Genomic DNA, 241,099 nt, shown 5'->3' with positions numbered 1-241,099 from the left:
AAACCATATCTTAACATTTTGATTTACAACACCATTCCTAACTCTCCTTCAACTCCTTTCTACACCTTGGAGTGTCCTTTGTAAGGCACTTCTTCAGCTAAAGCAATATCCTGTGGCATTAGATTATGTTTCTTTGGCTGATAAAGATGCAATTCTGTGAGGACGCTGTCTGTTAACAATGTAAGGACAAAAAAAAGTGGGGTCATCTGAAAATGGTTGTTCATACTAAGAAAAAAAAGTGCCTGTAAATGCAGAAATCTTATTTCCCTGGTTTTAATTTAAATTTGTCTCCGTATCCTTTAATATTGTTGCTATGTCTACAGTTTTGCAGAGCTCCAAACCCCAGTGCTTTCCTTATCAACAAGAAAGGTCACTTTGTAGGTCTTACTAGCCCCTAGAAACATAACAACACTTCAAAGCATGTGCTCAAAGGAATGACGGCAGTCCTTAAGCCACCAAAAGGTACAAGGCACCATCAGTGAACCAGATTAAGGACCAGCCATCTGAACAGCTGTCAATTAGCAAATGCTTATTCTTAGATTTAAGATCTCAAAGTGTCTAGTGAGAGCATCAACAATACACTCTACATAAAACTTACACATCCTATTTGATATTATCAGTTCCCCATTTGCTTGTGGGGTGCTGTTTCATACAGGTCTTGGCAAGAACAGTGTGGCTGGAGGGTAAGTGCCTGCCTCTGTATAGGATGTCTGCCAAAGACTATCTGAGTAAGTCTTGCCTGAATAAAATAACTAAGTTTCTACAAATTATTAAGAACAGATCTCCCTAGATTGTATGGAGAGAGCAGAGAGGGAATAGAAAGTAGCAGAACAACCACCCACCAAAACATGCAGGGGAGAAAAGAGAAAGATCAAGGTCAGTTTTTAACTCACATAATGAGAAGCTGGACAGAGTGGGAAGAAAAGACTGATTGACAGGGGGAGAAGAGGTTAAGAGATGGCCAGAAAAAGAGATAGTAGGTACCAAGAGTAGATCTTGGGCAAGGCAAGAAAAGCTAGGCAGAAGGCAACAGATGATTCTTGTTTTGAAACACCACCAGATACCTTGTGTAATATCTAAAAGTAAGTTAACCAGGAAATTCCTCTGCTAACCTAGCACTTTATTGGCTTTAACTATCACATGTTCTAGAAGAGAATAATCACAATCCAGTGTAGCCATGTTGATGTGGGGAGGATGTATGAAATCCTTTGAGGGCCTGGCATTGCTTGCTTTGACAGCGAGGTTCCCCTTCTGTATACAGTATACAGCTGTTTGTCTCTCAGTATGAGCAATGCTGAATAACAGAAGTCTGTTGTTCATTAAAAGATAATAAAATCTGTGTAGGATAAAAATCTTTAGTGCATCTCCCCCACACACCCCGAGCCTTGTAATACATGAGTATTGCACAGAAAGGTATTCTGCCTATCCGATCATCCTCTAACAAATTCACTGGCAGATAACAAACATTCGATACTGAGGTACAGAAAAAAAGAAAGCTAATGTTGAGGATGGAGACTAAAAGTTAAACTAAACCCCACTAGATTCAAGTTGCACTTCATTAATAATAGGAGGCTTGCCTTTTTGTTTTTTTCTCTAGAACACCAATGTATATTTTCTGGCAAACTAAGCTGAACCCACAAGTCAGCCAGGTGATGGGTCTGCAAAGGTTCCAGAACTGGAAGTGTGCCTACAGAAGTATGTTTTGTCATTGGCTCTTTCATATCTAAAGATTGCTTAATTTTAAATAAAAAATAAACAGCCTTTCCTGCAAATAGGATGTGAACTGATGTAGTTTAATTGCACATACAGAAAGACTAGCCCAAGAGAAAATAACAATTAGTTCCTTTTGTGCTAGACAAAACCTCAGAAAGGAGGCATGTTAGTTCCAGTGAAAGCTTATCAGTCCGCATGAGAGATCAGTATGTTCCAAGCTCACCAGAACAAGGAAAATCTCTTTTAATTAAAAGCTGGAGCTATCCATATGGAGGAGAAATTCTTGTAAGTGATCTCTTGGCCTAAACACAATCCAGCTCTTAATTCCCATTGCTCTTCTTATACACACTCTCACTTGGAAAACCTGGAAAAATACAGAGTAATTTGAAGTCTGAACACCCCCACAGGCTGAGAATTCTCAGAAGATTTACTGAGGTGGGGAAGCATCTCTTGCACTTCAGAAAATATTTCTCTCTTCTTGCCAATCATCAGAGAGTTCTGTGGGACTGGAAGCAGTCAGGTGGGTCTTCTCTCCACCATACACAATGACACTCATCTTCTCAATGCATCTTTAAGAGGTAAAGGGCAGGTTGCTTTGCCTTTGAAACATATGGTGACTTTATTCTATCTCTGGTTGGCTTCCAAATCATAGAATAGAATCATAGAATGGCTTGAGTTGGAAGGCACCTTAAACAGCATCTAGTTCAAACGCCCCTGCTGTGGGCAGGGACACCTTCTACTAGACTGGCTTGTTCAAAACCTCATCCAGCCTGGTCTTAATTCCTTCCAGGGATGAGGCATCCACAACCTTTCTGGGCAACCTATTCCAGTGTCCCACCACCCCCCACAGCAAAGAACTCTTTCCTAATGTCCAATCCAAATCTACCCTGCCCCTTGACCTATCACCACAGGCCCTTAAAAATAGTTCCTCTCTATCTTTCCTGTAACCCCCTTTCAGGTACTGGAAGGGCTCTATAAGGTCTGTCTAGAAAGCTCCTAATGACTTCTAATGGGGAATCAAAACAGACTTCAGAAATTTGGGTCAGGCTTTTTAACCTACAAGACAGCAACTGAAGAACATGCAGAAGTCTACTAAATAAGTGGTTAAAATACTTTTCTCCAACAAAGAACCTACTTTCTGTAGCTACACAGTCAGATGCTTCCACAGTCATACACCAGCAAAGATGGAAGACATTTTCTTCAGTAAAAATCTAGCCAGAAATACATCCTTCAGCAGCCTGAGAGACCCAGTTCTGAAGCACAGCAATGACAGATGTTTCAGGGGACTCCTGTCATAAGCAACAAAAAGCCTGAAAAAATGTTAGATTAGTCTCTATGGAACTAGAGATGATTTGAATAGCCACATAGCAGTGTGAACATCCTGCCAACAGGCCTATCTAGCACAGAAACCATCCCACAAATACTGCAATGATACTGGAAGGACTGTCCTGACTGTGCATTTACTGCAGCACAGGTTCTGGCAATATTTCAGAGAGAGCTAGCAAAAAAATTTAGGAAGCAACAAACCCTAATAAACACCTTTACTTAATGAAGAAATTCACAGTGCTATTCACAGCAGATAATCAGTCATTTTTACCTTTTTTTTTTTTTTAACTTAAAATTATTCTAGATACAAAGCAATAGGATCACCTATCAAATAATTATGGAAAACAAATAAATACATTTGTAGGTATATATATATTTAATGCCAGTTGATACTATTCACTGTCTCTTTCTCTGTTAATCAGCATGGTTAGAGAAGTGTATTCCTCCAACAGAAGATGGCATCAACCCAAAGAAACTGCTGTAAGCATTTGAGTCCTGTGTAAACAACATGGACTCTGCAGTAAGCAAATATCTGAACACACAGTGACTGAGCTGCTTCCCTCCAGCTCCCACGTTTTGACATGTACTAATATCATACCCACTTAGGGTCCTAGGACCAGAACACTGCTGCATAGGGTAAGCCACAGAGCCCATTCCAGATATGAGCCGGTGTGTAGAGATGCAAAGTTCTCACTCTCCTCTCCAGGAGTTATTTGCAAGCACGGCTAAGCATGACGGAAAGCAGCTTTAGAAGAAGATGAGTGGTTCTGTTGCTCCTTCTAGCAGGTCATGGGAGCCAAAGGGCAGGAATTTTTCCTTCCCAACTCTGAGCAAAGTGAGGTGGTGGGGATTCGTGACTCAGGCCATGATTCATACTCTGGTCTCCTCTCACTTCCGGAGCAGCATGTTGCTGTTAGACAAGGGCAGAGAGTGAAGTCGACAATCTACCTCTGAACAAACAGTTTGGAAGAGGAGGAAGGATGAATTGCTCACCAGCAGTGCAAGGAACATCAGGCAAGCAATCCAGGGTGTTTTCAACTTGTATTTATCTTGTCCACAGCTCTGACCCAGCTGGTTCCAGGCGAGGACATGAGCAAACCTTTGTCCTCAGTTTCCTTCACATGAGTGAGCACCCTGAAAGATTTGCTTGCTTTTCAGATTTGGATACACTCAAACACTCAAAGGGAAGTAATTAGATCCCCAAACTGCAGAAAGGCTCAGAAGTAACCAGTGGGAACATCACACAGCACTCAATCAGAACTGCCAGCCAGCCCATGGCACTCAAAATACGCCAGGGATTTCCACACAGCCTACCAAATCTGGCTTCAGTTTCTGTTTGCTTTTTGCAATTCCATGCTACACCTTGTTCTGCCTGTGCCATGAAACCTGGTGCTGGGGCACCAGAGCAAGAACCTCTGTTTGGTATTGGTACAAGGCTGAACATGCTGATGGCAGGAACCATGCTGAGCACTGATTCCACAATGCTTCACATCTCCTGCACTCCTTAGCTTTTTGTAACTTACTCCATTCAGATGAAGTGCAAATGGAATCTGCTGTCTCCATTACAGAAGGGCCAAAGGCAGACCTGAGTGAGTCAGGAAGGCTGCAGTAGCGTCAAGAGAAATGCAAAGGTTTAGCACAGCGCTGCACAAGGCTGGGCTAGGTAACTAATGCAGAGAGAGAACTTTTGAAATAAAAAACAGATAGAATTGTGTAATCAGGATGTATTCAGGCCTAATTTATCCAGGTGTAAATTCTAAACTACTAAAATGGGATTAAATCACTTGTAAAAGGTGATTTTACTCTGGTATTACTCACAAAAAATAAATTTATCTTAAGCTGAGCTTGCTGTATCTGAAACTACAGAAGTCCACTGCTTTGCTGAAACACAGGGTTTGAATAAGGCTAACCTAGAACAACTAAAACAGATAAGCAGTTTAGCACCCAAACAGCTGCTAAAAGCTGAGGAAAAAAGCTGCATTGCCTGAATGCAGCTACATTTCTGAAGCTTTCCAGGCTCTATTCTGAACTTGGCCAGCATGGTTTCCATTTACAGATAGGGAGCGTTTGGGCAACTCACTCCCTCCTCCTGGGGGAAAAAAAAACAGAAGAAGAAGAAAAAGAAGGGAGGAAAAAAGAAGGAAAAAAAAAAAAAGAAAGAAAAAAAAGAAAAAAAAAAAGAAAAAAGAAGAAAAAAGGAAAGAGGGAGAGGAAAGAAGGAGGGAGAGGAAAGAAGGAGGGAGAGGAAAGAAGGAGGGAGAGGAAAGGAGAGGAAAGGAGAGGAAAGGAGAGGAAAGGAGAGGAAAGGAGAGGAAAGGAGAGGAAAGGAGAGGAAAGGAGAGGAAAGGAGAGGAAAGGAGAGGAAAGGAGAGGAAAGGAGAGGAAAGGAGAGGAAAGGAGAGGAAAGGAGAGGAAAGGAGAGGAAAGGAGAGGAAAGGAGAGGAAAGGAGAGGAAAGGAGAGGAAAGGAGAGGAAAGGAGAGGAAAGGAGAGGAAAGGAGAGGAAAGGAGAGGAAAGGAGAGGAAAGGAGAGGAAAGGAGAGGAAAGGAGAGGAAAGGAGAGGAAAGGAGAGGAAAGGAGAGGAAAGGAGAGGAAAGGAGAGGAAAGGAGAGGAAAGGAGAGGAAAGGAGAGGAAAGGAGAGGAAAGGAGAGGAAAGGAGAGGAAAGGAGAGGAAAGGAGAGGAAAGGAGAGGAAAGGAGAGGAAAGGAGAGGAAAGGAGAGGAAAGGAGAGGAAAGGAGAGGAGAGGAAAGGAGAGGAAAGGAGAGGAAAGGAGAGGAAAGGAGAGGAAAGGAGAGAGGAAAGGAGAGGAAAGGAGAGGAAAGGAGAGGAAAGGAGAGGAAAGGAGAGGAAAGGAGAGGAAAGGAGAGGAAAGGAGAGGAAAGGAGAGGAAAGGAGAGGAAAGGAGAGGAAAGGAGAGGAAAGGAGAGGAAAGGAGAGGAAAGGAGAGGAGAGGAAAGGAGAGGAAAGGAGAGGAAAGGAGAGGAAAGGAGAGGAAAGGAAAAAGAAATAAATAATAATAATAATAAAAGTCCAGCATTTGGGGGGTTAGAAGCTCTTTTGCAGAGTGCTGCCATCTTACGGCTACTCTGCTCTTCTGGAGTAGAGTAATTACTACTGGAAAACTTCCAGTCTTCAGATACTAACTGCCCTACTACCTTTTAGCAATGTTTTGCTTGCTGCATATTGTAGGAACCTTTGGAGATGTTCATATCTTTGTTAGGCAAGGTGGTTATTTACGTTATATTAGAATTACAATTTTTTAACAGTGTGCTTTTAAAATGTCCCTGTCTCATCTGTCACAGAGAACACATAGTTACATGATTCAGAAATGCCAGAAATTGTTTCTGATATTTTTGTCAGTATAAATTATAACTGTATTTTTCAAACCTTGCCTTATTCCTGTGTTCATGCTTCTTATGGAAGGAGTAGGTAGGAAACTTAAACCAACAGTGTCCACTCACTTTTAAACAGAAACATTGGGGAAGTGACCTTATGTATAAAGATTAGCATTTTTCTAATTCTTCTCCAAGAATTAGTAAAATTGGTTGACATATATCAAACTAAAACCTTGCAGAACCAAGAACATATATATAACCATCTCTAAGTATAAGCAAATAAACAAACTTCAGTTGTTTTGACTACATAACATAGAAAAGGACAAGCCAGGGTAGATTTCCCCTGTCAGTGTTTTCCAGATGTTCAGAACAACTGATCGTATAAATACTATCAATAATATTGGATCCACTACTTCCTTATGCTTTTTATGTGATACATTTGCAATCCCATTGCCATGCTGTGGATGATACTTAGCACATAGAATTACCCAACTTTGTAAACAATGGTTTAAAGTATTTGATTTTTAGCATTTTGTAGCATGTCAGCATGTCACAGAAGGCCACAGAATCACACTTTCTATCTGAACCAATACATTAATTAACAGAAATAAAACCTCCAAACCAATCCATAATAGCACAAAACAGAGGGCACAACACTGCAAAGGATCTCATAGGTGCTGAAAATGTGTCATTTCACCTTACACAGCTCTGTTAATAAACTCATCAAAATCATCATAAGACTGCTCAGGCTGTTTATCTCTTTGGCAGAAAGGCAAACCAAAAGTGGCTCTACTCACCTTTGTGCAACAAATAGGTGAATTCTGTGTTACCCAATCTGCAAATGAGTAAGTTCCATTTTACTGTGATACCCTCACCTATAATGGTTTGCTCCTCTCACTCTTACTGGAAGACTGTTTCAGAGACTTCACTCTTCTCATTACCGGAAAACTTCTAAACTCTAGCCTGGAAGCTAACTTTCAATTTATATCCATTTGTTTTAATGACAACAATGTCTGGTAACTTAAATAACTTCTTTCCTTTCCTAGTATTTGCCCTGCCCTTTTTACCCCTCCCCTTGATGTATTTATAGACAGCAATTGTGTATCTCTCATTCTTTGTTTTGTCTTTGCATTTCTTTCAATGTTCTTTCCTAATTATGGGGGACAGACTATTCATAGTACTCCAGAAGAGCTTTGTCCAATGCCTCCTATAATGGTGTCCATCATGTATCCCTCCTCAAGTCTCTTTCATCATATCTAAGGAGGATCATTTTTGCTTTTCCCATGGTTCCATCCCTGCTCTCTCAGCATCTTTCAATGACTAAGACATAATAGTCTTTCTCTTGCAAGTGGATGAGTCACAATGTATAACAGACATTGTTTTCACCGCAGTTTGTGTCTGATCTGGCACTTGTGCTATTACTGCCCCACATCTCCAGCTCTCCATTTCCCCCACAATGTGCATATAATTGGGTATTTTTTCTCATCTGACCCTGCCACTTTTAGCAGCAATGACAATATTAATGATTTCAGAGACTAGATGAAACTGTGATGCTTGAAAATATCCAACCCTTAGACAGCCCAATAGTTGCATTTCTGAACAGATGGTATCATACTTATATTTCCTCAGGCCTCGCACATTGTATTAAACATTCACTGCTTTCATTCTATTTTCTCTGTTTTATCTCCACACTCTTATAAATTCTTTCTTGTAAAAATGCATACAAAATTTCCATATTAAGAAGGTCAGATTAATGAAGCTGTGGATGAGAGGTCACTTTTTCCTCTGCTCTATCCTTTGTTTTGGCAGGCCTTTTAAGAAAAAACTTACTCCTGTACTTGAAATCTAATTTGCTCTTTTTTTTTTTTCATCATTTTAGGATGGATAACAGATATCACTCCATTACAAGCCTACTATGGATTTACTTTTTATGTTTGCAAATGTTAGTGTTTCTTTCTGTGGATTCTTTCTATCCTGGTACTATTTTTCTCCATGGTCTATACCACAATCTTCACAGAAAAGAAGCAAAATAATTTATGTGATTTGGGCAATATCTACAGAATCTTTAATCTCTCCCCCATCCTTGCAGCTTACCAGACCCCCTTTCATTTGTGTGGTAGGAGACACTTTCAGTCTTTTAAATTTAATTTACAGATGGCTAGTTTGTGAACTTGGCAAATCTGACTGCACTCTCTGCTTCTTTACTCCCAGGACACTGTTTCCATTGATGATCTGGTATAGTGAGGGTTTCTTCCCCTATGACTTTCATTCCCTTTTCCCACTCCTAACATCTATTTTTTGAAGGATTTATTCACCTTACACTCTTTCCTAAAACCCTCCCCTCTCTATTTATAATGCAAAATGCAGATTTTTAAACTATTATTTAAATTAAAGACATTCTAACAGTCACATTTGGAGCCTTCATGCACTTAACATCACTAAATAGTTTCTTTAGGTACAGCACTCTAGCAGGACAAATTCTAAGAAACTAACAGGCCTATTCTTGTTTATTCTTCCACTTATTTTCAATTTAAGCACACTGAGATAACTTTAGATGGGTTATTTTCTACAACCAGCTGCTCTATGTCATCACTACCTAACAAAGACCACCTAGAATAGCATCATGGCAATCCAGGGTCCACTTAATGATGAAATCTGCCTGCTATTAGACGCTGGAATAACTGGCTCTACCATTATCAGTAACAATTCTCTTATATTCTATTTCTGCTAAAATCTCCTGCAACGAGACAATGCTTGGAAGTTGTTCTTTCATGCTTGTAGTCTTTTGTGTTAGATATATGTGTAAGAGTTTCTCTGTGGTCTTTCAGAAGACCTTTCTAAAGTTTGACAAATTCCATTCTGCCCATGCCCTCTCTCCCCACCTCTGTAGGCAGCTTCAGAATTACCGAGTGGTGTCTCTGTCCCTGTACCTCTGCTTTTACCTCCAGTTTTCTTGAGAGTCTGCACATTGTTTTAAGTGCATTTCAATTGTAGGTTACCCATCTACCATACTTCACTATTGTAGGGAGATTTGGAGCTGTCATGGGAGCTGCAGTTCTAGACTGCATCTGTCTGCATGCAACTTTTGTACTCAAATATCTCAGCTCATCTTCTATCATAATGTGCTTTTTCAAAAAAAAAGAAGTAAAATTATATAGTTAACATTCCTTTTATTCCTGACATCCAGGCTATTCACATCACTATCACAATTGTGTCAATACTGATTTTTCTTGTCCATTTTGTTCCCATCTGGTATTTCTTTTCCCCTCATATATTCACCATTTTCTGCTTTTCAGAACCAGGTGTGGAAGTTACAAGTTTCTGCCAACATTCTCTCCTGCTTCCTAGTTTACAGTGCTTTGACTGATTAAACTGAGATATAAATACATATTCTATTAATATATTATTTTGTAGTATGCTACATGCTCTAATTATGTTATACTGTATTGATGTAAATCACAGCAGTCTTGGTTCCAGAAAATTTGTACCATGTTTGCTCCTCTGATGTTCATCTAGTTTGTGTGGAAAAAATCCTCTTCCCTCTCAAAAGTGAAATGCCTTACAACACTCCCCATAATTTCAATTCTTAAGACATCTGCTTTAGTATCTTGCATGCTTTAACACACCCTCTTGAGGAATGAAGCAGTTGGATCTTTTCCTTTGGGACAAAGCTACACACAGAGATTTCCCCTGTTTTGTGTTCTTCTCAGTGCTCCCTCCTTCAGTCTTTTACTCTATGATGTGTGCCTGGAATACAATAATTTCTGCTTGAAACTATGCTGCATTAGGACTGCTGACTTTATATTTATGGGGCAGTTTTATGATAACTTCAGTTAAAATAAATGTATTTTTGAATGAAAGAGATAAAGTTAAAGTTTGAATATATTTTTGAACTTGAGTAACTGTGTAAGCGGTCTCATCAGTTCTCTTGGAGATATTTCAGTCATGGGGAGTTAATCATTACCTGAAGAAAAACCTATTCAAAGCCAGTCTACAATACAATGTTGTGTTAGGGAAGAAATGCAGACATTGAGTCATAGCTGTCAGTTAGTCATTAGACCTCAGTCAGTTATGATGTGATTCTTTCCAACATTATTCTTGTTTTTGATTTACAGTAAGACACTGATCAGGTGGATGGGACTGTCAGAGAAAGATCCTGCCCGCACTAATCAGGAGAGATGTTTGAGTGTCTAACCTAAACATTGGGTCACTATCAATTTTTTAAACTGTGTGGAAAATATATGTAAAGGTAAAGAGGTTAATGTGTTAACACTGATTTGGAAGAGGCATCTGAATGCCCTTTTACATCACAGAATGATAGCTGTGCTCAGTAGTGCCTGAGAGACATAGAGGAGAACAAGGAAGAATTCAAACAGGTCAAACACTGGTGCTATGGTTGCAACTGGGGACCTTGCCAAGCCATAAATGTGGTTATAAACAAACCACAGGGAACAGCAAACACAAGTCTAGGGCTAACACGCAGGAGGTGCCTCATTATGCATTTTCTGTAGACACAGTCAAGAGCAAACTGGTTCCAAATGTGGGCATATCTCACATATCTACTACACAGAAGAAACATGGGCCAGAAAAGAAGTCAATCCAATGTATCATTTGTTCATTTTAATTTTCAGCTGTTTTTTTGGACTTCAGAGCTAGGGAAGTTACTCTCTTGCTTGTCTAGTGTGTGAACTTTCTTGCATATAGGAAAAAAGCAAATGCCCTCTTCTGCCTCTGTCATTTTAACCTGAAGATAAAAGGGGATGGGCACATGATCTACAAGTCAAAATCATGGTAACAATTTCAAGCAAGATTACCTGACATACAGTACCATAAGTGGACTGAATATGCCAATAATGTCTTGTGGAAAGTGCATATTTATCATGTTGTCGTGGCGTTCACATTTTCTGTCTCATTTAATGAAAGTTGATCAGTATTTATGGTTTTAAGCATATACAAAATCAAACAAAACAATAGCAGTTATTTATTCAGACTGTGCTGACACACAACTACTCATAATGCCAGCAAAGTCACATTACTGATAAAAACACTTATTTTTACTAGGTCTCCTTCATCAGTTTGCTCACACAGAGTAATAAAGCCTCTTTTTCCTTCATTCTAAACTGATATTTATATTCTCATGTGTTACCAACTGATTCATTCTTACCACTTCTACGGGAGTACTTTTCTTCTGTTCCCCTGCTGCTCCAAACACCTCCTTTAGGTTTATTTGCTATGCTTGTGTGTTAACCAATGATAATTTTATTTAGCTTGTGCTTTTCAACTAATATTTTAATGAATCTTACAAGATTAAGTCACATTCTTCTAAGTTCACAGTCTTCATAGTATATTATTTTCTTTATGGCCCTGCTACTATGCTTTTTCTGTTCATACAGTGATGTTTGGGGAAGATTGTTTCTTGGAGCAAATTGCTTCTCTCTTGCAACCAGAACCAGTCCAGGCTCAGGGTCAGACAGAACATCATAAGCTCCAACCTGGGCACCCTTCCTGGATGAAAAAAATCCTTAGAGCAGCTCTTGTGGGTGAAATCTGTCAATCTCTTTCTGTTTACAATGTCTATTTATACTCTAACACAAGCATCACAGAGGCCTTGATTTGATTCTACAAGGACAGCAAGTAAATACTGAGAGGAAAAATAACAATCTCATGTTGGGAAGAGGGGATTTCCAAATCTGAGCCTGAAAACCTGGGTGGAGGATTGCCAAGCACAGGAGATGTGGAAGCCAGGAAAAGGTCAGAGAGGGAGCAAAGCTTGCTGAGGCTGATTTTAAACAACCATATGAGATATTTGCTCTAGCTTTAATGCCCATTGCTACTGGATGAGAGGAACTGCTGCTAGCACAGCACTGTGGGACCAAAGTGGGAAAGAAGCATCTTCTGGTGATGATAAGGATCATCATTAAAAGTAGGTTTTCTGCTCTGGGGGAGGACAGCAGCATTTTCAGTCCTATCCTCTAGATGGTTCTGCTTAGAGAGGAAAAAATCAATCTCTATATGACCTTAATAAGACACCTCTGCAAACACAGCCAGGAGGCTTTATCATATAAGTGTCGTTCTGCAGTAATCTGGCAGGGTCTCATTTTAGGGGCAGTTAGCACTAAAGGCAACCTCAGTTTGATCAGGTTCTACCTCTCAGCTAAGAAGCCTGCAAATGGTCAAGTATTGCCTTGTCATAACCTTCAGGCTGTCTGGATACCATCAGTGTGAAACAAACCCTGAAGTAGAACCTGGCCTCAGGTTTGCACCTCTGCATCCCGAGAAAAGTAAAATAACCACTGGAAGAGCAGTGCTGCTCCAGCTCTGCCAATCTGCTTAACTCACCCTAGCTGCTTCAGTGGTTACTGGCAGAAGGGGCTTGAGTAATTATATGGGGAAAAGCTGATGCACTAATTTGTGTTTTCTTGTATATAGTATATAAGAAAGCAAAGTCAGATCAGAGTTTTGGATACCATTGAGATGCTGACCAGGTCACTGAAGTTTGATTTAAGAAGTGAAATGAAATGTTAATGACAGGACAGTCACCTCATGAATTTTCCCTAGCCTCTTCACTCTTAACAGATATTGTAAATGTTTTAATTAAAGCTTGAACAGAGAAGTAGATCAAGGCTACTGTATCATTTTCCTTTCATGGCATGCTTCAGCAAGCTGATGCAGATTGCCAGATCAATGAGATATATCAATATTATATAACATGTCATGTGTCAGGCCAAACACATTAAAGGCTGATGTTAAATTTTAACATAGGTCATGAATCACTTAAACTTATTCAGCCATCCAGAATTAATATGAAAAGTATGAGTAATGAAGGGGGTTTTGTTTTGGTTTTATATAAGCAGGAGGATGAGGCACCTGAACTCATAGCTCACCTCTGTCTAGACCTTACAGACACAAGCCTTTACAGCCACAAGCTTAATCACACTTAGACATGCAAGTTCATCTGGGCAAATGGTGATATCCTCTAAAACTTCTCATCAGATTAAGAGTTTCCCTTTCTATTTCAGCAGCATGGGTATTTTTTGTTCTCAGGGTAAAAATAAAATTCCTCCTCATTGTAGGATGTGTGTAGATGAAGTATCTGATGATGATGTTCACTATTATTAAAAGTACTTGCTGCAGTAAAGGTACTCGTTCACTTTCTGCACATTTTCAGTAAGCTTCTGGTACCTCAGAACTTGCATCTGTCACTGGGGACAGCACAGAAGCATTCAGACCTCTACAGCTCTGCCAGAAGGAAGAGGACCATTTCTTGGCATCCTGAATAGCAGTAGCTCAAGAGTGAAAGATCATTGTTCAAAAATGGCACAATCATCAGAGGTGGTGGCACAGTAAAAGAAGTGCTGGGAGCATTGCAACCAGAGAGGCGAGTAACAGGTCTATTCATAGCAGAGCTTTTCCCCAGGGGATGGCGTCTTGCAAGTGACTTCATTAACTGCTGACAGCAGACAGACTGCGCCGCGCTGGGAGTGAAAGGGAAACACTCATCAGATGGCCCCAGCCACAACTGAGGAAATGCACTGAAGAGATAACTGGCAAGTGTGGTGCTTTCTTTGCTGTTCAGGAGAAGTTAGTCACATCCCTCAATGTAATGCTCAATTCCTTTTCTGTTGGTAGGGAGATATTCTTGTGTGCAGACTCACGGTGTGTACAGAGAGCGCTGCTGTTGATTCCACATGTGCTTGGAAATGTCCCACGCTGTGGAAGGTGGGGTCTGAATTCCAGACCAGTTGCTAATTGTAAGGAAAACCCCCAAATATATCAGCTTCTGTTACTTCTAATAGTCAGAAAATGACACCTATGAAACCTTGTGACCTGTCATTCAATGCTTTGCTGTGTTTGACCTCTTGCACTGCATGCAGTAATACTTCTGTCACTGCATGGCCAGCAGGATGTGTGGTCTCTTTGGTGTCTCCAGCACATTTACTCACAGAAATGGGGTTGCACAGTCCTAACAACCCATATCCTTTAAACCAGGGATCCTCACTCTCTGCACAAGCTTAAAAACCTCCATGCCTATTGAAACAACTTGAGGGTGTTTGCCTGCAAGGTGCTCTCTATGCTCAAAAGATCGTACTAACAACTAGACAGCTGATAGCTGAAACAGTTATTCACACACAATTATTTCCTAGTTTGCACCAAATATGCAGAAAAAACACGTGGCCTTACCTGCTGTTCCCCACCACACTTCAGCATTTTTTGGGTGCAGAGAGGAGTCTCCAGCATAGCAGCTGTCCTTGCACCAAAGCTCAGCTCAGCCTTCCACTGGATCACAGGGAGCTTCTCTTTCTCTGCATGGCAGCTGCCTTGCTCCTTGCCAGCCCAGAAGCCAAGCCTCCTGTTTTAAAAGCACACCACCATTCTGCTCCTAACTTTGGTTTTCTTTCCACATTCTCCAGGCTTACTGGTTGTCTGTGTTTCAAAATTACTACTTTGGTTATTAGCTTTCTTTATCAGATTTTCTACTCTCCAAACTCTTATCTTCTCTAGAAAGTTTGAAGAAAACTGGTCTGAAATGCCATTAGTCAGAAGTCCTATGTGTCCCAGAGGAAACACTAATAGTCCTTCATAACCAAGCAGGCTATTTATAGGAATGGTGACAATGTGTCTAATCCCTCAGTACAATGAGCATGAGGCAGGCCACATGAGATATGATGATAGAGGCTCTTCATAAAATGAAAACTGGAATTCATGTGCTGCTCATCAACAGAGATTTAAGCAAGCACTTTCTTTCCCCACTCCAGAGGGGAAAAAAAAAAAGAAGAAGAAAAAAAAGAGCCCTCTGAGCACAGGGACACACAGCACAGTATCACTGGGACGATTCATCTATTATTTTAAAGAATAATATGGAAGCTTTTCTGATTTTTAAAAGGTTTTATATTGATTACAATTCTAATCCACTCTGAAATGCAGTCCTTCTACCTCTTGGGCACTTGCTTTCTGACCAGGTCACACTCACTTTATAAAGGTGTTTCCAATAAACTGCATTGCTCATTCATCTTAAGTCATAAAACAAGGTTCTATGATCTGAGCATCAGAATACAATTAGTTTGGAATAAATACCTGATGAATCCCCAGACAAAACCAGAAATGGCAGGGAGGCAGAATTACCTTAGAGAATGAGCAGAAAGGCATCAGTACTAGCTGCACTGTGAATCAGGGCAGCAAACAGCTGCAACATTCTCTTCTCAGGTACTAAGTGGTAAAAACTAAGAGGAGGCATAAGAAGGGCACTACTTGCAGCAGGGCTGGAAGCTGTAGTGCCTGGGGCACTCTGTGGTGGCACAGTGAAGTCAGCAGCCCACTGGCCCCTTCCCTGTGCTGTATTGCTACAGCAGGTTGCCGAAAGCACAAGCTGCTCGCTCACAGCTGGGGAGTATGAGGCAAGGCGGAGCTGAGCTCTCTCTCAGGCAGCAGGTGAGACCCAGCATATGTCAGCAGCACCAGAGATCTCTGACCTCACACCAACACAGCATCCCAGCCCCACGTAACAGCTGCTGATAGGCATTTGCATATATTTATATAATACAAACTATAAAGACCCTTTTCTTGGGCTTTTACTGTCATTGTGGCACTAGGACTGTGACACACCAGGGAATTCTGGTAGTGTCCTTAAAGACTGAATTAAATATCTACAGAAATAACTGTCGATAAAGCTTCTCTACTGAACTTCTGGGCCAGGGTCAGTACAGTGCAAAAGTACAATATGCCATTATGATAATTTTAGCATATAAGTACTGTTAATTTGTTAAAAGATATTGGACCAAAGCTTGTAGATACCTGCTTCAGTTTTTTGCCCTTGCTTTATTATTTTTTTACTTAAATAAGTGTAATCTTTTACTAAGTGCAGCTTGACAATTTCTCCTTTCAGTAGAGCAACGTTTTTAGCATATGATTCTCTTTCTTTTTTTTATGGGGATGCAAACTCTGACCAGCCAGGATGCCAGACACATGCTGGGGAGGACAGAATGTCCTTTCTTCTCATTAGTTTTCACAGAGGGCCCACACATATGCAACTCAGGTTGACGGTGCATTGTTGTGACACTTACCTTTTGTGCATCAGTTTAACACTGGGGTTGCTGGAAATCATAATGGTGAGCTGTATGTGTCCCACAGGTGGCATCTGCTTTCCCCTTTTGGAGGAAACATTATACAAACACTGAAGTAATCAGAATTTAGACTTTGGTACCTAGACTTGCCATCTAATAGGTGGGACTGAATCAAGAGTGAAAAAAAACAGTGGATATTAAAAGATTAGCTTGATTAACAGCTCTGGGGAAGTCATTTTTCAAGCTGTCTTATTAGCAGTACCTGAAAATGCATTTAAGGGTGTTTTGAATTGTATAAAAAATTCACATGAAAAGAGCAAGACTGAGCCCCTCTAAGAGAAATGGTTGGATTTGGCTTTGATTCCTGGAGGAATGCATTACTAATAACTAGAACTGAGTCTGTCCTTAGATGTGTACCCCAGGGAAAAAAGATTACCCAAGTTGTCTGCAGTGGCAGCAACGCATTACTATAATTTTTCTTTTTTTTCTTCATACCAGCACAGAATTAAAGGATTAATTTCCTTCTTAAATAAAGATCTGAGACTAGATTCATCCCACATAAAATTCTGTAACATCTGATCCTCTTGATAAATTATTTTTTTTTTCTTCCCCTCCCCCCTCCTCCCCCAGTAATCCATAAGGATCAAGAGTCATGGAAAATTTGAAGGGAAAGAGGATGTTTGTTAAACATCACTATATGTGCCTTAATGCACAAACAGTAAGTAAGACCAGAATTTTTTTTCCTGTAATAAAATGGAGGGGCTTCCCTCATACCCAGAAATTCACTGCTTTTCTTCAGTGCAAACGTTTACTGGTAATAGACAATTCCTTGAACTAGGTAAAGCTCACAACTGCAAGAGCAGTGGTGCTAAACCAGAGGTTCTAATATGCAATGAATGAATTACATGTACAATTATCTTTTACAAGCTCAGTGAAATCAAATACTGTCACCTCTTGTGACAGTCCACCTCACTGAATGCATTGAATTTGCCTTGATAAATCCTTGAGAGCAAAACTGCAGCTCCCTGGCATAAAAAGTCTAGATACAGAAACTCAACAAAGTCCCATGTGAGAACTCCATCAGAGTATGGAGGATTTTTTTCCCCTATGCAAAATTAAGTAGTAGAAGAACCTGGACATTTTATGGGACAAATTCTTCTGATATATTAGAGATGGCCAAAAATGTCAGACCTGTGTTCCTGAAGATATTTACCTAATTTGTGGTTATAATTTTGGGTCAAACTAGTGATAAATTAAGTCTTCTATCATGATGGGCAAATATTGCCTGTACTTGATTTGTAGGTATAAAAGATGCTGGAGCTGGTGGTGGAAGCAGTTTGTGTTATTACTTCTGGAAGCAGTTTGTGTTATTACTTCTATCACAGTGCTACTTTCATCAGAAAAAAACCTTTGTGGCGGAAATTGCACAAATATAATTTGATACAATTCACAGCCAGAAATTCAATACAGTAACAGAGATAAATTTTGGGGTGCATCCCATACACAAAAGTTGCTAGAAAGGGAACTGACTCAAAGTGTGGTGAAGTCTGTAAATAAACAGAAGAACAAGACAATATGAACTGAGGAGGAGCTTCATGGTGCTGCTAGAGTGAATGAGCCTTTCCTCTGCTCTTTGGTAAGAGGACTACTAAACATTGTGCTGGGGAGAAATGCAGGCACTGCTCAGCGTCTGCCCCAGACCAAGTACAGTATCACAAATTACTATTCAGAACAGAATCTGTTATTAAGTATGTGTGGTTTATTTTGCCAGTCATAAGCCTGAAAAGTAATGCAGTGTTAATAGTCTCAAAATATTAATAAGGAAAATTCAGACCAGTGAAACTAGAATTTTCATAATCATTAAACCAGTTAACTATTGTACCACACAGTGAACAATTACAGGTGTTGTGTGGGACTGAGCTCTTAGCAGACTTCACAGATCATTTCAGCACAACTTTACAATTGCTTTTAAAAAAATGTTAGTAATGAAGTGAAACACCTAAAAAAGGCAGAATGGGGTTTAGGCTGCATAAGTGGACCTTCATTCATGTTTAAAAAGTAAAATGTATTGATGTGATGCATAATTGCAGCAACCCTGACAGAACAGCTAAACTTAAGCATACTATTACCATAGCTGAGGCAACTTCTGCAAAACCTTACAAAGTAAAGCATATGTCAGTGTGTTTATTTACACAGAGTATCAAAAGAAATGAGCATTCACAAACTTATCTGTATTTCAGAATGAATTAGCTTTCTTTTTTCAGTCAGTATTTCATCAAGAATCTTGTAAGAACCACAGAATGATTATTTATACCTTTTTTTTCTTTTCATTGATCAGTTGCATGTAGTTTTTGTATTCTTACCTGTAAATTACAGTGACAATAGGAACAGACCTAGAATATGTGCTATGAAGCCTTTAACGGCACATTGCACTACTTACCATTCAGGGCAGACCTTTCAATTCAGAAAGTGCTGAATGCATTACCAGGCCCATTGTCCAAAACCTCTGCTAGACATATCATTTGTCTTTACTGTGGTAATAAAGAGATTCCTGGCATTCTGGTATTCAGAAACCAGAAGTAATATATTAGTTCTGCTTCTCCTCTGCTACTTAAAAATGAACACGTATGATAGAGCACATAGTTTAGAAGTCTATGAAGATAGTATCTTATTGAATGACAGATTGTCTGGTTGATTTACATGAAATACCAAGTGCTCGTATGAGAAAAGGTTAAAATTAGATTGACGAGCAAATGTGCTACCAGACTGCTGGCTGACAAATGGCAAAGTTATGCCAACGTTATTACTTATTCTGGAGGCGCCTAAGAAGCAAGCAGGAGGACAGTAATTCATGTGCTAGAATAAATTCACATTTAGCATAAACATAGAGTCCTCAGGGTCTGCAACAGGAACATATTAGCTATATGTAATTCATGTCAACAAATAAGTCAGTGGAACAATTTAACTATTAGATATGGATTTGAATGACTTGGTTTTTTCTTAAGTCAGGAGTGGGCTGCTCTACTGTCATTTAAATTAGCTCAGAATAATGCCCTGTTGAATGACTACATTGTTCTTCCAATAAATTGACTATTGTGCCACATCCTCCTTCCTCCTACCAGTTGCACAATGAAAATACAGATCAGTCATACAGCTTTTCACAGTGGCTCTTACATTAAAGCCTGATCACTTCTTGGTCACTGTAAAGAGTGGTCCAGTTCAGTGGTGGCAACTCCTTTGTCTTTCTGCTTTCTTTTCAGGAAGTTTTGCTGAGATTCATGCAGTCAGCTATATTAAAAATAGTTGGTTAAGAAATGTCAATTAAGGAAAAAATGTAACCTGCCTGATTGAAGGCACTTTATTTCTTAAAATTCAGCAGTGAATATCCATCACAAACTGACCTTTGTGCTCTGGGCACTCAGCAGATCTGAAAACACAGCTCTGTGAAGAAATGGGTACTCAAATCAATATGTCAGAGATGCAGGACACTTCTGCAAGCATTAACTTTAATGATTAGCAGCAGAATAATGGTCATAATCAATAATAACCTGTCAAGTATGTCTCAATTTGGTCTATAAATAGGAAATACTATTCTGAAAGAGATATGAAACAAGTTAAATTACTCATAGCTGCTACTTTTTAACTCACCCTACAAAGCTTAACATGTTACTACTCAAAATTTTAGAAGCTATTACTTTATAAAGTGGACAACATGAAACTGTTATCTTTCTCCCTCTGAAGTTCATGGAAATTCTGCTGTAGAATTACAGGTTGACTGTAGAGTGAATTTTTCAATATGTGAACAAGAATTACATAGGAATTTACAGAGCAGACCATATAGGACTGAACCACTGGAACCACTGAACACTGGAACCACTTTTTGATGTTATGTTAATACGAAACTATGCTAAAGCTTTAACAGACCCAGATCCATTTGCCAACCTGTTTCCTTAGGGAAAAGTGTTCTTATTCCCTTTCAAGTAGCCATGACAGACAGCATGTTAGAGGAGGGAGCTAATTGTTCCCATTAGTCATCACCTTGTCAGGATGACTGGCAGTCAATAGCCTTCAGGCTTACTTGAAAAGCTAAAGCTAGTCAAGATCTTCCTAAGTCTGGACTGGAGAGACACCTCTAGACCTGCTGCACCTCAGTGACACCTGAAAAGCTGGTCCAATATTTTATGCCAGGTCTTTAATGTGTCTGATAGGTTTTTTCCTTCTTCCAAAGCTACTGTCAGGTAACAGGGGAGGAAAAAATGGATGTCAATGTTTGAATCATAGCAGGATCTCTTTCCAGCCTCCTCCCCACTGCAACATTATTCTTGCAAGTGATTGATGACCAAAGATATGCAGGACAATTTGTTACAATCTAAAATACTCCACTAGGGTGCAAAATAGCCTCTATAAAAAGAGTACCCATTTCTGGAAAAATTTCTGCTTTTTAAAGCTATGACATATTGAATGGAATTTACAGTCAAAGCCTTCACAAGTAGCTGTTGGAAGCAGCTATTGAAGTAGATATTAGGCTAGATTCAGATCTTGTGCAAACAGTTGTAGTCCCCACGAGTATGATCACACTGACAGGCTGGCTTCGGTCCTTTAGGCAAGAGAGAGGCAAAAAAGTGAGAGACGCTAGCAGAGCATCTGCTAGTTAGATCAAAAAAAGTCTGTCTTGTTGGCAGAGCTATTGTCCTTTGGTCACACCAATCCTAATTTGAGTCCTGCTTGCAGCAGCATATAAAACCTGTGACAAACATAGTCATGCTGACATTGAGGTGGATGCCAAAACAAGATAATCACAAGCATTTGAGACTGAAAAAAAAAGCCAAACCAAACCAAACAAAAAACCAATGCCACCAACCCAACAACAACCCCCCCAACAAAAACCCCATCATAGAGAAGGAAAGCCTTCCGGTGTGAAACATGGAGGGGGGGCAGGAGGAATTTTTGTGTGTGCCTTTTTCTCCCCAGTCCTCATTTGATAAAAAAAAACAATGCTAAACAAAACAAAACAATCCTCAAAAGCTGCGAACACACACTTGGATCGGATCCTTTTCCAGAAATTCAAGCCTGTGTCTGTGCACTGCTTAGCCTTAGGCTAGAGGGTATGCAAAACAGAGAAACACTTTATATTTCCCAACTTACAGAACTTTTATTCATGACAGGCTATGAACTGTCCTATTTGTTCTGGTTGCTCTTTGAGTCTTTTCTTGTGTCAAATACAGCAATTTGGCCTGGTCCAGAAGTGATTCATCAAATTGCTTTGAAGAGTGACAAAACCCCTGGCAGAGATTAACAAATGCTTCTTGTAGTCCACATCTAAGAGCAAGATTGTGTAGGTCAGTTGCTGGCCTCGCCTGGGGGCATTGATGATGCAGTGTAAGGCTGAGTGTCCAGCAGAACCAGAATTGAACACAACTGTCTGAAATGTGTAGGCAAGCTGATTCCCCTTTACCAAAAGGGATGTTACAAAAAGCTTCTGAGACTTCAAGTACTGATATCCTCTGAGGGTATGGTTAATTTATTCATTAGATTCAAGCCGTGCTGCAGATAGAGACAAGGCAGCAAAAAGAACTATTTCTGTTGTCCTCCCTCCCACCTTCCCTATCTGAATTAGTACTCTGGTTATATATGTAAGTCATCTTTTATGATCACTGAAAGGTCTTCTTGAGTGAACTTTGGAAAAATGAGCAGCCTTTTCTATATCATCAAAGATACTTCGCATAGTTTTGTTGTGTACAAATTTTTCACTGAGCCCCCAAGATACCAATTTATTTTCAGAGCTTTGTCTCCTTCCTGAAAAGGTGCTTGTTTCTTTAACACTGTTTTGAATGAATGCAATTTTAATTGTCTCTGCTCTTACAAAGATACAGTAACAATAAAAAGGATGTTCCCTAGAGTAGACGCAAATAGACTAGCTTCGAGTTAATGGGAAAAATGTTTCTTGGTCTGGTCTGGGTTGAATCTTTGCAGTCTGCTTGGCTTCCCCAGAATTCCCTTGCTGTTTGGCTCTTCTTGTATTTGTCTGTCACATACGAGCTACTTGTCAATACTCCCTGACCCTGCCTGGAGCACTTGTGTTTTTGGTGCTGTCGTGGTTTTGATTAGATTAGTTTTCTCTTTTTTTTTTCCCCCTTGCCTGCTGTGCAGTGAAGGCACCCTTATGCATTTTATTAACCAAAAGAAAATTATGGTTTTTCCCACTCTGATGAAAGACAACCCTATTGCTGTCTTACTGATGACTAAAACCACATTACTAGAAACGTGAACACATGCATTGTATTGTACAAAGGCAGAATAAGGCTTTGCTTTCACTAAAAGGTAACTATAAATGCACCATAATTGCATCCTAGGAATGGGAGTTCACCTTTTTTTATTATTTCAGCTTATAACGAAGATGCCCTCTGCTGGCTGCAAGATAAGGTGTTACTTAAGTTCTTGGGTAAGAACAGTAGCAGTTGGACAGCCGGGGTGTGGGGTTCTGCCCCCGTCTGTCCCCCTAACTGCACTAGCAACCAGAAGCAGCTGCAGTGGGGACAGCCTGAGCCCAGACCCCTCTAAGCCTAGGGTTTGGCATTGCTCACTTATTCTGAGAGTCTGGTTAAAAAAGGACAGGGCCCAGTGGTTGGGTTTGCTGATGAGCACAGCGCTGCTTAGGAAATTAACTGCAGCCTTGAAATGGGGCAGCACTATTCATAGCAGGGCTGATCAGATCACCATCTGGAACAGATGAACTGTGTCCACACTTACTGTAATACATACAGTGGTATGGTTTATCCTAGACTGTGTTCCTAGAGAGGACTGTCTAGGTTCATCTGCAAAACATTTCAGGGAATTCCTGGAACTACTCAGTTTATTTTTTTTAAATTACTGAAATCTGGATTTTCAACACTTTGTACAAAATTTGCTCTAGAATGGAGCAGCTTTGGTGTTTCTAGAGATGCCAAAGTGAAGATTGAGCTAGGCCACACTTAAATAGAGTTTACTAAGAAACAACTTAAACCCAAGCGTTCCCTCTCTCCTGTCCAAGCTTACTTTACTAGTGCTTTTTTATCAGTAACTTCTGTGGTTCATGGCATAGTAACAGCACAAGTGGCAACGGGCTTTTTACTATGTGCAGCCTGTGACTTGCTGATGAGCTGCCTCCTTTGTAACCATGTAGGAACCCTCTGCATACCCACAGCTGGAACTTGTTGAACTATGGAAAGTAAGCAGAGCAGGGCTGAGGGTCATGAACTCATACACACAGCTGGTAACTTCTGGAGCATTTTAATTTACCTAGCTACACTGGCCTCTCTTAAAGCTGTTTGAAACCTAGTTTTAATTCTGTTATGGCAAAGATAGCAACATTTGGAGCTCTTTGAATATCTACTTCTCCAGCTGCACTTGAACAATGTCTTCTTGACATAAAAAAGACCTGAAGCATGTCACCCTCTCAGCTGCAGCCCCTGCTATAAACCTCTCTCCCTCCTCCCGGGGCTGCAGCTGCCCGTGCACCAAGGCCCAGCTCTGATACTGCCCAGCTGCGCAACCATGCCTCAGACTGAGAAAAACAACCTGAGAGTCTGCAGAGAGATAAAAAAAGTAAAATTACAGACAAAGGGAGGGTTATTGGGACAGGACTGTTAATAGCTCAAGAATTTGTGAGGGAAAGCAGCAACATGGGAAATTTTAAAACATAAAGGAAGACCAAGGCCAGCCAGGAAGTGTCAGGCCAGTTTGTGGGGAAAGCCATCAGTGCCAGGGGCACTGACAGAGCTTGGCAGAATATCAAAATGTGGCCACACCGAGGGTCTCCTCCAGGGACTGGCTCTTGCCTCCTGCCCAGTGTCTGCCTGGTCATCAAAGCCACTGCCTGTACCTTGCTGGCTGAGAGTGTGCTTGTACTTAATGGCTTGTGAAATCCTCTTTCTTTTCTCTGAGGTAGTCAATAAACAACTGCTTTATACACCTGCTTATGTGCATCCTGCTTACAGATTATCTTTCAGACTGGCTAAGGATATCTGATACAAAAGCAAGGCTATAAAAAACACCTGTAAATACATTTCCATAGTTTTTACATTCACTGGAAAGCAAGAAAGATTAGCAGTGTATTTTTTCATTGGTCAAAAGTATTTCCCACTGGGGAAACACTGAAACACACAAAGGAAGAGTAATTTTCTATTTGTGTTTGCAGAAAGCTAACAATATTTATCCAACCACTGTATTTATTAATACATTTTCTCTCAGCCTTCTTTTAAACCATTGTTTTCTTTATCCTTAAGTGCTTTACAGTTAGTGCTTAAAACCGTCAGACCTGTGTGTGAATTTCAAGTGATCAAAACACTGGGGGAAATTCTGGCTGTAGATGAGGATTTTAGCAGCAGCAGAGCTTACAGGCAGAAATCTTTTACCAAATGATTTTTTTCCCCCTGGTAACAGTAGCATGCTAGGCTCTAAACCAATAAGGCTACTTAGGAAACTGCCTGAGCAAGCCAGTCTGAACACCTGTAGTGTGCATCCAGGAAGTCTTTAGGGCACTTAACAGTTGAGGTTTACCTGTTGACGAGTTGTCCTCTCTTCTTGGACATGGAAAAGATAATAGCATTTTCCTGTGATATAATTTCTTCTTTCCTACAGAAATAGGCTGCACAGGTTTCTCAGATGGTAGATGCAGCTAAAGCTGTCCTGAAAAGGAAAGACTGACTCATCCCACATACAGGCTTTTACACACTCCCTCTGGTCAATGCACTGTAAATCTTCTCTGTTCTGACATCAGCTTGGCTTTTCTTAGTAACTGGAGAAGTTGCCAAACAGAATAGGTTTTGTATATCGTAACCCCTATTCTGGATAGAATTAATGGACCACGACTGAAAGCCAAAAGCCTCAGATTTGTTTGGGTTAATCAATGCCAGAATTTGTTGGCTAGGGAATGACACAGATCTTTCTCAGTTGAAAGAGTACATCAGTGTTGCAAGCATTTGGAAGGTAAGAGCATACATGTCTTAAATGCTACCAAATAATGCACTGGCTTTCAGAATAAGATACTGCTGGAAAGGATAGGATTTGGCACCTTATTCCAACCCATGTGAAAGTTTGCAAATAATTTTGAAGCAGTTGATCAAACCAAAAGAAACAAGTGCAGGTGAAGTGTGCACAGGAGGAGTAGGAGCACAAACTCGTATAAGTATTCTGAAACATAAAATGCATTTCTCATGTTTCTGTAGAAAGTGAGGTGGCAGAGCTTTAGTCAGTCAGGAGGTTTGTCTAGTATGATGGAGCTATGATAGCAGAAATTAAAGCTAGAAGGGGAAAGCAAAACACCACTCTCAATTTTATTTCATTTTTTTGTCTGAGAATAACTGACAAAAGAATACTAGGAAAGTGTTTCAGATTACTCTGACTTGGTCCACAAATATTCTAGCCAAATACACGCAGTCATTGGCATAGCTCAACTATCAACAGCACTTTGTACCACTGCTGTTACTGCATTTGTTGCACCTGTCCTATTTAGTTAAGTTTAGAAAACAGAGCTCCTAAAGAAAGGCTGCTTTCTAATCACTAACAAACAAACAATGGGGTCTGTGAATCACTTTAAACAAAGTTATTTGTATCAGTATGAAATCATTCCACACAAACATGATGCTTATCAGTACTTAACAGGGACCAGATTTTATTAACAGCACACCTGCAAATAGGTTTCAAAGCAAAGAGTATGCATAAGAGAGAGTCAATGTCTGAACAAGCCAGTTGGTAGTGAGTTTTATGATGTATAATAAAAGTGTATTACATAAAGACATTGCATTATTGCAGATTGCCTGATAGAAGTGATATATTCTTACTATATCAGGCAAAAGATATTATATCTGAAAGCATTCATTCTTATCAAATAAATTTGGAGTTACAGTGGGAGAGCTAAGTTTATCAAAAGGCCAATTAGAAAAGCAAATAGATAGCAAAAAGCCTTTCCAATCCACATTATTCTATTGCATATAGCTTTTGTAAGGGCAACCTTGTTAGTGTTTAGATATATGTGACGGGCGAGTGTTGGGAGGATGGAGCCAGGCTCTTCTCAGTGGTGTCCAATGATAGGACAAGGGGCAATGGGTGCAAGATGGAGCATAGCAGGTTCCACCTGAGCATAAACAAAAACTTCTTCACTGTGAGGGTGACTGAGCACTGGAACAGGCTGCCCAGAGAGGCTATGGAGTCTCCTTCTCTGGAGACATTCAAAAGCCACCTGGATGTGTTCCTATGTGACCTACTTCAGGTGGTCCTGCTCTAGTAGGGTGGTTAGACTAGGGGATCTTTCAAGGTCCCTTGCAAGCTGCAACATTCTGTGATTCTGTCAGAAGAGTCATTCATCTGAGATTAATTCAGTATGGTAGTGAACGGGAATAATGCATTAAAGGATCAACTTCCACTAAAAATTTTCTGTATTCCTCTTCCTATTCAATGCACTTTAGAGAGGCAACATACTGGGCCAGTAATTAAATTACCACAGATTGGTAAAAAAGGCAATTCTTCAGTTACATGAGCCTAAATGGGTTTCATAGCATACAGCATGAGGGGCTTTTCTCGTAATTATTAAGAAGAGTCCTCATTGTTGAGGATGGCTCTGTTGAATAAGCTAATGCAAGTCAAGTTTTGTGATGCCTAGATGAGTCCCCTTTGGTAGCTTCACTAGAAGTACCTTTATTCTCAGTACCTTGCATTGGCATCGTGTGAACAAAAGCCTGGGCTGCGCACTGCCCCAGCTGGCCCATCCAGCAGGATGCCTGGCCTGTCCATGTCAAAACCAGGTGTATAATGTGAAGGACTGTCTTCCACAAGGAAGATGGGTCTCCAGTGCAGCACAGCCTGCAGCAAGCAAGCCTCCCCTTTGCCTAATCCAACACTATGGGCAAGATGCAGGAGGCCACTGGATCACCCAGCGACTGGGTGCACCCTTGGGCACCCAAGACTAGGTCAAAATCCCTCTCCTGCCATATGCGTCGATACAAAGCTAGGTCAAGGACTGTGTGACTCGTAAAGAATTTCTCTGAGGATACACACTGGTTCATGTTTTACTGTACTCCTTCCCCAAGCCTCACTTTAGGCAGAGCAGTCCTCTATCTGAATCACACAATCAGCAGTGCTGATCTTGCCAAAGGATAATAAAACCTGAGTTTATCTTTAAAGAAATAAAATACTCGAAGATTGCAGCTGGAAGGCAAACATTCAGGCTAATTTTTAATGCCAGTGAAGCATCACTTCTGCTTTTCAGAACTGGTACTGTACTTGGGAAGACAAAAGCAGCTCAATGTAATGAACTGTCAAAGTGTCCCTCCATCTCCACCCTTATTTCTAGAAAACTGGCTTACATTTACAACTACCGTGAGCAGGCCTGGTGCCATATGAGTTTCCATGCAGGCTGACATAGAGGACAACAGAGTTCTTGCACTCAAATCAGGTATTTCATCATACGTTTTTCTTACATATTCTCCTGCTTTGTCTGACAGAGTAACTCTGTAACGTGGTTTTGAAAGAGTCAAAATTTGGTTTTAACAAAAGGTAGAGGAAGTAAAAAAAAGACTGTAAAGCAGAGAGCAACCCTGACATCTTCAAAATACACACAAAGGTTTTACCATAACCTGTTTGGAAACCTACTGGGACACCTATTGGGTTTTCCCCCCCCAATAAAGGAAGGGCTGAAGGAAAAAGACAATCCTTTTTTTTTTTTAACCTTTTTTTATTCAAAAGTTTTCAAAGAAATAAAACAGAAAAAGCTAACAATCTAATCAAATTTACAGTTCAAAAATGTCTTTTGGCGTTTTAACAACAAGTCCTAGGAAACAAAACTACAGAGTTATCTTGAACCGGACAAATAAGTTACCACTGGCAAGTTTGTGGCACTAGTAAAACAAAAATAAAAAATTAACTCTCTTGATCATATAGATATCTCTATGAAAATCTTTTTTTTTTTTTTTTTTTTCAATCTGTACAAAAGGTCTTTCTTCATAAATTAATTTTTTTATAATTTAATGGCTGTCTACTATGTGATGTTTAAGTAACTGATTATTTCTTTATGTACAGAGGTTAAATTTCCCAAATCTTACCCAGACAATGAGTATGGCACTTAGTTCAGACGTTTCTGGCAGCAGCCCTTCCCTCCCTCTATCACAGCTATCACACTGCAGTTTCAATTAACACAAAAGTATCAAGTAGTGAGAGATCCAGGGTTTGAAAGTCACCAGATACAGGGAAGGCGCTGCAGGAAGTCTGAACTATTACAAAGCAGTAATATTCCAGGGAGCATAGAACCAATAATACCACAACTTTTTAAAAGAAGAAAAAACAAAAACACATCTCTTATGACTATGTATTTCACTAGAATCTACACTTCTCAGAGCAGCAATTTACTTTTGAAACTATGAAATGTCACCGACATCTATACTCCAATACTCACACAAAATTTAAAAACTAAAAAATACTTGAAAGAAACAACTGCTTAGCCCTAGCTCCCGAGCTAGGATGATTTGGTCTGTGGAAACAGGGAGGGCCAGCAACCTGTCCCAATACAAAAGGAAATAAACTTTGAGGTAGATAACTGATCATATACAGCTGACCAGAGAAGTACACAGTTTTGGAAGACAACTTAATTTATCATTCGATTTAAAACATATGCAATTGTAATAAAGAGCTTTAGTAGCAGTGAATCATCTAATATGTGAAGTACAAACAACTGTGTATTTATGAATCAGGAATTTCATAGTTTCAAAATCGGTTTTCTTTACACTTAACACTTGTAGTGATGATGTAAAGTGTGGCACTGCTTGGATCCAAGTCTTCCTTCATGCTTTTGTGTCCATACATCAATTAAAATTATAAAACCTAAATGCAAATGTACAAAAAAGGCACATTCTCCTAACCGCAAACTGGTCCGGCAAAAATAAAAGAGTACAGAAGACCTAATGCTGAGACAAATCAGAATTATTGGTTACTGGCTCTTTGTTCTTTGGTAAAGTTACCTTTTAAAAGTGCCAAGTCTTTTTATTTTTATTTACCTACTATAGAGAGCTAGTACCCAATCAATTACGCTTCTACTTACATCTCAGCATATGTTTGAAAACGAGTCCTTTAGCTTTTGCCATTTCGCTGTAATAACAACTTTTCTGTTTGCTAAGTCTCAGCACAATCCTCATCCTAAAGCACTATCATTAGTATAAAGGAAGGACAAAAACATTCGGTGATATCCCCTCCCCAAACTCCCTACCCAACCTATGCTAAAACTAGAACATCAAGTTAGTTTCTGAAAAAAGGCAAAAAAAGATTTTACGTTGCATCATACAGCAGAGGTCCTAAATCATTCAAACTACGAGGGAACTATTGGCATATGGCCTTACAAACAATTCATCCTATTAAAATTTCCCCAGTCAGAAAATGTGTTTCACACAAAACATTTTTTCCCCCTCTTGCATTTCACTACCTTACATATTATGTGAAAAATCATTAAAAACACTTACTACACATTAAAAAAGCCAAATTTTCAGCAATTTTTATTGACTACCTTTAAAAGCCCTATGCTGCTGTTTTACAAGGCATAATAGACCAGCTCATTTGGTCAAAGCATTCTACACCATTAGTATGGACTACTTACTGAAACAGCTACAGCATTGAAAGATTTAAGGCAAATTGGAATTCATAGAAAAGGATAAGACACTTCACACTACATTAAAAGAAAAACAGAAAGCTAAAAAGACCAGACACTATAACTGCAACACTGCACTAAAGCAACACTCACACACTGCAAGCACAGAACATCGTCTTAGATGTTTTACTATTTTAAACTTCAGAAAACCCATTTCATACAATTAAAAAAAAAAAAACAAAAGGAAGAAAAGAAAAGGAAAAAAAAAAAAAACAAAAAAGAAAGAAACAAACAAAAGAAAAAGAAACCAAAACACAAATTCTGTCATGCACATGAATAAGTCTTCGTGGTCATCTGTGCATACCCAGAAATTTGAATTTTTTTTTTGTTTTGTTTTTCTTTTTTTTGCATGATAACACTTGATAAAAATTCTTTTCTTTTGTTTTTTTTTTTTACTAAAATAAACCTGTTCATGGGAACAGCTACTAGATGAATTTAAGTTTTTGTTTTTTTTCTTATGCACCTTATAGAACTTATAGCAAAAATAGTTTTAGTTGATTTCATTATAAATAACATTTTCAAGAACCTGTGCAAAACTGTCAATAATTCCTAAAGCACAATTGATCAGTGAAATCCATGATTGTTTCAGCCTTTGCACCCTTCTCGAGGCCAGGTCAACACTGGACATCTGTAACAGAGAAACATCAGAGCTAGAACAGGGTTACAATTGCATGCTTCTTCCCTAAGATAGCTGTCTGTAAAACTAATTAATTTCCTAATTTAGACAGCTGTGGGAAAACTAAGTGAATCAGAGTACAGATTGGAGAAGTAATGTAGGTGGCACTGCAAGTTCTTGGCCCTTTCCAGGACAAGGCTCTCCTCTAGGATACCTTCTATATTGCATTTTCCCCTCTGTCCTGCCTGGCATGCAGAGCTCCCACTGGGGAACCCTGCGACTGCATTCAGAGTCACTGCCTTCTTTCTTGCTTTGTTATTGTCCTGTACTTTTAATTGACCAAAAGCGGTTGAGTGTGTCATCTTTACTCCTGTGGTATCTCCAAGGCTTTTGATCTCTGGAAAAGGAACACAACTTTCTTTTGGTGCAGCCTCAGGGAGGCTATATGCAACAGCTAAAGCAAGAGACAGCTACTGTGCCTCCATGATGGCTAATATAGCAATTCAGGGCTAATTATATTTGAAGGAAGGTTTCTCAACTTGCTGTTCTATTGGCTTATATTGCTGTGTGAGTTTTTAAAACTACCTTGTTAATGAAAAAAACACATTTAGACAATTCCTTAATTTCTCAAGGCAAGACAAAGTCTGGTATCTTAAGGCTCATATATTTATAGGTGCATGTATAATTACAACATGGAGTGTGGGTTTTTTCAAGTCCCTTTGACTGTTTTCACATAGTAGCAACTTTTTGAAAAGAAGCTATAAAGTTATGAAATGTAGCCAGGAAAGCAAAGATGCTGGTTCTGATTTACTGCATCCACTTGTGCAAAACTGCCGGTTGTCATTTACCCCTTATTTATGGCAATGTGTATATTGACTTTTAATAGGACATTCCCCAAAGTGCTGCACATGCATTTGGAAAGAAGTTTCAGTCTGGCCATAGTAATGAAGCCACAGCAATTAAGAGAGTGCAGTGGTCCATGTATTTAGGGCAACAGATAACTGTCATTTGCCTCCCCTTCACCTGTCCAAAAAACGACAAGTACCAACATGTTCCAGGGACAGAAATACCAAATGCCATACTCTGAGGCTGAAATCAGTTCAGTAATATTAACCTTCTCCACGTGCCCTCTGCCATAGTGCTGCTGACAGATAATTCACTGGTTCCTACCGCATATAAATACAGGTGACGCTACCTCCCTGAAGAATAAAATACGTGGAAGATTGGTTTACAGCAAACACACAGAGAGCCTGGTATTTGACACAGTTTTCTTTACAAAATGTGTCTCAGATGGCAACACATCTCATCCTTTCAGGAGACTAAACACTGCTCCTGCCGCAGTCTCTGGGAAAGATAGTGGCAGGCTGGGGGAGACAGGTAGGACAGGGAGATGACATACAGGATTATGCTTTGCCATCTACCACAAATCTTTACTGATAAGGAAGTTTTACACACCCATGGGGAAGACTTAAGGCAAAGAAATAATTCCTTGAAAAGTGGTTAACACCAGCCAACAGCCTTGGCATGGGAAATGTGCAGGAGCCATGATTTCAACAGCACGAGCTGGATAACGAGGAGACTCTGGCTTTGCTTTCTCCCTGCCCTGGAAGCAAATCAAGGATGTGGGTTTTCTCTGAATGCCAGCATTTGGTCAGACTACAATAATAAACACAGGTCAGATGCTGCATTATGCATACTGTGCCATCTGTTGAATGTGTGAAGTTTCCCCACTAGTTTGTTTCTACCTTTACATTCTTGAACATATAAGAAGCTGTTATGCCAATAATGGAGAGGAGAGTAGTGCTGTCAAACAGTGCAGCTAACCTGCAAAATCAAAGGTAGCACCAAAATGGGTATACTGTTACATCTATACATTTTAGGGAGAATATCACACAATTAGAAATTCATTACAGATTATGATTTTTGAGTATCTAAAAAATGCTATGAGGGCTGTAAAAAACCTAAGATGGCCTTCAGCACATTATTGCAGCTGAATGGAATGTTTCAGTAGAAGTCTAAAAAAAAAGTTGCCTGTCTTACAAAGCCAGAGAAACACAAGTTAAGGAAGAATTTAATTCCAGAATTTTAGGACATGGAGAATGGAGAAAGGAATGGCTAATGCAAACAGTATTTTCAGGATGACTATCTACAAACAACAAAAATTTTGCACAGAAGGAGCTCAAGTAAAGTGAATGATGGGTTAGTGAGGAAAGGCCATGCAAGCAAAATCAGAGAAATCTGGAGTAGGAAAGTAAAACTCTGGAATTAGAGCCAAACAAGGATGTGAATTAAAAAAAGTAATTGACAAAATTGTGAAGTGATGAACAGGGAAATCTTCAAGATAAATGTCAGCAGGAACTTCTACCAGACTACCCCTCTGACTGCGGTCTGTTAATCAGTTGCAAAGCTGCAACATGTATCACAGAACTAGAGGATATTATACATCAGTCTACATCTCCCTTTGGCATTGTGATTCTCTATTTTAGCACTAATTCACTGTTATTCTTGTATACAGCATGGTGCCAAGATGAGCAAATTAAAATCCAACACAATCCAGTTATGTTATAGAGAAATTATGAAAACACTATTACTCATAATTTGTTAACTCAGGGAAGTTGTGCTTCCTTTCCTAGCTTCTAACTCTGGCCAAGTTCAAATTAACATCACTGGCTGTCCCCAGATATTATCAGTGTTATTTAGATGACATTTTAAAAAAAGTAATTTCAATACAGAGTACTGTAAATTATGAAATATCTTCAAATCCACATCTTTCATGTGACAGGACAAGCCCCTACCTCACAGTTACTTATTTTGTTGATATGTATATGGAGAATGGTCACTGGATGTCTCTACTGTAACTTGTTGTTGACCACTGGCTTCCTGCAAATAAAAGGAAGACAAGGCATTGAGATAAAAATCAGGCAGCACTATCTACAATCAGTATTTCCATGTCACTCAAGCAATTAACAGTCTTCAAATCTAAAGCCTAATGTTTCTCAAGTGGAGTGTTCCAAACTTGAAGACTGAACTTTGCATTAATTTACATTTCTGCTAGCAGAGAAATAAAATGCAGACCTTGTATTTCCTCAGCTGCTTTGATGATAATCTAAGAAAACCACAAACCTTTGACATTACAGAAATAAATACACGGAGGGAGCGAGTAACTGCTAGTATATTTTTTATCTCCAAATGCCAAGGAGCATTCTGCCCCTCTCCCTCTGACGGGCAGTGAGAAGAATGAGATTTACTTAACCACATGTACAAACACTCGCTTTGAGTACCGTGGTGTGACTGGCACTCAGCAACACAAAGAATTGTAGTTGGGACTTCACACAGACCTCCCAGAAACCTTGGAATTAATACAGCTGATAGTGCTCTGGCAAACAGTGCAATACCAAAAGTCTTTCTCCAACTTGCATGTTAAGCTTTGAACAGTAATTTTCCTGGCCAAAAAAGACATCTAATAAAACACTCATGTCTCTTACTAACCTCAACTGGAACCGCTGCTGTCTGGACGTGTGTATATTGGGGTATGTAGGCTCCTTGCATAGCTGTTGTGGCTGGCATGTACTAGAAAGACAGAAAGTCAGTTGAGTTGAAGCCAAGTGTAAATTTAAGAGTATTCAAACACCTATCAAGATATTGTTTATGTTTTCCTAATGCAATATACATGAGAGGAAGACTTTTGTGTCAGAAATCAATAGGCTTTTCAGAAAAGTGAGGTAGCTGTTTTGAGAAAACTCAAATTTAGATTTCAAAGGCTAGGCAAAACACTTTTCCTTCTCTGTTAATCCCATTCATCACAGTTAGGTTTGTTTGGGTATTTTTAAAATTCTATTTGCTCAAGAAAGAAGTCTTTCAGTTTAAAAGGTACCCAGCACCTCTTTCAGTTTTGTTTCTGTTCCACACTTTGTTTTGCTTTCTACAACTATGATCTTCTGAAGAGTAAACACAACTATTCTTTCCTTTGCGGTACAACTCTGGAGTTACCTTCTGGGTTCCTTCCATTTTCTTTGATTTATTTTAATTTACTCATTTCCCATTTCTGATCAGCTGAATAAAATAAAACTGAAATAAACAAAATAAATTAAAAAACTAAATAAAATGGTATAAAAACAATTAAAAATTGAAGACAGTTTTTAATAATTTATTGGATGAAAGACTACTTAAAGGATTACTTTCTTTTACACGTGCGAGCTGCACAGGCATACTGTGATCTACATGCAGCATTTTCTACTTGTGGAAGTTTTGTGTTGTATTAAATTGCTACATACTGTTCCAGTACTGCCTAACGAAAGATGACTCATCTGCTGTGTCAGAGGGCTTATCATCGATGCAGGCTGTAGTGACATGGTGTGGTCCATGGAGGGAGTCAGTACAGCACCCTATTAAAACAAAGAAAGAAATGGTTGTGGCAACACTCAGGTTTTAATTACATTTTTGAGAGTCTAAGTATGGGCTGTTCTTCCAAGGAGATGTACCACAATAACTCTCTTTAATCCCAGGCACTGATTCAGGATGCAGGTCTGAGGCATTCTGAATGTTCCTCTCAAGCAGATACAGTTTGCCTTTTGGTAATGGGTTAAGAACTGCATTAACTTCCTTTTGAACTCAAAACTGATGTGCAATGCACTTGAGACACCTGCTGAAAACACTTTGTACCATATGAGTTTAACCAGGTGCGAATTTTAAACCAAAATCTACAAACATTACCAGATTACAGTATCACAGTATCACTTAGGTTGGAAAGGACCTCGGGGATCATCGAGTCCAACCTATCAACACAGACCCCATGATATTATAGATTATAGATTCACTTAACTGAAGCTTTGGAAATTTGGGATTTAGGAGGAAGTTTTTATCTCATCCTTAGGAATGGAGGCTTTGGAGGAACATTTTTAAGAGAATTTTAGTTGTCACATGTGATGTTCACACAGGAGACAGCTGCCCTACTTAATGGCTGGTCTCTTCTGCACACATTTTATAAGTGTGGGTTAGCAATGCTGATTCTTTTTCTGAATACCAGCTACTGTGATGACCCCGATATTATTCTTGTACCATTTTATAAAAACCACTTCATAAAAACTGTATGTTGAATTTTTAAACATTGAGATTGCTAAATATGGAGAGCCTCCTTGTAAGGCTTCCACAATAATGTGAAATGGAGGGTCAACACCAACAAATTTTACCAATTGCACTCTACAAAACTACATTTCCAAATATTTTCTATGACTTGGGCTCACAGAAGCCCTCATTAAAATTGATGTGAGGCTCAATACCAACAGAAATAATTGCGGCATACTGAAAGACATCATTTTGAATCAATAACTAATTCTTACAAATGAAAAAAAAAAGAAAAGAAAAGAAAAATCTGTACAGACTGTAGTTGGAAAAAAAGGTCATTTGATCACTGTAGATCAAATGAGTCACAGTCACATCAAACGCTAAAAGAATTTCCTGTCTGGAGACTGCAGGCTTCTCTGCAAAGCAAATGAGTTAGACAGCACCAGCCTTTGCACAGGCCAAAACTGAACTTAAGTCAGGAATCTAGACCTTGTGTTTTCAACTGCAGAATCACATCTTGCCTATCTGTGAAGCTAACACACTTTACAGCATTACAACATACCAGCTTGCACCTTTCACAGCCATGATTTGAAAACTTTTGCTTTTTTTTTAAATGAAAATCTGTGTTGCTGGAAAGAAAACTTAAAAAGTTGTGCGCATGTGTGTTTAGCATCAAACCCCACAAATACAACAACAGCTAAGTGTCTGAGAGAGTGTTTTGGTTCAGCATCACCTTCTCTGCGTGCACAAGAAGAAAATGTTCTGCCAAGAGGATTTACATTCTATAATTTGCTTGAAGAAGTTAAAGTCAAGACAATATCCCTCTTAGATCTGGAAACGGACTTGTTTGTTAACTCGAGCAGTGCATATGTTAAAGCACCTACTATGATTTGTAATGTTCATCTCAAGAAACCTAATAAATCTCAGATATAATGGTACTTAATTGGCAAATGACATAGATAAGATGCAAAATATCATGGGAGAGTATAAATTATAATGCCTGACAGTCTGGTACAGATGCCACATCCAAAAGTGTATGGAGACCAGCATTACTCATGAGCAGTGAAGCCAGAACAAGTTATGCAGGATTTCTCAAGTGAGTGCCCATAATATCATTCGTATCGGTACATCTATCAAGCTTTCACAAATTAGCCATTCTAAAACATTGACTCCTCAATTCCAGCTCCTGATAGGTAAGCAGTATGTAAAATACTGGTATTTACAAAGTGTTTCTCATTTCAATTAAAAAAAAAGAAAAGGTTTCCTCAGTATGCTGACTTGGTAGCTTTAATTGTCCTCATCACCTTGAAACCCTGAAGGCAGCTTTCTTTTTTTTTGCCTAATGAAATGAGGCCCCAGTTCAGGTTGTTATCTTCATGACTCTTTTCATATTGAGCCATGATTTAATCGTGATGTAATTGTCAAAACTCTGGAAGTAATTGACCTATTTCCTGCTGTTTAAAGTATGTAAAGTGTTTCTACAACCAGTAACACAACAACAGAGAAGCATAAACTTACTGGGTGCTGCATTATATATGGTTGAGGCTGCATCCAAGAAGGACTCTGAACCTAGAACAGAATCAGTATTTTATTTTTGTTTCAGCCTTTCTTTTCTTGAATATTCAAACTGAAATATAGCAATGATGTCATTAATTGTTTAACAAGCCCCCTCCCTTATTTATTCACTTTTTAAAGCAAACCGTCACTCTGTGGACTGACGCCGATTTCTCTGTATTTATTTTATCTGTAAATCAGAACAAAATTTAGAGACAATACACCACATATACCTTTCAGAACAGTATACTATGTTTCTAGTGCAGGTCTAAGAAACTTCACCAAACTCAAACTTCACCACCTGCTCAAAACAGGGTTTAAACAGAGGTTTCTGCTGTGTTGAAAAGGAGACTCCTGTCTTTGCAATTCCTTTGGGGAAAAGAAATTGTGATCTCAGAAGACTTCTACTGTCTTCTACTCCGATTGGAATGAAGAAAAAAAATCATTGTATTTCCACATGGGAAAAAGAAACAAGGAATTTGGCTATAATCTTCTTCCAGGAATAAGGAGAAGATTTAGGAAAACTGTTGTTCTCCCAGACATTGCAGTATGTAATTCCCAAAGCACTAGAAAAAGAGAAGGTTCTAATGAGCATTCTTGCTCTTGCCACAAGCATGTTTTCTCTCCATGCACACTGACTAACAAATACTTCAGTTGAAGTAGGATGCCTCACTTCCCATAATAAGGTAAATGAGAAAGATTGAGAGGTGATCAGTTGTATGTTTTTCTTAGTCAAAAAGATCTGGTTTCAACAGCTCTTTGAAAATCTGCTGCAAGAAATATTAAAAGAATGAAAATGTTTTCTCCATACCTCCTGGAGTGTAGGATAAGGCAAGATTCTGACCCACACCACACATGCAAAACTGACTCACTACTTCTACAAGACATTGAAAGCCCCTTAGAAGCCTCTACCATTATTCTCAGAGGCCCGGAACAGGGTAGGCACACAGATGGTCTTGAAAAAAAAAAATCCAAGTGAGACATTTTCTGCAAGATGGAAGTACTTCTTCTCTCTTGGTACTTCCTCTCAAATTGAAGTAATTTTAGGTTGTTTTTTTTTTCTTTTTCAATCAGAAAAAGAGCAAGCAGAAGCTCAAAAATGGAAACCAGTTGAACCCTCCCTTCCCTCAGGCAAAAGCTTAATGGCAAAAATACTGGTACAGCCTGACTAAAGGTTTGGCTGATCTACTCATACTATGACAGCAACTGGCTTAATACTGTCATTTAGGCATACAGGAGTTGCAGAAACAAATGCAAGTCAAAACTTTATTAAATTTGTTTACCTGTAATAAGAATAAATCTAGAAACAGGTTATACCACACCCCAAAGAAAAAAAATAAATCAGGCTGTTGTGATACGTCCTGTTCCGTAGACGACAAAATGCTGCAGGTTTCAGTGACTAATACTCGAATTGTGAAACTTTTCTGGCCAAGAGCCTCCTTCCTCCTCAATACAGAATACCTCAATTTAATTTTCAATTCCTATTACAGTGGCATTTTAAGCATAATGATGTTAATAACTCCATCCACAATAACTGAAGCTCCATGCCATGTATATTGAAATCCTGGTAACAACATTTCTGGAAGCATTAAGTCTGTCTGTCTTGATAAGCCCAGAAAAGTGATACTGTATTACTAGGGAGTACATTTCCATGCCAACTTGCAACTTTTACTTGGATTCTGAATATCTGAGATTCTAATATTGATAAATAATTTATATTTTAATAAAGAATACCAGCTAATTCTACTGGAATATTTTTCTGGGCAAGGACTTGCTGTAATTTTTGAGGTATTGCTGTACAAACCAGAATGATTCAATATAGTGAAAAATACAGCACTAATACTGTCTGCCAAATGCAAACACTGTGTTGCGTAAGTCACTTCAGAAATTAATATAAAATGAAGCCATCTGCCCTTTACCCCAGAGTACACTCTTTTAACTCCTACATGACGCTTTCCTCGCACAAGAAGCCATTAGACCTCCAAAGTATTATTAGACAATTCATCATCACTCTTTTCACCTTGGAAATTTCTTCAAGGGAATACTGACCAAATGTCACTGACCACAGTACTACTGCTAGGCTTCCATATGCCTTCTGCACAGCCTTCTACCTTCCTTTTCACTCAGAGTAAACTAAAAAACTCAGCTTGTCTCTTTCACTAAAAACTAAACAGCTTCACCTCCTCCTCCCCTGACAAAGAGAGGTAAGAATTGTCCAAATTTAATTTGCTTTGGTTATTTATTACCTGAATCACTGATATTTATGTCTTCTATATGTTAAACAGTAAAATTATAAAGTAGCTGATCATTTAGCTTACACTGCAGTAACTGGCATATCTCAAACAGAATTTATAGAGCATGCATCTGAGACTGCCATACTGGTTGCATTAAATGCAAGCTGCTTATAAACTGAAATGTACAATGCCCAAATATTAAGGATCCCTACAATATGTACATCAAAGTGCAAAAAATTCCCTATCTTTCACAGCATATTGAATTATTTATCCACATCCCTCAGTGGAGACTCAAGATGATGCCTATCAAAACTCCCTTTCAGGTATAAAAAAAAGTGTATGATTCATGTTTTAAATTATTGTTCAAAATAAAGTAGCTTTTGGTTTAGAAACATAGTTCTAGACTACCGAATGCTTTATTCCTAACATAAAACTACTGGATTTGAATACTAGTGTCATTTGAACTTTGACCTCTTTTTCAAAATTATTCCTCTAATGTCACTCAAGTTTCTGCACCCTTCTTAGTACAACTATGTGTTACATAGTTACATTACTGCTGGGCTTTTTAAATTTCGCACTGCAACAACCTGGAGAATACTTGAAAAAGCATGGAGAAATATCTTTGAAATAGAATTTAACTCAATCAAGAAGTTTTTGGATGAATGATTGTTTTAAAGGTAAATTCTTGACATTAAAAGAACCTGAGCAATAGAAAATGAAAAATCATGTGTAATGCAGAAGTGACTATAAATACCTCAGCCATCAGCACAAGTTGAGAGACTTTGTTTTGCAATACACCACGTATCTCATTAAATATCTCTGCTTCCTGAAGCAAACAGTCTCAGTTTTTAAGGCCATCATTTTCACAGTGTACAGCATGAAGAGGCCACTTCATTAAAATGAAGTGCTACTGGAAAACTCCAAAGAATCAGATGTAGAAATCGGTAAACAAATATAAGCTCCAATAAGCCATTTCAGCTACTAAGTTCTAAATACAAACCTGGTATGTGGAAACCGGAGAAGCAATATATGGCGTAATGGATGTCTGAGTAATCATTCTGTTTGCTGTAATACTGTAGGGTGATGGATAAAATCTAGAAAATGCAGAAATATTTATTAAATGCTGGTTTCATTCATCTTTCATAATGAAAAGTTTTTTTTCTTAGTGTGCCATTATTTAACATACCCATTTTGTAAAGCAGCTGTGGTTGGATCATACGTGAGTGTCATTCCAGCCTTTAACAAATAAAAGTGGAAAGAAAGAGTTGACAAAATTTGTTTGGACCATAAATTATTTCACTTTCTTCAGTTGAAATAGTGCATTACTATAAATTAGGGAAATGCTAACTGACAGAAGCAATTATATAACAAAGAGTGTTAGTGATACTGGCTGCGAATACAAGATTCCAAGTTCCCAGCACGAGGAACAAAATGCAATCTATGAAATGCCTGGCTAAGGGAACATGTCTGTGTTTGAGAGGCAGGGCATGAAGATGATTACGTTAGGGTGTTGCCTACGATACATTAACTATAAGAATGAATGGGGAGCGCTGTTTTTCAGGACACATTTGAATTTTCTTGTCTCATATAAATGAGATGTCTAGGCTCGCTAACCACAGTAAACCTATGAAACTACTACCTTGAGCATTAAAGATCTAGAAAGCTGTGAATTAAAAAACATAAATCAATACTGCATTTCATTGGCATATTATTTTAATCTCAAGAAAGTGATGTGCATAGAAGTTCTGCATAAATCAAAGGATTATTTAATAGATGTGAATAAAGTTATGTTTCAGGTAGTTTTATAATCTTAGTCATACTCCTGACCAGGTGGAAGGAGATTTTATTGTTCATGTTAATGAGGCAGAATTTAGTGTTCTGCATTTTACCTTCTTTTCTTTGTAGAAAGACACAGTTAAGTATTTTATAGAGTTGAAAACTGTCAGGTAAGAGTTGCCTGCACATTTTTAATAAGCCAAAGAGCCAATCCAGGAAGTCTCAATGCCTATCATTTTCCTAAGTATTTGTTATTGCACACCCACACTAAAGCTTGAAAGGAGGACTTACAAGTCTCACCTCGCCTTCTCTGTGCCATGCTCTTCCATTCTGTATATATTTATTCTGATTCTGTCTCTTTTTCTGTCCTCCATCAGCAAACTTGCACAATAAAGGTTCTGCAGGAACTAAGAAGAAAGATGAAATATTAGTTGAGGTAGCATTCATACAGAGGTGTTCAGTGCTCCAAATGAGGTATGCTTTTTAAGTTATATTCCCAATATGACAGTTAAATAGCACAAAGATAGCTGACACACACAGAGCATCTGGAATGCCTTATATCTTTGATTTTAAGCTACTGTTGGAAAGAAACATGGTCTGTATATCCTGAGTATGTGTCTGTTGGATTGGGCATGAATAAGAACTGCCATCTCAATTCTTAGCTTTGCCTCTTAGGAGATATACCTAAGAAGATGGAGAATAAATCTATCCAAAGGTCCTAACCCTTAGGGGTTTCAATAATGTCCCAAACCCTCAAACTCCTCATTCAGAATAGCTAGAAGAGCAGGTACAGTACCTTCATTTACTCCCACCAGCAGGGTGGAGTGGGTTTCTTTATCTCCTACCACCTTATACTGAAAAAATGCCAGAACTATCCATTCCCTTTTTATCTCTGCTCTAAGAAGAGCACACAGTGTAACTGGAAATTCGTCAAGATTTTTCTTTTACCTTGGTTTGGGGTTTTATTGTTTGGTTTTTTGTTTGTTTGTCAGTGGGTTTCTTTTTTGTTTTGTTTATTTTTTCCCCTTACCATCAGGAAATGGTATTGATACACTTTTTATTTTCCCCATTCTTCTTTTTTCCCTCACAATATAATCCTGACCGTGACTTCAGTTTCTAATGTCAAAACTGAAGCAATGAAGAAGAAAAGTTTGCACAGTTCTTTCCCTATTACTAGCTTAAGTTCGAATAGCTTCTAAGTACCTATGGCTGAAGCACAGCTCTGCTACACCACACCCTCCTTAATCACAGGGTGGAAGCACTGTTATGATTTTGACGTGAGCACTTCTCTGCCAATAATTCCTGACACATTAGCTGTCTAAGCTTTACCATGACACTCCTCCAGGCCATTCTGTTTGGAAACACCTTCATGAGACTCAGCTGGGTCTGAAAACATGCAAGTTTCCAAATGCAGGATAAACACATGGGGTAGGAGGGCCACCCTCAAAAAACCATCACCAAGAAAAATTTTAGCATATCTGTATCATGCAACAAATCTATCAGTATGGCTATGGCCAGTTCTGATGTGCTCTTCACTCTGCATTTGCAAAAGACTGGTAATGAAAACTTCAGAGAATTACAGCCTGACCTCTAGAACTTTGCATGAAACTAGCACCAATGGCCATCGCTGGTTTTGAATGGCATACCCACTCAAAATATCCAAATCTCTTGACAGCCTTCTCTATAGAAATGGAAGGACTGGGAGACAGAACTGGTATGAGACTCCCTGGCTCACCTCCAGCATTGACTACACATCTATTGGAGACCAGTACCTCTCCTGTCTGGATGCTGTTATTCAGCATTTGCCTAACTTTAATATCAGAGAGTCAGACTTTAGTACTAAACATGACAGCTAAATTAAAATAAAGTGTATTATCTTACAGAGAATGACAATTAAAATCCTATAATCGCAAAGTAAACCAGGGAAAGGTTAGGCTAATCACTCTGGAAAAAGTATTTGAGACCTAGAGTAAATGCACAAGGAAATAACAAACTCGGAAGTAGGAGACAGAAAATTAAGAACATTGTATTCAAAATCTTGCATTTCTGAGGGGATTTTTAGCATTCCCAGGTCTGGGATTTGCTTTGGAGTCTTCTGTCATAAGAAGCAACTTCTGTCTCAGCATATTTGGGGAAAGAAAGGTACTGCATTAGTACACTGATGGATAAAAGCTATATTCCAATAAACTTGGTCATATCACACACCATCTTAATCCACACACAGTTCTGCCTAAATAAGAGCATGTTAGTCAATTATGGTTAAATTGCCAGGGTCTGATCTGAAATTATTTTGACTCTGGATTAGTTTTTTCCTTACCATGTAAAAAAAGAGTCAGAAAGGGAGAGCTGAGAGATCCAGATACTGAAGTTAACTGCCTTAAATGAAAAAAAAAACCCCAAACCCAAACCAAACACAAACAACAACAAAACAAATGAAAACAGAACAAAACAAAAACCCAAACAAAAAATACAAACCCTCTTTCCCACACTGCGTATCTCTGGCTATTTACAAATTATTTCAAACCATCTAGTATTGTGGGACTTCCAAAACACACTATACATTTTCAGATTAAGTCAAAAGAAACTAGCATAAGCATGTCTTATAAAGATATCAAAAAGTACCTAAATGTTTCTAGTCCTGTGATTATGTATTGCAGGACTCACAGGCAGCAAATACCTCATTTTAAGCTGTAATAGAGGCCACCTCTGGAGTACTGGGTCCAGTTCTGGGCTCCCCTGTTCAAGAGAGACAGGGAGCTACTGGAGAGAGTCCAGTGGAGAACTACAAAGATAATTAGGAGTCTGTGGCATCTCTCTCAACAGGAGAGGCTGAGAGACCTGGGGCTTTATGGTTTGGAGAAGACTGAGAGGGGATCTTATAAATGCATAAAAATATCTAAAGGGCAGGGGTCAGGAGGATGAGGCCAAATTCTTTTCAGTGATGCCCAGTGATAAGAGGCAACAGGCCCAAACTAAAAGGCAGGAAGTTCCACGCGAACAAAAGTATAAACTACTTTGAGGGTGTCAGAGAGGCTGCCCAGAGAGGTTGTGAAGTCTCCTTCTCCAGAGACTTTCAAAACCCGCCTGGACGCGTTCCTGTGCAACCTTATCTAGGCAAACCTGCTTTACCAGGGAGGCTGGACTTGAGGATCCAAACCTGACTACTCTGTGATCATGCTTTCAATTAAAATTCCCATAGTCAATCGTAAAAATCTTTTCTGAAAGTGTCATTTGTGCTTACATTTCCCATCATTCTCAAGATACCTGAGGGGAAAAAAAAGGTAAATCTGTCCAACTGTCGGAATAAAATGTCCACAGTTTAGGAATAGATATGATTACATTTTTTTTGTCAGTAGATAACTGAAACCAGCTACGTTTTAAGTGATGTAACATCTACCGTGGTGGATTAGAAAGTCTCCTGACAAATTTAAAGAGGAAGATAAAATGGAAAAATAACTATGGATTTTGCATATGTAATATCCAAAACCTGCAGCAATGGGAAAAAAACATAATTTAAAAATGTCTGTGATTTGCCTGAAATTGATGCTCCATCTTACTGAACACAGGTCCGGTCATGGGAACCCTTATTTTCCTGACCTTCCAGCTTCTCCTGCTGCTCACTATGCCATAAATAAAGCCAAATGCTGTGAAAGCTCCAACTACATTAAAAAAAAAAAATGAGGCAGACCATCTATTTAATAGTCAACTGCTGTGAGAAGGCTCTGTAGCATTTGTCTTCCCTTATTCCAGTTCAAGATCTGAATGCTGATAGTGGGGAACGCTGCAATTGAAGGCCTAATGGTAATTTTTGGCTGCTTTTCCATACTCCTGACCTGAGTTCTGTGTGTTGGATGCTTCAAGAATATGATGACTGACGGTCATCAGAGGGAGGGTCATGAGAAGGAGATAAACCTTCATGGGAGCCAAGTATGATCTACTGATTTCTCTCATACCAAGGACTGAAGACAGCCTTTACTCTCTTAAAAATTAAATCTACAATTTATTTCTTCAGCTTACCTTTTCTCATATTTTTCACAAATACATAAATAGTCTCTCTCTTGCACAAATAAACTTTTATACACACATATATACACATACATACATATATATATATATATACACACACATATATAAAACAAACAAACAAAAAAAAACACCAAACCAAACCAAACCAAACCAAACCACAAATCTCTAACAAGCCCTACAGTAATTTTTTTTCTGTGGTCCAGGAAGGAAGGGAGAGTCATTTTTATTGTTTAACTGCTGGGAATTGTGCAGGCCCAGTGATGAAGGGGATCATTAATCATTCAGGGACTTGTCTGTATGTGCAAAACAGAGAGCCATAGTAGATATTCAGAACTACATCAGCTATTAGCTGATGTAAAAGGCTGTGATTTGGAGTGGACTTATGTCTCTGCAGCTAAGACACAATGCTTAAAATTGCCACTCTGATGACACTTAATGAAAACCAAGAGACACTTTCAATGGTTTGTAGATGTCTGTTGAGATGCTGCTACTGAGATACTCTGTAATCATAAGCTTTCACACAGTTTTATGGCAGGTCAGTGCTTTAAAACCTGGCTGTGCAAAATGCTGATCCACCTCCTCCTGCCCTAAAACCCCCACCTCTAGGGCTAATGTTTTTACTGTAGAAAGATGTGAATTCAGTATCAGTCCAGCAAGTAAATACTTGTGGTACACACATTATGCACACATGTATATTAGAATTCAGTCTTTCTTTGTTCAGTGTCTACTCAAATACATACCAGGTGCTGTTACAAACACAAGAATAAAAATTGTGTTCTTACACAGGGCTTTGTGTTTATACCCTTGTCTTGGATGGCTAATTTTGTCAACTTTTCAATCTGCTTTCAAATATTAAAAAATTACAACAAAATAGCTTTAAAACAGTATTGGTTTAGTGAGCTTTCAATTAAATGGCATCTTTCTTTTTGTTTTTCTTTCCTAGTGACAAAGCATATGGGACTAATGAATTACGACATTAAAGCATCATTTTAATGACAGGACAAGCCTGTACAGCTAGAAACTTTTGCCAAAAGCTGTGGGAATTAAAAGAGAACTGTGCCTCCCAAGATCTCAGTAGCTTTACATGTTTGAAGAGAAACTACATATGTACTCTTCCCTATGCTAATCTTCACTTAAATGCAGTACTCAGAGTTAAATTTCTGCAATAATTTACAAAAGGTTTACTAACAGGAGTATATTTTGAGTGGGTTTAAGTAGTATTTTTCTTTTCCATTCCAGTGTTACTTCTTAAAGCTAAGCAGCAATTACAAACTGAGAATTAGAGCAGTAAAAGCTTCTAATCATTGATCTAATGGGTGAAGTCTTAGCTCCTCTGTCTTCAGTGTGACAATAAGGAGTAGCACCAGCACTGTGATCTCCTTAAATACTTTAACAGTAGTTTTCAGACTGTGGTTCATGGATTATTTCTAAAGGATCTATGAGAGGTAGCCACAAAAATATGAGTTTATGGTCAAGTACAGAGTACTGTAAAGGAAAGCAAATAGGAAAAGCTCGAAAACAAATGCCACAAAGCAACTACTTCAAGGCTCTATTTTCACTCCTTTCTAGTGAAAAATGTTTAAGATAAGGATCATTTAAAAAAGTAATGTCTACAACACCTGGTTGACCTCCTGGTCTACTGTCAAGAGCACAGGCAAGAACAGAGCTCTTCATTTTCTTCCCTAAAACACGGAATGCTCAGATTTACACATACCTAACATATGCTATAGCACAACTGCTATTTATATAATTATTGTCAAGTATCATCATGCTGTTACATCTTGCTGTATCAGGGAGGAGGTGCCTTTCATGATTTTGCCCAGAAGATAATTTCTACAATTGTTATGTGTCCACCACAAGACAAAAAGGCAGTGAACATTAAGCATCATCTTTAGGAAAGGAAAGCTCTGAACTCACTACTCATCTTCCGTGTTCTGGCTCCTTACACTACTCTAGCCTCTGTTTCTTCTAGTTCATGTCATGAGGTTCATGTTTCACATGAGAATAGAAAAGCTCTAAATATTGTATTATTCACTGAGAACAGTAACTCTGCAAAGAGAATAGTAGAACTAAATGCAAAAGTTACTTCAAGATTACAGCAATCACATAATAAATTGTGATATAGTTCAGAAGAGAATAAAATACAAAAAACAGAGGCCCAAGAGAAAAAGACAGAAAGTAATAGCTCAGAAAGGGGAACAAATTGTTACAAGAACTTCCTTATATACAAACCCCAGGTAGAAAAAATGGGGAAATTAATACACCACTCCTAGGAGTTTTAGGATTATACCAAATAGCAGTGCATTTCAGATTGCTCTTTCGCTAACTATCCTTCTTCACTGAAGACAAACAAGGACACACTAAATATTTAATACCTTTCATTAAAACCAATATGGAGTGATGAAATAAAGCCTGAATAGCTTGCCACATCTGGCTTCAGCTTGCTCGTTATCATCAATGTCTAGTCACTCAACTCTACAACTGATGCTTTTGTGACTACCCTGTGCTACCCCTTTGGCACTCTCCGATTATAGTTTCATAGTTTCATAGTTTCATAGTTTCATAGTTTCATTCAGGGTTGGAAGGGACCACAAGGATCATCTAGTTCCAACCCCCCTGCCATGGGCAGGGACACCCCACACTAGATCAGGCTGGACAGAGCCTCATCCAACCTGCTCTTAAACACCCCCAGGGACGGGGCCTCGACCACCTCCCTGGACAACCCATTCCAGGGTTTCACCACTCTCATGGTGAAGAACCTCCTCCTCACATCCAGCCTGAATCTCCCCACCTCCAGCTTCATTCCATTCCCCCTAGTCCTATCACTACCTGAGATCCTGAGAAGTCCTTCCCCAGCCTTCCTGTAGGCCCCCTTCAGATACTGGAAGGCGACAATTAGGTCTCCTCGGAGCCTTCTCTTCTGCAGACTGTACAGCCCCAACTCCTTCAGTCTGTCCTCATAGGAGAGGTGCTCCAGCCCTCTGATCATCCTCGTGGCCCTTCTCTGGACATGTTCCAGCACCTCCACATCCCTCTTGTAATAGGGGCTCCAGATTCTTAAGATGTTTTTCTGTCCTGTCTTCTCATGCTCCAGAGAAGGTTTCACCTAGCCTTCCTATAACTGTGTTCAGCTCTTTCTTCCATTTAAACCCAAACTCAGTTAAAATAACAAAGCTGCACTATGAAAGCATGTTTTTGTTGAACAGATGTTCTTCCTCCCACACCTATTTCATTACAGGCCAGTCTCTCCTACCCTTCTCGACCTGATAACAGGGTTTTTATAGCCAGCTCCCTTTGCTGATTCTAGCCAAGTTTCTAGGACACAACATCTTAATTTAAATATACTTCCAGTTCTACAATTTTATTTTGCATGTATTTGAACCTGCTCCTCCATAACCCTAAAGCATACTAACCTATTTCAAAATGTTTGTCCAAACTTTGTGCGAAAGCTTTCCTGCTACGTCCAAAGGCAATTTAAGAGTGTAATAGCCCTATCACTCTGTCCTACATTTTTTGCAAACTACAGCATATTATTATGGATCAGTTGCATCCTCTAATAAGACTGCATTATTGGACACGTGCTTGCTGTGTGGTGAGGAACTCCATGAAGAATTTTGACCCCACAAAAACCTTTCCACAGAGCAACACAACTTAGAACAGCACCATGGAAAAGTAGATGTGGGGCTGTACCCTATACAACAAAATTAGTAGTCTTTAATAATCAAGGTTCTCACAACGTTCTTAGGCACCTACTTATCTGTTGCATTTTTCAGCATCATGGAGGGTGCAAATCATCTCACTTAACTGACTTTCAGACATTTAAAGTTACCCACTTCTGAGCAACTTACCTAGACACTCTTTGTAACTGCAAGGACAGCAGACAGCAAAGATACACCAGTCTCTGGAGGTATTACAGACATAGAGCCTAGACAACTACTTTGCTCAGTAAGCTTCAGAAGTTAAAGTCCATGTGGGGAATTACATCTTGAGACCTCTCCCTAGTTTCCACTTTCTGACAATCACAGTTCTGTGAAAATTTCTTGTGCCAACTTAATCACACTTTTCTGGTAAATGTTTTCTTCCACACTGCAGAAATCATCCTCACAGCGCCATGCAGCAAGTTTATATTTGTACCTTGCTGAATCTGATCCTACAAGGACGCAACTCCAGTTGCAGCAACAGCCCACCAGAGACAGAGCATGATTAGCAATGATATGCTTCACGACGCATTCACTGAGAACCCAATGACACAAATTAAAATGAGCAAACTAAAAAGCACTAATACAAGGTTCTGTTACAGTTTCTTTACTGTCCCTAAATGAACAGAAACCCCTATAAGTTAATTTGAACTCTTGGTTTCTCCATGCTTTTAACTCATAATTTTTTCCAAGCAGCACTATGAAACTCATCACAGAGGGTGGACCAGAGCACAGTCAACATTCAGCGAACATCATTCCATGACCTCCTTGCCCCTAACAGGATTTTCTATCTCATAAAACACAGATTGCTAAATATATGAAATAGAAAAGTAAATGTTAGAGCCCCTCTGTATAACGAAGTCTTAACTACATAATCTTGGCAATCTACCCTAATGCAAAGGGTCTGAAAAAGCCAAGTAAAGGACATTAAAACCTTGTGTTAGTGTTGAAGGGAGTGGTTTCCTGTACTCTGAAGCAGCTTTCCATCCCTACTACAGCACAGACTGCCTCAAAGTGCAATAATCTTTCAGAGATGAGGCCACATTCTTGTCTGGGTGCTGAGGGTTGCTCTCCTCCTCAGTCAGGGTCTGGCTGCACAGAACATTTCACCGGCAGGATAAAAGTGGTTCGCTAACCACATGAACAATGTAATTTGTAAAATTCCCACTTGAGATTCTCAATAAAATGGTTACTGAAACATGAAGGTCAGGCATGTATTCTCTTTTCTTTCTTGTCCTCTTTTCTTTCTATTTCACTCTGCTGCTCTGAAATACCTTTTCTCATTTTTAAGTGTTAAGGGAATATATATATTTTCACTTAGAAACAGTACTGACAGAGCAGGCAAACTGATGAGGGACTTAGTGTGACAACAGAATTGTACTTTGTAGCTTTTCTGCATTTTGCCTTGCACAGTACTTCTGGAAGTAGCATTCTTCATTAAACTCTTTCCATCTTTATGAAGAATCTCAAAGCCTGCTTTGACTTGAGAGGCACAGTTCGCCAGTGAATGAAAGCTCCTGGTGCTCAGGCACTGCTGCAGAATCTATTTTTTTTATAATCAAATGGGTTTTTTTGAAAATTACTTTGAAAAAAATTCAACCCAACAGATGGCAAAAGTAGTCCATTTTTTCCTTTCTCAAAACAAAAATTGTCCACAATCAACCAAATCCTGTTGTGATACACATACGAACACATACTGGTCTCCTGACTTCAACTGGGATTATGTGGGATGTAAATTTGCACATAGCTGGCTTAAGGCATCCTAGCTGCTTGTCTGTCTGCTAGGAGAGAACACTATAGTAGATTCCTAGAAAAGGTTTACCATAGAAAAGTGATACATTGTGTTCCAAGTGAGCAAGTATTACAGTCAGTCACCAAGACGCAGTTTAATGTTACTAAGTCTGTCTCCGAATGAGAAGCCAGATAAAACAATCAGTGTAACAGGCTTCCACCACGTAAGCAGTAACCCATTCATACATCTTGTTAGAAATACATGCAACATACCAGAAACTCCTGCTGGTGTCTTTATGAATTTTCCATTAAAATGAGCAATCACTGCTTCACATTTTTCTGTTGACTCCATTCTAAAGAAATAAAGAATAATTTACATAAATTAAACACTCTTCCAGATTCCCACATTTGTGATTTGTAATGTGTATTTCTTGCTTTTTCTTGCTTCACTTCTGTGGCTTGCTTTCCCATGTGTAAGCAATACAGAGGATGTTTCCTATGCACACACAACATTAGAAAAGTAAAGTTAAACTCAGTTAACATTTTATGTACTCTGAGGCCACATTCAGTGCCAAAATGCAAATGCAGTACCTTTATTTACTTAAAAATTAGGCAAGCATAACTTTGACAGCTACAGTACAAAGTACTTACAGCATCTTGAAGGAAGGCAAAAGACTGATCCTTAGCATTCATGATACATACAAAAAAATGTTAATGCCACTTTTGATAGAGGATTTTGAAGACTGCACAGTTTAAGAGTAATAAACTCAAATATAAATTTGCCTGACTGCAGGACCCAAACTGCCTTTATAGCTTTTAGCTTAAATGTATCATCACAACTTAATGATGCACCTGTCTCTGACTTAATCATCTCCAAGTTACCTTCAAAACAGAAACCAACAACGGAATAGCTGTGACAGCAACTGAGAATTTATCCAGCATCCTACCCTCAACAGGTTTGTGCACTTACACTGTCAAAACTAGACTTAACAGATTGAGTGGACTACTGGTGAGCTAGTGCTAGTCTAGGATTGCCTCCAAAAACTGCAGCAAGATCCTTACACTGCAGTGTAGATGTGTGGGCCCTAACTGCCAGCTGGGACTAAGCTGCAATGGATGGCAGAGACATGCAAGTATAACAAAACATATTGTAAGAGAATAATTATCTTTTGCAGCTGTCTGCAAGATGATATTTCAATAATGTTGAACAGAGATTTTCTTTGTATTTGTTCATTAAGTTCTGTAGTTAAGATCCAAAAATAAGGCAAATAGCCTCAGTAGCAAATAAGCAATACTAAAAATGACTAAGTCTTGGCATATTTTTAATTCTGATAGCCTTTCTGCACAGGATGACAAAATATTGTCATAGGAGACAAGCAAAATCATCAGAACACAAGACTAAACAAGAAAGTTTTTTAATGGTCTCAAAAATACCTTTTAGAGAATTTTCAGAACTTCCCTGCTCCTGCTGGCCACACTGTTCCTGATGCAGGCCAGGATGCCATTGGCCCACTTGGCCACCTGGGCACACTGCTGGCTCATGTTCAGCCAGCTGTCAACCAGTACCCCCAGGTCCCTTTCTGCCTGGCTGCTCTCCAGCCACTCTGACCCCAGCCTGTAGCACTGCATGGGGATGTTGTGGCCAAAGTGCAGCACCCAGCACTTGGATTTGTTAAATGCCATCATGTTGGACTCCGTCCATCTGTCTAGCCTGTCAAGGTCCCTCTGCAGAGTCCTTCTACCCTACAACAGATCAACACCTGCTCCCAGCTTGGTGTCATCTGCAAACTTACTAATAGTGGACTCAATCCCCTTGTCCAGATCATCAACAAAGATATTGAATAGGATGGGGCCCAGCACTGATCCCTGGGGCACACCACTAGTGACTGGCTGCCAGCTGGATGTGGCACCATTCACCACCACTCTCTGGACTCAGACCTCTAGTCAGTTCCTATCCCAGCACAGAGTGCTGCTGTCCAAGCCACGGGCTGACAGCTTGGCCAGGAGTTTGCTGTGGGGGATGGTGTCAAAGGTCTTGCTGAGGTCCAGGTAGACTACATCCACAGCCTTGCCCACATCCACCAGGCAGTCACGTGATCACAGAAGGAGATCAGGTTGGTCAGGCAGGACCTGCCCTTCCTAAATCCATGCTGGCTAAGCCTGATTCCACGGCCATCCTGTAAGTGCTGTGTGATTGCACTCAAGATGACCTGTTCCATAATCTTGCCTAGCACTGAGGTCAGGCTGACAGACCTGTAATTCCCTGGCTCATCCAACCGGCCCTTCTTGTGGATGGGCATCACACTGGCCAGCTTCCAGGCATCTGGGACCACTCCAGTGAGCCAGGACTGTTGAAAAATGATGGAGAGCGGCTTGGCACAGCTCATCTGCTGGTGAGCCAGGGCTGGTGGTAAATGATGGAGATCGCCTTGGCAAGCTCATCTGCCAGCTCTCTCAGTACCCTAGGATGGGTCCCATCTGGTCCCATGGACTTGTGAGTACCCAAGTGGCTCAGGAAGTCCCTAACTACTTCCTCATAGATTTCAGGGGGATTATAATGCTTCCTGACCCCATCTACCGGTTCAGTTATCCTGAAGTCCTCCTGCCTTACTGTTGAAGATGGAGGCAAAAAAGATATGTAGTACCTCAGCCTTTTCCTCATCTTCAGTTACAATGTTCCCCTCCAGGTCCAATAAAGACTGGAGATTCTTCTTGCCCCTCTTTTTAGCATTAATATAGTTTAAAAAATGCCTTTTCACAGCAGTGGCCAGCTAAGTTCTAACTGGGCTTTTGCCCCTCTAATTTTTCTCCTACATGATTTAACAGCATCCTTAAACGTATCACAAGTTGCTTCCCCCCCTTTCCAAAGGTGATACAGCCTCTTTTTTCCCTTAATTCCTTCAAGAGCTGCTTCCCCATCCAGGCCGGTCACCTTCCCTGGCAGCTCATCTTTTGGCACATGGGCACAGCCTGTTCCTGTGCCTTCAAGAGCTCCTGTTTGAAGCAGGTCCAACCATCCTGGACCCCTTTGTTCTTAAGGGCTGCTACCCAGGGTACTCTCCAAATTAGTTGCTTAAATAAGCTGAAGTCTGCCCTCCAGAAATCCAAAGTAAGGATTCTGTTATTGCTTCTCCTTACTTCCCTGCATACTGCAAACTCCCCTATCTCATGGTCACTGCACCCTAGACAGCCTCCTACCATCACATCTCCCATCAGCCCTTCTCTATTTGAGAACAGCAGGTCAAGCTCACTTAAGAGCTGCATCAAGAAGCTGTCCTCCATACACTCTATTTGCTTTACCAAAGGAAGAATTAACAAAACCCTGCTGGTATATTCATGTAGATCTATTAAAAAAAAAACAACAAACAAACTTAACAATTTTAAATAATTTAAATTCTTGACTTTTTAATTAAAAGAAGGATAAAAGCTGCCAGTATGGCTAATGTTACTGAAGTACCTTGCAAAGCCAACACCACGACTTGTCCCACTCGAGTCCCGCAGTATCCTTGTAGAGATGACCTGCCCAAATGGTTTCAGCATGTTCTCAAGCTCCTGCTCATCCATTGAAAGTGGCAAATTAGAAATGTACAAGTTAGTCGGATCTTGTTCTTGTTGCTGAAAGAGAATTAAAACCAATTGTTACTGTTGTTGCTCCTGAAAAATAGTTTGAATACAAAATATATTAATGATTGCGTATAACTGGTAGTCATCAGTACTAGTGCTCATTTTTAGTTCTCATTCTCCCATTGGAATGGGCTGCCCGAGGAGGTGGTGGAGTCACCATCACTGGAGGTGTTCAGGAGGAGACTTGATAGGATGCTTGGTTGCATGGTTTAGTTGATTAGGTGGTGTTGGATGATAGGTTGGACATGATGATCTTGAAGGTCTCTTCCAACCTGGTCTATTCTACTCTACTCTACTCTCTCCTCTTTCCTATTATCAGTGACCTCGATCTTCTGTCACAGTATACAGCATTCCTGAGAAAATCTCCACTCCTCCTATAACTGGTGAGAATGACATTTTAAAGTGGAGATAAAGGTGAATAATTGACTAGTTTACAGTCCATATTACAACTTCATGTTTTAGATTTTTCTGAAAGGGAGGGGGGGATAAGGCAAAAAAAGGACAAAGGAAACAAGTTAGCAGACAAGGAAATACAAACTGGTGGGAATGAGTAAAAAAAACACAGACATAAATTAAAAAGAAAATACTGGAATAACAAATTGAAAATAATGCAAGGGGGGAAAAAAATGAGACCACGCACTTAGTGGTATACACATTGCTAAAATATTACCATGACAGGCTGACACACAGAGAAGTGAGTGGGACACATTCTTCTTTTCTCACACATAATCATAATTTAGAGTTTTCATCAAACTTTATGCAGAACAGTCCAAAACTTTCTCTTGAAGCAGTCAAAATAACAGGAAGACAGCCAAGATATGAGCAATCAGGGAGGGGACAAGTGTAGTCATGTCTTTGCCATTCATCTGACCTTAGGTGATTTACTTTGATCTATGTATGTGCCACAACACTTAAAGAAATACTTATATTGAAATTGATCATGTCCAGTCTATCTGCAGATTCTCCAGTTGTGGAAGAACAGAGTCTACAGATCATGAAAGGAGGGACTGGCCACTTGAGAGGAATATAAGACTGTAGTCAGAGGATGTAGAGAGGCAATTAGAAAAGCTGAGGCCGCCTTAGTATTAAACCTTGCAAGAGAGGTCAAAGACAACAAAAAGGGCTTCTTTGAATACAGTACAGACAGAACTAACACTAAAGGCAATGTAGGCCCACTGCTGAAGGAAGTGGCTGCCCTGGTGAGAGAGAATAGAAGGTAGAGCTACTCAATGCCTTGTCTCTGTCTATACTGCTGAGACTGTCCTCAGGACCCTCAAACCCCTGAGGCCCTGGAGTAAGTCAGGATAAAGGAGGGGTTTGCCTTGCTTGATGAGGACTGGGTTAGGGATCAGTTAAGCAATCTGAACATGCATAAATCCATGGGTCCTGATGGAATGCACCCAAAGGTGCTGAAGGAGCTGGCAGAGGCCACTCTACGTAAGTTGTGGGTAATCGGGTTAGACCTAAATGCATGAAGACTGGAGGAAAGCAAATGTCCCTCCAGTTTTCAAAAAGGGCAGGGTGGACCTGGGTAACTATAGACTGGTCAGCCTCACCTCCAGCCCTGGAAAGGTGATGATGCAACTTGCCCTCAGTGCTATCTCTAGGCATGGGGAGGAGTCAATATGGTTTTCCCAAGGGGAAGTCATGTTTAACCAACTTGATAACATTTTATGAGGACATAACCAGGTAGGTAGATGATAGTAGTGCAGTGGATGTGGTTTATCTTGATCTCAGGAAAGCATCTGACGCTGTCTCCCTACAGTATCGTCACAGCTAAACTGAGGAAGTGTCACCTGGATGATTGTGTAGGAAGGTGGATTGTGAATGGGCTGAAGAACACTGGTGATAGAACACTAGAACAGGCTTCCCAGAGAGGTTGTGGAGTCTTTCTCTGGAGACATTCAAAACCCGCTCAGATATGTTCCTGTGTGACCTACTCTAGGTGACCCTGCTCTGGCAGGGGGGTTAGACTGGATGATGTTTCAAGGTCCCTTCCAAGCTCTAACATTCCATGACTCTGTGGTATTTTCATTCTCTACAAGGGGCCTGACTTACAGGGAAGTCTGAATCAACCCAAAATCCAAAAAAAACCCCAAACCAAATACACAACTTTCCCACCAGAACAAAAGCATTTATTAAAGTGATTATACCTGTGTGGGTCATGAAATCTTCTTATGCAAATTAGACCAAAATTTGTCTCTAAGCTGCCTTTATATTAATAACATCTCAATATGGTGGCATATTGCATATTTTAATTATTTGCTATCCTGGGTATCACCTCTCAAGTTGGGGTTGGTTTTCCCTAGGACAAAAAAAGGAAAAGAGATGGGGGCTGGGGAGGAGCTCACACTTTTGGGGAACAGGCATGAATTCTCATGTTCCAGAAACTGAAACTTAAAAATGGAGAATCAGATTCTGAACCATCGTAATTTGTGTTTTCACTCCAAGTCTCACATTCATTTAGAAAGGGCTTTCAAATGTTCTGTAGAGGTTTTCAAGAAACTGAAGCACTGAAGAACTTATAAAAGGGAAATACGTCCCCATTACATCCTCATGATCTGCACTACATGCCACTGATACAACTGTAAGTCCTAGCCCCACTAAAATCCTGCACACCTTACAAAACATAAACTTTTCCAAGTGCTCAAATATTATCCTAGTCAGTCCCTTTACAGTTCATTGCAACTGGCATCTGACTACCATGAAAGTTTTTCCTTGTGTTACATAGCGGGAACATGCATCCCCTCAAAACAGTGAATCTATACAGTACACATAGGAGTTTGTGATTTCAATTATCACAGAACATCTGATTTCTCTTTCACATTAGAGAAATCAGCAGAAAGTGAAGACAGGAAAGTGAATTCACTGAGAGCCCAGAGCTGACATTAATATTTATTGCTGAGTAGTGTTCAACCAGGATAGAACTACTGAATCACAGGTTTTCCCGTCTTGGACATACAGTTCAAACCTCCTCAAGTAGGAATGTGAAATGGAGAGAGCTTTGGTAATTTCAGAATTCCTCTGTACTTCGAGATATAGGTGTTTATTTTCTTCTTTAATGAACACTATTAGGAAAAGCTTTATAGGAACCACAAGGATCACAAAGTTGCATTTCAGCTACAGCATTATTTCCCAAAACTATTTCAAAAAGTATTTGAAATTTAAAAAGTGATCACTTTTTATTATAAGCTGTAAAATACAATGCACACAAATATTGTAAGCCTTCCCTGAAAAACCTAAAATTGTGCACAAGCTGGAAAAAATCAGATACATGGAGTATTTTAATTTGTTTTGCTAATGGTTTTATTCTACAATAACATAAAGTCTGTATAATATTATAAAAATGTTCTCATTGAAAGAGCCTAACAACACTTGGAAATACAAAATAAACAAACAGTCCTATCGTGCTTATACTAATAAAAATGTGAATTTACATGCAAACAAAGATAAGGCTACATTCAGAACACCTAACAGATAGAGCAATTCAGTCAGCTGAAGAATGTCAAAGCAACCTGTTTTATTCAGGTAACTGTGAAGATCACATTCAGCAGGAGCAGGGAAGTCATTGTGCCCCTGTACTCTGCTTTGGTTAGGCCACACCTTGAGTACTGTGTCCAGTTCTGGGCCCCTCAGTTTAAGAAGGACATCGAAACACTTGAACGTGTCCAGAGAAGGGCAACAAGGCTGGGGAGAGGCCTTGAACACAAGCCCTATGAGGAGAGGCTGAGGGAGCTGGGATTGTTTAGCCTGAAGAAGAGGAGGCTCAGGGGTGACCTCATTGCCCTCTACAACTACCTGAAGGGTGGTTGTGGCCGGGAAGGGGTTGGCCTCTTCTCCCAGGCAGCCAGCACCAGAACAAGGGGACACAGTCTCAAGCTGCGCCAGGGGAGGTTTAGACTCGAGGTGAGGAGAAAGTTCTTCACCGAGCGAGTCATTCGTCATTGGAACGGGTTGCCCAGGGAGGTGGTTGAGTCACCATCCCTGGAGGCGTTCAAGAGGAGACTGGATGTGGCACTTGGTGCCATGGTCTAGTCATGGGGTCTGTGTTGATGGGTTGGACTCAATGATCCTCGGGGTCCTTTCCAACCTAAGTTATACTGTGATACATTCCCCTTCTGCTGGGCCCCTATTCCAGCCTAGGGTGTTACCACACTTTTCCAATACACAAGCAGTGGATTCAGGATCAGAGATTGAGCATTCCTTGCCAAAAGGGACACGAAGACCTACTGTGACTCACTGTAACACATGAAGATCTTCCTCCATACACCTTGGGAAGCTTGATTCTTGTACCTATCCACCTAGCAGAGAAACCTTAATGCCAGAAAACCCTGTGACAGGGCTGCTAGAGAAGGGAATGATCAACTTTGAAAGAGTATAGCAACTTTACCACTAATCCACGTTGCAAATCCCTTAGGAACAGAGAAAAAAAAAAAAGGAAGTGCAGCTGAAGAAATTACCCTAAGGAAATTGCTTTCTCTAACAGAAAGCATTTTGTAATGGAAAAATTTGACTCATGGCCCATGAAACTATTCATATTTTGCATTAATAAGTATTGGTTTTGATGGTTAGGAGTGAGCTGAACAGGTGACTGGGAAGAACTTTTCTGCTTTCCTGACAATCTATGACAGCCTGAATACTCCCAAGGTTTCAGTAATTTCTGCTTTAGGACCTTCAACAGGATGTACAGTGGAAAAGGGGGAGTCTGAAGATGCTTCTACATATGTCCACAGCTAAAACTGTAAAAGATGGCATACATGGGAGAGAAAGAGCAAAAAAAGTGGCAACGTATGAGGAAATCACAGTGAAATCCTGGAGTAAGAGCTGAAATTTCATTCATCCATAATTCTTCCTGCACAAAATAGTTGGAATGCCAATAACACGTTCCAGAGTACACCGAGGTTGTATTGGCACTGCAAGTGCAAACTCACAGCCACCCTAGAAATGGAAGCAGTTCAGCTGTAAGGACAAATCATGGAGTATCTCAAGTTGGAAGAGACCCATAAGAATTATCAAGTCCAGCTAGATCAGGATAGATTAATGCAATTCACTTTCTCACTTTGCAGGGGAAAAAGCCTGATAACTGCCCTTCCCCTACCCCTACCCCTCCCTCCCCAAAAGAAAACCCAACCACCAAATGAAATCCACCCCCGCCCCCCCCCCCCCAAACATTGCTATTGGTTCTCAAAGAGCTCATTTACAACACTAAAGTAATACCATTAGGACAGACCTAGGGCAAGACCAATTTCTAGAGTGTACTTGCAATGTTATAGTTTGGCAACAGAAAAATTATTAATGTGCAAAACACCTCCTCTCCTCCTGTTATTTACTTATGTCACCATGCAGATTCTGTCATCTCCACAGGATTACTAAGCCATAATTATACAACTATCTGGGTGCATTTTGGGAGTTCATAAGCAGCAAAGTCATTTCCTTCCCCTTAGAACATGATGGGGTTCCAAGCTGACATCTAATAGCACCAAAACTAGGACTCCCCAACCATCTTTTCCTATTCTCAGACAAAAGCACCATAGAAACAGATGCTTGCTTTTCTACTAGGCTTTGGCATGGAAAGTTATTAAACAGTTAAAACCTCAGGAAGTTAGGAGAGAGTCAAATTTTCAAACTCTTCTCTCCATCTCTCTGGCAAACAACAGATTCATTAAGTTCTGTGACTTCCCTCCTTACTGAAACCTCTCTCATCACAGTTTAATTCACATGGTTATTGCAGTTCTGTTTCAGAAGAGAAGAGATCATTCTGTTGATATCCAAGCTTCTAATTTTTTTTCTGGAATTCAGAAAAACCTGAAACTGTCTGAGAGTGGCTGTCAATGAGTCCATGTCCAAGTGGAGGCCAGTGACAAGTGGATTCCCTCAGGGACCAGTACTGGGACCAGTCTTGTTTAACATCTTTGTTGGCATTGAGGCACCCTCAGCAAGTTCACCAACAACACCAAGCTGTGTGGTGCAGCTGGAGAGAAGGGAGGCTGGAGGGACATGCTGGAGGGAAGGGATGCCACCCAGAGGGTTCTTGACAGGCTGGAGAGGTGGGCCCAGACCAGCCTCATGAAGTTGAGCAAGACCAAGTGCAAAGTCCTGTGTCTGGGCTGGGGCAATCCAAAGCACTGATACAGGTTGGTTTGAGCACAGCCCTGGAGAAAAGGACTTGGGGGTGCTGGTGGATGAGAAGCTCAACACCAGCGTGCACTTGCAGCCCAGAAAGCCAAGCACATCCTGGGCTGCATCAAGAGAAGCATAGCCAGCAGGTTGAGGGAGGTGATTCTCTCCCTCTACTCCATTCTGGTGAGACCCCACCTGGAGTACTGTGTCCAGTTTTGGAGCCCCTATTTTACAAGAAGGATCTGGACTTGCTGGAACATGTGCAGAGAATGGCCATGAGGATGATCAGAGGGCTGGAGAACCTCTCCTAGGGGGACAGACTGAGAGAGTTGGGGCTAATCAGTCTGGAGAAGAGAAGGCTCTAAGGAGACCTTCGTGTGGCCTTCCAGTATCTTATGGGGGCCAACAAGAAAGCTAGTGAGGGACTCTTTAGGGTATCAGGTAGTGATAGAACTAGGGGTAATGGAGCTAAATGGGTAGATTCAGATTGGATGTTAGGAAGAACTTCTTCACCATGAGGGTGGTGGGACACTGGAACAGGTTGCCCAGGGATGTGGTAGAAGCCCCATCCCTGGAGGTTTTTGAGGCCAGGCTGGATGAGTCTGAGCAACCTGATGTAGTGTGAAGTGTCCCTGCCCGTGGCAGGGAGGTTGGAACTAGATGATCCTTGAAGTCCCTTCCAACCCTAACAATTACAATTAACAATTACAAGCCCTATGAGGAAAGATTGAGGGAGCTGGGCTTGCTCAGCCTGGAGAAGAGGAGACTCAGGGGTGACCTTATCACTCTCTACAACTACCTGAAGGGAGGTTGTAGACAGGCGGATGATGGTCTCTTCTCCCAGGCACCCAGTACCAGAACAAGAGGACACAGTCTCAGGCTATGCCAGGGGAGGTTCAGGTTGGATGTTAGGAAGAAGTTCTATACAGAAAGAGTGATTGCGCTATGGAATGGGCTGCCCGGGGAGGTGGTGGAGTCGCCGTCATTGAAGGTGTTCAGGAAGAGACTTGATGGGGTGCTTGGTGCCATGGGTTAGCTGTTTGGGAGGGTTGGATTGGTTGATGGGTTGGACACGATGATCTTGAAGGTCTCTTCCAACCTGGTTTGGTTTATTCTAATAAAGTTTTTTTATATTCTAATTCTGACTCTATAAAACTTCCTACTTCAGGGCAGCAAGCTAACACTAAAATATAAACTGCTGAACCATTGGGGGCTTGCTGTGTTGCTTGATTTTTATTGTTTTTAAAATTCTACACAACTTAGGAAAATGGCTTCATTTGAGAGTCTTCATATCTCAGGCACAATCTCCTCAGTTAACCTTCATCAGATCCTAAAGACAAAAAGTGCTCAGTATCTGCAGATTATGGACAATATCAGGGAATTTGTGGGCTGCTATAAGTATCCATATTACTTGAGGCAACTACGAAGCCTTATTTTTATCAATTCCCATCAATAAAAGTTTCTATAGGCCTTTTCTCAGCAAACACCTTTAGCTGTATTTCTAGAACTTCTCTAGCAGAACACAGTAATAAAAAAATGCAGAGCACTGCTCTTGCAGACTAATGCACTACTTATTCCTAAAAAAGCACTTACAGCACTAACTTAATGACTACAAAATATAGTGTTTCTCGTAAAAGGGATAGGAATAATCAAGTGTTAAAACCCATTTCTGTAGAAAGAAGTGATGAGGAGTCCTACATAATGCAAAGTTCTCTACCATCATCTGAAAAAAATTTAAAAACCTCCTTGTGCGTGTGGAACTGTTCCTAAATTGCAAGCAAGAAACTTGGCAAAGTAGTAAGACATCTGTTTTCTCTTGCTCTGTGGAAGGTCAGAGCGAACAGATAGCCATTCAGAAACATGTGACTCGGTGCTGCTCACAGCATGGAAGATCCTCTGGCTGATAGGAAAGGGATTAAATGCTTGTCTGCTTTTGTATAGAAACTACTTTAAAATTTACAATTGGCCTGTGTCTCTCTGAAATATGTCTGTTTTAGCCAGTTTTAATACTGTCTGGCCACAGATTGTTAACAAGACAATTCAAGGGGAAAAATCACTACCATAATCTTCACTTACTCTTTAGAACTGCATAAACACTATAAGATGATTAATAAGCCAAACATTTAAAGTCATTTGCACAGGCACATCTGTGTAACAAAAGTGAATAAGAGCTGCGTGAAAATGAATTTTTAACTACAATAAGCACTGTGTTCAAGTTTGCAGTCAGACTATCACTGCAATCATATGTTCCCATTTTATTATTTGGCATTCTTGCTTTCCCTTTGCTAGAAGGGCACTATAGTGCTCCCCGTGAGTTGTGTGTGTTGCTCATGGATGCCACTGTTTTCAATAGAACACTGAATGAGCTCACTGTGGTTCATAACAGAGCACTGGACCCTTGTCTGAACAAGATGCAGCACTGCTTAGCAACTGAGAGAAGATTTTTGTGGGCTGAAGCTGTGTACTCAAGGGAAGCCATTGTTAACCATCTTATTTAATGCACATGCAATTCCAGAAATGATGGTCATTTAGCCCCCAGGTAAGCAAAAATTGGCTTACCTTCAATCTATTTTAAAATGACTTTTAAGAACTTTTATGAATACAAGGAAGACAACTGACTATATTTCCTTAAAAATAGACTATTACAGTAGGATTCCATACATGGGTCTACAGAAAGTACTACAAACTAGGTAAGAAGAAAACTTCTCCCATAAGAGAGTTGCTAAAAGTTGCTGTAGAAAGTCATTTGAGCTAGCTCCTGTTTGCCCATGAACTGTTCTTTGGCTTTCAGAAGCTCAGATGCAAAATAAAATATATTGCAATATGCCTGCCTTCTCTAGTTAGATTAAGTGCACTAGCTAGCATGGCAATACTAAACTTACTTTCTCACTTTGCTCTGTAGGAATGAAACTGATTTCATTCTCCAGAACGTGACCACAGTGAAAACAAGTACAAAAAGCAATACATTATTAAAAATCATAAAAGTTAGGGTTTTCTCATTTTTGCTAACTCGAAACCATGTTCTTCATCAGTGACATAAAGGAAGACTGTCTTTAATACATTACATTTAATAGCTGTGGAAAACCCTTCACTTCTGTTACAGATATTAGAACAAGTGGCCAAGAAACCCTTTCCTCCCTTACCTGCTGTGCAATTCATGCTTTATATAGGGTGATAGGTAATCTTTTCCAAATACACTTAGAAGGGAAAAAAGCCACCTAAAGTAAGTTTGGGACATAAAAAAATGCTCCTGCACTGAACTTCATTGGAAACAAAAAGCTGCTCACACATGCCGAGTGCTTCACTGTGCTGCCTTTACAACCATCAGTGAAAAATACAGATTACAAATTTATGTCATCCCATATTCTGGAAGGTCTGTGAACTCAGACAATGAGCTGATATTTATCAGAAACTGGAAAACACCCCCATGTTGTGTGTTTCAGACAGCTTGAACTGTTGCTTTGAAGGCCAACAGACCACTCCAGGAAACAGAAATTGCCGCTTTTGAATGGTAGAAGAGTCAGCACATGACGGTACAACATACTTTGCACTGTTATCACAGGCATCCTTCAGACACAACTGGAGTAAGAAACATTTCTGAAGATGGTCCTGATTTTTAACACAAGCCCAAAATATCTGTCATAAGTTAATGTGAGAGCTAATACATTATAAGCAGTAGTATTCTTAATTGTATCAATGCTTCCATTTTTAGGAGGAAGAAATTACAGCATTATAAATCTGAAGCCCTAAGTCTTAAAAATGTGCAACTGTGGGGAAATCATTTAATGGACAAACAATGAGTCTTCCCCCAAAAATGCACATTAGTAGATGGAACAGTTTTCCTTGGCTCAAATTAATGAGTTTAACTGACCACAAAAATCTTCCACATCCATGGACTACTTGCATAGGTTCTAGTAGAAGTGGCATATGTTTACAAGAATTAAGTTTGTGCTTCAGGGAGGTGGGGGAGGAAAACAAACTTTTTGTTTAAGTTATAGATTATCTTGACAATCTTATAGCAAAATTGTACATACAGAAGAACCAAAAATCTCATTTTAGAGAGAGAGCAGAGGAGACATGAAAGAAGGGAAGGTCTTCAACAACCAAGTATGGAGGATCAGGCTCATAGATTCTATAGAAATTGTGTTGGACTTTGATGGATAAATCATTTTAAAGCAAGGACACTCCATTAATTTTAAGGACAGAGTCAAAATACAATTCTGACAATATGTATGTTAAACCTGCTTCTGATGCCTGAAGTATATTACAAGCTGTGTGCAAAACCTGGCAACTAGATACGTAGAACAGTTTTAATAGATATAAGCCTTTTGCTGTATTACCTCAGGAATCTGTTAACCTACCATGAGATATATGGTTAGCAATGTGACTATACAAATGTCACTGCCACACCAGGAAGGAAGTAGTTCAGCACTTGAACTCTGAGCTGCCACAGCCAGGCTGGTGTCAAGCTGCCTTGTGTATCTCTACACTGCTGTCAGTACAATATAAACATTCTCTATCTGACTTCATCTGGGCTGCAAACACAATCACTCTCCTGACATAAGTTTTCTAGATAGAAAGATGAGAACAACTGTGTTTTATATTAACCATTCTTAATCACTAATTCTTTTTTCTATTTACACATCTGGAAAAGTAAGAACTAAATTCCAGTTTTCCATTAAAATGGCAACTTTTCTACTCATCTGAAACACAGTTACTTCAGCAACTATAGTCAAAGTCAATTTAATACCATTTGATGAGAAGAACTTTGAGCAGTTTTAGCATCCTATGCTAATTTCAGGGTCAAAAATACCTACAAAAATGTAGGTGGCTTGTACCTTCATAGCATTTAGACTTCACCATCTCTAAAAGATCCCTTACAGATTCTCAGGCTTTTTAATCTCCTTTCAAAATGCCAACACACAGTAGATTTCCTGTGTGCATCTATATTGCCATATGAAGTAATTTCTACCAGACCTGAACAGCATCGAAACCTACAGTTATCTCACTGATTTTACCAGTGGAGTGGAAGTAAGGAGAGAGACACTAAAATTCACTCTAACAGCAACCAAAACAACTTTTCTAACAAAGAAAATAGGCAGAGATTTTCACTACTACTACTAACCTTACCTAAGTATGCAGAGCTCTGCAAAATCAGAGCTTTTGACCTTATTATTCTTGGTTTATTACTGAAGCAAGGACAATAAACTAATTCCATTAAAAAGAATTTGAGAAATGAAAATTTATTAACATCAAAATTAGACACTCACCAGTTACTAACCAGGTTAAAAGTAACAGTACTCTTGCAAGACATTTATCTATTCTTTTCACACCTTATTTCTAGAGTAAGAGATAAGCTATTGGGTTTTTCACTAGGTCCTGAAACAAGATAGCTCCTGCTATAGCTCACCACTTGTACACCCTGAAAAAGACAACTGACAACACTGGTAAGGCTCAATTCAAAGAGTGGAGAGGAGCAATAACCCACTACCTCCCTTTTATATTTTAATTCAAAAGCTACTCCCATCCCCTAGCAATGAAGTATCATCTTCTGTAAGCTCTTAGCAGCATTATCTGACCAACAGGAATCATTCAAGGTGTTTCCATTTCAGCAGTGACCAGAAAACACCATTAGCAAGCACAGAGCAAAACCACTTCTCAAGTTGCTTTGTCTTAGATCTCAGAAAGAGCAGAATAATTGAAGACAATATTTCTTGAGCAGTGGTTTGACACTGGATTGCTTTGCTGACACTACACTGTGACATCTCCTGGGAGGTGGCCACTTCTCTATTAGCAGTGCCTCCTTGAACAGATTTGGCAGGACTTGGGATGAAGCCATGTCTTGGATCCCAGGCCCTCCCAGATTGCTCAGCAATAGCTGAAACACAGTGAATGAAACCAGGTATTTCTGGAGTCACAGCAACTTGGAAGAAGACTGCTGAGTAGAGCATGATCTTACCCCATGGATAGGAAAAGCTCACAAAGTCAAATATTTGAATTTATCACTACAAAACAAACCTGTAACAAAAATTTTTATGTGTATAATCTAAACCACTTCTACTAAACTAGGATTTGTAGATTAATTTGCCAAAGTGAGTAATTTTACCTCATCAACATATAGCTACAGGAGGACACTGCAAAAGGGGGTTTATAGCAGCCAGAGTCAAGTAACATTTTCCTTCCCCTTCAACTGCTGTGGGTCAGGGACTACCACCATGTCTGAGAGGAGGGCAAGAATATTGAAGAGCTGTGCTGCTGGCTGACATCCTGGGCACAGCATAGCAACAATGCTTTCCCACAGACAACTCTTGCCAACAAGCATTCATTTCTCTTTGAAACCGAAGCAGTCATAGTGGCCTGTAAGGAAATCCATCAGCCAGACAGCTGAGAAGCTGTCCTATAAATTTTTCTGACATTTCAGGCTAAAGACTGAGCAACTGTTCAGGGAACTGCAGGAAAACCACTTCATGGTACAGGTTGTAACATGGAAAAGGACAATATATTTAAAGACAAACACAAGTAAGCCTTTATAATTTCTTACGTATGAACAATCTAATCTTGTCAGAACAACTCTAAGTGACTGGTGATTCCCAATTTGGACTGTCCAAGTGAAGATTTCGCAAAGAAAAAACCCACCCATAACAAACAACACCCCTCCCCCCGCCCCAGACTAGCACTGCCCAGGATAAATAAAAAGTTAAAAAATAAAATAAAATCCAATGGCTCAAAATAGATAAAAATCAAAGAACTTCAACTCTTCCATCACTTATAACTGTCTGTTGAAGTTCTATACATTGGGTTGGTCTTTGGGATGAGGGTATTTTGGTTGGGTTTTGTTGTTGTTTCCAGGTGGGGGTTATTTGTGTTTTGGGGGTTTTTGGTTGCCTTTTTTAATAATTTAAACAGTCCTGAATGTTAAGAACCAGAACAAATTTCACTGGAAAGCAAACTTCACAGTTACAGATTTCCCGCAGGTCACCAGGGTTAACACAGTGTTCGAAAAAATCAATCAGAACTGTCAAGTATTATGGTGTGTATGTTTTCATTAATAGTAATGGAAAGAAATAGTAGCAATACTGCAGCTAACTTGTCAGAGGAAATGAGTCAGAAAAAAATACACTATGGGAAAAATTAGGAAATTATTCATTAGATTACAATAATCAGTTACTAGAGCTTCTTCATCTAATCAAGACAATTAAATCAAACATCAAAATCCATTAGAAAAATGAATTTACATGACTTCATATTTCCTTTTCTTCCCTCCTATCTAGGTATCATAAAATGGCAGACAGAGGCTTGGAAAAATCTTGTGTATATTTTAATATGATCACCTAACAACTGAAGATTAATAAAAAAGGTCTTTATGAAGCACACAAAAAACCAAAAAGATACCAAGCATTTTCCACTAGGCACGTATGGTTTTGTCATGGCTGTACTAAACATGCATTAAGTATGAAACATATGGTTTCCATTTTGTTGCCCTGGAATCCTTCCAAAGACATTTATGTTGTTAGCTTAACTGTTCCCCTCAGCTGAGAAACTGCGGAAAGTATCTCATCTGAAAAAAATCTGTACCTAATGGGTAATTACGAAAGATGTGCTAGAGTAGCTTACTTTAAAAAGCCTCTGAGATTACTAGTTAATTAGTGGAGCTTAATTTTTTTCCCAATAGAACCTAATTTTGAAAAAGAAAAAAAAATATTACTTTAAGAGGCACCACAAATTATATGAACAGATTACACTGGTAATGTTTCCCTTATTCATCAAATTTGGAGCAGTGTTTAGGGCACATTGTTGGAACTTGGTCATCTGACCTAACAGGAAAGTATGACAAAAATCATTCCCAATGCATCACTTCACTGATTTTATAGATTTGAGAAGTTTATGCCAACAAACACTACTCTAAAGATTGCTTTTGGTTAGTAAACTGATTCAGAGGCAAGGATCAGTAAAAACAAAAAAAATCTTATTTCTTTATATTTAATAATGTTTGGGTTTGCCCTGTTGCAGAAGCAGGTTGTCAAAGAGCTGGCTAAGAACTTCCAAGACACCTATCATGAACGCTTATTTTACTGACATTAACAGAAAATATACTAGAAAGGCTGAAGACAGTCATGAGGTTAAATTTTGTCATGCTGTGCTTAAAGAAACATTCTCTAATTACAAGGCTGCTAACCTCAGCAACAAGCAAGCAAGATACAAAAGCCTTTATACCTTCATGCTGTGAATTATTTCAGCTACTGACTTGCTTCAGGAATTAACATGTTGTATGTAAACTATACAAAGCCTGCTGGAGTTCTTACCATTTATTGTTGATCTTTTTTTTTTTCTTAGTGGAAAAAACAGTTATCATGAACAGACTGATAAATTCAACCAGATCAGTTTGAAGACTTTACCCTAACACATTTTTTCAATTTCATTAGTTGAGATTATTTGAGACATGACAGTTGAAACCCCCTATTTTGTTATCATCGTGTGGTTGGTGGACTGTGCTCTCTGTAAAGAGCGTGCAACTTGAAAAATCATGTTGTCAGTGCTCTACTAACAAGCTTGTTCATCTTCACAATCCATTGCAAGAATTAGCTAGTTATTTTAACTCACCTTTGCCATCTGTGCTTGGACTCCACTAGCCTTTAAAGCAGAAACTGCCTTCTGAGCAGCTGCTGGGCTGTCAAAGTCAACAAATCCATAACCTGAAATATAAAGCATATTTCATTAATTGACACAGCAACCACCTTATAACCCAAGAGATGTATGCTGCTATTTAACACAATTTTCTTGTTGATGAAGGGGGCTGTCCCAGACCCAAACATCTTCCAAAGTCCTTCAACTCTGAAGTGATAGGGACCTACCCTAGTAGAATAAATCAGTTTCCATGCCCACTCATTATCAGATTTTGTCCCAATTGGTAAGAAGCTGTACTGTGCTTTGCTTTGTGCAAATGTGACACCATAGGTTTATTTCATAAACTGTTAATTTTTTAAATAAACTGGAATAAATCACAAATAAGCCTCTATGTTACATGCCAGTTACTCAAAACATGCCATGCCCATCTACTGCATCATAACCCAGTTTTTGTCGAGTAAGTTAATTCACTGCATATGCATAAAAGGTAAATTTAACAAGTGAGTAACAACTCATCTCATCTGAAAGTAAATTCATTTTTCCCACTGGTGTTAGTGAAACCAGAATGTTAAAAATTGTTTTGAAAGCATTTTATATGCTATGTAATACCATCTTTAAATGTTCAGGTAAATCCAAAATCAATTGTAACAATTTACATCTATTTGCACTGACAACTTTTCTTTTTCTCAACAGTAGTGTATAGCTAATCAATTCCAGGACATCAGAACAGCAAATATACCTTAACCTTTACAGACACTGACCTTACAGTTTGGGATTGTTAATGCAACCTAGGACTAAATGTCTCACCAAAAGGCAGAGTTTGGAAGCTGCTTCCCCTAGATGTTATCGCAAATCTCATTCTGCATTTTCAGGTCTCTTCCTTACTACCAGTAAATCACCTCAAATATTGAAAGAAATCCCTCTTCAATGTCCAAGCTGGGTTAAAAGAAAACAAACTAACCACCCCCCCCAACAATTAAAAAAAACCCCAAACCTAGAGGAGTAGAACACGGCATTATTTCTTACAGCATGTCTATACTAAGGACAAAAAGGGTGTGTAAAGATATACCTAAAACAGCTTTAAAGTTTTTAACTTGGGGAAAAAAAAGCTCAAGCAGCCTTGTATATCACTACAAGCTTATTTAACCTGCCAAGAAGCTGAAGAAAGCACATATTGTTCTGTGTAACATGTGGTGTTGGGGACTGTTAAATCTTGACATGAAACAGAGTGAATTAGCTCATATCATGTTTTGTGCTGCCAAGGCAAAACTGGCTTTCCATACCCATGACAACCTAGGTTATCAACATCACCACAGTGTGGGGTGCAATACAGACAAAGTTACATACTGATATCAAGCATGCAATCAAAGCTGGGTTTTGCTGTCTTCTAGATGATATATTAATTCAATTGCTCATTGTTCCAGTTAGTGTAAATCCCATGGTATGATTGATTTTTTTTGGCAAGAGCCAGAGATCCTGTCAATCTTTTGGTTAAATTCCAGTTAGGTATCTGCATTCTGCCTACTTATGTTCCTATTGCAATTTCAATGACATGCAGTGAAGCTTTCCTGCAGCCTTAACTTGTATATTGTAACAGCAGACTCTTAGTTACTGCTTCTCACCAGTACAACCTGTATTGGGAAATTCAGCTTAAATCTCTTAAAGCATCAATATGAGAATTTCTGTTTCACTAACAGAACTACTGAAGTATTCATGAACTGGAGGAATGGACAGACTAAGTTAAGTACTGACATAGGTATTAATGAGTTAATAAAATAGAGAAGGGCATCTCCTCTTTCCCACTCACAATATAAGGTGATGACATCTGCATACAAGCTAGGAAAAGAAAATTTCTGCAAAATTCAGTTTCTGAACTGTCAGCACTCCTTTAATTAGTGAAGATGAGAAGCTATGCCCCTGCACTGCTTCCAAGTTCTGCACAAAAACTCTTTATTAATGATGAACTCTCCTCTCCTGCCTCTGCCTATCAGCTTTACCTCATTCATGAGCTTTATGCTTATTAACACTGCTCAATCAACTGACTTAGATCTTCACTTTTCTTAGAAATTATCTTCTTAATTGTAGAAAAAAAAACTCTGAAATCTGATATTTCAGTGGCTGCCACCACACTTTCTCCTACCATGTGCATTGCTGTGATATGATCTCACTGCAACTGCAATGAGTGACAAGAATCAGTAACTGATGTATCCAGTTTATCTAAAGGAGTTCTAGGTTTTTTTCTCCAGATGTAATTACTTTGGTGAAAACAGCCTTCTCTTTGCTCCCAAAACACTCACTAGCATATAAGAAAGCACAATGAGAGTACTGGGAAAATGTAATTTAACTTTCAACTACTCTAATCAATGGAGCTGATTTGCACAATGTATGGGTTTTTTTCAGATGCTTAGTACAGTTAAATGGTTGCCTGTAAGCTTCCCCACTTTCTTCAGGCAAGAACGGAAAAGCTGCTTTCAACTCCCTTTTTGTTTTTAACATAGAGGCAGACTGCCAACCAGCACTGTGCCTGTCAGCTTCACTCCAGCTTGACTGCACCACTGACACTGGCTGGCTGCCAGCTCCACTGGAAACAAATATATTGAATTCAACTACTATGGGGAAGAATAAGAGTAGTTTAGGAATAAAATTTAAAAAAAAAGAAGGGAGGGATGGGGTGAGGTGCAGATTTTGAATGCTTAAAAGCACTTAAAACACATTAATTTATTTTACAAAACCAGTCAGGACTTTCAGGTAAATGTAATATAAAGGCAAATATACATACCTTTGCATTTGTTTGTTGTCTTATCCAAAATAGCCTTTGTGGATACAATTTTCCCATACCTACAATGTATTATACATACATAAGGAAAATGAGAAAAAAAAACCATTACTATTCACATTATTTTATATCCCATTACTCTTTACTTTTAATAAAATGGAGTAACATATAGACTACATAATTATATAATGAAAACTCAGATGTAGATGGCAGTGACAGAAACAGTAAACAGTTTTAAGCATGCTCTTGCTGTGTTATTCTTATGTTCTCAGTGGCACAGCAGAATCAGAAACAAGCCAGAAAAAAATGTGCTTTATACAAAACAATGTAACAGTTGCAATACTGATATATACAAGAAATCACATTTTCAACAAAAGCTTGAACTCTCTCAGTGTGTATATATATATATATATGTATATACACACACACACACACCTGGATAAAGCAGACAAGCTGCCTGTTCAGTGCTAGGCCTGGTATGGAAATAAAACACAAAAAGCCCCAAACACACAGTAAAATACTTAGTTAACTCTCTCCCTCCCCACACTGACAAATGCAAAGAGATTAAAAATTTCTGGTCCAGAAGGTGACATGATCAAGTTAGAAATATGACTGATGACTGGAAAAGGTGGGGCAAACCAGCATGCATTTTTAAAGTGGAAAATCACAATTTAAACAATTTCAACTAAACTAAAAACATCCCTCAGGAAAGCTTCAATTTTCTTGTTTTAAAAGAAAAATGCACTCATTGCCTGTTCCTCAGCTTCTCAAAGAAGGGCAGCCCTGGTGCCAAACTGCTACACAGTCCAAAGATGAGCACTCAGAGATCTAAGAGCAACAAAGCTTTGGAAACAGGTGGACAGCGATCCCAGCTTATAGGAGCAATTGTTGTTTCTGAAATCTCTTCAGAAGTTTATCAGTATTAGGGAGGTTGATTAAATTTAGAGTAAAATACATTGCTGCTGCTGTAAACTGCAATTTTTCCTTAAAAAAAAAACCCAAACAAAAAACACCTCCCTTTGCCTGCATCAGCAGCAGAATCAGAAACCTAGCAGTGGTTCTTCACCAAAAACTCCTCTGGCTGTTTGCACACTACATCTGATACAGTGCTGTACACATACAAGAGAAAAATGATGTAATGGAAGTTCATGTTCCCATAAGAATGTAAGGTAACTTAGTACATTAAGAGATATATTTATACAGAGATATTTTTCAAGCACTGTTGTGTTCAAAATGAACTGAAAATTATGAGAAACATCAGAGTAAGAAAGTGGAAATTGAGGAAGAATGAAGTTTTGCCAGCTCACATGCTAAACAACTTCAGAATAAGTATCATTTCAAAAGACAACTACAATTTCTGCAGTAGCTGTATTCAGTCTTGAAAGTTCCTCAGAATACATAACAAGCCTAATAAAGTAGGTGTAGAGTACTCAAATAATTGTTCGCTTGTAAAGTGATAGTTACTCACGGATGAAGCCTATTTACAATAACATTTAAATTTTCAGCGTACTATTCACTGTTTGTGACCAGTTTCAAGCTGCTGATTCACCGAGTATGACTTCAAACACTTCCAAGGGAGTAAACCTGAGACACTAGCCACTAGATGACTTCCTTTTTATTTGTAATTGTGAGCATCCACACTGATATAAAATAACACTCTCCATCTAAAGCCTAAAAACATACCAAGTCTCCATTAAAAAAAGAAATAAATCAGTGCATACCTAAATATACCACACTACAGGGTGCAACAAAGAAACAGAAATTGTGCCTAAGCATTGGAGCAGGTACTTCCTTATTAGTACCACTTACTTTCCATATAGCATTCCATTTAGGAAGCTCTGTAGTCTATATGTCAAAACTTCACAAACTGCACTCAAAAATTCTAGGAAAAAAGTAAATAAACCTGTCCTAAATGTGAGAAGCAAACTGTTCAGGGACACTGCTCTTCAAGATCCAGTAAACTCTTGTGTCCCAAGTTGCTTGCACACAGCACTACATTTGACAGCCAGCATCCTCCATATCCTATCAACTTTCCTAAGCTTCTGAAAGTGAAGAGCTACATAGTATTTTGTGGTTTTAAAAAAAAAATGCCTGGAGGATCGCCTTGTTCCTGCTATTCTTTCAGTTCTTAACAGTATAGAAAGCTGGTGGTGAAAACTACAGCACTGGGTGCTGATGTAAACCAAGTTAGCTGCAACCAGTTTGGTCACAGAGTGAAGTCAGGGGCTGGCTATGGACTGGGTTGGCCCACTGATGCTGATGCACACCAGCCCAGGAATAGGTGCCAGCATGTCTGTTCTTTACAGCCACTTTATGGACCATCTTCCAATGTGCAGGACCACTAATGATTTAATTCACTGTCCTAGATAGCACAGCTCCTGCAAAGAACCAGCTGCCGTGGAAAAATGCCAAGAAGTCTGAGCAGTGTGATTCTGGGAATGATTCAGAGAACCAGTACAATGATAGCTGCTATTGCCAGGATTTCTCCTACAATTTTCCCTGGGAATACTCCTCCAAAGTACTAGCTCTCCCCTTGCTCCATGAAGTAGAGAAACGCAAGTTTACACCACTTGAGCCTGGGCAGAGGGATATCTCCCCTCCTTGCTCCTGCCATGTGGTCTGCTATTAGAGGAAATAACTCCCTACAGTTCTTCCTAAGCACTTCTTTCAGATGATGACAATTATGAAACTCTACTTCCTTCCTCCTGAATTCTGCAGTCCTATTATTGCTGTTAACACAGGCTACTCTCTTCAACTGTTTGTATGTTGGATGCAACTGCAATTGCAACCCGCAAGAAATAATAAATAAGCTGTAAAAAACATCAAAGTCCTGGTGCAAAATAATATGTAATGCTTACATATATAGCAAACAAGAGAAAACTTATATTCAAAAGACATGTGTAATGTTAGGCTTTGCCTTAAGATCATTCTTCTCAAAGCTCACACACACCTACTTGTCTTTGGCACCCTGCTGAGACTCCAAAGGCTTACTGCATACTTGTTGAGACTTGCTACCTGAGGTAGATCCCAGCTCTCATGGATGACAAAACCACTTCTACACTGGTGTCTGCTCGTTCCCTCTCCTCTGAAGCAATTTTTGAACATATGCTTTTGCTTAAATTAAGTGGTGATCTTGAGGAGTAACTGCTCATCTAGCCAGTGACAAGTAACTAGGTATTCCTTATTAAGTAGGTTATTTTTCTTCCAAAAATAACATCAAACAAATGTTCAACAGCAATAAAGAAGCATGAAGGGTTTTGTTGTTGCTAGGGTTCTTTTGAGTACTATTAACACATTCATTCTTTAGTCTGAATATTTTTTCACACTTTTCTGTACAGCACTTGTAATAATGTCAACTAACATACTAAGGAGGAAGGGGCAGAGGCAGGTAAATAATTGCCAGGGTGCATCGGTTATGAGATTAAAAAGGATATGTTCAGTAATGGTCTGTGTATCAGTGTACAAGCTATTGTTATAGCACAGAACACCAACACAAATGTACATTTTGATAGGAGATAAGGAGGAACCTTGTTCAAAGCCAAGTTAAGAAGACACACAGTACTGCTACTTAATAGGAATATGCTTACCACTACCCACTACCCATTACACACTCTGCAGAAGTCAAAGGATAATTCCCACCTACTCAACTGCCCTAAGAAGATCTACTGCAGGCCATGTGAACAGCACTATATATTTGTCTTAGAAACTTTTGAAGTGGAAGACTTGAAGTAAAGTATCACCATGTAAAGTATCACACACCACTACCTTATTTTCTAAAAACACATTGTTCAGTCAACCCAGTGCAAATAATCCCACTGGCATTTGTTACAAATAGCTGGCAATAATTTTGACATTTAAGACATCTCTTGAACCTAATTTTGTCAATCTCCATGATTTCGAAAGAAAAAGGTCCTTAGAAAACTAAATACACAGATCAAACGGAATCACTGTTTATTTTTCTCCCATTGTACACCTTGTAGTATTACAAACATACTTGCAAATGTGAGTGTGATAAGATGCCATCATGAGCATGACGAAGAATGGGGAATGAAGTAGCTTGAAGTCTCTGCCACAAGTGCTATTTTCAGTGTTGAAAGAACTTATCTGTGTGTATTAGGGTACGTACAATAAGAACAGGCAGACAGAGGCTTGATAGGGGTTGTCTGGAATGAATTGTTCAAATCTTTGTCCAGAAGAGTTTAACCTCATAGTGCCAGCTCACAGTGCTTCCTTTTACAGTACTTTCAAACTGTCTTCCAACTTGTGCTGTGAACAGTTTCTCTATTGCCTGATGTTGGCTTGGACATTAACAGTCCAGAAGAATCTCTGCTACCATGACAAGTTCTTGTCTTTTAGAGATGCTTAGGTCTTCCACTCTGAACTGTCCAGAACTTTGTGATGAGAGCAAAGAGAGAACACTTTTCATCTAAGTCCAGTGGATTGGTAAAATGAGCATTCCTAGAAATCTTACTGTTACTCCTAGCCGTTACTGTAGTGCTGTCAGAAGTCCTCTCCTATGCAGAAACAATGCTGCATATCTTCTGTGTTTATTCTAAATTAATTTTTACACTTCACCATCTTATCACTGCCCTTCAGGCACTGTTCTTCATTGCTAAGAGTTAGAATCATGTAGTATAAGCAGACATGGATTTCACAACATATTAAGTGGCCCTGATTACATGAATTCACTCTAAGGTAGAGCTGTGAAAGGAATGAAAACCTGGTTCAGCATAATTTCAGTAGAGAACAAATATTCTCAAACAAGTGACCCAGAGACAAGAGAGAACACAACAAACAGGCAGATCCAGCAAGGAGGGCCATGTGGGAGAGATCAGTTAATCCTAATATATGTTGAGATTGCTGAATAGATCCACCTCAAAATAAACCCTACTTTAGACTGGAGTAAATAACCAGAACAAAATGGGTGAAACAAGTACTTCCAAAGCAACTTCCATCTGTTCATACAATCATACAAAGGTTTGGGTTGAAAGGACCTTAAGATCACTTAGTTCCAACTCCCCTGCCACAGCTGGGGACACCTCCCACTAAACCAGGTAGCTCAAGTTTGTTCAAGGCTATCCAGTCCAGCTTTGAATATTTCCAGTGCTGGAGCCTCCACAAATTCTGTAGGCAACCTGTTCCAGTGCCTCACCACCCTCATGGTGAAGAATTCCTTTGCAACATTTAATCTAAATCCAGCTTCTTCCATTTTGAAGGCATTACACTGTTTTTAATTGTAACAGTATAGAAAGAAAGGGCGAGTGGGAATGCTTGGTCTGCAAATCAGCTATTTTTAAAGAAAAACAAAACCAAACAAAATCCAAACTAAAACAACAACAAAAAAAAATCAAACAAAATAAGAACAAATAAAACAAAGCACCCTTCCCCCTCCCAACAACTTTGTTACTCAAACATGGCCTTATTCAGTGCACAACAAGGTCAGTAGGAGCCTTGCACATAGCTCCAAATACACTGAATTCCTGCTTGAAGGGGAATAACATCCCTCAGCATGATGATAAAAACATCCACATAACAAACACTGACTTCTGCAAAGTGATATGCAACTATTAAGACAGCATTCTCACCTCCCCAAACAAAGCATTCTATTTAGAACAGTACTACTAAAAACATGTATGTGAAATCAGTGGTCTTTATAGCCAAGCCCATACAACATACATACAAGCCCATACCCCATTGGTGTGTAAGCCAAACCCATTCATCTCAACTGAGACCTGAAAAGTAACCTGAGCAGTCCATGGTAAGGCCCCAACTGTGCTGCAGTTCTCAGTCTCTCTGTACCACCTAGTACAAAAAGGGCAAAGAAAATTCTCTGTAACTGAGGGAAATAATCAAGGGAGTTGCCTTTCAAGAGCTGACTTGGTTTATTTGGCTCACATTCCTCACTACTCTTCCAGTGTTCAGGGCCTTTTTAAAACAACAGCATAGCCAAGGGAACATAATCAGTCCCAGCAATCTCATGGATCCAAAAAACCAAGCTCAGAGCAGTCTCCAAGCAATACAAAAGGTTTTATCCGGTTCCTATACCCCCCTCTCTCTGCTGCACCTAGGGAAAGTGGTGTGAATGTTGAGCTCATGCTTCCTTTAAGCTGAGATAAACACAGAGTTTTTGTTTTGCCACGTATGAAATTTTTAATTTTCCAATAAGGGCAATTGCATAAAATAATTATCAATACAATGCTGCTAGCCCTGTTGATAGCCTACTCTAATCCTGCTATTTAGTTATGGGAAAGTGTTCTCTTACAAAACCTTAATAAAGAAGTTTATTCAAACCAGTAGTATAGAGAGTTTGGAAAACTGAATCAAACCATATGGTTTCCATTTTTAAATTCTTCTTTACCACATCTATGCCCTAGTGCAGAAGGAGACATTACTGAGAACATTTTGTCCCTATTTTGTTCTCTTTTGTTGGATGACACTCAGTTGCCTTAAGGAGGTTGTAGACAGGCTGATGATGGTCTCTTCTCCCAGGCACCCAGTACCAGAACAAGAGGACACAGTCCCAGGCTGCACCAGGGGAGGTTCAGGTTGGATGTTAGGAAGAAGTTCTATACAGAAAGAGTGATTGCCCATTGGAATGGGCTGCCCGGGGAGGTGGTGGAGTCGCCGTCATTGAAGGTGTTCAGAAGGAGACTTGACGGGGTGCTTGGTGCCATGGGTTAGCTGTTTGGGTGGGTTGGATTGGTTGATGGGTTGGACACGATGATCTTGAAGGTCTCTTCCAACCTGGTTTGGTTTATTCTAAAGGTTTATTCTAAAGGTTTATTCTATAGGTTTATTCTATAGGTTTATTCTAAAGGTTTATTCTAAAGGTTTATTCTAAAGGGCCACCATGCACCTAGAGATTTGCAACCAAAGCACTATAGGCACCTACTAACAAAAACACAATCCTTCTTAGGGCATCATTAAAAGTTGCTATTACATTTTTGTTGTTTTATTTATTTGCACAGTTAATGGGTATTAATAATCTATTTTTTTAATATGTTGTATTTTCAAATTGTTATGGATTTGGCTAATTTGCTTGGTTCAGCAAAATCTCCTTTACTATGCATTCAGGCACTGGGTTTATCAACTCAGCCAGATGTGTCCAGTTTCAGGCATTAAATCATATTTTTCACTATGAGCAAAACAGGAAATCCATGTGAACTTAGGGCACTGCTTTGATGACATGCTGTTAAATGGTCATGTGGTTTTGACATAAGTATCTAAGTAGTTCTCTTTTTTTTTTTCTTGGAAGATAAAGAACACCTCCAAATAAATTAGAATTTAGTATTATGGATGCCAAGTACTGTTTTGATTGTCTTTACAAAATGACTAAAATAGCATTTTGTTCATTGATGTAAATACTACTTTTGAGGAGTTAGCATCTAAGTACTAAGAAACAAAAGCAAACAACAAAAACCCCACAACCAAAAAATCCCAACCCCATAGATCCTTGCCTTAATGACAGTTCAACAGTCCCATATGCTACCATAAATTAATTCTTCATGAGACCATGAAAGCTTTCTTCACAACTTCTCTACTTTTACTTCGTCATTTAAATTTTCTGTAATTGTGTTTTGGATAAGAATCAGTGGATAAAAGCACATATCATCATCATTACTGCTACAGTTACCAACACCAGGATGGCACAAACTAGTATTTGGTACAATCTTTTCTTCAGATTCAGTAGGTTACAATTCCAGGTTTCACTGAGAAGTAATCAAAAGCAGCAAAACCAGATGTAGAATCAGACATACAGTCGGATGCTTAGCATAAAGGACATACACAAATTCACTGAAGTGTGAACAAATTCCTTCTTAGTTTCTTGAACAGCGTTATTTTTAACATATATTTTATGAATAGCTATTTGTACAGGCTCTACACACATTAACTATTCCTTATAGTTAAAAAGAATCAATATTTCAAAACCCTGACAAACAGCAAAGTGACACACAGCAAGATGATTTTGGAGATTACTTTCGGCTACCCATATTGTTTTTCTTAAGAATAGTTATTTCCTGGTTTAGGCAAGGATGAGCTTTGGGGATAGGGAAGAAATGTTTTTAGAATCAGGAAATGTTTGCTTCCTCTTGCTTTGCAGAGATGTGAATAATCTTTATCCATTACTTAGAAGCTGACTGAAAGTTAAGGGGGAAAAGTCCTGTTAGCATCCTATAGTCATTCTTACAACATTTTGTAAAGGTTTATCAATTAGTGTACTCCTTTTGCATACAAAAAGTGATTTGCTTAAAATCACGAACTACTGTACAATGGTCTTTCATTTAGTACAGCTGAGGAAAATTGTTTTAGTATCCCTGGGTATTTTAAATGTTTTGGACACGTTACAGCTGACACCAGAACTGCACTCCTAATGTGGCTTTGCAGCATGTAGTAAACTAACAGATTTGCACTGAATACCCGCAGAAGTGTTTTCTCCATCGATCTTAAATCCACACACACACAAAAAGTAATGACCTGTTTACTTAGTTTTACTCTGTAATGTTAAGAATTTTGCAATATGTTGCAATTACTCATCAGTACTATGCTGGCCCCATCACTGGGAGGGAAAAAAAAATTAAAAAATAACTCATGAAGCCTCCCTGACAAAGAGCTTTAGAGGTTGGAGGGGGAGGTTCTCATATTCTTCCCTGGCAAGCCCTGAAAATTCAGCTGGTGTTACTTTGAGAGAAGCACACCAGTAGAATCAAAATCATGAGAAATTTAAAAACTTAAGTATCAAAATTTCACACTAGGGTTTGTTTTTGGTTCATTTAAAGGGGGGAAAAAAAAAAGGGGGTGGGCAAATTCTCAAGGATGAACACATGCATAACTTCTGTTTTAGGCTCCGAGAAGTAGATTGTCATCTGTTGCCTCAGTGACTGGCAAAACCTCAATTAATAAATACTTTGGAGTGAGACTTTTTTAAATCCCTGAATCTTGGGTTGTCCTTGCGCAGCTGCAATATGATTTTTACTACCAAATAAATGGCATTCCATTTCCATTTATTATATTGCTAGCCTATGAAAGATTAATGTTCAGCTTGATGGTAGGGAGACCAAAGCAACAGCTCCAGACACTGAAAAAGCAGAGAGCAACAGCAGCCAAATTAGCAGAGCCAACCTCTCGCCCTGTAGAGGATCACCTTTCATACACATTTAAAAGACTCAATCTCATCATCCTCATGATTCTTTATGAAAGCCAGGATACTAACAGGCTGGTCCTACATTTGTTGAATACGTATCTGTTTTAACTGTAAACACACAAGATGTCACATGCTGTGAAGAAAAATGGAATTTCAAACAACATACTGAGATAAACGATCCCTTTCAGTGTTTCTTGCAGCCACTGCCCCTGCAGTAACCCAACCTAACTTCTGACAAGCTGAGGTGATTTAACATAATCTCTGAACCATCTGCTAGGCTTTCTATCAGTTCAGTAGCCTTGTTACTTTACAGTTTATAGGTTAAGCAGGATAAATAACCTATCAGAAACACAAACGGATTTGCCTCTTTGACATACTTTGAAGTGCAAGTATTGCTTAAGTAACCATAGCTTGCTTTCACGTAAACTAAAGAAAGTAAAAATCACAACAATGCATTAACCAGTGTCTATTCTTTCAGAACAGGAAATTGCTTATCGTCATCTTTACCATTTATTAAATCAACAGTTTACTAGAGCTAAGTAAATACTTCATAACTTATTTTTGCCCACAGTTTTAGGAGATTTTTGTATTTACTCGTTTGAAGCCTCATATGTGAAGCACTTCAAAAGATGTGATCTACGTAGCGTTCTGCTTTTAAACATCTGTTTGCAGGGGCGCAAGTGCTGGTTAGCATTAGATGCGTAGTTTCCTGCCAACCTTCTACTGAGTTTGGTGGCTGATGTTACTGAAAAAAACAGCCTCTGTTTTTCTTATAAATTATATGGCATTGTTCGTTGAGAAAAGTATTTTAAGAGTTAAATGGAGCATGCAGTGAGGTGCATAAATTACACGGAATGGTTTAGAAACTGATTTGCTACTACTCTACTTCTGTATTGTAATTGATATGAAGTACCCTTACACTGAAAGCAGAGGAACTTTCACCTTGAGACACTGAAACGAGGATCATTCATATGAAAGTGATTTGTGCAGCCATTCAGACAGTCACAAACAAATACCAGCATTAGCATAAATCAACTAACATATATTAAAGGATTCAGACGTTACCAGTAAATGCTACAACATTAAGAAAAAAGAAAAGGAAAAAAAATAAAATCAAGATGTCTGCTTCTCAATTACTGCCTCACAAAGCCAGGCTGCACTTTCTAATCTGTACCATTCAGCATCCAGCTTAGTGGAGCAAACTGTGGAGAATCCTTGTTTTACAGAAAGCAATAGTTCGTTTAAAAGCTGTTCACAATTCTTGGCTAGCCCACTTTTTAATACTACAATCATTTCTACTCAGGAAAACACAGGACAATTTCCTGCAGGAATATGCCTGTGCATCTACTGGCCAGGCTACTCAGGTTAATGGGAAGGGTTTAGTCTTCTACAGCCACAAGACAGAAGAACAAAGCCAGCTTATTTGAAGAAAGTAAATGGTCTCACCTTGTTCTCTTATCTAATGCTAGAGAATGGCCACAAATTATGCCTAAGTTAAGAGTGAAGCGCACACACACACAAATAAATCTGCATTTTGCACACAACTGAAAGAACTGAAGCAATATTACTTGAAAATAAATTATTTCCCCAGAAATAAAATAAACGAGGGTATGAAGTTTCACATAGCCATGAAGGATATTGGGGGGGTGGGGGGTGGGGTGTGTGTGTGTTTGAAAACAGTAATTCACATGCAAGCAAAATAATAAAGTTCCAAACAGATTCCAAGTCCAATTCTGGCAATCTGACAATTGCTACAGTCTAGCAATTTATCCTTTTTTTTTTTCCATACTGACAAATTATCACTAATGAAGACAATGATTTGGGAACATGAGACATTAAACCAGATGCATGCTAATGTGTGCTTTAAGAGAAGCTCATGGCAGGTCTTGCAGACATGAATGTATTGATTTACCACCACTAGCTGTTTTAATCTGAAAGTAAGGCTGTATTTCTATACCCAGCCATAAATCTTGGCAAATTTCAGCCTCGCCAGTTTTGCAGAGCCTACACAAACAGGTTGAAAGAGTAAAACTATGAAGACATAAGAGAGTATGTTTTGTTATTCATATCTCTCTTCTCTTCTCTGTGCTAAATAGTATAGGTCAGCTTGAAGCATGAATTAGTCCTTCTACCTGAAAACAATTTATTTTTCAATTCCTTCTCTGCCTAAGGAAGCCACATTCAGTCATTGTCAACATACAATGCATTGTCCTTTATTTTGGCTTTTCCTAAGCATATTTTTCTTGTAGGAGGGAACTGAGGACACGGCAGGTGGAAAACAAAATTATTTATCAACACTTTCCAATAGTTTTTTTCCACTCATTTTAGTCTGAAACAGTATAAATCATATGGTGATCTTCTGGCTACAGTCCTGTTCAGCGTGAGATTACCTCCTATCTGGATAGACAGACAGACTGACCCCTATTAATGCTACATGCCCATTTACTTGTAGAGGATTACTCTTCAATTTATTCCTGCCTATTCATTTCACTTCTAGTGAAGGTTCCTAACCGAGTCTTATATTCTCAGTTTAAATAAATTACACCCCAAGGAATATGTTGGCAAAGTCTTGAAAACCATGAGATTGGAAATTGATAAACACAAGGGCTCTTCAAGACATATTCTGTTTTCTAAGCCCTGACCCATCTGTCAACAGTAAACTACAAAACAAAAAGTTGTCTCACAAATTGGATAAATTACATATACACATGCATTTGTAAAGCCCATATGTACATATGCACACACACAATGCTTTTTCTTGCATTTATTTTGTATGAAACATGCTTGGTCACTGGAGAAATGCCTCTCATTGATTCATTTGTTAAAAAATGCCAGCATATTTTCTATTTTTTCCTTCAGCTTTTGTAATACTAAGACAACATAAAGCAAATGGGGTGAATCCAAGACCTGGCCTGCTGGGTTAAAATACCCTCCTCACAAGGATACCTATTTGTCCTAACCTGCACCTTGCACTAATTTAACATTCCATCTTGGAAAGTGCTGACTGAAAACACAACATTAAGTAACTTCCAGTCTCTTCTACACTGCATTTTAACAGAGAGCCTCCTATGCAAAAGTCACAGTAACATTCTGCTTTCAACAGCTACTATGCCAGAATTAATGTTCCATAATGAACAAACTGTACAATCAATATTAGGGTCTGATCTCCTTTAATTTCTGGTAACCTAATGTCAATCATACTAGAATAGCAGTAAATGAACCAGTTATTCAAAATCACTGCTAAGCCTTCCAAAGTCCTTGCCCCCTTAATAGCTGCAAGTAGTCTTGATCCCTATTTGAATTTGCTTCTCTCCACTCAAGTCCCAGCTGTGCTGAAAAGCAAGTATCTCCATTTCAATAGGGAAAATCAGTTGTACTAATGTTGTTCTCTCCAGGGGTCAAAATACTTCAGAAGGGCATTTAAGTGGCTGCATGTTATTGAGCAGAAATATCAGCTCACATATTATTGATTATAACTGCATGGTTCTGTTGAAAAGATGTCTGCAGTAGTATTAAGTGCTGAGATAGGGAGAGAGGAGTGTTATGCATTATAAAGATACTATCCATCTGTTGCCATATTCTAGATACATGAGCAATCTCAAGATGTAACACAAAATCTAAAGTGCAACCTTTGCGGCTGATACATCAGGGTCATATTCAGTGACACTTTCTCAGTTTCACACTGCTTAAGACAGAGTCTCTTGAATATTGATTGAAGCAAATAAAAGGCAAAGTTTGATTTCTACAGTTTTGCAAAAAGAATGTAATAGATGCTCATATGAAAATTTGCTTTTGGTGGCTTAAATAGACCATTTTCTTTTAAAATGCAATTAACCTGTTCTGATGCCATCACTCTCGCAGCTAGCCAAGTCCAACTGAAGTCTTCTGGAACTGCCATAAATTCAGCCTGCTCTGAGCCCAGAGCTGCAGACAGACCTGCAGTCACCACTTCACCAAGTACTACCAAATTGTCAAATAAAACATTCCCAAGCTGGCTGAAACTAATGTGATGCCCCAGACCCTCATTTACAGTGACTTCTGTACAATCAGTGTGTCAAGTGTCACCATGGAAGGATAAATTCATTGTCCCAGCCTGCACTTTAGCTGGTATGCCCAAAGAAGCACTTGGATAATTTGGCTTCACAGTGAAGACGACAAACAGAAGTTAATCCTGGACTAGCATAGAAAGCCCAATCCATGAGCATCTGTGCAAAGGGGTGACTCACAACTGGGTTAACTGGGCTCAAAGAAAATTGGGATCTTCCAGTTGGCTGAATCAACTGCAAGCCTGGATGGCATCTACACTAAGCAGAGTAAGATATATGGCGTCAAAGTTTCGTAAAAGGAGCAGCTGTGGAAAAGTTCACAAAGCCAGAGCTGCAGCAGCCACAGAAGAGACTATGCAAAAAACAAAATCTCATACAGAACTAAGATAAATCAACCAATAATTGCATGACAGCAAAGCTGACAGGTAAGTCCAAAGTCAGTGAAGTTAGATCTGCATCATAACCTTGCTTGAAAAGATTCAACAACATATGCCAACAAGGCAGTTTGTACAACACGGTGTTCCTGGGCTTTACAGACATTTTCTATTATCAACAGCCTCAGGTGACTATTTCTTTGCCTGGAAGAGGGCAGCAGAACAAACTTTTCTTACAGAAGTGATGAAGTACTACATGAAAGAAGTCATAGCCTTCTGCTTTAGGATGAATCTTAATGCCTGTGCTTCAGATTCTAAAAGAGTTTGCTGACTAATTTTTCTGATCAATTTATCTAAACAAGATATTTCAACCAATTGAAATTGACATCTTCAAATATTTTTTATTAGAACCACTCAGAAACAGGAAAATGTAATGAATACAGCTATTGTATGGAAAAGGACTGTGAAGCCAAAGAATGGCTATAGCAAATGCCAGACAGCCACTCATTAGTGAAGAGTTAAAGACTATGTAGGTCACTCTACAGTCTTTCCTGCACACCCTCAGCTCACTGCGTATCGGAAATGCTGTGTGGGAAGGCCAGAGAACTAAACTCACAGACCAAGTATGACTCAGACTGCAGCAATTTAATGATACTTTTTTTTCTCTTAAATTATCCTTGGGATTAAAAGAATCCACACCCTGAACATGAAACCAAATCATGGTGAAAGGAAAAACCAAAACAAACCACAAATTCACAGATTTCTGAATCAACAAAAGGTATTTAGGAGCAAATTAATTACTAATGGTAAAGGACCAAGACCTTTCCTATAGCATACTATACGGTCAGAATAGCAAAGGGTGAAAGTTTGAGCCTCAGTCAGATGTTCTTCTGAAAGCCCTAGTGGAGATGATCTCAGCAATAAGAATGTCAGAGAAGTGCCTGCCAAAGAAATAAAGGAGAACTGTCATAGCCAAATGCTGACCTCTGCCACTACATGAAAGCAACCTGGGAGAAACAGCCTCACATTTCCTGCACTGTTGAAGAAGCTGAACTCAGGAGCTGCCAAGTATCTTTGGGACAAGCATGAGCAGAAGACAACTATAAGATCCCAGAGGAGACAGAACATCAGTGAACCAGGTCCAAATACAAATCCAGTTAAATTCCCAAATAACATTAAAAATTTCTGTAATTTCTGTCACACTGAACAAAGAAGTCCGTAAAGGACTAATGAGCAGAAGGAAAAACATTGTGCTCAGAGATATCTCTTCCTGACTACAATATAAAATTCTGAAACTTTACTCTTTCCTCTGCACTTGCACTTCAAGCTGCCTCCACCCCCCTCACTTATGGAAAGAAACAAAGAAAAAAAAAAAAGGCACACTAACTACCACAAAAAGACGAGCAAAGCTAAAATGCCCTAACAGCACTAAAATGTCTTCTATCACAGGAACTGGTAAATTTTCACCCAGAGAAACAGAAACTAATTTCCTCATTTCATGGGGAAAGAAAAAAAAAAAAAGAAAGAGCAAGCTTGGTTTTTTTGTGGTGAAATAAACAGTGATGGATCTGTTTTTCAAAAGGGTTTTCACTAGTATATTGAGAAGCACATGGCAAGCCAATTACAAAGAACTGAGCATCTGGCTTTGCAGCTATATATTTGGACGTATTCTAATTAAATTATCTAATTTTTTTTACCCCATGAAATAAAGAAACTAACAATATATATCCATCATATAAACATCACTAGGATGCTTGGTCAGTAATCAGTTAACCTTTCAAAGCAAAGTTTTGCTGCTGCTGACCTGTCAGCTACAATCACGAAAGAGTCCAAATCCCTAAAATCTTCTCATTAAGTATGGGGTTTGGATGCAAGTGAGTTCAGATGGAGGGCTCTACCTTGAGAATCTAGACAGTGCTACTTGATCAATTAATTTTAAGTCACAATTAAAACAGCAGCAACTTTGACAGAAAAGACCAGTCACCACAAAATAAGCAGAAGTCCCATGTTCCACACTGACTTAAAGCAATGCAGGGCCATTCCTTCAACAAGTGCAATTTACTGGTTAAATAGAAACTTAAGAAGGAAAAACTGTCTTTTCTGCTTTTCAAAAAGCAATTAGAATGAAAAGCTTTTCATACTCTATTTACCCCAAAACAGCTCAACAGTTCAGTTCTCCAAAACAGTGAGTCTGTGCTCCTTAGACTACCACCTCAATCTCAGTTCAAGATTTGGATGGGAAATCCAGCATTGGATTTGCAACAGTCAGGGCTGTCCCCTCCTCATGGGAGGGACACTCCATTCAAAGTAACTAATGACATTTGCCAAACTGCAAAATTCAGAGTGAGTGTCCTAGACCTCAAAAGAATTGTCAACTATTTTATTGAATAAGCAATTAATAGAATGAATGGGTGGGGAAAAGTTCAGAATTTCTCATGGAACAAAGTAACATAGAATTCACTTGGGAAACACAGAAGACTGGAACAGATTATTGTATATTTTTATAATGTCATAGCTCTGAATATTTGGAAGATGTTAAAAAATAATTGATCCTAATTTGTATAACACAAAGTACATTCCTGCTGGGGACCTTGGTACGATGACGGACTTTTTTTCAGCAGTTTTGGCTAATGACCTTTCACTCCTAGTACTATACCTCTGTATGGCAACATGCAAGTTCTGCTGGCTGTCACTGAGAAAAAGGAATGTGAAGCAATACTTTCCTTCTCAGTATTTGAGATCTTCAAAATAACGCAGAAAGACCTCTGGCAACAAATAATAAAGGCTTAACAAAGAAGTTAAGACAAAGCCTGTCACAACAAAAATTAGTAGCTTCAAGTGTGGGAAATGTAGATGGTTGAATACAAGATTTCTGAAGGGAAAAAAAGGGGGGGGCGGGGGGGGCAGATGATTTACAAACACTCCTTTTCAGTACTACAAAGAGCAATGTGGGGAAGGAAATGCACACTGTTAGTCAGCTCCACTGGATACCCCACCATGCTGATACCCTCAGGCTTTGAAGGGAAAAAGTCTCTCATTCTCTCTGCCAAATAGCTTCTCCAGAACTCAGCCAAGACATTTCAATCTAACCTTGAGGTACTGCACAAATACCAGCTGAACAGAAGTAAACCCCAAAAACACTAAAAGAAAGAACCAAAGACATTGTGGTTGATCTGTCACTGCAATTACATAGCTGAAAAGTTCAGTCTGCACTATCAAACAAGTCCTGAGTCTCTGCTATGGAGCAGTAAGTGATTTAATCCTCACTACTACCAATAGGAGCCGCAGGCTCCTGTGGGTGCTCCAGGCTTTCTAGGACCAGGCCTTTGCAAGCACACTGCAAACAAACAGGAGTCAAGCTTGCCATCCTCTCAGGGATAGTATAAATAAGTGTTTCTGGTTTACACACTTATTATTTTTTTCTTTAAACACACCAGTTCCTTGGTGATTTTACCCGCACACTAAATAAAACTACACACCGAACTTTTACAGCTAACACTATCAGCCTCCAGACTCCAAAAGCCCTTCCATTTACCCTTTCTGCAGAATCCTTGACAACAGAAATAAGTACCTTGGCTCTCATTCAGGTGTTTAGATCATTTAATTTCTGGGATCACCTAATTCTGGGTTTGCAAATAAAGGATTTGAGAATTCTCCAATCTGTATGAAGCAGAGATTTTTTCATCTTGGTTTCAGATCTTCCAGTAGTATAATGCTTTTTTCACTACTGCATTCACTCGAAGTGATTAATGAATTATAACAATTGTTGATATTTTGATAGCCTTGTCAAAGCTTGTTAGTGACTATATCTAAGACTAATGCAGCACTAGGATTCATAGCGTGCAAAGGCCTGAAGTCCACAGCATTCTCCTTGGCAAAAATACTGACACTGTGTCTTTAAAGAGATGTAAAATTACACAATTGCAGAAAAAAGAGAAAGTAAACATTTAAAAAGAACACACTTTTGGAGCTAACATATTTCAACTAAGATAGCCATAATTAACAATTAAATGTAATGAGTAATATCCAAAAGATTAAGTTAAACACAGCTTCATTTATTTCAGTGGGTTTCTCTTTCGAGAGCAAAGAAACACATTACAAGTTTTTCCTATTCTGGGAAAATAAGAGATTAAGGCAAGTAAGATAAGATATTGAAATGGAAAGGGCAGAATAGGAGTAAAAATCAGAACATATTTCTTCCACAGAAATTGATTCTGTTAATGATTAACTCAACTTACACAGGTTATTTGAGTGAAATATTTGTACTAGAAAGTGCCAAAACAGACCCCAAATCAAAGTCTCTCTTTTTGTGGTTTCATCGGTGCTTTTGCCCAACATTCAAGTTAACATTCCCACCAGCACCACTAGGTACTGCCTATCTGCCTGCAAAGATTACGTATTTAAAGGATGAGATGTTAATTCTTCCCTTTCTACGGAGTTGGTCTAGGGCTTGAGTAAGACACCGCTCAAACTGAACTGGAGCTGCTAACTTTTTTCTGAGTGTTAAAACAGGACAGACTTTTAGAAGTTATGGGGAAACAACTGAGGTTTAATGTTTTATAGTTTGTTCTCTTTTTTTAAAGGATAAACTCTGATTTTTCTCCCCAGTTCCTCAACTACAATTTTCATTGGAGGCAGCAATCTGAATTAACTGATTCACCTCTATGTGCTACTTGCTTTTACCCTTCAGGTACAATGCGCCTATTCAGTATCCAGGTTCCATACAATTTGAGAGTGTTAGTTTCTCAACCCTAAGTGCAGCTTAGCAACAATGTGGGGGAAAAAGGTTGAAAGGTGACAACATCAGATGCCCCATTTTTTTCATTTCAAGGAGTTAACATTACAGAAATCAGAGCTAAGTAGAACTAATCTTTAGCAAAGTCAAGATTTCACAAGATTTCCATGAGTTCAACATTAGATAAAAGAATCTGCTTGCAAATACCAACCCTGTTGTCTACACTGAATGACATCCTGAGAAAAAGGGCAAGCTTACTATGTAAGTATGTTAGTGCACAAATCAACTTGGGCTCTATGTTGATTCAATTCTAAACTGGTTTCTTACCAAACTGCCTGCTTAAGCAGTCTCTAAGGAAGGCATAGTTTCTGACATCATGGAATGCACTAAAAAGCCCTTCTTCACATTTTCAGTAGTCCATGGAAATGGAACAAAATCCCTCTTCGAAATGTTCATGAATTATTGTCTATTCTGAATTCCTGCTATCACCTCCCATCTGAGTCGGGCCCCTGCCATTGGGAAGCTCAGGACTGGGACCATGATCAAAGGCATTCCACCAGCTGCCACGGGACCTTTCTTTCCCGCGGCTCTGCAATAGGGAACAAGGGCTACACCTCCCTACAACAAATACCTGCGGACTTGCAAACAGTCACAGATTTTACAGGCCCCATGCTAACAAATTAGCTTTTTGTTTTCCAGTGAGCAATCTTTGATAGCGGTAACTTTTACCAATCTGTTTTCCTAGTGCTGCTTTTACAAGCAGCTGTGGCTGAAACATTCCTTCCACTCCCCTCTCCTCCCTCGCCCCCACTTCCTAAAGGAAATTCCATGGGATCACCTCTTCTCTGGCCCCACACTGCAACAAAACTCTCATCTCCTGAGGGAGATGGAGCTTGTGCAATCGTTTGTTCCCTGCATCTGTGACCACAAGGCAGACAGAATTCCTCCGTGCATTAGGACTGCTTGTTTTTTTAAGAGGGTGTGCTATGGGGAAACTGCTGATTACTGTTAAGCTTAAATGAAATACTGAGTTTGAATTTCAAATGTTTGCTTAATCACAAAATGGAATGAGAAAGTTAAATCTATATTTTGCTTTCAAATTCAAGCATCTCAGGAGACTGTATTCATCCAGAGGACAGGAATCCAGAAGGCAACCTTTTAAACTTTTTTTGTTAATTACAGTTTCCCCCAAAACACATACAGATCTCTAACAACGTTCTACAAGAAGGCATTACTGCTGAAGAAAAGCAACAACAATGCTGGAACTCCTTAGAGAGGATTTTAGTCTGCACTTCATTTCATTGTGAATGTAAAGCTGTTGGAATTTTATTTCACTCTAATTAAATAGCAAATACTATAGGAAGATAGGCAGTCTTCCTTCACATTTTGCTATAGCAAAGGTTTGAGCTCCAGTTCACCACTTCTCAAACCTGGGTGTGTTTGAAGGAGGGAAATGGCAGCACTGGGAAAGGGCGCAATTACATGGCAAGCAAAGAATATGGAAACATTAATATGCTAATGGCTGTCACGTGACTTAACGAAAATGTGTTCTATTAAAAAACCCAAACAATCCCATGCTGTGGAAACAAAGCTGTGTAGCCTGTCTCGCTCAAATGTTTCAAAATGACTATTAGCCTGCCATTTGTTTTATCTATGCCTCTGTTTGTGATACTGAATATTTAGAAAATAATTCTTAAAATATCTCTCAACAAGATACATGCTTTCCCAACACACATAAGCAAAACCAGCCACTCCAAGATTATGTTTCTGTGTTCCAATCATCCTGGAGCAGAACAACAGTCTGTTGTGGCAATTATACCACTAATTTTGTTACACCTTAAACCAGCTGCTTTCCTAATTGTAATACCACTAAAAGCCTGCATTATAACCATACAGTGATAATTTAAGGGGGAAGATCTGAGTGAAATTGTGCAGACCACAAGCAGATTCCAAAAATATCATATGGACTGCACACAGCTTGATACATGCAGCATGGTGCAAGCAAAAAGCCTGGACAGCACACCAAAGAGTGGGCTGGTGTGATGACTTATGCAGAATTGAATGGAAGAGACCTCAAAGCTTCAATCTCGCCCTGGGACTGGGGCATGTCAGGAAGATGAAGAGTCTGCTGCATCATCCTCATTTAATAATGTAAATGGCACAAAAGGAGGTCTCTGAAGAAATCCAGTATTACAGAGATGCCATGCTGCAGGCTAGCACGTAAATCATTATAAAGAAGATAGTGGAAAACACCAGGCTTTGGAAGTGTGGCTTGGGCAGAAAGGTCATTTACAGCAAAGCACAACACTTAAGAGTCTGGAAAGCACCTAGAAAATGTGTCAATGCAAGTTACAAACTCACGGCTGAATCTCCTAAGACCCAGTTGCATTAAGCCCTAATCACTTAAGCAGTCTCAATAATTTCAGTGAATAACTGGTATAGATTTAATCTTGCATCTTCAGATCCAGATATTAAATAAGCTACAAGAAATGACTAACAGAATAAGAAAAAGGTAATCATAAATCCAACACAAAAACTGAAGGAGGCACGTCAAGCAAGTATTGATAGCCGTGCCAGGGAAAGAGTACAGTTAGACATGGTTGAGACTGCCATTGCACCAGCAACCTTGTAAAGCCAGCTCTTCATAGCAGAGGTTTGCTCAGTACAAGAGAGTTACACAGATTCCTACAGACTTCCCCAAACCATGCTCATCAGCTCCTTATTCTAATTTATTTCCTCTCCCCTTGTCCTTCTGTTTAGCTGATCACTCCTGTATAGCCTCCCACAGAAAAGACAGTATCTGTGAGCTATTGCATTGGTTACTTTGCTTACCCTTACACACCTGATGGAAAGCTCTTATGGCCAAAACTGACTCACATGGTGTACCCCCAACACTGGGCTCTCGTTCAGGGTTGGCTGTTAGGATAGATATCCCCATGACAAACATAATTCATACCATATTCTTTCCCACACTTCTGCCTTTGGCACAAATGGTATAAATAAATTTGTTTTCCCAATGCAGAACTTAAGTAGCAGGCTCAAGTTTGAATGAACTGTTCAGAAGTGTGGCAGGTTCATTTCTCACACAAATGCCAGTAGAACTGTCTGAAAATAGCTGTACTCCCAGATAAGCCTTCACAACAAAATTCCAATATATTCTTTTCATCTTGGAAAAGACAAGAAAGATTCAGCTAATAGGAAACTAGAAAGGACCAATGGAATGAAGTCAGAAAGCATATTTATAGAGATGTATATTGGCAAATTGCAGTCTTGTGAGAAAAGGACTTTTCCACTTTGGTGAATATTTGCTAACTGTGTTTGTAAATATGGCACAGCTGTGCTACAACAAGAAAGCAAGCCCAACACTTCTGTAATTTGATAAGAGGTTTCTCTAGTGATTCACCAAAAATAATTAATCAAAACAAAAACACAGCCCAAATAAGCACAACTAGCTGTCGTGAGTAAGAAGTAAAGCAAACACATTGACTAAAGCACACCTCCACATAAGAACTCTGTAGATTCTTCTACCTTGTATTCTGAGGGATACCTATTCAAAGCAGTATTTCTCTACAATAGCCACTTCTGAAGGTAACTTTCAGTACAGTGTATATGATACAAGATCATGATAATCAGAGGGAAAAATCTACACATATGGGATGTTCCAGGAATTTGTAGCAACATTTCCTATTTATTTCTTGGTTTTCCTTACAACAGTCAAAACATATAAAACAAAAGCTAGTGACTTTTCTCTATACCCCCACTGAAAACTGCTTACTGTCAAGCTAGCAAGTTCAGTTCTACAACACACAGAGCAGCCTTTTAATTCACTCATAGCATCAAGCACTCCAGTGGACATCCTCTTAGGATGGCAAGATCCACTCTATCTGGGGAAAAGGAGACAAAAATGACTCTAAAACCTCCCAGTAAAATCTTAGGGATTTTTAAAGAACTAATGAAAGTATTTCAGAGATCTGAAGTAAACAGCAGTTTCTTCATCCAAGAATTTATTCTCCCATTTATTTTGCATTGTCTCAGTTGAAACAATGAATATCAAGACTATCTCACCCTCCACATCCCAGAAGTTTAGGCAGATGAATCTTTCCAGTCTATAAAAAGTGGATGAGAGAATGCTGTCAATTCCATGTTCTAGCATCAAGTGAATTGCTAAGAGGCTATGTTGGCAGAGAAGCCTAAAGGCTCTTAATAGATTACCCAGATTTTACAAAGATGTTCCGAGTCTAACATTTCTGGACGTCTCGCTCGGTTCTTGAGCAGAGATGGAGAATTCTGAGACACAGCTTCCTTTCCTCTCATTAAGACATTTAGGAGAGAAATATCTCTCAGGAAGAAACAGCACAACCTTTCAAGTCTGCAAATTCATGACAGAATGTATTTAATAGCTTTGTGGCTGTAGTTCTTGCCTCTTCTTTCTTGGCAAAATTCACGCTGTTTCAAATACCATTATATATTGAACAGCAACAACATGGAATCTTTGGCTCTCGAAAAGGGAAAGGACCAGTTACAGCACAGTACAGAGCCCATTTTTTTTCAAGGACAATCATGCACCAACATCATCTAGGACTGCGCAAACCAAGTTCTCTTCAGAAAGAGATTAAGGAGCTACAGTAACCACTGCACAAATAGTTGTTACTGGGTGGCTCCGGCACAAAATAACCTCACAACTCTGTCCTAACATAACATGAGTGCACAGGCCAATGTTTCTTCATCAGTTCAAAAGACAAAAATGGGAAGGAAAAATCCACTTCTGTAAAATATGCATTTGCAACTAAAATTCAAGTGACAAGATCACTGTCACATGGGAAACTGAAAAAAAACACATTATGTTTTCACAGACTGATATTTTCTCTTTTCTGTAAAGCACATGGATTTCATTTGCTGTTAGAAAAATAACCAAGTGGATATTTTTTTCCTTTGAAGACCTGGGAGTAAGTTGTTTTTATTAGAATATTAACATGACTGATATGACTACTACCCAGAGAGTCCAAGCTTTCTTTAAAATAAATACATGGAAAGAGAGAAAAAAAATATCCTCTATAAATTAGTTATGAGTTTTTTCTGCAATATTCAAAAAACAAAGGCAACTCATGTATGCTGAGATCCAAGGCATACAGGTTTTCCCAGCTATTTTGTGAACTTGGGCATGTATTTTTATATATTCCTAGTTACTTCTCTGCTAAATTGAAGATAAAATTATTTAAGAGTCTCAGACAGCAGTTTTGTATACAAATCTAAATTCTAGAGAGATTTGTGTGTTTGCTTACAGGTAGAATACTGAAAATTTAGCTAAGTATTTTTGAAGTGCACTACAAATTCCAGAAGAACTAAGGAGTTTTAAAAACTCAGTCAAACATTTAAGAAAGGCTATATACATTTATAAACAATATCATTGCACAGTCTCTTGACAGCTGACTCCCATTTGAAAGTAACTGAAATGCACATGCTGCTGTTAAAATTGAAAAACTAAAGCAAAAAACTCACACAAGCAAAAAAATGTTACTGGCTGAAAAAAAGTAGTACTGCCTGAAAACCCTCTGCTAAGCCAAGTCTACTTGGAACCCCAGAGAGTATTCTTACTGACTATTTCTCATCATAAATATAATTGCACAATAACATACAGAAAACACAAATCAGTCTGAAACTAGGAGAAGCATTCAAATGTACACTGTGATTTACAGTGGTGCAGAACAATTACTTGAGGAGTTTGTATCAACAGATTGTCTTAGTAGGGAAGAGAGGAGACCCTTCATTGTAGATTCTTAATAGCAAGTTTCACATTCTGGTGTTAATTTTCACTTATCAGTGATTTCAGCAGCATCAGGCAGCAGTATGGATGATCATAGTTTTTCCTGAAGCAGTAAGCTGCTTCTGTGCATCACAATATTTCAACTTTCTTTGCTTTCTTGCTTCAAAGTGCCAAAGATCATTTTCCTCCTGACTCTCAGGGAAGCTGAAACTTGCCACTGCACTACAGTATGAGGACTTATATTTACGAATCTGTTTTTCTTCACTTCTAATCCAAACATTCATCATTTTGTGTACCTACGATGAGCTTGTAAGATATGTTATTATAATTTATATTTAAGCATAGTACTTACGGTTGGCATAACTTTACCAGGTCCTGATCAGTGGTGTTTGGAGGCAGTGCTCTGATGTAAAGATTTGTTTTACTTAATTGATCCCATCCTGAGTTGCTGCTGCTACTACTGTTGTTATTACTGCTGGTGGTACTGGGACTAGGAGGAGCCATCGGGTGGGCTGGTACAATGGACTGCTGCAAAGGAAAAAGCACATTAGAGTAAACTATGGATAGCAATTGCAGCATGCACATTAGCTCAGTCTACAGTAACCTGTTTATCATCTGAAGCCCTGTGTTACATCTGAATGTAATTACTCCTGTTTTTTAAATACACTTGCTTTCACACCACCTTTCATATAGGATTCACAGGCACATTCTAGTATACCCAACCACCATCTGAAGCATCCTCACTGCATGACACATGCTCAAATTATACATAATCTCTGATGAATATCAGTCATGGGATTTTATCACACTTCATTGTGGCATCTGATGTGAAAATTAAGCATGAGATATTGTTCCTTCCTCCAGGTTCCAGAAGGTATAAACTAAGTTTACATCACTATGACTACTTTGTGTCATAAAGGAATTACTGCAGCAGACACAAAGGCTATTCCCTTGATTTATCCCAAAGTACAAAATTAATTAGAAGCCTCTTTTTATTTCCTTATGACGTGTAGTACTCCATACAATATTGTTGCTGTTTTTAACAAAGATGGAGAGGGAGTACAGACAGCTTAAAGAAGAGAGTTTAAATTAACTGTATACCTTGGCAAAACTTTCATGTCAACACTGATCTCAGTATTTGTGGATCATTTCAATAGTGTCAAGAAATACATTCTGTACAATGCAAAAAATTCACATTTCAAAAGAAGGTAATTCCACAAGCACTTGGTACCTAGTCCTCAAGGTAAGGCTATTGTCATTCAAATCAGACCCAAATGGAACATAAGAATCTCCTAGAGAATCTGCAGTACTGGAGTGACAATCATTTACGTAAACAACAGGATAGCAGGACACAGTACCAAAGTATAATGAACGTGTCTGTGGTGTTCTGAGAGAACTTCAATAACCAGATTAGAGAACTAAAGCTGCCAGTGAAAGCCTTAAGACTACAGGGTTTTCACTGACTTAAAAACCTGGCTGCAAGCTGGTCCTGTGGAGGCCTTCACAGCTCAAGAAGCCCATAGTGAAGAACCACCCTGTGAACTGCAGATGAACGCCACAGTAGGGAGTGTGGGGGAAAATACAGTGAAATATAAAGTGAGATATCAGTGTAGACTCACTTTTTCCCACCCTGATGCCATCCTCTTTAGACTAGTTCAGAAAGCTGTGTAGCCACATCCTGAACCAAAAAATCATCATCTTGATCTAGTTTACCACATGTGGTTTTGTGCTACACAAAAGCTTTGGCTGTCACAAGGCAGGGAACAGGAACATGCAGGCAAAGAGGGGATTACAGTTTACTTCAGTTTAAAGCATCCATGAAACTACAGCCTCAATATATAAGAAAAGTGAAACTATTTTGGAGATAACATCAGGAAATTGGAATGAAATTTTGAGTGGGATAAAAGTACAGAGACATGCCTTGTATCAAGATATTTTATGATAATTACATGTTTCCTTTTTGCATTTCCCTAAGAAGGTTTTGAAATGTTTCAATTTGGCATATTGCAAAGCTTATAATGGAGCAATAATAGCCTGGAACAACAAACTGCAACACTCACTAGAATAATCAGAAATGTTGTTGCCTAATTTAATTCAACTAAAAATTGCCAAAACCAATTAACTATATTCCTGACCATTTAATGTTTAAAAACTAAAGATCAGTACTTCATTGCCATCAGGTTGGAGGAGGTTTGGCTTTTATGTAAAGTCTTCCAGAAACATCAAATTTCTTCCAAAAGTTTTAGACTTGGAGTTCAAGTGCTCATCTAGAATTTCTTCCAGACACGATTTTAAAATGGGAAAAAGATTAAACCCTCCCTCCAAGTTTGTAATGGAAACATTGACAGATTTTAACTATAACAGCAAAAGTCAGGCTTTCGGACCATTCAGCGTCCAGTAACATCAAGCGATTATCTTTAGGATTACAATCAATACAGAAAGATGGAACAACTGGTTTCAAAACATTTTCATAAACTGAACAAACTTATTCTGGCACAGTGCTGTTCTCTTCAAAAAACCTTCTGTGGAGTTCTCAGAATGCACAGAGTAATCAAAAGCACAACTGCTCTGTTCAAGGTTTGGAAACGCACACTTCCCTTGTGCGTGCACATACTGCTGCCATAGAAGTCAAACACACGTACCTTCACCTTAAATGGTCATTACTGTTGCAGACCAACAGCCTCTATTCTGGTTTCAGTATCTTTGCATTGGTTTTACATTTACTTTTTTCAGTGTTTTTCCCTTAAAATCTTTATTTTTCTATGTTATGAAGAGCTGGAGTTTTGTAAAATGTCGTCGCCAGCTGGCCAAAGGCAGGAGAGCAAAATGCATGGTGCGTGTGTAAAGAGCAGGAATCCTAACTCTGTCCTCCTGTAAAACAAACACTCCATCCTGAGGCATTTAAACACAAAGATTCTCTAGTGCTAGTGGTCACATCCAAATACGATGGGAATGTAAATGTGATTACAGTTGTCTTCTGAAGTTTACAGACAGAAAGTTTTTCTTTGCTTCCACTAAAACTCCTACCTTTACCAGCCTCAAAGGCTTTACAAAACACAGATGCTGGGTACACTGCAGCTTTCAAACCCTGCAATCCAATGACACATAGACAACCATTAAAGGGCCAGTGACATCTTAAACCCATACAACTTAAAACACATTTTTTGCATTAAAACTTAATTTTAACATCCAAATCACTCTTTCTGTTCTGTTCCTCATTGACAACTACTTGTAAAAACCAAATTAGAGAGGTCCCTCTTTTGTTCAAAGAGGCTTTTCTTTCACAGCTGCAGTCATTGCAAAAGGCTCAGCAGTGGTGCGAAGCCTCACTGCTGTAGCTGAGCTGGCGGAGCCTCCTACACTAACACTGCATGCCAACAGAAGAGTTTTTCTGTTAGTGTAGTTGCATCACCTCCCAAAATGACCTCAGCTAAGCCGATAAAAGTTCCCTTCTGCCGGCACAGCTGCATCCACACCTGGGGTTTTGCCAACATATTGATGTCAGCGAGGATGTATGACTTTTTTCCACACCCCTGGCTAATACAGTGCTTGCTGGCAAGATGTTCTGCAGTGGAAATCAGGCCAAGGTTTGGAGTTGTTTGTTTAGAAACAGCTTTCATGAACATTAACTGAAAGATTTTATAAAAACTGAAATAAATTTTGAAAAGTTTTGGTTTACAAACTGTAGTTTGTTGAAAATTCTCATCAAAAGCTGTTCTTAAGATTGTATCGTCTGGACTTCACAACAGTTTGCAATAACGTAACATACATAAATCCACATTCATTAACTTTTCTTTTTAAGCATTGCATCTTAAAACACTGAAGGCAAGTAGAGGAGGAATAAATCTAAGTAGCAGACCATTTCTTCTTGTGACAACATTCCTATTCACAAGAATTATCACTGTCATACTGGTTTGCCAATTCTTCCTTGGACTTCACTCCCAAAGGTAATTAGTAATCATTCTTTCTCCACAGCAGTTTCCTTCTTGTCATCTTCCAAGATAAAAAGGCCAGTGACAGAATATTCATCCCATACACTGTGTGATCACTCCATCCCATTCTGGAGCCAGCTGCGAGGAGCTTCCAGCACCCTCACCTGATCTCTGAGGGATCTTCCTTCCAGCCCTCCACAGCCTGACCACAGCAGTGGGAAAACCATAGATACTCATTAGGAAAAGCTCTATGATGGAACAGTCCCCATGGAGTGCCTTAAACACATTAAAACTGCCTTCCTATGTTTTCATCTCAATACAGAGCTCAAATATGATCATAAGTACTGAAAAACAACTGGAGAATACACTTATCTTCATATGAAGCATTCCTGTCTTTCTTATAAACCACTCTGTTTAAGGACTGGAAATGAGTCAGAGCAGGATTTTGCCAGCCAAGGAGGAGAAGCAACTCTTCACCAACAGGACAGAGAACTTTGTTTGTCACATACCCAAAAAAAAAACCCAAAAAAGCCCCCAAAAAATGCAGACACCAAAAGAAAACAGAACAAACTTGAGAAATTCCTTTGACCTGAGCCTTGAGAGATAACTGATCCCTGATGCCATCACACTACAAAAGTCCAAGGAAACTCCAACAAGCATAAGATAACTTGGGTAACAATTGCCTCGTAACAGAGGGTGACCATTATGGTAACAATCCACTTAAGTGTCTATGAAGTTATATAACATGCTAGTGCTTAATTATGAGTCTCTTCACTCAGTTAAAATTCCTGATGGGAAAAGTACTGTGACTTTTAACAACAGGGTTAGTTCTCACACATCTACTCTAAATTCAAACCATAAATCACAGCACACATTAACTATCTGATTTAGCCGGAACTGCTACTTGAATCGTGTCACAGTTTCAAAAAATCTTGTCATTGGTGTTTGCCTGGCTTTGCTCAGATGACTATGCTTCTAACACCTGCTTACCCTGCCTGACTGCCTAACCTCCCTGGTTTCATTAAATGGCATTTTAAACAGCACTTTCAGTAACTGGCACTGATATAAAAATTACCATTCGTTTTTGTTGATGTGTGTGACAGTGACAGAAAATATTAAAGTGCACAAATCCGGAAAAATATTTGGATTACATTGGGGGTTGGTTTATTTATTTATTTATTATCATACTTAACACAAATCTTTACACGTGCAAAGAAAGCAAGGGCTCAGGAAAATAGAAGAGGCTGCATCTAATGAAGCATGACACTGCCATATTTAATGCACAACTTGGAAATAAGAGGTTGTTTGAAACAAAACCGTGTCCTGAACAGAAAGAACTCTAAATGTTTAATAGAAAAGACAGTTCACTGATTAAGATAGTTGCTTTACCACCTTCCTTTAGGTAACGAAATATTAAACTCACGAGCACCTTAACTGAGCCTGCAAACTCATGTCTGTAGTGAAGATGCCATTTTGACTGTCCTGCATGATTGTATTTCACGGTTTCCATGATCATGTCTGAAATGTTATGGCAAGGAAAATTGAATTATTGGAGGCCTCTCCAAGTCCAGTACGCAGTCAGCCAGTAGAAATAAAAAGATCTGCTGCTGTTGTATTCACATCTTCTGCCTTAAGGGAGGTTCTATGACTATTGTTCTTCACTCTGTCAGCACTTGTCAAAAGTCAGCAAGTCAGATGGTTTCTAAGCATTTTCGGGATGATACCAATGTAAACTATAGAGAGCATCTCAGAAGATGAGTCCTCCAGAATCCTTTTGAAAATTTCCTTAGGAAGTAAAAACCCCAAGACCTGCCCCCTTTTCCTCCTTTAAACCACCAATCTTGATTTCTCTTTGCCCAGGTAAAGAACACGGTCTCACAGTGACATTGCAAGAGTCAACAGAACTATCCAGCAAGGGCTGGTTTACTGTATAGGAGCGAAATCTCAGCTACCATGACACATGATCATTCACCCAGGATCCAAGCCTATTCCACCCTTCCTTTGGAAACAACTAGCAGCTGGGAAGAGGAAGGACCCTTGGGTGGAAGCTGGCATGAAGCAGACTCTTCGTTATGAAGTATCACAGAAACCCAGGAGCATCTGGAGATCCAGACCTGGGTTTCTCCCAGAAAACCCTCAAAAACTTCCATATCTTGGCATGGAAGAACTATGTCCAAAATGCTACAGCTGTCATTACAGTAATGGTGGACTGCAATAAATATGTTGAAAATCAAACAAACAAAACTACATTGAAGAGAAAAAAAAATAAAAAGCTCCTCAGATTTCATTTGACTACTTAACACAAGTTTTAAAAGGAGCTTTGCAAGACAAAAATAGCTTTTTCTTGCCTGTATGTTATAGCCAAGACATAAGAAAACTGTTTTTCTAAATGCAAGATAACAATCTTCTTCATACTTAAAGGAAATAAAAGGAAATAAAAACATAGATGGATATCATCATGCATCTATGAAAGTAATAAAGAAAAAAAAAATCACTTTGGCTTTTCATTTGTTTATACTGTCTTTCCCCTCAAGGCCATTCTATTTTCACTAATTTGAAGCATTTTTTAAGAACAAGAAATGTTTTCAGCAAAATAAAAATAAAACCAGTCAATACACCTTCTTTTCTGAGCCACTTAAGAAGCCCTTCCTTGAAATACAGAAATTCAGGGGTGAGTAGATGCTTTTCCAAGCTTCTTTTAAAAGATCTCCATAGAGAGTGGCTCTAGCAGCAGTGAACCAAGACAAAGTCTAACATAAACCTTTAGTCACAGCTCAGATGCTCCCAACAATTGCACCCCTAGACTATTCTGATTATAATCCAAGCTCTATCCCCACTGACATCTCTATTGCTTCCTTTTTCTCAGGATGGTGAGAGTATAAACCACTCCTTCCAGCAGGAGTAAACTTGTTCCTACCAGAAAGCTGTATTTTCTGTTGTTAGTAAACACTGAAGTAAACCATTCTTGATATAAAATGTCACATCTCCTTATTTTTACAGGAGATGGAACCAATATTATTTAAATTATACTCATTAAAGCTTAATGCAAGAGCAATCTTATGCTCATAATGAAAGAAAGCTCCAATGTATGTACTTCCTTTTCATGAAGACAAGTGAGAAAGTGGGACCACAATCCTGGCCATACTGAGGTATGTAACAAAACTGACACTGATGCTGCCAAAACTTTTTTTCCTTTTCTCCAAGACTGGGTGTGCATGGGAGAGTTTGTGTGTGTGTGTGTGTGTTGTTATTATTATTATTACTTAAAAAATGAAATAAATGTTTTTAAAAATTAACTTAGAGACAGCAGGAGAGGCTGCAACAACAGAGCAAGCAATGGAAGCAGTGCAGTAAGCTCCTCCTGGTTCAGGTAGCTCTTCCGAAGTCTCAGTGATAATGAAAAACTTCAAAATTCCCAGGAGCTCACATCCTCCATTGATTTTATTGCCTCTCAGGTTTTTTAAAGTGTTCAACTGACAGACACCCCTAGTCCAGAGGCAAAGAAAAAAGGTATTGCATACATGGAACTAGTCATACCACAGCACAAAAAACATCTCAAGGGAAAGAGACACAAGTGCTGAACTGCGCTATACTCTGTTCCTTTGCAGACATTATCAACACTTTCCCCTTCTACTTGCTCATCGTGACTTACAGCATACTCTTTTCTCCCTGTTCTAAACCTGGATTCCAAGGACAATCCCCTGACATAATACATTGGTAGCATGTCCTGGCCATGACAGAATCGTAACCACATCTAAAACACAACATTTAAGTTTAAGCAGGCTGCAGAAATCCAACAGCTAGTCCACATTAAAAGAACATAAAAAGAAAGTGGAAATGTTTAAGTACCTGAAGAGAGCTTGGTACTAAGATCTACTATACAAAAAGGCACATTCATGTTTTTGTAGTTAGTCTTTCATTGAGCAATACATACAAAAGAATCCACTGCTAACTTCCTTCTTGACCATAACAAATATATCCTGAGCTTTTGCCCAGGATCCAGAGAGTAAACAGTATCAAAACCCTTAGGCCATATTAAAGTTTTTGTTCCAGCCTGAGGATTCAAATTACCACTAGAAGGAAACACATTCATTTTCAGAGAGCCTTAACTCACATACTAATGTGTTCATGCAACCCTCTGAAAAGCAGCAAGTCCAGCACATAACATTGAATACAAGCAATAATTCCTCCCTTGTATTACACGTTAGTTGGTACACGTTAATAGCAAGGTGTAAAATCTTACCATGTTTTCCACAGAAAGAAACATCCAAGATACTGTGGTAGGATAAATACTTCAACCTGACTATCTAGAGGAAGTAAAAGTCATAACAAGGTTTCCATAGGTGAACCTGAGGATGGATTTTTATTTTTTTTTCCCCCCAGAGAAGGGCAACAAGGCTGGGGAGAGGTCTTGAGCACAAGCTCTATGAGGAGAGGCTGAGGGAGCTGGGGTTGCTTAGCCTGGAGAAGAGGAGGCTCAGGGGAGACCTCATTGCCATGTACAATTACCTGAAAGGAGATTGTAGGCAGGTGGTGGTTGGTCTCTTCTCCCAGGCAACCGGCACCAGAACAAGAGGACACAGTCTCAAGCTGTGCCAGGGGATGTTTAGGCTCCAAGTGAGGAGAAAGTTCTTCACAGAAAGAGTGATCGGCCAGTGGAATAGGCTGCCCAGGGATGTGGTGGAGTTACCATCCCTGGAGGTGTTCAAAAAAGGATTGGACGTGACACTTGAAGCCATGGTTTAGTTAATCATGAGGTGTTGGGTGATAGGCTGGACTTGATGATCTCTGAGGTCTTTTCCAACCTTACTGATTCTATGAACTGAAACAGCAATTAACTTACAAACTCCTGTGCCATGGAGTGGGCAAGACTAGACCAGGGATGGTCACATCAGAGCTGGTAAATCACATACAGCTCACTAACACTTCAATGGCAGCTCAGAAGACAATACTTACAGACTCCAAGTGAAAAAAATTACTCAATATGAATTTTCTTTCACAGGTTGTGTGATGGTAGAGGGATCGCTGTGGGTTATATGCTAGCAGGGAAGTCCTACACATTGGTGTGGGCCTCGTTTCCAGTGGCATCTTTAAAATACCAGTGATGAGCACATAAAAGGTTTCTTAGAGCACTGAAGGTAGCAGCTATAAGGTTTAAGGGGAAAAGTGAAGAAATGTAGAATTTGCATATATATGCCTCTCATAAGTATTTTGGTGCTCACAGTATTAAGACGCCCAGAGAGTTTTAAACTACGTCAGTGGTCCCTTCTCTCTGTGTACAGGACTGTGCTTAAGCATTCATTAAACAGGAAACTTTTGCTCACTACTGTAATTTTTAAACTCTGTAGGTATCAGCCCAAAACAGATTGGGGGGTGGGGGTGGGGTGGAAATCAAGGAAAAGAGCAAGTATTCAGCTTCATGAAAGCTGCTGAATTCCCAGGAAACACACACACAAAAAGAGCGAGAGAGTCCTGTCAAACTGCAGCTGGCACATATATAATTCCCATAAATACTTCCACTTCTCTGTCAGCCATCAGATGCCTTGGGTTTTGTGAGGGGTTTTTTTGGTTGGGTGGGTTTTTTAAAATTTTTTGAAGGGAAGAGGAAGACCCAGGGAATTTCACAGCAGTTAGTCCAACTGCAATTCCCAGAAACATTCTGGAACAAATTATTGAACAATCGGCTTAAATATCTAGAGATCGCGACTGACACTTCTGGCACTGTCCCACGTGATAGTTTCATCAACAAAATAGGGAAATATCGCCTAGATCAGCAGTTCCCTTTCTAAGGCACACTATAGCAGAAATTGAGGTGTGGAATAAGAGTGCATCACAAGCTAATAAACTCATTAGCTTCTCAGTGTGCACTGTCATGGGAAAAGAGGAAGCAGAGCAAACAGCACAGCAATCCCATCGCTTCCTCCTCCTCCCCAGTCCTCAAATTCATGGTGCTTCTGAAGCTTGTTGTTTTTAACCACTGCTTAGTAAGTGAAGTTACCCTAAACAAGACTGAAGATCAGAAGGTGCACTAATACCTCAAAGTAGAAAATACCCCTCTGATTAGGATAATTAAAGTTCCTATCTTTTTTTAAAAAAAAATTAGAAAGAATAATTAAAAACCATCACAATAAAAAAAAAAAAAAATCAATCAAAGAAAAACTGACAATTTTTTTTTTCCTATTTGTGGAATCTGGAACTAAGTGTACTAAGAGCTGAAAATAAGTAATACACAATCCTCTCAGTGCATTTATAGTGTGCTGTACCAAAACAGCAGTACCAGGTGGGAGCTAAAGGTATAGAAAATGAGACATCCCGATTCACCCTGGCTATTTTTTGTAGGAAAGTAGGTACAGCAGGTAACCATTTCTCCAAGTGCATCCTGCAAAACTAAGCTCTGGCAGCGAGCTTTCTGCACCACTGAAGGCAGTTACTTCTGTTCAAAGGGCAGACTTTTCCATTAGAATACTGCAGATCTCCAGCTCCGTTACTATGTTGTTCACCATTTTGGTCACTTCCTGCTGTGAACTTTTACCTCCAATGCCAACAAATGAGGACACAGACAATATTTGAAGCACTTCTATGTATGACATGTTAAAATGCGTATTTTGGGGGGCTTAAGTATATGCAATATTCATGAGGCCGTTCTCTTCTTAAGAATAAAGAATGCCAAACATTGTATTTGTTGGTTAGTGCAGCTAAGTCTTTTTACCTCATATGGCTGCTGCTGAATCTAAGTATCATGTTAAAAAATAGCACAGTACAGAGATGTAGACACTCACCTCGTTTTATTCAGAGAGCTGCTTGCACAGCTGTGCTACAAAGACTGGCAGGACATTAAAAACGTTATGTTTGGTCGAATTTTAGTTCTTTAAAATAATAGAGAAGGAAATGCTTTTCTTGTGAAGAGTTAAAAACTCAGCAGAAAAGTTCTGAAGCATTATTTACTGCTCTTCCATATTTTATTAGACTCTAATTAGATTTCTAGTAAGTTCTTGCAAGTATTGTCTCTTATTTTTAAAATGTCACACATTTCATGCAACACATAGAAGAATTCTGCAGGGTTTTATTTCAGCTTTTTGTTACAAAAAAAAAAGTGTCCTTTTTTATTTCTGTATTATTTTCCAAACTCTTGAGGTTTTTCTGCCAAAACTACAATTTCATCATTCTGCTCATCTGGCTGTCCTATCCCCTCTCCAATGACAGCAATTACAGGACAGAAACAGCACCACATTGAAGATGCATGTCAAAAGAAGCATCTGCTTTTTTGGCAAACTCCACACCGTTGGTGGCATTGGAATTATTGCTATACTGTTTGTCACAGAGTTAGACCACAGATGGCTCTTTTGGCTGACATGGGATCCGCTATGTCATTTTATGTTTATTCAAGTTAAAAAATAAATTGAAGAACTTGTGCCCGACCATGTATGAGGGAATCAATTACCATCAAAATCCCTTTGTCTAGGATTACTGGTTTATTATGGGCAGTACACTACACCCAGCAAAGCAGCAGCATTGTTGCTGTGCATCTTTCTGTTTTGAAGATGAGGAAGTATGGGGGTTTTGGGAAAACAAGCTTCCTGTCACACCAGTATTTAATACACAGCCCAGTGCAGTATACCCCACCCTATTCCTGCTTCTCCTGCTGCATTCTTTGACAGCGTAGATGGGACAATGCAGGCAGTTAGCTCTGGCCCTTTCTTCTACATTCCTAAATCTTAATCTTGCTCTGATTGCTCATGCCCATTTCACTGCAGCCAGCAACTCCAGTTATCTCCAACTGGAGGAAAGGCAGTATGTCAGGAAAAAAATATGTGGAAAAAGGCAGATTGGTAAGACTTCCTTCATCAAGACTGAAACCAGATGACCCCATAAACAAGCTCTTTTGAGCTGCACAATTTATGCTTTAAAGTAGAGATTAGTTTAGGCATTTTATCCTTCCTACTTCAACTGCAAATATTTTTCCTTTTCTAGTTGTCTAATTCATTTCTGTGTCTCCAGACCTAACTATCATATAGGTATCAGCAAAGAACAAGCCTGTAAAGATATACTGTACAAGTACAACACAAAAGTTATTGTAACACTGATACCAAGAAGGTCCAATTCCACTGCTCAGCAGTATGTCGTATGCTTATGCCAAGTTACAGCTAAGCCAAACTCAGTGAGAACTGTGGCGTCTTACAACACTTTCCACGGGAATCAATGACTCCTCCAGGAGCTGCTCAAGAGGAAAATATACTCCAAGTAACACTGTCCTTCCTACTAACTCCACTGCAAGTATTTCCAGAGTCCTTTAAAGGATCTGTTATAAAAGTGAGGTCAGCACAATCTGTGCTGGGCTGAAAGTTTTTCTCATCTTTTTGCTACTCTCTTCTAAAATTTCAAAAAGTGCCCTTTCGGTTCTTGTACTCTGCAATATTACAAGATGCAGCAGATACCATCTGACTATGACCAACACATTGGAACAGTATATATGCAACATTATTGGTAAAGTATTAAAGCAAGTCTCGGGTACAACTAGGAAAGCACATACCCAATTCATAAACACTAACAGCACAGATTAAATAACTTCAGGCTTTTGTACCCCCTGACCTTCTGTACACGGCACTCATGTAAATGGAAACCAAAAGGTACCCTCACAATTACAGTGCAGGTGCAACTGACAATTAACTAAATTCCAGAAGAAGTGGAATCATTTGTGCTAAATTTGTCATGGTACTCTGATGTACAAGGACCCCATGGCTGAGACCACGCTCCTAGTGGCATACACATACACACCCACAAATACATATGTTTTTAATATATATACACATACACACGGCCTACACTTCCAATTCTTAACAGCAGGGTGACCACACCTCCATAACAATGAATCTCCTGCATGGCAAAAACACCAAACTGACCACAAGCAGGCAAGTATCATTAAACTAGCAAAGCACTTGTTTTCAACAAGAGATCAGTAGTAACTTTATAAATAATCAGACTCATTATGTAAGGAGTTGTCCTTTCCCTGCACTTGCACACATCTGTCTAGCTCCACTCTCACACAGAGGCTCTACATTCATTTACGCAGGCTGAAAATACATCCAAGAGTTTTACATATTTCAACATTGTATAAAACTGACAGACCAGAAGACACAAAGTGTCTAATACTGGCAAAACTTTTCAGCATAGGGCTTTTCCATGCAGTACCAGTGAGCAAACTCTGCTTGGTGCGCACACTGCAACACGTATGCCAATTTTCTTTGGATTTCAATGGGACCAAGCATAGCACGTATGAGACTGCAAATGAAATTCCCAAAGTCTTTTAAATTACTCTGGGGACTCTACATAGCTTCCTAAAATAAAATGTAGAAGCTGATGCCTCGTTAGAAAAGAACTGGAATTGATATTCATTGCTTTAAAAATATTTCCCTCTTGTATCATTTCCCATCCAGGAGGGGAGCACTGCAAACCCCCTGCAAATCCTGGTGCGGGTCCCTGGGTGTGACATGGCAGCAGCACTTACCAAAGAGTTTCATTAACGTAACTCTGTCAGTACAGTTACATGTGTGCTAACAACTTTTGAGATGGACAAGCTGTTGGACGCATCCTCGTGGAGGGCAGTGAATACAGCAATGCTTTAAGTATGCTTCATACGCAGCAAAAGGGACACAAAGCAAGAGCTGAGAAAGCTGCATGCAGGAAGAACCAATGCTACCATCAAGAACAGTGGTTTCTCAATTTCTGGAGCCAGTGGACATTTATCAGAAATTACCTTGTATTGTTATGCAGCCACACTAAAGCCCACCACACTCAACTTTTTTGTCCAAATATTTGCTTAATATTCAGCTTAAGTGGCATAAAGGGTTCATTCTCTACAGATACATGACAGTCACATGCAGGACAACCTCTGCTTTTCAGGAAAAAAGGAGTTGTCATTCACACCAGGAATGATTTGCACAACTTTCTCCTGTGTAGCACTCTAAGATTTACCAGTGCACAGGCAACACAGAACAAATTACAGTCAGTTTAAGCATGAGGAAAGCAGCTACATTTAACTCCTGCAAAAGATAGAATCAAGAAAAGATCATCTGGTCAAGCAACAATGCAGACAGAAACCAAACAACACTTACCCTGTGGCTGCTATTAGTACAGAGAATGCTGCTAAAATGGGACAGACAACATAAGATGGCCCCAGCTCATCAGGAAAATGTAGCTTGACAAGCAGCAAGAAACTACACCCGTTTCTCTGATTTACCACCACCCTGCTCCTTTGCCTTTAAAAAGTGTGTGTGACTATACGCACATAAAGCAATTACAGCTACGTTATTTTAGATTTGTGTATCTCATCTACTCAAACCTTGAAATAAAACCACAAGTTATTTGAACACTGAGAACTAAGACATAATCATTCATTTTATAATTTTTCCTTACACAAGCTTTTATGACCTGCTTTCTTCAAACTATGTACTAGAGAAGACAAGAAAATCGTAATTTTGGGGTTCAGACATCTCCAAATCCCTATCCTGCAACTGTATCTTTATTTAGCTTCCCAGAAGGCAGAGGCAAGCTTTTCTCTCCTCACATTTCCAGTTAGTACACCTTTTTGTATGTCACTGCACTCAGTGATTATACCTTCCAATACGTTTTTCTCTCTCCAGCTAGACAATTATTCACAAGAATAGAAAAAGAGCATTTACTTAATTTCTTTAAGGACAGTTTCAGATGGTACATCTATATATATGGGGTGGGGGTGGGTGTATGTGTGTATATATATCTCTCACTTGTTTCATTACCAGCATACTTAATGGAAACATAACTTTCAAAGCACCTTTTGAGAAAATAGGGACTAGGAAACTCTAGAACACAATGGTTAGTACAGTACAAACACTATTGAATCCTATTCAACCTGGGTTTGCTACTATTTGCTTGGAACAGCCTCAACAGATCCAGGTTACTTCTACCAAAACTGCTCTGTTGTTTGATGGATGCCAGTTTGGGCAGCATATCTACCACCATGGCCCAAAGATGTTGACATTAGAAGTCTGTTTAAAGCATAAACTTGCTCAGCACTGGTTTAAGTGGGTGAGTTCATTTAAATTTTAAGCCATAACAAATAGGAACATGAAACAATTAATTGAAAAGTAGTAGTAGTACTTAGTGAATCTAACCCATTAGTACCTCTAATCCTATTTATGCAAAGTAAATAAATAAAAATGTAAATATCTTCCTGAATGTAAGTGATCAAGGATGCACAGATGAGATGGAGTCATTTCATTCATTAAAGTCAATACACCACAGTACTACAAACACAGCAAATCTGGGGACTTTTTTAAACACAGCGAGGCATTTGCTAAAATCAGTATAGCAAAATCCAGCATATGAGCCTGCTTTTATAAATGGTAGTTTGCTTCTATTTATAAATTAGGAAATCTGTACTCCCTCAGTAGGATGATATTCTCGAAACTGTTAAGGTATGCAAGACCAAAATGGAAGGTACATCCATAAAAACTAGGACAAGATTTCCAAGGGTAGGCAACTTCTAGTGGAGCTTCCCAGTGTATGTGTAGTTGCATGTTAGGGATGATTTGTCTATACTGACCTTTGATGGTCTGAATGTGATACAGGGTCAACTAAAAACACTCCAAAGCTGAAATCTTTCAAATGTTATTGATAAGGTGTTCTAACAGGGAAAGCCAACTCCTGATCAAGTCGAGAAGTAGAAACTGAACTGAGAGGTCTACCATATACAGATAGCAAAAAGGACAACATAAGAAAGTCAAAAAGCTTTAACACTGGTGGTTAGATCTGCTGGTCTGATAAGCTATCTTTGGTGAAGAAGCAAATAAATAACTGTTAGCCTCAGTTTGGCTGAGAAGACCAAAGTGGGATGGAGACAGTTGCTGGCCCCATGAGTCTCAGCTTGATCCACTCTGTGCTCTGCATTGCCCCAGAGAGTGTTGCACAAAAAGAAAAAAAAAAAAAAAAAAGAAGTCCAGACTCACAGAATCAACCAGTTTGGAAAATACCCCAGAGATCCAACCTACTACCTAACACCACCTGACAGCTAAACCATGGCTCCAAGTGCCACATCCAATCTTCTTTTGAACACCTCCAGGGACAGTGACTCCACCACCTCCCTGGGCAGCCCATTCCAACGGCTAACAGCTCTCTCTGTGACGAACTTTCTCCTCACTTGGAGCCTAAACTTCCCCTGGGACAGCTTGAGACTGTGTCCTCTTGCTCTGGTGCTGGTTGCCTGGGACTGATTCTTTTACCATGGTGCTGACCCACGAAAGTGGTAACAAAATAGCATTAGGTTGTCAAACTATCAAGAATTAAACCAACTTTGTGTTTACATACACAAACTAAGACAACTGCAGTGAATACCTGTGGTATCTATAACCAAGCCCTTACAAGTACGGCAACAAGCAGCATGCTCAAGCCTGTCTGCTACAGCTTTGGTGAAATCCTGTGTACATACCACATGCAGCAATGCTGCTCTGGCCTTAGGGTCAGATTTTCCTTCTAGCCTTATCTGAAACAAACCCAAGTCATTTTTTCCCCATTTTGTAAAGGATGATGTTTTGGTAGATGCTTATCACTTACTAGATCCAATGCTTTCTGACTGCTGAAAACATTCTATTTTCTCTTTACAAATTGCAATCTTTTCCAAAACCCTTAGGCATGCACTTCCAGAAAAACATGTATACTTATGGCTAGTTTATTTATTATTTCCTGTTCTTCTTGAAATCTGCAATTTATATTTGAATAATGCAAACAGTAAGAGCTACTCTAACTCGGTTACATAGTACTCAATTTCCCTCACATTTTGCCTTCCATTTTGAAACTTCACTCTTGGTCTAGTCCAAGAGAGAAACTTTTTTAACTCATGCAGTTGGTTGTTCAAAGATTTTTAATTCTTAGAGAAAAGTGAGCTTAGCTGCTTACAAATGTCATTTAGACATCTCAAACTCAAGCAACACAATATGATTTAGTCTAAAACTAAAATGTTGGTGAGTTCACAATGCATGATAATTAATAATTCCTTTTACATCTAGAAACTTAGTTCTGAAGTCAAGATAAAAGTGTATGTTAAAAAGCATTTAGCAACAGCATGCTGAGCAAATGCAAGATGCCATTCCTTGGTGCATCTTAAAAATTAAAGGAAGCAACTCTTCAAATAGCTGCTGGGGTGAATGTCTGACTGTGTAATGAATCATTTTCATAGACACTACAGATCATTGTTAATTCCAGAATGAAAAAAATACAAGAATTAGGTAACACTTAGGAAAGCTTCCAGATGCACTGCTAATACAACACTTGAAATATATAAAGAATTTGACTGCCAAGATGAACTGACCCTGGCAGCCTGGATCATCATCTAACTTGGACATATGACTTCTTATAGCTAAAAGCACAAAAGTAGTGTTTACAGCAGTCACCAATTCGTTTAGAAGACTGTGCAGTCAGTACACCATGCATGAACACAGCTGGTACATGCAACTGCAGCGCCTGTGTAAGAGAGCTTCCATCTCTGGAAAAGGAAGGGATATTTCAATTGAGTCATGTCTGGTGCTGTGTATAGCTAGAGATGAACACTACATCAAACACAGGTCAAGAATATGGCATGAGATTTAACACATCTAAGTGCCGAGTTCTACACATTGGCCACAACAACCCCATGCAGCACTACAGGCTGGGGTCAGAGTGGCTGGAGCGTGGCCAGGCAGAAAGGGACCTGGGAGTAGTGGTTGACAGCCAGTTGAACATGAGTCAGCAGTGTGCCCAGGTGGCCAAGAAGGCCAATGGCATCATGGCCTGTATCAGGAATAGTATGGCCAGCAGGATCAGGGAAGTCATTGTGCCCCTGTACTCAGCACTGGTTAGGCCACACCTTGAGTACTGTGTCCAGTTCTGGGCTCCTCAGTTTAGGGAAGATGTTGACTTGCTGGAACATGTCCAGAGATGGGCAACAAAGCTGGTGAGGGGTTTGGAGCACAGCCCTATGATGAGTGGCTGAGGGAGCTAGGGTTGCTTAGCCAGAAGAAGAGGAAGGCTTAGGGGGGACTTATTGCTGTCTACAACTACCTGAAGGGAGGTTGTAGCCAGGTGGGGGCTCTGAACCTCTGAATACATCAGGAAGTTACAGATAAAGGAAAATACTTTTTATACATGCACTTGGAACGGATAATTCATTTTAAAACGCTGCAGTGAAAGGGAATCTGCCCAGATAACAATAAATTAATCACTTGCCTCTACTTCCTGCACAACTATAGTCCTGCGCAACTGCTTTCAGGTCTGCCCTACATTGTGGGCAATTCCAAGGCTAATTAATAAGTACATTCAGCTCCAGCCATGTTTCTTAGCAATAATCCTACCTTTGGACCTTATCAATCAATGCACCCATTGGATGTTTAATAATCTCATACGTCATCATTAGTTTCCTACCACAGACACAGTAAATTGACGGTGAAACACCCTGCACTGCATTTCCTAAAGGAATAAACCAAATATTTGAATACATGCAATTTAATTTGACTTTGAAATTAAAATGGAACAACGGAATTTTGGAAAAAGGACTTCCCAAAAAAAGAAAAAAAAACCTCAAGGAATTAATTTATAGGCAAGATAAGGCCACAAAATTCACTGAATTCATCTAGATAAAAAAATCTGCAAACTTTATGCAGTTATTCCTGTTCTAAGTAATATTTTAACAGTTTTAACTCTGCCTTTCTGCACACTAAACTTCTGTTTAGACAACTACTGCTAATAAAACCATCTACTCCTTTCTAAGACTAGAGTTCTAGGTAGTTTTACTAGACCAGTTTCATGACAAAATGAACTCTGCCACTGTTATTCATTTGGAAATATCAATAAGAGTATTCACATGAACGTTCCTATAGAATGTAAAGAAATTACTCACACAGAGACACACAGAATTTGAGCACAGTTTTATCATTCTGAATAATCTGCTCTATTATGATCTTTAGAGAACAGATATATACATCTGTATATGTATGCATATGTGTAAATATAGTTCAGACATTTAGTCCTAATTGCTGTAACATCTGACCCACTTCCAGATGTTGCTACATTTCTGTATAAAATCTATGGGAGGTAGGAAACCACTACTAACAAATATCTTTTCAAGAGCCAAATCCAAACATTTTACCTAAGATTTTTCAAAACATCATTACCAGGACAATTTAAACTTCATGCCACCTTCTTAATCCCTGTACAGTCCCTGATAAATGTATAGGTATGGCTGACACAGGACTTTTATTATCACCCAAGACAATGTCTCAACACAGAACTTATTTCAGGGGATAAACAAGTTGGAGATGGAAAGCAGCTCTCAGAATTACTAATTTTGAAAGAAGGTTGCTGGAAAAGTGTCATGCCAAAACAAGGTCTTGACAGAAGGACAAAACATGCAGATAAGCTAGATCTTTCTTTTCATCATCTTATATTTTGGGATACAAAACCATACATGAAGAACACCAAAACAACAATAAAGTTGGAAGTGAAACATTAAAACAGAAAGCACAAAATGGTCAGGAACTTCAGAGCAGGGAATTCCCAACAACTCACAGTATCTAAAGAATGGTTACATGAAAAGTCAAAGTGCCTTTTCTAATGACTAAGCCAATCTTCACCCCTTGGTGACTTCCCCAAAATCACAACATTCCACACCTCACACATCGAAGAACAGTGCATTTGCTGGCAATCTGACAAAGTCTGGTTCAAGAGACAACCCGATTTTGTCACTATAGCAATTAAAATATCAACAAAATTCTGAAATGGTTAATGAGTTCCTTAACCAGTTCCATCTTGAATTCTGTAGGATGATGGGATATCGTAAGTGGGAACAGAGGGCGCTCCTAGGGCACTTCAGACAACCAAAAAGCCACTATATTCTGCTCTTGGTGCCATGGTGTGCCCTAAATTTCACTAGCACCTTTACACAACTGAAATTCTATGCAGTGAATTACTTCTTGGTATTATTTACTATAAAAACACTCATGCTTTAAAATATGCTCTATAGCACCTCAGTACTGCAGGATATTGTAAGTTCACACTTCCTGGCCATGTCATGTGTTCACAGACACATGGCACACATGCTCTGCTCCTCCTCTCCTATAGTACAGCCACAATGGAACACATTAACACAAATTCATACTGTAGGTTACTTCTACACTACACACTTGAAAGCCAGTTTCAGGTTCTAACAGGTTATTTAAAACCTTAGCTAGGTGAATAGCCAAGGTAAGCCAAAACAACCAACAGATGCATGTAGCAATACAACTGGTTCAAAATGGGTCATTATGGCCATGCTCCATGACAGGCACACAGGCTGAACAGCTGCCAGTAACCCTGCAGTCCAACAGCAGCCCAGAGAAAAATCTGTTACACAATTGTTTAAAGCATTAAAACAACTTGTACATATAGGTAAAAGACAAAGAAAAACATCACAAGACTTGAAATTCATCTGTTATACCATGAAACCTCCTTTGAAACACACCAATCATCTCTTCAGTGATCAGCTGAGGAACGTGCCAAAGACTGGGCAGGAAGCATATCACCTGGTGATGTCCAAAAGACATTACTACTTCCACAGAAAGAATAAACAACCTGTGCTCTGGTAAAACAAAGTTGAGTGAAAGAGGCATCACCAACTGGAAAAAAACCAAACCACAACCTCTATTCCTTACCCTCCAAATGGGTTAAATATAAAAAGAAATACAGATTAGTGTATCATTTTCTTCCCTGAGCACAGCCCAAGGCAACAGGGTTGCACAATAATAGCCATTCTCCCTGGAAAGACTAGAGATTGCCTGACACAGAGCTACATATAAGGTGGAGGAAACTTTCAGGTCCTCTACCACTACTTTTATTCCCCCTCTTATTTTAAGCATTTTGTACTTTTGTCTGTACATTTGTAAACAAGGATTTTAATTTGATTTTATCGTTGCTTGCCTGGTGTTTTGAGTGATTTCAGACTGTTGCAGTGACACAAGCACAACCTAATAATGTTCTTGTGGGTCAGACAAACCCTAAAACAGGATTCTGAATCACCTTGGGAGGAGTCAGGCATCTACAAACATTGCTTCAGATTGTCCAAGATAACTGCATACTCCCCCCACTAAGCTGCAACAGCCTTCCTGGGACTGGTAACACCTCAGGCATCAAAGACGTGCCCTGCAGCAACTAACAATCCTGAGAAAAGCTCCCTGTAACCTTCCCCAATCTCACACCTGAATCCTGGGTTTCATTCCCCAAGCATACTGAAAATGGAAGTGCCACACATACTGCAGATGTTCTAAAGCACTGAATTCTAACATTGTTATGCTGCAGTACCCAGATGACAGAATATATGAACTGTAGTTAACCTAAGTAGTCATGTTTCCACTTTCTTGCAGCAAAGCACCATATGGTAGAGGAGATTCAGATATAAAAGAACAATATAAAGGAAGTACAGAAATAAATCTCGTCTATGTGGAGAAACAGAAAAGGCACTTAAAATAAGGTGTGAACGTGTCACTGCCAATAAGAGACACTGTGAAGGAACAAATAAATGAAATACAAAGAAGCATTTCATATCACAAACAGGTAAACGTCAGGTTAGACTAAGTTTGATGCTCACCTTGCCCTGCTGTTCTTCAACCAAGGAACTAAGGTAAATGAATCCTAAATGAGACTTCCCAGAGCAACAAGTTACTTGTTTCTACTGCAACCTCAGAAAGTTCTATAGTACTACCAAGTAAGTAAAATCAAAGCATCCACTCTACTTGACACATCATTTTTTTAAATTAGGATACTTTAAACAAATAAGACACGCATCAGTGATTTCCTAAACTATTACGGTTAAGCAAACAAAACTGCTTGTATGAAGACATATGAACAAAGAGATATTATTATGTATTACATTGTTATATATTTATACATATCTGCAATTGTCAGGTTTTCTTTTGCAACAGGCCACAGAGCTGATACATCCTCATACTATATCATAAATCAGAGAAAAAGACATTTTGGCAGTGTTGTATATTTCTGTTTTGAAGAACCTGTAACACTTCGAAACATTTGCTTGATATTTTTCAGCCAGTGCTGCTTAGTTCAAGGGTCAGGACTTAAAACTGGTATAAAGTTAACTGTTAAAAATCAATTTATGGAAACTGTAGTCAATGATACTAAATTTAAACTGCTATAAACTAACTCAAATGGACATGAAGCCAGTTTGTCTCGAATCTGTCTAAAGCAATCCCTCACTAGCATTCATTGACTTCAACAGTTAGTTAAAGCTACTTTGTGTCAACACAAAGCTGCGCCACTTTAACTACAGTCTCTTGAGAAAGAGTTAAACCTGTGCTAATCACAGCAACCAGCCCCAGCAGCACATGATTTTTGTTTTTGTTTCGTTGTTGTGTGCATGTTTTCCTAAGTTGCTGGGTCGAGAAGCTTGTGCTTATCTAACCCATGGTTACCCCTCCCCCGACGTTTCTCCTCTATTTGTAATTCATCCCTTCCCTTTCCTGTTGCATCAGGAAGCTGCAAATACAGTGGCTTCTTCAGGGCTGTTATAACCACAGTACACTGCAGTTCTGAAAAGTATGAAAAACAACTAGAATTACTTCTACAAGATTTCTGAGACCATTTAAATGTGGTTCTGTTGGCTTTCTAGAAAACTTCTGACTAACATGCTTCATCCAATATTAAAACACCTTCATGCACCTCTTCATTAGGACTAAAACTTTGCCTGTCTTCATATTGCCCTTAAGTAAGCTCTTTTAAAAACATCCAATGTAGAAATAGAGAAAAATATTAATAAGAAACCAGAAAGAGAGCCATGAGGGAAGGACAGTAAAAAAGTTCCTATTTTTCACTGACTTCTTTTATCATAACTATCTCAGGCAACAAGCCAAGATTTCAAGACTTTAGAGATGAAAAAAATCCAACATGCAGACAGAAACAGTTACCATGTCAAATGACCATCATTATTTTTATTTACTTGGTTGCAGCACTGTGTGGATGTTTTTAGGAGCCATCTCAAGCTCTCAGGAAAGGATTTACCCCTCCCTTCCTTCCTTCCCCTCTCCTCCCTGCCTGTAATCCTAGTTTAAAGGATCTAACCCTTCTGAAATGTGTTAACTCAAGCAATATTTTTTTTTTCAAGCAGCTGGAAGTTTCAGGGGGAAAAAATGAACCCAAATGAGCAGATGTTCAAGACAGACTTCTATTTTCCCTCCCATATGAAGCTTAAAGGCAAGGATACACACTTTAAACAATAATACTTCCAAAGAGATAAAAATATATTGTTCATCCTGTTTGAAGTTTTGTTTAGTATTTCTAACTGCTAAATATAGGTAAGACAATCACATCGTTTTTCTTAACCTATAATACTATGTCTGCCAGGGTAACATGCTTACTTTTATCTCTTTCCTTCACGTTCATGTTACAAGTATAGAAACCCACTGACTGAGTAGCTTTGCTCCCTTGAGAATAAAGGAGAACTTCACAATCAATCGTATAAATGCACTTGAAATTTTAAAATAGCTGGTTCTTAAGAGAAGAGCAGAGTCCTGTTAAATTCAAGCAGACCCTTTAACACAATATAAAACACTAATGGAAATGGACTCAAATCAAGCAAGCCATTGGTAAAAAAATGACATAACATTCAGTTCTGAAAGAAACAAAGAAAAACAAACTAGTTCCATTTGTTTAAGTAATCAAAGATATCTGTTCATTCTTAGGCTTCTCAGCCTATCGCCATGTAGATACACAAGAGGTGTAGTGTCAAACTGGTCTGGTATCAGCCTGCTCTGTGGAGCTGCATGTTTTATGACCATGGCCAGGTCTTACAAGTTTAATGAGGCCCCTTCTCACACACACAGACACCACACACAGTGCCAATTGGGAAACTGGGAAATAATACAGTAGGATTGCAGGTGTAGCTTCTTGATACATTACACCTATACACAGACTGAAAAACTAATCTACATTTTTAGCCTAAGACTGGCAAAAGCTTTCTTCATTTAATCATCATTAGAACCCCACCTTAATCTTCAACTGTTAGCAAACCCCAACCTGTGACAGGGCACTTGACAGACCTGCATTAAAAGATTAATCAAAAGCTTTGTGTGTCTCTCCTTACACAGGCCAAACACCAAATCAGTGTTAAATTCCTCACGTGCAGCTATGCCCAGTTAATCTGCTCAGAAAGCAGCAAACTATGTAAATCTCCTTATGCTGGCGAGATAAACATTACACTCATCAAAACGTAACAAGAACCAGTGCTACTGGACAAAGATGTTAAAAGGCACAGGCACGCCGGGCTTCCTGAGCACCCTGGCTGTGGTAGGTGGGACCTGGCGCTTGCCTCCATCCCAGGCCCCCAGAGCTGCTGCTGGCTTCCTCCTCGAGAAACCTGAGAGCGGAGAAACCTCCCTGCACAAAGCAATTTAAAATCCCTAATCAAATAGCTACAGTAGCTCTGTAGCTTTCAAGGAGCAGATGGCAGGAGAAAGCCTAATTTTTCATTTACGATAATTTTACAGAGTGTAGAAATATTTACTTCTGAGGAGCGCCTCCCGATTTTAGTGAGAATAACAAAAGTGGGAGGAGGGACAGAACCATCTCGTTCTCAACACACACAAACTGAGAGCTAAGAAAGCCTATATTAAGCAGGATATCGTATGTCATGTTGTTTCCTTCACATTACAGATGCACACATGTGCATTCTTTGCATAGCTCAAGCAATCTTGTTAGTAAAAATATTAGCCTATGCCTACCTTTTTCAGAGAGGACACACAGCCATGAGCACTGTAAAAGATTATTGCTGCAGATACTGTACAGGTTTCATTCTTTAACTAGACCTGAATCTGCATTTCAAGGGCAATTCTCAGATAAGCTGTCACTCTTTTAAACAACATCTAACTTTTAAGCCTGGTAGGAGTATTTTAAATATGCCTGTGTGCCCATAACACAGGAAATCCTTTTGAAAATACACAACCTCAGAGACCATATTTTAGTATTCTTACAAGTACTGTGAAGAGAGACAAAGATTAGGCACCACCTAATCAAATCTGACCCAAAATTAAGGACGTTGACTGACTCCTACATGCCTGATTTACACAATGAAATAGATATAGCAGACAACAAGCATGACACTATAAGCACAAATTCGTTTATAAAACAAAACATAGTTCTCTGGGAAAACAAAAAGATAGTATGGGTAAAGCTTTGGGTCTACTGTAGCTAACCAGCGTTTTGTCCATGTTTTAAATGAAGGCAGAATTTCCCATTACATTACAGTGCTTTAAAGATAAATCAAGACAGGACCGCCTTGCACTCTACCAATAAATCACTCATCTTTTCATTTGAATCTGTTACAGACTCTTAAAAATCAAACATAAAAATACTAAAACTGAAGTGCTCTTATACTATTCTGATATCACATTACATTACCAACAGGGACATACAAGCTACTCAAAAGATTTGTTTCATTTCTAGGTTATTGAGTTTTTTTTTCAGCTTCACATACTACACAGTATTAGCATGAGAAATCTAGTTTCTTCTCTTAGAGATTACGGTAGACTACTTTTCCTATACTAACAGTATCTACTGCCTCAGATTAATGCACAATCATAATTCAATTGTCCAAATATGGGTTACACATAAAGCATGCAGAGACTTAATGTGGACTAGTCTTAATAATTAAGAGTTGAAAAATTTGGCTCATAACACTCTTCAGCCCTGTTTGACATCAGCTCACCCCTGTAGGTGAAATCTGAGTGAAAGGGAGATCAGAAAGTCAGTCTTTAAACAACCTTAGTCTATGTGAATGAAGTTAATAGGAGTTTTCTATGGACTTAAATGGAGAAAGACACAGGCCTTGGCTCCTTATGTAGGAAGTGTTTGAGCGAAGAATGGCTACACACTAACAAAAGAAACCTTTGGTACCCAGGGTCTTAAGCCCACATAATACCCCCACATTCATTTCTTTCTCTGCCTATTGGGGAAAAAAGGGTTTGTTTGTTTTTCAGATTTAGGCGGCCCTTTTAGCTCTTTGAATCTAAGGAGTGCACTGTGAAAAGAAGAGCATCTTATCAGCCCGCTCCAGACCAGCAGGCAACTCACATCCGCACGCGAAACAGAGCCCCGCCAGGAACAGGCCTTGCCTAGGCTGCCCTCGGCTCCTGCCAACACCAGCACCCAAACACTCAGCACCCCAAAGAGCCTTCATTAATTAATGGGCCTTTCTAGGTAGAATGAAAAACATAGTATCAAAAAAACCTGTCTTAATTTACAAAGCACGCAGGAGCACCAGACATGATCATCAGCGTGGACAGATCCAGGGCATTTACTAAAAACAAAACAAAAGCAGCACACACAATAACCATGTTTTATTATGTATGGACTTGAACACTTTGAGTACAAGATACAAAGACAATTCCACACACTGTCAGGCAGCATCTGCAGAGCACTGCAGAGATAACACACCACTGACTCTTATAAAAAAAATATTTCTATAAAACAAGGGAGGAGCAGCAATTTTTGTTGAAGGTTGAAGAAAACATGAGACTCAAACGTTCACAGGTGCACAGGTTAGCCACGCAGACCACAGGCCATCCCAGCCACACAGTAAAAGTTTAGAATTTTGAGGCCCGTTTCCCCATTATTTTTATGGAGCACTTCACTGCGTGCCACAGTAAGACCCCATCTGCTACATCTGCCCCTAATGAATTCTGACCTCCTGCAAAATCAGACAACCCCACCAGCAATGCTAACTGAACCCATCAAATTACTCGTCTCATTTGCTAAGAGCAGCTGACACAGAAGGGTTTTTCCTCACCTGGAAAGAAGCCTGCCACGGTCTTCTGGCATGCTTTGTCAAGCCAGGAGCTTGTCAGTGACCTCTACTCCATTTACTCCTTGGCGCACACACACACTATGCTTTCCGATGAACTTAAAAAGCACGATTATTTTTGGTCGTCAAAGAATCAGTGAAAAACAACACGCTTCGCAGTAAATAACGTAACATTAATTCCAGCTTTTTGAGGGGAAAAGTAAAAAGTGCAGCCGAAGAGTCAAGGGCCCAACGAGGTTGTAACCCAACTAGCTAAACTATTTCCAGCGACTAAACAAACAATGAAATACCTCTTTCAGTACGGCTCCATAGATGCGAGTGCTCCGAGCTTATCAGAGCGATCTGTCGGCCCTTAAAATGTCACAGGATTTCCCTTGTGCACTTCACGGCGGAGAGAAGGGGAAGGTCCGAAGAGCGGCGGTGGATTTTTGGAGGGTTGCTTGAAAAAAACAACGCGCCGCGACCCTTTCGCTCATTTCACGAGGAGCGAAAATCACCAGCCCGAAGTTTCGCTCCGCGGCCCGTGTTGCAATACCGGGTGCTTTTTAACTTGTTGCCGAGCTCAGCACGGCCGGGGGCCGCCCGGCCCTCGGCGGCGGCACACCCCGCACCGCCCAGCTCGGCCGCTAAGGTCACCCGGCGGAGCCCGCCTGGGCAGTCAGCAAGGTCACAGCGAAGCTTTGAGGAGGGGAAAGAGCGAATGAAAAAATAAGAAAAGAAAAAGAAAAAGTACTTTCTTCTTGTATATTTCATCTCTCGTCAAGCTAACAGGCTGCAAATTGCAACTCACGCCAAGTCGCCACCCTCTCTCCCCACTCCTCCTCCAGCACTTCGGGGGGGGGGGAGGGTGTCGGGGGAAAGCGGGGGTGGGGGAGAGCCACAAACCCACAACCCCCCCCGGCCCTGCTCCTACCTGCTTCCGATACGGGGTCCGGCTACTGCCCGCCGCGCTGTTGTTGCTGCTGGGGAAGATCATCGCCCCGCCTGATCCTCAGCTCCCTCTCGGGATGGGGAGCAACTTTGGCGGCCGCCGGACTGCGGCGCGGCTGCAGGGCGCTCCCCGCCTCCGTGCCTACCCCGCCGGCTGCGGCTCTTCGTTTCCCCCCAGGGGCCCCCGCCCTGCCCCGGCTCCGCGCCGACCCTACCCCGCCGCTGCCGCCCAGCCAGCCATCAACGGGCTCTCATTGACCGCCGTCGGCTTCCCCAGCCCAGCCCAGACAACCCCACCTCCCGCCGGCCTCAACCACCGCCCAGAAAGAGGGAGGGAGGGAGCGCCGAGCCGCAGCGGGGAAGCGCGGAGCGGGCACAGTGCCCGAGCCCCACCCCTATGCTGCGCGGGGCGGCAGGGAGCGGGTCGCGGCGCTGTACCACTAGGGGAGTGGGAGATGTGGAACGGAACGGAGCGGGGCAGCGGCGGCACTCCCGCGGCACGGAGTGGTTGTGCCTTAGAGGGGCGGGGGGAGCGGGTGGTTGGCCCACGATGGAACGCGTGGCATGCGGGCCCAGGCGCAACTTGCGCCGTGCCGCGCGTTCCGCCATGGGTTGCGCCCACCTCGGTTCCGACCCCCCGAGGTCGTTCAGGACACTCCGCAGTGCCCGGGCCTGTGCAGTGGGAGCTGTAACGCGACCCCGCCTCCCGAAACGCAGCGCTGACTGTTCTGAGGGCAGCAAATGTGGGTTATAACTCTCAAATTTTGTTTTCATGAGAGATAGGGAGAGGGGAGGCACATCCGTTCACCACCCTCATTAATGCCTCGAGTCAGTATTGGGGAAACCGTGAAATGCTAATTTTCTTTACAACATTTAGGCCTAGAAAATGGTACAGTTCTCCTGCAACATGACTGGGGCATATGGAGGAAAGGAGTTTCTAACTTCACTCACTATTACTGTCTACTTTACTAGTGATGCTGGTAATCTAGTATTTCAGAGATCCTGAGTTACAGTTCTGCCTAGCCACTAAGTTTCTGATTGGTGACACTGCAGAAGACCTTCTGGTATAGACATGCATCATCAGGCACCTTCTGGTGTCTCTTCCTCTTTCTGATAATACCGTGGGGCTCTAACCTCACACACAAACCTGACAGCTAGGAAGAAACAAAAAATAGCCAGTTAACTCCTTACTGAAAGGCCAAGCAACATAGTGCCATCTGACAAACTAGTATCTACAAAAGCTATAATCTTCAACCACTTAGTTCCCAAGAAATAATGACCAAGAATTTTGGCATCCTAATATACTGCCACCACAGACCAGAGCCTATCTGAGTGCAGCTTATGGTCAGAAAGCACTGTCACCTGGTGGAACTACATTCTGCATAACTTTTTTTTTTTTTTTTTTTAACACCCTAAAATGGATCTTGTTTATTTTGGCCTTGATTTGATAGCACAAGTTTAAGGGCTGCTAGTACTGGGTGAAAAGCATGCAGCCACATCACATGGTGGCCACTGCCACTGAAAGATATTTGATGGAATAAACTTGTACCAACAGACTTTATGCCAGATCAGGTAACTTCATGCAGGATTGCAGATCATTTGTCTTTCCACTGCTGGCATAAAGTTAGCACAGATGCATAGGGCTAGGATTAACTCATATTCCCTGGTCCGGTTAAGGCTGTAGCCTCATGTGCACTTCACAGCAGCAGCTGACATCACTGCTGGGAAAAAAGCAATGGTTCTTTCTGACCAGGTTAGTTTTCTTCCAGATCATTTTCTTTGTCTGGTTTAGCATATGGCTGCACTACTGCTTGTGCCAGCATAATGGAGAAGGTAGCATGAGGGCAGAAATAGGCAGGCTTAAGAGGGTGGATATGACTGCTTGTTTTGGCAGCTGTATCAGATTATATTGGCTTAATACGTACCTGTGGCTTAGTTTGATAGAAATGTAGCTGTGTGCTCATGCCTTCCCGAGACATACAGTAGGCAATCTGTGCTGTGGTCTTGCTTATTATAGCCCCATGCTCACAGGTGACACAATCAGGGTCAGTGCTGAGACACTGTCTTAAAGCAGTATAAACTGTAACGGTGATAGGCTGCTTCTCCTGCACAAATCTGTATTCCCAAATGAAAAACAGGAACAGTATTTTCTGTACAGTGTTCTGGTCACCAAAGAGGTGACAAAGCTTACATCTGCTACACCCACAGGAGGGCTTTGTTAGATGAAGATGCATTGAATGACCACACCTTCCCCTTGTGGGGAAAAGCAGTTCAAAAACCATCAATCATCCTTTGCTTCCTTCCCTCTCCTTTTCCTGCCCCATCCCCCAGGGAAGAGGCTGGAGGGATGTAAACACTACATGCTCGATTTGGCCTATGTTCAGTCACAGTCATACCAGAGAAGGTACTCAAGAATATTCCAAAGCAGTACCTGAAATGCTGCAATCTTGCCCTCTCTGCCACCACATGTTCCATAGCTTCCCATGACCCAGACACAGATTTCCCTCTCCTGGATTCAGTATGTGACACATTTCCCTCAGTTACCATCAATCTCTTTCCTAACATACTAGGAAAACTCGCAGCAAGAAATATAACCTGCTAGGTCACAATCAAATGGTATCTGCTTATTTAGCATTGTTAAACACATTACAGAATTTTCTGGGAAGAAAACCCCAATGTCCTACCCTAAATGCTAATCCACATTTTCTGTTTTGGTTTGTGGGTTGTTTTTTTAATCTCAAACAGGGAGATAGCTGCCTTCCAATAGCTATGACAAGGTTATCAGTATAGAATCATACTCCTTACAGCATTGTGGTTGGAAGGAAGGCGACAGCAGACCGACATTGAAACTAGGGAGTTTTTGACTGGACACAAGGCCAGCCAGGCATTGCCCAGAGAGACTGTGCAGCCTACATCCTTGAATGTTCTCCAGATCACACTGTGTACTAGCCTACACAACCTGACCTGATCACTGATGCTGCTTTGGGCTGGAGGTTGGACTAAAGATCCCCTGAGGTCCCTTTCAACCTGAACCAATAAGCATATGAAAAAGCTGCTTTGTTCTTACTCCAGAACATAGGCAAAATGATTTCTCTGTAAAACCCTGTATTTGAGATTAAGCTGATAGAACTCGAGATAATTCCCTGAACTTTGCAGTACATGTACATTGATGTATCAATTCATGATAGTGGTTACAGTTTCCCTACATATTTTCTGGGATGCAAGAAGCATGCCTTTTTTTGCAAATAACAGTCTGTCTTACTCATTTAGCAATCCCAAATCTGAGACACCTAATCTATAAAATGTGTACAGATGTGATAATTAAAAAGCCCTTGAAAAATATTATTTAAGTTAACTGTATTACAACAGATGGGAACAGACTCGCAGGTAGTCAGGCATCTTGCTGCTTAGAGTTATAAATGCACAATTCATTTTGATCCTGAGGGAAAAAGGTGATCATAGGGTCTAAGAAAATCTGAGTGTCTGTATAAATTATGTTCAAAGCTTCTTTTAAATTACCCAGTAGCTTATTCAGAAATAAGGCAAACTTGCTGAGCAGATCTGATGCATTTTGGAGCTTCAGTGTTGTAATTACATGTTTTATGTCGTGTGGTTTGGGGTTGTTTTTTTTAGGTACAATTCAGAAATTTAAGTTTGCAGAGACAGGGTAAAGAAAGAAAGACTTCTCTGAAAACCTGGAGGCAACTGCAAGTCCTCAAGAATCTTTCCAGTAATGTTTATCAATCTTAAAAAATAGTAGACTGGCAAAACTAAGGCATTATTTTCAAAACAGTTCCCCACGTTTAAGCTTCTACTTTACTATGGCTGTTCTAAATCAAATCCATGGCTTCCCTTATTTATCTCACAATTCAACCAAAGTAGCTATTTCCCCTCAGGGCATTCAGTGTCTCTGTAGGACAGATGGTCCCTCAGCCCTAGATCTGCTTTAAAAGGGAAACTTTCAGTCAGTTGCAAAATGCTGTGAGTACAGACTACATCTCTTGAATTTCCTTACAACTCTCCTCCCTTGGCCACTTCAAGGCCTCCTAAAGACCTATTAGTGGAGGAGTGATTGTGGGTACTTCATTTCCCCACCTTGACTGGACTTCGAAGACCCTTCTAGGCTTTCTACCACAATGTTCACTTGCTTGAGGATCCATCCTCTCATCACACTGCGTCATATGTAAAGCGATACAAACCAAAGTAGGTAGAAGGATGAGCCACAACAATGCAAAAAAACTTGGGAATACCCTATGCAAGCCAAGGAAACAGCATGCAGGGCTGAACTTTATGAGTGGTATCAAGCATTTCCTGAGAAGTGTTGATAATGGATTATGGGAAGCTCAGTATCATATAGAAGCAAATTTTTAATTTTAGGCTTAAACTCATCTATTCAGAACTGAAAACAAGAAAAACATGTGTAACATTCAAAGGAATAAAGCATACCTCACTATATGGGAAGCTCCTTTAGCAATAAATGGCATGAAAGTTAATTGGTTTTGTTATTATTTAAGTATTCCCAATACACAGGTAATTAACAAAAAGCCAACAACTGTACCTTGCTAATTGAGGATGAGAAGGAAAGGTCAGCAGGAATGGGATGCAGTAATGCCATGAACATGCAAAACACTTTCTATATAAAACCTTCAGTAAATTTTCTTTAAGGAAACAGTGACATTTATAGAACTATATGATCTACTAAGAGTGAAGTATTGCAAACACAAGAAGAAGCCATCACTTAAGAATGCAGGCTGCTAAACAATGATAGGAATATATTCAACAATAGAACAAAAAAAAAAATCTCTGTGACAATCACAACCAAAAGGACACAATAAATAATGATTTCCAGACGTACTGTTTCAAATATTGCCACCAAGATACTAAATTTCTTATATTTAGATTAGTATACAAAACGTAAGTGCCATTTTATCACTCACTACAAAATACCTGTGCATAGTCACTGTAACAGATTACTTTTGACTCAAACCCATCAGCTCATTCTCTCTGGGAATTCTCCAACCTGTCTCTGGTTTTCCCACCACCTTTACTTTAGAAGTTTTTTTCCCTTCAGTCCCTGTACAAGAAAAAACAGTCCTCTGCTTCCGTCAGTGCACACAGAATGCCTCTGCTGTGGAGAGTGTGTTTGTGCCTCCCATTACATGCTTTGACTCCTCCTATTCGTTTTAGCTTGCAGTTCATTCTTTCCATACTTCCTTAAATGTTCTTGGAAGGACACTTTATAAATTGCATAATTATAAGTAATTATTGCCATTCCTTCACTGATGATTTGTGTTAAGAATATGAACATAGAGAGCAACACAATCTCTTGTTAATGCCATGCCAGCATTTTATATTATGGAATGCATTATTTATTCTTTGAAAGCCACAAGATACTTCCTTATAGAAGTATTTCCACTGTCAAACAAATACCTCCCTCTCAAATATACCCTGTATAGTCTGGTAAGTACAAAACAGAATTACTGTGAAGGATTGCTACCAGGAATTTAAGGGAGCTGCTCATAATTGGTAATTAAAACACAGGAGAAAATCCAGTCTCGATTTGTGTAATTAACTAAAATGACTCTAAAATATCTGAATTCTGCCATTAGCTTGATAATGTTGCCAGACATTTGCTTGAAAGTATAATGCAGTCAAAGTCTGTAACAGTGACTAGATTTATTGTAGAACAAAATCATAAAGTCTGTCTGAAATGACAAACTATATTGTTTTTTTCTGCTCTGTTATTAACTATGTAGGAAGTCATTCACCATTACACTAAAACATATTTAAATTTTCAGCAAGAGTACTAAGAATTGCTCACTATTTCCAAACACTTTCTTGGCTCTGTATTTTTTACTTTTCGTGCAGAGTAAACTTACGGAAGGAACAGTAAAAGAAGAAAGTGAAAATATTAGCTAAGTACTTTCTAGGCAACAACGATTCTTTGAAGATAATTGATAATTTTATGTATTTCAAATATTTACATTTTAGTACAAATATTAGTAAAAGATGAAGCAAAATCTGGAAATACAGAAATATTTTTTTTTTAAAGCTTCAGAATTAGTATGGTTCTAAAGTAGGGTTATATCTGCTGGCTTTCCAGCAGAAGAGAGGCTCTTTCTAGCCAACAATTTATTCAATTTTGGTGTGCTGCACTTTCTCGGATGAAATTTTTTATCATGTGGGCCAGGTTTGAATAGTTACTATTTTACTAAAATGTCATCAAGAAAATAAATTAAAACATTCCTACAATTAAAATACAATTAAAGATTGAGAACAGTAAATTGAACTGAAAGGACAAATCATTGTGCGGTGGTTAGAGCAGGAGATCTGACCAAAAGTCAGCCAGACATAAATTTAATTCCTTTGTGTGTTGCTTCCTCACTATCTAAGTCCATGAAATAGCTCCAGATTTGTCAGTGCTCTGTGGTTATGAAAAAAAAAAAATCAGACCCTTACCTGGTCTTTCCACATCACATACTTTGAAGCCTCGAAAGAAACATGCACTATTTGCATTACAAGCAAATTCTGTACTAGACTGATCAGGAGCAGGCCGGTATTGCAACACACTCTATATTCAAAGTGGCTCATGATGGAAAACCGGAGAAAAGGCAGAAAAAGTCACTTAAAATAGGATTATGCAAAAAAAATATGGGTTTGTTGTCACTAGTGCAAAATTAGTGACAATAGTCACCAGCTATAGGCTTGAAGATCACCTGAGGAAAATACTCTGCAATCTCTGCAAACCTCTGTGGCAGACCACAGCCACACTGACAGGAGTGACAAGCCAGACTGGATACTGTGTACAGCAGGAGTGTACATGTGGGTATCTTGGAATAAAACCACAAAACATGTCTCTTTACAAACTATGTTGTTATCCTAAGATGACTCTTCTTACCTTTTCTATTTTTTTAACTTTCCCTGGAACAAAGTCCATTGTATTTGTTCAACAAATACTAGTGGTCAAGTGAAGAATTGACAGTTCTACCTCCTGACAAGCGCTGTGCAAATTTTTCCTGTCCTCACACATGTCCCTGTCAATTAACCTAATTTCTGACCTGCAAATGTCTTTACAGTGCTCAAACTCCTCTGAGTACACTGACAACACTGTCCTGGCTCACTGGTGCCCATTTACATGATCTCAGTTCAAGTGTAAGAAACTAATTTCCATATAGAATCCAAAGAGGCATATAAATTTAATCTGTTTCAAATGTATAGCCTTTTGCCACCAAGTTTGCTTTATAATCACATATAAAGACATTTGATTATAATACACATTCTGATTAAAATTACCTCATCTAGGCTACAAAGGGGAAAAACCAAGATCATGTGGCAGAAGTAAATATTCAGTAATTACTCTGAATCTTATTTCATTTTCAGTATCTTTGAAATAAAAGTATCTACATAAACCCTGACAGAATTGTTTCTGAAGTACTTGGTGTACCTTATACCTCTGACAGGCATGATGAGTTTCAGTATGCTGAAGAAGCTGCAAATTGTTTTTTCCCCCTAAAAATGCATGCTCTCTTCCTCTACATTTTGAAATTATGTATTTGTTACATTCATAGCACCAATACAACACAGAAAAAAATGATCAACAGATATATCTTCAGAGCGTGAAAATTCTTTCCCCTGTGTAAATTCATCACCTGCCCAGTGGTCATGGCAATGAGAGACCTCCACTAGTAAGGCACTTGGCACCTACAGGGGGAGGTTCCCCATGCCTTGTGATTGCACAGCTCACTTGTGAGGGTGAAATCACATAGCTCCTGCGGATGAAGCCTTCCCTGAAGGGTATAGCACCCTATATCTGGATGTACAGGATGTGGGTGATGCACCAGAGACAGGTAAAAAGCAGAAGCAGATCAAAAAAGCCATTTTCTGACACACTGTACAGACATCGGCTGCAAATAGGTTTTTTGCCACTCTGAGCTAAACCAGGGACAAACTTCATTGCTATCCTGAGTCTGTGTCTTCACCTTCACCATTTCAGTTCCTTAAATTTTAAATTCAGACATGACATGATTATTTATGTTCAGTAATCAGTAAATTAATCAAGATGGCTAGGACAGTTTATTTCAGGGAGCAACTCATAAAGTTATTAATTAATTGTTCCATACTAAGTGTTATGGGGTGGCAACAGCAAAAATCACTGTGGGAAAATATTTCCTTGCATCGTAATTAAGTTTTGTGTTTATTTAGGTAAACAGACTCTTACAGTTATTTGAAACATATTCCCTCAAGCTGGATTCAAATTTATCAGATACTGCACAGCCCTATTTCACAGGTCTGTTCACCAATATCAGTGTACACAGGTCAAAGATAAAAAATGAAATCCTGGCCTGGTCAGTAGGAACTTTACCAGTGGGTTCCAGATACCCTTTATTTTGGGCAAGAATGAAAGCACTTTCCCTTGTGCTCTTGTGATATGCTGAGTCCATTTAACCATTCAGGGATGCTTAAAAGGAGGAAATCTGCTCCTCTTTCCCCCTTTCTGCTCTGAGCTTCATGGTTTCAAGCTCTTTGCTTGATGCTTTGTTTCTTTTGCTTGCTGATTCAACTCACAAATCCAGCAAAAATAGATGTTGGGTTTTTTTCTTGTCTGCCATGACAAGAGAGTTGAGTTGGCTCACCAAGGTATTATAAAAAGACCATAATAATTTAAGTGGCAGGAGCACACAGCTGGGAGAAGGCATGGTGGGGAAGGTGTGTGTTTCCCCAGGGATGGAAATCTGGTGGCTGGGTGGCTTCTCTCCATCTAGGGCTCCCTCATGGAATTTTAGTCAGAACATTTTTCACATGAACTTTTCATATTCAGTGACCATTTTTTAAACCAGGTATTTCCAGTCAGATTCCAGAAAAGTGAGGATGTTGCAACAACCAGAAACCAGTCATTTTTGTGCAGATGCAGTGCAAAAGAGTTAGGTGAACAAGTTCAAATAGCACAAGAATTAGGTTGAACTTTCGCCCCTGGTTCCAACATTCTTTGAAGTTCTTCACTCCCTTGGCAACTCCTTCCCCTATCTTCCACTACTGCAGTTTCTATCAGAGGCTCTGCATAGCCAGGATTTTCTCCATTCTGGGATCTTCAAAAAGAACTTTGCACTAAGCTCCCCAGGGACAAGATCTTCACAATGTTCCAGTGCTTGCAGTCCAATTTGCTGCATTTATTTCTGAGCACAGCAAAACTCCCAGCAGTGTTTGCTGTATGGTGCTGCAAGGCAAAAAGGATTTCAGCAAATGACTATGTGAACCTTCTAAGACTACTTACTGAGCGGAAATGGATGATCTTCTAGCAGGAAGTACATATGGATCATTTTCTCTATATATTTTAACATGAATCTATGTGAACACATGCCCTTGCATACACATCAAACTTTTGTTATCTATCTACTAAAACAACCAAATACACAACTTCCCACTTCAGGACCTGATCCAGTTATTCCCTAATGAAATCCAGAAATACATGATAAATACAATTGAGTACTATCATAATATTGCTTTTGACTCTAAGACACAATTTACCCTTTATTGTTGTAAAGACCACTGAAAAGTTTTCACATGAATATTTGTTTGCTTAATTATAGATGGAGCTTTGTTGTATTTTTCAGTTATCTGTCAGATATGTTATTTAACCCAGTTGGCTGAACTCCAGTACAAAACACCATCTCACTATATTTGGTGAAGCACACATGTAGAATTATGTTTGTACAAACATATGGATTTTGCAGACTCACAGATAACACTGCTACAAAACACAAGCTTAGTTAGTCTAGAAGTGAGGAGAGGTTAATAGCTTGGAAAGGCAAACATGCTTGCTTCTTATACCTTCATTGTAATCGGTTACTTTACAGCAGACAGTCTCATTACTATAAATTGCAACTAGAGGCATTTTTGTCTTGCAAAGGAATTCATAAAAACATGTCAGATCATGTCAGCTGAAATGTTATATAAATCACATTCTGCACAAAGTGAAAAAATCCATTTTGCATCCAAGAAATTTCAGATTGTTTTCTGAGCAGAGCCCACTGTTTCACAACTCGAGAAGAATTTTTATCAGAATTACAGACAGCATTTAAAAGACACAGAAAGAAATCTGAAAATCTAACTATGCCTAAATAGTTCCATTTTAATCCCCTTGCTCATTATATTCCCACTGAGGCTGCTACTTCATTCCACAGAAAGGTTGTTCCCAACACGGCCTCAGACCATTTAAGTGTACACATTAATTTCTGTACTTGCATGTATGCAGTCTAGTGACATTACCTGAAGAAAAGAGTGTTCTTACATCAACTGCAAATGTACTGACAAAAGGCATGAATAAAGAAAAATCTTCTTGCTGTAATACAAATTTCAACTACAGGCTCCTGATATCAGTCACTAAAACCTGTGAAAACTAACTTTTTTCACATTACTAGTTACTTAGTATTTTTTTAATCTACTTTAGTGTTCAGTAACTTGAGAAAGAATAAACTTTTTTCTTAGCAACAACATATGATATGACAGTTCATGTGAGTAAATCATGTAGGCACATGATTTTGCAGGAACTAGGCCAGAGTGAAAAGAAGCCAGAAAGCTGTATTAATCCCTTGGTGACTATAATCAGTGGGCTATGCATTGGCTACACCAGCAGATTTGACCAAACTGTTCTTACTCACCGAACAGAAAAGAAACACTGGAGAAGCTAAAACTTAGAGATATGAATGACTTACACTGCAAAACAAAACCCAACTTGAATCTTCATTTATTAAAAATAAACAATGAATTATATATTTTGTATCAAAACATAATATCTGGCCACAAATCCATGCCAGCAGAATCACTTAAAACAAGTAACTCATGCTGAGCTTCTTTACTATAGTTTTCACTGGTGTCACTGTAGAATACAGAAAAAATCTGTTTATTTTCCTTACAAAATTCAGGTTAAGTCTTTGAAATGTCACCAATGTAGACAACCTTTAATTTTTTTAACAAAACAAAAGGCAGTTTAAAATAAACTAAAAGGTTAATTCCAGAATGTATTATCATAACATTTCCATTGGAAATAATACATCCTCTTACAAACTTCATTTTCAATTCCTCAGCTACAGTTGGTTTAAATGCTTAAAATTGTCTAATTACTGATTTTCTATTATATTTGGCTAATAAAATTACAGAATTGAATCAAAACAGTGATAGAACTCTTATGTTAAAATGTTAAAACAGCCAGGCAATGTGCTTCCTATTAACTATCAGCTACTTTTTGATTGTCAGTGTTGATTGCCTGCTAGGCAGCTCACTCTACAATGGAAATTATTTTATGATACCTACCTACAGATCTTAGCTTGTCCTGGACTACTAGACTGCTCCTTGCTCCTTTCAAGAACTGTAAAGTAAACATACTAAAAAAGAAAAAAAAAGAAACCTCATGCCTTTTCATGCTGAGAAACTCCAGGCTTCAGATGATGCATAGCACTTAATGCTATTTACTGTACCACTGCAATTATTTGGTGGCCGATCAGACTAATAAACATACCATTTGGCAGAATGGGTGCTTCTTGTAGTGAGTAGATGTGAGCTCCTTCTCCCCCACCCCCCTTTTGTACCACATCTGATTTCAGTGATATCTTTGCCCACTGCAGCACTCCCTCTCCATGCCAGCCACCTATTCTACCCTCCAGAGCAGATATTACCACACTCCTTAGCTGGACTGAATCAACTGTTCATGGGGGTGTACTGGAAAAGTAAACTGATAGTTTAAATCTATAGAGACACATATATTTTCCTAACTGGTTAATTTCCTAGTTCTGATGTAGCAAACAGCTGTAAACCAGAAAAGGCTTGGCTAGCCCCAGGCATAGAGGGCAGGAACTTCTAAATCCCACCCAACTTCCAAGGGAACACCAATGCCGAGATGCAGTCTGACTGCAGAGCCCTGACCATACTGAAAACTGAAAGCAAGCTGCCACTCAGGGGTTTATGTAGAAGCACATAAAACATTTTCATTTCAAAAGACACATCCTTAGTCTTGACTTCAGACCTCAGTTAAACTTGCAAGTGAAATCATCTTTGTTTAAAAACGTACTTAAGGGAAAGACACTACAATATACTATATGCTTTGAAACAAATTAATAAAGCTTCACAAAGAGAAGGAAAATGGTGCAATTTATCCATTTGAATAGCAGTGGTTAAAAAAAAAAAAGGCAAAATGGAGATGTTGCCTATTTAACAAAATGCTTAAGTTCACAAATTTCCTCACATATATGGCAAATCTTTCTTTAAAAGCCGAAATCATGGTTACAGTAACTTCCTATTCAGTCATTTCCTTAATTAAACCGTTGAACTTTAATGTGAAATACAGCCATTACAAAACCAGAAAGGAATCTGAACAATAACAATCCAGTCAAATGGGCAGCACAATAATCAACACTGCTGACAAGAACACTGGCTGATACCTCTTGATCTGAATCAATTATGCTATGATTCCCCGAAATACTGTTTTAAGAAACTCTGTACTGGATCAAAGCTGTAGCAGCCGCATGATACCCAGCACAAATGGGCTCTCCCATGTACAGACAGGTAACAGGTATTGAAAAAACAAACTATATGTCTTCCCCCTCTATTTTTAAAAATGACATTTTTAGTCCAACAACATGTATGCCTCATCAGAGTCTCAAATATCTGTACTGCTCTGGAACTGAAGGTTACCAAGACAGTAATTTTTAGTTCCTTTTTGTCTTCTTTCTACATCATAGTGCCCAAAATCTTGGCGTTTTCATTTCAAGCAGGCTCTTTCTCTCAAACAGTCACTGCATTCACACCTGTCTCCCACAAATGATTCAAACATCTAAAAAGCCAGTATCTTGGAGGACACTGGTCACCTCTGCTCAACCCTAGGCAGTTTCTGTCACATCAGAGATGGAGTTTGTTCCCTTAGTGGTGCCACAAACCTCACCTGGCTCAGGAGCTGGTGCTACACTGACCACATTTAGCAGAGAAAAGGGCACCTGCATAGGAAGGCTGTGGGCAGGCTGCAGGTACTGCTCCACCTCTATGATCCTAAAGCCCTGCACTATGCACTCGCCCTCAGCAGCAGTAATGCAGCTGGTTCACGTCTGCACAGCCAAGCAGTCTTGCAAGGCACAGATCTGGCATTTTAATGATCATGGGACCACAGTACTAGGTTTTGATGATATTAGCTCTTTTATGCTGCCCGGACAGTTAATAACTGTGGGGCTCTAGTTACAGAGCCAGCTCAGGGTCTGAGTAGGTGTGAAGGGTCACAGAGTCACTGCAGGGAAGGATATGATCTGTTTTTCAGACTGATTTAGGGTTCTGGTACATAGTGCCTTTCTGAAGATGCAAGCAAGGGCACTAGACAATCAGAATTGAAATCACCTTAGTTTTTGAGGGAGCAAAAATTTAAAAATAAGAGTGAAAAAAAGAGTTTGCAGAACAAATGCTATCAAAATTCTAGTACTTACTGTTTAGAACATTGATACTCTTCCATAAATCCTTACATTTTATCAGGATGTCTTTCATTGGTATAAAATACATATACACTGACCTTTTTTTCCCCCTTATACATTTTATACCCCTTAACAATGAAAGTGGAAGGCATGTTAGATACATGGAATTGACTGATCCCATGAATCCATGTCAACCATACTTGGGCTACAGTTACTCTTTAAATTAGGCTAAAAAGGTCAATGTTTACTTGTTAAGCATAAACCTTGTTGCAGATTGATAGTGAAATGAAATGGACTTAGTAAAACTTTCAATTTTTTCCACTTATCATCATACCTCCAAAAATTTACAAAATACCAAATCAAAAAACCCCACCAAACAAAAAACACCCCAAACCCCACAAAACCCAACCCAAACCAAAACCTAACCCAGACAAAACCTCAGACCTAGGATATTATTTTTAAGAAGGCACTGGTTCATTCAGGCTGCAGAGTAAGACACAATGGTATTCCCTTCTCTGCCTCAAATAGGACTCTTCTAAATGTTTCTCCTAGCTGACTTTGTTCATAGTTACTAGATCACTGATTTATTTTAATTATTTTTAATCCTAATTATAGATTTTAAAGTGCATGTTGGATCCAGCTCCTAGACAGTAGGATTGTTTTCTCCATGGATTCAAATGGAATGCTAGGTATCATGTTCCTAACTTCAACGCTGCAATCTGATTTACACAGGCCAGCCCATTTGGATAGCTACTGAAATCAGCTGGATTCTTTTATGGGTACAAGATAAAACTGTACAGATAACACTGGAGATTGAGTGCTAGGGCTAGAGCCTGCTGATTTATCTAATTGGCTACAGTAACATATCAACAGAGTCTCCCTGGCTTTGCCAGCAGAAAGCGGCATGGGAGCAGGCGGTGCCCTGGCGCATGCTGCAGGACCCTGCCTTTACCTTATGCTGGAAATGCCCTGCAGTGGAGATTTTGGGATAAACAGAAATCTTATTTTCACTGGTATAAATTCAAAGTGATGGATTTTTGGTCCAGTTTACAAAGTCTAATCTGGAATTAATCCTGAATTTCTTTGTTACTAGGTTCTTGTAAAGCACCATAAATATCGATGAACTAGCAATTAAGTAATAAAACCCATAATAATTTGTGGAATTCATACATACTAGATAAGATCATAGCCCTGCTGAATGATATCACAGCAACCAACTCCTTTTCCCTTGAAATTGAAGACAAATGTAAATGACATTTAGCACTGCTTTTACTTTAGAAACTCTATTAAGAGAAGTATTTTTTCAGTAATTGTTTACAAGAAAACTTCACTTGTACAATAACCCTGAAAACAAACAGACTAACACAGAGATGCTGAGGTTTTGTTTGTAAAGGAGATACTTTACTAAAGGCAAAATGAATCTGCTTCTGGGCTGCATCTCCAAACTGAAAGGGTTTTTCAGGTGATGGAAGTGAGTATTGTCCTGGGTCTGGGGCCTGATTACTTCCTGCAGGGATGGTTTTGTCATTGTGCCACCACCCCTCCCCTGTGACTTCTAAACAACCCAGGGTCACTGTGTCCTCTCTTTAATTAGTAATCTCACTGCTGGAGGGAGGGGAGAATGTCAAGGAAAAAAAAGAATGAGGAGACACTGTAAACAAAGGTCCTCAGGGGCATCTTAACAATTTGGACAAGGAATGGAAAAAATGCTCAGTTCTTTTGTCGGTGGTGAAAGAAAAAACTGGTTGGGGTGGGCAGTATTTTGATTTTGGTTATACAAATTTGGATGAAATAAAGAGAAATGATGCTAAGAAAGAAACTAATTTTGTTACCAAGAGGGCTTTATCGTCCAACAGATGAGTATATAACCTACATTTTACAAGAATGCCAGCTAAAAGATAGTGTTGCAACCATAAACCAGCCAAAGTCCTATGGTAAACTATGCTTTCCGAAGAGCCATAACCGAGCTCAAGTGGGGTGAAAGCAATTATTTTTATTTTCATTAAATGTATATTTCTGTACAAAAGTATTTGTACTTCAATGAGAAGTCTATGCACCTATATTTTTACACCTATAAATACAGATAACTCAAAAGTAAAGTAAAACAGCATATAAAGCAACAAGAACCCCTCCACTTCACATTAGATAATTAACTTGCCCTGAAAGTTCTCTAGATGAATGAATCACAGAAGTAACTAATATTACTCAAGCTAAAGGCTGTCCTTACCAAATAGGAAATGTTGTGCACATGAACATATGGGTTAAGAGTTAAAACGTTTTTTTTACCTTTTTGACTTTCAAGAATCCACAATAATTCTGTAAGAGACATAACTGAGATCAGGTAGAATAAATTATTTTTATTTGCATTAAAAGAAAATTACCAATTATATATCAGAAGGAGAAATTCTTCATGTTTTCATTAATTTTGTGTTCTTCATGTTCTTTATACTGCAGAAATTCTCCATGTTTTGTTAGCTAAATACAACCAAAAAGTCAGCACTTACACAAAATCTAACCTTTATCAGAATTTAGAGTACTTTACAGTATTTCAGATTACTTTTTTCCTGTTCTCTCCCAGTAAATCAGGAACTGAGACTTGATTTTAAAGGAAAAACTCCTGAAAAGAGGGTTTCTCTTTAAAGCTGACAGCACGAGAAGTTAAATAGCAGTTTGTCGGTCACTTGGCTGGCTATTGTAGCACATAGTAGGTGGCCTTCCCCCCTCCTGGAATTTCCTGCTCCAAGGTAGGCCCTTAGGTTACCCATGACTTGAGTGAAAGAAAAGGGAAGAGAAATCACACATGCTTCAGAAAGAAACCATGCATGTGAGGAGTTGCAGAAGAAACATACATTTGGAACACACACCTCTGCTGCCTTGAGCATTCGGGAGTGGATCCCGCTCAATACCTGCTGTCAACACAGTTGGTTTTATGCAAAATAACAAAAAGGGTAATAAGGAAGAAGAGGAATTTGCTTTCTAACCTGTGGATATGGCACTCATCCAAAAGATAAGAAAACCACATATGAATCTTTATCCTTATACTCTATATCCAAGTAGAATGCAGAAATATATGCAAAAATATATTTAGATCATAATGTCCATACAGAATTAAGTACCAGCTAAGGCAGGACTTCAGCAGAGTGCCCCAATGACGGACTCAGCTGCTCGGCCTCTACAAGGATTTAAACATTCTATTCCTTCATTTAAAAGCTAAATAAAACTGAGCAGTTTGGGGTTAGCTGTTTGGGCTTGTTTTGAAGTGCTGGGTCATGAAGTCAGAAGAATGATAGACATATGTCAAAAATTCTAATGCAGACCTTCAGCATGTGGATGATTTTGGTTTTGTTTTGCATTCTGAAGCTCATGTACCCTGAGCAGCACGGTCACCGCAAGGTGGACTTCGGTGGCTTAAGTCTGTCTGCAAGTTGAGCATTTTTCTGCGGTTTTAGTCTATACCACAAGAATGATGCTTACCAGTATGCAGGCTAGCTCAGTTTCTACCTTTTGTCACAGCATAAATATACCCAGAATCTTATATTTCATGTTAAATGTATAAAAAATTACAGAATACCTCTTACCTCTTATGTGTAAAACTGCATTGTTAAACTCAAGAACAGGATGATTTTCTTGGGTTTTTTTGTCTTTTTTACAAAATGTCTCTTTTAACTATCTTTTTTTAAATTAGTCTCATGATTTTCATGACTGGACTTTATGCCAAACACTTAGGGCAGGTAAGAGTACCGTTCTTCATGCCTTAACTCCTTTCCTTTCCCACCTCACATAAGCACAGTAGAAACATTCTTCCTTTGAAAAACAAAAAAACCAAACCAAAACAACAAACAAAACCAGAACCAGCTAACCAATGCACTCTCTGGGTGAGGGGAAATAAAGACACATTTGAAATGTATGAATTTTAGCTTTAAAAACACTGACATTGATTAAAGATTTCCATAGTGTACAATTTACAAGAAATTACCCCAGCAGGGTGAATGGATTCGGTTTCATAATCACAAAGTTCCCTAAATCCATGGTATTATATTCCAAGCAAGCTTGTATATTAAGTTTAATTTCACTTTTTTTCAGGAAGTGATTTTACTGGAGATTGAATACAGCTGTTAGCATAGTTCACTGTTCCAAAAATATTTCTATGCAAACTGAAAAAAAGATATGTTCTTGGAGGTGAGACTGTACGTCCTGATTTTCAAACACGGAATACTTTGGAGAAGCCAAGCTCCACTTCCAGAAAAATGTTACTGAAGAAATACAGTCTTCAAACATTTAAATGTTAAAGAATGGGATAAAGGTCTAACATGTTTGATGACTTAAACGGATTACTCGCTCTTCTTTGACAATGCAAAACTTGCTGGTTTTACAAAAAGAATCATGATGACAGATAAACCATTTCTTGTTTTGTTCCAGGCATTAGTATTAAAAATCCACTTGGGGGGGGGGGGGGGGGACGACTTTCATTTACTATTTCATCTTGATTCTGTTCTTTTAATATACACAGAAATGTATGCTGGCATACAGAACAGGGCCTCTGCAGAGGAAACGCTGCCAGCTAAAAACACAGGATGTAATCGAGACCACAAGAGACACACACTCAGTTATAAATGTAACTATGCTGGAGGTATGGGAAAGGAAAAAAAAAAAAAAAAAAAAAAAAGGCTGCCCTTATTTTTCACTGCCAGTTTTAATTGTTTTGGTGACATTTTCCCACTCTTATTTCATGCTCATATAATGAGAAGAAAAATAATCAAATTTAATTACTTTTGCAGCTAAGACAACTTTCAGGATTCAGCATTTAAGAATCCAGCCATTCATTTCTCCTTGAAGTAACTCACTGTTTGTTTTCCCCACATCTCAGATGACAAGCACATATTCTTCATGCAATGCAAGCTTAGCAGGGCACTATCTAGTCACATTAGCTCCAAACACGTAAGTAAACCTCCTATTAAAATAGTCTAAAAAAAAACCCCACAAAACCCAACAAACAAAAAAAGCCAAACACCCCCACCAACCCAAAACCAACCCCACAATCTAAAAAAAGCCTCCAAACCTTAGAAGACAATATTAAGCAAACTGAATTTTTAAGACAAGAAATACACCGTAACAATCAAGCTCCCCATCAGCATTTATCTGCAGCTTTCTTGAGACAAGAGAACCAGGAAGTAAATAAAACGGACTAAAGCACCAAAAAAGGCTAAACCAGTTACTGCCTTTTCTACAACAAAATGTTTTCTCTGCAGCAACCAAGAGTAAGAGAGGTCCCTAAGACGCTACCAGTTTTAATACTAAACGGTATTCATCACAATACCACTTAAGACTTTTAAAATCTGATTTTAAGAGTCCGCCTCAACCTCCTCGCGGAAGGACAAGCAAGCAAGGGGGCGACGAGCCCGGGCACCGCCACCACCACACACAACCAAGGGCGTTAGGGCCAGGCCAACAGGCTTATCGTTCGTGCTCTGCGCTTCCTACCGCGGCTGGGAAACACCCGCGCTGCCCCCGAGGCGTGAGGCAGCCGCCGGGGCTCTGGGCGGGCATCGGCAGGAGCACAAGCCTGGCACCCCTGCCCGCGCCCCACTGTGGTGCTCGCCCACGACACTCGGCGGGAAACTTGGGGCGCGGCGCGTCCTGCCCGGGCCGGACGCGGCCAGCAGCGGGCTGTACAGGCTGCCTTTACAAACACTAGCTGAAGAAAAGGCAGCAGTAGTGCCTCAGATATTAATCCTGCCAGAGCCTCTGCCTACAGACAAACTTCGTGGTAAAGGGTGCGTCGTACGCGCTGTGTAACTTTTCCCTTCACTGTACTGAGAGGGCGGCAACAAGAGACAGACCATATAAATGGGGAGGGAGGGGGTAAATCTGGAGGTACTTGCAGCCTGTCAGCCATCTTGTCTATCAGCTGTAGACTCGACGAGTCCGCAAGAAAACCTCTCACCCCACAATGTCCCGCTAGAGGGAGCCCCTAGGTGCCGGTGACAGGAAGAGCAGAGGTACGTTCAATTAGGGAAATTGCATTTTGACTTCATCGGAAAGTCGGTGTATGATGTATTGAGAACACTTCACCGCCTACCCACAATCTCTAGTTCAGCAGAGAGCTGCCTCTCTATATTGCCAACAGTCTCAATGACTCATCGCAATATATAAAGCAACCTTGACGTTTTGAGGCTATCACTGTTACACAGTATTTATTATAAACTCACCAGTTCATAATGCACTTTAAAAATAGCATAGAAGTCAAAACTCTCCCTAAACCATTTTCTATATGCATATGCTTAGTCCAAAAGGCAGACAAAAATGTGTGCACATTCCTCAGCAGAACGCAGATCACTAACACCCATTTTTTCAACTCCAGCATGTGCCAGAATAGGGACTAAATTCTGGGTTTGCTAAATTCATCAGGTATTTTACCTCTGGATCCAGAGCAGATTTTGCTCTAGAAGCACCCAACTGGAGGGGTCCCTATGCACTACTCCAACCATAGACAGCAGAGTTTCACATAATTTGCAGGAATGAAGCAGCTCTTGGGCCAGGCCATCAGCGAGAACAGCTGTTAGTGATGGATATAGTCCTGGGATATATTTGTCAGTCAATTTCCATCCATCCAGAGCACTCTCCAGCACTTCCAGAAAGTGGGATTTGTGCAAAAGAGATGCTTCATCTTCATCAAATGAACTTAACTACATACCTAGAAATTTCTGCTTTTCCATTCAACATTTCTCCTTAGAAAATACAGTTGCTAGAAGACAGGGGGGGGAAGAGAAAACCACCTGGACAAAAAGTTTGCAACATATATTTAAGCAGTAAAAAGGCAATCAGGTGGAGTGACAATCAGATGGAGTCTATTCATACCAAATTTGACAACGTGCTTTTATTTTAACAGCCACTAAATTCCATATTATTACCCATTTACTTAAATTTTAGTAACATATGCTCATTTCAAATATCTGTTACTCCTGTTACTATCCCTCAGATTCTAACCTGTACGCTAACTTTGAACTTACTTCAACAGAAGGACAATACAAATATCCAAGTATCCAATGCCAATACAAACAGAGATGAAAACACAGATAGTTTGAATTTTGTCCTTTTGAGCTCCCTAGCAAAAAAGGACACTCATGGTACAGAGGTTTAGTGATTCACATACCACACTAGGATGCAAGAGAGCTACATAAATTCTATCCTACTTCTGCCACTGTGTGATTCTTCCACTGTGCATTCATTCCCTGGCAGCAAAATAGATTGATAATGCTGGGATCATACGTTAAAATTATTTTGAACCCATCAATGAAACTGGAGGCATTAATATGATGATATTAGAGCTATGGTTGCTCTTTATCTACTGTCATTTTTCTGTTCTGTTATTGCACACACTTGTAGCAACATTTTTTTAACTTGGAATTTAAGTAAGATTTTATTTGACCTTCTATTATATCCAATATTGGTTATTAACTTTAAAGCAGCTCTGCTTCTATACTTCTAGCATAGCACAAAACTGATACTTTCGTCTGTTTCGTTTTATCTGTTTGGAATCTTGATGTTTATGCCAATCTTTTTTAAAGTAGTTGACTCATAAAATATTTGGGAGACCCAATTCAATCTTTGTCTCAACCTAGTACTGTTTTTGATCTCTTCATAACATAGAAGAGAAAGCAGAATACTTGCAGTATATCAACAACATTACATACTATTAAAGAAAATTGCAGCTAAATAAAATAAATTGCAGTCAGTAGTTGTTTGACAAGGACTAGTTTAGGCAGGGTCAAGAAAGCCAGTAGCTGGAATGATGTTTCAATTCTTTCTTTGTTCTCGCATCTCAATATCTTTATCATTTAAGAACATCATAAAAGTGCACAAACCAGGTATAAACAGAATATAAAGTAGGTGGATAATATTCTTTCAGTGATCATGGCTGAATGCCCAGCACCCCTACTGATTACAGTCACTTAATTCTTTAGTGTCTTAAAAGCTTTGTAGTCACCATGGGAGGCACAAGGTATATTCTGGTGTGACAGTGAAAAGTTCCTTGTATTGCAGAACCGAGCTAAGAACTGGAGACAGTACTGTTTCCTTCACACAGATTACCACTCAAACTTACAGATGTTGATAAATTGGTATCATTTAGTTTACAACCTAAGCGTCAACAAAAGAATCTAAAAGATTATAAACATAATACACGAGCAAATTAAAATGGTGGTGATCTATTACCTTATTCATGTTTAATTGCTGATGGTTTTAACTGGCAGAAGTAAAGGGAGACAACAGAAGCTGTGAGTCAAGCAGGGAAAAATGACATTTTTCATCTACCTTGCAGACGTGATCTGGCAAGCTATTGCAAATATGAAATAAATAATAGTTATATGAAATATGGAAAATGGAAATATGGAAGCAGTCATCAAATAGGGACCTGTGCATTTGCAGCCTTCAAACATTAATAGGAATTAGATCTGGTTTACCAAGAAAAAAATAAAATATTGCTAGACCAATCCAGGTTTTCAGTTTAGACAAAAGAATTAGACAATGTGTTGACAGGCCAGCCTTGCAGCAGGAAAGCTGACCCCTGTTTAAAAGAAAATTAGGGCTTTCTTTAGCTATAACAGGGAATTACAGAGTTGCAGTATTGTTCTTCCAAATGCAGAAATCAGGTTTTATTTCTTTGAAGGTACAAAAGGGTTTTAACTAAAGGGACTGTTTCAGAATTGCCATATTCTAGGAGTCGTCCCTTCTGCTAGGCGTCCTACTGTCTTGGGAACTCTTGAACTGGAAAGCTGATGACAAGCAGGTAGTCTAGGATGGGGAAGATCTTGGATCCAATTCATCAGTCTCCCATGATCTGAGTAGTCATTTATTCTAGTGTTAGAAGACTATTGAAGATCTGGTTTAGATTTATTTGAAGATTCTAGATAACAGACACCTTGTGCCCACTTTGTTTTGCTATAAACACTTTTATCCGGGGCAAAGCAAGAAAGAACCACAGCCTTTGCCTGTCCTGATTAGAAACACACAGGAAATCCATTAATGCATAGCATACAATAATAAGGACATTCCTTGTTTTCAGGTGTTCTTGGTTCAGCCCTCTCAAGGAAGGGGAAGGGGTGTTCAACAACATGTTTGTACATTCTGCTATGTTTTTCTTTCAGAGGTAAATCAACAGATGTAACCAATTGTTGAGATAAAATTAACTTCACAGTATCACTTTCTTCCAAACTCATAGATGGGTTCAACAGCATAAAATAATGCTGACTCTCTTGATCTACATATAAATTCCTTGCTCACTTAGTCATAAAGAGCAGAAGTCAGGTCAAGGAGTAAGGGAATTATGAAATAACTCAATACTGAACTGGAAACAGTAGCAGAGATAGATTGGATTTAATATGTTACTCTAGAGCGGCTGCTATCCTGGACAGCTTTAGGATGCATTTGCCTGTACTTTGAGAAGGAAATGGTGCTTCAGTTGCAGAATGCAGAACTTTGCTGAGAGAAATAAAGACGTTCACCTCATGTAAGCAAAAAAAGTGACACGGATCCATACAAAAACAGGACATTTGCATTAGCTGTATTTCTACCCTGTGTGTTTGCCATCACTGTGAACCACAGAGCAGGGATCACTCTAAGGGAGGAAGAGATTGTTGCTAGAGTCAGGCACAAAGCATTTCCTGAATTCATTATTTTCAAGAACAAAGTTCTGCAAGCCTGTTGTCTGCTCTGTTAGTGATTTGTTTCCTCAGTATTTGAAATGTCAGATCTCACCATGCCACTAGAAGTTGTGCCTCACAGAACTTGTGCTGTGTGCAGCACTAAAGCATACAAGTACATACATGTTTTAGAAAATTTAAAATATACTACAATCTAATATGGGAATATCATAGTTCTGTAAATACATGCTCATGAACATGATGATTATGATGATTTTGATTATAAAACACCCATTAATTCTTACTCAGTTTTAATAATGTATAAAATAACAATCCTGAGTTTCATTTTTCCACAAAAGATGAGCCAAAGAAGGAAAGACAAATTTGGCTAATGATTTTCCAATCTATCTCACTGAATCTGTTTTTCTATTACATGCACAAATTTTAGTGGTTGGACTTATTGAACCCTTTTAATTCTTGAAGCACTGCACAAATAATGAATTTTCTCAACATTACTTTTACTATTAATACTTATTATTTTTTACTACTACTACTACACTATTTGTTTAGAGGTGGTGGAACATCTGTAACTATTTTAGGGGGCTATTCTCAAGAGTAAACAGAGGATAGCAAGCTTTAATGACATTCGTGGTTCAGTTTTCAAAAGCCAGTTCACTAACTCAGCATCAAGTCGAACAATCTCACAAGTTTTGCTGTTTGTTTTTTTTTTCCCAGTTAAAGACCTACTTAAATTTGGATTAAGACATTAATCTCAAAGTTAAAACTCAAATTTATCTTGAAATTAAATCCTTTTGTTCTTTTTTAGTCATTTTGGAACTGACAAGATCCCGTTTTCCACAAAAGAGGTACAATATGGGCAGTGGAGAGCAAGCTTCCCCATACTGCCTCATGGATTTGCTTCAATCCTGCTTTTGAATGTTTGCCTTCAAAAATGAACGAGTATGCAATTCTTCTCTTTTTTAACTCTGCTGAGATTACAAGGAAGGCTGACAGCTGAGACAGTGGCCTCTGTAACTACAACAAACACAGGCTGAGACCAGCATCTCATTTCACATAACCAACAAACAGCCAATGAATGCTGCTGACAACTTTGTTCACTTCCTACCAACTACTGTGACTTAGTGACATCAGACTGGAAAACACATGTGTTTGGGGGAAGTAATCAGTTGCATATGGAATAAAGACATGTCAACGTCATTCATGCCTTTAAAAACTATATTCTAATTCTAAAGTTTTAAGCATTATAAATGGTGAGACAATTTACCAGATGTAAAAGAAATGAAAACTGAATTCTCAGTAACATGTCACTTTCGCTGGTTACTTGTAAAGTCTGTGAAAAGCAAAAGCACAGAGGAACACGCCACAGATGCAGAAGACAATTAAAAATTATTTATCTCGCAGCAACATAGATCAGCTAACCTTTTTATTAGCCAGAAAGAAATTGAAGGACATACCCAAATCTTCCAGAAATTAGGGCATGGAAACAAGGACAGAGCTTTAAATACAAGAGGAGGTATTTAATCTGGAAGATGGATGCACAAGAAGGGTCCAGAGACTATACAGCAACAAATCTGAGCTAATTTCTACAATAGTGCCAGGGATGACAACCATACAGTAACCAAAAAACCTCATAAAAGTTATCAACAATAAGCTCAGTTATTTCATTCCAGCCTTTGTAAAATTAAATTATTAAATATAACATTTCAAAATTATCCTTACTTAAGTGAGCTGTAAAAAAATCTTGAAAATAATTGAGACAAAGAAACTCTTCACTCAGCCCGAAACAGAATGTTCTCAACTTCTTGCTGCACTAAAATAACTTAAATATGTTCCAGTTCATGTGGACTCTAAACGTATTGCCTTCCACTCTCAGTTTTCAAATTTCAGCAACTCAAAACAAAAATATCTTTTCAGATAGTTCTTGTGGTATCAGATCCCCTAAACTATCCAGTCTTTTGATCCACTTTATAAGGCATAAAACCCAGAGAGAAAAGATACTGTCTAAAAAAAATCCATGCTTTAAGGCAAAATAGGTTTCTTCAAGGTTTTGAGAGAAGAGATTGGAAGACCTCCTTGGGTGTGGCAGGACCTCTGTCTGTGGCACACTGCTTCATCACCTATCTAGGGAATGCTTGTATCCTGACGTCCATACACCCAGTCATTCACTGCTGTATTTTTCTCGTTTGCTTTTAAGTAACTGCAAGTATGAAATATAGCCTGCCGTGTCCTATTTACATGAATCAAAAGACCTATTTACAAATACATCAGATAGGGTGTTCTAACCTTTGTAAATCCAATTTACTCCCAAATATTGCATGCTTTCCGCATTTTTGCTTTATGAGCTTATTTCATGTCCTGTAGTATGAAGATGATTTCACCAGTAAGAACAGACTGACTAACTGGATTACTGTTTATGCTGTACAATACCAGTCATTAACCTTTACCCAGAAAAGGTAGCTCATTTGTCCACTATTTCCATACTTTGAAATTAAATTAATTTCCCATTTAATTTCTAATAATGATACATTGTTTTAAAATCCATTTCTTATCTCTTGCAATTACCCTTTAATCATAACTGTTGGTCTACTTTATACCAGCCTACAAAATCTAGTAGTGAAATACCAGAATATTAAAGCACAGGATTTTCTCTAGAAGCTCCCCAACTCTAGTCTGAGTTTCACAATTACTTTTTCCATCTACTGTACCACAAAAGCGATTTTTAATAGTTATCTTCTGTAACCCCTTTTTTTACGTATTGATCCAGGGGAGGCGGGTGGAGATGTGTGCTGACTAGGCAATATTCTCCATGGTAATAACTTCTTTGTAATAAATGAATACTAACTCATATTAATATAATCCCTTTCAACAGATATAAAGGTAACTCAGGACTGCTCTTCTCAAACTGTCAGGACATAGATCCGATGTTTTACTTTGCACATCATCAATTGTCATTTTCTCCAACAGCAAATGAGAAAGCACTAGCACAAAGGTTCTTATACATTTCTCTCAACAACAGTACTAACATAAACATTCTCCCCCTTATTCTGCCTGTTCCTGGTATTCATTTTTGCTGTTTATTTTTAACCTGGACCTGTTCCCAGACCTATTTCATTGTATGGCCCCACTAACAGCTATGCTGGCATTGTTGATAGGGTAATGTGAGGAGAAAGAATGGCTGGAGACAAAGAAGGATGCTTAAAGTTGCTACTGCTATAATAGAACACATCTGAACACACAGCTTTAGTTTTACAATTCATCTTCCTTATTATAGGATATGGATCTGAATTGAGCTGCAGACCCTGGAGCACAAATTACAAGCACTTAATGTTCATCTCCCATTCATCTTCTTTAGACCCACTACTTGCACCAGCTGCTTCTATTGATACCATACAGCAACAACTTTGTTGAATATTGGAGAGCAGTGAATGTTCTTACTACACGTTAGGCTTTGACAGATGAACATTTGCAAGTTTTCCTCTAGTAGTTTGAGGTATTGCTGCCTCCAGGTGTCCTTTTTTGCTCTTCTGCCAAAAATGCCTCGGTAGCAGAAGGAAATGCTTGAGTCTCAACTGCTCCAAGTACAGCATGCTGTATCTTAGCTCAGCAACCTCTTCTCCTATGTGTCCCCACCCTCCCACACCACTAGTGTTATTTCCCAGATACTCCACCTTGTAATTGTGAGAAGCATTTTATTTTCATAGGACAGACTGAGGAGGTGGTTGGAAGGTGAGCTTTCATGTGCTTGCAGAGTACTCTTTCTGTTTCTGCTCTTCTGGACTCCCTTGGCTGTTGTGTCCCACCCCCTTTCCTCACCAGATTTTTTTTCAGTGAAGATTTATTTGAGCTCCAGATATATTCCTTTTTCACCTACTGCCTACAGCAAACTTTATTCTCTGCTCCCATGTAGACTTCTGCATTTTAACAAGGTGGAGATACCTTGCTTCAAGAAGCAGTGTTTCTTTTGCTGTATGATTAAGGAAAATTAACTTATGTGCTAGTGTCAAACTCCACAAGGAAACAGCAGAAGCATGGCTAGGAGTCCCCTTGATGTCTCTGCTGAGAAGTTACATGAGTAGGCAGCAGCCAGGAGGTGAAGGGAGTGCAGTTACCCAGGGAAAGTAATGTCTGAAATCTGTGCAGCAAGATTCACCAAGGTTAATCTCTAAACCCTCTTAAATTATTGCTTGTGTAGGAGAAGTTTAAAAATGCATTTTTCTCACGTTTCTCCATTCTGTTACTGATCCAGAGTTAAGAGGTTTGTGGTCAGGATTAGAAAAAAGGAGGCACAGCCCATTGCCGTTTCAGTATTAATGCCATTTGTGACACATCCTGAGTTATGACTCTAACAGAGGAAAATGTCTTATGATCAGAATTACTTGGGTGGAGCCTTTAGCTAAACAAAAGCTGAAAAACAGCCCATCAATGCTTTCCCTTGATGATTTAAAGTTGTAATCTTATGATGAAAACTAACCTTAGGAAGGCATCAAGGAATTTCCAGATAAGGGTTGTTGCTAGTGACTTACATGGCTTGGCAGTGTGTAATAATCCATTTGCTACTGTTGATCATATCATATTTAATAGCTAGTACTCTATAAACTCCTATGTTATTCATAATACAGTTGCCACCTCTGAGTTTTACTGTCATGTTCTCCAACTCTTTCCATAGTACACCAACATGGGGTGCATCTACAGAGCCTTCTTCCAATAGCCTGTACCTTCAGACCAGCAGTCACCTCGCTGACACTTCCACAGAATTATTTTAAGCTCAAGTTAAGCACTACCCCAACATGGTTTCCCTTCATGTTAGGGATGAGACAAAGTGAGCTTATGTCATCATGGTAAAAAAACATGTAAAAATATCTGCAGTTATCCCACAGGTGTATTCACAGCAGCTGCCCTGCTAATCGAGGCACAGTGGGGGACCTGAGGAAATTCTAATTGTCCACCCAGAAGAATGGTAGCAATACATTTTCCACTTTCTCTCTCCACTTTGCCATGCAAGGTACGTGGCAGTCACAGAATCACAGAATGATCCCCGCCCTTTGTTGGTGTTACGATGAAACTGGAACTCAGTGGCAAAGTTGCTCAAGAACACCCCCACTAGTTTGAGGGTTGTTAAAAAGGAAGAATTGCATTTGCTCTGAGTGGAACATACCCCAGGGAAACAGAAAACTACAAGAACTCTTTGTCTTGCTACTGAGAGTTGCAGAATTAACTTTTCTCAGCCACACTTCTTACTGCCTGGGTAGGGCTACTGAAACAGTTGAGTTTATAACAAAAATGTTAAAACTCTTCACCACCTCACTTGCCATTAAAACTCCCCTAAAAGATGACAGGCATTTCATTTTCTTTTCGATTCATTTCCAACATGTCTCAGTGCTGAGGGCAGCAGGAGCTGAGGGTGCTGGGAACACTCAGCAATACCCAAGACCCAGAGCTTGTGTTTAAGCCGCAGCTCCCTGCCAGCTGGAGACACATTTAACATTCCCTGCATGACTTCAGCAGTTCAGCAGCTTTCCCACATTCCACAGCTGGCCTCCCACCACCGCTCAGCCTGCAAGTACACATCACACCAGGGTCATATTCCTGCCATCAATTCTCAAGTAGAACTTAGTAGTGAAAGCACCAGAGTGTTCTGTTTAAAATGTGGAGGCACCGTAAGGCCCAGATGTCCTGGTATCTCCAAAGTGGTAAGGCTAATGTATAAGAAAGTACTCACCATTTTCTGGTCAGCTCCTCTGTTTTCTAAAAAGTCTGCGTATCTTGGGAGCCACAAAATGGTTGGGTGGCAACCCTGTAAAGTCCCAGAACAAATCCTTACTACTATGAGTAATCCCGGTGCTTTACAACACAACACATTTGGAAAGAAAGTCCTTCAGGACTTCATCCATGGAGGGTTCTTGTTAGTAGTTCTTTTTCCTGACTACAAATTTCATGTTGCTTCACATGCATGCCACATGCATTGTTTTCCTTTGTGTGTAAGTTTAAAAAAAGGAAGCACGGAGCCTGGAGATGTTAATTTTTAATACCATAATTGTCTTAATGGCTTACAGTGGTTTGTATTTTTTTATGTCTACAAGCTGGACTGGCTCATGCCTTTTTTTGTCATGCTTTTTGTGTCATTAATAAATAAAAAAATTAATTTCTGGAAGAACTGATGGAGACGTGTAAATTCAGCAAACAGACTTTAGGACAACAACATTCGGGCAATTAATACTTATGAATTTATCTTTAAAATATCCCCAAAACTATTTAAACAATGTATAGGTTAAGTACCAAGCTTTTATGGGAGCAATGACTAGGAGGGAAACCTATTGTGCAATCTGTATCTGAATTCCTCATTTATCTAATTCCAGTCACATCAATGGCTAGGTACTGTGCAAATAAAGTATGCTTGTACAAAACTAAACTTGCACATCTGGATGCGTTAGACAGAAAAGTCTACAAATGCATTTTAGTTTTCCCTGGAAGCAGCAAATGAGACTGAGTGACCATATAATTGACTTTCTGGGGTGCAATACAGGACTGTTAATTCCATTGAAGTGAGCTTGACATGGATGTATATCAACTGGATGTTTCAAGTCTACTGAGGTAATCACAACAGCTGTTATATTGGTTCATGGATCTGGAGAGGAGACCAATGCAATGCTTGGGTATTATGTATCATTTCAGGCCTACTTCGAGACATAACTAGGGCCTTGTCTTTGTGTAGCACCTTACACTGAAAGGAGGTTGTAGCCAGGTGGGGGTTGGTCTCTTCTTCCGGGCAACCAGTGGCAGAACAATAGAACACAGTCTCAAACTGCACCAGGGGAGGTTTAGGCTCGAGGTGAGGAGAAAGTTCTTCACAGAAAAGAGTAACTGGCCCTTGGAATGGGCTGCCCAGGGAGGTGGTGGAGTCCCCATCCCTGGAGGCATTCAAGAAAGGACTGGATGTGGCACTTGGAGCTATGGTTTAGTTGTCAGGAGGTTGGACTTGATGATCTCTGAGGTCTTTCCAACCTGGTTGATTCTATGATTGACATGATTTGGATCCAAACATATACCAGAACATATCTACCAGAGGATGCAGTTTATTTGTATTTTATCTTTGGATAATTGATTTAACACTTATTTTACTAATGTTTGAGTGAATGTCTTAGAAAATTCAATCAGACATACTACTATTATAAAGACATCTGACCCATATTTTTAAATATCTGGGAACATCTTCTTGATTAATTAAAAAAGCTAATCTAAGTTAAAGCTGAAAGAAAAGTACTGCTCAAGTAAGATGCTATCTTCCTGCTACAATTAAAAAATAAATAAATCAGACAACAGTTATTTTGTACAAACTGTTTTCTATAAACTCATTTTGAGCACAGTCCCAGTTTATGAGTTGACAAACAAGTGCAGTCTAGCTCTAAACTTAGCTAATACAATTTTATCATGGAAACAATGACAACCTCTTATCTGCACAGGGATGTCTGGCACTAGTATGCAGATGGACTAGCTACAAATGCATGCCATTAGGTATTATTAGAAGAAAAATGTGCTGCCAGTGGGGGGAAGGTAGATTTATATTAGCGGACATGAAATTTTTATTAAGACAGAATTATTTACAGCCACAAGTCATGCAGTGTAGCACAGTGTTCTTACAGCCTTAAAGTAAATGTGATAATTGCAATTGAAAGTGAACTAACTGTAATGGCTTTCAGAGTTTATCTCCCTATTCATTGGGCATAAGCCCATTCACATAGTGGAAATACTGGTGAAGTACCCATAGACATCAATAATAAATGTCCCCACCTTAGCCAGCAGGCAAGCCTCCCTAGTTCTCAGTGGACACAGGTCTGACTTTACTGACTCACTACAGCCCTGTGCTTTTATGTTTAGCATTTCCTTTTACTCTCCACAGCCTACAGTTCTTTCACCCCTAAATACTAGTCACCACGTAAACCCAGAGTGTCACCATAGGGTGCTTGCTTCCAGCCCACAAGCACAAAGCTGTGTACCAAGCATGTTTAGCAAACAGTTAATTTCTCTTACAGCCACTCTCCAATGATTTATGTACTTAGAGCACCAAAGTATTGACTTTGCAAGCCAGGGACTTTCTTTGGATTCCCTGGACATAGACAACCCCATCTAATTTAAAAAGCAAGAGCTCATTAGATACTGACAGAACTTTTTTGTATTAAAGATATGAAAGGTACTGGCCTTAGTTGGCAATGTAGCATCAATCACATCTGGCAGAAAGGCCTAATTCAAAGGATAGTCATTTGAGGGTAATAAATTTGCTATACATTCACAGAGAAAAAAAAAACTTGATGGGGCTGCTTGGAAGAGCACTTACTAACAGGTAACAAGCATGCAGCAGGACTGCTAATGAAATTGTGTATCTGCTACTCACACAGGGGCCCATGCAATATTCCTAAATACTGTGGCTTTAAAGTAGCAATACTGGCATGCCACCACTTTGAATATCTATCCAGATGTCCTTTGGGGGGAAGGAAAAAAAAAAAAAAGAAAAAAAAATTATTTTAGAATAGATACCACAGAGGTATTGAGGGTCTGACAACATAAAATAATGACTATCGCTTTTGCTATCAGTAGTAGAATGTAATTATTGTATCATAGCTGTAATAAACTCCAATTTCATACAAGAGTGTGAATAATTTGGTCAATGAGCAATGAAAACAGCTCAGTGAAAGTAAAGAGAATGTATAACAAACACTTTAATTTCAAGTCTACAAATGCTACAAAAACATGTTTAACTCTCTGATGAGCTAGTGTTGTGATTATCTGAAATTATACAGGATTATTATTCCTACAGAAAGCAAAGGTCAAGACGTCTCAATTAAAAAACAAACTATCTGAAAGAAAACATTGGCTGTTTGAAGCATTTATGTTTCTAACTTAATAAGCTTTGAGCTGCTCTACTGGATGCTGATGAAAGTTCAGAGCCTTTTTCATACACAATACAATTAATGCTCATCTTTCTGCAGTGTCATCAACTGCTTACAATATAGTTAATTGTCCTAGACTTAAACAAGTTGTATACTGCACATTTAAATTCATATCCTACATTAACTTCTATTTTTAAATAGCCATTAATAGTAACCCTTTTTCATTAAAAATATTCAGTCAAATATAGTCTTTACACAAAATTAAACAGCTTAATAGAAAGTGAGTGGGGCAAGTTAATAAAATAACATTAGTTATAAGTACTACAAGAACAATTACGATGCATATGTATGCAAAAGTGGCATCCAAAAGAATTTCTTTTGAAATAAAAATTAAAAATAACTGGAACAATTATGAAATCATATAGGTAATGCTGGAAATTCCTACTGCTATAATGTGAAATGCAAGTATTAAGGTCTCTCCCAACCTGGTCTGGTCTGGTCTGGTCTGGTCTGGTCTGGTCTATTCTATTCTATTCTATTCTATTCTATTCTATTCTATTCTATTCTATTCTATTCTATTCCCAAGACTAATGACATGACAAACTGCAGTTTCAATTCAGATTATCCACTGTCAGTCTACCAACTGGCTTGTTGCGCTAGCTTTTCTTTATTTCTCCAGTAATTTGTTCTTCTTCAGTTACTGTACCAAAGCAAGGATGAGCATATAGTGCTTATTAGTCACAGAAATACAGGTGCAAAAATCCGATCAAAATTAATTTTGCAATACGTTCAATAACTGTTAGTCCATGCCTGTAACTACCAAATTCAAGTACACATTCAGATCAGAATTGAGTTGATTTTATACTATGCCCTTACCATTATTTTATGTACCTACTTTACTTCTAAAATGCAGTTACGCTCTTTTATGCCCTCAGCAACCAAGGGGTAGAATTACATGTCCATGTTCTTTATTCCTGTTTATGTTTTAAGTTCCAAAAATTACTATCATGAGTACAATGAAGGTCTTTTAGCAGCATGCTGACATGAAAGAAAAGTTCAGTTATGTTGTTTAATTGTGTATACTCCAGTGCTAGGCAACTCTCCAGACCTTACTGTAAACATCGTTTAAGGTTCATCCAGATGAGCACAGTAATGAAGCTTATGCTTTTTCTGCTTAGCTTTAAATGACAATTGCTTTTCTTCATGGTTTTATGCTCATTTGTACAGAAGCACAGTTAGAGACATCATATCAAGCTGACCTTTTTATTTTATGGAATGATGAGTTGTCCTTCTAAGCCCTGGTCTAAATTTTCCTGGACTGAGAACTGGTCTGTCACCTTTTGCTAGCTTCCCTGGAGAACAAAATCATCACAGCCTAACAAATGGCAAGATATGTTTAATACGGAAAAAAGTACATACTCAACAGACATGTTGTTTAATATTTTAAAGAAGCCAAAACCACTTAATAGGTCCACAAACTGTACAGTTCCTCTGAAAATATCATTCATGTTCTAACAAGTATTTATACACATAACAATGCAAAACTGGCACCAGCAACTCTAATGTATAATCATTACAAAGTTATTTTTGTTAATGTAAAGACATCTTCCACTACAAAAATACACAGTTCGAGCCAAAAATACAGGACGGGTGCTCCTTCAATGATGAGTTGTTATAGGAAGTGCAGACTGGGTGTGTGTAGGCAGACAATTATGAGACAGAGAACACTGCATTCCTAAACTTAGGTTCAATATAAGAAGAAAGTTCATTTATTGTTAAAGGACGTAATTTACAGTGTTTCAAGTCTCTATTATATAGGTGTTTTTTAATTTTATGCTCAGCAGGACAGAGAAACTTCACTGAAAAAATGGCTGTACATAGTCTTCATGTGAAATCTCTTCTCAGGGATGGGCATTGCAAGTTGTGCTTTTTGTAATTGGCTTGTATTTTGCAACATGACAGAGGGTAATATTTCTGTAGCCACAACTATATGTCACTATAATATATATGCCTAAAAACTTATGCAAAGTTCAGCACACCTACATTTTTATCAACATAGCTGTTGGAATCTAGACAGTTCAGAGCTAGAGTAAACAGGCAAAATCTGCAGAGGTCAGATAGAACTTCAATTTTTTTTTATCCTGTGAATATTCTTGACTACAAGAATAATTCCAAATACTAATTCCCACGATTAATCCATTTTCAATATAATAAAAGTTGCCAGAAATTAAGTATTAGCAAAAAATAACATCTCACTTTGTTGGAACTGAGTTCTTTTGACCATGAGGTCTGACATTATCTCCCTAACTACTGAGATTTGCCTAATGGAACCCATTAGTTGCAGGATATTGAATGCACATTATGCAATGAGTTTTATTTTTTAAAAAAAAGTAGTAGTTTAACTTAAAGCCAAGGATTATCACACAAAACACTACTACTACTACCCAGTTTGTTTGTACCCTCCTAAATTCACTTTGCTCCTGTGTTTCATCGAGACATGAAAGCCCATCATGGCAGTCATGCACCTCATGCAAAGGATTCTTGACATGTGTGGAGGGCTGCCAGAGTGCTTCAGTAATATAATGAGTAACAACTGATAGGCTGAATCAACTAGCAAGTACCTTGCAGTCTCTCACATGCAGTGTCAAACCCAGCTTCCAGAGAAAATCCTCCTGACCGCCTGGGCTCACGTGAACAGAACCTCAGGTAAAACAACAAACATAAGAAAATCTGCCTTTCCTTTACAATTTATTTCGACTAAACATGTTTTTCTATTTTCCCCAAGAATTTGCTTTCTGTAGGTTTAGTTGGATCCTTAGTAATTCTTTATATTGATCAAAGGCAACAGAGAAGGGTCTCCCAAACTATGAGAGCTGCTACCCAAAATCATGTTTATCATCTTCCCCACCTGGCATAATGCTGTAGGCAGGCAGAAGTATCACGGGAAGAAGATGAGATGGATAGAATCTGTCCTCATTAAACCAGGATAGGGCTACAGTTTGTACTGGGAATGGATTCAGGAAAAGTGAGTATAGTTCACACTACATAAGGTATGTCTGCTTGAGGACAAAACAGCTCATCCGTACCTGCAGATGTTTGGGCCACAGTGAAAATGAATAGTCAAATAATTGTCAATCTTACATGCACTAAGATGGACAATGGAGTTCACAAATTTAACTTTTGTTTTCAGTAACTTTTTTTTCTTTTTCTTTTTAGTGAAAACATACTGAGAATGCCTTAGTAAATGCTCCTGTGCTGACAGCAGTAAGAGTTTTGGGATGTTCACTCCTTCCTTGCTGAAACAAATATCTATGTTTGGGAACTGATTGCTTAAGATCAAAAGTTCCAAACAACTGGAGTGAAGAAGAATCTAAAATGAAATTAAAACAGATACTTAAAAAAAAAATCAAATATAAAATTCTAATAGGTGAATTCAAGAAAAAACAAACAAAAAACCCCACAAAAAACCAAATTTGATTTCTTAAAGAAATAGTACTAAAATTTTTTAAAAGCAGGAAAGAGGAGCATACTTATTTAAATATTTCATGCATTTATGTTGCAATACATCTCCAAGAAGACAAAAACATAGATTGTTTACATCACATAATGCTCTCTTTTACTAGATAAATACTTCATTTCAAGTATTTCTAATGTGTAATTTGATTCTTGGTTCTTAGCTACGTATCAGTCATGGGATACATTCCATAGTTATGAAGTATTACCTTGAGAGATTTCATGCTTCCAAGCACACAGCCAATTTCTGCCCTGGGATGCAAATGTACAATTCTCTTGGAAGTCTATAAGAGTCACAAAAGTAGAATATGATAGAGACTGTAGTTGTTTGGTTTTGGGGTTTTTTTCCCCCTGTATTTAGAGTCAAATTCTCTTCAGCATTACTTATTTAACTCCATGTCCCTCCAATTTTAAGTGGAGCGCCATAACTAAGCAGAGTTGCTCTCATGTCAGTGCTTAGTGCAATTAAATTAAATGCATCATATGTATACAACACTGTTAATGTAGTTTTTATAAAGCTAAGCAACTTCATATCCATTTTTCTGCATAACTTTTTATTAATAGAACTACTACTGTGTAATATAAATGTTGATAGAATGATGATGTGCCCAGTCAGGTGTTTTACATGACTGCATATCCCAGAAACCTTTCAATTTAAAATTAAATTGAAGATATCTGTGTAACTTCAGTACTTATAATTTTCAAGAAAGGGGACATCAAAACAAATGCAGAGAAACCTTACCTGTGTTCTGCCAAGTACTCTGGAGCCCAGTTCTGAACACTGCATGCAGGTAAAATCCTCACTTAGTGAGGTGAATAAATATTTGTTGTGCATTTATTTACTTCTGATATTACTGGATTTAGTCATATAATTAAAACGATGAACATTATGAATTAGCAGACAATACGGTTAATAGAGCATTAGTTGACATGAGTTTAGCACATCGAGTCAGGCTTGATTAAATCTTGTCTACATTTGGAAGTTTACCAGAACTACTTGGAAGTAACTCTTGATATGGGTGGGTAGAAAAGTGAACATCTATGTGGGAATTTATAATGCTCACTAATTCCATAAAAGTATTTCCTTATAAATTCCATTACATTTTATGTGTAGACAAACCCTAAATCTTACTAACATCAATATTCTCTTACTGTCTAACACAATCTGTTTACTTCAGCATCATCAAACCTTCAGTGCTTTGTCCTGAAAAGAATTAGGAAGAGAAAGCTTGTGTATGCATAAAAATTTATAAGTAACGCCATGAGAAGGAAACCATGTTTCAGTGGCTTTGAAAATAGATTAAGCTGGTTTGGACAATGGCACTCTTATTCAAGAGGAAAGCTCTGTTCCCTTGAAATTATTTGGGGGTAATTATTTCAGAGTACCTAATAAACCTTTATATCTGGTCTTCCCCCAGTGCTCGCTGTGCTAGTATCCTGCACAGTGCTTGCACAGTGCTTGCACAGCAGGTACTCGTCAAAGATCCCTGCAGTCAAAATAAAGGAATTCAATGCCAAATACCATTCTCAGAGGATCACTGCACACAAGAGATTCAGGATTAAACTCGATGCTGCAAAACTGGAATTTTCTATTTTTTTTTTTTGAGAGCTATCATCATCAATATGACCAATGATTAAAAACCCCAAAAATACAAAAATAACCCACAACCCAAAAGCCTGAAAAAAATGAAAAAGATGTCTTCATCAGGTAGAGTTGTGGCTTCAGTACAGCATACTCAAAATGCAAAATCACTACTTATTATTTGTGACTCCTTTTCCACAAAATTGAAGCCCTTTTTGGTCAGTGTTGCTCCACAGAGGTAGACTATGAGAGAAAAATACAATCTGTTACCCATTTGTAATATCATAATCTCTACCATCTCTAAAGTCTATAGCACAGTAGAGAGTGATTTTGTCCACATAATAAAAAATATCTATTAAAATATACAAACAATCCCATCTCAGTTATGGAAATGCTATTTTCCGCTGCTGACTTTAGCACTTCACAGCTTCTCTTGGTCCTGCTTTTCCCTACAAGTGATTTTAACCCAAACAGGAAGCCCACCTCTCCCCTCACCAAAGCAAACTGGAATGTTATTTCTAGTCCAAACACTTGACCTGCTCAGACTGCTAGGATGGACTTTAGCCTCTGAGAAAGCATGTTTCTGTATGTGTAAAGTTTAAAGGCATGAAAATATGTTACTATACATTCCAGGTTTCACTTAGGCTGATACACTGTGTAATTTCAACAGAACTCTACTTTCCATGCATACTCTTCTACTTTTTTTATCTTGATAAAGATGTCTTCTGATTTAATTTTTTTCTGTTTACCCACTTTTTCCAGTAGTACTTACTATGTGATAGAGTATAGTAATACTCTGGGTGCTATTGTGGATGCTAATTCCATTTAGTCCGTTCTATACTGTATATTTTCTTGGATTGAGACTCATGCCAGACCTATCAGGGTAATAGAATCCCTGAACATATAAAGTATCAAAAAGAATAGCAACATTACCACGTCATTTAAGAGTGTGTTCAGGAAGTCTTTGCACTTACTCTAGTTTCACTGTAATAAGAAAACAGATGTACAATCTACAAGAAATGGCAAAGTCTTCAGTTCTGAGTTTACCTCTGTAACTTTATCTACAGTATCACAGTATGGCTGCACCAGTTAAGAGGCAAAGATAACTGCCAAATATTCCCCATGAGTACCTTTTGTCCTCTCACAATCTATAAAAAACAAGGCCTTTCCCCCTGAGGTCTTGCCTGTCTATTCCACAAAATTCTCCATTATTTTTGTAAAATTAACCTTTATTTTTTGCTGAACTTTAGCAGTCCCCAGACTGAATTCTTCCAGAATACTGCCTTCATTCTCCTTTTGTTGGAGATGCAACTCCCCACAGTTGGCCTGGCACTGGAGGTGTCTTCTTTGTGCCATGCTCTGGCACACATGCCCAGCCTCTCCGCTGAACTGTGCTTTTTCTCTTTCCTGCCCTTTTCTCTCATTCTTTTCCCTTATCTGTTCTCTTCAGCAATTTTCCTCTTTCAAAATTAGTTTTCCATCTATTTTCCCTTCAGCCAGCTTTGTATTTTTCATTTACATTTTTCCCTTTTCCTACCTCAAATGACAACACAAAGCTCAAGAGACAGGTCTATAGCCACCTTTAAAGAACCTATTCAAACCACTTTCAGAGATACACTCCATGCTAGGGGAACAAAGAAAGTAAAGCAGATTTGCCTATGGAACCACATTCCTTCTGTTCAAGCCCACTGATCTTGAGACCAGATACTCTAGGTCTCTCAGCGTGGGAGTAAGGACTAATAGCAGGTAATTCTTCCAAAGATGTCTATGGCCTCAGTGAAGCCAAGATTGTAGGAAATTACAGAAACCAGATTACTAATTTACTGTTATCTCATTGCTATCCTAAACCATGCTTTTCTTTCCTCTATTCCAGATGCTATTCCTATAAGTATCAATTATCAAAAGAAAACTGTGAAATGTTTGCCATTCCCAGACATGGCTCTCAGCTTTCTGCTCCCAGAAATCCCAGCTCAGTCTCTTGATGTCAGAGTCGCTCAGGCTTCTATACAACTCTTGATACCAGTGAGCCTTCTTTGTGCTGTCTCCAAGGGATCCAGAGCAAATGGATCCTGGATTCTGCTTTAAAGCTACAGGCTGGCATGAACAATAACGGTCTGTTACGATCCAGAGATGTTACAGCTCATTGCAATTGAAAAATGGGGAGATGTAATGAAATAAATGTGAAAATTAATATTATAATGTTGATTTTTTAAATTTTTTTTTCTAGATAGAAGTAAGATTCTGGTGCATAACTTTTCTGCAAAGACTAGATTCTATGGCCATTTAAGTTAGAGAACACATGAAAGTCACTATCAGTGTCAAGAGAAGCACTGTCTTCATTTATGACAAAAATGCCATTTTACAGAGAAGTGCTTTCATTACACAGCAGCCACCCAGAACACTTTATAAACAATACACACACATTCATACTTCACTAGGCTGCTCAATACCTAAATTACTCAAAGCACAGGATGTCTTGCAGAGTAGACACCACCACTGTCAAGGATTAAAGAGGAGCAATAACTACATTGTCCAGGAATCTGGATCAACAGTGCATGTTTTATAACAATTGCTAGATGAATCCAACAACATTTTTATAATGTTTATATAAATAAGTATTAGGAACAACAACCAGAGCACAACAACCACCAGATCTGCAGCATTTTCCCTGGACAATAAAAGCAACTGGGTGAGATGCAGCACATTTTCCTTTAATGGGAAAGATGGAATACATTTTGGAAGGAAACACTCAGATAAATCCTTACTCTTAGAAGGGTGTGCCGCAGAAATGTCAGGAGTTCTGTTGCTTAACATATATGTGTTTCTAAATTTTGTACCAATATCAGTGAAAAAAAGATCTTTATACTAATCTTGACAGAGATGAAGACTGTAGGCATGCATGGAAAATGGCCCAGTGTGTTTTATTTTACACACAGTTGTTTTGTTTAAAAAAAAAGAAAGAAAGAGGGGAAAAAAAAAAAAAGAGTAGTGATCATTATTTTGTTCATTATTCACTTCTTTATTCAACCTGGAATTTCACTCCCAGTATTAAAAAAAGGAAAGTGGTAGCAGATATAAAATATGTATAGATGCTTTTCTGCCTCAAAGCAGCATGGCAAAGTAAACCTTGTCATTCTTTCTTCTTTACCACCTATTTTGGCTGTTTCTCACAGAAAGATCCATGACTAATTAGCATGTACGTGTTCGATGCTGCGTAACACTCTTCCCTAGTCCCAAACCTTCAACTAAAGAGAAGTCCAAGAACAGCATTTAAAATTCCTAAAAGTAGAAACACTGCCAGTGCACAAATGTGTCTTGCATTTTTTTTTTCCCAATTCTATTTTTTTTTTTTTTTTGTTAAAATCTTCACTTTTATTTACGTTCAGACAGACCAGTCACCATCATGGTAAACACTCTGGGATAAAGAATGAAATAAATAAATGTTCAATTACGTGATTTTTTTTTCCTGTGATAATGACTTGGAGTAATAATGCTGCTGTCTCCATAGCTTTCTAGCCATGAGGAGGAAGTCATCTTAAGGCCAACTTAATCCTGTTTTAGGACCCTAAACATGTATTCTGACACATAACAAGAAACTTGATTTTCAGAACTACTGAACAACTGTGATCAAATTATTTAGTTAGCAGTGCAAAAATGAACTGATGTTTGGTAGGCTTTACATGTTTTTCTCATCATCAAACTGGCTGACAACTCCTTTTTTTTTTTTTTTGAGATCTAGTAGAAGCAGCATCTTTAAGATTATATTCATGGTTTGGGGTCATAGGAGCTTCCTATTATTATAACCGCCACTGAAAATCCTTAGAATATATGGGGGAGTGAGTATATAAAAAGACACTGGAAAGAACTGCTAATCAAAGCAGAACCTGCTAAAGAAGCTGGGTGGGTGGGTTTGGAAGGCCTTCATATATCCATAGCTTCTGCAGTTGATGAACTCCTTGTAAACTGGAAGACAAGTCACTTGAGGTATAGTAGAATTGTCAGTGAAGAGCAACAGGAACACAGTAATGTTTCCTGTGTTTTCTACTAGAAACTCAGAACACTGCCTTCCTCAATACTCATTGCTGTTCCTCTGAATAACGTCAAGTCAGAAAGAAACAGGATTTAATCTGAGGTTAATTATGGTTTTAAGTTTTAATTCATGCCTGAGACAAAATTCAGATTGGGTTCAGGAGCAAGCAATCTCAGCTTGGTATGAGAACGTATACACGTCTGTCACAATGTACAGCAGAGTTTTGTAGCACTGTAATGTTCTGCCAAGAGAAGAACAAACAGACAAGTCTAAAACCTTCAATTTTGAGCAGCTTAAAAAATGGTATTTTCCAAAAAGGAATAAGGGAATTTACATGTTGAAGAGATTATTGAAATGTCATTTGCACCTTCGTAGAATGTATGCTCTGTTAAGTAGAAAATGGGAATTGCTTCTATATCTTTCCTTTCCAAATACCATATCACAGCTTACAATGATGAAGAATAGAAGGAACTGTAACAATTATGTTACAGCCTTTTATAGTAACGATAGTTATCAGGATCTACCTTACAGAATCACACACTAGTTTGGAAAGGATATCTGGACGTCATCTAGTCCAACTTCCTTTCAAGAGCAGGTTCACCTATATCAGGGTGCTCAGAACCTTATCCAGTTTAGTTTTTACTATCTCCATCAGATTTTAGAACCTCTTTTAGCATCTGTTGAGGGGCTTGAAAAAAAAAGTTCTTTGTCTTATTATCTCATTGCACAACTTGTGTCCACTGTGCTGCACCCTATTGCTTATTCCCATCTATGATAAAACCATCTGTAGACCAGGGGAGAGCACCAAATGGCATTCACATTTATTTTAGTACAGACTTTGACATTGTGTCCCAGTATATTCATCTGACATTATAATCTGGACAAGTAGATTAGAATGAAACTAACAGGATAGCAAGGCTCAGGGAATCATAGTTAACACCTGGAGGCCAGTACCAAGTGGAACACTACAACTGTCTATCTTTGGATGGTGTGTTCAATATTTTTATATGAGATAAGTGCAAAGTTCTGCACCTGGGAAGGAAGAGTTCCCTTGCAGAATTATAGGCTGGGGACTGACTGGCTGTCAATGAAGGTTGTGGCAGACCACAAGCTGAGCATGAGCTGGTACTAAGGTGTGCCCCTTGTGAGGGAAGTGACTATCCCCCCATTTGATACACCCCATCTAGAATACTACATGGCACCTTCAGGCCCCAAGTAAAAGAAAGACTTTGATGAGCTGGAGCAAGTTCAGTGGAGGCCAGTCAAGACAGCTGGGGCCTAGATCACATACTCTGTGAAAAACTGGAGAAACTGGGCTTATTCAGTCTGAAGAATGATTTGGAGACTTTATAACATCTTTCCATTTGTAGAATGGAAACCTCTGAGAAGGTTATCGAAGAGAAGAAGCTATGTTCTTACAGTGGTGCACAGTGCAAGGATTCATCAGTAAGAGTAAGATTAAACAAGAGATGTTCAGACAGAGGGAGGAATAAAATTCCCCATGAGGACAGCCATCATTAGATGAGGTTGTGCAGAGATGCTGTGCTTTTAAGACCAGACTGGCTAAGATCCTCAGCTACCTGATCTGATCTTATAGGTGACACCACTTTGAGGAGAAAGTTGGATAAGAGAGCCCATAAAGTCCTTTCCAACCTGAATAGTCCTGTGATCCTATCCCTGTGCACCTCCAAGAAGGGTCTGGTTCAACCTTGTCTATACATGCTGATTTGATATAATTAGTCAGCAGTCAGATTTCTCTTTAGCCTTCTCCTCTTAAAGCTAAAAAAAGCCAATTGTAGGACTTGGGGATAAAACAGGGAAACATACATTCATCAGAGAAGGGGGAAAAAAACTCACCCAAATAGAGCTATGAAAGGAAGAGAGAACAACCTAAACTTAAGCACCGAGTATACCATCCTGATGCCTAAACAGCAAGAATAGTGAACCGGAGAATGGAATGTGGGACTGAGAACAAAGAAACTCCTCCTATTATTCAAAATGCCTATGTTGAGGGAAACTGGATTTTGACTACTCCTTGTCAATAATTCAGCTACATCAAAGAAACAACTGAGTACCACCATTTTTTCCTTCTACCTGGAACAATAAGAATCTGAATTTTTTGCTAACTGATTGTGTTAAAAGAAGTAAGAGGCATTCTGGAGTCTTTGACTCTATTAACTGAGACGTTTCCCCCTCCAAAATGCTCCCATGCATTCTCCCATGCATTTAATATGCAATTGTCAGAAGTAAATGGGCACTATTCATGAAATTCAAAGTTTGTATCATAAACGCTTCTTAAATGTTTTTTCTAGGAGACAGAATGTTTTAGCTAGTACTTTTCCAAATGAGTCACTAACACCCTTGTCTTAATTCTGCAGCTGCTGCTAATTTGAAGTGCCAGCCTTCTCCCCTCTTTCCTCAGAATGAAATAAAATATCAATGTTGCACTGTGCTGAAAATGGAAAGTTAGCTGTAACACTATGCTACATGGCCTCTGGAAGGCCTGTTTACATTTCTTTCTTTCTTTCCTCCCAGGCCTATACCTAACTTTAACGCTCTCAGCAGCTTATTTCACACGTTCTTCCATGCTCATTGGTTGTAAGAATGAATGATAGACTGAAATGGCTTTTTAACACTTAGCGCACTGCCATTCAACACAATTTAAAACAGCAGTAGAGAAAATAAAGTCACAGAAAAATTATACTAGTAGTTGTCTGCATATATATGCAATCAATAAATTTTGGTAACCTAAGAGCTGTGCTGTGTCTTCCTTTGGCATGGATCTTTTGCTCTTTTAGCTAAGGACATGGAAAGGCTTCTCTTTAGAAAAGTTAAGCACCACCACTTTTGCTGTCCAAAAGCAAGACCCAAGAAGGTGGACTTTTCCAGGAGACAACTTCCTCCATAGCTATGCAAATCTCAAACTCTGTATATGTCTCATTAATCACTCCACTGTAAAAATGTTTTACAGTTGGAATTTTTGGGTTAGTTTTCAGCTAAACCTTTTTCTTGATTCTGCTCACTGACTGATTGTACAAATGCTAGTGCCAGCAAAAGGGAAGGGACAGGAATGAGTTGCTGGGGGCAATGGGGAAAGACTCAACTGCCCTTCTTGGCTGCTGTGCATAGTTATGTAAAATTAAAGTGACTATGTAGCTATGGCCTGAGGGATAGAAGAGGTCACAGATACTACTACAGCCTATAAACTGCTACAGAAATTGTGTCAGTGTGTGTTGCCAAGAGACAAGTAAGGGAATTCAGCTCTTAACCTGTAGTAAAAACCACAAAATGAAGCCTGTTCACTCTACATTGTTCACTTCTTTAACAAAGCAGGTGAATTTCCAGTAGAAATATTTATGATCACTACTTTACACTGGCCATAGAAAGTCTACACAACACAGCAAAAATGCATACATAATTTGTAGCATATTTTTTGGCTAAATCTAAGCACGTATCTTCAAAGCACTATTTCTCAAGCCAAAGCGTAATTTCATGAAAAACAACTTATTTTTTTAAACCATTGTTATTAGCTCACGATTACAGCTTTTTGGAAGACTAAGACTGAAATACATAACTGTACCAAGCTATATTTTCCAGTTTTTTCCTATGCCTTTGTTCAAAATTCTTCATTGCTATCACAATCAAGTGTCCTTCATTACAATTGCTGGATTAGTAGCATCTACTACTTTTCTGAGTGACACATCTATCAACATTGACAGCTCAAACTGCTGCTCAGATTTTAAAGCAGCTTAAAAATTGTGTCCAAGGTGGGTTTTTTTAATGTATCTCCTGCATATTTTTCTGAAAGGCAATGTTTTATGGATAAACAGATTTAGAAAAACAAAACAAAACAACTTGAGTATACTCTATTATTCTCCACTGGAAATTCTCAATGTTTTTTTCTATTTCTCCTTTGTTCCTTCAAGACAAAGTGGAAGCTTAGAAATTTACTCTCAAGAAATTTCAACCTTGAGACTGTAGCCTGAAGTTTTATGCTCTAAATAGAAGCAAAGTGTTGGAAGCAAGTAAGAATCCAAACAGCATAAGTTTGACCCTGGTTTAAAAGTAATGAGAAAAAAACCTAGGTACTACCAAGAGTAACAGTTGAGTTGTGAAAGAAAACATACTTCAAAGAATTATTTTATTCAAAGAAAATTAACTTCTTCCCCTACAAACTTGACTACACAGCTTTCATGACTGCCTTGGGATCCTGCACTGAAGTTAAACCTAAAAAGCACACTAGTATGAAGCAGACATTTGTGCAATTCTGGTCTCTTACAGTTCTTGCCTAACTACTGAATATAATTCAATAGTTGCAGCTTTGGAACATACTATGTGCAGGGGGGTTGGGGGGGTGGTCAACAGTCAAACACAAAGAAAAACACTACTGGACAAATTTTAGAAGCCCTTTTCAAGTCATACATTGGTTTATTACTTTTCCATAAAAAGCAGTCCCATAAGACTATCAGCCTAGAGAGCTGAATCCTACATCAGCAGTAAAGGTACTACTAAATCAAGAAAAGGGCACAAGATTTTGCTGACATTTGTTAAATAAGGCAAATCACACACTATCAAATTAAGCCCCAAGCAAAATGTAGTCTAGGGATGAAATTAAAAGATAATAAGGATCTGTCATTTCTACTATTAAGGATGGAGGGGGAATATTTTTTACTACGTCATGTGCCAATTCAGTCTCCGATGCACATATATTTCTATCATGCCCCTCTCGAAGGAGGCTTGGTTAAAGGAGGAAGTTGTAGCTTTTTTAAAACTCTTTTTATAAAATTCCCTAGAAAATGTACAAAATTAGCACATCTTATGGAAGCCACTGATCATTCTCCTTGATTCCAGTCCCCATCACACAATACGTATGTTGCACTTTGGCCCTCCCAAGTGAAGCGTATGAATATCAAGTCATTGTACATCACCTCTGAAATAAGCATGGTCAGCATAACCCAAGCATGAGTCAAGTTTCTAGCAAATAAATGTTGCTTATCTGAAATCTAAGGCAAAACTCATGCTGACTTCAATGAAGCTGCTCTTCAAGATGATGATGTGAAATGTTTCTACATTTAATAGTTACAATGATGTCCATTAACATACATGATACATTAAGATGCATCAATGTGGAATATCTAGGTTTAACATTTTCTGAAGCCACTACTATTAACAATCTATCCAGTTACATACTGCTACGAATGAGTATTGGCCAATGGAGCTGAAGAGAGGCCATGACACAGAGTACTTCAAAACTGGAGTAATTTGAAGCACAGAGGACAAACATTTGCAGAGCTTTACATGAACTTTGCTCTATCCATTTCCACAAAGGCTTCGACTTTTGCATATACAAGAATTATTCATCCAACAGTTTCTAGAAATACTTTCTGAAGGACATACTTCTAGTTCACAGCAAGCCACCTAAACTAACCTTTGAATGTTAAACAGAGCTATAACTTGGACAAGGACAGAGATGCCCCACACAAAATAAGCTAGCTAGAAAAATTACATGAAACAATCAAATTGGATGGATGCAAACAGGCACTCTCAGCTTTGGACTGGGATGTTTAGAAGATGACAAAATGCTCATTCTAGAGAACACTCTTAATTTCTTGACATTTTACATCCCCTGGGATTATTTTATAGAGCCAGAGGAATAACCTCACCACCAACACTCTCAAGTTTTTTCCTAAAAACTGGTACATTTTATACTTCTTTTCCTTCCTCAACACTTTTTCAAGGAATTTTTTGGATAGTTGCACAACAACATCTCAGACTGATCAGAGTGGGAGACAACGTGTTCAAAAGGCTGGGGAGGCTAAGAGGACCAGGTAACTGCAGAGCCAAAAAGTTTGCCTACAGCTAACCTTTGGGGATTTTTTTTTTTTTTTAATGTATTTCTAAGCTTAGTCAAGAACCAGCGAGATCACAATTATGGACAACTAATGTAACTTACCACAATGAGAAGTGCACAAATTATTTCTATCCAACCTTACAAACAGACATATACCGTGTTACTGTAAACTTGCTGCCTTCTACATACAGATTTTGCTGTCACACTGCATATGGAATAAATCTAACTAAACTGATTAGAATTAGTAACCATTTATGCTGATTAAAGTCAGCTCATAAGCTAGCAAAACTTTCAAAGAGGTGATAAACCCGTGCTTGTCACAAAAGTCAGTAAAGGTATTCATTAGCAACAAAGCAATAGAGGGGTCTACCATCTCTGCTTTAGAAGCATCTAAACCAGAAGGTTCTACATCAGTCTGTTAACTTCATACACTGACAGTAAACTTTGAATTACCCAGTGTCTCCTAATAGGAAAGTTTCATATCTGTTTTGTTTAACACTACAGTTAAGTTTCCTGTTAACCGATTTCCTACTTACTCTGCCATCAACAGGCCTGGATTAAACGTTCCCATGTTAAAGCTTGCTGTCAAAGCCTGAAAGTTTATGACATGACAGACTCTGCCTGCTTACTAAAAGTTTGTATCGATCTACGGTTGTGGCAACTTCCATTTGCTTCCAACTGAGTTAGTGAATGGGAAACTTCAACCCACCACAACAGCCTTGCTTATAAACGTACACAAACTTCTAGAAATATTAGTTCTTTTTTCCTAGCTGCCAGAATACTAGGCTTGCAGCTACCAAATTACATAGTTAGAAGCCCACTCTGAAGTCATTCAGCAAGATTCTCAAGATTTCCTTTCTTCTGGGTTGTTGTTACCTAATACCATTCAAAAGTAAGAGAATGCAAGTATCACATGAGTACTATCTATGGCTGTTAAATGCTTGCACTTAAATAAACCATGCTGTCTACAGGAAATGTTGCCAGTTTCTACTAACTCTCGCTTATACAAAGAACTTTCCTTTAAGATCCATAAAACCAGTCATATTGTTGCATTCTAGTCCAAGGAAAAAACAGTAATACAGCTAGTTATCATAATTTATTTGTAAATCATTGTGTGCATTCTGTCCCTGAATTCCACTTGATATTTAGGTAAAGGAAAACAAACCATCAATTGACTTTTATTTCTTACTTGACGAAAGCAAACAGATTATGGCCTAGAATATATATATACATTTGTATTAGTGTATGTGTACTCTGTCTTGTTAAATGTTACAATACTTTGCCCAGCACAATCAGATTTTACTCCTGGTTAGAGAGGTCTTTAAGCATTAGTAAAACACATACAATCTTAATTAGCATCACTTTCTAAAATGCTTGAATTAGAGAATCCTTTCATTACAAACTTGCACAGCAATGTTACCGAAATATTGTTAAAGAAAGTATCTAAAACTTTACAACGTCCATTGAACTTGGAAAATATTTTTGATGTCCTCTGACACACCATGTAATGATGCAATACAGGAACTAGCCTGAAACATACATTCAGTAGAAGACATGAAAGTTTAACAGATATGTCAAACATATCATTTGCTAGACTAAAAAGCGTGGCAGTCCCCAAAATGCAAAAGGTTTTACAAGCTTCAGCTTAAAACCATCTCAAACTATTTTCATTGCTGTAATGATTTTTCACATTAAAAGCCTTGCACTTGCTTCCAATGTTTATTTTGTTCTTTTAATTTAAGTCTCTGGTTTCACTGATCTCTTTCAATGCTGAGCTCCCTAAGACTAGGGGGAGGGAGGTGCTGAATCACAGCAAATGTTTATATTTTCTCCCGGGATATACGACTGAACCATCTTGGATACTTCATGAATAAGATTATAAAGATCATAACAGGCAAATGCAAAATCTGTTTTTAAAATCTGTAACATATTTTGTAGCAATTAGAATAGTTGACACATCAACATTTTAACCTAAAGAGCCACTAGGAATGCATGCAAGTTCTCATGACTACATTTGAGCTCTCTCCAGAAAACTCCCTTCTTCAGGCAGTTCCGATCATATCCTAATTATCTATTAGCAGCTTATTAATCACCAGATTTTCTAGTTTCAAAATCTCTTACATTCCCTCGTGTAATCATGTACCATTACCATTCATATATGCAGCAAAGGCTATTCAATTCAATTTGTCTGTGATAAAAACAAAACATTTCTCCAGAATTACTGAAATAGTTGATGTACAGGACAACGGGTTCTTTTAGGGTCCAAAGAATAGAACAACAGAAAATTGTTAGTGAAATTATTCTTTTCTACTTGTTCAGAGAGGATCCATAGTGAAAAGATTGCTTAGATTAGTGAATTCTGCATACTGGAATATCAACATTTAGTCACAGGTCCTTTTTATTTATACTAAGGAGACACCTTTTTTCTTTTATTTCTTTTATAAAATCAGTATCTCTGTAAAAGGGAAACTTTCACTGGATCCCAGATACTCGATTTCCTGTGCGTAGGCCAAATGGCTGTGTGTTCTTTCTGCTGAAACAGAGTAATGTAATTTCAGGCTGTATAATTTCATAGCAAAGACTGCAAGATGTTTTGAAGATGTCATTGACTGTAATACAAATCAATATTAAATTATCTGTACAGGAAACATTTTCAAAAGATGATCTATCAAGCTTTCTCATAGGATCATATATTTATAGGTTCATACTCTAATAACTACAGCAAGCTATTACAGTCTATCTTCCTCTTCAATTATTTACAGTTCAAAAAAGACAAGTGACATTGCTTCATATATATTCAATGTTAGGTACTTGTTTTGTAACCTACTATTTCCACACAAAATCATAAAGAGAAAAGTTTCTGAACAAAAACTTTTTTTTCCTTTGATAATATTTCTATAATCATAGAGTTAAGTGAGGCAAAAGGCCATCCTTTAGGCACTCTACCTGTCTTTAAAATGATACATGAAAAATATTTATCTGAACAGTACTTAAATGATTACTCTGCAGCATAATATTTAAATGGCTACTGATGTCAATTACACACTCACGAGATTAGCAATTTCAAATCGCCTAAGACCTTCTATCAATTTCTGTATATATGAAAGAACATTTCAAAGCCCTCTCATTATTGACTTGAAAAACGTCTCATGACTGCCAGACTGAACTTATTTTTCAGCCAAACAGTATAAATTACATTTCACAACATAGTAACGCAGACTACAATAGCAGTCTATCAAGTGTGCAGATAAAGGGAATTCTTTTCCTGTCATTGCCACATAGGCATGACCCTACAATAGCCAAAAAAAGGAAACAAAATTCCCCAAACAAACACAAAACCCCACTAAAACAAAAACCTCACAATAAAAAAACCCAGGTGCCATGGTTATAACCTCTAAAAAGTTCACACTTTCAAGCCTCATATAGGTCTGTTTTGATTTGTGAGGCGTGACATTGGTGGTTGGAGAAGCTTATGCTAAATGTTCCAGACAGCTGATGCAACCACCTCTGCATCTGCCAGTTTGCAGCATGATGCTTCTAGAGCAGTGGGGCTGGCTACCCTTACAGACTTGAAGGAGAAAGGGAATTAAATAAAAAAAATAAAAAAAAGGTGGAGATCCACCACCACCAGAATTACTATCATCAATTTTCCTGCAAACAGCAGCTACGCCTGTACAATATTTGCCATCAGGAGCTGAACCCTTAATGCATTTTTAACCCAGTTTTAAACTGCAGGGTGGCAGCTTACAAAGGTCCAAGAAAATGGACAATGAGCATCCATCAGAGTCCACGAGCCTCCTCAGTGTCCGTATGCGAGGGGAATTACGGCCATCCCTATCACAGCAATCAGCGCGCCCTGCCGCCCCCCAGGATATCAGCGCACCCCCGCCCTTGCGGAAAGTGCGACTACGACAATGGACAGACCCAGTTCGGGGCCTGCCAGCCAAAGTTTGGGTCGTTCCTCTGCGTTCAAGGAGGCTGCGCTAGGTGAAGGCAGCGGGAGCGGGGCCCCGCAGAGCGGCCGAGGACGTGGTTGGGAAGGAGGAGACACGCCGGGAGCCTTGGGGAAGAGGAGGGACCACCGGCGGGAGGGAGAAAGCGAGAGGGAAAGAGACAGATCGGAGACGGCACAGCGGGACCGAGGGGAGGAGGTGGGAGCCCGGCGGCCGCTGAGCGGCCCGAAGGGTTCCCGGAGGCGCTCCCGGGGCGGCGGCTGGCGGCAGGAAGGGGCTTCCGGCTCTTTCCTGTCTCCATCCCCCGATGCAACCTGACCGCCTTCCCGGGCTGTGCCCCTCTCCGCGGAGCCCCCGTCCGGGCTCGGCCCTGGCCATCCGCCCCGGCGCGGGGCCAGCCTTAGCCGCGCCGCAGCGCCCGGCGTGCCGTACCCTACCTTCGCCTGCAGATACTGGGGGTAGTAGTAGGTGGTGTACTGGGGGTACATCTGCTGTTTCCACACTTTGCCCATGAAGCTGGAAATGTAGCCTGCAATGCAGGGATGGGGGGGCACTTTGGGGGGCTCCGGCCGCCTCTCCGTCTCTGTTCCTCTCCGCCGGCGGCTGCTGCTGCTGCTCTTCGGCCGAGCCCAGACCTTCCTCCTCCTCCACCCAAAAGCCACGGTGAAGTGGCGGCTGCGGAGGCAGACACTCTCGCTCAGTCCCCGGGAGTTGCTGCCAAGTCCCCGCCCGGCCGGGGCCGAGCAGCGGCGGCGGGCCGGCTGGCGGAGCGGGGAGCGCTCGGGGCCGGCACGGCAGCGGTGGCGGTGCCAGGCGGCGGAGCAGGGCTGGCGGAGGGAGGGAAGGAGGAGGGAGAGAGAGAGAGAGAGAGGGGACGAGGGGCGGTGCTTAGCCCCACTCGGCGCCCGCCGTGCGACCACAGCCCCGGCCCGGCGGCGGGGCAGCCCCCGCGGGGCAGGGGGGAGCTATTCGGCGGCCCGCAGCGAGCGGGGGTGCTCAGCCGAGGCGCCGCTTTAGAGCCGGAAAAAGCTGCGATGCCTGTGGGGAGCGGAGCAGGGAGGGGGGTTCCACGTTCCGGAGGAGGAGGAGGGCTGCAGTGGTCGTATCGGCAGACGGCTCGGCTCTGACCTAATTAGCCGGGCTGTGCTTTGTTACCGCCTTTGCTCTTTGTGCATCATGTAGCCGATCAGTGGGGCAGGGCGAAGGCTTCAGGGGACAATGGGATGCAATTTTGGAAAACTACGTTTGGCGTCGGTTCTCTCTGGTGATAGAGGGTCCAGTTTTTGCGGGGAGCAGAAAGGACTGCAGAGCTAAAATGAGATTACAGAACAGCAACCACAGAATCGGACCATACTCTCCTTCTGGCCCATGATAGAGCCTTAAATTTGTACTTTTGCCAGCGCTGCTAAGTAGTACACCTCATTCTCAAACAGGAGACATTCCAGTTCCGGGTGATAGTAGTTACAATTTTTTTTCACTTGAATATTTTCTCTCTAAAAGATCATTTCCCAAACTTTACAAGTCAGGACCAGCAGCACACTATAATTCACATTTATTTATAAAATCCCTACTTAGCCCAGTGGGTTTACTTCTGACAAATATGTCTCTTTTCTACCCAAAGATAAACTGATTCTTAGAGTTTTAAGCAAATACCGTTTCTTTGTCACACTAATATTTTTTGTTTTGTTTGCAGCACCGTTTTATTAGTAAATAATAGTCCTCCCGAGTGTATTAGCATCAGCCAAGCTAATTGTGATAATAGTGGAAGGAAAGATTAAAAAACGTCAGGATTTACAAGCATCCCAGTGCAACAGCAATGGCAGCCTTTGTGCAGTCATGAATCCCTGGTGCAGGCTGAGCAATGAGAGGTAACTGCAGATACCGTTCCAAATTCCGTCTGAGCAGGAGACAATTACGTAAACAACATTGCAGCTCTCCTGGCTAGCCATTAAGATCGTTTTACATTTTTTTTCCCAGGGAAGAAATTTGTTATGCCTTATGGTCCACACATTAGAAAAAAAAATAGTTCTATCTTTAAGAGATGGCTTTTTCTCCAGGAAAGAGGCGTGGGAGCTTTTGAGTTTTGCTTAGGTTTGGGGGGTTTCATTTGAATTGTTTTGGGTTTGTTGTTTTAGTTAGTACATGGCTAGAATGACTAGGGGGAAAAAATGCATTAGTAATATTTTTGTGTCCAGAATGGTAGCTTTCTGTGTGAGAGATAAAGATTAAAGTTAGAGAAAAGTTAGAAACGTTGAGCAGAACAGAAATATCAGGTATTTGAGGGGGTTAAGAATGTGCATCTGGAAAAGCTGAAATGGCCATGGCCAAAATCAGCTGCCTTCTGTTGACTGTACTGGCATTTACACAGTGGAAAAAGCATACAGGCTGCAATTATATGAGGAATGCAAGGTAATATGGTAGTGCATGATCAGAGGATAGCAAAAAAGAAGTTGAAAAGCTTCATGGGGAAACGTGTTCCTACAGTCCAAATACGTGATGATACTGCTACAGATTGCTTTAAGAACTGCCAAATTATGGTCTGAAGTTCTTGGTTGATCTACAAAGAATGCTGGCCTCTCTTAAGCTGAGAGGTTATGGGTTCCTTCTGGGAAAAATAGGACAAACAAGAAGAAATAAAGGCTGGTACCTGATGGATGGATTTTGTGAGGATTTTCCAGAGGATACAGAAAGAATGAGATCTGAAAGAAAACACAGACTGGACTGAAGATAGCTAGAAATAGAAGAGTGTTTTCCTAGAATCCATCTTTATGTAAGCAGCTACTGTGTTTGCACAATGTACTTGTGACAATCATGAATGGGGAGAGAATCATCCAGAAGAAAAAAAAATCTCTAGGAAATGAGGAGAGGGGAAAGGAAGCCTGTATCATTCTAACATTTACAACTACAACAGTCTCCAGCTTAGTTGTGTCGTTACTGAGAATGGTTGATGGCTGCCAGTGAGAAGAGCAGGACTGCATTCTGCCACGGTGGCTTCTGAAAGTGATGAAAGAAGAAATTTGGTTAAGAGAATATTTGATTACAACTGTAACAGCTAAAGCTGGTCTCTAAATTCCATCCCAGTCTCTCCATGCAGAGGCTTTGAACTTGCCCAAACAAGGTATTTTGCTCTAAAGCTTAACCTCATCTCCAAACATGTGTCGCTATTAATGTAAGATTGAAACCAATTTGGTTCCATTTTCAACCAGAATATGTTCTAATTAAAGATGGTCTTCCATCGGAATATTTGCTTTCATTTTTTAGCAAAGCTGACATTGCAGAAAATCAAAACTGGTGGAGTTTAATATTTGTCATTTAATTTAAAAAGTAAGCCTGCAAGTCAATACCACAAACTTCTACAGTGCAGTGATCCCTCTGACAATGAGAGTTTGCCAATGGCCTCAGTTTTTGTGAAAATGAGGTTAGAGAATATAATCATTGTACTGGAATTATTTACATAAGCCTCAGACACAGTGATTTATTTTTTTAAATGGTATTGAAGGTGTTTATTAAGAATGAATCAATGAAGAATTCTTAAGGAAAAAAAAAAAACACACAACAATTTAGTGTCACCTGAGGCAATGTCTTCTTGTCTCTTTTTCATATGTTAATTATTCAGCCAATTTAGTAATAGGAGAGCAAGTGGTGCAATGCAGACAGGATGGCATCACAGAAGAAAATTTAAACCATATTACTAATTTCTTTTCATACTGATGGAAACCTTTGGTTTTAATTGCTTTTTCTTACAAAGGCAAACAAACATCTAAATTAGAATTGCTTATGCTGTGTGGTGGTACTAACTCCTGCTGTCTTGCTACTTGAAAGGTCAAAAATGTTTCCCTCATTTATGCACTATACAAAGTACAGGATTAAGAAGGAAGGTAAACACCGAGTTGTGTTCTGAAGGCTAGTAGATACCCAATAGAAGAACAAAAAGATTATTTTTTCTTCTTCTTCTGTAGAAGCTGATTTCCTACACACTGCACCAGTACAAATTTAGAGAATGCTCTATGAATGTTACGGAAAAAGTAATCCATAATTTTGCCCATTGCCAGTTTTCACTGACTATTGATGAAATATTTTTTTAACATTAATTCTTACCTTATTTATAATCTAATTGATCAAGACTGTTTGAAATGTCATGAAAACACAGCTGGGTTTTCTCTGTAAAAGCCCAAGGAGCAAGGTATGTGCTGCCATGTTAGAGGAATTTTAGGGCAACTCAATTATATTCAAATCGATGGTTATCTCAAGAGTGTTGGAAGAGAAATTCCATTTAACCTTTACAGATTATTTTAGACATTAAGAGTTCCACCCTAATGCAGAATAGGAGGGAAATACATTTAAGCCGCCACACTCCAGGAGCCAAGTGAACTGCTGTAGTCTTAGGGTGTTTGCACTGGTTTAAGCTGGAGGAGGCAGACATGTTTATGATGAAATCGTTATGACTTTGACACAGTCAGGAATATTGAGTCTTGGGAGATCTTTGTCCAATACCAGATCTACCACAGAATGTGGGCAAGAGGGTGAGCAAGTTGCTGAATTACCCTGTGCCTTAGTTCCCCAGTTTGCAAACTGTGTCAAACATTCACCCTCTTTCTGTTCTTTGTCTGCTTTGTGCGGACAGTCTGTAGGCTACACAAGGCACCACAGTCATTTGCTAGGAATCTGCCTAGTGTCATTCACATGAAAGGACTAAAATAAATAGAAAGAGTGGCAGTGCATCACTTGTAGATGCAGAGAAGCCAGGTACGGCATCCTAATTCACCAACAAATGTTAACAAATCAAAGATCTGGTTTATACCCTCAAACAGTGCTTAAGGGCTACAGAAATGCAACTAGGTTTAAGCTCTCAACCACGAACTTCTCTACTCTTCCGCTCACCCCTAACACACACTGTTCCAATTACTTGCAAAACCTCCTCGTTGTAATGCCACCCTTAGCCACATCGTATGGCCTTGACTGCTTTGCAACACAAATGAAAGACCCTCCAATTCAGGTCGCAGTGGGCCACACTCTTAAGCACAAAGGCTAAGTAAACGGTCATTGTTAATGGGCCACCGAGATGAAAAGCACTTGATTGTTTGCATCAATTAAATCAACTCTCCAGGTTTAGTGGCTATTAACCCTTTCGGAAAAATTCTTAAATAATTGATTTCAACAAAGTGACTACAATTCTGTAGTTTTACAGTAGCTGTCCTGGTGTAACAGTATTTCTCTGAAACATTGCTTGCTGATTGTGGCATGCCCTTGTTTATCCATACAGCTGAGCCGTATACTGCACTGACCCAGCTGCTCCTGACAGCTGCAGTCAGTGTAATTCACTTTTGTAAAATCTACAGGGCTATACACTCTTCTAAGATTCTCCAGCTGAATTATTTAACTGACACTGACATGTAGGAATTTAACATACTTTTGCATTTGTGCTTGTCCCCTCACGAAGTTTCACGTACACCAGGCAATGCTCACACTACTGGCATGGAGCATCAATAAAAGATGCAGCTGGACTGCTCATGAAAACAGTTTCTGTGTTTGCAGCTAGGCATATCACCATGATTTTGGGTACACTGATCGTCAGCAATAGTGTTTCCTTCATGTGTAGCTAGGTCTGAGAGAATCCTTTCCAACATAAGCATTGCATTTTTGGAGTTTTCTGTGTTCTGGTTTACTTTACCCTGAGATGTCCAGCTAATAAAGATGATTGCATACAAACAGCAAATGTTTGGTTTTTTCAGCATTCTTCATGAAACCTGTAAGGCATCTCTTGTTGGTTCAGTTCTATAGGTCTAATACATGTACACTTTATTTAAATAAGCTTCTCACTGATGGCAAAAATTAGCAGTATTATAGGAGCATGTTCTTCCTAGGGTGGAGGTAGTTAAGAATCCAAATTCTTAACTCTTATTTATGCCTTATCCATCAGAAACCTCCATCCCATGAAGTTCTTAAGCACTCTGGAGCCTCTCTAGCAATATGTTCTTCATTCTACAAGCAGATGAGCAAGGAAGAGACTAATTGTACCCCTATGAAATACTGACCAGCTGCAATTCCTTCATTAGGATGTTGCCTTTCAATTTTCTCATCTCAGCTTCAGGGCAGTACTTTGTGTTCTCCATAGACTCATGAGGAAACCACTAAGCCCAGCCTACTTTGGTTGCAGCATAGTAGGAATTCTTGTGGGTGTCCTTTTACCAGCTTGACCAACCAGCTGTGGTTACTCCTGATCAAATTCAAACCACTGATTTTAAATATTTGTTTATCATTGAGAAAAAAAACCAAACCCCACAACATTTTTTTTCCTGCTATGCAAACAAAACTTAAAACTTTAATCAATATAGATAACAGACATCTTATTTCTGTAGACCTTAGGGACACATTGCACTGCTGGGAATATCTTAAACAAGTTCTGAAATAAGATGAAAGATACATCCCTCAGGCTTCTGCTGTAAAATGCACCTACATTTCTCTTTTTTTTGGGTGCAAAACTATTCCCAACCATGAAATGTCAACCTATGAAATATGTAGCAAGTCTTTATGGTGTTTCAAACTCCTCCCTCTCCTTCTATCATCCACAGCAACACCTCCAGCTGTCCCACACGCTCTGTGCACTCCTACATGTTAGCTGATTTACCTCAGATGCTGACTGGCCAGTGGGCTGCTGTCTGGCCAAATGGCCCAGGGTGACCATGTGGGCTGGGCACTTAATCAGAGCACCTGCTTCTCACTTCTTCTCAGCTATTCATTTTCATGCAACTATTAGGGCCATCCTATTTGTGACATCTCTGCTCCAACATCACCTTTGATTGAAATTGCCCAAAAGCTTCAAGAAGTCATAATGGTGTACAGGATGAAGAAGGAGAAGGTGAGTAGGCAAAACAATTACATGAGCCTTGTTTCCTTAAGAAAGCATGTGAACAGGTCAAAGAGCATAGCTTCTTTTGAACCTGTTACCAAGCATACAATCCTAAATTCTACATTTTTCATGTCTTAAATTTATAATTTAATGGAACCAGAGAATAAGACATTTTAGTAAATAATTTTAAATCCTTTGCCAAATGAACCAAATCCTTAAAACATGTATCTCAACAGATACCTAACAGTGCTGTTGTCATTTTGTTTTCCTTACATAGAGAAAATGTCTTTCTCACAACACATTGCCATTTGGAATTAGTTAAGGTATTTCAGCTTCATTCACAATTTATCATGTTTAGCTTTATCACAAACTATTTGTAAATGCTGGACACTCAGCCCCATGTGCATGCATATTGACACTCAGAGTGCAAAACATCATCAGAACTAATAGGTGTTGTGTCCCTACTGCATAATTCAAAAAACTATTAAAGTGTCATCACCTTTCATCTGCTATAAAAATGGAAGCTTCTTCCCTGGCTTTGAATCCATTTCTGTCTTCTGGATGAAATGCCAGATCCTCAGTTGAGCTGCAGTGATTCATTCTAGCTGATGACCTTACTGCAGCAGCCCCAGCATTCCCTGATAAAATATTTCTCAAGTCATGCAACTCTGGCAAAAGCAGAGTTGAGCAACTTGGTTGATTTTTCTGTGTTTGACATAGACAGAAATGCTAAAGCTGATGTGAATCTATGGAACTAACAGCAAGGCTTAGGCAGATGTCCCTGGTGTGGTGTATTTCCTAGGGAATTAAAAAGGTGTTTCTTCTTTCAGAAAATTGATAGTGAAAGTGTGTCAGTCTGATAAACTGAGATTCATCTGGGTCCATTTTGTGCTGATTCAGGACATGTCAATTTACATGCTCGTGGGACTAAGAACCCTTTTTAAATGTAATTAGAAATGTTTAGGATGTTTATATCCTGTCCATTGACTGAACTGTGGTGACAATATTTTTGATTAATTTTCACACTTTTCTGAACCTGTTTTGAGTGTGTTCACAGACATGAAACTGAGGTGTGGAGTGACTATGACTTTAACAAGCTTATACAGGGCATGCATTTTGAGGCAAATGACATATATATACAATGAAATATTAAAACAAACAAACAACCAACAACAAAAATCCACCCAAACCCACATAATCTGGAGGATTCTGATTCCAAGGCTCTCTCCAGTAAATGAGAGAATACACCAATGAAAGCTCTGAATTCTTACACATATGTAAGCATTTTGTAGCTTTCTTGTTTCCAAAATTATCATAATCTCATTTTACTGTAGTTCCTGCCTTCCTTAGGCTTTAATGCACATGAGAAACATTGTGATAGCAAAAATGTTTCAGGTATATACCAAAGTATTCTTAGCTCTCCCCCTCCTCCCTCCCCCCCCCCCCCCCCCCCCCAGTTCACAGCAACTCTTTATAAACCAACATGTATTTATTTGGCTGGAAAGTTACCCGAATAGAATAGAATAGAATAGAATAGAATAGAATAGAATAGAATAGAATAGAATAGAATAGAATAGAATAGAATAGAATAGAATAGACCAGACCAGGTTGGAAGAGACCTTCAAGATCATCGCGTCCAACCTATCATCCAACACCACCTAATCAACTAACCCATGCAACCAAGCACCCCATCAAGTCTCCTCCTGAACACCTCCAGTGATGGCGACTCCACCACCTCCCCAGGCAGCCCATTCCAATGGGTAATCACTCTCTCTGTGTAAAACTTCCTCCTGACCTCCAGCCTGAACCTCCCCTGGTGCAGCCTGAGACTGTGTCCTCTTGTTCTGGTGCTGGCTGCCTGGGAGAAGAGACCAACCTCTGTCTGTCTACAACCCCCCTTCAGGTAGTTGTAGACAGCAATAAGGTCACCCCTGAGTCTCCTCTTCTCCAGGCTAAGCAGCCCCAGCTCCCTCAGTCTCTCCTCATAGGGCTTGTGTTCCAAGCCCCTCACCAACTTCGTTGCCCTTCTCTGGACTTGTTCCAGCAAGTCAACATCCTTCCTAAACTGAGTGGCCCAGAACTGGACACAGGACTCGAGGTGTGGCCTAACCAGTGCAATGTACATGAAAATACTGCATTTCCAATTCTGGTCTCAGGGGCTTTAATCTACTGAGAAACTTAAGAAAGTGCTCACTGACTGTGGGATAGTATTTCTATCAGATGCTGCCAGTATTTATTGCATCATTTTGGTTAATTTTTATATAATTTGATGTTTATAAAGCACTTTTGCTTCCCTTTTCTCTAGGGGAGGCACAAAGACATCAAACCTCCAAACATATGCTCCTAGGGGACCTAAAAAACTGTAAATACACAAGCCAGAGTCTGAGCTGTAATTGACACATCTCTAGCAATCTCAGAGGACTTAGAGAATAGCAAGTGCTTTCTGAGCCTTGCTATCATCTTTAGGATTTACAGTTTTGGATTTTCATATTTTTATCCTGGCTGATGAAATATGCTAGCAATTCACAAAGTTTTTAAAGTTTTAGTTTATTTTAATCTCTAGTTTATTTACAACCTTTGACTCCCCTACATAACCTGAAGAACACGAGCATGTAGTACAAAACTGCAATAGAGAATTTTTGAAGCAGCAGCATACAATTCTATCTGTAGGTCTGCCTTGCCAGGCAGACAGAGTGGTGTCCTTAACACAATCACTTAGCAAACACTCTCCTTTTTCTCCAGGAACCTCAGACAAGTGACATTTCCTGATTCCTCAAGAAAAGTCTCCTTCAGGAATTGCCTGTAGTCAGGTATGATAGTGGAGACTAACGGCTGTAGCTGGTGGGCCAGTTCTATGCCTTCTGTGCACAACAAACTCACAGTACCACAGACGTTCAGAGCTCTCCAGGTTTGCTGACACGTTTGGAAAGGTTCGAGCATGCTATCCTGGGGGCAGTTGGGTGGACTCCCCTTCCTTCATCACTGGCCAAGGTGGCCAGGCAAATCTCCCTCGGGCAGGCTGGAGCTGTGGGCCAGCTGAGCTGCCAGGGCGAGCTGGGGGTCACTGTGCCACCGTGCCACCTGGTGATGCGAGCCTTGGCCGGCACTTCACTTGGGGCTTATGTCTCTCCAGTTCCAGAGGAAGGTGTGAAAAGGTATAGCCATTCTGATTTAAGAAAGATGGGAAACACTGATTGCAGAAGCCCTGTCCCACATGGTGCCATCATTGATACACCCAGAGAAATGTCACTGCAACAGTTCTGACTGCAGTTGTGCCATCTGCAAGCCAACTGCTGCAAAGCCCTGTGCACTGATACTTGAGAGGGTCATACTGAGGGAGATCATCTCCCCGTGGAGGCAGCACCATGTGCCAGGTCTCACAGTATTGCACGTTGCCTACCTCATTATTAACTCCATTACTTCATGTTTTCTGCAAGTCCTTCCAGATTTTTGCCCTTTCACATACTGCCATGACCACAGTTATATTAATAATAAAGCATATTAGTGCATCATCTCTCAGTGTCTGTATTTGAAAAGAAGATAGCATAGTGTGTTAAAAAGTAGCTGGTATATTTGATTCTTATTCAGCCCCTGTACTTTTTTTCAGATGGTTCTCTCATGTTATTTGTTTTAATTACTGCTACTGAGTATCATACATGACGAAAGTTTCTTCTACTACTGATTGTGCATTTTATGACAATTTTCTGAATATATTCACCATCTCAGAATCCAATTAAGTATTCAGAACACCTACAAAGGAAGTAAAATTAAACTGGGAGAACTGAAAAAGTGAGTAAGTAAAATAACTGAAATTACTCTTTGTTAATAATATGTTTATTTTAGTATTTAAGAGGACTAATGCAAATTCATCATAAGTGCTGGGTTCTGCACATTGGCCACAACAACCCCATGCAGTGCTACAGGCTGGGGTCAGAGTGGCTGGAGAGCAGCCAGGCAGAGAGGGACCTGGGGGTGCTGGTTGATGGTAGGCTGAACATGAGCCTGCAGTGTGCCCAGGCAGCCAAGAGGGCCAATGGCATCCTGGCCTGCATCAAGAACAGTGTGGCCAGCAGGAGCAGGGAGGTCATTCTGCCCCTGTACACTGCACTGGTTAGGCCACACCTCGAGTACTGTGTCCAGTTCTGGGCCCCTCAGTTTAGGAAGGATGTTGACTTGCTGGAACGAGTCCAGAGAAGAGCAACAAAGTTGGTGAGGGGCTTGGAACACAAGCCCTATGAGGAGAGGCTGAGGGAGCTGGGGTTGCTCAGCCTGGAGAAGAGGAGACTCAGGGGTGACCTTATCACTCTCTACAACTACCTGAAGGGAGGTTGTAGACAGGCGGATGATGGTCTCTTCTCCCAGGCAGCCAGTACCAGAACAAGAGGACACAGTCTCAGGCTGTGCCAGGGGAGGTTCAGGTTGGATGTTAGGAAGAAGTTCTATACAGAAAGAGTGATTGCGCTATGGAATGGGTTGCCCAGGGAGGTGGTGGAGTCGCCGTCATTGAAGGTGTTCTGGAGGAGACTTGATGGGGTGCTTGGTGCCATGGGTTAGCTGTTTGGGTGGGTTGGATTGGTTGATGGTTTGGACATGATGATCTTGAAGGTCTATTCCAACCTGGTTTGGTTTATTCTAATAAAGTTATTCTAATAATATATCATATTTATACAAGCTTTTAAAAAGGGATATAAGTTTATAGTGTAGATCCTTTAATCTGCCAAACAAAATATAAATATCTAAAATCAGCAGATAGGCTGCTTTATTATTTCAGCTTTTTCTTTCCAGTTGTAATATGTTCTTAACAGAACACAGTAAGATAGCTGTGCATGTGAGCACATCTCTCTGCGTGTGTATGGGTATCCTTGTAGGCATAAATAGACATGGAGATCTTTAGTTTAGATAAGGGGTCTGGTCTAAGACCATGGATTTGAAAGGCCTCTGAAGAGGGAGGAGCCTTTTTTCAAAATGGAGTGGAGTTAGAATTATGAGGGATCAAATGTTCATAGAATAGAATAGAATAGAATAGACCAGACCAGGTTGGAAGAGACCTTCAAGATCATCACGTCCAACCCATCAACCAATCCAACCCACCTAAACAACTAAACCATGGCACCAAGCACCCCAGCAAGTCTCCTCCTGAGCACCTCCAATGATGGTGACTCCACCACCTCCCCAGGCAGCCCATTCCAATGGGTAATCACTCTCTCTGTATAGAAATTCTTCCTAACATCCAACCTAAACCTCCCCTGGCGCAGCCTGAGACTGTGTCCTCTGATTCTGGTACTGGTTGCCTGGGAGAAGAGACCAAGCCCCTCCTGGCTACAACCTCCCTTCAGGTAGTTGTAGAGAGCAATAAGGTCACCCCTGAGTCTCCTCTTCTCCAGGCTAAGCAACCCCAGGTCCCTCAGCCTCTCCTCATAGGGCTTGTGCTCCAAACCCCTCACCAGCTTTGTTGCCCTTCTCTGGACATGTTCCAGCAAGTCAACATCCTTCCTAAACTGAGGGGCCCAGAACTGGACACAGTACTCGAGGTGTGGCCTAACCAGTGCAGTATACAGGGGCAGAATGACCTCCCTGATCCTGCTGGCCACACTGTTCTTGATGCAGGCCAGGATGCCATTGGCCCTCTTGGCTGCCTGGGCACACTGCAGGCTCATGTTCAGCCTACCATCGACCAGTACCCCCAGGTCCCTCTCTACCTGGCTGCTCTCCAGCCACTCTGACCCCAGCCTGTAGCACTGCATGGGGCTGTTGTGGCCAATGTGCAGAACCCGGCACTTGGATGTGTTAAATCTCAGAATGCTGTTGTTTGACTTCTCGTTTGGAGCTCTGCCTCCTCAGTTTATCAAAGAAAAAGATAAGACACTGCTTCAGTCTCAGTTACTCATATAGATGTTCACAGACTAGACTTTGATGATGACCTTTCTTTACTCTACCATTCAATTGCAGTATGATTCAAAACCAGAAATCAATCCTTGTCTCAATTTTTCCTTCACTTGTACATTCAGGAAGCCAAGAATATTGCTTAAGAAGGATCATATCTTCTCATGAGGAACATCTATTTTTTAATAAAAAGTAAATATTACAAATCTTTTGACACTGGTAGGTCATTTGGCCTTGGCTTGTCTGGTGAGCCAATTCTTACGACTAGTCCTTTTTATGGGTGTGATAGGCACCCCATTATTTTTACTTTCACAGCTATTTATATGCTGCTATCCCTGCCCCTGTGTATCTCCCCATCTCTGATCCCTCAAGGTCAATCCTGTTATGTTTTGTAAAATCACTGAGGAATCAGAGGTATGGGGTCACCTATGCTAAGGTTCTTCAGGTTTTAAAATACAGATGCTTGCACTTTATGAAAAAAAGTGAATAAGGTGTCACTTTCATATAGTAAAACTCCTTAAGCAGGCAACTTGTAAAGAGTTTACTCATAAAAGAGGAGCTGATGTAATCACCTTGGGACTCCATCCTTCTGAGAATAGACCAACTACCATGAAGCACAGGATCCCAGCCACCTCTTGATTTATGCACCTAGCCCACACAGGATGGAAAAAGTTGCTTTCTTTCCTCTGTGTCACTTTGCTATTATTTTCTCCCATGCTCCCTCTTCCAGGAGGAATACCACTGGGCAATTTTGCAATTGTTTCTGGAGTTTAATTTCTCATACAGATGAAAATGGTGAGATGGCGTCAGGGGCTTAATGAGAAAGAACTGTTTTCTTTTGCAGGTTTGTCATCTATGAATCCTTTCCTTCCCTTTTCACTTAAAGATACTCACAACCACCTAAACTGGATCTGACTCTCAAGTGGAGAGATGAAACACTAATTTATTTGGCTATAAAAATAAATTGCAATATGTGTTCTCAAATAGGTTAAGTAATGATCTCACTATCAAGTCTTGTCTTGCATGCAGAGGTAAAAACTCCTTGCTCTAAAATACTGCATTTTGCATGCCATGTATCTCCATTAGACCTCTGTCAGAATAAGAGTCTTATAAGTCTTATTGATAAGCGCTGATTCTCAGCACTGGTGTTTGCAGTAATAGTTTGCCATGGACTTCCAAATTCTCCCAATCCACTACTTCCTTAGAGAAATGGTTATTTGGAATGTTTGTCTCTTCGTAGTAGCTATACACTCAGAGCAACTGAAGTTACCTTTTTGTACGTTACTTCTAAAAACTAAGGGAAATTAGATACAACGAGATATTTTTCTTCCCAAACCATCATGATAGAGAGGTCTCTCTTACACTTGTGGAAGATTCTCAATAGTCACTTATTCATGGTTTGCCATCAGTCACATTGTAAAGAATTAATAAATCTCATGTCTAAACTAAGTGGGACTTTCTGAGATGGGTATTTGATTAAATTAGTTGGGATACACTGGACAAACAGTGCAAAGAAGCAGGTGAGCCATGGTTGTCCCATTGAAAGAGTAAGTAAACACAGGGTTTTTAGTCTTCAAGGACAGCCAACGATGCAAAAGAACAAACCAGTATTGCTTTAGGCACAGTGCTAATATATGGGCTGTCCCTGTTGCAATGGTTGGATTCAATGACCTTAAAGTCTTCTCCAGCCAGGCAATTCTATGATTCTAATGGTAGACAGATATTAAAAAAAAACACTACCAACAGTTAGCACTAGTACCCAGAAAGCTCAATGGCTTTGTTGAACAACTTGAACTATACAGCTTGGAAAATTTTTGTAGGAGTGTTAGCACTTCCTGGCTTCAGTAAGGCAGGAAGGACTGCATAAACAACCCTTATCATGGTATTTTGGCGCTGCCAGGTCCAGAGCCAGCAAAATCCAAGAAGTCCGAGGGAAATATAAATGCAAACACACAAGAGAGAAGGTGTTGGAAGTCTCTGAATACAAAGAAAGCATAAATTTATAATTGAACCAAAATGAGCCTATCCTCAATTATCAGTGTTTCTCCTTCTTTTCAGTATTCATGTGTATTTAGCTGTTAAACAACAGAGAAATACTTGTCTTGCAAATATTTTATCAGAAAACATGAAATAAAAGTATGGCCTTAGCAAAAAAACCCCAAGGAATTATGTACATTACAAGGCACACATTAAGACTAGGGAAGACTAGGGAAGGTGTGGGGCCCCTCAGAAAGGAAAATGGTGCCATGGTCACAAGTGATGAGGAAAAGGCTGAGGTACTTAATAACTTCTTTACCTCAGTCTTCACTGCAAGGGCCTCTAGCCACACTCCTGATGTTATGGAAGACAATGCCAGGGACGGGGAGGAAGAACTGCCCATTGTAAGTGAAGATCAGGTTCGTGATCACCTGAAGAACCTGAAAGTGTTAAAGTCCATGGGACCCGACGGGATACACCCACGGGTACTGAGACAACTGGCAGATGAGGTTGCTAAACCCCTCTCTATTATATTTCAAAAGTCATGGCAATCTGGTGAAGTCCCCACAGACTGGAAAAGGGGAAATATCACCCCCATTTTCAAAAAGGGTAAGAAGGAGGAACCAGGGAACTACAGGCCAGTCAGTCTCACCTCTGTGCCTGGAAAGATCATCGAGCAGATCCTCCTGGAGTCACTACTCGCTCAGAAGAATAGTGAAGAGGTGATTGGGAACAGTCAGCATGGCTTTGCCAAGGGCAAATCCTGCCTGACCAACCTGGTTGCCTTCTATGAGCAGGTGACAAAATTAATAGATGAGGGGCGAGCAACTGATGTCATTTACCTGGACCTGAGCAAAGCCTTCGACACTGTCCCGCACCACATCCTGGTCTCCAAACTGGTGACACATGGGTTTGATGGGTGGACCACTAGATGGATAAGGAACTGGCTTGATGGCCGCACCCAAAGAGTGGCTGTCAATGGCTCCATGTCCCAGTGGAGGCCAGTGACAAGCGGAGTCCCTCAGGGATCAGTCCTGGAACCTGTCTTGTTCAACATCTTTGTGGGGGACATGGACAGTGGCATTGAGTGCACCCTCAGCAAGTTTGCTGATGACACCAAGCTGTGTGGTGCAGCAGACACGCTGGAGGGAAGGGAGGCCATCCAGAGGCACCTTGACAGGCTGGAGAGGTGGGCACAAGCCAACCTCATGAGGTTCAACAAGAGCAAGTGCAGGGTCCTGCATCTGGGTCGAGGCAATCCCAGGCACAAATACAGGCTGGGCAGTAACTGGCTGGAAAGCAGCCCTGAGGAGAGAGACTTGGGGGTGCTGGTGGACGAGAAGCTCAACATGAGCTCTCAGTGTGCACTTGCAGCCTGCAAAGCCAATCAGATCCTGGGCTGCATCAGCAGAAGTGTGGCCAGCAGGTCGAGGGAGCTGATCCTCCCCCTCTACTCAGCTCTGGTGAGACCCCACCTGGAGTACTGTGTCCAGTTCTGGAGCCCCTGTTACAAGAGGGATATGGAGGTGCTGGAACGTGTCCAGAGAAGGGCCACGAGGATGAGCAGAGGGCTGGAGCACCTCTCCTATGAGGACAGACTGAAGGAGTTGGGGCTGTTCAGTCTGCAGAAGAGAAGGCTCCGAGGTGACCTAATTGTGGCCTTCCAGTATCTGAAGGGGGCCTACAGGAAGGCTGGGGAAGGACTTCTCAGGATCTCAGGTAGTGACAGGACTAGGGGGAATGGAATGAAGCTGAAGGTGGGGAGATTCAGGCTAGATGTGAGGAGGAGGTTCTTCACCATGAGAGTGGTGAAACCCTGGAATGGGTTGTCCAGGGAGGTGGTTGAGGCCCTGTCCCTGGAGGTGTTTAAGAGCAGGCTGGATGAGGCTCTGGCCAGCCTGATCTAGTGTGGGGTGTCCCTGCCCATGGCAGGGGGGTTGGAACTAGATGATCCTTGTGGTGCCTTCCAACCCTGAATGATACTATGAAGAAAAATATGCAGAGAATTATATTAGTAAGCAACTATTTGATCTTCCAGCTACATTATTGTACTGATGATACTTTGTATATGAGGTTTTATTTCTACTTCCCCAAGGCTTACAATGTAAACTAGCACAGAACAGATGGGATAAACAGACAAAATAAAAATAAGGAACAATAGACAAAAGCGAATCAGCATATTTCATCCAACATCCTTTTTAAATTACTGTGACTGTTGGGAGGGGTGGGGTGGGTTTGTTTGTTGGTTTGGTGTTTTAGATAAAATGAATATACCCCTCTGATTATGAGGGAAGTCAGTGTATGGAGTGGAAAAATGCTGACTCTCTAGCGTGCTCCATTTCAACAACGTATTCCCATTCATTTTCATAGGAGCAGGCAAAGGACAGTCCATCATGTTACCCTAATCAGCCCACTATACATTGAGCATAATTCAATCAATGTATAAGAAGTAATTCTAGTGATTCATCCACCACAATGGGATTCTTTCTGAACAGGGGTAATGCATCTATGCTGTCAAGGATAGAGAGATTTTTGTTAAATCCTAAGGTACTTTTCTAGCTTGCAACAGCACTTCAGTGATGAAATGTAATTGCATGGTGTGAGCCTCTCTTCAGACCTGTAGAGGGCCCTTTCAACAACATGTGAGCATTCAATGCTGGAAGGTACTTGGATTTGACTTTGATTGAAAGCAAAATCCAGAGTAACTCACAGCTAGTGTCTACATCAGAACACTTAAGATAAATTACAATGAATGACACAGAGGGTGTAAATCTATTACAGCTCCTCTGCCTCTTTGTTCAAGCTGCAAAATACATGTTCTCCTGCTTTAGCTGTCCTTGGATCCTTTCCTTCTAACAGCTTGCAGCCCTCAAACTGTGCAGTGACAATTTCCTTTGCAAAACACTCCCTGAAGGCCTGGGAGCTGAGTAAGCTATACACTGCACTATGCACTAATGCATATTATGCACTAATGTTGGAAGAGTTGAAGCCCTGTGAAGTCCAGATCAACTCCTATGCCGAGACCTCTACATAGATATAAAACACTCAACAAAGTCTATATCTTTTTGCAAAAAAAGTGGAAGAATTGAGAAGAAAGAGGACAAAACAGGAAAAATGTTAATATTTCTATGAAAATAAAAAAAAAAATCATACAATTGCATCATCATTGCACATATTGGAATAAAATTAAAACAAAATTGAAAGTACTCCATGAACAGCACAACTACCAAAACTTAATTTCCTGTGTGCTCTAGAAGCCCCTCCTCACCAGCTACTCAGCTCCATATCCCTTTTCACTGCTCAAGTCCTGTGATAAAGTCAGTTCCTGCTGTGTTCACAGCCACTCACATTCCCTGATGTTATCTCCATAGCAGTCCTCTGTCTCCAACTACTGCTTCGGCCAGAGGCGGCATATCCAGTCATTTGCACGCTGACTGACTAGTGACAGGCTAAACAGGACTGATCACTGCTGATCTCATCATGCAGCCTCTCCCTTCCTGGGGGCACTTAGTGTCTCTTTCATTTTCCTTTCTGCTCTCTGAGATTCAACTTATTAAAAAAATTATAAATTAAATTAAAGCAAAACCAAAAGACCAACATGTTGGAATTTGACTACTGAGATTTCTGCTTTTCTGCCTAATTTCAAGTATTCAACAATTTCAGCACCTGCTTCAAGATTTGTTAGGGGATGCACACAAGGCGCAACTGCAGAACTTAATCTTCTGAGACACCCAAACTATTAGAAGGGTACACACAGCTAGTCTTGCTCACCCACAGTGGTACAAAATACCAAGAATGATGTGATATGCTTTCAATTGTCCTTTGGGTTTGTGATGGGTCTGTGATAACTCCAGCATATTATAAAACAATAGTAGTATAACTTTACTGAACCTATTATACAGAGCGTAATAAATTTTCATACTCAAGTAGTGATAGCATGAATTATGTTTCACATATTCAAAGACAGCTTGCAACAATGAACCTCTCTTGCTAGTTATCACCCATATTTAAATTCGATGGAATAGCTCTATTTCAGAATAACACACCAGTAAGCTAAACTGATGAAGTTAAACTACACAAAATTTGTATTTCTGGGCAAGTTAGATTCAGCATCTTTCTGGGTAGGATTTAGACCAGTGAATCTTTGCTAAATCTGCTTGTGTATGCTGTGGATTCACCAAGCATTCATGCCTCCACTCCAATATCTATTGGTTGCTCTACAGGAACTCTTTGGCAGAGCAAATTGATGAACCAAACATTAGAAAAAGATCTGTTTTTTAAGAGAAACAGATCTTTTTGCCCATCCACTCCTCAACTCTTTGCTAAGATTCTTAGCTGCAGTATCATGGTTATGGTGTTTATTAAGGGCACGTGATCTCTTGAAGTCTTAATGAGATCTGCAGTGACCAAAGAATAAACCACAAAGGCAGGATGGAGTTATGATTATTTTCCAACACTAGTATTTTCACAAAAGAGAGATTATTCTAACTTACACATTGGAATGATTTTCTGGAGATAATTAAAGAGCTGGGGGAAGAAAAAAAAAAAAGGTGGGGGGGGAGATGACAAGATGGGAATAATGAAGCAGTTCTTCTGTTCTTAAGAAACCTTTTGAGATGATGAGTAAGATACCAGCCTACAAACTCTGTGAGTTTGGAAAAGGCAGAAGAGCAAGTATTGCAGCTTTTCAGAGGATATACAAGAAAAGCCTGCAGGGTGTCAGTTTGTAAAGAAAGATCATAGCAAGCAACTTTTTATAGAAAGAACAGAAATGTGGCTGGACAAAAAAAAAATGTTCCCACACATTTTCACTTGCAGTAAGCTTTTGAGTGTTGAAGAATAATGGGTAGGTTTTGATTTCACTAGAAACTTCAAAGATTCCCTCCCCCCCACCGCCTTTCTTCCTGGGGATTAGATTGAAGAACTTCACAAAAATTTTTACATTCATTTGTCAGCAAAAAATTGAGATTTGTTTTGAATGCTTTTTGTACAATTAATGATGTATAGGCTACAGGGAAATGCTTGAGAGTATTTTTTCACCTTTAACAATTCACCAAGATGGGAATTTTCTTCTAGAAGATACTGTGTCAGAAATGTCAGTAGCAGAAAGGCAGAGTCACTGAAACTGTGTCCCCTTTAATTTTGGGAAATTGTGCTTAAGCTGCGAAAGATGCAGACATAACCTCATAAACCAGACAAACCAATCAAGCAAAACAACACAACCAGTGTAAAAGCTGTACAGAAAACAATAAAAGTTTATGTAGTTCCAATACTTAACTTCCATACTTCAAGAAGTTACTCAAGAAAATAGTGGCTACTCAAGCTCTGTAGGAATAAAAAAAACAGATACTTTACTGAAAGAAATTTGTGACTGAAACAAAACAAAACAATTTCCAAAAGTTCTACTCCAGGAATCTATTAGGGCATCAATTTTTGTTCCAACATTTATCAGCTCATGTCAATTCCTATTATCTGCCAAGAGCAAACACTCACATTTGATAGGAAATTTCAATCTGTGCACTTTTTATCTTGTCCATTTACTTATTCATACTGAACTACTTCACTTAATTCATATCTGTGTTTCTTCTCTCTGTTGGTTCTCTGACATTGGCAAAGTCTTGTAGTATTAAAAATGCCAAGTAAAAACATTAAGAAAATGCAAAAAAGCAAACCAATGAGAAGCTTTTCATCTTCCTATCCAAAGAAGATACCCCAAATTAATAATGGTTATGTGTCATAACTTAAAAGCACATGACAAAACCAGTTGACTGATATTCATAAGTATTTGAGGAAAGCCTTTACTCAAATTCTTCATTTTCTTCTGTGGTGGTTGTCTGTCTTTTCTAATGTATCAGAATTCCTGTTCTTATACAAAAATTTATGCCGCCTTCTGCACTTTGTATTAGGCACGAAGATCCCTCCAAACTAGTGTGTAAACATCATAAATTCACCTTTTCCTATTCCTTTTAGGTTTGACATGAAAATGAAATGGATTTTCAAAAGTAACAGGTTTTTTATGTGTGGAAGCCTCTACTTCACAAAAACCTAAGTGCCATCTCTATGACCAGAAAATTTAAGTCAAGTTGACCAAATATAAACTGTGAAAAGTGAAATGTGTTCTTATAAGATGTTTACTGGCTAACATGAAAACAGAAGGAACTGAAATTTATGCTGATCTACCAAACCTATCTCCAAATATAATAAACAAGATAATTCTAAGAAATTAAATATGGCCATCAAATTAGAAAAGGTCTAGAAAGGAAGGCTGAAGGAACTATCTAGACACTGTAGAAGTGTAGTGAAGTTATAGACCCGAGAGTTCTTGTAAACTTTATGTCACAGAAATTAACAAGACCCAGCACAGCAATTAAAAAAAAAATAATTCCAAGAATTCTACTCTAGGAATCTTTTAGGGCATCAGTTTTTAGACACTAACATGAATTCAGAGTTTCATTAGAATCTGGAGAGCAATACATGATCGCTAATTATCTATGAGAGTACATTAGGATTCAAAAGGCATTAGCTGATTTCCTATTGAAGGCATTGGAGGCCTGATCAGACTTTTCAAAACCTAACGTGTTTACATTGATTTTAAAGAGTATGAACTCAAAAATCTTACCAAATGCCAAACAAGATGTGTAAATTGGTTATACAGTTGTAATGAAATTCCAGAGTATATCCTTTACACCTGATTGTGCTATAGGAAATAAGTCACTAAATGAGATTTTTTTTTTCTTCCCCACAATATAAGGTAGGAATTTGAAAATTCAGATACAAATGAAGACTCTCCTAATACATTATCTTACTTTATAACAAAAATATGAAGAAATACATATAACAAAAGTATGTTGATGCAGAGGTTATGGAATAACAGCAAAATATTTACTACATAATTTATTTTACTTGGTGCAACAGCTGCATTGTGTTATCAGTGATGAAATCATATAGAATAGAAGAGAGAGACCCATTAGATCATTCCATGTGTCTGCTTCCATCCTCTAAAGCCAAATAGCTCCTCCCCACATGGAATTTTCCAACTGACCCCTGTTTATCAACCCAAATTCCTCATTTTGCAAGACTACCTATAAAAAGCTACAGAAAAGTTTACAAGATAAGTGTCAATAACAACAGTAACAGAACTTCTGCCTTGCAAACCATTAACAATCATTAAAACTCCCCCCCTCCCCCCATTTTCAGTGTTTTCCCAATAGTTATAATGAGAAACAGCATAAAGAGATAATTGCTGAGTGACAACAGAATAAATTCAACCAAATTGCAGAACACTAATGCTATGCAATATTACATGGTACATGTATTTATTAGTATGAAAGACCTTTCCTTATTTACCTCAGGCCACTGTCATTTCTGCAAGGAGTTGTCTACATGGATATTGCATGACTGTCTCTAAATGCTGAGTTGTTTCTTTTTCTTTTTCCCCCTTTTCTCTTTACCTATTATGCTTGTCACAGGAGTCTCTAGCCTGAAATCGGCATAAATGAGTGTGCCTGGCAATGTGTGCATGCACAGTCACACAGCCTCATCTGTGAATCTGCAGCAATTAATTATATTTACAGTGAAATATCTGCAGAACATTTGCATGTATGAATTATGTATTGGGCAAAAAGCAGTACACTATGGTTTATACATTTTTGTTCTCATGAGTTCCTTTTTAAATGTAATATATGCCTGATTTTTATTAATTTGTCTATCATCCTAATGATGTAATATATTGTTAATTAAAAATAATTTTTAATAAGCATTTTTCAAATACCTACTTAACCTGGTTTTACATTTTACAATAAATTCTCCATTACTGGTTAATATTTTTTTTTGTTTAATATTAAATTCTTCTTGCAAACACCATACCCAAAAATGAAAATCATCAATGAGCACAAGTCAGAGTTGAAAGCAGTGAAGCATGGATGAAATAAGCATGATATGATTATCCTTCTTATGATTATTACAATACATAATGAGCAGTGTCAGTCTGTTATCTTATCATTTTATTATTTTGTGGATTCACCCAAGAGTAAAATGTAAATGTAGTAGCTGAGAAGTAATGAGTCAATGGTCTGGGGCACATGATAAAGAAATAATAAGAAGGTAGTATGCTGCAAAGACTATTCTTAGCTAGACTAATTGTGTGCTCTGAAATTAATTATCTGCTAGAAATATGACAGGTGGCTAAATTAGCTGTGAAAGGAAACAGAACAGAATATTCAGAAAACCTTTTTTCTTTGGCTAAACAACTTTTAGTGACAATACAGAATTAAAGCTCTGTGTACCAAAGTTAATCTCCTGCTCAGAACTTATTCCTCTTTTTCACATACTGTTCTATATACGGATGCACCAATACACAGCTTAAGGTTTTCATGACTTGGTGTCTGCATATGGAATGATTAACCTTCAATTGCAGTGTACATTTGGTTTTTTCCAACAAATACGTGAGAAATAACAAGAAACTAGATAATTTGCTTTAAAAGTGATAAACACTGGCTTTCCACACACATAAGAATAGAGTTTATTAAAATCACCTTTTTTTTTTTTTTTTTTGTAAATTTAATTATTGAGCCACAATTAATTGCAGCTCCCTCATGGCATGTAACTATCACATATACCCTGGGCTCCCATTTGCTTGGGTGCAGCTTTGCAGCCTGGAGGAAGATTCCAAAACACTGAAACTGAAATTACATGAATTAAATCTTGTGTGACTGTTGCTGCCTAAATATTCCAGATTATACTTATCACAGAATGTTGACAGAGAAACTACTAGAAAAATAGTAATTATAGCTCTTGAGGAGAATTCTCAAGACTTTTTTTTTTGCAACAGTCAGTTGGCATAACCACACACTCCAGTATTCCTTAATTTATGTTGCTGTAGGACAGTATTCAGCCTGGAATTATCTTAGTTAGAGAGAAAGAGTGGGTTATATTATTCCTCAAGGTTCTGTTGCAGGAAACATTAACATTCATTGACCTTGCAGTGGTAATTTGTACTGATGAGCATCATTATATGACTGGTATATTAAAGAAGCTTATTAGAGATAGGAAGCATTCTATGCTATTCAGAGACACTATTACCATTTGAGATGTAGCTGTCATGGAGTGTTCACATACAGGAGAGATTTGAAACAGTGGAAAAATACAAGAATGACTTGGCTAAGTCATCAAGTTAGCTCAACCTTTTAAAATCAGATCATATGAAAAATTCACATTGATACCTTCCTGGTAAATAGATATATCTTTCCAGTTTTCACCACAGAACTACTTTCTTTTAGTGGATGAGTGAAAAATTAAAGAGTGTAATGAATGAGAAATACACATTTGGGAGCAGAGTGTCACTCTCCACTCTGACCATAGAGATGCTGGACAAAAATAGAACTGTGATTGCAGTATTCTAAATAGAGAGTCACCCTGCAAGCTCATCTTAGGAGGTGCAACACATCTCATTACCACATTTTGGAAGAAATATGTTGTTAACAGAGGATTTTCTTCTTGTATTGAGGCCATGAATGTAATTATCACTTGATAATTTACAGTGTGCCAACTGTTTTACTGCATCTAGTAAGCAATAAAGCACTACAGGGAACATGAAGTTTGTGGCACCTGCAACTCATTAAAAGGGCACTATCAGAAACAAAATGTTTAGTTATCATGTAGTGCTTGGCTATATGCAAGCAGCATTTAGCATTAATCCAGGGATGCTTCCATAAAGGAGTGTTGGCGACATAAGATGTTCAGAGAGTGTACATTCAAAACACAGACTATATGAAGCCTTACCAATTAAAGAGAGGAAATGAATTTTCTTTAGAAGTAGAGCATACCTTCTCTGACATAGGGCCATTTTCCTAACGGTCTTCTCTGTGGTCTCTCTTTCTGTGCACACTTCTGCTAGCAAAAGCATTTACTATGTAACCACAGAAGAAGGTGTTTAAAAAGAACCATTTCACTGAGTTGAATCAACATCTAGGTACATAAAAGGAAACATCAGCTTTTATTTCTTTGCAGAATTGAAGTTTCCCTAAGATAAAGAACTTATCCAGCTAAAATAATAGAGACTATTTCAAGAGTGCTATGGCAATTTTTTAAAATTTTCTTTTTTTGCTATCTCCTTTCAGTATGAGGTAGCTGCACAGCTCAGCCATTCTTGTACCAGCAATCGAGCACGTCTGACACTTACTGCATGCACTATATTCAGAGTACAAGTACCAGCTTTATCACATGTGCACTATAAGGACATTCAAAGATGAGTTTTATGTTCTCCAGGATTGTCTGAAGAGCTCACTCAAATTCATGAAGCCTGCTCCTGGTTGCCTTCTTCATTTGGTCTAAGTCATGTCCATTGAGAGAATGGGCTGAGAATTGTATGAATTGAGCTGGGCACACAGGAGAGAGATCTTTGGGGAATAGTAACTTTGTAAATTAGACCTACCTTCCCTAAAACTGTCCTGTTGGCACCCAGTGTACACAAGGAGTTGCAGGATTCAAATGCAGAGTACCAGCCAACATGCTGTGGTAAAGAGGGAAGAAAATCTGGAGCAAGGAGTCTGGCGATGCTGAGACAGAGTGGGTAAATGGAAAAATCAATGAGTAGGAAGATCAGCTAAACGAGGGACAAGAATTTGGTAAGGAAAATAAAGGAGGCCTGGGAAGCAGTTGGCTGGGGGAGAATGACCTGAAAGTAGAACTGACCAAAAAAAAAAAAGACAAAACAAACCAACAACCCCCCCCCCCCCCCAAAAAAAAACTAAACCACCAACCCACCACCAAAACAACCACCCAACCAAAAAAACCCACCAAACAAAAAAATAAAAGGTTTAATAACCACAAATATGCCTGTTCAGCCTGCCCTAGGTGATCCTGCTTTGACAGAGGTGTTGGAGTTGATCTCTCCAACCCCTAACATTCTGTGATTCTTTAATCTAGGCTACTCAGTCTATATCCAGCCAGAATATACAGCCTCTTGAGATAAGACTGTACAAGTAGACTGGGACAGCAAGCTAGGCTGATTGTCAAGTGCAGACTGAAAACAAGTCCTGAAGGTGAAAGGTGGGGAATCAGAGTTAAGAAAGATGTGAAGGGAGGGTACCAAAACCAAAACTCTGAAAAAACTAATAAGGGAGGAGACAGGTGAGACAAGAGAGTATGGAATAAGACAGGTAGTACCAGAAGGGCTAGGAAACTATGGGACTAGTGCCAGAAAGCAACTTTAGTATGTTGCCCAGGAATAAATTTTTACATTTTTCTTTTAATTTAAAGAATTTTGAGGCTACATACACAAGAATCTGAAAAGATTGGCTAAATCTCCAGGCAATAACTGGTAAAGAATTAGTGTTGCATATTTCTGTGCAACATTTTAATTCTTAATTCTTTGATATCGTATTGTGAGTCTTCCTGCTTTTAAGAAGAAAGTAACACAAATGCTAAACATAGAAACATCTAGTAACATGGAAGGTATTAGGTCTTGTGTGCTGCCTGTAGATCGTTTGTTCATGATTCACAATTGTTCATATTGAATGAGTCATCTTAACACAGATCGTCAGCAATCTTCCAACTACTTCCCCTTCCCACCACCAAAGACTTGTAGGCTTGAATTAACATGAGGCTTTAAAAAGTAGCTGGAGAACAGAGGTGACTTCACTTTTGTAAGAATTGGAGTAAGTAGCAATTAATCTTTCTGTGTAGAAATTAATCTTTCTGTGGACTAAGTAACCCACTGTTGAATGCTTCTTGGTGCTTTCTACTGAGAAACCAGCCTAGACCTCCCTTTTCCAAATGAGGTGTTCAGTTTACGGCAACATCTTGTACTTCAGCTTTCAAGTCAATGCAGGCATATAGTATACAGCAAGTAGCAATTAGAGTTAAGTGAAAAAATAAGAGACCCATATTTGTAACTCATCCAATTTGTAACTGATCCAATTAAAGACTTGTTAAATTGACCCATTTTACACTACAGTAACCATGAATAGAGCTCTGGATAGAGTTTTTGGGAGTGTGCCAGAGGAGAGACCATTGAATATACACTTTTACATATGAAGTGGAAAATACCCCATAATGGGACTGAAGTATATCAGGACCAGTTTTCCAAGAGTCTGAATTCAAGCCCTCTACCTTTACACTACTCAGAGCATACACTTCCTTCCTCCTTATACATTCACTGCACTGTGCCAAATAATTTTGGACATGTGGAAATGTATGCAAATTCTTACCTGAGACTGCTTTATGAGGCAATTGTAAGTTAAAAGAAGAGGGGAAAAAAAGATTGTTAATTTTAACAGACTGATTACTGTGTAGATGTGCTGAAGCTGATCAAGATCAGAAAGTCCTTTCTGTGGACGATTTGTGATTTTTGTAAAACTAATGACAAAATAAAAAAGCAAAGTGCACACATATTATTAAATTATTATCCTCAATATACTGGATAATGAATATCCTGAACCAATGGACTATAAAACTTACCCTTAAAAGAAAATAGCCATTTTGCACAATTTTTTTAACTCCATTGCAGCAACAGTAGAAGACAACCATACAAAAATAAGTTTTTTCCCCACTGCCTCCTCTATTCAGTCCTGTCACAATCCTTTAACTGTTGAAAGAAAAGTAATTACTATAGGAAGACTAGGCAGCTTGTGAGTTCTATAATTGCATCTGGTGCAATAGGTTCCGTTCTGTCTCCTATAGTAGTGATGCAGCATTTAACTCAGCGAGCCAAATTTATTCTGACTCATGTGTCTTCAGCAGAGTTATTATAGGAATTAGCTTGTTCCAATAGACTTAGCTGTTTCATAGGAATGCCACATACTCTCATTTTAATTAATATTCTAAGACTAAATGCCAATTCTCAGCCCTCAAGCACTTCAATTTAATTTATCATTTATTGCTGTTACAATATCTCTTTTGATGCAGTCCATCATTCAGATTGCTGTTCTCAACAATATTTCATAAATTGCCCAATTTCCTAAGTAACTATCATTTTTCTTAGTTACACCTTAGAGGAGGAGCCATCATACAGAGGCATTTTCCACCATTTTCTTAGCACAAAGGTTTGAAAATTTCTCTCCTTTCTGAACAAAAATGAGCTTTGAGATTTTTTTCTTAACACTGCTTCACAAGTCACACTGCAGCTGCTAAAGCAGGAATAGGATTTTCCTGTTATCACAGCAATGAATCAGGCCTGCTTGTAATACTTGATTCACAGTAACAGAGAACTCTTGGGCTGCAATATAGGAAAACAATCACTGAAGAAAGCAAAGCAGCAATGAAATTCGCAGCACCAGAAGGAGATCACTATTTCAGTGACAGCATTTTGAGTAATTTTTTGATAGTTCCACTGCTAATTTCTCTAACCACCATCCTTGGGGTAAAGAATCAGTTTTTAGCTCCAGAGATGGAGCATCAAGCCCAAAGTTGGTAGATTTAGTGTGCTTCAGAAAGGAGAGGCCTGAACATTTTTGAGATCCATGCAAAAAAACCCTCAGTCACTGGATAAATACATGAACATCTGCCTTCATACCATAGCTTGGCCTTGCCAATTTCCAGATACAGGGAACCATAGAAAAAGTGCTATTTGGATACAAGATCAGTATCTGCAAGACTCAATCTATTAACTTTCTTGTATCTCACCATAATGAGAGTCTCCTTCAAATATTTAGCAGTAAGATAATACCACCTTTTTCTATCCTGACCCTTCTTTGCCTTCAGAAAAGAAAATTGTGAGAGATTTTTCTTTTACCCATTTTCTTCCTGTGAGTAGGAGGTGAATGTGTTTAGAACCTGAGGTTAACCAAGATCAAAAATTCAGGACAACATTAGCCTTGACGAGTAGTTAGAAGGTACTGTGAAGAAAGATTTGCTCTTGCCCTTTTCAAATACATCCAAATACAAAAACTCAGAACATTCCACCAAAAAGAAAAGAAAGCATCAGCTAAACTAACACTGCAGCACAATCTTGGTTTGGTTGCCTACACAGCATCCCCCAGTCTGCAGTCTGGGTGGGCTCATACTCAGGAGCGTACATTGCAGAGCACTGTAAAGGCTTTTCAATCTACTTGCTCACATTGTACTTTATCCACTAATGTAAATCCTTCCAAAACAATATTTGAATAGTGCAGTCATTAAAGGCATATGCTGGCAAATCTTCTCAGCTGCATCAATCATTTCAATTGCATGCCTGAAAATTGTGTTTGGATGAAAACATTTACATGACTAAGTCAAACTGTGTGCTTTGCTGTGCAGCCGTTGAAAATTCCAGCCCCAACATTCTTATCGGATACACCCTACTGCATATTTTATTCCAACTACATACCAATATAATCTCAGAAGGAAAATTGCAAGAATGAGAACAGCCCACGATTTTTTCAAACCCAGAAGATTCAGAGATAACCATTACTTCATGAGTCTTAGATTGTAAAAGTACACCCCATCACTGGTTCGGCTAATAGCTATTAGGATGAATTATTGTTGCAGTTAATTGGCAGCTGGGTTTGAACACCTGACTAGTTTTGTGATTGACTGCTGTCTAGTTATTACACAAATTGATAAAATACACCCATGTGGTATAGCTGCAGTAACATGAAACTCATTTTTTAGCAATGCAGCAGACTCCCTCCCACATTTATCTTGCTGCTTTGCAGTTTCAAAGGAGCAAAACAGGACCCAGAACAGGAGAGAAATGCCCAGAGTGCCTGGAAAGCCTCTCATTTCAATCTTTGCATGTACCCAAGAGGTGAACATTAACAAGGGGTGAGGAATGTGTTCTTCTTGGAGTGAATGCTAATTTAAACTTTCACTGTGATCTGATATGCTTTAAAATGCAGCAAATCCCTTATTTATGAGTATAAAGGCCATGAAAGGGCTTTAGAATCTAACCCTAGGGGGCTCTTCAAGTGCATGAACCCAGCAATGTTTAACATTTACACTTACTCTTGAGCAGTTGCTTGAATAGGATACTGAAAAATACCTGGTAGACACCCTCTTTCCTGAATAGTTGAGAAAGCTTCTTGCATGAAATGAACAAGACATTTTAAGAGACTGCTTTCAGGTGCTGTAGCTATCACACTTTGCTATTTAGAAGTCACATTTCTAGAACAGAGCTGGTCCGTATCTTTTTAATGCTATAACGTGTCATAGAAACGCAGCTTTTGGAATGCTGACAGACCAATACAGCAACTTTGCTGGTTTTGGCGGGGGAAAATCCCAATCAACCTTTATCAGGTCTCATATAAAAAGCAAATTTAAAAACAATCAAAGGAAATATTTAATATTTGGTTTTTTCCCCAGAAAAGCCCGTAACACTGGCAATTAGACATTCTGTAAATACAAAAGTAAGAGGTATTCTAAAAGCTACAAGGAATTAAAAGACAATGTATTACAGAAATAAGACTTAAAATAGCTTCCATTGAAACCAAGCATAATAAATTCTATCAAGTGATCCAGAGTCAGATAAGGTACCCTGGGTCAATAGTTATGTAAATCTTAATTACGAGTTGCTCTGTTGACTTACATCGTGCTTCTGAAAGTGGCTGTGTGGCTGCTAATAGGACTACAAAGGAGTCTTTTCATAAAACTATGGTGATCCTTTGGGACTAGACACCAGTGCAGGTTGTTCGTGACAGTCAGTCTGCCTGCCTTCCTCCCCTCCTCTTACATCCAAGGATAGCATCCAGATTAGCCTCAGTAAAATATATATCTATCTTCATCCACGAAGTTCACAGACAGAAATATAAGCCTCAGCAGCCATTGATCTTGGGTTGAAATAATATGGCAAACACTGAATGTGAAGAGGGCTTTCAGGCAGACACACAATAGGTATTTGGTTTTACCCTCTTTGTTCCAAGGGACAGTATTCCCTCTAGCACAGGGACAGACTGTTGGTGGTAATGGAAAAAGCTCAAAATATCTCTTCCTGCAGAAACCCCTACAGGTCATGTCTGCAGGCATCCAAAGGCTTGTGGTCCTTGACAAGCTTCAGTATTAATCATTGCTCTGGACTCTTCCTGAAATTAAGGACCATATTACCATAGCTGCTTATTGTCACTAGTGCTTTCTTCTTGAAAAATGAAAACATTCTAATAACACACAACTATGCAGCATGTTCAGACACATCTAAGTAGAAGCTGTCTCACACTTATTTATAAAATATTTTGCCAAAAATAAACAATTTCTCATATAAACCAAAAATACATGTTACAGGTTCTCCAGCACAGGAGTATCTTCCCTCTTTATCCAAACTTTTTAGCTGCTATTTCTACCTCAAAGCTTTAACAAGGATAGAAGCTATAGGCACATTCTTTAGCTTTTTCAACATCTCCAGTAAAGTAAATATTCAATTCCATTTAAGCCCAGCCCTTTTGTGGGCTCAGTCCTTCTTGAGCAAATTTACCAAACCACCAAGCTATACCCTTCTCAAACAGAGTGCTTTCACCTGGAGCTCTTGTTCTCTTTTTTCACCTGACAACCTACAGCTGAGGTCACTGAGAACAGCAAGCATCTCCAATTCTGTTTGGTGGTTTGATAACTCTGTCCTGTTCCATAAAACTAGATGCATACACTCCAGTCCAGCTCAAGAAATAGAGCTAATATCCAAAAAGTGACATGACAGTTTAATTAGCTTAAACAAGTAGTGAAAGCATCTTTTGTATCATATCCACTAGTTAGAGGAAATCAGCTTTTTTACCCAATAAATATCGACATAATTATATAGAAGAACATTGTGCCAAGCAATTTCTATGTTGAAAAACATACACATGTGGAACATGAGGATTGCCACACCATATAAGACCAGTGGCCAAATGTTTCAGCTATTAAATTTACATAGTGGTTAATGTTTCATCATTTTAAGTAATGATGATGAACCCCTGAAATGAACAACTGTGGACATGACCATAAGGGGAAAAAAAGAAAACAAAACCAAAAAACACCATGACAAAAAATTCCACATGAAATCACAATAACTTTTCCTTAGTCAGTAGAATGGTTCTATCTAAGGGACAAAGAGAAAGCCAGAAACTTCAGAGTTTAATGCAACTCTTAAATTTGTACACAGATTGAAGATGAAAATTATGAGATTAGGGAAAAAAAAAAAAAAAAGCTGGATGTTATAATGCATGGAATAACAACTATGACTCATATTTACCATGTATTGAAGCAGCAAGCAAAAAAACCTAGAGCTCATTCTGAATAGAAGCTGTTTTACCTACATGGCACAGTAAAATAACCATGAAGTGACATTAGCTAGGATCCCATAATTGGTACAATCATAAAGAAAGAGATATAACCAGCAGGGGCATAGTACCACCTGTCATCCTGCTTCCTGGGTCTGAGCTGGGTCAGTTATCTTGAGTTTTGCAAAGAAGAAGTACATATCAAAAGAAGTGTGAAACATTCAATTCACCTCATCTCAGTCACAGAATTTCCATATTGAGGTTAAAATTCAAGGCCTGGATGAGCCATAAATTCTGAGGGCCTTTGAAACTGTTGTGTAAGAGATTGTAAATAACTAACTTTAGCTTTAACATTACTAATTCAAGCCACAGTAACATTAAAGTCTGCCAATGCATTACACCAGTGTTTGCCTGTACTTCTTTTGTTGTAATATCCTGTTTTGAAATCCCCTCCAAAACCAACCTAAGTTGGTTGAAATTAATATGCATTGTAAATGGTTATAACTTCTCTAAGAGTTACCTTCATGCCAAAGTTTGGCCAAGGCTTAAGTGTTTTGTATGTCTTGAAATAATTTTATCTGTAAGAAGGCTAGGTATGTGGGGAAACAAGATATTTAAGGGAAAGATAAGCAGGGAAAAAGTGAACAGTGGCGTAAATACTAGCCTTGGTAGAAAAGAATATCTTCAGTCTTCAAGAGAGTAACATTCTGGAGCAGCACTCCACTAGAAGTCAATAGTGTACTGTCCTGCAAGTAGATACAGATGTTTCTGAAGGGCAGTAGGTGATGTGATTGATGGCAATACAAGGCTGGGCTCAATACCTTAGGAATCTCTTTTCCATCTCATGTTCCTACATTTCCTCCCATCATATTGCAATGGAGCTGCCTCCTGAGGTGAAGCATAGTTTGAATAATTTTCTTTAGTTCTTTGGCATTTTACAGTTTCTAGAGAGAATGACAAAGCAAATAGTTGCTATCCAAGATCTCTTTAGTGGAAAGACATGCAACATTCACTGGTTGCACATTAAGCCTCTCTGCTCACAGCAGAGAGGATCCAAACTGCTCTACACAGATTATTTCCAAGTAGTATGCCAATTAAGGCACTCACAGTTTATCCTTTTTGACTTCTCAGGAAAGGAGAAGCTTCTTTGATAGTATCCCAAGAGAATTCAGACTTATGGATGCTGGGAAGTCTTGCTGGAGATCATTGAGCTTAAGGGAAACTTTCAGAGGAGCTGCAAGTTCTTCCCAGAAATCTGAGCCTACAAGATGAAAGTTTCCACAAGGGTATAAGATATCTGAGCCAAATATCTTCATAACTTGCTCTGTAAAAGAGTGAAGTATTAATTCTTCTTTCTGTTTTAATAGACACTGGGAATCTCAGGGCAGAGCAGACCCCATGCTTCACCCAGCACAGCTGAGGCAGAAAGCAGTTGTACATACCTAGCAGCAGTAGGAATTTCAGACTGGTGTTCTAGCTTTGTTTTTGACAAACCGAATAGGGACAAAGCCAGATGATGCAAAGTTTTTACAGAGGTACCCAAATGGTAAATGCAGCTCACCACAGCTGATGAAAAGGAACACGTCCCTGCCGTGTTATTTGTACATGTATACAGTGACAATAAAACATTATCACAATTAAAATTGCGTTTCCTATCTTGTGATGGCATGAGTCTTGTAATGGGAGTGGCTCGGAGTACTCTCACACATGTAAGTATGCAAGACTACCTGATAGATACATATAAAGATTTCCTCATTTCCTTTGCAAAGTCTGAAAATAATTTGGCTTGTCTTGATTAAACTTGACAAGCCAGCATTTATATCTCTGAGCCAGATTTATTTATTACTTCTGAATGTTTTTTCCTTTTTCTCAAAGCATTGTAATGGTTAGTTAATAGATATTTGTATAATTCCATGGAAACAAAATGTACTAGAAGAGGAATTATATTCTGCTGAAATGATGCATTAAAAAATAATTCAATAGCTTGTTACTTCACTGAGTGCAGTGTCTGAATTCTTAACCTAGGGAACTCATTCACAACCCTCTCTTGCCTTAGACATTGTATGAAAGACTACATTTTAAATACATGAAAGGCCTACTATGACAAAGAAAGCAAACTGCTTCCTAGTTCTGTAAGTGTAGGCCAAGCTTTGCTCAGTATTGTCCATGTTTAGCCCATGTCTGTTCTCAAAGGCTAAGACAACCACATTTTATTCTCACTTAAGCACATTTTACTGAAAAATTATCCAGCAATATCATCTTTTCCTTTGTTTTCAAAACCACCAAAGTAAAAAAATGTCAGAGTGGAAAAGATTAATATTCTGTTGTGATTTTCAGTGGAACCCTTTATATAATACTGCAGACCTAAGTATGTGGACAACATGATAAATCCAGGCTGAGTTTAAGAGCTGATGCCATTTATCTAGTAGCTTATCCTGAGTGGAACTTAAAATCTCTTACTTTGCAGAATAATTTTGGTTGGAAAAGACCTCTAAGATTGCAGAGTCCAACTGTCAGCTTAACACAAACATATTCTGATATGCCATGTCTACACATTTTTTGAACACCTTCAGGAACACTTACTCCATCACCTCCCCGGGCAGCCTGTTCCAATGCCTGACCACACTTCCAGCAAAGAAATTTTTCCTAGCATCCAATCTAAACCTCCCCTGGCAGAACTTGAGGCCATTTCCTCATGTTTCATATTCTAGTGCCAGTTGATAGCTGGTCTTACATTACATTATAGACTACAAAGAGAGAGATGTAACTCACTAAAGTTGGGGAGTTGGGGGGGGGGGGGGGAGGGGTGTTAAAAAAAGAAGAGCAGATTGCTCATTGCCATTTGACCAATCTGCATATTTTCACAGAAAAAAAGAAGTACTGTATATGCCAACTACACAGCTGTATACACTAAAGTGAATTCTTATGACAGCATGGGAGATCCTTATTAATTTAGCACATCCTTGATTTCCTTTCAGTTATCATTCTCATGAAAGACTAATCATCATAGAAACATTCTGTAAACACATACTAGCCTGCAAGATGATTTAAAGTAATTGCTTAGTTCTACACAAAAGTGACATGTGAATATACGGAAAGCATTTACATTGTTTACAGAGGCCTGGTTACACGGAACGCTGTGTGATTCTTCAGCCAAGTTTTTGACAAACCGTCCAGGCTCTTTTCTGGAAGCTGCATTTACCTAGTTTTACATCTGTCTTAGAAAAATGGCATTCAAAAGAAAGAAAACACTTTCATACTGTGAGGAAGTCAGACTCTCTAAAGGGGCTTTATTAATTTTTCTAAAGACTTACTTTGGTTAATGTTGTGGAGTTTATGCACATAGACCATGCATATGTTATTGCAAAGCTTAACTTTGCAGTAATCACAGGAAAAAAAAATGGTGATATGTCTCTGAAATTTGGCAAGTTTTTACCAATTTCTTTTGCAAAGCCACTTAGAACTTCATTCTATGGAATGTTTCAAGGCTGTCAGTGCTTTTCTGGGACCAGTTTGCAGTTTTAGCCTGATGTTTTAAAGACTGATACTAGGAAATCCATAACATACTTCTGAGCAAGTGGCATCTTGTGAAAAATATGACTGGATGGTAGGATAAGAACAAACCCAGCAGTGCCCAAATTGTATTCCCCAAAACTGAAACTGGTGACCTTTAATATTCTGAAGTCATGTAATTGGTATGTTGTGGGTCTACTTGCTCAAAGCCCACTTCTACACAATCAGAAACACCTATAGTGACAGAGCTGGAGCCTCTGTTATCTTGATTACAGTTGCTTCCTGATACATATTTTTGTACCTGTGATCCCATCTCTCACTTGCATCAGGAGCTTTCTAGAGCAGATATTGTACTGCGAATACCCAGTAGGATTATAAAAAAAGGCACTGAAATTGCCAAAGGGAGACCTAGTCTGTGGCTAAACAGCTAAATTATTATGATACTGTGGTGGGTTAACGCCTTTTTCTGAAAACAAAAGAAGAAAGCAGGGTGGAGGGCTTGCGGGTACTTTACACTCCCTGAAGGGCGTTTCCCCCCGGGAAAGCTGAGTCTGTTCCACTCCCTCCTCCCTGCCCAGCTAGGGTATAAAAAGCAGGACATCATAGCTGTTGGATCTCCTTTTTGGCTCCTGCCTCTGCTGGATGAGAGCTACTGCAGCTGCCCTCCTGCTCCTCAGCCACATGGCCAGACCTGATCCTTTTCCCTGCTGCCTCTGCACCTCCTCAGAGAAAGACTGGTTTTGTATTATTTTTTTCTGTCCCCCTCCTTCTTGTTCCTTGCCCTTGTGAACCTTTTTTTTCCCCTGTTATTGTTATATATATCATTTGAAGAAAAAAAATTATTTGCCTCTCTACTTCCAAGCTGACTCCAGATTGTTGCTTAGTGGATTTGCTCCTTACCCCTTTTTTTTCCTCCTCTCCCTGTTTGGAGGGAGGAGGTGGGGGGGAGTGGGGAAGAGATTCTCAGCCTTTTCCCCATTTGAGCTTTTAACTCTCAGTTAAGGCTTAAACCACTACAGATACTAATAAAATAATTAAATATACATGTGTAGGCAGGTAAATTCTTGTAACACCTTTCACAGAATTTTAGTGTAGTATGTTCTACTAAATTACATGGAGATTACATGGTGGCTTGTATAGGGAATACCACCGGACCTAAGTTATTTCCTTGGTTTTCTAATGGCTAGAACACCAATAGATGCTATTCAGAATAAAGTCTCTAGTTTAGAAATGAAGTTGTTAAAAAGAAAAAAATATTGGGAAAAAGCCCCAAACCAAATGACATGTTCATCATCCTCAAAATGAACACCTGCTGCAAAATAGAGTAAGAAATGCCTTACAGATTTCTCAATGCTCATGAATCACCACTTCTGTAAAATGTACAGGACACTGAATATAGTAGGTGGGACAGCTGTGACCAGAGGTAAAAATGTCTTCATTGGACATTTTAAATGTGACCCTTGAAGATTGCTTTTTTGGGGGGTTTCAGTTAGGAATATTGGCATCCAAACAGTATTTGATCCCAGACATAAGTATCAGCAATGGTAACAGCTCCACTTATATTTCGTTAAGCGTTTCTAAAATCTGAAAACTCATCTGGCAAAAAACCCCTTGTTTCGAATTCATGCTGAATTCAAAAGTCTAGTCTTGATTTTTTTTAAGAGCTTTAGACCTGTTATTTTGAAGTGGTCAAAGGAACTATCTGACCATGCACTTTGCACACTCTTCCACCCATCTGAACAGAAGAAAATGGGAGAGCCAAGAAGTAAAGATCCTGGTTAAAATTTATGGCAAAGGCATCTTCTTCTTAAGGTACTCAAACTCTGTATGATATCTGCAGCTATCAAAAAGCTTAGGTATGTGGACTGGCTAGATAAGGTAGGTCAGAGACATCAAACTGAAAACACAATTAAATTATTAGTTATACATTTCACAAAGACTACAAGCTAAAAATGGTTTTCAGCTACATTTAGCCCATATCTGAGGCTAAACTAGAGCAGCTGGTCACCCAGTGTCCCCTATCCAGCCTAGAGACATGATCAGGAAAAAGACAGAAGACCCACAAGTTGAAACAAAACAGAATCAATGAAACAGCAAAACAAATGCCTTTGTGAAGTAGAAAGGATATATTTATCCCACTGAATATACAGTGGGATAAGTAGTCTGCAAAAGCAGAGGAGCAAGAGAAGCCTTCTGAGAAAAACCAAGGGAAATTCCTATCCTCCGCAAACTTCCCCCTTTATACTGAGAGTGATGTTTATGGTATGGATACACCTGTGAACCAACTCAGGTCAGCTGCTCTGGCTGACTCAACACTGCTAATGGCCTGCAGCCCACAGCTGGCCTATGATTCTATCCCTGTGAAACCAGGACTCTTAAACACCCACATTCATCTATGATAATCCTTTATAGAGCAAGCCACCTCCAGCACTTTTACGTGAGGTGTTTATTTCCTCAGTTTGATTCTTTACCTTTTTTTTATATGCCAAATTACTTTTTTGCAAGAAAAAAAAATTGTTCTGCTGTGTAAGAGAGACAAAGAGTTTGATATGTTCCAAATGTTTTGTTTTCTCTGCACTTTGTCTCTAACCCAACCCTAATCCCTAATTACTCTGCATAATCCATTTAAAAATAAACAAGAGTCTTAATGCTGCAGTCATCTATTCACTTAAATTACACTTATACATATCTGAATATCATCTACTGTGCTTTTTAGGATTTAGAGCATTTTGAACATGCCCAGAAAGTCCTAACTACCTCCCTGTGTCTGAACTGTTAATGTAAGACCCAGTTCAGGCCAGGACTTTTTTATTCTACTGAGTTAATCATGCTATATGACCTGTAAGTTTCAGTTTCTACATTTCTCTTTTACTCCCTACTGAATGTTTTAATAATACTTGCTTATGTTTTAGTCAGGTTGCCAAAAGCATACCTTGACATTTAATGAATAAACATTTGTTTTGAGATTCTGAGGTGAGTCTGAATGTGCATGCAAACACTGGGTTTGGAACAGGGCAACGTGTTTCCCTTTGTTTACATATAAGCATAAAGCATTGCTTTTTGAATAATCTCTTCCAATGGGAGTAGGGATTTGCTTTGCTGGTATTTGTGATGAAATAAATAATGGGGTTACACTGCTGGTGGAATAGGAAAGGGCAACTGACATCATCTGCTTGAACTTATGCAAAGTATTTAATAATGTTTTGCACAACATCTTTGCCTCTAAATTGGAGAGTCATGGAAATGACACATGGACCACTCAGTGGACAAAGAATTGGCTGGATGGTTACATTTAAAGAGTTGCAGTCAACAACTCAAAGTCCAAGTGGAGAGCAGTGATGAGTGGCGTTCCTCAGGTGTCAGTACTGGGACCAGTATTATTGAATCCCTGTCAGCAATGTGGACAGTGGGATCAAGCATGCCCTCAGCAAATTTGCCAAAGACACCAAGCTGCATGGTGTGGTCAACTATCACACACACATACACAGGTGTGCAATGTCTATGCATATATATTTTTGACATGAAAATAAAGGTCATAATATATATTTTAAATCTCAACTGAATATATTTGGCTCTCATTCTCTCCTTCCATTTAAGGCTTTAGTAGGGACTGTATGGAGTTTCTGCCCAAATTACATACGGGATAAAGTAGTCTGTGTTGTACCAGCCAGCTATGTTCCTTCAGAGACTCCACTGTAGCTGAGAATTGCTCAAACAGTCTGTGTTACTTATTTTTCTTGGCATAATCTCCATATCTTGCAGTTGTAAGAGGAGAAAATAGAAAGTGGTTTAGGAATGAGCAGTGCTGATCTTAAGTCTCGTGAGGACACCTCACCTTGAAGGGGTGCAGAATTTCTCTGTGCAAATGCTTGGTGCTGCCTTAACACTCAGAAAATAGAGAAAGGTCTTACTGCTTCTGAGCTGCTGATCCTAAGAAAGGAAATATTGCCTCACCATTTGTATGGATCTGATCCAGCATCTTCAACATTGATGACGAGGGTTTATATCATTAAGTTAACTAGGAGACTAACAGTTGCAAGGAGGGAGCTTGCAAATTAGTTTCACAAAGAACACAAGCCACAGAGGTGAGTGTATGTACAGGTATACACATAACACATGTGAAAATGAAGCTTCTTTTCACAGCTATGTAAATAATTGACAGAACTGTACTACAAAGGGATCAAAGCCTCCTTCACATGGTATGTGATAACATCCTATTTACTATGAATTTTTCTTGATTTTGTGTAATTATTATTCCATTCTTCTCCTCTAATTAACAAGGTATTGTAGCCCAAAGACTACAATCTTAGGGGTCTTTCAAACTATATTAGGCAAATAAAATATGAAATTAAAAGAAAACAGAGTTCTGGCCAACAGAAACAAGTGACTCATTTCCTTGTGAAAACACACAGGGTTTATGTTACTCTGGCAACGATGTTCACCATTCCAGAATAAAGTCTCTTTGCTCCCTTCAGAGCTTTTATATATTCCTGTTACAGTCTATGTTCCACTGTGACCTAACATTGAACCAAGTTATTCAGTTATTCACAAGAGACTTCAGTTATGCTTTAATGTAGATAGATTTTAAGTCTGCTCCTTTGACAATGAATTAATAAATACTGTTGTGTTGTTTTTTTTTTTTTTACTGTGAGGATTTCAGAAGAGAAAATTTGTTTCTGAAGTAAATTGGTAATATGTGACATGTCACAATTGTGTGTTGTCGTGATAAAGTTGAATTGCTGTGACTGCATTCACACAACCCTGCAAGCAACAAATGCACCAAGCATTCCAACAGCTGTTTTTCCCAGGACAGCTGATTCAATTGTATCACTTATGAAAAATGCTGATTAGAAAAAAAAAACAAAACCCACAAACCAAGACAATTTATAATCTCATTGTGAAATTAACCACTTTTCAGGAGAACACCAGCATAATGGGGATACAGAAATTCTGTCCTTTGGAATCCACCCCAAAAATCAAAATTCTAATACAGCAGCTCTCTCATATATAAAGTCATAATGAATTGTGACAGAATTCTAAAGTTCTAGTTTGAAACCAAAACAATCATGTGTCCTTAAGAGATGAAGACAGCAGATTGCAACTTAACTGACAAGACAATTTTTTTTTTGCTTAAATTTTGAAGCTGTTGCCAACGTATTTGGACATTTTTTTCTAGAGTGAACTGGAATTAAGGAGATTTTTGTCTGCTGGAGTTCTTGATTTTCTTCATAGGGAAATAAACTTCAGTCTCCATGGGAGACTGTGAACAATACAAGTTCTAAAATACTGTGTAAGAAAACTCCCACAGAACACATGATGAGCAGAAATGCATTGCCATAAACTTCTGTAAAGTAACTGAATTTGAAAGGTATATGTAAAAACCCAGAGTTTTATGGCATTTGTGTATATACATAGGTGTTCAGCTGAATGGCTTCATTTACTTGTCTCTTAACATTTTCATCACTCATGTACAGCTCTGTTACAGAAATTAAGTCTTGTGAAACTTCTATTAAAGTCCCTGGAATCTTTGCTATCATCCTCTATGCTATCAAGGTTTCACTCTGCCCCTTGGAAGCAGCAGAAAAGAACAAGCTACCACTTTGTGCCCAGGTAAAGATAAAAACATCTTTGTTTGTATTCAGTTTCCCCATTTAAAAGCATTATGTTAATATTAAGATGGAGTTTAATAAGAATAAAGTAGAATGTGCGTTGTCCAGGGAGGTGGTGTGTTGTCCAGGGAGGTGGTGTGTTGTCCAGGGAGGTGGTCGAGGCCCCGTCCCTGGGGGTGTTTAAGAGCAGGCTGGATGAGGCTCTGTCCAGCCTGATCTAGTGTGGGGTGTCCCTGCCCATGGCAGGGGGGTTGGAACTAGATGATCCTTGTGGTCCCTTCCAACCCTGAATGAAACTATGAAACTATGAATTTTTATAAAGATAAAATGAAAGCTCTGAAAAGTTTCCCTTGAAAAACTATTGCTTCCTAAATAAAACCTTCCCAACAATCACTGACACGTCTTAAAGGATCTCATGAAATTACTGAACTTCCTGATGACTTTGACAATGAATTCTATGATTAAACCTTGGAACTCACATCTATGAGTTACTACCAAAGCCAAAAGCATAGTAGAATTCTAAACATGATTACACATCTTGGTCCAAGTTCTTGGCTTCAGTTCTTTCTGCTGAGTGTAGCTGAGACAGCATGAAAAGAAATTTTAAAGGGGCAGATGTGGATTCCCTGAATGAAATAAAGCTGGAGATTAGAATAATGTCACCTAACCTTAATTTTTCATTGTAAGAGTTGGGTCAGGATCAAAAGATGGAGAGAAAGTTGGTTCCATGTGATTCCCCATTGTCTCAGATACTATGCATCACATGGCACACATTTTAGACATAATTCTTTTCTCACAGTTCATTGAGAGCATTTTGCGACTACTGACGAAGAAAAAATACTTTTATATGCATAACAAAAATTATTAGATTGAAAAATTTAGACAGGACCATACTGTTTTGAGATATGCAAGCATTCACATTTCATAGCAAAAAATGCCTACTAATTAACTGTTGAATATCAAGATGATGACTTTCTTCATCTATGGCTTCTTGATTGGTTCACTCAAATGTCTGAAATTGGACATTAAGAGATGCAGCCTACATATTTGGATACTGGAGGGATTGCAGATCTCTTTCCATGTGACGGTTCCTCTTCTGCAGTTCTGTTTCCACATAGCGACACGGCACCAACATAGGGATAAGAAATATAAGAAGGAAGATTTTGTCTTTCTTTTCATCATTAATAATTGAAACAAATAAGATATAGCTGGATCACCAAGCAAAAAACCCTGCTGCTTTATGTAAATGTTTAAAGGGAAAGGAGTTCTTTCTTACTGTAACATCCAACAATATTATATACTGCCATAAACATTCTTGGATATGACAAGGCACTGAGCAAGTACTACATAACCAGCACATTCTCCAAATGCTTGATATGAAATATACATAAGCTGTAATTGCCTGTGAAAGCTGAATGTTGATAAGAAGAAATAATAATTGTGGGTTTGGCCTTGATTCTTAAAAAGACATATTTTGTACTAATAAAATACAGTAGCTAATACAGAACATTTTATTAGCTTATGGGAAATGAAATAATTCTGCCTAGATTAAATTGACAAAGTGTACCCACAGTATATAAATATATTAAAATTGATTAAATGGCATGAGTTTACATAAGCCTGATGCATAATGTTGATTTCTATAGCCTCATGAATCTATAAGAACAAATTTCATCTTAAACTGTCACATACTGAATATCAGCTCAGTTACTCTGATGGTGCTAGAACATCCTTGTCATGTGATACAAATACAAAGAAAGAAAACAATTTTTGACAACAGTCATTGGCAAATGACAACAAACTCTCTCACTGCCATCTCTGCTTACAGCATGAGACTCAGTATTATTGGTAATAGCTTGCTCACTACTCTCATTTCCACATTTCATTACATTGCTCCAGAGTGTATGTTGTCAGAGTAGTAAAAAAAATAAAGGAAAAGCACATGCCAAATAATTTCTGAGGACTCTTACTCCTGTATGCTAAAATATAGGAGAAACATTGTACAGCAGCTGTCATTCACATCCACAAACCTCTCCTCATCATTTATCCATACTTAAACTATTAGAAGAAACAGGGTTGCTGTGAGAATCAGCTGCTATGGCTGGGGAGATTTCTCAGATGCATCTTCCAATATGAGGGCAGAGACGTACAACTAGCATCTGTACCCAAGAAGCCAGCACAGGAGAAACAGCACTCAGATGATGCCTTCATTGACTTGTTTTGCTAAGGAAATGAGCTACTCGTCTTTTACTAGCTGGAGGGTTTTTTTTCCCCCCAAGCACCTGGCAGCATTGCTGAGTAAAACAAATTACAGTAATCAACCCTGGAGGTCACGAATGCACAGATCAGGAATGTATTACAAAAGGGTTCTGCTGGCTCTTCGAAGGACTCTTTTCAAAGCATGGGAATCAGAGCTTGCCCAAAAAATGGTTCTTTTAACAATAGCCTTTGCTGCCTGGGACAGGCAGCACTGGAAAGAGACACTGGGAAGTACAGTTTTCTTTCCCTGGTTTAAATAACCTGCAAAGTTCAGTTGTCAAAAAATTCTAAAAACATGACTTGTGCCCTACAGTAAACAGTGCCCTGGTGAATACTTGTGTTAGAAAGAATATGCACATACAGTTTGGTTTTGGAGTATCACAGGAGTCAAAGTTTGGAGGTTTTGGGCTGTGCATGTATTTGTTGACAGAAGAAACTTACTGCCAAAGCAAGTAACAACAAAAGATCTCCAACAACAGTTATGTGAGGGGGTAAAAAAAAATAAAATCTCCACCATCAGTTATCTAAGGGGGTCAACAATTTGACAATGATTATATAAAATAGCTGATGGCTCTCCATAACTTTAAAGGGAGGAATAGTAGTTTGGAGATCAGTGGCTGAGCAACAGAAGGAAGCTGCTTACTCAGATGACTAATGTTAGTACTGTTAATGATGGAGAACCTGAAGTCAGAGACCATGGGTATAAATAGTGACTGTGCCCTAACTGCCTTTTGGCTAGAGCACCTGCTTTTCCATCCCATGGAAATCATGTCATGAAGCAGGTATTAGTGGAGAAAGCTAAAGTGCACCTTGGTTTCCCCAGTTTATATAGATCTCTATGCTGTCAAGCAGAAATATTTAAGCTCTTTCTAAACTAACTAGGAACTAACTAGTTAGCTACCTGGAGACAAAGAAATATGGAGCTCTGTGCAGGCTTATTGCCCCTCTGAGAAGCACTTTCTTTTGGTTGGACCTCCTACACTCAGAATCCATCTGTGGAGTAACTGTGGAAGATTATCAGGGGAGCTATGCTCACCATGCTCTGTGCACAGAGGAAAGGAGGCAGCTGGCAAAATGTCAGTAGGACAAACCTCAGGCCAGATCCCAAAATGGTGTTACCCTGGGATTCATTACTGAAAGTGAAGTTCTGCCAGTTAGCAGCAGGACTGAAACCTGAGAACACTGCTTTAGCTATATATGGGATTTTGGGTGGGGTCTCTTTTGAAACACGTGGCTTTGTATGGATTACTCTTCACTGCATATATATTCAGCACACTGCCAAGAACTGGCAATAGTTTCTGACAGCAATTCTCCAGTTTCTCCTCTCCTATGATTTAGTGAGTAAGTGCCATCCATTCACGTTAAATAAGGAGTGGGCTAGGATGGATGCTCACCAGTTGCAATTGTCCCAGTATTCTTCTGAATTGCAGAAGAGGTTCACAGCATAGATACGGAGAAGGTGGACAAAGAGACATTGAAGAAAATGAAAAAAACTTAAAAGAGCAAGCAAAAGAAGATAGAAAGAACCAGAAAAACAGAAAAGGAACTCTAGGATGGGGAAGAGAAAAAGAGATTTGCATGAATAGCAGATAAGAAACACAGGAAATTTATTTTTAATGGTAGAGATAATTCAGAGAAAGAATAAATTAAGGAAAATATAGAAGAAAATAAACAGGAAGGATCTGAGAATACATTTAGTAGTACATTAGTAATTAATATGAAGAAACATTCCCTAACTTAATTGAAGCAATACTAAGTATGCCAGACCCAGGCTGACTCAAGTCTAAAAAAATAGAGTTTCATTTACATAGACTGTATTTTCAGCTACTAAAGGCTCACCAAGGCTAAGGCAATTAATATTTTCCTACAGTGAAAACAGTAACTGAACAGGCTTGACTCAGTAATATTGCAACTTGCATTCAGACTACCACAAAATCTTGTTTTCATTCCTGTTTTAAAAAATATCAAATATAGAAAAATGCTTGTCAAAATTCTGAGATGGATTTGAGGTAGGAGAGGCAGATTGGATATGTGACCTATGCCTACAGGGAAAAACATATCCATAATCAGTTTTCTTTACTTTGAACTGCAATTACTCAGTACCTCAGATTACTTCTAGGGATACTTTCTACTGCATTAAGGGGATCTCTGTATTGTAGTAGATGATATACAGGTTCTACGCAGAAAGAGGTCAAGGATATTGTTTTTTGAGTTTAGCAGTGGTTACTCCACAGGTTACACAGTGAACTGACCATGGCAAGTCAAGATCATTGTGAGGATCCACCAACATAACTAAACACATGTAAAGCTCTTGGTCTGTGACTCATACGGTTTTGCTTACCATACTACTGAGCTGAGGAAAATAGTAAGCAAGACTTGATGAATGCTTTCCACTGTGTTCCACAGAAATTCTCCTGTATGATTTTTATTATTATTATTTTAAATAAAAAAATCTTAACATATTTTCTCTACTGTTCTGTTGAAATGCTAGCTGGTCCATTAAATGCTGACTGCACATTCATGCCTGTCTAAGCTCAACATTTGTCTCTGTGTTCTTCATTTTAGTTTTGCTTTAAAGGATTTCTAGTGTAAGGACAATAAAGTGCTGACATTTATAGGAATATTTCATTATTATAGTTTGTATTTGATAAAAATATAGGATTGAACTTTACAAATAAAATTCTGTCTTGCTCCAGCAACTCTTCTTTACAATGGGAAGTCTGACATACTATTTTCTAAAGTGTTACTATTATTTGGAAAAGAAGGGAAAAAAATAAAATCCCATCTCAAGATATTCATTGTCTCAGTAAGAAGCATAGAAAATAGATCAACTGCAGATAAATTACGATCCCGGTGAAAGAGTTCAGAAATTAACACTTTCAAAACACATGTGGATGCCGCACTAACAATTGCTCATCAGTTGGCAATGATTGCAGCATGCCAGCTTTGGATACACAGAAAACAATTGTTCCTCTTTTTTTTTTTTCTTATCACAGGTATCAGAAGGAAATGAAGCGCACAGAATTTATGTCTCTGAATTTGAAAATTTACCCTTTGGAGAACAGAGTAAGAAAAAACATTGCAAGTTAAAATGTAGAAGCATGACTATGCCTGTTTATCCTGCTGCTTGGAGGAGTTCCAAGAGTCAATCCAGCAAGATGGTAGGAGAGGGTTGATGTTATTGTTATCACTGATATGTCTAATGATTCTTCAAGAAGATTAAATTCTTTAAGCTGAAGTTAATAGTGAGCTTTCTATTAACTGGGGCAGTTCTCATATGTATTGGACCTCTCCTGTTTTAAAAATAGCTCTCTCAATGTACTTATTACAGCCTGCTTTTCTTGCTTCTTGAATGCAGTGCCAAATATTCCTTACATGTGGACTTTACTTTTACAGGGGTTCAAAGTCTGATGTTACAGGAGTGGGCAATGGTATTCTACTAAATGTCTCTTTCTTTACTGAGGAATAGACATAAAAATAAGTGTTATCTAGTATCTTATCTAGCTGAAGTACTGGACTTTGACCTCGTCTTAATGCTTGTGTCCTGAGGAAGACATAAGAATATAACCTATTGAGCATGTGATTAAAGTGTATTAAATTTGTGATAGAAAACACACTTAAATTTGAATCTGATTTATGCTGCAGATATTCTATGTGACATTGCATTGGCAAGTTGTTTAATTATGAAGAACCATAAATCTGTGGAGTCATTCTCCTTTCTGATCCTTTTCAGAAAATTATCTGTCTGAGTCTAAAAACACTTCCTGCTCTAGTAGAGTGAGTTTTTTTAAAAAGCATGCACCAGTCCCACTTTCACCAATGATAGCTCAATATTTGCATAAATAGATACAGTTTTATGAGTAATACCCTCCATAATTCCTCGAATTAGGCAGAAATGGATATGGTTTAGTTTGCAAATGGCCACATGAGGCTTGCAGTCATATATTCAGGCAACTTTGTTTGTAACTAATAAAGAATAAGTTAGAAGTATGAGAAAATGAGAGTGCATTTGAGATTCCTGCTGTTCTAGATTGCTGTTTTCATCATTGTTTTGGTTCAAGTGTTTTTCTGGACTTACTACTCTCAGTTTCAGCAAAAGATATTTTCAGTGGAGAAAGCAGCTTCAAAATATATGCTTTCATTAGTGCAAAGAAAGAATGGTGACTTCTGAAACAATGCATCTTGTAGTAGGTAATACATTATAATATGGGGGAAACCAACACTAAGGTGGTTATGTGTGAATACTGAGAACATTATCTCACTTCAAGGAAAGAATTGCAAGCATAGGAATCAGAACTTGCATAAAAATTGCTTGTTACTGTGGAACTCATTTCCACAAAGATGAACTAGGCAGTGAGTTTTGGTGGCAAAATAAACAAATGGATTACTTCAATTTAGCTTTACCATGGAATTAGGTAAAATAAGATAGGATACAAAAAATACCAAAATTTCAGGTCCTCTATGGATTGCAAGAGAGATAAAGAGACTTCGAACACCTGGAGAATGTCTCTAAAGGAGAGCAGATAGCCAGGATTTCTCTATGAAAGCTGCTAAGGTTTGTTCTAAGCCCAGTAGAGACAGCACAGCCTGAAGATCTTGTACCCCCACTTACAATACTGTAACTACACTGAGATAAATAGAATTGCGAAACAGAATTTGGCTAAAAAATCATTACCAGTATGAACCATGAGAATGTGCCTGTCTGAAAGATAGTATACTTTACATTTTAGCCTTAAAGGATTATACTGAAAGTTCTCTATGGTTTGCATTTTGCACAGCCCAAGAAATGGGTAGCATAGTCATCCTAGTCTACAATTATCTTTGCTCAATTTTAATAAATAATAATAATAAAAAAAACCTTCTCATGTTTAAAATGTAAATTACACAATGTGTTAACGAAAAAATTAGTGTGATAGGCAGCCTTCTCAGAAAAGTTTACCTTCATGGAACTGACCTTTTTTCCAGTGATCTTGCTATACTATATATAGACTACCGCTGCTTAATCACTAATTTGCAAGCTTGAATTTGCGTTGGTAGAGAATTCAATATTTCCCCTCATTAAGATCAATGCTGAACACAGAATCTCAATGGAATAAAACTATTACTTAGAAAAAAATAAACCCACACGCACAGAAACCCTCTAAAATGCCATGGAAGCCCTTTGCCATTTGTATCAAATGATAGCAATTGAACCATTAGATAAAAGCAGGAAGGTGAAAAAAAAACCCAAACCGATAAATATGCAGCATGTCTTTCTAGCTGTGAGCTGGTGAGTACATTAATGAGAGCGGTGAGAGAAATAACAGAAGATCATTTGTTTACCAACCATTTCCACGTTTTTAATTTTCAGAAACTCTTGTAACGTAACAATTTTGCAACATTCAGAATTCATTTAATGATGGCTTTTGCAAAGTGCAGCCTTGAACACTTTTAAACACTTCTTCTCATCCTTATCATAAAATGTCAGCATTCTATGTCATTTATTAAAATTTAACCGACAGATGAAAAAAGACATGAGCTGTCATTATACTGTTTAGATGCAGAATTGAAATAGCTCCAAAGCAAAAGAGGATTAAATACCTGCTGTTTAGATAGGTTTTTTGCACACTGTATTTCTGTGATAATCAAGAACAGCAGGACTTCCCAGAGTGATTAGAATATTCAAGAATCGATAGCAAATGAGAATACTTTGGTTTCAAGGTGTTCAAATTAAGAGCTTCAGACTTTGAACAGCCCATGCTCTTGGGCTCCACAGATCACCAAAGAATGGTTTTTAATTTAATTTACTTGGTCAAAACCTGTGGTTTGTTCTTTCCCAATACAGGTTTTTTTTTTTTAATATACACATATATATAAAATATACATAGGTTTTTATTTGAGTGTATATATATAGAAATATATATACACATACATATATAAGGTTTGCACTTTCCCAATACAGTACTTATATATATATATATAAAATAAACAAAAGCAAACATTGCTTTTAAACCATAGTTAAAATGCTGTTTCTCAGATATAAGCAGAAGTAATTGCTCTTTTAGTGACTAGAGTATATAGTTTGTTTAAGAAATTCTTTTCATCTTTGGAATTACTCTTTTTTATTCTGTTATGCATTCAAGATATGTTCACCATCCTTACTATAAATAGTTGTCCTTTGGGAACAAGGACTGGATCTTCTTCTAAATTAGTAGATTTTCAAGTACACAGGAAGTTACAAAATCATGTATCCAGTTTGGTTTTTCACAGATAATTTGTTTCTTCACCATAAAGACAGACATAGCAGAAAACAAAGAATTAGGTGTATAGGATAATAAAATTAGACAATGCAACATTTTGCCTGCCACTAAAGGTAGGTGATAGTTACTCATTATTTATTTAGCTGGTTCATTTCATTTCACAGTAAAACGATACCAGAATCTTCAGATTTTCTCTCCAAAGCATTTCCCACCATGCAGCAAAAGGATAGTTATTTGACCAATCTTTGATCAAAACAGACCTACAGCACTTTGTTTACATTACCAACCACAGGGATTGTAGCAACAGCCTTTGACAAAGACATGTTACTATGCAGGTTCAATACGTTTGGTTTCCTTATCAAAAAAATAACTCTTTATAGATGCAAGAACTGTATGTGCAGATTAAAAAACTTCTATGTTGTGGAATAGTTTGTCCCAGGCTTTAACTTTCCTTAAAACAGTTCTAATCTGGTGGGAACTTCCTCTGACTTGTAAATAGCCTTTGAAAATAGCTAGCATTCTTTGGCAAAGAGACAAAAATAAAATTGCCTTAGCTAGGTTTTCAAAGCACTCGTACACTTTTGTATATCCTCTCTGTCTAAGAACTTCAACTATCTGATTCTTACAACTCATCACAAAGCCAAGGAGAGGAATGGATGCTTCCTTTGTGTTCCTAGGATTAGCACCTAGAAAGTTACGTATCTTTTTTATCTTTTATCTTTTTTAAGGGCAAAACCATCAAAAAGTGTGACACTTGACATCTGGGGCTTCCTCTTGCTGTTTGTGGGAAAATAGTATACAGCACAGTGCCTCCATTGGCAATTGTCTAAGATGTATTATCTACACCCATCCAAGACAGAAAAATTCCTTCTTTCTACTAAAATTTCAATTACTTTCATCTAATAAACTCATTACTTTCCTCCTATGATTTTGAAAACGGCAGCAATGGTGAATCTGTTAAATACTTTAAAATCTTTTAGACCTATTGCATGAGAAGCCCGGATTGTTTCTTTGCACTTAATTCAGCAAATAAAGTAGTCATTAATTCACTCAAAATGACATGCATTTTACTAATCTGAAACATAAATAAAATTTAAGGAAGTCTTTCAGATTAGAAAAACTAAAATTAACTGAATGGTGTGTTTATGCTCAGAGTGTTTAATAGTAGTAGAAACCACTACCAAGTTGTATTATGGACTCGAGTTTGTATGAGAGACCCATCAGTCTAAACAGTTACAGATTTCTGGGAAAAATACATATTCATAGCCCTACTTTGATGTTAGACTCTTGTCTAATGTGCCTGAAATGACAAGAAAACTTTCCACAACTTATGACTTAATTTTAACTAATGAGTCTCCCAGGTCCACATCAAAGCTGCAGGACATAAAATGAATGCAATGCTTTTCCTTCCTTAGTGAAGGATTTTCGTGCTCTGTTAGGATCTAGGAAGCAAACCAGGTAACTAGATAAAGGTGAGTATACCATAGACTAGATATGGTGCATCTCTATATAATGCGGCTAACAACTAAGGATGTGACTTAAACATTTTATCCAGCTCTGCTCCAGTGTTGTGAATTTCAACAATATCCAAAGTCTGATGCAGAAATGAAAGGTATCAATCAGTTTACAACAAAACTCTTGAGGAACCTAAATGACTTATATTAGCTAATTGCCTAAACTTCCTCAGAATTGAGGTTGATTAGAAGTCAGTGTAACTCTGATGAAACCAACAGAGCAATGCTGAATTATGCTTGTAGAACTTAACCTCCACTGGGAGGATTGAATGGGGACAGAATGAATTTATATAATATACAGTCAAATTAGACTTGCAAACCCCACTGTTTTTATAGCATGGTTTCCATCACTCAATTTCTCTTGAGATGTGCCATTCAACTATGAAAATTAATTTTAGAGTCAATGTTGGCATAAATAGCTGACAAGTCTATTTAGAAAGTTTCATTTGAAAAATGTCTTTAGCAAAGTCTATACTAAAGGAGCACAGGAAATGTTGCGGTTAGAGAGTCTTTATATTCCTTCCCTTGATAAAATCAATTTATTTATTTTAAAAAATAAGAGTTTAGAGAGTGTTAATGAGACCAAAACATGTTTTGGAAATAACAGTAAGCAGTTGTTCACAAAGGCATTACATTGCTCTGTGTGCAGTTCAAAGACATATCAACTAGCACAACAACTTACGAAGTCACAGCCACCCTATGCACTCAGCTCTCTTTATCTACAGCATATGATGACTCTCCTAGTTAAATTGCTCTGGGCAGAGGCCCAAAGCCTGTAGATTCCTTTCTATGACCATGTGTTCCTACTACTAAGATAGAAAAAAAATGAATGTAAATGCTAAGCATCTTAGGAGTGGTAGTTGAGGTGGAATAAACTGAGAAGGTTGTGATTTGAGATACATAACCACTAAAGAGAAAATTAAGAATTAAGCAGAAAAATAACTTACCATACAACAGAAATATATTGAAAAATCTGTATATTTTTTGATTTGTGGGAAAAAGTTTAAGCAGGGGCTTTTTCTGTTTTTGGCAGAAACAGATACCTCATGAGAAAATCACCAGAAAGCAAGGAAGAATTTTCTTGCTATCCTACTCAACTAGAGGCCCCACAGCCACAGAAATTCATTGCTTGCATCACAGTGGAACATTGCACAATATATTGCATGGTGCAAAAACCAGTCCTTGCGGAGGGAGGAAGACATTTTGCATATCTGCAACACTTGGTTAACCTTTCAGCTCTGAAGAATCAAATGTAGGAACTTGATACCCTACATGTAAAATAACATTTTTAAGTACTTCTTTAAAGAAAAGTTTTCTTTCTAGTTTTATGTACTCACACCTCCATTTTGAAAATCCTTTAGTCATTGCTGTTGAAAAATTCAACTAATAAGTAAGAACTACAACAAAAATAGTAAAGAATTTAACTTACAAATCATTGTGCTTTTGACTTTAACCTTTACAAAAAATTATATCCTCCACAGGAAAACATTTGCTTGGTTATTGACTCTTCTGTAGTTTCAAGTCATGGTTCAAACATTTTAAAAGCCCTTGGAAAGATAAACTCAAGAATAAATTAAGTTTAAGGGGGGGGAAAATCAGAGGGAGACTATGAATCTGACTGGAGATACTTTGCTTTCAGATTGTTTTTCTGTGTCTATAGTTTCCCTGTGAAGAATAGAGGAATTGTGGTGGCTCTGACAACCTCATTCTTCTTTTTCTTTTCTTTTCTTTTTTTTAACTAAATTCAAACATTACATCTTAGTAGGGTGGTGTGGAAATGCCAGCGACGAGCAGTGTGAGCAATCTGGCAGTGCAGGCCTAGAGCCTGACATGGTGGTAGGCCATGCTCAGCATAAATGCAGAGCCAGCTAGCAGTGGAGCAAAACAGTGCTGTGCCTGCAGCATGTAACTAAAACAAGACACTGGTAGCTATAAACATGGAAAGTTATCTTGGGACAACAGGACATGCACCTGCATCAACAACCTTGTTGTGTCATTAGTAGTTGGACCAATAATCTATAATAGTGCGATGGGAACCAATGAAGCCATGCCAACAAGGCACTCCGAGTTTATATAAGTTGTAGAAGTTCCCTTGCTATGCACTTCTGCCTTTCCTGTCTCTTCTTCTTCTACACTTTACTGTGCTATACTCGCGCTACAGGCCTGCTCCATAGGCCTGCAACACTGGACCAACAAAGGAACAATACTTGATCATATTGGTCAGCCGTATTGATTCCAATCTCCGTCGCCCATAGGGTGGTAGTTGGTTTGTTGGGGTTTTTTGGTGTTTTCGGTTGGCTGGTCGTGTTTGAAAATATTGAGAAACTTCTCTGTCAGTATATATGCTAGTTTCCATTGAAAAGCATTTACATGGTTTGTTTCAGTTTCCTTAAATCAGTAGGTAGTTTATTAAGCTGTGTCCAATTTGGTTTTGTCTCTTCAGATAAAAGAGGGTTAGGATTCATCATAAGATTCTGTGCCCATATTTGGACAATAAATGATGCACTAATGTGTTGGATACTGTTTGTACACAACAGACTACGTAATTTTTATCATCTTAGCAGATGGCAGTTAAAGACAACTGTATGCAGTTATCACATACTTATGTGTTTATGGTTATTTTCTACACATATCTGAAGTATCTTCAAATAAAATTTAAAGTATATACGAGCTATAAAGAAGCACATAACTATACAAAAATATTTGCTGTCTAAACAGAGACACTGAGATAGGTAGGGTGAGGGTGAGATTTTTAGACACAAGGTCACTTCAGTTCAGATTTTAGACCCTGGAGCCTTGCTGTTTGTAGGTTCACAAGGTGAAAGCTTTCATGAACTTATGGAGTCATCATGTTCAGTACATTTAAACATCTGTCCTTTTAGATGATCATAGAAACCAGGACATTCAAAATTAAGTGCATTATAATCAGCACTCGTTTGTCAAATATGAGTTGTAGCTCTCTGCACATTGTTGTTGCCAACTACATGACCCTCCTATACCATTAACATCCGTTTTAATCTGTCTAGCATCCTCACAGCTGATCTGTTCCTTCACAAATCCTCCTGCTGACCTTCTGTTCCTCAAAGTTTCTTTATAAACCTGATGTAAAATTGTTTTCACTTTGCAGTAAGATCTTTTTCCTAATGGTAGAATTAATCTGCTCTCTGCATACAAAAAGATTCTTAATGCACTATTCCTTCAGAGAGATAGATAACTTTCAGGCAGAAGGCCAGGATCTTAGCCCAGGTCTGCCTCTCATGCCCCATTCTCACACAGAAAAGCAAGTACTTCTTGCCTTTTTGCCTGCATTGGCTGCCAAATTACCTCCTGGAGGCCAGGGTTATCCGAGCATGCTGCATTGGAACTGGATTGACTGTCAGCCAGTTTGGAGAGGAGGGAACCACAAATGTTTTAAAGCTTTCACTTCCTCTTCCATTTTGCAATCTTTTGCCAAGGGAGCTCGTTCAGTCTGGGGAATCTAGCCACAGGAATCTGAAATCTGTTTAAAGATGTATATTCATGAAAGGATAGTAATCCTAATTTGATTTTAACTCAAGCACAATTTTAAGTTTTACTTTACCAGGGTCCAAAACCACAGAGTTTTAGATTCCATAAACAAACCAAGCATTACTACCTGCTATGATGGGGTGAATAAAGGGCTTTGTTTGAGAGTATAACCATACTAATCCTGCAGCTTTTGATTCATAAAAAGTTTAAAGTTATTTGCTGTTCCTGGAACCTGCTTTGGGTTTCTTTAGAGGCCAGGGAACTTTAGGAAGAAATTCTCAGAGCTCTCCTTTCTACACTCTGGAATATTTCCTTTTCACCTTTTTTTCAACTAGGAAAAGGTCAGAAAAGTTAGCTTTTTATTAGTGAAACAACTTCACTCATAAGCTTGCGCAGATAATCATAAAACAGTGAACTTGTACTTAAGATGTATAAATGCCCTTAGTTTTACTTCTAGCAAAACAGTTGTAAGCTAATTTTTATTACCTTATTATTTTTAAAAATATCTTAAAACCCACAAAAAACCACTTCTGAAACTACTTTGCAGTTTAATAATTTGAATAGTATGATAGGTCAAACCTCTTTAGCCACTAGAATTACAATTCTAATGAGTCTCAATAGGGTTAATCCTGAAAAATGCAGTATTTAGCTTTTGCTGTGTTAATTAGTGCTGAATATATATGATGTATGTAAAAACCTGATTGTTCTTCATATACATATTTCCTAATCTAAAGGAAGTAATTCTGTTAAAGTAACATATTTCGGGGGCCTAATCATTCCTAAAATCTATTTGTTTTCCTCAAATCACTGTAATTTCAATGACAGTAGATATTAAATCAGAACATTTACCAAATAAATTACAGTGTGGACTGCTTCATTTTAGTACTTCACTTGGCAGGGGGTGGGGGAATAAAAGAAATAAAGAAAGAAAAAGATCTGCACTCTGTTCTCAAAGTGACACAGTCTTTCAGTGACACAGTCCTTCCAGACAGTATTTCATCAGATCTCAGATCATTACAAAGAGACAGTCCCTTTGATTAAACACCAGTGGTGTTCAAACACCTGGATAATGTAACAAAACAAATAGCTGTAAACCGGTAATGACTGGCTGTAGCTTTAGACAAACAAATACCAATTGTTTCTGAAATTTAGGTAATTATGGAGATTTGTTACAAGTCCAAATATATTTCCAGATATGCTACACTGGAAAAGGCTTCTTGAACTTTACACCTAGGTTTTTTGGTGAGCCAGCTGACTACTGATTTCTTTCTCTTATGAAGGCAAACCCACAAAATAACTATACTTAGATGAAGAATTTCTCTTAAGGTCATTTAATGGAAAAAGTTCCAAAACTGCAAATGGCAGTGGCTTGCTTTTCTTTCCTTTCCATCTCCTTGGTTTCCCTAATCAGTCTTCAGTAGGGCACTGCATAAATCTGGTTATACTGGATTAGAAAAGTAGTTGATTTCACTGGCCGCTCTCTCCAAAGTCCTAACTCCTATCCCAGAACATGCACCTACCTAATGCAAACATAACTAATGATAACAGAAAAGTGCAGCAGAGCCTGAACCTCCCTCACTTTGTTCTACACCTTATTTTTCCCTGTATAGAAAGCTCATATTTCTTTTTGTCCAGCCTCAGAAGTAAAAAGGAATTCTGGGTTCTAATGGACCAAATAGATTAATAGGCAGAGTTATTTCTTTAACAGTTACAGTAAGTCAAGCAGAAGGGAGGTGTTGCTTTGGCATACTAAGATAAATAATCTCCAACTTTTAAAGGCAGTTTGAAATCACTACATAACAAAAAGGTTTTATATATATCCTTCCCTATCCTTAGCAGTTGAAATTTTCTGAGCTATTGTATACGAATTCAGGAAAGCTCTCTGAATTTTTAGTTTGAAAGAGCCCATTTCTGGATTGCAATGCTTGTTCAAAGTTCAACAACACAAAAATATCATCTGAAAAACAGGAGTAATGGAAACCATAGAGTCTCTTTTACATTTTTCTCAGGGTAAAATGAAGAACACAAAACCGAAATGGATTATCACCAGGCATTGCCTACCATAAGCAACCAATCAAAACCTAGTACCATTTTCAAGGGGTATTTCATACAAGAAAATGCGTTTTTAAAGAGAAACATGATTTGCAACATTGCACATTTAATGCACACTTGCTTCCTGGTCACAGCCTTACTCTATGGGGTCTCATGTAAAGCAGAAAACATTTGGCTGCAGTTTCAGCCTTAGGCCTTGATCCAGAAATCTGACCCATGTGTGTATACTGCTCAGGCTGGAACTTCTGCACCAGTTGTATTCAATTGCATCAGGCTTCTGCACCCCTAAAGTTAAGATATGGTAGCAGGTGTTGGAATCTGGGTGGAGGAATGAGAAAAGATAGGTACTCTGGGAGCGTGATTAGAGTTGAGGAGATTACATAGCAGATGCATTGAAATATTTCAGCAGATGTTTGCCCCAAATTGCTTATCAAGTGACCAGGACATGAAAAACTAGCATAATAAGAATAGAGGGCAAAAGAATACTGTATTTTCCATCAATGTTTGAAAATGCCTTCTATTATGTATTACCACCACTTGGCCATAATTTGACTCAACTGAATGTCTTTTGTCTGATCTATTTGGGACTCATAAAGTTGGTGCCTAAGTTCTCTATCCAAGTTCCTTAATGATATAGTCTAGCAGTGCTTTAGACACATAAAACACAGGAAGTATTTCACTTTACGCAAAAAACACCCACATATTAAAAAAGCAGAAGAGGAAGGGAAGTATTTTTCACAAAGCAGTGTAGACAACAGCTAGAGATTTTGCCCAGAAAGTAGAAATCTCAGCATTTCTTTATCCTGAGGAGGCACAAATTACAGGTTCTATCTTCTAAGGTGCCTAAATTCTTGAGCAACATATGTTCAGCTGATAGAGAGTATTCTGTTGTCCTCCTCTTGAAGCCGAGATGATAGATAAAAAGAAACACTAAGTTTCAGGGCCAAAGGCAGAAAAATAGAGGTGACGAAACTATCCAAGTGAGCTGATTGTTCCTACACATTTAAGCTACAGGGTATTGAGAAAGCAAGTTCAGCTAACTCAAGTTAGATTAGAAAGTACCATGGATAAGGGGCTATGTCTGAGAAGGATGTCTGTAGACTCTCCTTTTATCACAGTCCAGGTACCTTAACTGACCTATGGCAGTTTTCTCTGTTCCTTGCGCTATTGGACAAGTTAAATGTCATCACAAGAAGTTAACCAGCTGTTTGCTACTGAATAGATTATAGTGTCCCTGAATTCTGTCCCAAAATAACTTTTTGGAAGTGTATGTATGCTTATGATTTGTTTCATTTAAGTGCTTTCAGTGCTCTGGATATTCACTTTCTCATGGTGCTGTACAAGTATCACTGTGAGGAACTGCCAAGAAAACAGTAATAAGATAATCTGTCCAATAAAGCCAGACATTTCATAGTTCAGCTTCAGTGAAGAAATAACTTGCCACACCAGCAGCTGAAGCACGCTGTGTCAACAAGATGGAATGTAACTTATTTCGTGCTGCAATGTGCATTAGAACAGAAATCAGGGCATGATTACTCCTTCATGTGTGGGGTTCATTCAGGCGTAAGAGCAGCAGGTTGAGAGTGTGCTATGATAGAAAACATCTGGCCCATTTGGGCCTTGATTTGCATAGCCAACCAGGATATGTCCACCGACAATAAGCCAGCTGGTCATTCCTTCCATAAACACCAGTTAAATATCTGCTGATATTCATTTAGGAAACATGATAAATATGAGAGACCCAGGCTCTGTGTAAAGAGGAGCTGCCTTAAATAATTTCACTGTCTTTTTCTGAATCAAACAAATCACAAAACTAACACTTTTTGCTCTCAGACATGAGACAAAGCATAGTGATGCCTTGGGCACAAATATTTTTCTAAGCCAGAGGGAACAGGATATTCAGCAAGAAAAGAAAGAGCAGAATTTGAACAGGTTTTGATTAATTTTCCCTACAATATTGCTACATAATTTATAGGATAACCACAGGCATGGAATTTTGATAGGTTTTTTTGGCTAAAGCTAAAAGGGGACAGTTCCAAGCAGGAAGAAACTCAGAAGAACAGAAGTCTGTAGCAAAGAAGAAAAATAATTTTTAAGCAAAGAAAAAAACTCTCCAAAATCCTTGACTTAGAACAGAAGAGAATCTAACAGCTAGGCCACTTGGCTCTTATAAATTATATCTTTTATCTTTTAATTTATAGTTCAGCATCCTTCCAAGAGATTATCTTTCTCTTAAGTGTCTGACAAAAAAAAAGTAGAAAAGGGCAGATATTCTTCTGCAATGTTTAACAACAGAATGAAATCAGATTGCTGACACTCTATATCTATGTTTCTCATTGCAGTGTGCAGTGCAGGTTTTAACAGTATTTACTACTTATTATTTAAAGTTATTGCTTGAAAAAGAGATCTAATAAAGCCAAGGGATCAGGCCCATCCAATAGAGATTTAGGAAGGGCAGGTCCTGCCTGACCAACCTGATCTCCTTCTATGATCAGGTGACTGCCTGGTGAATGTGGGGAAGGCTGTGGATGTAGTCTACCTGGACTTCAGCAAGGCCCTTGACACCATCTCCCACAGCAAACTCCTGGCCAAGCTGTCAGCCTGTGGCTTGGACAGCAGAACTCTGTGCTGGGATAGGAACTGGCTGGAGGGCCAAGCCCAGAGAGTGGTGGTGAATGGTGCTGCATCCAGCTGGCAGCCAGTCACTAGTGGTGTCCCCCAGGGACCAGTGCTGGGCCCCATTCTATTCAATATCTTTATTGATGATCTGTATGAGGGGATTGAGTCCACCATTAGTAAGTTTGCAGATGACACCAAGCTGGGGGCAGGTGTTGATCTGTTAGAGGATGGGAGAGCTCTGCAGAGGGACCTCGACAGGCTGGACAGATGGGCATAGTCCAACGGCACGAGATTTAACACATTGAAGTACTGGGTTCTACACATTGGCCACAACAACCCCATGCAGTGCTACAGGCTGGGGTTAGAGTGGCTGGAGAGCAGCCAGGCAGTTAAGGGACCTGGGGATACTGATTGATAGTAGGCTGGACATGAGCCAGCAGTGTGTCCAGGTGGCCAAGAAGGCAAATGGCATCCTGGCCTCTATCAGGAATAGTGTGACCAGCAGGAGAAGGGAAGTCATTGTGCCCCTGTACTCAGCACTGGTTAGGCCACACCTTGAGTACTGTGTCCAGTTCTGGGCTCCCCAGTTTAGGAAAGATGTTCAGATGGTGGAACATTTCCAGAGAAGGGCAACAAAGCTGGTGAGGGGTTTGGAACACAAGCCATATGAAGAGAGGCTGAGGGAGCTGGGGTTGCTTAGCCTGGAGAAGAGGAAGCTCAGGGGAGACCTTATTGCTGTCCACAACTACCTGAAGGGAGGTTGTAAACAGGCAGAGGTTGGTCTCTTCTCCCAGGCAACCAGTACCAGAACAAGAGGATACAGTCTCAAGCTGTGCCAGGGGAGGATCAGACTGGATATCAGGAAGAAATTCTACACAGAGTGATTGCCCATTGGAATGGGTTGCCCAGGGAGGTGGTGGAGTCACCATCACTGGAAGTGTTTAAGAAGAGACTGGATGAGGCACTTAGTGCCATGGTTTAGTTGATTAGATGGTGTTGGGTGATAGGTTGGACTTGATCTCCATCCGGGTTAATTCTATTCTATTCTATTCTATTCTATTCTATTCTATTCTATTCTATTCTATTCTAGTCTAGTCTAGTCTAGTCTAGTCTATTCTAGTCTAGTCTATTCTATTCTATTCTGCCATTTTCTTATTTATGATAACAAATGATATTTATATTTTAGTGCACAAGTATACACATTTTGAATACTACTTGTTGTTTGACTTATAACTTTCAGGAAATACAAAATATGAATAGACATAAATTATGATACTATCACATCTGGAGACTCATGTACTGAAGTGCTTCCATCAGATGGAGCTAGAGAGGAGAAAGAAGCATGCAGCAAAATGCACGACACATCTGAAATAAAGCAGATGTATTTTCAGTCAGCAATCTTGTAACTTAATGTAACTTTTGGCATCACATCTGAAGTGCCAGTGTGCTGTGTTCTGCTTCACAGTCACCCTCACAGAACTAGAGATATCAAAATGGGTTGAGAGAATTTTCCTCCTTTATTTTGCTGTCTCCTTTCCTTCCCTCCTCATCATACCTTCCCTCTCTCCAAAAGGAAGTCTTCTAACCACAGAATCTTAAAATAAACAAACTCTTCCATATGCTAAGAACCACCAGGCTATAAAAATAAAGAAACACTGAAAAAAAGGATTTTATAGCAAAAAATAAAGATATGAAGAGATGGCAGGATCATTCTGCTGCACTTCCTTCATGGGAAAGTGGGAATATAAATCAGAATACAACAGAAAAGGAAAAAGCCATTTTCAGTGCATGTATTCCAGTTCCATTAAAAATCCTTTTTAGAATTCTTCCTTGGTGCTAACACCAATGACTTTGGTAACAACATGCAATGACTAAATGCAAAGGTTCAGAAAGCAGGTATATCTAACCATTAAATAAGCCCAGTCATTCTGAAATAGTTTGCAAAATTCTTTGATAAAGTTGCATTCATTCCTGTTTAAAAAAATAATGAAATACCTGTTTTTAAGCTAAGTGGACAAATTAATTAGAGGCCAAGGTAGAAATCAGTTTATACAGATGTTAAAGAAGATCAATGACCTTTTTTCCTCTCAAAAGAATCATCTGAAAGAGGATGAAAACTGTGTGTGATCAGTACAGACGGGTTAAAAGAAAGAGAAAGAACACATTTCTTCAGTTGGAAGCTATAACAGGAGATATCACCTCCAAGTACAACATTCGAATGCTGAACTAAAAATCCAATCATAATTTCCCAAAGAATTTGTGCTTTTATATCAGACCTCAGAAATACTTACACTATCACTAGAACATGCTTTGGGCTACTGCATTAATGAAATCCCTCTCTAGTGCTTACATTATTTCACTGTTTTTTTCAAACTCTAGATCTTCATTTGCAGGAAATTGAATAGGTAACAAATAGGCAAATCAGTAAAAATTGATATTTCTTATGTAGGGGGTAAACAATAAGAGTATTTTTCACAAATATGACTTCAGGGTTAGTCACCTTCATGCCACTGTGTAAATTTCTCATTAACATTTTAATGAAATCCATTTAGGGAGACTAAATTTTTTGGGTCTTAACACAGGTTTTCATAACAAAAAGTTATAACAAAAAGTGCTGGAACGAGTCCAGAGAAGAGCAACAAAGTTGGTGGGGGGGTTGGAACACAAGCCCTATGAGGAGAGGCTGAGGGAGCTGGGATTGCTCAGCCTGGAGAAGAGGAGACTCAGGGGTGACCTTATCACTCTCTACAACTACCTGAAGGGAGGTTGTAGACAGGCAGATGATGGTCTCTTCTCCCAGGCACCCAGTACCAGAACAAGAGGACACAGTCTCAGGCTGTGCCAGGGGAGGTTCAGGTTGGATGTTAGGAAGAAGTTTTATACAGAAAGAGTGATTGCCCATTGGAATGGGCTGCCCGGGGAGGTGGTGGAGTCGCCGTCATTGGAGGTGCTCAGGAGGAGACTTGATGGGGTGCTTGGTGCCATGGGTTAGCTGTTTGGGTGGGTTGGATTGGTTGATGGGTTGGACACGATGATCTTGAAGGTCTCTTCCAACCTGGTTTGGTTTATTCTAATAATAATAATAAAGTGTATGTATTTGTTGTAAAGAAAAAAAAAACAAAACCAAAGAATTAGGGTCACAGCAGAATTCTAGATAAGCTGCTATATTTGTAAAAACAGCTATTTGTGTTCATGTAATTTAGAAAGAATTAAAGGCTCCAGCAGAGGAATCTTTAGGTAGAGAAATTCCATCTAAACTGTTTGACCAGTCCCAAGAAAAACTTGAAAAACACTTTAAGTGGTTACAAGACTAAGGTTCTACTTCCAGACACCTGAGTCTTTAGGAAACAGAAGTGTTTTAAACTAAATTTAATGCACTTAGCTTTAGTTTAGTTTCTTCGTAGTCAGTGGAGAGTAACAGGAACTTCCATTTGGTAATTCAAGCAGTTAAATTAGGGTCTTGCCATGGATTGGTACTGGAAGAAAACCATTTATCTCCCTAAATTATACAGGAAGCCTGAGGACATTAACCAGTTAATCAAGATGGGTGACATTAGGTGCCTGAATATTCTATGATATTTTCTTCAAGCTGCTGATTCTTTCAATATTTGCCTTAACCACATTTTTGAAAGGGACTTAAACTTTCACATCATCCAGACATTACTGGAACCTAATAATTAATATTTTCTATACACAAAACATTTTTTGTATAGTAAAGCTTTTTTCTGGACATATTTAAGGAACAATTAACTCCTTATGAATTTTTTAGTGATTTTTGTACGACAGCTCTTGCTTTAGAGCTACAGATACTTAAATGTAATTTGTACAGATCAGTAAGACATTGGAATACATTAGTATTCACAGGTATTCACAGAATCACAGAATCAACCAGGTATAGAAGAGACCTCAGAGATCAAGTCCAACAGATCACCCAACCCTAACTAAGCAACTAGACCATGGTACTAAGTGCCTCATCCAGTCTTTTCTTAAACACCTCCAGGGACGATGACCCCACCACCTCCCTGGGCAGCCCATTCCAATGGGCAATAACTTTCTGTGAAGAGCTTCTATCTAAGATCAAGCCTAAACTTCCCCTTGCACAGCTTGAGACTGTGTCCTCTTGTTCTGTGGATGGTTGCCTGGGAGAAGAGACCAATCCCCACTGGCTATAAACACCCTTCCAAAGCAAAATATTTCCTGCCTTCCTCTCTTCAGTCAGATGTGTGCTTTAGCATGTTGTGAATATTTTCTTGAAAATAGTCAAAGAATCTTGCTAAGGAGGTGCAATAGATTATTTCAATGAAAGTAAGTTGCTGGTTTCTACCTTTTTACTTCCAAGGTGTGCCAACAGCAACAGAAGGAGCAATATGTTGTCCTACCAGGAAGAATAAAAACACACAAAAATTGAGAAGAAACCACAAATTCGAGTCCTGAAGCTCATATCACTGAAAGCAGTCAAATTTCCACCACTGATTTAAGCGAAACCAGGTTTCAGTCCTAAATGATAAAGCATCTTAAATGGATTTATTTCCTACTTCATGACAATACTAGTAACTGTAAGATGCACTGAAAATTTGAGGGAAGATAGCCAAGTTCTAATATTTGGACTTTTCCTGGGCAGTATCTTGCATCTAATGACTGCAGAGGTACAGCTGGTGGGAGTGAGAACTGGGGAATCCAGCAGTGTATTGAAAAAGGAAAAGAAGATGCAGGGACATTTTCTAATTCATTACAAACAGTGGTCTATATCCTGGTGCTTCCACCAGCTATTGAAGAGTGAAAGAAGTCTGTTAAAAAGAGCAGGCCTGTGTAACCTGAAAATAAAGAAACAACACTATAGAAATAACTGGGATATTTGAGAGCTTGGCACTGAACCAGAAAGGTTGTGCTTATACTAAATGACCAGTTTAACATGACCTTATTATCACTGAGAGCACAATCTTGTACTCAAGACACTTCATAAATAAACTTTGGCAACAGCTACCCACCTTGCACTGTCAGGGACAACACAGAAACCAGGCTTGGTACTATCTATTCAATCAGAACATTTAAACAAATATAAATGGCTGACAGTTCCACCTTGATCAAAACGGTGAGCCAGATTGTTCAGAGAAACATCTTTTGGTAAAGAATGCAAATAAAAGAAAGGGCTATACTCAGTAAATAAATAGTACATATTTAACATAGCATGCTAGGCCTTTATGACGTGCCTATTTTCTGATACACTAGGGACTTTTAGCTTAGAGCACTGTTTAGAAACCTGACTGGAAAACTAGGAGTACTGAGAAAGGATAAAACCAGGTTTTGTCCCTGAGAAGAAATACTGAGAGGTAACTATGGTTAGATTAAGGCACTCGACTTCTTTACCTCACACTTGATAAATTCACTGATTATATTCACCTATTTTTTTGAAGTTCTGAGTTAAACTTTATAATGAAAATATTTAAAGCATAGGTTTAGGTTAATCACAGATTGCATCAAGTTGGAAGGGACCTTCGGGTCATCTTGTCCAACCTCCCTGATGTAGCAATACTTCCAGAAGTCTACAAAAAGGCTGAAATGTAGAACTGGAAAGAATAAATTGTTTGCTTCATTCTAATAGACCATAGAGCTTAGTGCTCTGAAGATATTTCATCAGTGCTCTCCCATCAGAAAGCTTTTGTGCACAGCAGCACGTGAGAGAAATGGGGTTACCTATCTATCAGAATGTTTCAGCTGTTGGTAAATCCAGTTCAGAGGCTTTCTACAGTGGAGAGAAAAAGGACTAAAACTGTTACCATACCAGAAATCTGTAGAAGGAAGGCAGTGCCCTGTAAGTGGTATAAGCAGAAGAGACTGAAGGCGGAACCATACAATACACAAATTGCTCTAAAACAAGTTGAATTTTCATATTGCTTCTAAGTGGGGACTGGGAGACTAGAGAGGGGGGTAAGCAGGCCCATATGTGAGACATGTCGGGAAAAACAGCTGTTTAAAGGGATGTTCTTTAGCTGAGGAGCAAGATAAAAATGTACTAAGGAGTGAAATGAGGAGCTTTGGTAGAGCCAAAGGTGGGGGAAAATGAGGAGGACTTACTTGGCTTGAGGATGCCAAGTTCCAAAGAGACTCTGAGTCTCTGAGTCTTTTGGGAAGTAGACTATCGAGTGCAGTAATTATATCTGATACTTACTTGCCTTTGCAATTCAGGGAAGACTGGAATTTTAGTGTTTGCATGCAGACCACAGTAGAGAAAGTTGCATGCCACCCCAGCAATGAGAATACAAAGTCAGGTTTTAGTCTAATGGCTGCATTAACTTGGTGAAAGCCTGGAGCAATATTCTGCTCTTCCTAAATAAAATTAAACATGGTACATGGCTATAGGCAGGTTTATTACTCTCTTTTTTTTCATCTTCCTCTCAGAAACTTATCTAAAGCATGGCAGCAGAGACCTACTAGAATGTATGCTATCAAGATACCTAAGTATCAAAGCATCCAATATATTTTCAAATACACTATAAACAATTGATTATTCTCATTTTGTCTTGAAGTTTGAGCTACACATGGATACACAACATTTTAATGTATTTCTTGTACGGAAGTGTCTGAAAACCAAAAATATTTTATTCAAAGTGTCTTAACTTTCCCAAAACTACATCACATTTTCATTTGTTTTACTTTTCTTCATAAATTATTATTGTAGGATACTGGTAATTTGTAAAAAAGGAAAAATCCTTATATGTAAATATTTGGTATATCAGATATATTAATACCAAAATATTTGAGCTTATCTTAGAAGTAATTTGTTTAAGTCAAAGTCAGTTATGTTTAATGAGTCTTTTGGGAATTCTTAAATTCTTCTGTGCTTTTTCAGATGTTTCCAAGATATGTATTCCCCTAGACGAGGGAATATATGTTAAGCTTCACTCACATCCTGTTAAATGAAACAATCTATGTGACCACATTCACTACACAAGTCAATTTTCTGATTCATACAGAGAATGTTGATACCCTTAAAGTACTCTAAAATAATCAATTGGGACTTGTTATTTTTTCCTTAGGGGGAATATAATAAATTGTATGCTCTTTAAGTGTTGCAATGAAAAGGAAATAAATACAAATATCAGAAATATTCCATCACAAAAAAAGCACAGGAAAATATTTTGGTTTAATCTAAATATTCCGTTTTGATGTGACTATCTTAAAGCTGTATCCAGGAGGCAAACCAATGAAATACACTTGCAGAATGTTCTGGTTTGAAATACTGGAATAGAATTCATTTAAAGTCTTAAA

General features: G+C 39.0%; 1 protein-coding gene across 5 annotated transcripts; it reads right to left on the bottom strand.

Annotated features, from left to right (window-relative positions):
* Window positions 1-28,358: 28,358 nt before the first annotated feature.
* RBMS1 (RNA binding motif single stranded interacting protein 1) lies at window positions 28,359-175,329 on the bottom strand. Of its 5 annotated transcripts, none has more exons than XM_068138771.1 (14): window positions 175,084-175,329; window positions 96,364-96,539; window positions 71,954-72,012; window positions 69,151-69,242; window positions 54,263-54,420; window positions 51,079-51,158; window positions 41,642-41,757; window positions 40,761-40,810; window positions 40,575-40,668; window positions 37,305-37,355; window positions 34,997-35,107; window positions 34,212-34,292; window positions 33,518-33,602; window positions 28,359-30,734 (listed from the first exon to the last, which is right to left on the bottom strand). In XM_068138771.1, exons 1-13 carry the CDS (start codon window positions 175,156-175,158, stop codon window positions 33,525-33,527), a joined length of 1,221 nt encoding a protein of 406 aa, XP_067994872.1. In that variant the 5' UTR covers window positions 175,159-175,329; the 3' UTR covers window positions 28,359-30,734; window positions 33,518-33,524. The 5 variants fall into 5 exon arrangements, with proteins under 5 accessions (XP_067994872.1, XP_067994873.1, XP_067994875.1 ...); XM_068138772.1 differs by having other exon boundaries at window positions 41,651-41,757; XM_068138774.1 differs by lacking the exon at window positions 175,084-175,329 and adding an exon at window positions 123,706-123,902.
* Window positions 175,330-241,099: the final 65,770 nt, after the last annotated feature.

Source organism: Melanerpes formicivorus, unplaced genomic scaffold (assembly GCF_026170545.1).
Source record: "Melanerpes formicivorus ecotype bairdi unplaced genomic scaffold, bMelFor1.0.p_v2 SCAF_5, whole genome shotgun sequence".
Lineage (NCBI taxonomy): Eukaryota > Metazoa > Chordata > Aves > Piciformes > Picidae > Melanerpes > Melanerpes formicivorus.
The sequence above is the reverse complement of the archived record's forward strand: the minus strand, read 5'-3'. Positions and strand labels throughout refer to the sequence as shown.

Bases quoted from the DNA above. Each gene is read 5' to 3' on its own strand.
- RBMS1 (XM_068138771.1), bottom strand. From the start codon at position 175,158: ATGGGCAAAGTGTGGAAACAGCAGATGTACCCCCAGTACACCACCTAC. The intron at 96,540-175,083 runs GTAGGGTACGGC...TTTCCTTTGCAG, and splicing joins CCCAGTATCTGCAGGCGAAG to CAGTCCATTGTACCAGCCCA. The intron at 40,669-40,760 runs GTATGTTAAATA...TGCATTTTCTAG, and splicing joins ACAGCTGCTTTACAAAATGG to ATTTTATCCATCACCCTACA.